Raw genomic sequence first — 280,709 nt, forward strand, 5'->3', positions numbered from 1 at the left:
AGTCTTAAAAACTTGACCAATTAACATAAGACTTCGTTTTTTTTTTTTCTTTTTTATTATTATTATTATTATTATTATTTGGATAGTTAGTAATTCGAATAGTAAATATGAAAATTTTTATGAAGTTTATCTGTTTTAGCAGGTGAGCGGTCTAAGATCTGTTTGGACATATAAGACTGGTAGATGCCTTCACATTTATTATCTAAATTATTAGCAATTTGAACAATAACAAAAATATTGAAAAATGAAAATCTAGTTTAGTCCAAATAATTGTGGCCCTAATTAAATTCAGAAAAATCCAAATAAGTTTTTGAAATTCGTAAGCATGCACAAAACTCAAATTATATCTCTGTTTACCAAGTCCAAATAATAAATATTATTTAAAATATATAATTAATTAAAGAATATATAATTTTATTTTAGCTACTTACTTTATCAAAGCACTTTATTTATTCAAATTCACTATTATATTTAAAATATTAATCTTTTGGCTATTTTAACTAATCCAATGCTATGTTAATTAGTAACGATTTTTAAAAATACTTAAAAAAAAAAAATCAAAACCAATTATTTTAAATATTAACAAACAATTTAATACACAAATTTTTTTTTTGAAATTACTCATTCAATGCAAGGCACAAAATATCTTTTAAAGGTTGACTAAAAAGACACTTTTCGAACAACCAAAATAAAATAATAAATAAACCCATGCACGATCGTCGAAAGAAACAAACAAAAATACAAAATTAAATTCAGGAAAGGGACAGACGCGTGGCAGAGACACGTGGTCCAGTGTTATAGGGTGACGTTAACGTATGGGCGGCACAACGGTCACCAAATGGGAACGTGTCTTGGGGCAACGGTAACTTCGGAGAGCCTGCGTTGTGAGTGCATTAATAGAGATTAGAGAGAGAGAGAGGGCCCACGTGGCAGCTTGCTAGCAACAACTTCGCAACGAAGATAGGGGGGACTACTGACTACTGAGGAGTCAAAACACTCTTCACACACCGTATTTAACGTGTTTGACCCAAATCGAACCCCCTTAATTTTGGTTTTTTCTTTGACAACAGTTGTCACCTCTTCACAATTGCCTCCCCTGAAATCCCCATTCTGCCCTTGCATAACAATATCACTTTTTTTGTCGACATAAAATAAAAAAAAGTATTAAATATAAAATTAAGATAAAGAATTTCTTTTAGACAAGTCTATTTTGAGATCTATAATTTTTTACACAACCCAATGAACCCGACATCAAGTTAGCATATTACAGTTGATGGATCGAACACGCTTAATTAAATATATCGTTTTATATTCATGTTTCGACATAACACGATCGAACCCAACACGTGAAATTTAGGGTTTGTAATTTTTTATATAACTCGCGAACTCAACACAAAATTGTTAAGTTTGCTAAAGTTGAAGAGTCTGATCCATTTAATCAAATAAATTGCGTTAATATTGACTTAATATAATTTTATACTCATGCATCGACATGAAAATACAAATTGCCACATTTAGTCTATTAAATAGACATTTATATACATTTTGAAAATGATAATCATATATTATGTTAATTTTATTAAAAATGGATGTGATAATTAAATACTCTAAATATACATGTCAGTTTAATATAATGTGTTAAAAGAATTACCCACAAGAAATGGAGAGGAGAAATACGTAGATATAGATTTGGATTTCTAGTAATTTTTTTGTCCGAATTATTAGAGAAAAATCAAATCTCGAATTGTCGCACATCTATTCGGATTTACAAATTTTCTAAAAACCTTCTCATATTTACAGCTTTAATTACTAGTAACCCAACAACAAATTACTGAGAAAAAACAGTCATGAAAAAGAAATTGTAGAAGCACATGGTTTGTTTTAGTAAAGCAAACCAAAGAAGGCCAGACCTAGTCGCATTGGGAAAAAAATATAAAGAAAAACCACTTAACAAAACCAGCGAATCCAGCGATGGAGGGCAGATATGACTTTCTGCATATTCTAGAACGAGTGCCCCCTAAAAAAAAAACACCTAGTCAAAAGACGTTAAAAATAAACCCTAAAAGGTGCGCTCTACAAACACGGAAGAACACGACCCCACTCTTGACTTTCTTCCAAAACCCTCCCCCTCCTTTAAATCCCCGACGAAACAAAAAATTCTGAAAGGATAGAAAACAGAATCAGAGAAAATATTTTGGAAGGAAGAAAACTGAAGAATCATATTAGAAAACAGAAACCCAAGTCGTGCAACGTTGTTGTGAAAGCGTGTTGGTTTTGGTTTTAGAGAAAAGGAAGGATAGGAAGGATGTCTTGCTCGGTTGCGGTTTCGAGCTCTCCAGTCTTCTCGCCCTCGTCGACGCTGTTCTACAACAAGGCCTCGATGATCTCACCCTCGCACGAAGCGCTAACGCTAACGCTAACCCACCTAAAGCCTCCACACTCGTCGTCTTCTTCTTCTTCGGCTGCTCTGTCTTCTCCTAAGTCGCCGTCCTCGCCTTTTAGGATTCGGCTTGCGAAGCCGCCAAGTGGGTTGTCTTCTCCTTCGATTTCGGCTTCTGGGTCGTCGACGACGTCGCCGAGTACGGTTCTGAAGAGGAAGAGGCCGGCAAGGCTTGCTATTCCGGTGGCAACTAGTTTTGTGGCTCCGGGGACGCCGTCAGTGGCGGCGAGGGAGGTTGTGGAGGAAGAGGGAGATGGGTATTCTGTGTACTGCAAGAGAGGGAGGAGAGAGGCTATGGAGGACCGTTACTCTGCTGTCCTTAACGTTCAGGGAGATTCCAAACAGGTAATTTTTTCAAAGTTACTTTTTTTTATTATTTATTTTTCTCTGCAATTTAAGATTTGCCTGTGAGATTAATTATTTGTGGTGGCTAAGTTCTTCTGAAGCGGATTTTTTTTTTTTTTTTTTAAAAAAAAAAAAAAAAACTTTACTGGATTTTTTTACGTTTTGATAATATCTAATAGATTTGCATAGTGAAATTAATTGATTAGTTTTGGTGCAAGTTGTCCCAGTAGCTAAATTTATGGTGAATTTAGAAGCCATTTAGGGAGTTCGCTTGTGAAATTGAAATTAATTGGTTTTGATGATCGGATTTTCATAAGGATGTTGAAAATATGGAGAAAAAACAAAATGAATGAATAAATAAAATCCCTTTTGGAGCATGTTCATGTATGAAATTTACTGTGGTTATGTCCTCCTAGAAGTGGGGGTATAATAATAAATTCTGATAATCAGGAAGAGGATAACTTACTGCTACGAATTCCAATAATAAGGAGTAAGATCTTCAAATTTTAATATTTAGGAACTATTTTCAGTTGAACAAAGCTTATGATAAGGAAAAAACATGAAAAAACCTCTGCCTTCACACATAGTTGTAGAGTTATTGTAATGGGATTTAAATCTAATATGTTGTTGCTTCATCTTTGCAGTCTTTATTTGGTGTATTTGATGGGCATGGAGGTGCAAAAGCTGCTGAGTTTGCGGCAGAAAACTTGGATAAGAACATAATAGACGAAGTGATGAGCAGGGGTGATGAGAAAATTGAGGAGGCCGTCAAGCAAGGTTACTTGAATACAGACTCCGATTTTTTGAAAGAAGATGTATGCAGTGGCTCTTGCTGTGTGACAGCGCTGATCAGGAAAGGGAACCTTGTTGTATCTAATGCTGGTGACTGTCGTGCTGTTATGAGCAGAGGTGGTGTTGCTGAGAGCCTGACCTCTGATCATCGACCTTCAAGGAAAGATGAAAAGGACAGAATTGAGGCCACGGTAAGTGTTTGTGAATCAAATTTTCAGTGCTTTCAATCTTGTGTTAATTGCATGTATCACTTTTAATTGCCTTCAGTCTGAATAACGGATTGTTTTGAATTTCATTTTGCAGGGTGGCTATGTTGATTTTTGCCATGGTGCTTGGAGAATTCAGGGATCTCTGGCTGTGTCTAGAGGGATTGGTGATCAGCACCTTAAACAATGGGTCATAGCAGAGCCGGATACAAAAGTCCTTAGAATCAAACCAGAATATGAGTTCTTAATCTTAGCATCGGATGGTTTATGGGATAAGGTACTGTTTCTTCTGCTTTCCCTTTTCCTTTTCCATTCCCTTTTCTTTTCTTCCTTTATTGCTTGAATCCTTTGAAAAATGTAAGTACCAAATTATTGATCAGATTCTTTCTTTTCTTGGTTTGCAGGTTAGTGATCAGGAAGCAGTAGATCTTGCTCGTCCTTGGTGCCTGGGCATTGATAAACCAGAACCATTGACTGCCTGTAAAAATCTTGCAGACCTTTCGGTTTCGCGAGGCTCTTGTGACGATATAAGCGTGATGCTAATCCAACTGCAGCGCTACATTTGATTTTCCTGTTACCTGCAGAGTAGGAAATCAAACTGACATATTGGTTGAGGAAATTTTCATTCTTTGTACGTCCAGTTCATAAGTGGTTTTGATCACAAATTTGATGGAGATATAGTGGTGGTGGTGGAAGGTGATTTTTTATTATTTAGAGTAGCCTGATTATTTGTTGTAGATATTTGACATAATTCTGGAGATTTTACAATCATAGCTAAAGAAAGGAGATTCAAAATAGTCAGATACTTGTAATATTCTTTATTTATTATACACATCTTCAAATAACCTTCATATATTTCAGTTTATTCTTTATTTGTACCTTTCTTCTTCCTTCTATTCTGCCTTACATCTGCACTAACTATCTACTGGTGCTGAGAATAGCCATGAGTCATTTTGTTGTTGACTACCAAGAATTTAACAAAGGGCCTGCTAATTGGTCCTCTCAAGAGGTAGTTCAGGCTTGAATCCTGCTAATTGAAAATTTTGGGCCCAATTTGGTCCAACTTCTGGAAAGTAATGCTCGCCTTAATAACAAGTTTTTTCGCCAGACGATCTCCAGCATCTTTTTTTACCCAAATTACTAACAATTTGCCCAACATATGTGTTTCAGTTAAAAGTGGTTGTTCTATCAATCCATTAAGATATATCACATCTTTTTCTGCAAATTTACCCACTTTTTTTTTTTCTAAGCAATTGAGATTGCACTAATAACAAACATTAAAGATAATAAAATAAGGAAGGGTGCGGCATTCCAATATAGACTCCATTACGAACATCACAGTGCAAGATAAAATCCAACAACATTTGAGAATTAGTCAAATAAATGGCTTGGTTGAATAGTTTCTTGGCTTATAATCCAAAAAAGAGGCTGATGATGAGGACAATTTTTGAGACGGTTTAATGAATGGGGTTGCTTGGAGAAACGATTACTACTATTACAAGATAACTTCTTACAGCTAGAGCAAGGAGGATAACCCTAATAATTGCTTCTAATTTACCTCATTTATAATCATTATTATAGAAGTGCCCAACTCATGCTTAGTTCTCTTTAAAAGGTTTTCTTCAATTCAGGACTTAACAAGAATTTTGGTCTAGAGTTGTTGAAGTATTCCTTAACTGGGTGTTGGTTCCATTAGACCAAGGATTAGAGCCTAGGACCAGTTCTATTGAATTACCCCTTCTCCTAATTTATTTTATCTTGATATTCATTCTACTTATTTATCGGAAATTTGTTTGGAGTACTACGACTTCTACAATAATCTATTTACAAACTTACATGGCAGTCCATATGAGTGTTGTTTGAAAATATATATTTTTTACGTTTTTAAATTACTGTTCTTTTTCAAAACGGACAATTTTCACAATTTTGTTTAAAAACACGTATTTGACCAGTTAAATCGCCTGGCGAAAAGAAATACAACTATTTGGAGACAACGAACATGTCTTTTATCAATCGAAAGAAACAAAAACAACTAACCATTGAAGACCAATTCTTTATCATGAAGAAGAATAACTTAATTACAAGAATACCTAGCTACCACATACCTGCCGACCACCGCCTGCACTTTATATTCATATACTTGGTACCAAGTGTAGGGTCGTATCTTCGACTCAATCATCTTCATGTCACAAAAATCAAAACCTTAAATTAAATAAAATAAAAATGACAGATAATATTCTGGAACAATTCAATCACATATTAAGAAGATGAGTGGTTCACAATTCACCTAAAGTAGAGTAGATATATATTATAAAAACATTCACGAGTATTAAGTTTCATATTAGTTCTTTATTAGATGAAATTGAACTTTATAAGTAATTATAGTGAAGTTTCAAATTGACTAAAGGTTCGTTTGGGTTTGCAAACGGAATTTTTAAAATCACAGTTAAATATTTGGTAAATCGCAGTTTAACATTTAAAATCTCATTTTTGCCTTTAAAAGTATGCTTATTCAAAAATGCCGATTTTTATATTTTTTTGTATTTTTTTCATATCACAATTTTTTATTTTAAAAAAAAAAAACGCAATCTTAAATAATTCATTTTCTGTACTTTTTTTTATCTACGAAATTGCTATGCCAAACGCTAGGGACGGAACTAGAAGCTTTTATAGGTAGGGCCCAAGGGTCAAAAAAATTTGTTGGTAGGAACTAGTAGGCTAATTCTTTTTTACCTAATTTTTTTTTTTCTTTTTTGGAATTGAAGAAGGACCATGGCTCCTACCATGGCTCTTTTTTTTCTTAGTTCCGTTCATGCCAAACGCACCCTAATTCTATTAGAGTGATAGCTCAATAATAACAAAAATATAACTAGGATTTTTTCTAAATGGTTACATAGTCACACAAGACAGACCAACATGGTAACATGTCATTGAAATTGACCCACAAGCAGCACATGAATAAACACCAAAGCATTCATGTCTGCCCACACCGCACGTTAGCAATTTGCAGCCTTTTTAACTCATCCTTGTCTCATTAATGTTCTACGCCATGTTATGTGTTTGGCTGACCAATTTTTCATTCAAATCTCATTTGATGAAATGATTTTTTGTTCGCAATGAGTGGAAGGGGACCATGCATTCCCACACGTACAAAAGTGTAAACAAAAAACCCTTTTATTCATATTTGAGTGGTCCTCACAAAAAGCGTAATGGAAAAACCATTTCATTTCGATGAAATTTGGATCAAAAAATTGTCCCTAACATTACTCATGATTGTCCCTAACATTACTCATGTTTGGCTATTACACGCTTTCTTGTTTATGTACCAAACGCGTTCAAACCTTCCTTAGAAAAGAAAAATGTCCAAACCTTAAATGTAAATGCAATTTATATGCATCAAGATCATCTCCAATTGAAAGTCAATTCTTGTGTATAAAAGACAGAATTATAATTTCACACCAGCTTCTCTCCATTTGAAAGCAACTGAAGAGGATCCTGGTCCAATTTGTATGGTCCAAGTGTATTTTGGCTTCTTGTTATTTAATAATAAAACATTTCTTTTCATTAAATATCAAGGGCCAAGATTAAAATTCAGTATAAACCCATTTAATGCCTGTAGATGGCCTAACCATTGATATTAAAAAACATGTGATGTCATGTTATTAAATAACAAGACGCAAGCTAAACTCTAAAACTTATTCTTATATCTTTCATTATGTATAAATTATAAAGTTTTTCTTTAAATTAAGTTGAATTATTTCTTGAAATTCAAAAATAATTTGAAACACGAGTAAAATGCATATGAGAATTTTCATATACTATTTTAACCATACTAAAAATATACTTAAAATTACCTTTAAAAATTAATAAACTGAATTGAATAAATTTATTTTAACCTTATTTAAAGAATAATTTTATAAAAAAGAGAGAATATAATAGCTAGAGTCTCTTCGCTTGCCTTTTAGGTGTGTTTGTTTTGAATATTATTCTGAATAATATTCTATTTTTTTTTAAAAAAAAATAAATTATATTTTATTTAATTTTTTTAAAATTTTTAAAATTTTATTTCATAAAATCAAACTCCGTAATTCCCATGCTAGATTCAAATAATATTTAAATACCCTAACGGACCTTAGCCATTCTCCAATTTCCAACGCAAAGCCGCAACTGCAAGAAGCTCTGATTCCCTAATTTCAACGAGAAAAAGAAAGTAAGGAACAAAGGTTGCTGTGAGGTTTGCATGTCAGCCGCAAAAGATGGAACGGGTTAGGTTCATGCATGTTGGACTGTCGGCCGTCGATATATGTTCGCTGTTTTGTCTCGGTATCCGACGACATACGTAGGCACCACCAGAACGGGGTGTCAGACTTTCCGTTTCTTTTAAAAAACTAAAAAAAATCCTCGTATTTGCGAAACCCACAAACGGAGGAAAAATATATGTTTTATGACAATCATACCCTTTTCCCCGCACCGAAGTTTCTCATTTTTAATTCTTCTCTCATCTTTTATTTTCTAGGTAATTAATCAAATGCATCGTAATTATATTATCCTTAATCATGGTATTATTTTCTAACGCCGAACTATCCAACTAAAAAGAGTCCCAAACATGAGATTGGAGTTCTATATTTTTAAACAAAAAAGATAGATGATAGTTTATATTTGCCTTAATTCTTCTTGAATTTATATTTTTCTTTTAATTGACTTAGTGTCGTTTTGATTTAATAGTTCCAAAACGTGCAATTTGAGAAAATAACAATTTTAAAACTCAATTAAAAAAAATATAACTTTTAAAAACATAATTAAGCATTTGATAATATCTGTAAAAAACGGTTATTTATGTATTTAAAATCGTTATTCGACCTCTAAAATTTGCGCAATAACATTTTTTTTTAATTTTTCAAACAAACTCTTAAACGAAACACTTTTCATGATTTTATTTAAAAACGTTCCACCACGTATATTTATCTAATTATAGCGAGTTTACTCTCATTTTCAAATTATTTTTAGGGAAAGAAAATAAGGAAAAGTACACCTTTTGAACCTTTTTTTCTTTTTTTAAGGTGTACGTATTTCTTCTTTTATAGTTTTTTTTTTTCCAATGAAGTTTACGTGGACAAACCCTTCTCTCTTTTCCCTTTCTTACGCCGCCGCGTAAGAAAATGTTCTAACTTATCCCTTAAGGCTTAAAGAAACCTTTACACCCCCACTTCCTTAAGTTGTGAATTGTAATTATCCGTCAGCGTCCACACGAAGACAAAAGTGCACATCCACAAAAATTAGAGACAGATGGGCCATGACAAGTCACACCAAAGAATCAAGAAACTTCCCCATCGGTGACCATCTTCATCTTATTTTCATGCAAATTCACAAGTACCACACAATCCTTTCCTTCTACTTTTATTTGTGTTCTAATCTCCAACATGCCACGAGTTCCTGCTGTCCCAAATTCTCCATATTCCAAATTCAATATGAAGTGTAACTCTAATAAGAATAGAGGAAAAGAGCTGTCATGACTAATTTAAAAATTGATAGCATATGATATACTAGATGCTAGATATCCACTTGGCCAATTTAGGTCGATAATGCAGGTTCGAGAGCTACAATTTGGGCCAAGCTGATCAATTCAAAATTAAAGGTCCCAATCGAACCACAAAGGTTAAAATGTCAGCGTAATAGTTATTTAAAAAATATTGGAAATGTGTCATATAGAATAACTACTTCCAGTTTTATCTTAATTGCAAGCGAATGTGAAATTCGACGCAAAATCAGATTATGGCCATAACTTGTTAGTAAGTCATAATTCGAAGCTATGATTGGACATGTTCATACCCTATTAGCGGATACCATTTAGTCAAGGCATTACTCGATCATTAATAGACGCCCACGTAAAGATAGGACATGCAATCATTTCAATAAGTGTTTGTTGGCTGATCCCGACGGGCAGTTAACTATATCATCACCATTAAACATGTGATTAAAAGAATTAAAAACTCAAGATATAAGTATATTTGACCCTAGTAATTGGACTGGGTTGGTGAGAAACTATCAAGTATCAAGTGTCCCAAGCCCATAATGGTAATTAAATTTAGGGACACCCTGACCTTTTTTTTTTGAAAGGACACCCTGACCTTTAAGAACAATGAGAAGAGATACGGATGGATACAGAGGGGATGTCAGCCGTCAGGCAAGCAATTTCCAAAACATACGGTAATTAATATTAAAATCAAATTAAACAACGAAAACATTAAAAATATGTAATGGAGGCTGGTCGTGCACGTCAACGCACTTCGACTACTCCCAATAAACTCTCACTGCAAACGCCACGGACAAGCATCGTGGGAATCCAGACATCTCGGCATCCATATCCAATTCCCTTACCAGAATCTCTAGTTTCTCTTTCCCGGCAGCGTGGACCTACAGTTTTCTGCCACGTCATCGACCCACCATTTAGTTCCAACGCCAGTCTCAACCAAACTCTGTCTGGCCCCCCCTGAACCCATGTGGCGCGCTCTTTTCGCTGCTCCTTCCCGCGCCCGATTTGGCACCTCTACATTTTTATTTATTTATTTATTATTTTCCCATGATCCATTGCCCCACGCCTCACTTCCAAAGAAGTACACCACATCATCACAGCCGTCCAACGCATACATATTTGAGATCGCAATCTTAAGAAACCAACATGTCAGGAGTACTTTCGTTGTCAGCCGTTCAAGGAACACCTGTCAAGTGATTATAATCTTCTTACAAATGATCACATTTTACAAATTAGCGTATGAAAAATTAGGAAAATCCTAATTCTTGATAAATACGATTCCGTACCTTGAACATAACCAAATAAAAAAGTAAGAAAGAGATCGAAAGAGATCTGAAGGACAGGATTCTTTGTATTTACTGCTACCAAGAATGCCTCCGCGATCTATAGAATAGCACTTTCCTAATTAAACCACACCTACACAACTCAACAAAATTGCTTTCTTCCACGAACCATCCACCTGATTCCTAATCCACAACTATTATTTGCACCACAACAACGTGTCAAAATTTCCGAACCATGACCCATGATTTCATCCAATCAACCGTCCAGATGAGCCCTTCATTATGATGGATAAGGATAAAACTCCAGTATCCCCCCACCCCCACCACTCTCTTTTACGTCAACCCTGACCAGTTCCAGCCCCAGAACCATCCATGACGTCACCAAACCGTTCTCCCAATTATCTACTTGTAAATTCCACGTCACACCCGAAAATATTTGTTTAATATTTTTGGTCTTTATTATGTGTGTATATATATATAGAGAGACGAGCTTGGAAAGACACGTAAACGAACAGTTTCTTTTTTTTTTTTTGCTCTAACGAACAGCTTCACTCAGACATGGTTTGCTGGGTTAGAGGGAAGTGCATAGGGAAGGGCTCGTTCGGTACCGTGACGCTCGGAGTGAACGTATCGGACGGTGCCGTTTTTGCTGTGAAGTCCGTTGATCGGAACTCGGGTCTGCCCGGTCACGTGGAGGCGCTGGAGAACGAGATTCGGATCCTCCGCTCGCTCTCCTCGCCTTACGTGGTGGGGTTCCTCGGCGAAGACGTGACTTACGAGCCCCCCACGACGTCGTTCCGGAACCTCCACTTGGAGTACTTGGCAGGTGGCACCGCGGCAAAACCGTGCGTCCCTGACGTGGACGAGAGGATTGTGCGGTCGTACACCTGGTGTGTCGTCTCGGCGTTGAAGTACGTACACTCCAGAGGCATTGTCCACTGCGACGTCAAGGGAAGGAACATTCTGGTGGGGCCGAGTTTAAACTCGGCCAAACTCGCCGATTTCGGGTCGGCGATTGAGAGCACTAGGGAAACGAGAAGGGCTCCGATTGTGCCACGCGGGAGTCCTTTGTGGATGGCACCGGAGGTAATTAGGCGGGAATCTCAGGGGCCAGAGTCCGACGTGTGGTCGTTAGGCTGCACGGTCATCGAGATGGTCACCGGAAAGCCGGCGTGGGAAGACCACGGAGCCGATACGCTGAGTCGAATCGGGTTCTCGGATGAGCTGCCCGTGTTTCCGGCCCGGTTGTCGGAACTCGGCCGAGATTTTCTCGAGAAGTGCCTCATGAGAGACCCGAAAAAGCGGTGGAGCTGCGATCAGCTGCTACAGCATCCATTTTTGTCGGCAGCGGGGTTTCCCAACTCGGTCGTCTACTCGTCGCCGCGCTGCGTGCTCGACTGGGCTAACTTGGAGTTTGAGGAATACGAGAGCGAAGAGAATGGGCCTGGGCCGAGCCCGAATTCTGATTCCAATTCTCAAAGTTACGAAACTTCGGCGAGGGACAGGATCGGTAAATTGGCGACAACGGCGGGGGAAAATTGGGAATCGGATGGTTGGGTGGCGGTGAGGGCCTTGGCATGTGACACGGTGGCAGTGGGTGGGAGGTATAGTGGGGACGAAGGGGAGGGGACAAGTCCGGAATATCCGAAGTTGACGAGGACAGAGGAGGAAACAACGGGGACAAGTGAGAGGACATGTTTGGAATATTCGAATTCTGGTGGCGGGCTTTTACTGGGTAGGCTGACCAATGACAGTAATAATAATCCCCAGTGCGACTTTGGGTTTGGGTGTGCTTGCAGAGCTGGCTCGCCTTGTCGGTGTGGGACGCAAAAGGCAGATTTTGCGGTGGGGAGTGTGTTATTCTCATTATTGTTGTTCGAAGCTTACTTGACAGAAATAGTCTTGAATAAATTATTATTCATATTCTTTCTCTTTTATTCTTGGCCTCATTTTTCTACGCATGTGAACAACTGGCGTCTGTACAGAGTGGTAGATGCTCATAAATATGGTGAGAACTGAGAAGAGAATCGCATCTAGTTATATATAATTATTGTAGAATGTTTGGATGATCAATTATTGCTCCCATCTGGTTTTAGTCACATCAATGTTCGGACCTCGTCTCCTGCCTTCCCCCTCTCGCCGGCGGGAAGCAAGGAAAATCATGGTTATGAACAGAGTGTTTTCCATGTGGCGAGTTTTGAGGGGTTCTTGCTCAATGCTTGCAATGGGTGGGGGAGATAGCCAATGAAGATTCCTTGAATCGAATGACAATAAATTATTAAATTTGATGGATGTCCGCTCAATCCGAAATTAATAATCATAAGATTTATCCACACAAGGAAGGGAGAATATATGAAAGTTTTGTAATTATTATAATGAAACCCTTCTTAATTACCACAACTTTCAAATAATATAGAGTAATTGGGCCTAAATCATGAGTCTCGATTGGGCTATGAAAGCTAATATTCCAATTACTTACATAACGACCGAGAATGCGGTGTGAAAGATAATTTTTCCACGATTCTATTCTTACAATTCCATTATTATTGGCGGGAAATCAAGCTATACTCCTAACCTTTTTATAAGCATGTTACATGCAATTCAACACAACGCTTAAAAACATTCGCAGCAGTTTAAAAATTCAGTGACACACTTTGCCTGAGTCATACCCCATCAACAAGTAATACCTAGCCAATGACGCACCTCATTAGAGAAAGCAAATTTGGTCTCGTGGCTGGCCAAGATCGTTCCATATCAAATAGCGATATCTACCATTAAAATTTCAGGTACATTCCCACTAATATTCGCATTACCAACTTTCTACCTCTCATTTTTCTCTTAACATTCTTCCAAAGTTATCGGTGCGATCAATTGCGTCATCAATGTTGCAAATAATGCCATTCCCAATTTATTGACCTGGAACATATCAAGAATGACAGTGGCACTTGAGCAACTCAAAATATTGACGGCACTAGCACGTAATGACCATAATAATGATATTCTTGAAAGGATAAAGATATAGGAATTAGTAGAAGATATAGTAGGCTGAGTATATATATAAACAAAGATTAATTTCTCCTCTTGTTTCTTTTTGACCACGAAGAATATATATATATATTCCACGTGAAACATAGGTTGGAAGGACAAACATAAAGTTTAATTAAATTCATCTAGGAAGTTTCGTAGGGTATTGGTTAACGACAATGGGATGATGATGATAGATGACAACTCTTTTAAGGTTCCATTTGGGGTTATGGAATATTTTCTTATTCTTTAAAACCATAATAAAAAGCAAAAACCAACTCAAACAAGACAACTTCTTTTTAAATGAGAAACTTCACTTAACCCTCTGTTACGATTTAATGAAAAATATTAACAAAATGTTGAAATTGAAAAAAAAATTAAAAAATATATGCACTAATTGAAAATTTTTTAAAATTTATAGGAATAACTGCTGATGTAAAGAAAATTTACGAGAGAATTGAGTGATATTTCTAATTTTTTAAAAATGTGAGATTGGCTTATAAAATCGTATGGCTAAACACACTCGATCTCCTATGTTGTTCCTCAGCCATGTCTTTGTTTATATGCCATTCTCCTCGTCACACACTAAAAAGTTCAAATTGTCGTCCATCCATTTTATCAATCATTGCTAAAACAGTTGAAACATAAGAAAATAAGGAGACCGAGGAACCACAATGCCGTTTTGTTGCAGAAACAGTGTTGGTTCCCAAAGAAAGACGCAGCTGATTCAGAGTCATCAACCACCATATATCGTTCATATATGCGCCTGCCTTTTCCACCACCGTTTTGCTTTGCGAAGAAACGACAAGGAAGGTCTTAAATAATAAATATTACTGCCAACGAAAATGCTGCTGGATATCGTGCAAATTTGGATTCTCTTCGGTGGGCCTTCTCGATGATAGTTTATCGAGGCGAGCCTGACACGTTGAAGCTTCCTGCGAGGATGATTTCTGCAAATTATCACGAGGAGGGTGTTTTTTTTAATGAGTCTTCTAATGGAACTCTCTGTCTTTAATAATGCCACGTTTCGATCGTGTGTTGGAAACAAAAGCAGACTGCAGCTTCCTGCCAAATCAATTCACTTTGCTGTCAATTTGAGAAAGCTTCGTCCCTGCCAATGACAAATGAGATCGAATATTAATGATTGTGGCGTTCGACCATATTTTGATTTTTTTTATTTTTTTTTGATTTTTTATTTTTAGACCCTTAAGAGTTTGCAACTAGAATCCTTGCAGCCAAAAATAAGTATTTGTAAAGGAGAGAATAACTTGGCAAAAGAAAAGAACTTGTTGGAATTGATCGACAGGAGACAATTTCGATACTTAAATCAATATAAATCAAAGGAAGTAATCTTAGGAAAAGTGAAAAATAGTATGTAAAGGAAGGAGATGAGAAATCATCTTTTTCCTTGATGATTGTTACCCTTTATAACAGATTTTGTCATAATTGTCCGTCACGTATTACGCCATTATAGAAGATTTCCTTGCTGTAAATATTTCCTACACTCCACGACCCCTATCTTGCGTATTGACCCATGCCAGGGATCATGGGAACGGTTACTGATGTGGCTTAGGACTTAGGAGGTGATTTAATGTGGAGTTGTACAATTCTTCTGTTGTTTGTTGGTTGATGAACCGAGTATCAGGTCCACAGGACTACAGGCCCAACAAACTTTATTAAGGAACTTGGGTGTATACTCTTCAAAATGTACAACTATTATATCAATATGACAATACCGAAAATGTATGTTCACACTGTATTGAGTTTATCCCATTAAGAGAACCCCGTTGTTTTCATACGGGTGGCTGTGCTACTATCGGGTAGCCACACGGCTACCCCTTTCGAAATGATGGGTTTCTCTCTTAATGGGGCAAACTCGATCCAGTGTAAACGTGCATTTATGATACTATGTTTCAAACTTATCTAACAACTCTCCATTAGAGGTTACAAAAGATTGGGTTTACCCTTTACACTATGTTTTTATTGAATTTAATTATTGTCTTGAAGTATTACCCATATATGATTTGGCAGGTCTACTAGGGGGATTGAGATCTCCAACACTTGTGAGAGAGTCCAATCAGTCTATATATGATTTATCCTTTCAAATAAATTTTGAGTTATTTAATCATTTACTCGAACAAGTAGATTTTATATGAAACTCATACAATTCTTAGGAGATTGTGTGGTAAGTCATCCTAAGACAAAGGCAAAAGCTCATGAGCTTCAAAATGATGCCCACTTCATAACTTTTTATTTTCAATGTGATTGGGCTATATTTATCCTAATTATCTGTCTCACACCCCCCAACCAACCGTAATCTCTAAAAGCTGCTAGGAACTTCGTCTCATATAATATAAACATTGAACAAGTGAGAGAAGTTCAATACTTGTCGTTCAGCGTCTGTAATTTATAGTTATACAATAATTTCTTGAGATGAAAGGATAAGAATCCAACGGTTTGTGACACTAAAAGAGAGAGAGAGAGAACAAGCCTGTGAGTCTGGTTTTCACCAGGAGGGGGTGGCCTTGCGCCTCCTTCCTCCCGGTGATGATTTTTACCTCTGGCTCCTCATGAGCCAAGGCGGTTTTTGTTACCCCCTGGTTGTTCCAGTGAGGATAGTTTTCTCCCAACCACTAGGGTTGTTGAGCTTTTGTTCCCCCCGGACAGTTCCGGTGGTGGCTGTGATTCTCCTAGCTTTAGAGCTATGGAGTTTGCTTTCTTGCTTTGTTTTCGTTTTTCTTCCTCTTTTTAGCAGATCGGAAGGCTGGAGCTGGTTTTGCATGTGTTTCCGGTTTCTGTCAAGCTAGATCTACAACGTTTCGCCGAAAACCTTGCGACACGACTTGCTCTGCTGTGTTCGCCGTCCGCTTATAAAGCCGCCTCCTCAACCACCGGCGGTGTTTGGGCCTCTACGCGCGGAGCGTGGTCCTCACGTGCCATGGGTGACCTGCGCGTGTGAGAGCCACACTCCTTTTTTCCGGCTAGGTTTTGGGGGGTTTCGTGTTGGTGGGGTGTCCGACAGCAGCAGGGGAGGTCTGGGGTGGCGCGTGTGCTACACGCGCCGGTGACCGGACGGTTTCTTCCTCCGACAGCTTCTGGGCTTCTGTGATCTGTGTTTTTTATCATTATGTATATTCTTGTCTATTCACAGTTTACCTTTGTAATGGGCTGTAAATTACTTGGGCATTTTAGGTGGCTTGTAAGCGACCAGACTCTCTCTTTTTAGTTGGTTTGTGCTTCAGTGTATAGAGAGGACCCTATTGTATGTTCTTGTAATTTTAGTTTGTTGCTTAAGTAGCTGTTTTAAGTTAGGATTTGTTCCTAGTTTAGTGGTTAGGTATTCTGTATCTCTATTCACTACCTCAGATCTCCGGGCGTGATTTGTAGCTTTTGGACTGGATGTTTGCCTTCGGGCTGTTGTATTTGCCTTCGGGCTTGGTTTTAAATTATTAATGAAAGTTCCAATTCTGTTCAAAAAAAGAAAAAAAAAAAGAAAAAAAAAGAATCCAAACGGTTTGGATATATATATATATATATATATATATATCTGAAGAGGAGATAACTTTTATTAGATGAGCTAAATGACAAGAGTTAAAGTTATCTGATAAACTAAGATATAAAAAATGAAATGGATGAAAAGGTAGAAGATGAGTTGGAAAATGAAGCTAAGAGATAAAGATGAAATTTTAAGAGTGTTTTTTTTTAATAGATAAGAGTGTGTTTTGCATTGCATTGAAAAAGTAAAAAACTTTGTGCTTTTAATTTTTAATTCAGGTAAAATGGTGGGTTTTTAAAAATAAATTATTTTAAAAATTAAATTGTGATTTTTTTAAAGTTTAACTGCGTTTTTAAAAATAATTATTTTTAAATCGCAATCGCAAACCCAAAGAGAAAGAAGCTAAGAGATAAAGATGAAATTTTAAGAGTATGTTTTGCATGAGTAATTCTTTATGTACATCAAGTGTCCATAAAAAAATGAGTGTGGCTTTTAAAATCACAAATTGATCGTGTGATTGATCAAACGATGATTTTGATCAAATAGTGATTTTAAAAACTATCTCATTTTTTTATGGACACTTGATGGATACTTAATGTACATGTAGAATTACTGGTTTTGAATTGCATTGAAAATGTAAAAAAAAAAAAAAAAAAGAATTTTTAAATCGCAGATAAAATGATACGTTTTTAAAAACTAAATTGCGATTTCACTAAAAGTTTAACGGTGTTTTTAAAAATAATTATTTTTAAATTGTAAACCCAAACAGATCCTATAGAAATTACAAGTTTCCTTTGTTTATTTTATAATTATTTTTAAGAATACTATAACTTTTATTATAAATTATTTATAAATTGACGGGACAATCCACGTGATACATATAATGTCCGAAATGTGGTAATCCACATAACACCAGAGGTTTCACTCTGCTACTTGCTCTGCACCAACGACGCCAACCACCTCCTCTATGCCTCCTCTGGTTGGGGCACCGGTTTGGACTTGGCCACGTGACTTGGCTGTGGGTTTTGGAGACGTGGCCATGGGGTTGAACTTGCGGCACAACCCAAATGAAAGAGCTGTTGGCCTTGGCCCAAAATAGCAGGTTGACGTGAGGTGGTTATCAAAAATGAGAATGGGCTTGCCAGTTGCCATGCTTGTGCTATGCAATAGGGCAAATAATAATTCTACCTCGAAGCTCAAATTGCTTGTAATTTTATACTGTACACTAGAACTACCACCGCTTTGACTAATCCTAGGGTTCAGGGCCTTTCAGAGCAACCACAATCATCATGCTGTTATGGCAATAAAGGTCGCCCTAACACGACCAGATTCCCTCAAATTTTTTAAACATTTAAGATTTACAATACTTTACATTTAACGGTTCACAATGTGCCAACTGTTCACATGAAATAAATGTTAAAGTATTTATTGATATTATTTGTTGTTGATAGCATTTATTTCATGTGGGTAGTTAGTACATTGTGAATCGTTAGATGTAAAGCATGTCTATCATAATCCTCCTAACAGTAGCCTTCGGTAAAGCCTATGTAAAATGCTTTTCAATCAAAGAGTGTCATATAACTAAATGGTGTAACAATAAAAATCAGCTATTAGATCAACACTTGTAACAAAAAGAAAAATTAAGTGTTGATATAAGACCTGATTTTTATTGCCACATCATCTACTTGTATAACAGTTATACATGAATCTACTAAATATAGTTTTTCTTAAAAAAGTAATGCTAAATACTACGAAATATGATATGCTTACAACTTCTATACAACTCTTGTACAACTTCAACAATTTTTTTTTTAAAATTAATCATTAGATATATAAGACCCAAATGTGAAAAAAAAACGAATCTAAATGTTAGTTTGCTTATCATATCTCAAATATTACCCCATCCCATCACCATTCCATTGAATTGAATCTAAATGGTAAATATTGTACCCTATCATCATTTTATTGGACTGATGTGGAAGTATCCATAAGCACTCGTTAAGGTCTGATGGATACTGCAACATCAACTTAGTAGGATAAGGTGGGATGTGAATACAATATTTATTATTATTGACAACTTAAGTGTGCAATTCCAAGTGTAGGTTGTCACGAAGTAGTAAATTATCGGGAGTCCGAGTGTCGAATCACAGGGATTTTGAGAACAAATAACACTAACAAAATAAGATAACCATATAGATAAAAGTAATAAGAGATAATAATATTGTTAAGATTTGTATTTGATTTTAACTTCTTCTTCGAATGATGACATACGTGTAGAGAAAAGTGATAAGAGATAACGTAAATACCTAAATATGGTATGATAGTCTACACAATGAGGACATATGTGTCACTAGAGCAAAGAGGCCTAGCCCAAATTGATGAGCTAGTGGCCCAAATCCATTGCCTCAACTTTGAAACATGGAAAATGGGCCATGCTACTTGCCATGCTCGTCTTAAATTTTGTTACAAATACTGCAACAAGCTAAATACTTGCAGTCCAAGTATTGTACACTTAGAACCAGCCATCGGCAATTCGGTATTGACCAGCTTCACTCTCAAGGTACAACCCCACACAGCACTAATTTCCCAAGGTTGCTTCAGATCACGCTCGATAGGCCTTCTGCTACACGGTCCTCATCTACTCTCAGATCTGCATCCTCTCTATCTCTCTCGCAGGGTTTGGACCGTCTGACCTCCTCCGCCATGTCTGGCTCCACGCCCTCCCAGACCGCGGCCAACGCCCCCATCACTGCGAGAGAAACCCTAACTGTAAATCCCTACGCTTCCATGTTTGTGTCTGTGCGCTTGCGTTTCAATTTTACGTCGTCGTTTTGGTTTGGTTCGGTTCGGTTATATCTGATTTTGCTTTTCCTTGTGGTGGTCGCAGCTACCGAGCCTGGGGATCAACCCGCAGTTCATCACGTTCACGCACGTGACGATGGAGTCGGACAAGTACATCTGCGTGAGAGAAACGTCGCCGCAGAACAGCGTGGTCATCGTCGACATGACCATGCCCAATCAGCCCCTCCGCCGGCCTATCACTGCCGACTCGGCCCTCATGAACCCCAATTCCAGAATCCTCGCTCTCAAGGGTGTGCATTTCGTTTTCCCATTCTGAATTCCAACTATCGGTTTCGAATTTCGCAGTTTCTCATCGTGTTTAGTCTACTGGTACTGCACATTATGTGCCCGTGCTAAAAATAGTAATGTTGAGATTTGCACAAATTATATCTTGTTAATTTTCGTTGTTTTATTGTTCAAATGTGCAACCGTACATTGTAATACTGTAGGGATGGTAAATGGCACTTAGCAAAACCTGAATTTAGAAATTTAAGAATTCCATGGTGGAGTGACCATGGGGAAATCTCGAGGATCATAATTCTTATACAACTCGAAATTGTGTCTGGTTAACATGTAATTCTACTGAGCTTTTTTAGACTATGTAGATGGTCGGAAATTCATCAAAATATAGTGATGAATATGGGAGTCTATATCAAATGTTTAAAATTCATTCCAATTAATGATTCAGATAAACAGCGCATATTCAATGAGACCCATGAGGTGTATTGATCTTAAATTTTATGTTTATCATTAATATAGTGGTTTTTTAAAAAGGAACTTAACCTGAGTTTTGTCATTGTGTGTATATCTCATATTTTGGGCATTTTGAAATAAGAATCATTTAACCAAACAGCTGTTAACCCATTGAAATTTTTTTTTTTTGCCAAGTGCCAACTAAAGATTGTGGTACATTGTTTCTGTGTTACCGATTGATGTTTGCGGGGTAGTGTTCTTTGTCTGGAAGGGGATTGGACATGGAATTGCAACAGTGTATATTCAGTATAGTTCCGTCTTTTTCTGTTTTACCACACAGTAGTACTGGATTCAGTATTATGAAATAGTGACAAATTCTATAGAAAAAATAAGAAATTTAACAGAAATGATTTTTCTCTGCACCTTGATTCAATACTAAGGTTACTATCGGGCTAATGAATGGTATTATTCGATGTAAAGCTCAAGTTGCGGGAACTACTCAGGATCACTTACAAATATTCAACATTGAACTAAAAGCAAAGGTCAAGTCGCATCAGATGCCAGAGCAGGTGATAAATTTGTCCCATTGAAGCATGTTCAAAGTGTGCGATGTCACTTTTGAACCTTTATTTTGTCAAGTTATGATTTTGACTGCACTAAACAGTGTTAACTCTTTGTACTCTCCTTTTTGGATAGGTCGTCTTTTGGAAATGGATCACCCCAAAGATGCTAGGTCTCGTCACACAGACCTCGGTATATCATTGGTCAATTGAAGGCAAGACATCTAACGTTTCCTGATTATTTGTATTCCTTTTTTTTGCTTTGTTTTAATGATTTGTCGTTTTGTTTTGGTCTCTCTCTCTCTGTGGTTATTGGTTCATGTAACATTCTTAATGCATCTCATATCTTAGGTGATTCTGAGCCTTTGAAGATGTTTGAGCGAGCAGCTAATTTGGCAAATAATCAAATAATCAACTATCGTTGTGATCCTACTGAAAAGTGGTTGGTCTTGGTTGGAATTGCTCCTGGTCCACCCGAGGTAAATGGTTCCATCCTTATCTGTAGTTTTTGGCCTCATGTTGGCAATGTTACTTGTGTTCTATGCTTTCTCTTACTTTTGTGTATCTTTCACCTATGGGTTTATTTAGATTAACATTCTTAGTGATTGGGTGTCTTTTAGGCATGTCATAACGCTGCAGTCATTTGATGAATTATGCCATTTACCTGTAAATACTAGACAGCTGTAATGTTGTGGTGGATGCACACATACGCTGTACTCATTTAAGTTACTGCTTAATTGCTTAAACATGGTCATACTACTGCAATTTTTCTCTTAGGATAGATAAAACATTCTATTTCCGATTATTGTGGCACAACCTTTGTCTGCAGGGCTTTTGAATCACTGAAATTGCCTCTGCCTATTATTTGAGCAGAAGATGTAAGAAACTTACCAGTTCAGGCAATATCTTCGACACTGATATATTTGTGTTTCCAAAATTTTTGTTAAAGAGGCCACAACTGGTCAAAGGAAATATGCAGCTTTTCTCTGTGGATCAGCAACGTAGTCAAGCGCTAGAAGCACATGCTGCGTCATTTGCCACATTTAAAGTATGACTCTCCTTCCAAGGTTGTTTTGTTTCAATATGGTTTATTATTAATACGCAGTTATATTGTAATGGTGCTGAATATTATTTTTCATGTTATATACAGGTTCCAGGGAATGAAAATCCTTCAATTCTAATTTGTTTTGCCTCAAAGACCTTGAATGCTGGACAAGTTGCATCGAAGATGCATGTTATTGAACTTGGTGCCCAGCCAGGTCTAATCTATTCTCCATTAACATCTGCCTTAAGATAAATGTGCATGCATGCCGATAGGTTTATTAGTACTACTACGGGCTCGTCATATGCATGCTTTTAATGCCATATGATACTATGAGCAATCAATTTTATTGCTGTTTTAAGTTAGATGCTACTGTTGCACTGTCTTCTGGTCTCTGTAATGTCTTCCTGTACTGATTATGGATTTTGTTGTCAGGCAAACCATCATTTTCCAAGAAACAGGCAGATCTATTCTTTCCCCCAGATTTTCCTGATGACTTTCCTGTTTCAATGCAGGTCAGAATATTCTCTTACTGATTTGCTTTGTTCCAGATAAATTCACTATAAATTAAGCTGCTATTCTTTTTGTGGCAGATATCGCAAAAATATGGTTTAATATATGTGATCACGAAGCTTGGACTTCTTTTTGTGTATGACCTAGAGACTGCTACTGCAGTATATAGAAATCGAATCAGTCCAGATCCTATATTTTTGACAGCAGAAGCTTCATCAGTTGGGGGCTTTTATGCCATCAATAGACGTGGACAGGTGTTACTTGCCACTGTAAATGAAGACACAATTGTAAAATTTGTTAGTGGATCGGTATGTTTATAAAGTTTTCCCTATTTTGGCTGTCAGAGCAAACAAATTATTGGTATAGTAAATTATTGTTAATGTGATTCTGCAGTTGAACAATTTGGAACTTGCTGTTAATCTCGCCAAAAGAGCAAACCTTCCTGGTGCAGATGAGCTGGTAACTTGACATTGATTTTGATATTATTTATCACAATTGTCTTGTTTTTGAGCTGTGATTGGTGAAATGTAGTGATCTCTGATGTATGCTTAATGCTTTAGCTGATTTCTGTTTTATTCATTATGATTAGGTTGTCCAGCGGTTTCAAGAGTTGTTTGCTCAGACTAAGTATAAGGAGGCTGCAGAGCTTGCTGCAGAATCTCCTCGGGGAATACTTCGTACCCCTGATACTGTTGCCAAATTTCAGGTATATATATAGATATATATCCCAGTTTGGCATTTTTTTGGTTAGTTTTTGCGTGCCTCACTCCTGATAAATTCTTCTGATTTCTATTTGGTTCTTTATGTGATCCTGAGAATGGGATGCATCATCTATAAGACATGCATGTGATCTTTGCGGTGAGATTCTAATATTATTGTGTTGTTCTTTTGTTGTAGAGTGTTCCTGTGCAAGCAGGGCAAACACCACCACTATTGCAGTACTTTGGAACACTGTTGACGAGAGGAAAACTCAATGGTTTTGAGTCTTTGGAATTATCACGCCTTGTTGTAAACCAGAACAAAAAGAATCTTTTGGAGAATTGGTTGGCAGAGGACAAGCTGGAATGTAGTGAGGAGCTTGGAGATCTTGTGAAGGTCTGTATGAAAGTTTTTTATTGAACTCTTTTCAGTAACACCTTGAAGTTTTTGAGGATTATTCGAGTGCAAAGCTTGAATGTTAGCTCATTGGGCTGGGTGAGCGAGGGTTATACTTTTTAGGGGAAAATACCAACTTTGTTAAAATCAAACTGCATTATCCTTTTGACTTGTAATTGACAATTGTCTCCTTCAATCGTTTTATGTTTGTCTTTTTATATAGTTGGGTGTTTATGGTGCTTTTGTTTTACTCACCTATTTTCTTTTTTTCCATCTTTCTAATATTTCGAAATGTTTTATTTTGCAGACAGTTGATGGTGACCTTGCGCTGAAAATATATATCAAAGCTAGGGCAACTCCAAAAGTTGTTGCAGCATTTGCTGAGAGGAGGGAGTTTGACAAGATTTTGATATACTCAAAGCAGGTTATTTAATAAGATTTTCTTACTAGTACCGGCATCTCTAAATATACGGAGTCAAGTTCAACCATTTCAACCAGTAGTCCTTAGTTGTGAATCACTACTAACATTTTATTTTTGATGAGTAAATCCCTACTCACATTATATGACCTTTGTCATGTCATTGCAATATAATATGTAATATGTACTTCTTGATGCTCACCATACAGATGATTTTCTTTACCAATGCAGGTTGGGTACACACCTGATTATTTGTTCCTTCTGCAAACGATTTTGCGGTCAGATCCCCAGGTGTGTGGATTGTTTTGTAATAGAGTTTTTGGGCATTTTTTTTTCCTTAGTAGGATATTATAACTAAGTTGGGTGCAACATTTTAAGGTTCATATATCAGATTCAATTATTAAATTGTATTCAGCAGTATCTTTTGCTTTGTCATGGGTTTCTTCTTTTCTAGCACATAGCAAGTCTCTTTTCAAATGTTGAACGTGTCATAGTGCCGTACCAGACTGAGTTGCGAAATATTAACTGCGTTTCTGATATAGGAATATTTTGTACTTTCTTGATTGCAGGGGGCTGTTAATTTTGCACTGATGATGTCTCAAATGGAGGGAGGCTGCCCAGTTGACTACAACACAATAACAGATCTGTTTCTTCAGGTTCAATTGGAATTTTCCTTATATATGGTTCAAATAGTTTCAGATTCAACATAGACTTCATTTTCTTCGTAAGCTAATAAAATGTATTTTGGATATGAAGTTAGAGTTAGAAACATATTTTCTCCTTTTCTTTTAATCTTAGTTTAGCATATTCAGATTTTCTGCCAGGAGAAAATTATTGTATTCTCATTATTGATTTAAGCTAAACACTTGCATACTTCAGACTTTGTTTTATTAAGAATTTTCTGTTGTCCAGAGGAACTTAATCCGTGAGGCAACAGCTTTTCTGCTGGATGTGCTGAAGCCGAATCTACCTGAGCATGGCTTCCTTCAAACAAAGGTCCAGTTTTTTTTTTTTTTTTTTTTTTTTTCTTGTAATTTGTTTTCTAATATTTTAATCTGATATTTTATAACTTTGTTTCCATGTTTTTACTTATATCCGTTTCATCTTTTATTTTGTTCAGGTTTTGGAAATTAACCTTGTGACATTTCCAAATGTTGCGGATGCTATATTAGCCAATGGTATGTTCAGCCATTACGACCGCCCACGTATTGCACAGCTTTGTGAAAAAGCTGGTTTATATTTGCGGGCCCTTCAGGTATGGTGGCCTCTTGAACTTTGATGGCAAAATTTTTTACAAGGATAATTAGTTTTCTCCTGATCTAAATTATCTTTTGATTCTGCAGCACTATACAGAGTTGCCTGATATTAAACGTGTCATTGTGAATACACATGCAATTGAACCACAGGTTTGGTACTCAAATTCTTATACAAAACTTGGCCAAATGTGAATCTGGTAAAATTTCTAATCATTTGGTGCTTTCCAGTCTCTTGTTGAGTTCTTTGGAACCCTTTCCAAAGAATGGGCTCTTGAGTGCATGAAAGATCTTCTAGTGGTCAATCTTAGAGGCAATCTTCAGCTAATTGTGCAGGTGAAGTAGTGATTCTTTAAGCTGGTGTTGCTATTACTGCTGTTTTTAAATGTGCGGCTTACTAGAATATTTTTTATGCAGGCTGCCAAAGAATACTCTGAGCATTTAGGTGTTGACGCCTGCATAAAACTATTTGAGCAGTTCAAGTCCTATGAAGGGTTATACTTTTTCTTAGGGTCATATTTGAGCTCCAGGTACCCTTCTCTTTATTGTGAAAGAAAAGGAAAAGCCAACATTAGTTGACTATATGCGTTTGGTGGGCAATTTATCATTACTTTCTATTTCTTTTTGTATAGTGAGGATCCTGATATCCACTTCAAGTACATTGAAGCTGCTGCTAAAACCGGCCAAATTAAGGAGGTAGAACGTGTGACGCGGGAATCTAACTTTTATGACCCTGAGAAGACAAAGAACTTTCTGATGGAAGCGAAGCTTCCAGATGCACGTCCTCTGATTAATGTCTGTGATCGTTTTGGTTTTGTTCCGGATCTCACCCATTACCTATACACTAGTAACATGCTTCGCTATATTGAAGGTTACGTTCAAAAGGTAAATATTTAACATGGATTTCTTTACTTGTATATTCCAAGTGATTTTATTTTGGGTTATTTCTTATGAAGCTGAGTAATATAAAATGGATATTAAGCATTATGATTCTTGGCTTGCTTAATAGGTCAATCCAGGAAATGCTCCTCTAGTTGTAGGGCAGCTGTTAGATGATGAGTGCCCCGAAGATTTCATCAAAGGTCTTATTCTTTCAGTTCGTTCTCTTCTTCCTGTTGAGCCCCTGGTGGAAGAATGTGAGAAAAGGTGTGTTGTTTTCTAACTATGCGCTGTTTTCATTATTATTTTGATTTTATTAATTGTTGCTTGTCTTTTTTGTCAGGAATCGTCTCCGCTTGTTAACTCAGTTCTTAGAGCATCTTGTGAGTGAGGGAAGCCAAGATGTACATGTTCACAATGCTCTGGGTAAAATCATCATAGACAGCAACAATAATCCTGAGCATTTTCTCACAACCAACCCATACTACGATTCTCGTGTCGTGGGAAAATATTGTGAGAAAAGAGATCCCACTCTTGCTGTTGTTGCTTACCGCAGAGGGCAATGCGATGATGAACTTATAAATGTCACAAATAAAAACTCCTTATTCAAACTGCAGGCTAGGTTTGTATGTTGTTGCTTACTTTAGATGTGAATCTATTTCCTAACTATTCTGTTTGGCAAACTGATTTTATTTATCTTTGTTTCTCTATTAGATATGTGGTTGAAAGGATGGACGGCGACCTCTGGGAGAACGTTCTTAATCCTGAAAATGAGTATAGAAGGCAGCTAATTGATCAAGTTGTGTCTACTGCTTTGCCTGAAAGCAAAAGTCCGGAGCAAGTGTCAGCAGCTGTTAAAGCTTTTATGACGGCGGATCTTCCACATGAACTAATTGAGCTTCTTGAGAAGATTGTGCTCCAAAATTCGGCATTTAGTGGCAACTTTAATCTGCAGAATCTGCTTATCCTTACTGCCATCAAGGCTGACCCGTCAAGAGTTATGGATTATATTAATAGGTTAGACAATTTTGATGGTCCTGCTGTCGGGGAGGTGGCCGTGGAAGCTCAATTATATGAAGAAGCATTTGCCATCTTTAAAAAGTTCAATTTGAATGTTCAGGCAGTGAATGTGCTGTTGGATAACATTCGTAGCATTGAACGAGCTGTGGAGTTTGCATTCCGGGTTGAAGAAGATGCTGTTTGGAGCCAAGTGGCCAAGGCTCAACTGCGAGAGGGGCTAGTGAGTGATGCTATTGAGTCATTTATCCGTGCAGATGATACCACCCAATTTTTAGATGTCATACGGGCTGCTGAGGATGCAAATGTGTACCATGACTTGGTGAAGTACCTTCTAATGGTTAGGCAGAAGACTAAAGAGCCCAAGGTGGACAGTGAACTTATTTATGCATATGCTAAGATTGATCGGCTCAGCGACATTGAAGAGTTCATTCTCATGCCAAATGTTGCTAATCTCCAAAATGTTGGAGATCGCTTATATGATGAAGCCCTATATGAGGCGGCAAAGATCATATATGCATTTATTTCTAACTGGGCTAAACTGGCAGTTACTCTGGTGAAGCTAAAACAGTTTCAAGGTGCTGTTGATGCAGCTCGGAAAGCCAACAGCTCGAAAACATGGAAGGAAGTCTGCTTTGCCTGTGTTGATGCTGAGGAATTCCGCTTGGCTCAGATATGTGGTCTAAACATCATCATACAGGTGCCTTTCATGTTTATAGTGCATTTAATTTTTATACCATCTCGCTTATGAAAGTTAATATTGTGGTTTCATATATGAGTATTTGACCATTATGGTGCCAATTTCTAAATTACTTAAGGTACTTACAAAATAGAGGGAAATCTGTAGTGAATTTCCATGTTCTATGTTTTCACATGTTGCAAGTTTCACAACTGTCCCTTCTCTTTTTTCCCTCTTGGTTTTATTTGCTTCACTGGGTTTGAAAATTGTTTACTTGCCACAACTGTGATTGAATACTGGTGCTTGGGTCCTTGTGGACCTAACTTTCCCGTCCCCCTGGGCTGGCAGCTATACTTTTGGTCATTTTTGTATAACATAATTAGTTGCTTGCTTATTTAGAACCCTATTGTTGTTTGACTACTCCTTAATTCTGTATGTTTCTTTATGAAGGTGGATGATTTGGAAGAGGTCAGTGAGTATTATCAGAACAGGGGATGCTTTAACGAGCTCATTTCTCTCATGGAGAGTGGACTGGGATTGGAACGTGCTCATATGGGCATCTTTACTGAGTTGGGAGTTCTATATGCAAGATATCGTCCTGAGAAGCTTATGGAGCACATTAAATTGTTCTCAACCCGTCTGAACATTCCAAAGCTCATACGAGCTTGTGATGAACAACAGCATTGGATGGAATTAACTTACTTATACATCCAATATGATGAGTTTGACAATGCTGCAACTACAATAATGAACCACTCCCCGGAAGCATGGGACCACATGCAATTCAAGGATGTGATAGTCAAAGTTGCAAGTGTTGAGCTCTACTATAGGGCTGTGCATTTCTACTTGCAGGAACATCCGGATCTTATCAATGATCTTCTTAATGTGCTTGCCCTTCGTGTAGACCATACCCGTGTGGTGGATATAATGCGAAAGGTATGAATGTTACTTATGATATTATCAGTATATGCTGTCTTGCTGCTGTTTTCCCCCCACTCCCTTAGTTGAGAAGAAGATGATTGAATTTGTTGGAAAAAGTTCCATCTGTAATATTTTTTTTTTTTTGTTTGCTATCTTTTGGGTGTCAGGCTGGTCACCTCCGTCTTGTGAAGCCATACATGGTTGCAGTTCAGAGCAACGATGTTTCTGCTGTAAACGAAGCTTTGAATGAGATTTACATAGAGGAGGAGGACTATGACAGACTTCGCGAATCAATTGATCTGCATGATAACTTTGATCACATAGGCCTTGCACAGAAGGTGAGGTTAAAATCTTTTTGTTATTTGGAAGTTTTTGATGGGACTCTACTAGAGTTGGCAATTCGGGTTCACGGGTCGGGTTCGGGTCAACCCGACTGGCCCGATTATATAAACGTGTCAACCCCGAACCCGACCCGATTATTAATCGGGTTGTGACACGTGACCCGAACACGACCCGACAAACCCGACTAAAAAATTGTGTCACCCGTTTACCCGACACGACCCGACCCGACACGGCATCAATTTCACTGTTTTCACATGTTTCAACCTTCAATTTTTTTTTTTTTTTTTTTTTTTTTTTTTTTTTTTTTTTTTTTTTTTTACCTTCAATTTTTTTTTTTTTAATCGGGTTATAATCGTGTTGGCGGGTCAACCCGGGTAATCGGGTTATAATCGTGTTGGCGGGTAATCGTGTTATCGGGTCAACCCGTACAATCGGGTCATAATCGGGTTGGCGCGGGTTGACCCGCCAAACACGATTATAATCGGGTCATAATCGGGTCAACCCGATTATGACCCGAACCCGATTATAACAAACCCAAACCCGGTTTTTTCGTGTCGTGTTCGTGTCGAGTTCGCGGGTCGTGTCAAAAATTGCCAACCCTAGACTCTACTTATCAAAAAAGAAGTTTTTGATGGGACTCATACTAACCTTGTCAACAATGCAAATCTTCAGATTGAGAAACATGAGCTTCTTGAGATGAGGCGTGTTGCTGCTTATATTTATAAGAAAGCAGGCAGATGGAAGCAGTCCATTGCATTGTCAAAGAAAGATAATCTTTACAAGGATGCCATGGAGACATGTTCACAGTCTGGCGACCGTGAACTTTCAGAGGAGTTGCTTGTCTACTTCATTGAGCAGGTTCGTGTTCTTCTTCTTCTTTATTATTATCGTTATTATTTTATTATAATTCATTGGTCTAGAATAAATCGAGTCAAGGACATATGTACATAATTATCTGAGTCATACATGTTCTTCCCTTCCTACACCTATCTTGTTTTTGATAAGTAAAAGAACTAAAATGAAATCATCATCACCCTTCCTACACCTATCTTCTTCTTCTTCTTCTATTTTTTATTTTTTTTATTTTGATATTTTTGGATTAAAGTTTCTCAATACTTTGATATTTTTAGATTTTGTGCTGGTGTAGTTATTTTTGTATAGCTCCTCATACTTCTTTGCTTTTGTTGTCATTTTGATTTTGTTTTGTTTTCTTTTTTGTTTAAATCATAACCTCAATTTCAGGTGGGGCTGGGAGCTCTTCTCCCATTTCCTTTCTGATATATTATCCTAAATGTGGTTACTTCAAGTTTGTTTCCCTGAAAATTGCTTCATGTTCTTGTCTAATTGTGCATGATGTGTATTCAGGGAAAGAAAGAGTGTTTTGCATCGTGCCTCTTTGTTTGTTATGACTTAATCCGGCCAGATGTTGTACTTGAGCTAGCATGGATGAACAATATCATTGATTTTGCCTTCCCGTACCTCTTACAGGTGACCTTTTTATTTCTGTCATTACTCTTCTTCCTCTAGTACTTGTCTTTAATACTTGTTTGCTTCTCTTTTTTTTTTAACATCTACCTTCTTTTTTTTTTAATGATTTTTTTTTAAGTTTTCGCGAGAGTACACAAGCAAGGTAGATGAACTTGTCAAGGACAAACTTGAGGCTCAAAAAGAGGTGAAAGCTAAAGCGAGGGAGGAGCAGGACGTGGTTGCTCAGCAGGTATAGCTATTCACCAACATTTATTTGTGTCATTAAGGAGGCCTTTTCTCCACATGGAAATTTGTGCTTCTGGGGGATATTTTGGTCCTGCAACCTCTTAGCCAAGAATTCATCCTGATCAGAAGTTCTTTATAGTTTTGGTCGCATTCTTGGATGCCCATTTATTGTACATAAAAAGCTGGTTTCTTTACCACTAAAGTAACAATAAAAGTAATAAAAAGATTCATTTTTTTTTTTTAATGTTTTCATTATCTGCAGAATATGTATGCCCAGTTGCTGCCTCTTGCTTTGCCTGCACCACCAATGCCAGGACCAAGTGGCGGTTTTGCTCCACCACCAATGGGCGGGATGGGGATGCCTCCGATGCCAGCTTTCGGCATGCCATCCATGGCTCCCTATTGATCTCTGGGTTGTTGAATATACATAGAGAACTTCTGTATGGTGTAGCTAGTCCGGCATTTCCTGTTTACTGTCTACAATTCTAATGATCAGTGGAAATTGAAGCGGCGGTGCCAAATATTTGTTGGATTGCATCACCAAGGCTTTATTTCCTTGGCAGTCGAGGCAGAGTTGGACTGAACTTCTGTTTAACGTGTATAGGTTTCTTTGTTTAGATCAATCACTAAAACGGTGACGTCTTAGTTTCAAGACACATATTGGTTTCCCGACGAGGGTCTAGGAAAATTTTGTACACACCATATTTCCTTGTATTTTACAGCTTTCATCGCTAAATTTTATGATTGATTCTCGCTCACGTTCTTTTGTTTTTTAAAGCTTTTTGTGAAGTCCATATCAAAAGATTATGGAACCTACATCCTGCCAAGGGTGAATAGGATCCTTGAAATGGCCGACTTATCTTGTGGTCCGGATCAAATTTCACAGTTTATATAGTTTATATTGCCTACATTGTCGTGCCGTTTACAATTTTTGAATGATCTGATACCATGTATACCATTATATATTGTAAAATTTAATTTGGACAATGAAATAGAGATGATCCTATTATCGTATATAGTGGGTTACTAGGGCGCTGTCACATTCGTTTGTAGAGGATTATAGTAAAAAATGTGGTACTTTAAAGAAATTAAAAAATTAAAAAAAAAATCACTTACTCTCTTAAATTACCTTGCGTTTTCAATTTTTCACTCAACTCTAAAACTTTGTGATATGAGATTCAAATCTTTTAGCCCACTTCTGTTCTCATCGGCATTGATTTAGCTTGTGTTGTACGAGTCTAGCACATGCCATACGTACCATGAGACTCGCCAATCAGTGTTCTTATGACATACAATTGACTTTGATGCTTAATTGGAAAAAAAGAAATTAAATGTTGTAAAGATAAAATGGGAATTTCATTGGATTATTGATGAAAAAACAAAAAGAAGATTAACAACTTTTAGAGGTTTTTAGGGTTCTTTAAATCTTAATCATCATTTGTAATTTAAATGCTTCAAGCTTTACGATCTCGAAAATTTATTATTTGAGAAAACTTTACTTATAACCTAATTTTTTCATCAATTTTGAAAAAAATGTACCCAAACTTTAAAAAGTGTTAATTTAGGGTATCTAACTTTCAATTTTTTTTTATTTTTTTTTTTAATTTCAACCCTCCGTTAGAATTTTTCATTAATTCTTGTCAAAATTTCCAAAATAATCCTCTTTATTTTTAGGAAAAAATTGTTAAGATTTAAATGTTGGTCAGAATTTAACGGAATTATTAAAATACTCATACCTGAATCTTTAAAAAATTTATAATTTTTTTTAAAAAAAATAAACACAATGATATTTTGATAATTTTGATAGGATTTAATAGAAAATTTGAATGGAGGGTTGAAATTGAAAAAAAAATTAATAGATGAATACTCTAAATTGACACTTTTTAAATTTAGACACATTTTTTCAAAAATAATAAAAAATCAGAGATTATAAGTAAATTTTATTATTATTATTTTTCTCAATATTTAAAGAATGTTGTTAAAAATATTTCAAATTTTAATTTTAATTTTTTTTACAAATTATTATTATAATTAACGCTGACAGGTCCACCCGATCAAATTTATAAATAAGTTAATAGCGACAAGCACAACCAGTATGTTGGACACACACGTGGGTGACGTGGGTCCACGGTCCAAGATCCTCCGTTATGCCACCACTATCCAACACCATTACACTTGGCACCCACACATCCGCCCTATCAGCTCCACCTTCATACTACTGATTTGCCAACAAAACCACAAGCCCTAATTGTACTCCACAGTCCAAACTCCAACACCACCTCTGTCTCACAAAATCCTTTAACATAATTAACCAAAAAAAAAAAAAAACAAACAAACAAAGCCCTAACATTTCCCAGCCCATTAAACCCAACCTCAAAACCCTAGCTTTAAATTCCGGTAATTTCAGTTACTGGCTTTGGATTTTCATTTTTTTTAATATTTTTCCTACACAATTCGTAGTCCTTGATTTTGTTTTTGCTTTTGTTGTTTTATTTTATTTTAGTAGTCATGTCGGACGAGGAGAGAGAAGAGAAAGAGTTGGATCTCACAACGCCTGAGGTTGTCACCAAGTACAAGAGTGTTGCCGAAATTGTCAACAGTGATTATCTTATCTCTCTATCTGTGTCTCTTTGCTTCTTCTTCTTTCTTTTTTTTTTTTTTTTTTTTTTTTTTTTTTGGGATAAATAAAGTGGGTTTTAATTGATTTTTGAAGAACGTGTTGTTTTCCAGGGGCTTTGCAGTTAGTGATATCGGAATGCAAACCCAAAGCGAAGATTGTGGATATATGCGAGAAAGGCGATGCCTTTATCAGAGAGTATGACAAAATTTATTTGTTTGTATTGCTAAAGGGATTGTTCGTTTGGATTATTTTGAGAATTCATGCCCCCAAATGTGAAAATGTGAAAATGAAAAATGTGTACTTTGTTTATGCTAATGATGACTGCGTTTAAGGTTTTAAGGCTTGATTGGATATGGTGTTTTTTTTTTTTTTTTTTTTTTTTATGTTGATTAGTGATGGGGTTGTGGGTATAGGCAAACTGGGAACATGTACAAGAATGTTAAGAGGAAAATTGAGAGGGGTGTTGCTTTTCCCACGTGTGTTTCTGTAAACAATACGGTTTGCCACTTCTCGCCGCTTGCAAGTGACGAGGCCGTGTTGGAAGAAGGTGATATGATAAAGATGTAAGTCCTGTTTTGGGTTATTTGTTGTCTGGTATTTATTCTCTTAGAGTATGTTGTAATTGGTTTGGTCTTTTGAGGATAGAGGTTATGTGAGTATTAAGATATGAAAGTGTTCGGTTTTTTGCAGTGATATGGGATGTCACATTGACGGTTTTATTGCTGTAGTCGCACATACTCATGTTCTTCAAGAGGGGCCGGTGACGGGTAGGGCAGCAGATGTTATTGCAGCAACCAATACAGCTGCTGAAGTTGCTTTGAGACTTGTAAGGCCTGGAAGAAAGGTAATTTACAATGCTCAATTTCTTTCTTCTCTCAGCTTAGTTGGCACTGAATAATATTCTTCCTTGGACGCCCAAGTTGTCTTAGGTGATCACTTTCTCCGCAACCACTTTCATGTATCTCTAAATATATATATATATTTTTTTGGATGAACTAAACATTTATAAACCAAACACTCCAAAAAAAAGTACACCAGAAAAATCTGGATGAAAAATATTTCGTGTATCTCTAAATATTTTATATACCATTGGCTGTGCTCTGGGTGCAATTTCATTTGTATGGCACTGGAACATAATCAATTGTTTCTGAGATTGCAAAATTTTTGGTTTGAATTGATACTTGAGCTTGTATTGGATGCCGGTGGGATGAAAAGAGACATGAATAGTGGGATGGGTTATAGTGAATTGCTATTTCTTTACAGTTTCTTTTCCCAAGTCCCTGTTAATGCATGAGACAACCTCAATCTGTGTTGGAAAACAAAAATCCAAGCTCATTAATTTAAGAAGCATCACTTATCAAAAAACTAATTTAAGAAGCATCAACATTATTGGTGGAAGATGTAAAAGACCTTTGACGCCATGATGAACGTGAAATACAGTGAATGAAGAATTCCTTAAGATGAATGATGGTGATGGCTTTTGACTAATAAATTCTTGAGGTCTTCACAAACTGTGTTGAGGATTGTTTAACTGCACAAGTTTGTGTAAATATATCCAAAAAAAAAATCCAGAAATTATTGTATTGCATGCAATTTGGTTTATAGTTTTTGTTATATCCTCTGCATCATAAGGATATGATGCTATCTTCATGTTCAAGTGGGGCTTTTTTTGTTATCTTAAATATAAGATAGGATAGATGTTAAAAATGATTGTTGCATTACTTGCATGCTCATCCCCACTCTTGACTGAAATATAGCTACTGCTCGGACAAGTTTTATTGTGCCCTTATACTTGGTGGAGTTGGCATTTTTTTTTTCGTTCATTGGATGAGTATTTTTATGTTATACTAATTTACTACATCCATCTTCTCTATATTTAATTATATATGTTCCTTCATTATGCTCTCAATTTTTTCTTTATGGTATGCCTCGATTTGTTCATTTGCTTGATGTGGCAGAACAAAGAAGTGACAGATGCTATTCAGAAAGTTGCTGCTGTCTATGATTGCAAGATTGTTGAAGGTGTTCTGAGTCACCAGCTGAAGCAGTTTGTGATTGATGGAAACAAGGTTGTACTGAGTGTGTCCAGTCCGGAAACAAGAGTTGATGATGCAGAATTTGAGGAAAATGAAGTCTATGCTGTTGATATAGTCACCAGCACAGGTGATGGCAAGGTAAGTGCAGGCTTTTAGTTGACCTAAACATAATATTGTAATATGTTTTATTCGTGGTTTATGGATATTGGATTGCAGCCTAAGCTGTTGGATGAGCGTCAAACAACTATATATAAGAGAGCTGTTGACAGAAATTATCACTTGAAGATGAAAGCATCGAGGTTCATCTTCAGTGAAATTAGTCAGAAATTTCCCATCATGCCATTTACGGCAAGGTTCACATGCTTTTCATCTTATATGCTGTTTCAAACTTGAAAAGCTTTTGCTGTTTAGCCTGTGTGATTTGTTATTAAAAATCCATTTGTGTGCCTTTATTTTAGGGCTTTGGAAGAGAAGAGAGCTCGACTAGGACTGGTGGAATGTGTGAACCATGATCTGTTGCAGCCATATCCTGTTCTCCATGAGAAACCAGGCAAGTCTCTTGATCAACTTTGTTTGCAAAATATTGAATCCACAAATAGTGAATTTGTGCTTTCATCATTGCTCTAATATTCTTTCTTACCAAATATGTTCAACAAATCATTTCAGAAACTCACATGTTTACTCTAGGTAGCACAAGTACTTTTTTTTTTTTTCTTTTTTTTTCTTTTTTTCTTTTATTATTGATACTCAACTATGTTATTCAAATTTGCACCAGGGACACGCATAAAAAGAGATTGGTGATACAAATTTTTCTGCTTTTTTTTTTTTTTCAAACACAAGTGGAGAGTAGTTAACATTGTGCGTTTGGTTTTAATTCTAATCATTGGAGTATCTTGTAACGTACTTGGTTGGTGGTTGTGCAGGTGATTTAGTTGCGCATATTAAATTCACAGTTCTACTAATGCCAAATGGGTCAGACAGGATCACTTCTCATCCTCTACAGGAGCTGCAGCCCACAAAGTCTATTGATAATGATCCTGAAATCAAGGCCTGGCTGGCTCTTGGCATTAAAACAAAGAAGAAAGGTGGTGGGAAGAAGAAGAAAGGTGGGTCAAAGAGAAACTTGGTTAAATATTCGGCTAGAACAAATTTATACTAGGTTGGCAGTAGATCAAACTCCATCGATCCTTTTATCAATCAATAATTCACAGTTTCAACTTATGTGTTTGCAGGCAAAAGAGGCGACAAAGTGGAGGATTCAGCAGAAGCTGAGGCAATGGATGCAGAGAATGGGGTTGCAACTCAAGAATAAGAGTTTTTAATCTTATTTACTTATCACTCCACTGTATTGGCTAATTGCAATTGGAGTTTCGTGGAGAAACCTGTAATATGGGGTCTGATTGGGGCTTCTGGTGTGTGAAGTGATTTGGCTTAATGCACACACAGATCATTTTGTTCATCGAGCACTTGGTCCCAATTCTTCACTTGTTCATACAATAAAAAGCAAATGGCTGCATAAAATATCCCCCGTGATTAAAGCTTAATAAACAGAATTGTGGTTACTTCTGTCTCGATTGTGTACTGGGGTACTTACATTCGCATGCTTTTGATACTCTCCCCTGCTTGTGATTGAAATGACTAATATCAATTCTGAATGCAGGCTTCTTGGTACATATAAGAATTATTTAGTTGGGTAGAGGGAGCAACATGAGGCCAATGATGGAGTCTTGACCTTTAGTTTTGTTCCACACAAGCCAATCTGCAAGGTCAAACTAGTGTCTGCCTTATGTGAGTGCATTCATACACAGAGGATGTATTTTGAGCACTATAACTTGAATAGGGTACATGAATGCACTCACTTATGATAGAAATTAGTTTGATCATGTAGATTTTGTAGTTTAATTATCTGAATCTTATCTCATTATTGGGGTTGTTGTTCATCTAAGCTTTGAGTGTTATTGAATTGTTTGTTTCAGCCATTTACAAAATTTGCATCAGGAAATTGAATCTGTCTGGCTCTGCAGCTGAGTGCCCTCATTTAAGTTGTTATGGTAAATCACCGTCTTGTTTATAACTGAGAAGCGGCTAAGTTCTACAAAATCATCTGTTCATTACATTTCTGGACAGAAGTGATGATTTCTTTTTTCCTTTTCTGGTTTGTTTTAGGTTAAATTCCAGAGTCCCACAAGGCTCCTCGGATTCTCTGTTTCTTAGAATCGAATGGGGCCTTCTGTGATGTTAATCATAGATCTTCATTAAGAGAGGTTACTATTCAATTCCCAGCATGGCATGCCATGTCTTCTAGGAATATTCCTTCGTGAAAAATATGAATGAAATACTGAGGTCCTATAAACATGCTAGTGGGGAAAACCCTGTTGCTTAATTCACTCTATGGCCTTTGATGGAGTGTTCGCTGGACAGGCATGTATGACATATCCTCCATGGCTCCATTCAAGAACTAAACTATATCTTGCTGAGAAATGCATATGCCACACTAATATTTTGTTATTATTTTACTATGATAACGTGACATTGTCGATTTACCACTATATATATATTAACTAGAGCTGCTTTAAGGGTGGATTAGCTATATCACATTACTTTACAAAAGAAATGCAAAAAACTATACCTTCACCCTACTAGGCTAATGTGGCAATGTCATCGGTCATTTTTTTTTTTAGTTTTAATGAAGGCTAATCAAAGGGCTAATGTGGTAGTACTAATCAACCTTTTAATATTTTTTCTTAACAATGACCGATTGACACTATCACTTTAGTATGGTGAGATTGTGATAAAAAAAAAAAAAAAGAAAAAAAAAAGAAAAAGAAAAAGAAAGAAGTATGGTTTATAACATTATTCTTTCAACATTAAAAGGTAATGCTAAGGAATGAGGAATAGCATCTAAACTACACTCGGGCAATCGGCTTAGGTGGTAAGCAACTTATTACTTTGCCTAACCCTAAATAAATCTCCCCTCAAAACTTTAAATTTTTATCTAGAAAAAAAATGTGCTAGTGGGCTTTAAGGTTTCATTTTTTTTTTTTTTTTTATCAAATCATTCTTTAAAGGTTTACCCTTTATGATAAATTTTTAACGGTGATAAATAACATGCTGCCATTAAAAAGTAGTACAGACTAACCATTCAGCTAGCAAAATGGCAAAAAAACAATTTGTTAACACTTTTTTGTTGTTGCAGCGAAAACCTAATTCAACGGAAAAGGTTTACCCACCCACATGACCATCTTTTTCAGATAGAAAGCCTCAACCATTTTGTTGTTTAGATTGTCAATAATTCGAGCAGTCAATATAAGAGTGTCTCTACAATATCTATTTGTCCATATAGATTTTGGACAATTTGTCCACCTACTATAAAAGGTGGACTCCATAAGGCTTTTCACATTGAATCATGATCTTTTATAATTATTTGCTGAGAAAATTCGAGCAGGTAATTGTGAGAGACTATTTATAGGATATACCTGACCGGATAAATGGTTAGACAACTCAATTTTTATTTCAGATAGGTCCTATAATAGTATTTTATAATCACTTGTCGAAATTTTTGTAAATTCGAATAAATAATCGTAGAGAATATTAATTCTTTAACATTTGTTATTCTTTACTAATAATTCAACATCAAATTGTTTGGAGATTTGAATCCCCTCTCCCCCACTCTCTTGGACTCCCTTATAAAAGGCGTGAGGTTCACGCTTTTTTCTCACGAAGCCCTGCCCTCTATTACACACACTCTCTCATTCCCACTATAAAAACCCTCTTTCTCTTCTCGGCAGCCGAATTCTCGATCTCTCTTTCTAGAAGAAAATGGCGAGCACCGAACCCGAGCACGAGCACAGAGAGGATGAGGAGGCTGCGGCCAACGAAGACGAGGACACTGGCGCTCAGGTCGCTCCGATCGTCAAGCTAGAGGAGGTCGCCGTCTCCACTGGCGAGGAGAACGAAGAAACCATTCTCGAGCTGTACGCTTGCTTTGTATATATATGTTGATTGTATTGCCCCTAGGGTTTGGTTTTTTCGCGGATCTTTTGAATCTAGGGTTTTTTTTTTAATTTGATTTGGATTTGTAGGAAAGCGAAGCTATACCGATTCGATAGAGATGGGAACCAGTGGAAGGAGAGAGGCGCCGGTACGGTGAAATTCCTCAAGCACAAGGACTCCAACAAGGTTCGCCTTGTTATGAGGCAGTCCAAGACCCTCAAGATCTGCGCCAACCATCTCGGTCCGTTGCTTTGTGTTTTGTTTATTTGATTTTTTGGGGTTGTGGTTGTGGTTAGGGTTAGGGTTAGGGTTAGGGCTAAGTTTTTCTTGAATCTGATGCAAAGGTCTTGTGTGTTTTTTGCAGTTATTGCGACGATGACGGTGCAGGAACACGCCGGGAACGAGAAGTCATGTGTGTGGCACGCGACCGATTTTGCCGATGGTGAATTGAAGAACGAGCTTTTCTGCATCAGATTTGCTTCCATTGAGAGTGAGTCTTGATTCCTCAATTGAATTACAGTATTTTTGAATTCGTGATTGGTAAATCTAGATTTTCTCTAGATGCTACCGAAGTATTATTTTTTTAAAACTGCTGGAAGATTCAAATTCTTGATGAATTGGATGCGATATATGCGGTTTATAATTCTCTTTCGTCTAGTTGGGAAACTATTTTGAGCATTATCTGAACTTGAAGTTGTGTTTGATCTGAATGTTGTGATTTTTTTTTTTGAAAATCAATATGAAGATAGAGATTTTGGCCTTTTGATATGCTGCTCAAAAGAAAAAATTGGAACTTTTAATATGATTTCAACTGTCAAGAGTTGTAACTTGTTGCTATCACAGTTGGTTTTGCTTTGATTTGCAAAAGATTCGTGGCCCAAAGTACTTTTTGTTTATAAGAGTAGTAAAATTACGTTGGTATTTTAAGATTACTTCAGGGTGTAAGTGAAAGAGAAACCTCAATCCTTGGATTATATTTGTGCCGAGTTTGAAATGTGGGATTGGTTTTTGTATTTTTGAAGTCTCCAATTGTCCTGTACCCATATAATTGGTGGATTTTGAGAGTTTTAGTCATTAATTAATGCTAGTGAAGTGGCAAAGAGAGTATTGTTCTCAATTTAATTACAAGACTAAGCAAGAACTACATGACGTAAAGTTATGGTAGTGGTGGTTGATTCTGGATCCAGATTGTAACACCTGAAAATCAATATGCTGTATTGGAGAACCCATTAAGCATGCAAATATGTGAAAGACTATGTAACAATGAAACCTATTGGAATGAACTCATTAGATTCACTTTATTGTGAAGCAAGTGTACAGGAATGAGTGTCATCTTGCCCTAGCCATTATACTTGAGGAAAATCAATTGGAAACTTGGGTTGAAGATTTAAATCCGAACTTGCTTTTTAAGTATTCGAAAAATTCTTTGTTCTATTATTATTTGTTGCGTAAAAATGTCATATTTTGGATGAAAGCACAAGGGGGAGCATAGTGAATTTTATTCTCTATTGACAAACACAGCAAATTTCTCTTTGGAGGTCAAGTGAGCTTCAATAAAGTGTTATTAAATATGTGTTGACAATCAATTCTGAAATATTGTGTATATTGCCTTTTCTTTAAATTCTCAGTAAAGTGTTGCATTGGTCAACTATTACATTCTGCAGTTCTCCATGTATTTTTTGATAATGTCCTGCAGCATTCTCATGTTCTATTTCCTGTTGGTTTAAAGAATTACTTTCTGATTGCTGTTGACCTTCGATTTTGTAGCAAAACTAGAGTATAATAAATGTCTTGCCTTTTCTTTTTTAATTTTCTTAATTCCAGCACTCTTTTTTGAAGAAATTGTTCTCTTATGTAGATTACTAATATTTGGTTTCTGTATCAGACTGCAAAACCTTCATGGAGAAGTTTCAAGAAGTTGCTGAATCCCAATCAACGAAAGAGGAAGACAAAGATACATCTGAAGCTGCTGGGCTTCTTGAGAACTTGAGTGTTGAAGAAAAGAAAACGGAGGCCAAATCTGGTGATGACACCCCTGTTGCATCCGAAAAGGAAATTAAGAGCGATGCAGAAAAAACGGAGAAGAAAGATGAGGAGCCTGCTTCCTCCTCTTAAAGATGATGTCTTTTGAATGCCATATAGACCTGGCCATATGATGAGGTTGTTTGGCTGACCTTTTCCCACCCGTCTTGGTATATTCGTGCAGCCGAAATTCATTGGGTGTGATATATTGGTTGGATGGTGGTGAGTTTACTGCGTCCTTCATTTGGGAGTCTTTTTAAATATTTGGTCGAACTTTGTTCTTGTTTGCGTATTTGAGGGTTGTTTTTTTTGCAGTTTGGGCATTGTGAAAGTTTGTCTTAGGGTTTTTTCAAATCAATTTAATTACTTGGTTTAAGCTGCGGGTCAATTAAGCTCTCAAGAGGTGCGCTGCTAGAAAGAGTATCATAAGAATAGAGTTTTTGTTGGGATATTATTTCTTGTTTTGTGCAGAGTCTGGAATTGTTTTCTATTCCATATAATGAACGAAAGGTTGTGTCTTACTGTCTTATTGCCAACCAATTTCCTGGAAATATATATCATCTGCTTGTGTCTCAAGCTACAATCCATTTTTTGCAGAGTTTAATTGATTGTGGAAAGCCGACTTTAATGGGCATTGGAAATAATGGTAAAATTTAGATGGATGTCCACAGAAGTTTAGATGGATTCATTAAAAAAAAAAAAAATTTAAAAAAGGGGTAAAATTTAGATGGATGTAAAAAAAGAAAGGGAAAATGCTAAATCAGTTTTTGTGGTTGGTTTTATTTATTTGCAATAAGTTCTTCGAGGTTTTTAAAATGTTTTGAGGGATTCCTGTAATGTGCATAAATAATAAGTTAGTCTTTATTATCAAATTTCGAATTCTGTTAAAAAAATTGAGAGTCAATTAGTTTGTCACGTTAGATCCAATGTTTTACCCATAATAAAAGGCATATTTAGTTAATATATATATTTTAATTTTGGGTGACATGTATTATAATTTTATTGTATCTAATGTGGCATACTAATGGAATCCCGATTCTAAAATCATTGTGAGTTTATTGCAAATTAATAAAATCACATGAACTGATTTTGTATTTTTAACAAAAAAAAAAAGTTTAGATGGTCGAGCACAAACCGCCATTGATTTGCCAAGGGTTTTATTTCTTTTATTTTTTTTAATTTTCTATTTGATAAGGGAAAAAAAAATTATAAAAAAGATGTAAGCGGCCACTTAATAAGAAATAAAATGGATGGACTTTCTAACTCTAGCCACTTAACTAAATCTTGTATTCTAAAATTTATACTAAAAGTAATTTTCAAAGCTTTCCAACTTCGAAAATAAAATAATTTGTAAGATGATATAAAAAATTATGCTAGCAAAGCTCCGATCAGCAAACAAATTAGGACCATTAATGCTATTATGCCATGGCTTATTATGATCTCCAACTTTTGTTTTCCAACCGTGGGTATGACATGGGAGTCACTTTCATAGTTTTTATTTATTTTTTGATGTGTTTATTTGATGCAGATGTTTTAATTGATAAACCAGTGGAGTGTAGTAAAAAGGCATTTCTCCATCTACCATGACAACAAAGTTGGCTGACTCATTAATTATGCCACATGTCATGCAAAAAAAAGTGCTGATGTGGACAGTTAACTTACAGCAAGGATTTGTAAAATAATTTTAATACTTGAAAATTTCTTTTTGGAACAAGTAGAAGCAAGATGGGTCAAATACAAGTGAAGGCTCCATCTTGAATTGCATTTGTCATGGTCAACATCGTATTGGGCTTTACATGGACCTCTCTAGTCTCTACCTACATTTGATCTGAGGACCCAAAAATGTACTAATGCCCTTCACTGCAAACCTCTATGTGGCTTTATATAATTATATGATAGGGTCTACTTGACACAAGTTTCATATAACCGGAATTAACTTGAAATAGAGGGATTTATTTTTAAAGTTTAAATTTTATTTTATTACATTTAATAAAGTATATAGTACATAACCTCATAATTTAAGAAAAGAGAAAAAAGAAACACATATAGATTAATTGATAATTTGATTTGAGTACAATGCTCTGTTTATAGAGTTTTACATAGATTTAAATAGGAAAAAATACAATTAGCCTCCTCAAAGTTTGACAACTTTTTTAATCTCGCCTCTAATCTCTAAAAATTTGCAATGTGCCCCAACAAAGTTTTCAAATTTTTCGTTGTGACAAATCCATTAGTAATTTCCGTCCGCTCTAATAGAAAGGGCCTCACGTGCTCCGCATGTGATTTTTTTTGTCACGAGTTTCTTTGTTTTACCCTCAGTTAGACACAGTCAATGGAGAAAACAATACACCACCGGAGAAATCAATATCCAAACTCCCGGTAAAGTCTGGTTGCTTCGAGATTCGTTTCACCCTGCGATATACCTCAGCGAATGGTGCAAATTTTTAAAGATTAGATGCAATATTGAAAAAGTGGTAAAACTTTGGGGGGAATTAATTGTATTTTCCCATTTAAATAATTTCAAATTCAAAACATTAATCACAAAAGCATTTTTATCCTTATCATATAGTTCCATGTCACACATTCATCATGTACCAATATATACAATGTTAAATCTATTATGAGTCTACGACCTCATGTAGTCCTCAACCTCAGCAATCATAGAAAGTAATGTCATCTTTTCACCAATGACATGCCATTTTGTTGTCATCCAATTGATAAGACAACTCATTTGGCAATAACTTTTTTTTGTTTGCCTTCAAAATCTTGCATTCTCCATTTAGGAAAAAATAAGTAATATCCCTCTTCTCCAATTAGTACTGCAATCTTATTTATTAAATAATATCTTTCCTTCTACACATGGAAAATCAGAGATATTTTTTGTAATTATCCATAGAGCTTGTAAGGGGTCTTCTATAAGAACCATAGAGTCATTAAATAAGAGCATGGTACAATTTCTTAGCTTATTTCATCTTGTATGAAATTTAGTTAGTCATGATTCTCTCGAAGCACCCATCAATTTCAATGTTATTTACCTTAACGCATCTTAAAAATAGGTCTTAAATCCTCTAAAATCACACATTAATCATATAACAACATATACACGGTTAAATTTATATGGGCAATCATAGAAAGGAATGTCATCTTCTCATCAATGGGCAATGGCATGACAGTTCAACAAATATGCACTCGTGCGTGGCAGCATCCAAGGTCAGAAACTGAATGATTGGCATGATGCCTAGGGACCATCGAGGAACCCCATTAGCACAGAGAGTTGGAGCAATTGCCTTATTTTTTTGTCCATGAAATGAAGGAGTAAAGTTCCCCACGAGGGTAAGGCTATGACCTTTCAAATGGGAGAGGGACACAGAAAAGTCCGAGCATTGAATCAAAATGGGGACACAGATAGAAGAGCGATAAATCTTTGACATAGAAAGGGCACCTAACTTTATATTAATACCCATCACCTTTCACTTACAAATAATAATAAAAAAAAAAAAAAAAAATTGCCCATCACTTTTCATTCTCACACTGTCTCATTCTTTCTTTTTCAAATTTTATTCACCTCCAGTTATAAGACATTGACAGTTGGACCCCAATAATAGGTTATAATACAATGTTTTCCTTGAAGTCGGCGGAGATTTTTTCAATTCGGTCTATTAAACTGATATATACTTTTAAAGCATATGAAAAATGTAGAGTATTCACAACCATAAAAACATTGAAACGTATAGTTAAACCCCAATAATAAGACAAAGAACGCGTTTGACATTGCTATTTAGCCGGTCAAAAGTGCGATTTTAAACAAAATTATTAAAAATATATTGTTTGGGAGTATATTTTAAAAAAAATTACAATTCAATAGAAAATTATGTGTTTTCAAATTGTAAGTAAATGGGTGCGTTTTAAAAAAAACCCACGATTTTAAAGGCAAAACGACAATTTTACCAAACGTTTACTTACGTTTCTAAAAATTATGTTTTTAAATTTTGAAATCGAAAACTCAAACAGACCTAAAGTTTTATTCCGATCATAAAATATTGACAGATGGACCTTCGAATTGAGTTAGAAGAAATCTATTAAACGGACATATGTTATCAAAACATGTGATTTTTAAAGAAGATATTTTTATGCTCTAAAGATATATATCAATTTAAATAAACTCGTCTAGAAAATTTTCTTTCAAAAAGATAATTTGAAGGAAAACTTATCAGAATAATATTGGGACCAGGGAGAAACAAACGACAAAGACCGACTTGGTTGTTAAGGTGGATACCTCGATCGTTGTTCTAATAATGTACCTCATTCTTCAAGCCCATAAACAATCAATTTGCCCATTATGAAATCCAATAATTGTATAAACTAGTACTTGTACGGCTCGAACCTAATGGTACTTAGAGGAACAACCAAAGTCAGATTTGGTTGTAAAGGAAGATATCTTAGTTCCTAATTATTCATCTCATAATCCAATTAAATTCAAAGACAATAATTTTGCCCATGATGTTTCATCCTGACCGGCTCGATATGTTAGTGTAAGTGAAAGTATATGAACTCGATACGAACATAAATCTCTTTTAAATTTGGTCGGAGGAATTTTTTTCAATCACATATAAAAGAAGGGAAAATATTGGGAGGGAGGGAGAGAGAGCGAGTAACTAGTCTCAAGTTAACGTCTTATCTTGGGATAAGTCTGTTAAATCACCACTTAACATATTCTAAAAGCTTAAGCTGATAGGAATAAGTAAATTTAATAATTTAATTAATACTTTAACATTATCTCTCACGTGTGAGCTCAAACTCCATTTAACAATGTTTGAACTTAAGACCTTTAGCTCTAGTACAATATTTAAATCATCACTCATTCTAAAAACTTAAACCGATAGAAATAAATAAATTTAATCATTTAATCTATACTTTAACAAAGTTCACATCATATCTTTTTCGTTACTACCTTTCTTTCTGATTCGGCGGGTGACATCAAATCAAATCTTTGCATCCTCCGTACTATTGGCAAATAATGCATATCAACCAAAAAAGTCGTATTATAATGTTGCTATCAAATTTTAACACGAGCGAGAAAGTCATCACCTAAGAAAATGTTTAGTACCGTCTCCATCATTATTTTAAAAGAATTAATCAAATTACAATTAAACTTTTTATATTTATTTATAAATTTCAATCTCGTTCCGACGTCTCGAATCAAATCAATGCGAAACTTAACACAAATACAAAGGATCTTATAAGCCATCGATTCCATCCACTTATTATAAGATTGACTTTCTCAAAACGTCACATCAACAGTCCCACCAGCATTTTCTTAGTCACCTTCAATGTCCCATATCGTACATTATGATCGGACTTGGTGCCTTGGAGCATGAAATGCATGTACATGATGTAATACACTGATTAGATTACATTATTAGTTAAAAATTTGAAAAATTCCCAACCTCATTTAATTCATCAAAAAATAAATACGATAAACACAAAATATTTAGCTCAAAATACATTATTCAAGAAAATTTAGAAATGGCCATGTCTTCATCGTCCTAAGGATTTAAAAAAAAAAAATACACATAATTATCTCAAACAACTATTTTATTATTAATATTCCTTTCAAATTACTAATTGTGTCAATTTCTTCCATTCTTAAATTATTAAATAATGTCAATGTACTCCATAATGACAAAAATACGCTTCATACAATTATTAAAGTTTTTTTTTAAAACAAAAAAATTATTAAAAAAAATCTAAAATAAGAAAAAAAGTTATACCAAAAAATAAACTAAAAACAAAAAATAAAATCGCTTTTTTTCCTTTGTTTTTAATTTCGTATTTTTATAATTTTCAGTTATTTTTTTCGTTTGTTTTTTTTTTATTCTTTTTCTTTTTTTAAATTTTAATTTTTTTCTTAGTTTTCTTTCTTTTATTGGGTATAAGATTCTCAACGATAAACACAATTTTCTTTCTAACTAAATTGAAATAAATTATTCTAATTCAGCCTATTAAACAAACGTCTATCATGCATATAATTTGCATTTTAATAGACTAAATTAGAATAAAACTTTCATCCTCAAGAATTGGGGACCAACTGCCCTACAGAGACAAGTACAGATTTTACTTGCACGCAACATTTACATGAGAAGCCAGTAGGTACAATTGAGGAGTAGATTAGGACGCCTAGTGCAGAAGAAATACAGCTTGGTCAGTCAAATTTAACTAGGCTTCCTAAACTCATGAATGGAACACAAAACTTGAACTAAAAATAATTCTGTCTCCATAATAATTAGATGAAAATCATGTAGAGATGCAGTGATCGCCCGGTCAGATTCAGTCAATACATGCATGCAAAAAGGGATATAAATTATCGGAGACTTGTCAAGGATTACCGGCGAAAAAAAATTATCTGATGCTTAAGTTAGTAAAGACAAAAGGTTGAATTGATGTGAGAATGAGAGGTATAGTGTTTACGAAAAGAAATGGTTATGCAATTATACCCGAAATGGTCGCATGTTCTCTCCTTATGGAGCGCGTCCACTAACGGGGTTTGAACTTCTCCAAGTGTTGCCGGATGGTGGGGTGGCGTAGTACTAAATTGCTAGCCTCGGCCAGGCATGGCACCACGTCTACTAACAGGTTATGGTCGTAATCTGATGTTGTGTTGGATTTTGTGCTTGCAGGTAGTTAGAACAAAATCGAATGATAGTTATTTTATGCGCCACACTCCCAATGTCCTCTAAGCAACCGTTGTGTTGGCACTGTTACTTTTGTGGGCCGGCCATGGCCCGTGGCTTGGACTTTATCATATCGGCCCCCAAATCCACATTCTCGACAAGAGCTACATTGTTCTATTATATAAATGAAGCAGGAAATTACCGATCTAGTTTTTTATTTATTAAATCACAAACTATTCCAAAAGTTTAAGCTGAAAAGAAATGGTGAATCATTCAATCCACACTTTAATACTCTCATTCACGTGTGGGTTCAAACCCTGTCAACAAATGAGGCTCAATATATTAAATATTTACCTAAAATAAAGGATACACCGTGGATTCAAAATTCAAATTTATAACCTCTATTATGATACACTAACTATTCAAAAAATATAAACTGATATAATCGTAAATTTTTAATTATTTTTTTAATTAATACTTTACTTTAACATTATTTGTCTACATTCAAGCTTTATATGCTTATAATTTATGATTTAGTAGTTCAGTACTATGAGATCACTGTTCTTACATTATTGTTTCTCACTCAGTGTGTTAAGAGAAAGTTGTAAGGGAAATTTTATCAAATAAATTGACAAATATGTTAAATGTAAGACTCAATACGTAAATTTATCACTTATCTCAAAAATTAAGTTTATATAAAATAATAAATTTAATTTTTAATTAATATTTTAACACTCTGTTTAATTAAAATATAGAATAAACTGTAGAGTTACAGTCTAAATTCGTGACCCCAACTCTCATATGATGCTAATTCATCATTATTCTAAAAAAAAAAAAAAACTAATAAAAAGTAATCTATTTAATTAATATTTTTATCTGATCACCAATTGAGAGGAAGCCAAATGTTAGCATGTGATTAAAGTTATGTTAGATATTAAAAAAGATTTAACACCCTCCAATCACATGTTGCCACATGTCAAAAATTGTAAAATAGCACAAAATCTAGCATTTTTATGTAATAATTTATCCAAGATTTTGGCCTAATAAATTAATAACTAATTTTCTGCTCAGGAAAAAGAAAAATGGAACTAATTTTCCATGGCTTTTGAATACGCAGTGCAATTTCCTAGAGAGGTGAAGAGCATTGAAAGCGTTTTGCAACTTCTTTGGACACACACCCCACTTGCTTCTTGACTACTTACTGCCGCTCACTTCCTACATTCTCTACTTCCCTCTCTCTCTCTCTCTCTCTTTATATTCTAATTCCCAGGCTGCTTGTTTCCCACTTCCCAGTCTCCTCTCTGTCTCCCTCTGTCTCAAAGCCATGAACCCCTCTGAAGAGTTTGTAGAACAGGGAATATCTCAAGAGGTATGCTTAGTTTCTTGCCCTCTGAATTAAGCATTTATGATATTTCCATGTTAGTGTCATTTTTTCTCTCGTCATTTTTCTCCTAACGAGTTTCTGGGTCTATTAGAATTAATGGGGTTCTGTAAAATGAAGTTTATAAATAATGTGCTTTTGAAAAGTAATGACATGGGTTACTGGGGATTATCATATTCAGATTGTTAATTGGGTTCCACATTAAATGGAGTTCTAACAAGAGATTAATTGGTGAGATATAGTATGAATGTATGATGAACCAGGCGGAAGAGTGTATGCTCCTTAACTAAACTTAGTTCAGGATTTTAGGATGTTGTTGGCTATTTCAGTTTAATTAGGACATAATTGTGTGTGTAAGTACATGGCTGTTTCATATATGCTTCATCCCGTGCCTCCCTGAAGGCATTTCAAGTTTCAATCTTAATGGAAAGGGATGAGTGTAATGGCTTTAGAGCCTTTACTGTCAGCTTGCTGCCTGAACCATGTCGAACCTCACTCAGAGAGTGCAACCATTAGAAAGAAATTGGACAAGAGAAAATAGGAAGAAAGAAAATGATATAATCTGAGTCAGGCTTGAATCCTGAGCCAAAGTGGGGTCGTGAATCTCTGACAATGGTGATCCACCATGAAATTTTTTGAAGCAACCACTAATGCCTGTTCCTTTTCTTTCTTCCAACTAAGCTCATCACATATATGTTAATAAATTTAGTGTCTTGAACCAGAACTTGAAAAGGGTGTCCTATACAACAGTGCTCACATTGGCTTATCAAAGTCTAGGAGTGGTATATGGCGACCTCAGTATCTCCCCTCTCTATGTTTACAAGACCACCTTCTCTGGGAAGTTGAGCCTCCATGAGAATGATGAAGAGATTTATGGGGTGCTTTCCTTTATCTTCTGGACAATTACTCTCATTGCTCTCCTTAAATACGTATTCATAGTGATGTTGGCTGATGACAATGGTGAAGGTATAACTTTGTCATTCCTTTCAATAACTAGTTACTTAGTTTCCAGCATGATTGAACTCATGACTCAAACGTACTCCTAGTCCCTCAACTTTCTCTCCCATACCCACTATAGTTGAGAAGGATATGAAAAATGTTATAACACCATTATGTAGGCAAGGGCCATTTCTGGCTCCAAATCTGGTGCATGGCTGATGTATGGAGAACACGCATGTTGCATTGCAAACTGAAAACAAGTGATTTACTAAAATCTTCTAGTTTTTCTTTCACTGTTTTCTCTTCTTACAAATTGGGGCATGGTCATACCATGCTGTTCAAATTGCATGCCAGTAGGCTAAGCACTCCTTACTATAAAATAGCCTTCTCATCACTGAATAGAAGCACTGTGTGCTGCTGATTTAAAAAACCGTGTGGCTGAGAATTTCCTTTTGTACGGTAGACGTAAACTTCAGAAAGAAAACCTCTAATCAGTTATGTGAGGTATTATTGTTTGAAACTTCATGACTGCAGATTTAGTCAAAAATGAAACTTTATCAATGCCAACTTTTCACGTATGATGCAGGTGGCACCTTTGCATTGTACTCCCTTCTCTGCCGCCATGCAGGGCTAAGCAGTCTGCCCAATCAACAAGATGCAGATGAGAAGTTGTCTGCGTATGTAAGAGAAGGATCTGCAGACACATGGCAGAGTTCTTCTCTGAAGTCATTCTTCAAGAAGCACCAAAGATTTCGCAAAGGGCTTTTGATTTTTGTACTGCTTGGAACCTGTATGGCTATTGCTGATGGGGTACTCACTCCTGCAATATCAGGTAGCTGGATTTCAGTGCTATAGTTCCTAGCATTTCATTTCACAAGTTTATTGTTGCTTTATATTTAAATTACATGATATCTTCATTGTGTATCAACATTGAAATTTATAGGAATGTGTTCTTTTGTTATAAATGCAAATATACATATATGTACGTGTATAATATTAATGAATCCAGCTCTTAACCACATACTTTTTACTAAAACATGTCATGTAGCTGTCGTAGAACTGAGCATTACGTTTGTGTGTGATATTTGTAGTTTCTGCACTTATTACAAGCAGAAAAACAGGGGCCAGTCATGAATGGTCTTATCTCACTGATTTTAAACTGCAAAGCATAAATTTTCAAAATGAATTTGGGAAAGCGAAGATTTGATCATTCATAAGCCTACTAAAAAGAATCTTGTTTGAAGATGACTCGGCAATGTAAAGGCAAAGTGGTGTAAAACATGAATGAATACCAAATGGGTAATATTCTTTTGGTTGAGGTAAAGGTGGGGAGGAAGGATCCTGCATTTTCCCTTTTGTCTGGATCCTACATGTTCAAAGTGCACATTTATATATTAGTATCTGCTGGACCTTGAATTTAATTTGTACTTTACCCTCCAAAAATGCTCTTACCGAGATTTGCATGTGTCCCCTTTCAGTTCTTTCAGCAGTTTCGGGCGTCAAATTGAAGATCACAGGACTCCATGAGAGTAAGTCCAACTTATTACGTTGCTATCTTCCTGTTCCCTCTAAAAAACCATACCATATATTAATTTTATTGGATTCGCTTTTCTTTCAGATTATGTTGTTATTATCTCATGTATCATTCTAGTGGGGCTCTTCTCCCTTCAGCACCATGGAACACACAGAGTTGCTTTCATGTTTGCTCCAATTGCCACGACATGGCTTCTGTGTCTTACTGGCATTGGAGCATACAACATATTTCGGTGGAATTCTCATATATATCGTGCACTTTCTCCGATTTATATGTTAAAGTTCATTAGAAGCGCGAGCGTCGAAGGATGGGTGTCATTAGGAGGAGTGGTTCTTTCAATCACAGGTAACTCTTCCACACTTCCAATATGGATATTTGTCATTTATTTGTTGCTAGAAAGAGCTACTGGAACTGGCTTTGCTCGGGAATTGTCTCAGGTGTGGAGGCGATGTTTGCTAATTTGGGCCATTTCTCTCCACTCTCAATTAAGGTAAATCCAAACTCTTGTGAATGCATGGGACATTAATACCTTTGCTAATTATCAAACTTATTGTCATAATACTTGGTCTTCAAATCCCAGATAGCCTTCACATTTCTGGTATATCCCTCTTTGCTTCTTACATATATGGGTGAGGCTGCATTCCTCTCTAAGCACCACGAAGATATTGAGAGAAGCTTCTACAAAGCCATACCAGGCAAGAACATATTAAAGTGCCAATTGGTATATATCATTCTTTCCCCATCTCTTGTGTTAATGCCATTATCTATTGTGCAGAAGCTGTATTTTGGCCAGTCTTCATAGTGGCCACTTTTGCAGCCGTGGTAGGAAGTCAGGCTGTAATATCAGCTACCTTCTCCATTATAAGCCAGTGCTGTGCATTGAATTGCTTTCCCCGTGTTAGAATCGTCCATACATCCAGTAAAATATGTGGGCAAATATACATTCCTGAGGTCAATTGGTTGTTAATGTGCCTTTCCTTAGCTGTGACAATCGGACTGAGGGACACAAACATGATGGGTCATGCATATGGTATCAACATAAACAATTGAGTAAATCTGCCAATTTCTAATGCATCTTTAGGCCTTTTGTGTCCATGACTGAACTCGGTTGTTTTGCTGAATATACAGGGCTAGCAGTCACCACTGTTATGTTTGTGACAACTTGCTTGATGGCACTGGTGATGATAATAGTATGGAAGCAGAAGATAATTAGTGCCCTTGCATTTCTTTTGTTGTTTGGCTCAATGGAACTGCTTTACATCTCTGCTTGCATTTTCAAGGTACCTGAGGGGGCATGGATTGCACTTGCAATGTCTTCTGTCTTTATGGCTGTAATGTATGTATGGAACTATGGAACAATGAAGAAACACCAGTTTGATGTGGAGAACAAGGTTTCAATGAATAGGATAGTTTCTTTAGGGCCAAGCCTAGGCATGGTCAGGGTCCCTGGAATTGGACTTGTATACACTAATCTGGTAACTGGGGTCCCAGCTGTTTTTGGACACTTTGTGACTAATTTACCTGCATTTCATCAGGTGCTTGTTTTCGTTTGCATAAAGTCTGTCCAAGTTCCCTATGTTTGTGAAAAGGAACGACTTCTCATTAGTAGAGTAGGCCCAACGGAGTGCAGAATGTTCAGGTGCATCTTGAGATATGGTTACAAGGATCTGCAACAAGAAAATTATAATTTAGAAAACAGACTGGTGTCTGGACTGGTACATTTTGTAGAAACTGAGGAAGAAAGTGCATCAAAAGCAACAGCTGATTTATGTGGGGAGTTTGGGAACTCGCATGTTGAAGTCTTTGATTCTCCGGCGCGTGCCATCACAAATCCAAATCATAAAGAGGACAGAGTGAGGCCTTCACGCGATATTCAAGTGACGAAATCTGGAATCGAGCATGTGGAAAGTTTTCTTCTTAAGGATGAGTCTCTGCAAATTCTAACAGCTAAAGAATCCGGTGTCACTTATGTCTTCGGGCATTCCTATGCAAAGGCAAAGAAGTCATCTTCCATTTTCAAGAAATTTGCTATTGATGTAGTATATGCTTTTCTGAGCAAGAACTGTAGAGATCCTAATACTCTTTTGAACGTGCCTCCTACATCTTCCCTGGAAGTTGGTATGATTTACAATGTCTAAAATCTAAGGGCTAAAGAAAGGGGTTCCCTGCTGGTCATCAGATCCTCCCCACAGGTGTTACTTCTCCCTTTCAGTTAGATTATTTGTCACTGATCTTTAGGTTATCTTTTTGACAAATGAACACTGTAGATCGAACTAGCAGCACTTCACTGAAATTTGTACATATACATTTTGTCTTGAATCCCTGATTCTTATAAGGCTGGAAACAGAAGTGAGGCAGTCCCATAATGATAGTTTTAAGTAATATATAATGCAACCGGGCTTCATGAGTTGTAACATGAGGATAAGGATTCCTCTTTTGTTGTATTATTGTTATAAAAGCTAATTATAGTAAGAATAGAAAATAAAATGCTCCTAAGGTGTGTTATTGAATTGCTTTTCTTAAGAAATTATTTGTCCCCATCAATTCTGACAAATTAGTATGCATTGGTTTACAAGCTCACAACAAATATTTATCCATGATACAATGGAGCCTAGAGCTCAGAAGTCCTCAATAGTTTGGTTGTGTTTTGCACAAAATGAATCGAAACCAAAACAGCCTCAGAGTTCTTATACGAGCAAGAGAGAGACAGAAGAAATAACTTTTTTGTATCTTAAATTGGTCTGCATTGGACTATTTATAGTGTCACATTAGCAGTTTTAATGTATGTTCACTAACATACATGTAATTTTGTAATTAATAGTAAATAACTACAAATTTAACAGTCATTAAAATTTGACCATCAGATATTAACACACTTAATCTTGACAGTTATATTAAAATTATTATTAATGGTTATTTGATTATTACCGTTAGATCGTAATTTTTAGTGACAACTATTTAATCCCAACCATTAGATCAAACTTAATTTAATCTTATAGTTGACTTTACTAATAGTCAAGTAAATTCAATCAAGTATCATATGATTTAGATCAATTCATCAGATCGTATGATCATAACCGTCCTAAAATTAATGGCCATGATCTGATCGCTTCGAGCTCTAAAGCTTTATGCCAAGTGCACCATCAAGGCGTCATTAGTGCCCTACAATCCATTGCCACGCACACGCACACGCACACGCACGTGTATCCAGTACTTTACACCGTTCTAAAACATACACACAAGTGTACACACTTTAGTATTACTTTAAAGCAAATGCTTAGTATGAATTGCATTTTATAAATACATACTTTAATTTCTCTTTTAGGCTTTTTAGAAACCTTCTATTTTAAACATTCACAAACCACGAATTTTATATATATATATATTAAATTTTAAAACTATTTTTTTAACAATTACTGAATTATATCTAGATGAGGATAGCTTTATTTGCACTCCATTTCCTCGCTTGGCTTTTGGTATGGAACTCAGACTCAGGAATGGTGCATCTTTATAGTGGGGCATGAAAAGTGTACTTGGTTTTACTTTTATTTTATTTTTTTATTTTTTTTTAAAAAAGGCTACTATATATTATTGTTGAGTCGAAAAGGCATAACTTAAGCTTTTTGAATTTATTTGATGTCAGATATTTTATATCATGCGTAACATTATATTTTCAACTATTTTATAATTTGTTGACACGTGTCAAAATAGGATTAAAGTCATTTGAATTTAGTTAATGTCAAATATTTTATATCATGAGTAACATTAAATCTTCAACTCTTTTATAATTTGTTGACATGTGTCAGAATATAATTAAAGTCATATTAATTATTAATTTTTTTTTAACATTTTTCAATCACGTACCGACACGTGTCAGCAAGTTATAAAAGAGTTGTATGTCTAACATATTTCTTATATCAAAGTTTAATTAGAAGACTCAAGTGTTTTGCTCTCCAAAAATTTATATCAATATTGATTGAACCCATGGGTCCAAAACACTAAATGGTCTCTAGTGAAAATGGTGGCTCCTGTTTGTTAATGTGTTTTGAGGTGTGGTTATAATTTTTTCTTGGAAAAAGTACATATATTTTCCTCGAATTACTATTCAATTGTCAATGTCGCCTATAAACTGCCATTTTTGTCAATGTCCACATTTAAAAAAAAAAAAAAAAAAAAAAAAAAAAAAAAAGAGACAAAAATGACCTTAATTTTTTTTCAATAAGACAAAAATGTCCTTATAAATAAAAAAAAAAAAAAAAAAAAAAAAAAAAAAAAAAAAAAAAAAAAAATAAAAAATAAATAAAAAAAAAAAAAAAAAAAAAAAATTTATATAAAAAAAAAAAAAAAAAGAACAAAAAAATAAAATAATATAAAACAAACGAAAAAATAACTGAAAATTATTATTATAAAAATAATAATAATAAAAACAGTTTTTTTTTTGGTATAATTTATTGTTATTTTATATTTTTTTAATAATTTTTTTTTTAAAAAAATTATGAATGATATTTTTGTCAATTAGGGGGGACATAACATTTGTGGGTAGTTTAGGGGGGGGACATTGACATAATTGGTAGTTTGACGAGGTTAATTATATGTATTTTTTTTCATTTTTTCTTTAAAAGAATGTTTTGATGGGACATAAGTGAAAACTGTTTTTTGTTTTAGCCTTTAGGAGTGTTTTGTATTTGGATTGTTTGTTAATATTTTTGTTTTGAGATGAGAAAACGAAAGACAAAAATGTTAACAATTGGAGCCCGTATTTTAACTCACTCAATGTTTTACATACAACTTGCAGTGTTAAACTTATGCAAAAAATGAAGAACAATTCTAGCTAGGTTAACAAAAATTTTTACACGACTCGCAAACCCGACATAAACCCAACACAAAATTAGAAAGTTAGGACTTAGGAGTCTAACCTATTTAAATAAATGGATTGAGTTAAGGTTTATCTATATAGCTAGTCTTATACACTGTATACATGTCTCGATACGATTCAAACCCGACACGAAATTAGTGAATTAGGTTTGAGGGGTGTCATCCATTTAATTAAATGAGTCCAGTTAGCCGATTAGGGTTGACCTATATAATCTTATACTCCAGTTTTAACACGAGCCAAACATGATACACCAACACAAGTTGCAAACCCCTAGTTCTAGCTATCACTCCTTTTTCTTTTTTCTTTCTTTCTTTTTTTTTTTTTTATGCGGAAACATAGTATATAATGCCCTAATCAATTTCCCATATGCTCTCCCTTCAATTACAAACTTTAAGCAAGTAGCTCCATTTATTAATACCATTAATTCCGATCCAAACAGCATGCAGCAAAAGTATCATTGCCATCAGTTATCACATGCAGGGAGGTCGGACTTCTTTGGTAGAACCCATGGGCCTCTTATAAGCGGCTCCAGGAATCCTTTGTAAAAACTAAGAAGTGCAAGAGCAGTAATGTAAATTACATCCTTTACATATATCTTTTCTTAAAATAATAGTTTAGAAGGGAAAGAAAAGGTTAATAAAAAATTCTACCGGGATTAGAAGAATAAAATGGAAAGATAATAAAAAAGCCAAATTAAAACATTTTTATACCATGCAAACAATATGGAGACACATTAAGGATTAAGATCTTTGCAATATCTAATCTGGGCGTTCATTTTAAATGAATAGTCCAAAACATGACAACATATAAAAGAGAGAAAATGAATGTCGTGCAAGCCATAATATGAGAGGCTATTAGAAGTGGCCGAATCATCCTCTTTAATCACTCTGAAAATGGCTATTAATTTGAGGTGGCCAAATCAACCTGATCCGTCGTGGCTTGCCCGTCACCATTTCTCTCTTTCTTATGTTTTGTCAAATTCTAGGGTTGAATCCCGTGCATGCATTCTGTATAAGGGTTGCCAGCAAATAGATATATATATATATATATATATATATATATATATATATATATATATATATATATATATATATATATATATATATATATATATATATATATATATATATGGAGAAAAGTAACTGAAATTAATCTCACGGGTTACTTGTGAATATGAGAAAAAAAAAAAAAAAAAAAAAAAAAAAAAAAGATATTAATGAACAGACAAGGGATACGAAACAATTGCAAACATCGATGTGGACGACACAGAAAAAAAATAAAATAAAAAAAAATCTAAGAGATTAAAGCAAGTATCATCAGTGCAACATATATAGAGCATGCACACAGAATCAAAATCGGCCTTGTAAATGCCTTGAACCCCACTTCAATACCATAATTGGCTTATGCGTCCTCCCCAAGAAACCCCCATAGAGATCGACTTGCCTGGTTTAACGCTTAACCACACGTATAAATATGGTCACTTCCTTCTCTACTTGGCATCAAAAATCCCATCTCTCTCCCTCTAAAACCTCTGCTCTAAACCTCTGTTTTTGCTTCTTGTGTTCTTGTTTCGCATATGGAAACCGCAATGGGAATGCTAGACTCATGCAAACCCTGCAACAGCGACGTGGGCAGCCCTCCCCAGAATGGCACAACCTCAATCCAAAGCTCTCACCCTACTCCTCCTGCCATTGCATCATCCCCCGACGCCACGCTCGGCCGCCACCTCGCCCACCGGCTTGTCCAGATCGGCGTCAGCGATGTGTTCTCCGTGCCGGGTGACTTCAACCTTACTCTTCTCGACCACCTCATTGCTGAGCCTGGTCTCAACAACATCGGGTGCTGCAATGAACTCAACGCTGGCTATGCTGCTGATGGCTACGCCAGGGCTCGTGGGGTTGGCGCATGCGTTGTCACCTTCACTGTGGGCGGCCTCAGCGTTCTCAACGCCATTGCTGGGGCTTACAGTGAGAACCTTCCCGTTATCTGTATTGTTGGAGGGCCAAATACGAACGATTTTGGCACAAACCGAATTCTTCACCATACCATTGGATTACCGGATTTCAGCCAAGAACTTCAATGCTTCAAGCCTGTTACTTGCTTTCAGGTGAGCAAGACTTACTTATCGACCTTCCTTGAATATTTGCAACATACTTTTGGATTAAAAGTATTGAACTGATGCAAAATAGTTTTGTTTTAGTACAATTTGAATGTCAAAGTTGAGATTTGTTGTTTCTGAATTCTTGATTGATAAAATTACCATGTTGTTTTGGCAATGTGGTGATTGTTATATTCTGTATTTTTAGGCTGTAGTGAATAACTTGGACGAGGCGCACGAACTGATTGATACAGCCATATCAACTGCTTTGAAAGAAAGCAAGCCTGTCTATATCAGTATCAGTTGCAATTTGCCTGCCATCCCTCATCCAACTTTCAGCAGGGAGCCCATTCCATTTTCTCTGACACCCAGGTCATTCCTTCTGCTATATTCCTCCCAAACTGTTTCTTGGTCTTGAGAATTAAATATAAAGTAATGCTATTTAGTAGGCTATTATTAACTGCAATATAACTATGATGATGTTGCAGTAAAAATTAGTATTTGAATCAAATGAATGAGAGTCGTATAACATTTTACTGAATAACATTTCTCTCGAATATATGGATAGAATTTTGATTTTGGGTTTTATTGGATTTCTTGATACAGATTGATGAGCAACAAGATGGGGCTAGAAGCCGCCGTAGAGGCAACAGCAGCCTTTTTGAACAAGGCGGTGAAGCCCGTGATGGTGGGCGGGCCAAAACTCCGAGTTGCAAAGGCTTGTGACGCCTTTGTTGAACTGGCTGATGCTTGTGGCTATGCCCTTTCTGTCATGCCATCAGCAAAAGGGTTGCTGCCGGAGAACCACCCCCACTTCATTGGGACATATTGGGGCGCAGTGAGCACTGGCTTCTGTGCTGAGATTGTTGAATCTGCTGACGCATACCTTTTTGCCGGGCCAATCTTTAACGACTACAGCTCTGTCGGCTACTCCCTCCTCCTCAAGAAGGAGAAGGCAATCATTGTACAGCCTGATCGCGTGATAGTCGCCAATGGCCCTGCTTTCGGGTGTATCCTAATGAAGGACTTCCTTCAGGCACTCGCGAAAAGGCTCAGCCGCAACACGACTGCTTATGAAAATTACCACCGCATCTACATCCCCGACGGGCTTCCTCTTAAATGTGAGCCTAACGAGCCATTGAGGGTCAATGTTCTCTTTAAGCATATACAGAACATGCTCTCAAGCGACACTGCCGTGATTGCTGAGACAGGAGATTCCTGGTTTAACTGCCAGAAACTGAAGTTGCCTCAAGGATGTGGGTAAGCAACAAAAACTCTAGCATTTTCAAAAAAAAAAAACCTTGTTTTTGTGTTTGTCAAAATTTAGGAACATGAAAAGTCAAAAGTTGGTGTTGCAGATATGAATTCCAGATGCAATATGGCTCGATCGGGTGGTCTGTTGGTGCAACCCTCGGCTATGCTCAGTCGGTACCAAATAAGCGTGTCATCGCTTGCATTGGTGATGGGAGCTTCCAGGTTAGCACAGTTTTGTATGGTTTGAGAGTTCGTTTTTAAAAGATTGCTTAGAAAAATCTGTGGTTTTATTTCACCATGGTGAGTTTTTTAAAACTTGCGATTTTAGGGTTCGTTTGAATTTGTAATTTTAAAAAATACGATTTAAAAATAGTAATTTTAAAGTGTGCAATTTGAAAAAATGATTTTTAAAAACCCAGTTAAACGTTTGGCAAAATCGCAGTTTGGTCTTTAAAATCACAGTTTAGCATTTTACAATTCTGCGTTCTAAAAAAAACACTATATTGCCTACGATTTGAAAAGATAAATTTTCTGTGTTTTCAAATCATAATTCCAAGTGATTCATTTTCTACGATTTGGTTTAAAATCGCACTTTTTGTCTACGAAATTACAATCTTGCGATTTTACCAAATGTTTAACTGCATTTTTAAAAATCGCGTTTCCAAACAGACACTTCATATGTAATCCTCAAGCAGATGTCTTGATCATCAGACTCTCAGCAGCTTAATTAATGATGATGTTGTTGATTGGTTCCAAATTAAACTGACGATGTTTTTGGGCTGGCAGATGACTGCACAAGATGTCTCAACGATGTTACGTTGTGGGCAAAAGAGCATCATCTTCCTCATAAACAATGGTGGATACACCATTGAAGTTGAGATCCATGATGGCCCGTACAACGTGATCAAGAACTGGAACTACACTGGGTTAGTGGATTCAATCCACAATGGGCAAGGAAAGTGCTGGACAACAAAGGTCAGTTATGTGTTTGCAATATTGCTTAAAAGTTTGGGCTAATTAGTAGCTTGATCTGACAATCTTTTACTCATGATCATCAGGTTCATTGCGAAGAGGAGCTAATTGAGGCAATTGAAACAGCTACAGGGGAGAAGAAAGACTGCTTCTGCTTCATAGAAGTGATTGTACACAAGGATGATACCAGCAAAGAGTTGCTTGAATGGGGGTCTAGGGTCTCTTCAGCCAATAGCCGCCCACCAAATCCTCAATGAGAGAGCTCTTCCAGCTTAATTGTCTTAAGTATGAACTTAGAATAAGAGCATGTCAGATATCTTAGCGTTTTGCCTTAAATGACTTTCTTAATATGAGTTGAGTTCTCATTTTATTGTTGGTTAAGGATTTTTTATGAAACATTCCAGCTGAATGCATGAGATACTTTGCTGTTCATTCTATACCCTTTTTTGAGCCGTTTCAATATTCTGTGTGGGAACAGTTTGCATGTGTTCTGTGTGAAACTGATCTCCATTCTTTTATTCAGTCTGTGTTGAGAATTTAACCACAAGATGTTGGAAAAAAAATAGCAGTTCTCGACTAGACAGAGTTACATTTGAGATTGTCATGAGACTCGAGTATGACAGACAATTTTTAACACGACTCGCGAATCTGATACAAACTTAACATGAAATTAGCGAGTTAGGATTGAGGATCTGACTTGTTTAATTAAATGGATCTTATTAAGATTGGCCTACATAATCTTATATACTCATACCTCGACACAACTCAAATCCAATAGGCAAACATGAATTGCCACTCCTAGAATAAGCAGGCTTACGAAGTTCAAACTATTTTATATATATCTGCAGGCTTTCCTGTAGTAATGGATCAATAACTCCAAGTTCTGTTATCCTGCGGGGCCAAGTTCTCATGGCCATATGGAGTCAAGTTTTTCACCAGGCCCTGCCAAAGATAGGTAAAAGAAAATGTCTCCAGTTACCCTAATAACAACAATGTGAATACCTTAATTTTTCTCTTCCTTGGATTCGAGAGAAAGATAGTGAGGTGAAAGTCTTTTCTTGACCTGCAGCTAGGGGTGATAGTTCGTGTTCGAGTGTCGGGTTCAGGTCGTATCGAATCACAAGTATAAGACTATCTAAGTTAACCCTAACCCGACTGATTTAATTAAACGGATCAGAATTTCCAACCTCAACCTTTTAATTTCATGTTGGATTTATGTTGAGTTCGTAAGTATTGTCAAAAATTGTCAATTCTACCTGCAGCCAACAAAAAGAGGCTTTAGCCTTCTGCATAGAGGTGCAGATAAGGGTGGTGGAATATTAGTCTGCTATGTTGGAGTCCAATGTAAGCACTTGAACTTCCTAGCACACAATTGGGCATCCAGAACCCATTAATTAGCCCCCTCTGGAACCCCCTTCCCTCTGCCCCTGTATATAGAAATAAATTCTCTCTGTTCTGCACAGACTACATGAAAATATACTTTATATTCAAGCTTTCATTTTCTTTGTACTTCTTTTGCTGCCATATTGGGCAGGAAACATGTGGGGAATGCCAAAATTTGCACTCTTATAATTAAGGACAGTTCGCTAAAGATCCTTGAAATTTAGACTGGTCAAAGAACTAGGCAAGGTTCTGCATGGACGGCAACAACCTCAATAAATATCACAGCCTTGCATTGTTGAAACTTCAAAAGGAAAACGACCCCCCAAGACTAGTATGATTATGATTATTCTTTGATTAAAGTGTGATAGACAATATTTCCCTTCATCTCGGGGCATAGATCTCAATCATATATGGAAAAGTAATACTACTCTTCATACCCATTTTACACCGGTTGATGTTGTGTACTTTAAGTGGCTTCTAACGTGAGCTATTTGAAACACAGCACGTCAATCGGTAATAAATAGGTGTAAAGAGTATTACTCTATATAGAAAACCTACCACAATTTTTTCTCATCACTCACTTTTTCTTTGTCTCGCTACGACAATGATGCATTTTTCTTTGATTAAAAATCCTAAAATTATTTGCTCTCAACATTAACTTGGCAGTCTACATGACACTTACCCTAAGCGTATAACTAAATTTTAGTGTGGCTGATGCGGCAGTACCACATGAAATACCAATTCAGTTTGTAGGTTCACGTGTCACTTACTACACCAATCACTAAACAATTAAATTTTGGGTGTGATTGATATAGCAATGCTACGTGAACTGTCACACCATTTTATAACGGGATTGTAGTGATTATAAGATTTTGAGCCGTCAGCAAGTTGTTAACCTATCACCCTACAACTCTACAAGGTTCCCTTGCCAATAGGGAAGTCATATTTAGGGCTAGAAAGATGGACATGACCAGGGGCCCCCAAGGAAAGTAAAGGCCAAATCCCAAACCTGTATCAGCCACTGCTGCATTTAAGGTACTCTTTTGCTTTTTGTCTTTGAGAATTGGTAAGAATATAATCCTGTCATCCTTCGAGGATGTAAAGATAGATCTAGCTAGTTCTCTCTAGACCCTATGGTTGAGGGTCATTGTGCAACCTCTCATTGTAATTGGTTTAATCTTCTTCATCACAATTATAGTGCTGCTGGAATATTATGTCTCAGATTCAACTACCACAGAAAGCAAAATTTCGCCATCAACTTATTTTCTCCTACCACACTCGCATAATTAGCCTCCTCAACATATTTTCTTAATGTAATCCCACCAATACCACCATTAAACTTGTCGTGTAAAAGGTAGCAGTAACGTCCATGCTTACTAGTTACTGCTTTGGTTTGTGTCCGTCCAGTTCAGTTCTTGTGCATACAAGACACAAGTCGGGAGTTTCACGCATCTTCAATTACTGATATAACAACACGTGCGCAGAGGACAGCTAATTTCGTGTTGAATTCTTATTGGTTTCGCTGGTCGTGTAAAAAATTGTCAGCTTTACACACAGTTATAAACTAATAATAATAAAAAAAAAAAAAAAAAAAGATCAAAAAAATAGCGAGTATATATCAGGAGGATCTCATTCTGGAATACGGTGGGCTGTAATGATCAATGCTTTTACTTTTTCTTTAACTTTTCACTGTCAGCATCCTTCAATATAACTCATTTCCCAGTCCCCTTTTCATTTTTTTTTTCTCCATTGCTTCACACGCAAAGAATAGATCGATTCCCATAGTAGGCCTACGATATTAGAAATATAAACTAGTTTGACCTAATGATTTTAACGTTCCAGTGTAGGATTGACACTTGGGCTACGAGGAATTGAGAGTTTCATACGAGGGAAGTTGGAAGATTGCAATCAGTAGTCATATTTCATTTGCCATTCGATCGGGCCATCTTTTCAAAGACTCGTGTAAAATATGAAGCAACTAGGCTTATGAGTTTGTACCAAGATTTCAATTGATAATAAAACACATTAAAAAGAAAAAGGAAGGACAAAGGAAAATTCTTGAGATATTATAGCTTCTACTATAATTTTCTTACAAACTTACTTGATAGTCCACGTGTATCATGTTATGTGTATGGGTGAAAAAATGAGTAATGATACGGACACTCAGATTCTACTCCCTGACGTAGCACACGCCAGACAAAAAAAAAATTGCCCTTCCCATCTCTTGGTTCTCGCCACCCCCGACCACACGGTCTGGTGGTCGGGGGTGGTCGCAACCACTCCCTATGACTCAGAGGGTAGTTGCACCACTCTCAAGAAATTCGGTTTTTTTTAGGGGGAGAACTGTCCATGGGAGAAGCTAGAGAAATTTTTTTTGGTTGATGTGGTAGTGCCATGTCGCATTGCCTCAACAATAAATTTTTTTGAGGGAGGTGTTAGAGTGTCACATTGCATTACCACGTTAGGGAGTATAATGGGGTCTTTAGCATTTAACAAAAAAAAAACCAAAAAAAAAAATGTGACTAGTAAATTTAATTATTTAGTGGATAACGTGATAAGTGTCGCGTGAACTATCACTTTAGTTTGTAAGATAATTGTAGTAAAAATTGCATTGCAATACCCTAATACCGCTCAAACAACAAAATAAGTTTTTCTTTTTATTTTTTATTTTATCAAGTACAACAAGAATTTAATGTTGTACCTAACTTGATTTCCTAAAGAAATTATCACATGCTAGCAAGCCAAAGTAATCTCTCACCTAAAACAATTCTCCATATTCAACGGACCAAAAATTCACAAATGTCGAAAGCATCCTTGCCTAGATTAGTGTACACTGTATGCCCCAAAGCGCCATTGCTAGACTATCCAAGGGCATTTTCTTGAACATCACTCCTGAGGCTTAGGTAAAATATGACAACCTTATTTCAAAAGCAAGATCATACATAAAAGGGAAAAGATCGATCGAACCTTTCGGTGCAACTGCTGTGCTTGTCGTTGTGTCATCCGATGAAAGCAGAGCACGAGAGAATGCCTGAAGAGGATGATGAACCAGAGATCAACCTGCTCAAGAAAGAACTTGGAGTCTCTCTGGCAAAAGTTGTTTCATTGGAGAAAGAAAACCAGGAGCTAAAGCAGGAAGTAAGCCGTCTAAAAGCGCAAATAAGCTCCCTCAGAGCACACAACAATGAGAGGAAGACGATGCTCTGGAAAAAGTTTCAGCTCTCCCTGGATAGCAACTATACAGATGCATCTCCAGGAGTAACCAGAACAGATTTCCCAGAATCAACCGTGGAAAAACCAATGAAGATACCGAACCCACCACCAAGGCCTAGTTCAGTCACTCCCTCTTTGCCCAAAGAAGTGAAAGTAAGTAAAGCTCCACCAGCACCGGCACGGGCACCGGCACCGCCGCCGCCGCCACCGCCACCACCATCAAAATCGCTAGTTGGGGCAAGAGCGGTGCGCCGGGTGCCGGAGGTGATGGAGTTGTACCGTTCGCTAACTAGGAGAGATGCCCACAAGGAGAACAGAAGCAATCCTGCAGGAACTCCAGTAGTTGCATTTACGAAGAACATGATTGGAGAAATTGAAAACCGGTCGGCATATCTTTCAGCTGTAAGTATGGTTACAGCCCACTCTTCACATTTAGTTATCAGAAAACAAAAACAAAAACCCTCTGCTGACACCATGTAAATTCATGGACAGATAAAATCAGACGTCGAAAGACGAGGAGAATTCATCAAGTTCTTGATCAAAGAGGTGGAGTCTGCCGCCTATAAAGATATTGCAGAAGTGGAGGCATTTGTGAAATGGCTAGACGGGGAATTATCTTCATTGGTAGATGAAAGAGCAGTACTGAAGCATTTCCCACAATGGCCAGAACGAAAAGCAGATGCACTGCGGGAAGCTGCTTTCACCTACCGAGATCTAAAGAGTCTTGAGTCTGAAGTTTCAAGTTTTGAGGACAACCCCAAAGAGCCTTTAACCCAGGCTCTAAGAAGAATTCAAGCATTGCAAGACAGGCGAGCATGTATAAACTAATATATAAGAACTCGATTCTTTCATTCTAGACTGTTAGATTAAATTACATGATCTCCCATATTCCAATTTACAGGTTGGAGCAGAGCATTGACAATATAGAGAGGATGAGGGAAAGCACAAGCAAGAGGTACAGAGATCTCCAGATCCCTTGCGAATGGATGCTGGACACAGGCCTAATTGGTAAGGTAGGAAGCACACAGCTGATCATCTTTACTCCAGAACTTAAGGTTCAAGATAAAACAACGGCTTACCAATAAAAAAAACTTTGACAAGCACCCCCAAATTGCAAATTAAAGCGGTATCTTTTTCAACACTTTGGTACAAACCTTAGATGGTCCATCCGCAAGATAAATAGGAAACCATAGTGGCCACTTGATAAACTTCTTTAAGTGATTACGTCAAAAGATGTTGAAACTACATAGCTTGATGATCAGGCTAGAAATATTTGGGTTCATCAAGCTAAAAATACTAGGAATTGCAATTCGCATTTGCGTATTAGGTTCAAATTGTGTCGAGACGTGTATACGACCATATAGATCAACTCTAACCCATCCCGTTTTATTAAACAGGTTAGACCTATTCAATCTTTAACTTTACTAATTTCCTATTAGGTTTGTGTTGTGTTTGCAGGTCATACAAAATTATCGGCCCTAAATATTGCGCGTCAGATTCTAGTATTGTTGAAACATAAGTATAAAACTAGGTCTACCATAATTCAACCCATTTAATTAAACGGGTCAAATTATTCAATCCTAACTCACAAATTTTGTATTAGATTTGCGAGATGCATCAAAATTGGTACAAGGCAGCCATGAAGAAACCTCTATCTTCATTCCAATAATCTACCTGAGTCCCAAATCAGCCCATAAGTTCCCCATATTCTAGGAAACAACTGCTCTCCATTTTCAATAACTGCAAATCCTAATTTTTCTATTGTTTAGCAGATGAAATTACGTTCCCTGAGGCTCGCAAAGGAACACATGAAAAGGATTACTAAAGAACTGCAGTCTGATGAATGCTCATGCGAAGAGAATCTTATGCTTCAGGGAGTTCGATATGCATATCGAGTACACCAGGTAAAATGAACACAAAACGATTAACACTACTTTCTAAAATCTGTCATACTAAACACCAAAACCTTCAGTTTGCAGGCGGCTTTGATGCAGATACCATACAAGCATTTGAAAAGCTAAAGAAAGTTGGCTTGGGTACTGACAATTGATTGTGTTGCCGCTGAAAACCTTGCACATGTTAGAATATGGACATTGACAAGTTGTGGTATCAGTGCACCAACATGTTAAGTGTCCTAAAAACTACATAAGTAGTTCATCGTTTGCATATTTTTGAATATATTTTTGACAAAGGTAAGTTTCATTGAATATGAAGCCAATACTTCCTAACTGTGTAGTGCATTTATTATACCTGCACAGCTATTACCATCCATATTAGATGGGATCTATTCACTAATGACCCAAACAAACAAGAGCCATTCCTTCTTTGGCTGCCAAGACCCAATTATAATAAACATGCAAGCCCAATGTGTCCAAGTGTCCTACATGGTTTGACAAGAACAAAGTTTTCCTCTAAACTGTAATCCCACATGTCAGTTCAAGGGTGCATGTGAGAATCACAAGCTAAATAGATTGGGGTGGAGAAAATTCCTCCAACCCAGTTTGGAGGAAAACGTTGTTCTTGGACAACCCATTATGCAAAGCTTAATACCCCATTTCACATTCTTATACACAGAATCACATTTTATTTAGATCCTAAGATAGACATCAGGAGTGTTTGAAGACTACCCATGAAAACCTATGCTAGCCCATTCAAGTTTACTTAGATCCTAACCTTAACATACAAAGTAGTACAGCCCAACACCAGTGCAATACGTGTTCTAGCAATTAGATATGCCAAAATTATAGCAGACAACATAATGAACACAATTCTAACCCAAATCACAAGCATAAAACTATAACAGCCTTGCGCAAACTGCACCACGAACATAGCAGACACGGGCTTTCTGTATTCTAATTCTTTTTCCAGTTCATGCCCATAATAGAAACACCCAGTTGCATCAATATAAGACAATCGCATTCAAACAATCAGATATTCAATCAATCGCATTCACAGAAACAATACCCATCAAACCCAAAGATGATAGATTAACTTGACCAATTCAGTAGATTCACATTATCCACATCTCATAAAACAAAATTAAACGCTCAAAACAGTGAAATAACTAAGCAAAACGCTACCAAATGTTTCAAAAGCGGACCTAAACGATCTAAGTAACAAAACATAGACGGCAGCCATAACCGAGTAAGACCCAGAGACGACGTCGTAAGAGCTCGATCGAGCCCACTGCTGCTCTGCTTCTACTTGGATCTCTGCCTCATCTTTCGGCGCTTCCTCTTCAGCCTCCTCATCCTCTTCTTCTTCCACTGCAAAAAAAATAGAATTCCCATTGTGATCAAGCGCTGTGAAAATCATTGTAACCAATAAAGAGACTCTAACTGTTGATTTTTTCTCTACCTTGGCTCGCATGGTGGTAAAGTGAGAGATAAACCCTAGCCTCCTTCGATCGGGTCGAAACTCTGCACAGGCGCGGAAAAACGAAGGTAGCTTTACACGAATGAATTGATGGTGGCTTTACGTTATTTATGTGCAAACCCTACGATTTAACTGGGCCGGGTACTGAAACGGAGCGCAATTGGAGGTGTGATCCACGTGAATCGGGCTTCAATGGATTTTAAACCAATGCCTGGCCACCATGGTTAACGAGCCCATAAGGATCTCCGCTTCTTCTTTTTTCATGTTTTTTTTTTTTTTTTCATTACAGTTTTAATTTATGCTATCTTTCTTTTGGCGCAAAATGTTTCGTGCAATTATTTTCGGCATTTTTGGGTGTTTGGTGGGGTCAAAAATTATGATCAACAGAAATCATTTTTAACTTGACCATAAAAACCTCTTTAATTTTTGAAAAACGATTTACAGTTTTAAGGATTTAAACTATTCATTTTTGCACACACGTTTATGATAATTCACTATCGCCAGACATTAAAATTTGTTGGTAACCCGACTCTTCTACCAATGATCCTCGAATTTTGGTATCCGATTGCCAGAATCTGGCGACACTAGCTGGATTCCGGAGATGATTGCCGAAATTCGACACCCGTGTCGGAATCTGGAGACGTCGTCGAATTCTAGTCGTATTGTCCGGATTCCGGTTGTATTGGTCATATTCTAGCCAATTTTGGCCGGAATTTGACAGCGGTTGTCGAATTCAGTTTTTACGCCATTTGTGATTTTTTCGTATAAGCTAAATGCTGAAAATTATTTTTAAGAAAATTATTTTTTCTGATAAATGATTTCGTTGCAAATATTTTACGATGGAAAACATTTTATGTCGAAACAAACTGAGCATTAAAGAAAATTATTGAATTAATATTTCGAGTTTTTTCGGATCAAACAACAATTCTATAGTCCATATTAAATTATGAGAAATACTATAAGGAGGGCCCATGTATTTTTTTTGTCCTCATAAAACTGATATGGCTTATAAAATCACCATCGAATTAAAATCTAATAGTGATTTATCACACATCTAATGGTAATTTTAAAAGCCACATCAATTTTAGAAGAATTCAAAGATAACATGAGTCCTCCTTATAGTATTACTCTTAAATTACATACATTTAATTATGTACATATTTTCAAATGATGAATATATTGTTATGTCATTTAAAATTTTATAATTACGTGGCATCGTGTACATCGTTAAATATAACAAAACAAAATTTAGACCGTAAATTAATTTATCTTCATCATGAAATTAAGTGGACCATATTCCAGTTTTCACCATATTTCAAATCAATTCTTACAATTTTAAATTGTTTCTATTAAAGACATGAGTTTTATTTAAAGTGTGTTTGGTATTGCGATTTCGTAAACAAAAAAGTATAATTTAAATCAAATTTCATAAAATGAATTGTTCGAAATTATGATTTGTAAACACATAAAATATGTTCTTTCAAATTGCAAACAATGTGCGAATGTTTGAAAACGTATAATTTTAAAAGCTAAATTACGATTTTAAAGGCCAAATTGTAATTTTGTCAAATGTTTAACTGCATTTTTAAAAATTAAGTTTTCAAATCGAAATTTTTTAAAAACGCACTGTTTAAAATCGCAAACTCAAATGGACTATTAGAGCATCTCCAACAATGTTATATAAAATACCAAATTAAAAAGTGTAATTTTACTTTAGCTACTACCTTTTCTATACACAATCAAGCAATTCTTTATTCTCTTATCTACTTTTTTTAAAAAAATATATATATTATTTTTAATTATTTATTTATTATATTCTTACCAATACTCATATTTTAAAACTTAATAAGAATTTTAGTCTTCCTTTTAACATTACTCATAAATTACACATATAGATACAACCTTAGAGTAACATCGCAGTTTGGGTTGCCCACCATAAGCAGCTGCATGTGCTACATTAGTAATCAATCATTGGATTTGGAGTTGGAGTTGTAATGTATCTCTTTCGCAAGAAAAAAAAAATGATTATAATAGTTTTAATAATATAAAAAATTAATTCAAGAAAAAACCAACCCACAATCACTTAAGACCCACAGCTACACACATTTGGATCCTATCCGGTTCAAATGAATTTAAAGGAATTCAGTTAGTATTATTTGAGAGGTAAAATTGTCTATAAAAATATGAAAATACAATTTTACCCCTAAAAAAAAACTAATTGAATCCCTCCGGTTCATTTGAATTGGAAAGGATTTTTGTCCCTGCTACACGGACAACAGGACAAGGATCCTCTCCAAGTAGCTCGGACAATGATCATTTCCAACTCAAATAAACTAGAGAGCATAGAGTTAGTTTTATTTTAAGGGTAAAGTTGTATTTTTCATATTTTTGTTGACAGCTATACCCTTCAAATAAAACTAACCGTATGCTCTTCGGTTCAAATGAACCGGAGAGGATCCGAGTAATTTTTTCTTACCTTTTTTTGGTTTTTTTTTATAAATGATATTTTTTGTTATTTTGAGGGCGGGAGGGAGAAGACTTCAACCAATAGTAGATGAGTAGGCTAGAATAATCAAATTAGAAAATTAGAAAACTTGGCGTGAATATAGTTTTACATGAATGTCACATTCAGAAGACGTGGCGGACAATGACAGGTAGGCATGGCATTTGGGAAAAAGTAGGTGATCCTATTCCTCATCACCAACCCTATCCCTAACGTAGTGGCGAAACAAACGGTCGAATGCGCAACACACAAGAGAATTCCACGTGTTCACTAGAAAAAGCTTATTCAGACTTATTTTTATTTTACACAGGCAAGCGAAAAGCCAAAGAGCCATTAACATCAACAGAGAATCCCAAATGTTTTTTTGGATATTGACGGCGATCTCAATTTAGTCCATAAATTTTATGCTATAATTTGAATATAAGATTCTCGATAAATCAATTATTTTGTTAAAATTTAATAGATTTAATTTCTTGTATGCATATGATTTATACTATATTATTTATCAATAATTGGTTTATAACAGTATTAACTTCCACTTATGGGATGCAATCTTGTGATTTTTGACTCAAATTTATTGAGAATTTTGATTTTGATGCTACCTTAAATTATTATTTATTTTATAAAATAATAAATTTAATTATTTAAACAATATTTTAATAAAAATGATGGGGGTATGAGTTAATAATAGGAAAAATTACATAATTAATCCCTATGGTTGGTCTAAATTACAAATCGTTTCCTCTTGTATTAAAATTAATTCAGGCATCTATGTGATTGGCTTAATTTACAAATCGCTTCTTAGAGTCAAATTTTGTTAAAAATTTTAATAAATTCTGTTAGGCGCCACATCAACGCGGCAACGCCAATAAGATGACGACACGTGTCAATCATAATAAAAAAAGGTAATTGTCTAATAAATCTCTGAATCAACGCTTGATTTGAAATCAGTCCCTCACTGTTTAAAAATTAATTTTTACTGCTTAAGTTTGTTGCGGATTTGACATTAGTAATTTCATGTGTTGACTTAAAAATTTATTAGACACTTACCCATAAATAAATATAATTCTATTAGAAATATGCCACCGTTAGAGGTGGTCGGGGTGGCCACGTCTCACCCTAGAGGTGGCCGGGGGTGGCGTGTGTTAATATATTTTTAAATTTGAAAACAAAAAATACTTGTCATCGTAATATCGGCCAATAAATAATATATAAATCTCCAAAATTTTATCATCGTTATTTTATCTGTTTTCATCTCCATCTCTCAATCTCTGTCTCTCTACCCCCTATCCAAATACCAAAAGAAACAAAAGAACTCAGAATACATATATCTTAGTCAGTCCCTTTGCTTTAAAGCATAGGGGAGAGCAATCGAAAACAAGAGCAATGGGGACGGGTGCGTCGAAGAGTACAGGGGACGGGTCGCATGGAGGCGAGGAGGAGCGAGAGGAGAGCCTGGACCAACCGGGCGGGCAGCTCTACCTGTCGCTGAAGATGGAGAACTACAAGCGCAAGGGCGACATCATTCCCCATGTCTACGGCTCCGTCCCTCTCGTCGGCTCTTGGGACTCCTCTAAAGCCGTAATCAATTTGCTCTCTATCTCTCTCTCTATAACACTCTTTCTCTTTGTGTTCACTCGGTTATGTTGTATTGGTTTTTTATGGTTTTTTTTTTTTGGGTTTTAATTGGGGCTTTGTTTTAGCTTTCGATGGAACGGGAATCGGCTTCAATGTGGGAATTGAGCTTTGTTGTTCCTCCTAATCACGGTAATTGTGTTGATTTTATCGCTTCAATTGCCCCAGCTGCTTAGAGCATTTTTTGAAAGTACTTTTACTGCTTTTGGAAAAGCATAGAAAGCATCAACGCATGCTCAGTAAACCAGTAAACACACGCTTATTAGTATGCTAATTGATGAGTTACATAATATATTTTTTGTTTAATTGTTGTTTTTGTTTAAAAAAAGAATTTTACTCAATCAAGAAGATTAGCGTGGTTTTCTATCTATTGAAAATAAGGTTTCAAACGGTGAAAAAAGAAAAAGGAATCTGGTCATTTCAATTTCCAGATATCACCGTGAACAATTAAGCAGTAATTTTTGAATGCACCAGCTGCTTAAAGCATTTTTTTTTTCAGTACTTTTATTGCTCTTGGAAGCATAGAATACTCAATAAACCAGTAAACAATCCTCATGCAATGGCTATTTGATTAGTTACATAATCTTATTGTTTTGATTGTTGTTTAAGTTTCATAGAACAGAAAGTTTTTTTTTAAAAGAAAGTCAATGTTAAGATTCCAAATATCAATTAAAAAAATTAAGTGATAAATTTTTTGGGTTTTTTTTTTTTTTTTCGTTGGGTGTAGAAACTTTGGACTTCAAGTTCCTTTTGAAGCCCAAGTACAATAACGCGCCTTGTATTGTTGAGGAGGGTCCCAATCGAATTCTCACTGGGGGAACCTTGCAAGGGGATGCAAGGCTGGCTCTATTCAGGCTTAATGCAGACGAGGTCCTTGAGTATCGGGTCTTCATTCACGCCGACAGGGTTTCACCGTTTGATCTTGCGGCTAGTTGGAGGGCTTATCAGGAGAACCTTCGGCCTTCAGCTGTTCGTGGTATTCCTGATATCAGTATTAATTCAGTGCCGGAGATGGATGCCGAGGTACATTTTAACTTACAATGCTTCTCCATTAATGCTTTGTTAATCTATTTTGTTGAAGAGGTATTCTGATGGAAAATAAATTTGAGACATGTTCTTATTCAATGAGCAACAAACTCAGTTGCACTACAATCAAAGAATTGAAATAAGATATTGTTCCTTTTCCAACATATTATCTTATATAGTATTGTTAAAATTTTAATTTTCTTCCCTAAGCCAAATTCAGAAGCTATCTATGTCTCTTAATTATATTCATGGAGTCTTAATGTTGAGGTTAAGCTGATTGGTTTTGAAGTTTAGTTGCTTCCAGTGGGTCCTTTCTTCCTGGAAACGTTAGCTTATGACATTTATTATGAAATGTCTTATATAGCCCAAGTAAAAAATTTATGTTGCATTTTCTGTGCAGAATGGCTCTTCTTTGGAGCTTGATCTTGAACATTATGTTGTTCCAGCTCCATTAACTTCTGCCAATTCAGGTTTGGCTTATGCAGCTAACAACACAGAGACCCCAAGGTCATTAGCTCATACTGGGGTTTTTGCCAACATGGATGGCCCAGGGAGTGTTTCATATTCCTTTAAGGATGGTGGTTTTTCTGTTGATCGACCTGCAACTATAAAGGTTTTTCTTGGTTTCCCATCTTGCAAATATGTAAATTGTACTTTACTATGGGCTTTGGAGTAATAGTAAAAGCTGTATCAGCATGAGGATATAACAATTGACATTCAGGTGTTCTTTGGTCCATTATGGAATGGAACTTACTGTATGCAACAGCTAGCATATATTTATTTTTGGCATGCTAGCTGATTCAGAGCAGTGTGATATTGTTGTTTAAGATGTTAGATAGGACACTGAAGTTTGATATGTCTGTGTGAATAGCACATGCCTCCAGAATTTATCTTGTTCTTCTGTAAAATGCTATATTATTCTGGATCTAATGTTTTATGTTAATTGTTTACATAGGAGATGGAGATAGTTGTCCCTGATTCATCCCGGGTGTATTCAGGTTCTGGAATAGTTGAATCAAAGTCAGTTGGGACATTTTCGCCTTTGCAAAAGCAAGATAGTCACAGAGGTCTTCTTGTGGATAGGGGTGTTGGATCTCCTAGGCTAGTTAAATCGGCTAGTGCAAGTACTTTCACTGTCGATCTCAAACTGGACACAGAAACAAAGGTTTGTAAAAAGTACATTTTTTCTAATCACTGAAGATTGTGCAAGTTAATTAATTTCTTCAGTGTTGTTACTTTATTAGATAATCATGTCTCCTTTTTAATCGTTAGAATTCAATGCCGGCGGCTGCTGGAGCTGTTGCAGCTGCAGCTGTAGCTGATCAGATGCTTGGACCAAAGGAGGATCGTCATTTGGCTATTGTCCTGGTATTTCCCTGCATGACTGTTTGTCAGAACGGCTAATAACTTTAATCACTGTTCTCCCAGGTGTAAACTTCATGAGAGTAGAATTGCTTGACCATTAATAGACTGGAAATTGGGTGTTGCCAATAATTACCAGCATCATCAGTTTCCCACCATTTGCTTCATAAAATTAATTCAGGACAAATGTTGAGAATGAATTATTCTAAGTATTTGCTTGTTCTTTAGGTTGGTTTGCCAGCTCGAGGCAAGACTTTCACTGCAGCTAAACTTACCAGATATCTTCGTTGGTTGGGTCATGAGACCAAGCATTTCAATGTTGGGAAGGTCATTTATTTTCTTAAATGAATACTCCTTACCTGTCAGACTTCTCTAGTTAATGGGGAAAAATATGAAGAAGAAGATTATTCTGATATAATTTTTTTTTTTTGCAACAGTATCGGCGGCTGAAGCATGGGGCAAATCAGGTATATCTCTTTCCTGTTTTCTGCTTAGATATCTCCCTCATTGACATAAGATTTCTCTTTCCATTCTTCTAATTTTTCTTAAGTTGGATATGATTAATTTCAGGCAAATTTTTGGCTGCAAAATTGATTATAATCTGTAGAGGTTTAATAGTTGTGTGAAAAACTCATTTGGATAGTTGATCTCATAGTGTTAATAAATGATAGCCAGTTTCCACATCTACCTGCCTTGCTATATTTCTAAATATGTGATCTTATAAAATAATAATAATAATAATAATAAAAGAATTTGCGATAATTTTGGTGGTATTTGTTTTGAAGTTAAGCATTTTCTGACGGAAAATGTTTTCGAATGTAAATACTTTCTGCGAGAACTACTAATTTTCTGGTGTGTGTTTGACACTTTGAAAGTGATCCCATAAACATTTTTGGTCTTTTGGTTCGTACTGAAAATCCTTAATATTTCTACGTAATCTCATATAATTTTAGTTTTTATTCACTATAAGATATAGGAGGCCAGAGAGGGCGTATTCTCTTTCCCGAAGGTCAGGACGGGCGAGGGTGGAGCCGTGTTTCTGGGGAGCTGAGCAAAATTTTGGATTTTCTGGGATCCACGGTTGGGTCTTCGTCTTCTGGCGGTCTGCCTCCCTCTGGTGGTTCTCCGTCGGGAGTTAAGCTGGGGAAAGGTACAGGACGTCCGTCGTTTTCCGTCGTTTGTGGAGGTGGTGAGTTCTTCAGCAACCATCTCTGCCTTGGGTTGTCGGATTCCGGCTCAGGACTCAGGAACTAGGGTTGCGGCAAAGATTGTCTTGGGATCTGATGAGAAAGGTTTTTTGGACTTCTTGGCTTGGATCGAGGATCAGCGCTATGACTTTGACTCCCCTCCTAAGAAGGAAAAGAAGATAAAAAGGAAAAAGGGGAAAAGAGAGGTCAAGAATTTAGAATGCTCGATTAATTTCGATGCTAGGGGTGTGGGTTCCAGTAGGGTTAGAGGCAAGAAGTTGGGGGTTTGATGTAACTTTTCTACTGTCTTTTGGGTTTTTCGGGTGTTCTTCTTCTTTTTTTGTTTTTCTTTTGTTTTGGTGTCCTTTTTGTATACTCCCTGTATGCTTAGGAGCGCCTTTTACGCTTTTTTAATGCAATTTGTTTACCTATAAAAAAAAAGATATATAACATAGAGAAACTAGAAGATCAATCTATTGACTGGATAGATTGATTTCTCATGAAGAAAATAATAAAAATTAAATTTTTTACCAAGTATAAATGCTTATGGACAAAGATTTGGTGTTTTGTTAATTTATAAATGTTTTTTTTTTCTTCGAAATAAGCGCTTAGAAAATTTTCATGAAAAAATACGTGCACTTTGGCCCTAAAATGAGCAGGCAGAAGATGGACTAAGCCATTTTTCACCCTAAACCACTTATTTTTTGTTGACTTTGTAAATAATTTCTGTTGAATATCTTCTTCCTCTTTTTCTTTTTTCTTTTTTTCTTTGCACCAAACATTGGGAAATGCGGAAAATATTTTCAGGAAAATCTTTGTGTCGCAACAAATGCATCCAGTTACACTTGTTTTGTGATACTATTTATGTGATTGTAGGCTCACAACCTTTTAATTTCACATTCTTGCCCAACTTTGTGGAGTTGATGTACAAGGCAATAGATATAGAGGAAACACTATTTTAAGAATTCTTTATTAAATAGCTATAGGTGTGTGCGGAAAGTTTCTACATAGTATTAATAGGATTTGATTGGGTTTCTGGTCCTCTTCGGCAAACTAATTTGCAATATTTGCTGAGGAATGAGGAGGGGAAAAGAGAACCGAGTTGTGGCTTGGGCCTAGGGATGCTATGACTCTGTTTTGATGTTAGGATATATTGATTTCTAACAAGGAGGAGTTGGGTTTAATAGTGGGATATAACTGTGGTGGCCGGCCAACAATTGTTGGGGCCTTTTTAATCAAAGTGGTATGACAGTTTTTGCAGGAGGAAGTCTTATGTCTCTGAAATGTCAGGGTTTTCGTAGTTTAGGAGAGAGGGAGCCCAAGTTTTTGCAGGAGAAAGTGTTGTGTTTAAAATATTGGGGTTTTCATAGTTTGTCATCAGGCCAAGGTTTCTTTTTTCAAACATTTTTTGAATCTGAAGAAGATTGCATTAGTTTTCTCAACTTTCTTCAATGATTCTTGATGGATGATAAATATCTTGTTGCAGTCTGCAGATTTTTTCCGAGCTGACAATCCCGAAGGCATGGAAGCACGTAATGAGGTGAATATCCTCCAGAATGATTTATTGCTTTGAGTAGATCGTGTGATTATCTATTTGTTTTCTATAGTGTACAAGTCAGGTTTTCTTTATTAGTACTTATCTGTCAAATCATTGAACGAATGATGTCATTTCTGTGAAGGACGGAGTTACTCTGTTGGACCAAATGATTTGTTTCTTAAAAGTTTCTCTGTGATTTGAGCATGCACTTTTCTATGAATTTAATGATTGGAAATCTGAAGGTCATAATTCACTTTTATATCTTCTTTTGCATAAGTTCTGATTACATGTTACTGTATTAGCATTTTTGGATTGTTTGTTTTTTATTTATTAAAAAACAAATGTATAAGTAATGATTACTATTTGAATGGATGATTCCAGCTGAATAAACATTAGCATTTGTTGCATTTGAGAATATCCTACAGTAGTCTATAGAGATATTTAGTAATTATTTGATACTTGAAATCTGAATTTCATAAATGGGATGGCATGATCCAGAGATAATTAAGTGGAGTAAGTATTCATTAATGAGAAGCAAACAGAGTGGCAACAAAATAAATCAAGGAAGGATGGAAAGGAGTAAACACACCATGAGACACAATGTTTAAATGATTCAGCAGTTCGGCTTATGTTGATGAGGTTATCTTTGGGTATGAATTCACCACATGAATATGGTGATGAGGGACAATAATTGGTTGTTTATGCTATTGTGAAGTGGGTGTATCATCCTACTAAGACCAATCTGTCATAAATATAAAATTACTAGCACTTTTGTTTTTGTTTTTTTTTTTTGATAATTGGTAATATTAACACCATATTAACCCTCTTCTTTGTAAAATAGTTTTAATATATCACATGCTACTAGGTAGCAGCCTTGGCTATGGAAGACATGATATCTTGGATGCAAGAAGGTGGCCAGGTAAGTTTTCTTATATTAGATTCTTTTGATATATCTGAGGTTTCTGTCTAATCCATTTTCTCATTAATCTTGATTTGGTTTTAGGTAGGGATATTTGATGCCACAAACAGTACCAGGAAACGAAGGAACATGCTTATGAAAATGGCTGAAGGAAAATGCAAGGTACCATGATGACAGCATTGGGTATAGTTAAGGAATCCCATGTATGAAAAGTAATATAAATAGTTTAGGCCATTGATACATTATTTTATTTTATTTTATTTTTAATGCAGATTATTTTTCTGGAGACAATCTGCAACGATGAACGCATTATTGAAAGAAATATACGTCTAAAAATTCAACAAAGTCCTGATTATGCAGAAGAGTATGATTGCTTTCTGAAACCAGTTGCTTCTTACCTTGATTCAAAGTTGTGTGCCTAATAATTTCTGTGCTCCTGCAGGCCAGATTTTGAGGCGGGATATCATGACTTCAAAACTCGATTAGACAATTATGAAAAAGTAATTCTCTCAAACTCACTTATATGATTTGCTCTTAGTGAGATTTGGTTACAGGAATGCTTATTAGCATGCTAAAATATACACGTCACTCCTCTTCCAAGGTTTATGAGCCAGTAGAAGAGGGATCTTACATTAAAATGATTGATATGGTCAGTGGACATGGTGGGCAAATACAAGTAAGTTCGCGAACTTTGTTAGTAAGAAGGATCTTACGTCAAAATGTTGTGAACCTATTGAATTTATGTTTTTCTTTTAATTGTGCACTATGTTTATCTGTTAAAAATTGCTTGATGATTATTGTCAAGATTTTGGATGTTGTATTAGTTATGGATTGTTTGCTTTAGCGCAGACGTATTTGATGAATTCACTACCTCATATTGTTGAAGATAGCAGTGCTTGATAACTTTCTGTTTTATTTAAACTTGAATTCAATTAAATAGTACTTTAGTTTATAGCACTGGCATTCCTGCCAGGTAAGGGGAGTGGCATGGGTCACTTCTTGTCCATTAACAATGTTTGTTGTTTCTTGTAAGTTGTCATTATTCTTTTTCCCCAAAAATCCTTGGTTATATGTTCCTTCATGTATTTAGTCTTCCTAATATTTTGGTCTACAGTAGTGTCCTATGATTTTCAATTTACTGAAGACCTTTTTTTTTATTATTATTATTTGTTCAGGTGAACAATATCAGTGGTTATCTTCCTGGGCGGATTGTGTTTTTCTTGGTATGTTGTCCTGTGAAAAATACGGTCCTAGCATATTTTTATGTCTTCCTGATTTTGTGAGGCTTTGTGATCTTTAGAATCTTTTCTTGTTTGGCTAATCTTAGCCAATATATATCGTGTAAAGTTGGATACACAAATAAATGCATATGAAAAATGATGTTAATGTTGCATGGATTAGCCTTGGTTACACAGAAGGAATCTTTAACATGGTGAAACGAGGATTTTGGTTCATAACCGTTGTGCAAAGAATTGTCATTTTTCAATTTCTTAATGAACATCTCTGTCCTAGTGGCTGTACTATGTAAACAGTTGGCATACGTATTTTGTCAAAGATAGCTTTAGGATGTATTGCACACTGCATCTCTATATGCTATATTCCATGTTTCATCTGCAATAGGGATCACCATTTGGCCTGAACAGGATAATTTTTCGGATAAGTAACCTGGCTTGAATAAGATCATATTATGAGAAAAAAATGTCCTAGCCACTCTCGTGAATGCAAACATATGGACATTGTATTAATAGTAGAAATAAAAGCTTCCCCATTTATATTTTCCAACAGATTTCTTCGGCTTAATTTGAGCTTGTAAATAAGGGGTTGACTTTTACATTGCTACACTAAGTTTTGATTGAGTAACAGCTAGGTTACTCTGAAGATGGTACATTTGGGTTCGTGGTATGGGTAGAGGAATGTGGTATGCTCTTGTGCCCGGCATGCAGTATGGTGGGGGTAGACTTAGTTGGTTTCTTACTTAATTTTAATGAAAAATTATAGTTTAGCTCCCTAAACTGCCAGCCATTTTGCAAGTAGCCCCCCCACGAACTACCAACGTTTGTACCTTGGCCCCCCAAACTACCAAAACGTTTTAAAAATGGTCCATTTTGTCAAAATATGCCTATAATAAATTAAAAATTAAAAAAAATAAATTATTTTCTATTTTTTTATTTTTTATTTTTAAAAAGAAAATGGGTTTTAAGGTATATTTCGACAAAATTGGCATTTTTTAAACTTTTTGATAGTTTGGGGGCCAGAGTCCAAGCATTGGTAGTTCGTGGGGCTACTTGCAAAATGACTGGTAGTTTGGGGTGCTAAATTGTAGTTTTCCCTAATTTTAAATATATGTAGCATATGTAAACACAGAAAATCAAAATATCACGAGACACAATCGTTTAAGGATAAAATAGTATAATTACCATTTGCATTAACATAACTTCAAAAGAAAATATTAAAAATTAGTGGGTTAATTACATTTTTCCCTATAAACTACCAGTCATTGTTAATATATCCCTATGAACTGACACTCTCACCATCCGACCGTATCAAACTATCATTTACTTACCAAAACCCCCCGCCGTTAAGGAATCTCGTTAAATCGAATGGAATATTCTCTTTTTAGACGTTAGGGGCTGGGGGGCTGCACAGCCACCTCATAGGTCGGGGGTGGCGCGCGAGCCATCGTCTTTTCTTTTTCTTTTTTTAATTTGTTTTATTTTAAGGGTATTATATGTAAATTTTGTTATAAAGTTAGGGTATTTGTATCATTTCAAGTTTTTTAACGAGATTGATTGGTGGAAGGGGGGTTTTGGTAAGTAAATGGTAGTTCAATGCAGTTGGGTGGTTAGAGTGTCAATTCATGGAGGTATATTGACAACGACTGGTAGTTTATGGGAGAAAAAGTTAATTAACCCAAAATTAGTTCACTTGTTTTTTTTTGTGCATGAGATCATATGAAAAGAAAAACAAATCCATTTCAGATTTTTAGTTTGAGTATGAGTCAAATCCAATATTGTATAGTTTTCAAAAGGAAAATATAACTATTAAAAATCATAAAAGATTTTTTTTTAATCAAATATTCTACTCTTTCAATAAGGAAAAAGTTTTTAAAGATTAGTTATGATTCTTATTTTATATGAGATAAAGTCAAATGTTCTATTTTTTTCAAAAAGGGAAAAACCATAGAAAATAGATAAAATATCCTTTTGTCCTTCATTAATCTAAGATGAAATCAATTGTTTACTCTTTGAAGTTGGGATTGCCAAATTTAGAGAACTAGAACAAGAATATACTGTAATTAGGGTTGTGCACACTGGAATGCGATTCCCGCAGGGTCCAGTGTAACGATCCAGAGAAAAGTGCTAGACACATTTGCACTATTACCCCAAAAGGATTAGTCAATTTGAAGCGTTCTTAGAATCTATTATAAAACCCAGTTTTACTTAGTAATTAGGCAATGTGGGACTTAGCTCTCATGACAATCTTTATAAATCACCCACTTTATGTGGGTTACTCCTCATCTTTCCAATGTGGGAGGGAGGTGTTACAAACTCCCCCCCTTAAACTCATGACATCCTCGTCAGGGACACGTTATATGGTGCTCTAGTACCACATGGTCTGACATTACTAGGTGGCTTTGATACCATTTGTAACAAAAAAAAAAAAATGTGCTAGTCACATCTGCGCTATCACCCCAAAGCCCAATTTCACCTAGTAACTAGGCAATGTGAGACTTAGTACTCATGATCATCTTTATAAATCACCTATTCTGTGTGGGTTACACCTCATCTTTCCAATGTAGGACCGGGGTGTTACATCCAGTAACTATAGTATAGAGTTATCTTTTGTAGAAATGAGATCTTTTTCTGCTGTTACTATCTTGATTTCATGTTCATATTCTTGGCATGTCTTTTCATTATATCTGTTGCAGGTAAACACACATCTCACACCTCGCCCAATTTTACTTACTCGACACGGGGAGAGTATGGATAATGTTAGAGGCAGGATTGGGGGTGACACTGAATTGAGGTATATCTTTCTAACAACAGTCAAGATAGTATTTTACTGTTGCTATTTCTAAGAAATTGGAAGTTCATGAGTGAATTTCCACACTTGTTGTAGAAATTAAACACTTGCTTTTATTATTTGTCTTCTATCTTGGATAACCTACATACTTTGATAGCATCGCTAATTTTCATCAGCTTATACTGATGATATTTTGTTAATAGCTGAATTTTCAAATTTTTTTAAAAATGTTTCTTCTAAAGTTTCTATGAATACTATAAATGCAGTTCAGAACCAAGTAAAACATGCAAGAAACAAAGGATTGATCATATTGCAGTAGTGTAGCTGGTGGGTTCTGAGGAAAGTTTCCTTTATGGGGAAAATGTTTACAAGGAATAAGTTTGATATTGACAATCTGACAGTAGAATTTGGAATCTCCCCTCCTTTTTCCTTTGATTGGAGGTACTGCTAGCTCTTCCACTAGGGACACACTGTAGACTTGGACACAGAAACCCATTTTGTTGCAGTCCTGTGACCCTACTTGAGTTTGTTTAAGATCTGTCTTCATAGACCGAAAAGCCATTTTTTCAAGCACAAATTCCAAAGGACTGAAATCTAGCCTTTTATCCTTGATCCTGAGAATTTCTTAAGAACATAAATTTCGTAAATAATGCAGGCATGGCAAAAAAATAGAGTGAAAATCATGAGTGCTAGTAATTGGTTGAGGCTGGGTGGTTTCCATGGTGTACAATAAATATATAAAATGTTGGTAATAATAATGGCTTCTAAGAAAAGCACACCAATCATTGATTTTCACAAAAATCAACGGGTTTACAAAAACTGTTAATTGCATAGACATTTAATTATCAAGACAATCAATGCAAATGCCAACTGTTACTCATAAATGCATCAAAAAATGAAGGTCATGTTCAGCTGCTGGTTGAGAACCTAGAAAGTCGTTGTATGTGCTTCTTGTTTGATGTTTAAAGTGAATACTAAGTATATAACCATAATAATGATGTACATGTGCCAATGGTAATTCCACTTGTTAAGTTTCATTAACTCTAAATTCTATTATAATAATCTGAACTTCTGTTTATCTGTATCAATCTTCTTCTGTCATCTGATTAGTTTTTGACTTTTGGCCCATCATAACTGTTAGCCCTGTCCATGTAAATGTACGTTTCATTTTCTTTGATGCTGGAGATGCATTTTGATCCACTCTGCTGTTGAAGTTACACATTGTTTCCTCAACAACAGAGTTTTATATTCTGAGTGTCACTTACCCATCTATACGGCAAATTGTTTGTACAGTGATCGTGGAGAAATTTATTCAAAAAAACTTGCAAACTTTGTCGAAAAGCGACTCAAATCAGAAAGGGCTGCTTCTGTAAGCTTCATCCATATGCATGATAGTTAATTTTTTTGGTATATTTTAGTATGAAGCAATGCTTGTAAGTTGATTCTTTTTTCTAGAACTGTAAAGGACCTCACCCCCTTTGCTCAGCAAACAAATTATCTACTTTTATGTCTCACTTCTAACAGCTGATTAAGTTGGGAATATGAATATCATTTAGTTAACGTTTAAAAATTATTTTTCTTGCTCAAGGAACAAATTGGTAATTGTTGTTTCTATTACATGCTCGATTTCTTGAGCGCATAACAAGATAGTTTAGGGTAGGTTCTTAGAGGGAATGTGGCCTCCTTCAAACGTGAGTTTGGAAAATAATTCTCTGGATGATTTTAGAAGTTTTCGTGGTGGCTATTTCGAAGGTGGTTCTCTTCCTCCTTAACAAGCCTCTTCAATTTCCGTTGTGATTGGATCTCCATTGGTGCCATTGCTCCTTCCACGCATGTCGTGAGCTGTTCCAGGGACCAATGCGAAACATACTACAGCTCGTGGGTTTCCTTTGAAACCCATTCTTGTCGTGCTCTGTTTTGAGCGTACGACCTGTGCAGTGCCAATCACATTGCATGGAGTCTTTGTAACGCCCAGTATACTATTACACCAAGCCCACTCATCTTCCCCTTGATTGGCAGTACAGGGCAACTAGACTTGTGTACATGTTGCAAGAGGTGCTCCAAGTTGCTTTCAGGTCGGCATGGCCCTATCATGATGGAGCTGCCCATTCTATGCAGAAATGGCCACACACGATGGTGCAGTCTGTTCTGTGGTGGTGGGGCTTCAACATCATGGTGGAGTGGGTCATGTGGTTTGCTGGAGTGGTGGCTATGGTCAGTGGGTGTTTTGGATTGCAAGGGGTACGGCGATAGATTCTGTGTATTTAGTGCCAAGCAAGGCAGTGATGTTCTTGGGCTGACCATGTTGTGGCTAGAATCAGTTGGTGTTTTTGGTTGTGAGGGCTGTGGGGGTGACACTGTTTATGGTTGCTGAGAACATTGGATTTCCTGGTTTTTTTCAACCCCTATGCTGTCAAGGTTGTCATTCGTTGTGTGGTTCCTCTCTTGTAATTCTTTAATCATTTGCTCCGTGGAAGCGCTGAAATACGATCCATTAGTGGCTTGATACATTCTAGACGTGAATTCTCCATAATCTGGGATGTGTGGGTTATGGGCAACTTGGCCCTTATACCAAATGTTACGTGCTCAATTTCTCTAGCGCGTAACAAGATAAATTTAGGGTAGGTTCCTTAGAGGTTTAGAGGGAACCTGGCCTCTTTCAAACGCAAGTTTGGAAGATAATTTCTTTGGATGCCTTTGTTAAAATTGAGCAATCTTTAAATTGACTTACAATAGGATAACATTCAAACTAATGAGAAGTCTCAATCCTAAAATAAATGATAAAAACTAATCATAAAATGATGAAAACTAATCTTAAAACAACTAGTAATCATTATTAAATAAACTACTACTTTAACACTACTTCTTAGCCTATCTTCTCATAATTTTGTCCTTAAGTTTTCAAATCATACTAGATTTGAGGTGAAAAATGGCTCCAAAGTTAGATTATGGCATGATCTGTGGTGTGGGGATATGGCCCTTAAAGAAGCCTTTTTCGGATTTATTTGGTATTACGTGCGCAAATTATGCTTTTGTTGCGGATCACATGGAATTCCCTGGAGGTTCCATTCAGTGGAACGTGAGCTTTACTAGAGTGGCTTATGATTGAGAGGTGGATGTCTTTACCTCGCTTTTTCGAGTGTTGTATTTAGGGAGAGTGAGACGGGAAGGTGGGGACAAGCTGTGATGGGTCCCTTCCAAAAGATGATTATTTGGTGTTAAATCCTTTTGCAGAGTCATGAGTTGTAATGATGGTTTTTGCTTTCCTTGGAAGAGTGTTTGGCAGACTAAGGCTTCATTGAGGGTGACCTTGTTTGCTTGGTTGACGGCCCTAGGAAAGGTACTTACCATGGACAATCTCCGAAAGCGGCGCGTCATTATGGTCAATAGGTGTTTGTATGTATAAAAGGAATGAAGAGTCCACGGATCATATTCTTTTTCATTTGCAAGGTTGCTTGGGCTATGTGGAATGTGTTCTTCAGTCGGTTGGGACTGTCTTGGGTTATGCTTAGACGAGTAGTCTTGTATGCTTGTTGGTAGACTGCTAGCAGCACTCAGAGTGCTGATGTGTGGAAGATGGTACAAGTGCCTTTTGTAGTCTCTTTAGAAGAAAATGAATGATAGAAGTTTTGATGACTGTGAGAGAACTTTAAAGGAGATTAATCTTTATTTTTCAATACCTACTTTTGTTTCGCCTTAGGTGATTAGTTATTATGATTTTCTTGTTCTTTTGCTCCTAGTAGTTAGGTGGTTTCTCTTGTATATTTCATGTGTACCTGAGGCTGGGGATGCCGTATACTTTTAATGATATCTTGATTACTAGTAAAAAAAAAAAAAATCCATTTTACATGGTTTCAGAAGCAAGAAGAGTACTTCTAAGACAATAACTAAGCAGTAATACAGCTGTTAGGTCTCAGGGTAGCTTTATTTGTATAGTTCCGGCTTCGTTTTAAATAGGTGACAACATTTGGACCATATGGTCTTGGGTTAAAAAAATAAGAAAAAGAAAAAAGAGAAGAATGTTTACACACGTAAAACTTTTCTAGACTAACCAACTTGAATATGTTCTTTGAGCTTTTTTTTTTTTTTTTTGGGGGGGGGGGGGGGAGGGGGGGTTGTAAAAGTGCCAACATTCCTGATATTACAAATAAGTACGTCTATTGACTTTCAACTATCAATTCTTGAACTTCTTGGATCTAATGGCTAATTTCGTTTGACTGTTGTGGTTTTAGATTTGGACAAGCACTCTGCAGCGAACAATTCTGACAGCAACTCCAATTGGTGGATTCCCTAAGGTTTGTTTTGATCCATTGGAATGTCATTGACTTATCACCATCTTAAGCCATATTCTTTAGGCTGATTTTGGTGTGCTAGATAGATCTAGGAATTATATCTACAATTACCTATTGGATATAATGTAATTTTTTACATATTGGTAGATACAATGGCGTGCACTCGATGAGATATATGCTGGAGTGTGTGATGGAATGTCATATGAAGAGATAAAGAAGAACATGCCTGAGGAGTACGAGTATGTTTTTTTCTTTTTCTTTTTTTGTCCTTTCTGTTCAAAAGGTAAAGATGAAGCACGCATATACTTTTCTAAATCTATCCAAATAACAGTTTGTTCAGTAAATTTTTGCTGGTATGAGTAAGTTGTATTTGCTGTGAGATGCATCCTTTATAATTATGTCTTTATAAAATAACAGGGCACGTAAGAAGGACAAGCTGAGGTATCGGTATCCTCGTGGGGAGTCTTATCTGGATGTTATTCAAAGGTATGTAATTTGTAATTTTGTAGTACTAATGATTCGTGAGTTTTCTCAAGTCTTTGAATACATAGTTTCCCGACCTGTTCAATAGTATTAAGTTATTAACATCTCTACTAATGCAGGCTAGAGCCTGTAATTATTGAGCTTGAACGACAACGGGCACCTGTTGTAGTGATATCTCACCAGGTTATATACTTCATATGGAACTTGTGCTTTTATGAAATTTTGATGTTGTGGTTAGGATCCTTTTAAGCTTCTTTATTTCTTTATTCTTGCAGGCAGTATTGAGAGCATTATATGCTTATTTTGCTGATAGGCCTCTGAAAGAAATTCCACACATTGAGGTAATATGGCCTGTATCATTTATTTTTATGGTTGACTATGTTTTACAGTTCTTGTTGCATGTTAAACTGGGGCAAGAGGGATATAAGGATCTTGCTCCTCTACTACGTTATAAGAATATCATCCTTACCCGGATTTTCATACAACGATTTGTTTTAGTTGGACTCAAATTCTCAACAATTTATTGCTTGAATTACTAGAAATTCGGACAGTAAATGCGAGAGTCTTTATAGAGCCCACCTGCTCGAGACCTATTCGGGCAAGTGAGCCCCATAAGGACAACATTTGTTGCCACTCGGACAAGTAGGTCCCAAAAGAATTCTTACATTTGCGGTCCGAATTGCAACAAAATTATTAGAGATCTCTATATGTTCTATTTGATGGGAAATCATGAGAACTATACTACTATAGACGTCAGTCAGAATTTGGATGTTCATGTGTTGAATGAGCAGTTTAGCGTATGTTCTGGAGTTTTATTTTGTCTTGTTTGCTTGGGTGTATTGGAACTACATCCTAATGGAATTAGTATACTAGTTTTTTTACATCCTAATATAATTGGGATACTGGTTTTCAGGTCCCGCTCCATACTATCATAGAGATTCAAATGGGAGTTACAGGGGTCCAAGAGAAAAGATACAAACTCATGGACTAAATAAGTTTACAAGAACTTTTAGTTTTTAAGTTTGTAACTCAAAACTGTTGAGGCAAATTTGCATTTGCATTCTTTTAATCATCATTCGTTAACAAGATGTAACATTAGCATAAAGAGACTTTGCATTATTATTTCAATAATCATTAATGGGAAATGACTTAATTTTTCATCTCTGCATGAAATAAGTAGGTTATGTTGGTTAATTTATTTTGAGATGGGTATTTTGTTTTTGGTTTGAAAAAGTGTTTTTTGATATGATATAAAGGTGAAATTGTTTTTGTATTTTGAGTTGTTTATTAACGTGTTTGTCTTTAGAACATAAAACAAAGAATAGCAGGACTGGGTCTAGCAATATTTGACACAACCCGCGAACCCTGGAACTTAACACGAAATTAGCAGATTAAGGTTGAGGAGATGACTTGTTTAATTAAATGGGTTGAGTTATGATTGAGCTATACTCTAATACTCATATCTTGACACAATCTTAATTCGACACACGACGAAACATAAGGATACAAATATAACATGAAATTAACGGGTTAGGATTGATGAATTGACCCGTTTAATTAACAAGATTGAATTAAGGTTGATTTAAGTAGTTTTATATTTATATTTTGACAGAATTTGAATGTTACAATTGTGACCCTTAAGCGGGGAGTTCATTATAAAGAGTGCCCTCTATTCATTCATTGTAGGCTTTTTTCTTTTTTTGGGGTGCGTAGGGTTCTCCACAACCAAGAAGTTTTTGGATTTTGGATATAGATTGTGTGCCTATGACTGAATCTAAGGTCTGTCATAAGTCTGGTACATTGATCATGAGATGGGTCGGAGGTCACGACTCACGAGCCTATAATGAAGGCTAGAGTTTGATAATTTGCCTAAAACTTGCAGCAAAAAGAGGTGGAAGCTAACTCTAGTAGCAGCAGATCACGGCTGTAGAGTCAAAAGAAGACCTTGTCTGGGTACTGGTTAGATTCACAAGGTACCCCTGATGATCCCTGATCCAATATAGACATATAACTCGAGTGGGTCCCCCGTCAACCCTGCAAGTCTACCACACAAGAAAATACCAAAAACTAGTCAAGGAAACATGGACCCGGAAAAGGTCTGAAAAAATGGGCCTAAGTGACGATACTCTGTAATTATCTGTTCTGACTGGTTAACAATCAGACAGAGAATCTCTTAATAAGGATCTACAATAATTATCTCTTCAAATTATTAGTTATTTAGATAAGTATTAAGTAATGGAAGATCTTATACGAGACCTACTGGTTTAAATAAATTTTGAATTGTTTGACCATCTATTCAAATTATTTGTTCGAATCCGGATCGTCTATAATTATTTGTTCGAATTGTAAATGAGTCGGATAAATAATTATAAAAAATCACTTGTAAAATTTCCCTAATCAAATAAAAATGAAATTAAATCTCATAAATGATTTCTAACAATTCCACCATTGAAAGTCAATTATTACTTTAATACTAATCCACCACCTTCTCTTTGGTCTTGTGAACCGTACCACCCCCACAGTAAACAAATATATATGAAACACAGCATGAATCAAATAACCCCCCACCCACCCTCTGCTGCCGTCGCCTTCACGAGTCGTCCATTTCTGCCCCTTTCTCTCCTCTCCCGTGCATATGAGTCTCATTATCTCCTTGAATAAAGGGATTCCTTTGACTTCAAAGTACCCCCCACACACACTCACATACATGAGAGAGAGAGAGAGAGGGGGAGAGAGAGAGAGAGAGAGAGAGAGAGAGAGAGAGAGGATGTTGCTAACAGTACACGCATATGTATAGTGGGATCCCAATTCCCCCATTGTTTAATCCTTAACAACGACTGTATTTTCACGTAAACGTTTTCTCTTACGCGCTACGCTATAGAAAAGGAAGAAGGAGATTCCATTGGTTGGACATCTTCTCACAATGAGCCACTTCGTCCAGACCATGTTCTCCCATGACGGCAACATCATGTTCGTCGCCGTAATATCTCTACTCGTCGTAATCCTCTTCGTCTTGCTTCTCCACATCTGCGCGAACTGGTTCTTGGCGCAAGCCCAGCAACGGAGGCGACGCTCCATTACCGTCTCGCACGTGCTCCGGCCCACTCGCTTCCGCCATTTCCATACATTCACCATCGACGACGCCTCTCTTTCCAACTCTCCCACGAAAGGCCTCGACCCGTCCGCCATCGCCACGATCCCTCTGTTCGTGTACAGCTCGGAGGAGCACAAGCATGGGCAGTCGGAGTGCGTCGTTTGCTTGAGCCCGTTCGAGGAAAACGAGATAGGGAGGGAGTTGCCCAAGTGCCGCCACGTGTTTCACGTGGAGTGCATCGACGTGTGGTTGAGTTTGCATTCCAACTGCCCCATTTGCAGAGCTCCGGCGGTGTCTGAGGCTAACGTTGACGGGACGACGACTTCTTCAACTGCGGATTCTTCCGAGTTGGGTTTGATCGGTGATGGGGATTCTGCATTGGAGGTTGTGATTGATATCCATGAGACTACTGATCATGATCAGAATGTAGTGGCCATGGCGGCAGCTGGCGATTCTGTATCGGTATCTTCGCCATCTTCGTCGCTGGGTTGTTCGTTGAAGAGGATGCTGAGCAGGAATAGATCAGAACGCAAGGTCTTCCCGTCGTCGAATGCGAATGAAGCGGATGCTCATGCTTGAGAGAGAGAGAGAGAGAGAGAGATCACTGTGAATGTCGATACCTAGCTCCTGTTGTTGTATAGCTTTCATGGCAAATTGTCATCTTTTTGTTAGAGTTTTGTGATTGGGCCTGTTGATACTACCTGCGTGGAACGTCGATCTATTTTGGTTGGTTCTAATAGTACTGAGATTGATCGTATGCTTGTGTTCCTGTTCCTAATCACTAGTTCTCATTTGTTTGACTGAATGATGTTGTTTCATGTTTGGGATTTAGTTTAGCCTTAGGTGTTGTAAACAAAAACATATGCAGTGTAGTTTTTTCTAACGTCCTAAATTCAATTTCAGCCCCTAACCCAAATCCATTGTTTAGGAGCTAATTTGGTATTTGCTGAGATTAATTAGATATTACTATTGGCTGTTCAAATTTCATGCAATTCAAGTAGCAAGAGGAGATTATAAGACTTACTCAGTTTCGGATAGGTGAGTTTCATATCTTAAGTTGTTCGGGATAAGTAAGCCTTATAGTACAACTCGAATGATAGGGATAACCTATAGTACAACTCGAATTGTATGCAATTCAATTGCAAGACTCTTGTATATACTTTCTTTTATCTGTATGTTTAACTTGTAATTTAAATTAATGGTACCAAAAAAAAAAAAAGGAGTGTGATATACACAAGAATTGTGTCAATAACATTCTTTATAAGTAGAATAATGTTAAAAATTATTGTTGAGACAGATTTCGATAAGTGACGTATCGATCAGTAATTCACCGACGTGCTCCTTCTTCTTAACTTGCAAACAAAGGCTGCGTCGGGGGGTGCCGACAATGCCGCTCCGATGTTTAAGTAAGCGTATTGTTTAGAAATAAATGCACAGAGTAATGTCAAGGAGATAATCAGTGTACCTTAATATTTGAGGGGACCTTGGTATTTATAGAGATTGAGGAGCAGTTGAGATTATTTCCTGCATACGCGGGAATTGATAGTTGAAGAAGACGTGGCTTCGGGCGCACAGATATTTCAGGTTCCACGACCGCTTATCTCGGGCGCACGATCTCATATGGGCAACATGTCATTGGTAAAGCTCCAGGCGTATAATCTTGTTTTGTATCGTGCGTCGTGTCCCTTAGATCCCGAATACTCTCGAAATATACGCGGACATAGGTGCCACTGGGTGCCCGGGTCGGGTAGTCGGGTCGATTGTACAGGTCGGACCCTAATGATCTTGACGAGCTCGAATAGATTAATTTCTCTTGAACCGTTTTGACCTGGTCATGTGGACAATAAATACAAGAGAGTTCACACGAAACTCATCTAATCGGAATTGGATTGAACTGTCCCACACCTATTCGAACAAAATAAGCCTAGTTAAAAGCCTGCTCATTTTTATCGTATAAGTATTTATCAATCAAAATTAGTAGCATGATTGTACCCATTCAGCGGGGTGGTATATATTGGATATACAGTGAAGATGATTTTGTAACACGAAAAGGTGGACCAAACTAGGTTGAGTGGGACAAGCGAAGTCGGGACAGTGGGGAGAGAAGGACAAAAGCAGCCTGTACAGCCTTCCATGTTTTGTGGTCACTGGTCAGAGTGTTTTATAATTAAGCCTTTGCATCAATCATGTGAAGGAGAATGGTCAAACTACTGCTGCAATCCTGGACTTTCCTCTTACATTTAATTAAGGGTCCTTGTCTGGATCTCCGGCCCTTTCTTCAATTTTTCAATAAAGATATAGAGAAATGGTCCCCATTAGTCATTTCTGTGGAAAACAGAGATTGGTATAATTAATTAAAATGAGTTCAAAATTATATATATATTGGAAAAGCATGAAAAAAAAGGGGTCTTCTGTTCAGAAATAAAATGTTTCAAATGTTTCTGAAAATTCTTTTTCTTATTGGATCATTTGTATCTATATGTATTAAGATCTTGATTCATAGATCTCTCGGTTCGAAAAATAAAAATACGAGGATGGAATCATTTCTTTGGCTCTTTTTCGATCAAAATATTTTATTCGTTTAAATGAAAAATATAATGAATCATGAAATTAAATATATGTAAAAATTAAATGGATTGTTACAAATGGATTAGGATTCTTTATAATTTTAAAGTAATTATAAATTTTCAAATTACGAAATTTAAACCGTCTGCAAGCATCGAAAGTATCACATATTAAAAATGTAGCATGTTATTGAAGCAGATAAAAAGAATTTTAAAAAAGACGTTTTTTATTTGAAAAATTAGAAGTCCTTTTTGCTCAAAGTTTTTTTTACAACATAAAGAGCAAGAATCTGATGAAATTAAAATATACTTAATTCTCAACTGTAATATACTACAATTTTAATAGGTGACGTTTGCTAGTCGTTTCGATGCCTTAAAATGCTTAAATTCTATAATTTGATAATCTACAATTTTTTTAAATTTTTTTTCAAATTAGGTTAGAGGACAATCCACTCTATTAGACTGATATTTATCTTGAAAAATATTATTTCAATGATATATAATTTAATTTAATAAACTGAATTTTTGGAAGAAAAACTTATTTCCTATATTATTAGTACGAGGGCTGATCGGTAGACGGTAGACATATGAGGTAAGATCCATCTGGTAAGTCTTATCACATGAATCCCATTTCATATGTATATAGACTTACACAATAATTATGCTAACAGTTGTACAGTAATCTTTCCTCTATTACTACTCCCATCCTAGCCGATGAAAAATGTCAGTATCGTGTTTGGATACGGCCTACGTACGGGCAAGTTAAGAAGCCTCCCAAATGCCAATCTTTATTTAATATTTAGCCATAGAGTGGGCCTTCAGCACGTGAATTGAAAGACAAGACTTGGGGATACAATCATACAAGGACAAATACACTACTATTATCCAACTCTTCATTTATTACCAAATTAATTCTGTTTAATTGGGCCATACCACACTTCACATGTGAGAATTGTGCTAAAAATGTTTGACATATTATAATTTATTTATTTTAATAAATTATCTTTTCGCATTTTTTTTAAACATTTTCCATAGGCTTGACAATTTTGACACGACCCACGAATCCGACACGAATATATAGGGTTTGGGTTTATGCTATAACCCGTTTATGACCCGTTAATGACACGTTTATGACCCACCAACCTGTTTATGACACGTTTATGACCTATCGATCCGTTTATAACACATTTATAATGCGATAATTACATATTTTTTATTAAATTAGCTAAATGGGTTGACACGACAACCCGAATTGCCAAGCTTAATTTTCGGAAGCCTTTTTTAAAAATAAAAATAAAAATTAATCATTAGATCTGTCCTGGTTATTATTTTTTTTAAAAAAAAATATATGTATATATAAATATGTAATAAGTCTCTAATTTTTATTGCAATTTCTTTCGTAAGGTACAATCAAATTTAATAATACCTCTAACATCACTCTTTGTTTAATTGTACAAACTTATCATACATGATTTTGGGATCACAATATGAAGCACAAGTAGCATTAAATATGCTACAAGCTGGAACATAAATTCATAACAGTTTGATTTTTCCTTTTCTTTCCTCACTCTTCTATTATGATGGCCATCAATGGAGCAGGGCTAAACTATTCTCCCAGACAACAAGACTTTTAGGTGCAGTGTGCAGAGGAGGCCCCATCTAGCCTATAGATATATATATATATAATCATAATAATGTTGGAAATTACCCTTTTATTCTATTATTATTTCAACATGCTGATGTTGGACCTTGTTAAAAATTAAAAAAATTAAAGGTTGGTTGGCACTGACATGTTAACGGTATAAGATAAAAATGTAATTTTTAGTATTATTCATAAAATTAAAGAGTAATACTATACACATTACGCCACACCTTTATTCTACTATTATTCCATTTACTATGCAATTGTGATACGGTTTAGTATCCATTTTATAATATATATATATATATATTTAGAGTAATGTTACATACATATATAATACACCTCCATCCTATTGTGCTAATGTGACCGCACCGATCAGCCCTTGGATAAGCCATTATTTCAAAAAAAAAAAAGAGGGTTCAAGAACTAATAGCCTAATGCAATAGCAATAATAGGATGAGAAAGTAGTATGTAACAATTTTTATTTTTTATTTTTTTATAAGAGCTATTACACTATGTCATGTCAGTTTAATGAAATAAAAGTAAAATAGGTATGGTATATAGTATTTCTCAAAAGAGTAACGCTATATGCTACACCAATATCTCATTGTTATCTTACTATACTAATGTAGCGGTGCCAATTTACCATTGGATCAACCCTGATTAGAAAAAAAAAAAAAAATATATATATATATATATATATATATATATATATATATATATATATATATATATATATATATATATATATATATATATATATATATCAAGGTTGAATTGACACTCAAAATCACACGCTCCTAATCCTAATAGGTTACAAACCCATATTTGATTAATGTAAGCCCAATTTTAAAAGAGAAATGTTAGAGCTCCTTCTAATGTTATTCTGGTATCCATTTGAAAGGACATAAGTGTAATAAAAAAAATTATAAAATTGCATCCGTATCATCCAGAAGGATATAGATATAATTTTTTATTACATTTATATCATTCAAGATGGACACCGAAATAACACTAGAATAAGCTCTAACATTTCTCGTTTTAAAAATAATAAAAAATAAAATAAAATTAAAAAATCATAGAGATGCTAGACGCCATCGTTTAGAAACCAGAAAGAAACCTTTCAATAAAAAGGAAAAGCATGAGCCAGGCAAGTACTAAAAGTGAGGAAGATAGATAGACCGACGGAACTATGCATCCAGGCCAAGCACGTGGCTATAAAGTTTCCGGAAGCAAAAGATGCCATATCATCAATGTCCCTACGGCTAGGATTTAGGGAAAAAAAAATCTCTCTTAATTTGCTGAAACAACACATTTGGGACTACAATTCAAAATACAGCCCTTTATAAGAAAATACACGAAAACAAAACTAATTACAGCACTAATTAAGGGAAGAAAATGGCCAAGTACGTATAATAAGATGATATATACGTGCCAGATTATATTCGATGCATCATTCTCTAAATTACAATAGATTTAAAGGATCAAAAGTTTTTACAATTTAGACAGCTTACGTAAAGAAGGTTGTAGGGCTCGTATGTTTCGAACGGTTTAAGTTGGGCTCAATTGTTTCGGGGTAAGTAGGCCCTACAAACCCAGATGCAATTCAAGCAACTCAAATTGTAAGGAATTTTAATTCGAGAAAATTATAGGGCTCGTATGTTTCGAACGGTTTAGGGTGGGCTCAATTGTTTGGGGGTAAGTAAGCGCTACAAATCCGGATGCAATTCAAACAACTCAAATTGTAAGGAATTTTGATCCGAGATTCAATTGATATAATAGAATTTATAGGATCTAATTAGGGTTGTAATGATCGTATCAACAAAATCACTATTTCAAAAATCTTACTGACGGAAAAGGCTTACAAAAGCTACAGAATGCAGAGTTATGGGCTTCCTTTCCTTCCTTTTTTGGATCTGATTTTATGGGCTGTCTTGAGGAAATCCATTAAGAGGCCTTTTATCTCTCCTATGGATTAAAAAACAAAAAGGAGAAAAGCCAGAGCATGGTCCCGGCGGGGCTCGAACCCGCGACCTTCGGCTCATAAGACCAACGCTCTAACCAACTGAGCTACGGGACCTTGTTGATGATTCTACGATGTTTTAAATAATCATACTTCTTTTCAAAACAAACCAATAGGCTGCTAATTAACAATAATCTTTCTAGAACGTATTATGAGCTGAATATTACCAACTTGATTGATCATGACCTACTTAATTGTTATGGGCCAATTGATAGTTTCTATAATCTTTTTTCTTTTTCTTTTTTGTTTTGAGTAAGCATTATCCTTCTTTCTTATGGCCAAACTACAACAGAATACATATATATAAGAAAAAAAAAAGATATGTATTTTGATATAATGGAGCACTGAATCAATCATAGGATTTCTAATCTGTGACAAGGAACTGAATGGGAGCATAAACAATATTTAGCTCATAAAGACACATAGCTTCCACCTCATTCTCCACTTTGCTTTAAGTTCTTTAACCCATCTTATCAAGGGGTCATGATCCTCTATAAAAATCTGCACTTCCGTTTAATGTGAGAGGTCGGAGTTGAAATATTAAAGAAAAAGAAGAAGAAGATATTGGAGATGAAAAAGGAGGCAGAAACGGGAGGATTAAGAGGTAAAAAGGCATCAATATATATTTATGTTAAGAGATATAAAGTGGGTTGCTTTCATGACCCATTCTTTCTTCTTTCTTTCTTTTTTTTTGGTCTATTCAATTCAGAAAAAAGGGAAAAGGGAAATCTTTCATGACATATTAATGGAGTCCATTTGGGATTCTCATATGAGACACTTTGTTAGGGGCCATCATCCTCTTCGTTTCAAGAAAAAGGATTTAATATTTGATAGTCTAAATTAAATTTTATAGAGCTAAGGATATATATATTAACATATGATGAATAGTTTACCATGTCGTTTAAAAGTTTTAAATGACGTGACACATGCCCACTATTAAATTATAACAAATTCAAATCTGAATCGTAAAATGGATCATCTTCATTTCACTTATTTTGTTTGAAAGCCCCTTGTTAACGAAAAGTGATGGCTTTAATTAGTTGAAAGGAAAATGCATGGAATACTACTCCTTGCAAACTTAATGCCGAATGTGTTAGTCCACATTTTTTTTAAAATGAACAATGTCGCACATCAACTGTCATGTGACAATCCACATCTTAATAGTTGACATGATAAGTGTTACGTCGATTGACACATCAGTTTATAAACGTGATAAATATCATGTGGACTGTCACGTACGTGATAGTCAACATTTTAGTGTTGATGTAGTAAGTATCACGCAGACTAACACATCAGTTTGTAAACATAATAAATATCATGTAATTTGACACGTAACAATTTACATTTTAGTATTTAACATGAGAATTGGAAAGAAGATGTTACAATTCTCTCTCTTTGTTTGGAATAAATCTCCACTTTTCGTATTAGTCTTTATTTTATTTCCAAGTAAGAGTCATGTTTCCATCAAGTTCTCAATTCATGTTTCCATCAAGTTTCTCATTGCATGTAGTAGTATTTTTCTTATATGAGTTGCCAGCAACATGTGGGAGAAGTTAACTCCTTATAGGAGTTCTTGTAGTGTTATTGTTCCCATATAGTCTTTGTATTTTCCATCCTCCTAGGCTAGTCAGGTTAGGGTTACAATTCCCAACCCTAAACCAAGTCGGTTGTAACCTTTATTTAAGCATAATTTTGCAATAAAGTTTAGAGAGAATTATTTAGTCAATCAACACTTATGTTGTAAGGTTTCAAGGTCCCTCTAAAGGCCTTTACGTTAACCATGCATAGAAGCACATAGGAAAAATCCTGCAAATTTTTCTATCCAAGGTCTAATTACGAGATCCTTCTCAAAGGCTTGTAACAGAAGATATGTTCAAATGCTTCGTATTCGACTATCTACTTTTAAGTATGTCTCCAAGATTCAAATGGAGAGAGAGAGGGGGGGGGCTAAGAATATGTTCATATCATTCACAAACAAAACGGAATTTCAAAGCTCAAGCCCAGAGGGCAAGAATAGACATTGCAGTAGAACCAAGTGTTAAGGCAATGAAAGAAGCCTTCTTCAACCATTGATTGGAGTTCATCATCTTGTTGTGGAAGAAATCAACGGCTATGAGATCCACCAGAGCCATGTATATGAGTATACCTGAAGAGAAGGACCCCAACAAGCCCTCCATGATCAAGGCATTAGGGTTGTTATCATCGTAGCCTGTCACTGAGAACAGTATCATTCCCATCACAATTCCCACTGGCGTTGTTACTGAGAACATAAAGCACATGTACGCCGTCGTTCCGAACCCAAATCCTGCCTGTAATTTTCACCCTTAGCACGTCATAAAATTGATAGATATAATGATGATCAACTCTCAATGAGAACACTATAAAATTACGATTTTCTAAAATATATAAGATCAACTCTCAAAAAAAAAAAAAAAAAAGAGTATTAGCTTGATTTGCATATTTCACCTATAAAGTCTCATTTGTAGTTTTGATACATGGAAATTTCTTGATAAAAAGTTCTTTTTAAGGAGTAAGAGTATTCACATCCAGCTCAACAAATTTTTTCTCAATGTTAATTAAAAAATCACATTTTTTCTATTTTATCTATCTATTTTTTCAAAGCACCTAGATAATTAACACTCTTTATTTTAACTATTCAATTTAAATACTTTTTTCTAGAATTTATTTATTCTTTCTTTATTGAAAGGAGAGAGAATTAATGATAGAATAGTATATATAATATTTGGTGGGCGCGGTGAGCACCGTAAGAATTCATTAGATTTTTTTGTTAGAATAGACATCCAAATGTGGGTGGTTTTTCACCTAAATTTGCATTCAGCTAGCTCAAATAACATTTGGTTAGCCGAATATGAACACTCTAAAAACACTAAAATAAATTTGGGAAAATAACTTGTCACTCGTTATAACCTATGATACTTTTCCACCACATCTCTTCCTAATAAGTTTGGCTATGGATAAATATAGAAGTCAATTCTTAAATCCGGACCAAATTTTTCTTCAAATTGGATTAGAGAAAATTCTTTTAATCTAATCTCTTAAACTGACATATATTCTTAAACTATATTATTCTTACATATATTTTTAATAAAATTAAAAACTCACATATATTTTAGAAGTATACATAAAAATTATGGTCTCTAATAACAAATGTTAATTTAATAGTCTAAAAGGCCATTTCTTAGACGAAACAATAAAAAGTATTATTTTCAAAAAAGTATTTGTCCTCTAACACAAAAGTCCCTACGCCTACTCTTAGGCCAGAGACCTTAATCAAACACGCGTTCACATTTGGCGTGTTCTGTCGATGTTCTAAGACACTTTAATGAAACACGTGTCCCCATTTGGCGTTTGCGTTTTGTTGTATTGACTGTCCGGGAAGTTCTAGCCGTTCGATAACTTGATATTTTGCTTCAAATAAAATGTATCCAATTTTCTTTTTAGAAGAAATCTCTCTGAGTGTAATTTTCCAAGAGTGAAAATACTCTTCTTCTTTTTTTTTTCATTTTACTCTATCATTCTTATATTTTTTTAAAAAAAATCAGTAAGATTTTTATTTTTGAAATGCACAACAATTCTAATTAACTACTTTAAAAAAAAAAAATAAGGATATTAATTTAAGAAAATTATTATTCTTTTTATCTAATCCAAACATATTATTATCCTTTTAAAGATATTCCAAAGTAACTATTTTTTTTTCTTCAAATAGGGTTGAAAGAAATTTCTTTAATTTAATTTATTAAACGGATATATGTCCAAAATAAACATGGTGATTTTCATAAGCATTTTTTCTAGGATTAAAAGAACATGTAATCGCATGCATTTTGGATGAATGTCAATGTAATAACCCTCCAACCCAACCCCCAATTAGGAAGAAAATTGTGTCCATATCCCTTGCAAAAAATCTTAAACCTACAACTGTTTCACAACTCATTGACATGACAATGCTACATAGCACTGCTACGTTAGCCTCTCAAAAAAATTACTAATGTTGACATGGCATTGTCACGTCAGTTCATAAAAAATTTATCTAGCCTCTTTATCCTGGTGGTCGACCGCTCCAACCAAACCTAAACTACCCATAACCAAAACTTATTGCAATTCAAGACCCCCATTGAGTTCAGCCACACAATCTAGAGTCACAAATGAATCACACCCATCAAGACTCCTCCTTTAGATGTACCATACCAATATCATAACATTATCACGTGACTAGTAATTAAGAATCACAACAGCTGTCTCTTTGACCTACCTTTCAACTACACGCTGTGATAAACTACCTGCATCGTAAAGGGTTCAAAAGAAAACTATATATTGATTAAGTCATTTAATATCAAACATCCTCTTTGGATTTTCTCCCAAACTCCACAACCCAGTTTGAATAAAGTTCTCGAGAGTTGGAAGAAATTCTTTCATCTCCCGTCTGTTAAACTGAATGAGATGCATTTTACACATATGTTAATTAAGAACAGAATAATGCCATATTTTATATTTATTTATTTTGACATTTATTTTATAACTATAATATAATAAAAAAATTACTTAAAACAAGTCACAGCCACGTCAAGTCATATGATAAATAGTGTAAAGAGGCAGGAAAATTCTTCGGAAGAAAATTGTCCCCACAATTTTGACAAAATTATAAATTATTGTTGATCGAAAAGTCTAATGGATAAAGTTACCTGAGCAATGCAGCCTCCGAGCCCCATGCCTTCAAAGATCTGGTGGAACGCCAGCGCAGCCACCAGCGGCCTAATGGTGCACTGGTTCTGAGACATCCCCATCGTCACTCCGATTATCACCGAGTGGAATATTATGCCTATCTCCAACACCTGCATGAAAAAAATTATAGACATATTATATTTTTTTTAATAGATTTCCTCAAGTTTATGAACAATTTATATGGTAAGTTTGTATAACAAAATTTCAAAAAATAAATTAAAATTCGTTTCTCAACAACCTGCGACACCAGCCTCTGCTTCAGTCTCACCAACTCGTCAACACGCTGGTCATGACTCGGTCCCAACTCGCCTGTTTCACATCTCGACTCGGCCGGTTTCTTGGTCTCCATCAGCTCCTCCTGCGTCAGCGCTGGCACGGGGGCGTAGTGATCGCGAGGGCCCTGGCTATGCTCCACGTGTGAGCTGGCGGTGATGTCCACGAGGAGAGCGAGAAGGGCACCCACCATGGTGACCAGGCCGGAGAAGGGGAAGTCCCTCCAGGGGTGGCTGGAGGCCACGCGGCAGTCGGAGAGGGCGTCGAAGGCGTCGGGGAGGACGTGGACCAATGAGGTGGACATGATGACTCCGGCCGCGAAGCACTTTATCACCAGCACCGCCTTGTCGTACAGAGGCTTGCCTTGGAAGTAGCGAGCCAGTAGTACCGGCGAAGATATGCCCACGACGCTGGTGAAGAAGATGACCCAGATGGATATGAGCTTCAGGTGCGTCGCGGCTTGGCCGTCCCGGCACGCCAGGGCTCGAGCCGTGTCGTCTACACACCGAGCCATGGCTTAGCCAATGCAACTCGCACGCAAACACAGCTAGAGAGAGAGAGAGAGAGAGAGAGAGACTGAGTGAGAGAGAGTCTTTGTGGACTTTAATGTTGGGAGAGAAGAGGAATTAAGAGCGATGGGATTGTGTGGTGTGGAGTCCACTATGGTCCTATGGAAACACGGTGTTAAATAGAGTGGGCCTTTCGATGGGGTCCGCTAATAAGTGGCGACAAAAGACACTAGTGTGATGCGTGTATTTTCCAATATTAATCTTTTTTTAGTATGGCAAAAGTAGGTTCATGTAACAAAAAAATTAGTAAATAATTTGGACGTTTGTTTTTCTTTTTCATAGGGACTCTTCACGTTGGATTCGGATAGAATAATTTGTTGTTTGGATGGATAGAAATCATATAGCGTTTATTTGCCCAAATAAGTGGGGGAGTTGCTCAAAATTTGTTCTGATATATGAGTTTTGTATAAAAATTTTCACATTTATTGTTTGAATTGTTAGAGATTTATATTCCTTCGCTTGCGGTAATCTAATAAAGCTTATACATATTTTGAATTGAGGAAATTTCTTCTAATTCGATCTATTAAAATGATGAGTGGTGTTAAAGATGCTTCAACTTTTACTACCAAATTATTTACAAACTATGAAGCAGTTCATAATTAATAAAATAATTAAGTAAAAAACATGGCTTGTCAATTTCTCTTAATTATTTTACAAATCATAGATTTCCTCATTAGTTTGTAAATGAATTTGTAGTAAAAGTTGTAGTAGCTCATGCATTTTCTTAAATTGATATTTGTCCTTAGAATATGCTATTTTCACTTGCATTTTAATAGATAATGACATACTCTAAGAACATGCGTTAATTTAATAGACTGAGAAAAAAAGAGAGAGAGCCCTTCAGTGAGATTTGTGTTTGCCGGAGGAGGGAGGCATCCCTCCCTCCTCCGGCTGTGTCTTTTGTCTTCTTCTCAGCCTTGTGAGCTGTAGAGTTTTTTTTTTCCCCAGTAGATCCGGTGGTGGCTGACCTTCCCCTACCTCTTTTGGGCTATGGTGGTTTGTGTTTTGTTTTGTTGTTTTTTTTTCTTTTGGTTTCTAGCAGGGAGATCCAACTCAAGAAGTCCAGTTTGGGGGGTGGATTTTAAGTGTGTCGTCGACAGTGTGCTTTGGCCGGATTTTAAGTGTTTTTTCCTCGGATTTTAAAGCCAGATCTATGCATATCCGTCGACTTCTGTTTGACACACGCCATCCAGTTGTGTTCCTCGTCGTTTTCCGTCCCTACTGCTGGAGGTATTGGTCGTGTGGATCGCCGAAGCTCGGCGCGTGGTCCTCACGCGCCAGGGATTTTTTGCTCTCTAACTGCGCGTGAAGGCCACACTCCGCTTTTTCAGGCCGTGATTGGCGGCATCTAGGGTCTACGACGTCGAATTTGCTGCTGGGTGCTTCCGGCATCGGCATGTGTAGAAGTTTGCCATTTTCTCCACTGCCGGCGACTTGTATTTGGGTTTTTTTTTTTTTTTTTTTTTTCTGCCTTTGTGTTTGTATATTCCTCTTGTTTCTCCAATATAGTCTGTCTTTGTATTGCTTAAATTTTACTGAAATTTTTGTTGGCTAAATGCTAGATTGGCCATCTTTTAGTTTGAGAGTGTGCGTTAATATAAAGAGAATCTCAAATGTAATTTCTGTAAAGTTTGTGTCTTTGCTTAAGCAGCTGTTTTTTAAGTCAGATCCTTCTGACTTAGAGTTGTAAGGGTCTTGTACCTCCTTCTTATGTAAGCCTTCGGGCCTTTTTAGCAATATATTTGGTAGAACATGCTACTTTGTTAAAAAAAGAAAAAAAAAAAAAAAAACAACTTTGTCCTTTCAATTTTTATATTTCCACACTTTTGTGTTATAATAATTGTTATGTAATGCCTCGGTAATGGAGTGAGATGAAATCAATTTGATGCCTTTCTTTAGTTTATTTAATTTGATATGGTTTTTGTTGTGGGTTATGAAAAAGAGTTGTCTTTTGACTCTTTTTCATGATGGCCAAGGGTCTAAGAGTGAAGTTAATTAATTAGTTAAGACTTAAGATGTCCACAGTGGAGAGATAGATTTTTAAGTTTAAATATTTCAATATAAAGAAAAATAAATAAATAACTCTTTGAAAGGTATCTAACAGTTTCTTAACCAAAATACTCTTCAAAAGATAATTTTTTTATTGGAAAAAATACAATTTAGCCCTCAAATTATCAAAAAAAATTTTATGGCCTCTCAAACTACCAAGATTTGCATTTTGACCTCCAAAACTACCAAAATCTTTGAAAAATGCCAATTTTGACGAAATATCCACATAATACTCCCGCCATGTATCATTTTTCAATTAAAAAAATTTCAAAAATTAAAATTCAAAAAATGACACATGGTAGGGATATTATGGAAATATTTCATCAAAATTGACATTTTTCAAAGGTTTTGGTAATTTGAAGAGCCATAGTGCAAGCTTTAGTAGTTTGTGTCACGCCCCCGTTTTGGGATAAGGGGATACGTGAACTTGAGCTTAGAAAAAGTAAAATCATCAACGAATTTATTTAAATAGGAAATAGACACAAGATATAGATTAATACTTATATTTTCATTTCATATATATATTAATAATATTTTCAGTTAGTACATAATAAGCCAGGGATCACTAAAGAACACTGTTCATATACAAAAAACTCAGTCCGGTCTATGTCCGATTGCTTAGAGGGGGGCTTCTACTATTCTCCAAAGTAATTCGGTCCTGCAATGTCATTAAACTTTGCATAAACAAAAAAAAGAAGATCCCTGACTAAACACTACGATCAATCAAAGCAAACATAGATCCATTGGTCTGCATCAATGGGCCAAAACTACAGGTCGTCATAGGTTGCGACCCCTATAGGTACACCCGTTGAGGACATTGATGTGGAGCGCCATCTGAAAAGAATTATAAGGGTAAGGAGTGGGTTCGACAACCCAATAAATAACACAACAAGGCATAAGATAGTAAAAAAAAATTAGAATTTGGTATTTTAGAATTTACAGTTACAAATTGAGATAATAGAACAAATATGAATTATGTACATGCATTCTTCATTCATAGTGTGTACGTTTTATCTACCACTAGTCCACTTCCGCATCTTTACCATGAGTGGTGCACGTTAGGCTCGTCCAAAAGACTGGTCCCGAAGGACCTATAGGTTCATCATGTCGTCACATCACAGGGGAGAGCTACCGGGTTAGGAAACTCCCTAGGTGAGGATCCCCCGGTCGATAGGCCCACACTTTTGGTGTGGTCGCCCCGCTACCCATCATCATCATAAGATCCAGATCACATCATTATGATGCCGTGGAATTAAACTTTGTGTGATGCACATATAACATATATTAATGTAAAAAGAATCATCATTCATTAATTCCATTCATGTATAACACAGGCATTCTTTGAGAGCTTTAAAGCTTCTCCATTATCACATAGATCCTCAATCATAATTTTGCCATAAGTGAATCATCATAAGTAAATAAAGAAAGGTAATATTAAGGTTTTGGAAAAATATCCTTGACCTTCTTTTTTTAAAAAAAGTTTTTAATAAAATAAGGTCAGGGTTTTTAAAGTTGTGTTCCCTTACCGGTCATTCGAGTTTGGTTTGCTATCTTCTACCTGTTGGGTTGAGATTTCAAAATCGAGCTGAGTATTTTCTGAGGATTGAATTTCTGCTGATGCCTTCAAGCATGGCGAGAAGGGTGTTTAAATAGGGGAAGAAGGGAGCTATCGTGGCTTAAAGGGTAATGCATGAGCTCAACATGTAATTGTTTGGACTAAAATGTGGCGAGAGGGGTCAGATGGTTTTTGCAAAGTATCAATGGTTTTCAGCCATTCTGCAATGCGTAAGCGAAAAGAAAATGCAGTCTATCACAGGGGTAGTGAAAGGTGGAAGGCATGCATGTGGTTAAAAAAAAAACTTCTTTAATAAATCGGCGCCGTCCAAGTGAGCTGTTTTTTTTTTTTTTTTTTAGAGAACCAGGTACAAGCCCCTTCTAGTTTCTTCTAACATTTTTTTTTAAAAAAAAAAAAAATCTATAAAATAAAATTCATACAAGAATTAAAAAAAAAATACCCAATATTAAAAAAAAAATATTAATGATGTTAAAAAAATTCTTTTTTTTTTTTTCTTTTTTTTTTTTTGTGGGATGTCACAGTTTGGAAAGGCTATTCGGAGAAAGGGTGATAGTTTGGAGACTAAATTATATTTTTTCCTTTTATATTTTATATTTTATTTTTTTATCTTAATCTCTTCGTATTTCAATTTATAAACTATATTTATTTGTACAAGTGAAAGTGAAACAATGAAATAAATTATGGTTATATCATATATGGTCAAAACAATTTAGCCTTACAAATTTGGGTAAAACCATGCAATTTACGTATATTCGAAATTAAAACATTTATTTTGTTATTATGTTAAATTATAATTATATACAACATTTAAATAAATAATAATAATAAGTTAAGTAATATTTTAACACCTATTACCATCGAATCAAGTTTGGGCAATTTAACCATATGTGACAGTATGGTATGATTTTGACAACAATGACTTTAAGAAATAGCGGCTTGACAAAATGGGCGTCTCTCGAGGTGGACTTAACTCATATTCATTTTTAAAAAAGCAACGGTAAATACTACGCTTTTATTTTATTGGATTAACGTGACAATGTTCATCGGATGGGAATGTAATATATAATATTATTCTTTTCAAAATTTAAAAAACCCATTTCTCATTTGGATTTCGTTTTCTGAATCTAACTCTTAGATTTTCATGAACTTTTCGAATGAATTCAATCAATAAGTCAAGTTCGGTTGGGTTTTGACCCTGATAAACATGCCCAGTCCAAACGATTTTTACCTACGTGCATTAATACCAATAAATAATTGATGCAAAAAATACCTAACTTGCTGGTTTTTATCCAACCAGCAGGACAATGATCATCTCAATTTCATTTGAATAAGGATTTAAAGTTAGTGTATTTAACGGTGTACATGATGCTATATTATTTAAATTTTTAAAAGATGTACCAACATTGATATCATGTACACCGTTAAATATATAAACTTTAAATTCTGATCATGAAATAGATACTATCAATTTAATTTTAAATAGAGAGGATCATATTCCCCCGCCCGCATGGTTTTTACCTACAAATAACAATAAATACCAAATCCTAGCTGTCATTAATTGAAAGGCCATAGAAATTTAGACCTAGTATGGATTAAGTAGGAAAAAAAAAAGAGTCAAATTCTAAGTTTTTTTTCAAGTAACCAAATTTCCACCTTGCATATTCATAATTTCATCCCTTGAAATATAGCTTGGGAAAGATGGAAACATTTAATTGTATGTATGGACCACATCCTTCGGCCCACATTTCTCGACCCAATTACAAATACAAAAGGGCTTTGATTGATTTGTTTGTACGGACTCATCTATATTCCAGAGACGGCGGCCTCCCTATTAATTGAGTCTATAAGGGCAATCTATGAGATGATAAAGAAAAAAGTTTTTTATTTTTAAATTGGATCAAATTTTTTTTTTCTAACCTAATTTGAAAATCTCTCCAATTTATGTGCTATTCAATTATTTTTTTTTTTAAATACAAAATTATTTTTCCCAGAACAATTTTTTTTTTGGGATAATTGCATCGTTAGACCCTGTGCTATGCCATAATTATTTTTCACTCCTTATGGTTTAAAAAGTTTATGAGAGGTCCTTGTAGTTAGTAATAATTACAAATCGATCCCTAGAGTCAAATTTTGTTAAAAATTTTAACAGATTTTGTCAAATGTCACGTCAGCACCACGTGTCGCTAATAAGATAGCGACACGTGTCAATCTTAATAAAAAATATAAATTTATTAATGAATAAATAAATATACTTATTTTTTTAAAAAAAAACAAAAAACAAAAAAGAAAAAAAAGAAAAAAGAAAAAAGGGAAGGCAAGGGGTGGCCCAGCCACCCCCAGCCAATGGGCGTGGCTGCTTGCTACCCCCAGTGGCCAACGGGGGTGGCCGCGGCCTCCCCAGTGGCTGGGGGTGGCTAGGCCACCCCTTGCGTTCTTTTTTCTTTTGTTTTTTTTTTTTTTTTTTTTTTTAAAAAATAAGTATATTTATTTATTTATTAATAAACTTATATTTTTTTATTAGTGGTGCTAACGTAGTATTTGACAAAATTTGTTAAAATTTTTAACAGAATTTGACTTTAGGGATCGATTTGTAATTATTACTAACTACAATGACTTTTCATGAATTTTTTAAACCATAGAGAGGAAAAAATAATTATGGCATACCACAAAGACCAATAGTGTAATTATCCATTTTTTTTTTCTAACCTAATTTGAAAATATCTCCAATTTATGTGCTATTCAATTATTTTTTTTTTCTATTAAATATAAATGTAATTATATCAAAATTATTTTTTCTAGGCCCCTCCCTCCCTCCCTCCCTTTTTTTTTTTTAAAAAAAAAAAATAATAAAATAAAATTTCCTATACGTTTGTCTATTGTACCAAAAAATAAAATAAAAATACTCTTCTTTCAAGAATTTAAGTGAAGAAATTTGAATATATATGATGCACCCATTAAAAAAAAGAAAGAAAGAATTTAATTGGTGAGAGATTATGTACATGAATCAAAGCTGGCAAAATATAATTAGTCTAACAAAAAAAAAAAAAAAAAAGATAAAAAAGGATCAAGCTTGATCAAAATTATAGTAGCATGGAGGGGAGACCAATAAAAAATAAATCAAATTTTTTAATATTATATTAATATATTGAACAAAATTTTAAATTATCTAATTGATAAACCTAAAAGTGGTGATGGGCCTTGACAGATATCCAGGCCCAGCTCCAGTACTAATTTGATCTCCTGCAGCGTTCTACATTGATGGGTCAGGCCCAGTACATTTCTCGAAACACAATCGAAGAAAAACTTTATTTTTTTGGATCATCCAACATTCCAACTGAATAGTCTGATAATTACGAGCAGTGCTCCGGAGAATCCGGAAATTTTGCTTCTCCATGGCATACTTGTAATTATTATAATTACAAGTATGCCATTGTAAAGGAAAATTTCCGGATGACCCATGCATTACCCGATAATTACGGGACTTTCCTTAAAAACGACCTCCTAGAGGGGGGACTCATGGAAAGTGGAAACCACGTTGTTGGTCAAGGAAAGATACATATGAAGCTGCAAAGCTACCCATTTCAGTTGACTTCTCTTCCTCTCGGATTCTCATTTCCATGGAGGGATTGAGAAGATTGGCAGCATGCATGCATTGGAAACTCGAACCTTGTACAAAGTCACAAGTGGTCCATTACCGGCCTTGTTACGCTCAAATGCCTCAATCGCGTGCAGAAAATTCAACCCTAGCTCGAACTTTTTGTAAAGTTTTTAGAACAATTAATAATTTAACATTGTATCAGGACATAGTTCGTGAGTTTGAATAATTGAGTTCTAGGGTTTGTCCCTACTTATTTTGAGGACTTTTTTAGAAATTTTATAATTTAACATTGTATCAGGACATAGCTCGTGAGTTTGAATAATTGAGTTCTAGGGTTTGTCCCTACTTATTTTGAGGACTTTTTTAGAAATTTTATTCTCGTTTGAAGGTTCAAGTTCACATTATGATTGAATATTTGAGCTCTAGAGTTTGTCCCTATATATTTTGATGACTTTTTTAGGTATTTTATTCTCGTTTGGAGGTTCAAGTTCATATGATGTTTTTTCATCTAGCTACTAATTTATTCGACACTATAATTTTGTCATGGGATACAAAATACAGCATTACAAATGCATCTTGTTCAGAATTTTGTGAGTATTGTCAAACTAGTTTTAGTTTTGTTTTGTTGGCCGATTCTTCTGCTGAGCAATTAATGAGTTAATTAGGTGATTGTCTAAGGCTAACAATAGAATAAGGCTTCCGAATAGTAGCAATTAATGTTGATAATTTTTTTTTTTTAAAAAAAAAAAAAATTTATGACCGAAATCTTTTTAAGGTAGGGCCACTTCCAAATAGTAGTAATGTTGATAATATTGTTAAAAAAAAATAACAAGTTTGTGGGAAAAGATTAAGGTACCTTCCACAACAAAAAAAAAAAAAAAAAGAAGAAGAAGAAGAAGAAGAAGAAAAAGAAGAAGATTTATGGGGAATACAACCATTTTGAAAAATAAAGTAAAATAAAGAAGCACACACAAAAACATAATTAGGGTGCATTATTTCTCTTGAAAACTAGTCAATGCCCAATAAGCCTCTCTTTTCTCTATGGAGATTTGATTCTTGCACTATACCATCACAACAACCTCTCACATGAGGGTAGGCGCCAGTGTGTGGGACTCACCATCATGTGAGGAGTTGTTGTGCAGTTGTTGTATTAGTGTTGTAAATCTAACATTTTCCTTCTCTATGTGATTGTTGGTTTTGTGTGTGTGTGTGTGAATTCTAGAATCTCCTACACACATATAAACACCAATTTAAAAATCAAAATCTAACAAACACTCCCCTCCACCCTCTATCTCTCTCTATAAAATTACCAAAGTACTCGGTTAAGAATTGAATATAAAGACTTAATTAATAATTTTACATTCCAAAAAATAAGAAAAATGATTTTCATATAAAACAATAAAATAAATGACACATCTGAATCCCACATATTTAATAATAATTTTATAAAAAATCGTAAAAAAAAATAAAAATAACTCCAAAAAACATTTATTTGATAATTAAATTGGTCATTCATTGAAAAGAACAATAATAGGAGGCAACAATTATTTGAGCCTCTCTTATTTGTTAATTGTGCATGCACAAGCCATAAGCAAACAAAGAATTTTACGGCACCAACCTCTTTGGTCGTCCTGTACTACGTTAGTGCCGTTTGTACATGTGCGATGTACTATAATAGTGTGGTCGCGATACCTGCCCTCTTCTCGACCATAAATTCAACAAACATACAATCTATCAAACAGTGCGCTACTTTGGCTCTGTTTGTTAATAATCTTTTTCTTTTTATTTTTATTTTTAAAATATATTCTGATCTTATATAAAAATGAAAGTAATTGTAATTATTTTAACTGTAAATATGTAAATATTTTAAATATAATATAGGATTAATAAATATATTTTGGCCTCTTCAATTAACTGCCATTTTTTATTTATTTTTATGAATGGACATGCGTGACACTTAAGTCCATCTAACTAAGTCCCTCCGTTGTTAGGTTTGACCGTTAGAATGAATGAAAAAACCATGTTTGACTAAATTTTTCTAAAACTATCATCGTTTTGACGCTTGATAAATCAAATTTATTCATTATATTTATTAATTAATAAAAAAGCCTTTTTTTTAGCTTTTTTCAAAAAAAAAAAAGAAATTGGGAAACGTGGGTTGCTCGCGAGCCTCCCCCACCTTGATTTTGGGTGGCCGAACATGGGGCGGTTCGGCCACCCAAAATCTCAAGATCCGTTGTTTTATTATTATTATTTTTTAAAATATTATTTTTGTTTTAATTTGTTTTTATTATCTTATTATTTTGGTTGTCAAGAAATGAATGGTACTATTGAAAGAATGAAAGAAAGGTAGTCACGTGGCACGTAACTACTTTTCCATTCAAACAAACAGCAACCTCAAATGAAGTGGCTTAAATGCAACAAATTAATAGTTATATACATTCAAAACCGAGGGAGGGGAAAGGCCGCCATGGCCCCTTAGTTCCGGCCATGCTTTGATTAGCCCTAAGGAAAGTGCTATATACTTATCAGGTCAGAGACAGCTACGTGCATATATATATATATATATACACACAAAGGAAGATGCAAAATTCGAATTAACTTAGTTTATGGCTATCTATTTCAATTGACTCTCGGATCCTCGATCATTTCCTCGGAGATATTAATTAAGATAGGTCGAATGCTGGAAACTATTGCATGTACGAAAGTAAATGGTCCACATGTTTATTTCACTCCACGCATCGACCATGGAAAATACATGCAGTGTTGGCTCAAACTTTCTTCAAAACAGTTTCAGGGTCCTTTATCATCAGAAAACGACTGCAGTCGTTTTGGCTGTGTCGTGTGTGTGTGGTCTCCACCTGTACGTACAACATTTATTCATTCTTGGGGGTTTCTGGAGCCTGCATTTTCTAAAGGGTCCGCCCAAGAACTTTGTGAAAAAATCAGTCGACATTCATCTGATTTTTATATTCTAGCTGCTGCAAACATCTTTCCTTTTTACTCGGTGTGAATCTGTATTAATAATATCTTTTCTCTTCCTCTTTCTGTATTTGGATGCAGAATTTTTTTTGTCAAAAAGGTGTCTGATAGTGGCCTAGCTCCTCCTCCATCTATATGCTTAATTATTATATAATACAGCAGCCTTGTTTCTGAGATCATGCTATTAAGGGTCTTTTCGGATTTAACGTGCAGCTTAAAAGATAGTGATTTGAAAGTGCGTTTTTTAAAAGTACAGTTAAGCGTTTGAGAGACAATTTGAACCAACAAAACAAATGCAAACACCACTTACTTGCTCATAATCCCCGCGTGTTCCACTCACTCCAAATTTTTTTTTTTTTTTTTCTGTAAAGGACAAAAGCCACTTTGAAGAACCAAATTAAAGTCCATTGCTACATGATGTTAGCTTTGTGATAAGCCCTTTTCCATTTTCCCATCTTTCATCCATCCATTCAATTAAACTTAGCACATATCACCATCAGCATGGCCACTGGCCACCATTATCCTAATTACCATCAATCCATCATGCTGCTAATTATCATCTTTACAAACCGGCACAAGGGTCTTTTCTTTTTTATTAAAATATTAATTAAATGATTAAATTCACAATTTCTTATTAACCTAAGCTTTTGGAATAAGCGATAATTTAACATGATATTTGAGCCGGAGGTCATGAGTTCGAACTTTAATTTTGACTCGACAGTTCGCCTCATTTTAATTAAATATTTAACATATATGTTGGGCCGTGTTCACTTTTGGAACAAATGATGATTTAACGCTTTGGGTTTGTTCATCATCTTTTTGTTTTTCACTATAAAGAGGCTTACTTCTTTGGCATGAGATTATGCCTGCGCACCTAACTGATGATGATGATGATGATGCAGCTTTATCTACTAGTGACATGAAACCCCAACCAACAATTTTTTCTCCACATGAACAAGCTGCTAGGGCTGTGGATGATATATATTGCAGATATACATCCAAATTAAAGTTTGAACCAACACATATCATGTTCTGTTTCATTTCAATGCAATTCTGAATTGTCAGTATGCTGTTGTGGCATGTTAGGAAGATCGTCCGATGGGACTGAACAGAGGAGGGGGGGAGGGACGTCGGGTCCAGCAAAAACTTTTATCTGAGAGGAAGGGACAAAAGCTGGACCGCTGGCCTTATTGATTAGTCTGAATCACGAAGCGAAAAATCTAGTTGGGAAGAGGGACAAAAAAGGTGCCACCTATTTAAGGAAATCTTTTGAGATTTTGTGTCACCGATGTGAAAGGAACAAGAGGAAAGCCCCCACCAGGAGAGATGGATGGACTTATCAAACAATACATGAGAGGGTGGGGTTTCTTTTGGTTTGATTTCATATGTATTTGTCATACCTCCCTGGGGTCTACAAAAAGAGCTCTTTCTGGTGGGGTTTTTGTCAATTCTTCATGGACTAGTTCGTTTTTCAAGGCCTTCATGCACCACAAATCTTCCAGGCATGAGAGCAGTTTCCAGTGCGGGATGTGATGTCTCACCGTGTCGTGACCTGCCACTTCTGTTACAATAACCTTACAGTCCTTGTTAGACTTTGCAGCCATGTTGTGCACAAATTGGCACAAGCTCCTCACCAGCTTTCCCGACAACGGTCCATCCTTGTGAACCCCGTACATGAAGTAGAATCCAAAAGGGTGGAAAAAATCTGGCAGCGAAGGAAGCTTAAAGCACGGGAAAAATTTGTCCATCAATCTTGAGCTTTTGGTGTATAGTAAGCATGATAATGGCGCTTTCCCAAGCCTTAGCTTGAACAGTTCGCCGCTGTTCCACACGCTAAGCATGGCCCAACTGCTCGGAACCTGCCCACCACGCCCGAAAGACTCGCCTCTAGGATAAGCAACCCACGTCCCCAAGCTCAGCTTGTTTCTCAGCACGTTGTGTATGTCATGCGGGAAGAACTCCATCGACGCCATGAATTTTCTGTACAGAAATTCGGCTTCTTCTATCCTGATCTTCTGTATCACGACGTTGGATGAAATATGAAGCGGGTGGCAGTTTACCGGGTTGACGAGCATAGCCGGTGTCCTGAACTTGATGTAGCCGAACTTGTCCACGAAGAGGTTGACCGAGGCGTCGTTGTCTTTCTCGGTGGCCATGTATGCAAGATCAACGTCGTTGGCAATGAACCACTCCTCCAGGCGTCGCACTAGGCTCGAGCCAATCCCTTTTCGTCGATGAAGTGGCGCAACCCTTAGGCCTAAGATGTAGCCCACCCTGGCAAGATCTCTAGGACGCCCATGAACGGTGACAACCTTTATAGAGCCTTGAATGACACCAATCAGTTCCCTGTCCAACTCCGCTACCTAACACATCACGAATATTTATATATATATATGTAACTTCTTTTCGATTAGACAATAATGGTGCGAAGAAATTAAAATCAAAGAAGAAATATTAGATGAAGGAAAAGTTTAGTGTACCAGCATCTTGTACATGGGACTGTTTCGAATTCTACAAATGGGGTCACCCATAGTGTCTGTGAAGAGATATACGCGTTCTGATGGCCCTACCTCGCATCTTCTTTCAAGATCTTCCACTCTAGCTCTATCGCCCTGCCCATCATAGCTTCGAATTATCGCCTCCTCCTCAAACCCCATTCAAATCCAATGCATAAACAAGCATGCAATAGAAATGAGAGCTCAGAGCTCTCTCTCTCACTCACTCTCTCTGTGTCTCTCTGTTTCTCTCTGTCTATTTATATGTATATATGTATATATATATATATGCTTTAGAAGAAGATAACTTTGCTTTTGAACTCTCATTATGATCATCATTTATATGGAGGGAATGGGGATGTTGTCTATCATCAACATCAACCTCGGCTTCGACAACAATATTAGACAAAAGGTGATTAATAACATACAGTATATGTATTTTGTCTCTAGCTTTTAGCAATTGTTAACCAATTACAATAAAAGTTTCGATATATCCACGTTAGGATAACCTCAGCCTCACGCACGCCTAAGACCAATAGACCATGTCTTGTTGGACCCTAAATCCGATGGTGTGAAATTTAATCCGGATCTTATTCGGCCGACCCGATTCGTTAGCCTATTAATTGACTAATTAATGAAAATTTAAACTTGTACCAATCTTATTTTGATCTATACATATCATAAATGTCTTAGAATCTAGCATATATGGATTAACTTTAACCTAATTGAAGAGTCGGAATTATGTCGGCGGGGCGACATGTTCATCGTATGGTCCAGCATAACAACATATGATTAATTATTGTGGGAGGGGGGGGATAATTAAATTAATGAGTTAAGGGGGTTTGTTAACTCGAGCTTTATGGGGTTAAGTCCCTTTAATTCTGTTCCCACCAATCTTTTTTATTAATTTGTTTCTTGTATGGTGTGCGGCTTTAGGTGGTCCATCACCCCTTTAGACACTTAGATTCGATAGTGAAAGTGAAAACCCCACTAAAGACTTGTCTCGCTTTTGCTAATTAAGTAAATTCTATAATTAAGGACAGAATTAGTCTAAACTTGCAATAAAAGCGGTGAAAAGAAGTTCATAATGCAATAATTGATGCAGCAATTAGGGTTCTAAAAAAAAACCACGAAAGCTATTGTTAGAGAAGTTTCCATTGAATTAATCCATTATTTTGTATATTATGTACTGCTCATAAACGGGCCACTTCAAAATTACTGTATGTTTTCACTTATTTAATTACTACAAGTAATTAATGTAAAACCTTTTGGAAAGAGTGATTTGATCACTGAAATGATTAGAATTTATTTCATTATGCCCATGAAGGGTTTATATATGTTGAACACAAGGAGATAATGATTCAAGTTATTTCATATTTCAACATAAAGTCAGAGATAATTATAGAGATAATCAACATCTTAGCACTATATAAACTTATTCAAATCCTAAAAATTCTATCTAAACAATAAATCTCTTCTAACCAAAGTCAAGACAAGATATATATTCCTAGTAGTACTGCTCTAAATTTTTAATTCACTAGCTGATTCATTTACTTTGATTAGATTAGATTAAATTACAAAAGGATCTTAATTACTTGGGTCGATCTACTCTAGCTAGTTGAATCGATCTAGATTCATTAGAATTGGAACACGCGTCCTATAACAAGACGACACAAGAAACACGTATCCTAATCCCAACGGAAACTAAACCCAATTAGCGGAATTCAATTACAAATAGCCTTGTGAATTCAAGAGCATGAGCCATTCATAAAGGTCTGCAGGAAGGAAAGGAAGAGATCGAATCTAGAAATACCCATGATCACATTCATTCATCCAAATGATGATCCTCTTAATTTTTAATTTTTTTTTTTAAATTATATATTTTTTTTTTGAAACTTCTCTTTCATGTATGGAAATGGGTGGTGGTTAATTTACATCATGTTCTTATAAAAAAAAAAAAAAAAAACAAGGCGCACTAAAAATACATCAAACAGAGATATCCAATATATAGCACACACACACCACAATAATCACTCTTCATCATCTCAAAAATACTCAAAAAATGGCTCACGAAACCCTAGCTGTCGCTATTATCCTTTTTGCTTTCTTGCTTTTCATATTATTATTATTATTATGGCCTTAGCTTTAACCTGCTTAGTTCCAACAACCTCACTTTCCCAATTAATCATTAGACCTCCCATTATTACTAGAAAAGACACCTACGCCCATTGATCATATTATGCTCCTTCACCCAATAGCAAAGTCTACACGTGGGATAAAAAGCTCTACTTAGCCCTAGCACCACCACCAAAGGATGTGATCCTTCACCATACTGTAGCCCTGTAGGTCCACTCACTCATTATTCAATCCTCCACGAAGTGTACAATCTGTCTCTTTGTGTTTTTCTTTGCATGCATTATGTTGTCCTCCTCTACATGCTTTCCATGGATGGATACTTTGGAGCTTATCACTTTCCATAGGGGTGTAGGCCCTTCCCAAAGCACTTCCCTTGGGGTAGTTTTGATTGTTTGGGGCTCTCTCATTGGGTGTGCCTCCTTCCAATTGGCTTCTTTCCCATCAAACTTATCCTCACCAAGTGCACATGTTAAAATATGGTCATCATCACACCCCCTTTGCTTGTGTTGTTGCTTCTTGGTATGTTCGAATGGAGTCCACTTAACTAGCTAGGATACAAACGTACACCAACAAGAAAAGCAAGACCAAAAGAAGACCAAAAAAAATAACCACAATAAGAAATTAAAGAAAGAAGAGTATCTCTACGTACGTACGTACTCCGACTCTCAAACTAACACTCAATTCGTATTCATTCCTCCGCATCAATGTCTACCCAAACGATCAAAAATTTGCATTGTACCACTTTTGTCCCGTAAAAAGATAACAATGCCCTTTAAAAAAATAATAATAATTTGTTTTTATTAAATTTTGATTAAGGGTATTTTTGTCATGTGTAGAACATTGCAAATTGAACGTTTATTTGGGAAGGGTATGTGCATTTTTTCCCTAAAAATAAATAGGAAACAGAGGGAGGAATGATTTTTACTGCCACATCATTTCAGTTGTATAACAATCTACTAAAATATATTATTACTTTATTTTTTATGTTAAGTTATTTTCCATCTTAAGCCTCGATTTAGTATCCTTGTAGGTATGTAGCCCTAAAGGCACTTCACAGTGATGAACGTAGGCCCTTAAGATTGAAGCTAGCACTCCAAAATTTCGTATCTTTATTTTTTTTTTTATCTTAATTTTGCTTCTTTTTTTTTTTTTTTGTTTTTTTATCTTTATTTTTTTTTTATCTTAATTTTTTAGGAGTATAAATTTTTGGGACATATAACTGGTAGTTTAATACAATATAAGAGCAGATGTCTTGAGTTTGAACCATAATTTCACATTTCACTCTTCATTTCAGTTAAAAATTAATATTCTTATACCTACCACTATTTTACAACTTGATAATACTTGTAAGCGGCCTTTTGTGCTCATAGTTGGTATAAGATAGTTCAAGAACATATTGCTGTATTTCCATCCAAAATTCCATGATTTGGGATGGAAAATTCAATCTATATGGGACTGACTAATGGAAGTGGAGATGAAAGGCATTAACTCATATTATGTAATCCCAATACACTAATTAGAAGTCAAGACCAGTACGCAACCTTGCCATTTGTGCACATATCAGGGGCATTCAGGAAAGGATTTCCTAGTCCAATTTACTAAACAACCCTTCTTGGGAGAAAAAAAAAAAAAAAGACTTCATTTATAACTTCTAAACGTTGACTCCTTTTGAAATAAGGTATTTAAACTTTAAAGCATATCAATCTAGGGTATTTATTTTTCAAAAATTTTTAATCTCAGTTATCCGTTAGAATTTTTCATTAAATTCTGTCTAAATTCCCAAAATACCCTTCATTTTTTTTAGGAAAAGGAAGGGAAAAAATTGTTAGGATTTAAGTGTTGGTTATTATAATTTAACGGAATTTGTCAAAAATACCGATGCCTGAATCTTTGAAAATTTTGAGAATTTTGATAAGATTTAACGAAAAAAATTTTAACAGAGTACTGAGATTGAAGCTTCCTTCAAAATGAATACCCTAAATTGAAACGTTTTAAAGTTTAGATATATTCTTTCAAATTAAAGAGGTGAAAATTAAGGCTTATAAATGAAGTTTTGTGTATTTTTTTTTTTTTTTTTTGTCCAATTTCCTTCCCAGACATTTTGGCCGGAAGGCAGGATGCACATATTTGATGATTATTAATTGATGCTGAAATCTGTCCGGCTAATGTTAGGGGGAAGAACTTCAAATTAATTATAGGAAAAAAATGGTTTAGAGGTCGGTTAGGACTTGCCGATGAGATATTTCCGATGTCTAAATCAGTTGAAAATTATAAGATATGGTATCAAATCACAATTAACGAATCAAAACTTTAATGCTACAAATGGGGGCAAAGACAAAGAGAAATAATAGATAGGATGTGATAACAATTAACAAATATAGATTCGTTATCCAGATAGGGTTGGCAAATCAAGCCTATATTTGAATGAGTTTGGCTCTTCTGCACCTGATTTTTGCAACAGAAGTTGCAATCTGATATTATTGATTGATTTTTAAGGGTGAGTTGACGTTCTATTTAAAGTTTGTATCAATTGATCTCAAAGCCAGCCACCATGTCGAATATGGGATTAAATGCACTTCTTTGAGTATGAGATTGAATAGGCCATTGCTTTGTTGTTGAATTATGGAGGCGGCGACTTATAAGTTGGATTAAAATGTATTGGTATTATGTATAGGGAAAATGTTAGATTTACAACACCAATACAACAACTGTACAACAATCCCTCACATGAGGGTGGGTCCCACATACTGGGGCCCACCCTCATGTAAGGGGTTGTTGTACAACTGTTGTATTGGTGTTGTACAAGAATCAAATCCCTTATGTATATGCATAATATTAAGTCATTGAATGCTGATAGATAAGTGAAGCCGCCAAAATAGAAAATGGCTACCATCGAGTCAATGTCGATAGAGTGGGTCGCCATGGACGTCAGTTGCAGTCATTGTGAAGCATGTGAGCTGGTTTTCAAGAGGTGAGTTATATCTAAAGTTTGTATCAGTATCAAAATTAGAGAAAAAATGTTTTCCTTCAAAATGAGTCGGAAAAAATTTCTCAAATTCAATCTACTAAATTAGCGTCTGTCCTTAAGCACGAGATTCTTGCATCCATTTTTATATTCAAAGGACATATGTCATGTCTTATGTTAATCATATAAAAAAAAAAAATGCATGTAAAAATCACATGCTTTAAAAACATATACTAATTTAATAAACTAAATTAGAAGAATTTTTTCTAACCCAATTTAAATGAGGGATAATTGCACCATTGGTCCATGTGGTATGCCATAATTACTTTTCACTCCCTATGATTTAAAAAGTTCATGGGAGATCCCTGTGCTATGCAATAATTACGTTTTACTCCCTAGGTCGATTTTCCGTCCACCATTTTGACGGAATCTGTTAGCTCTACACGTCAGCGCCACGTGTTATCAATAAGATGGCGACACGTGTCCATCTTAATAAAAAAAATAAAAATTTATTAAAAAATAAATAAAAATTCTTATTTTTTTAAAAACAAAAAACAAACAGAAAAAAGGAAAAGAAAAGAAAAAGGGGAAGCAAGGGGTGGCCTGGCCGCCCCCAGCCACCCCTTGCTGCTTTTTTTTTTTAAGTTTTTTTTTTTTTTTGAATTTGAATTTTTTTAAAAAAATTAAGTTTATTTATTTATTTTTTAATAAATTTATATTTTTTATTAAGATGGACACGTGTCGCCATTTTATTGGCGACACGTGGCATTTGACGGAATCTGTTAAAAAATATAACAGAATTTGACACTAGGGATCGATTTGTAATTATTGCATAGTACAAGGACTTCCCATAAACTTTTTAAACCATAGGGAGTGAAAAAGAATTATGACATATTACAAAGACCAACGGTGCAATTATCCCTTTAAATAAAAATTTTATTCAATTGGAGGGTCTGCAGTATACATTTTCTTCACTCCTGATTGAAACAGTTGGGCCTATGTACTCCTTGCTGAATTTATGTGTCAGGGTCTCACGGCTTGAATTTAGGCCTTGTCGACCATTTTAGCCCTAAGCTTGTTTAAGCGAGTCTTCTGCCAGCCCTTCAATACCAGGCTTTTCTGGTAATATGGCATAAGAGCTCTGTTTCGCAGTGGAGGATCGTTGCTGGGTTCAGATTGGTCTTTGGGTTGGGTAATGGCGGGTTTGGTTTGGGCAAGCAGATAGTATTCAACCCGGACTTGGAAAGGGATGAAAGCCTTTCTTTACACGGCTCCAGCCCATTTGATAATATCTCATAAACATTTTTTTTTGCCATCGTAGTTAGAGGTGAAAATATGGGCGGATAATAACTGTCCGCATATACTATTCGCACCTAAGCGCTATATGCATATGCGGATACGGATAGTGAGTTTAGGGTATGCGGATGCGGTTAAAAAATTGCATCCGCATCCTCTTTATATATAATATATATTTAAATAAATTCATTAAAACGACATTGTTTTGAATTTAGTAAGTTTATGACATTTAGGTTGTGTTATGTTTTTTTTCACTATCATCTCAAAGTTATACCTCATTACATTTACTCTTTTTTTTTTTTTGGATAATCCAAATCCCGATTACTCTACAAGACAATAACCCTCTATGGCTGATAATCGTGAATTGTGTAACAAGTAAAATCTTAAATTATTTAAGTTTGCATATAGTAATAACTGCATTACTTAATATTGCATATAGATTTAGATAATAATCCAAAACGCTCATTACCTCATATGCAGATAACGAATAATAACCACAACATCAACGTGAATTTAAATATTGCTAATAACGCATCCGCATTCTTTTATCCATAATCGTAATCCTTCTCTTCCTGATACCTTTAAAGTCAACTTTGATGTGGTTATAAAGTCATCTGTGTTGTTACTAGGCATATCTCCGCCATTGATGCTGCTAGTATGGCTCAAGTCGCTCTTTTAGCCACTCAATCAACCGCTTAATTTGAGGGTTTATTCACTCACTTTTGAAGGGGATGCTTTAAACATCATTCTTGCTATTCATAATCTCTTTTCAATGATTGAAATTTTGCTTCCATTATTTTGAATATCAACTTTAACTTGCTTGCTTTTCTTAGTTAGAAAGCTAGTGAAGTTTCAAGAAGTGCTAATTTCAGAGTATATTGTTTAGCTAGATGAGTAGCTACCAAACTCGTGTTTGGAAGCATTCTCAACCAATTTGGAATTGGATGTTTTCTTTGGAATCTTTTACTTTGTTGTGTTTTCTTACTTGGTTTCTGCATGTATCTTTTTGTCGATGTATTTCCCTTATTTCAAGATGTATATGCTTAAGAGTAATGCTACATATTATTTATTTATTTTCTTTTTATCCCATCAAATTTGATGTAACTTTTAAAATTATCATTAGATTTGTGATATATTACTTTTGAATTTTGATCAAATGATGATTTTAAAAGTTATATCAACTTTGAAAGAATAAAAAAAATAATATGTAGCATTACTGAATGTTTAAACATGTAAAAATGGCGTTTGTTGTTTAAATTATCTAAAATCCCTTGTCCTTTTACATGTTTATAATTCTTGAAACTGTTGTTATACTCTAATGGTTATACTTTGATATTTGAATTTAAGTTTTTACGAGACATAAGATATATATATTCCTTTAATAGATTATTCTCTTGACCAATGCTTATAAATTTTTACATGTTAGTTAGTAATAGTTAAATCACCATTTTTTCTAAAAATATAAGTGAATAAAAATGGATGAATTTAATTATTTAATTTATATTCTATCAGTAATTGATAAATTTTCTAAAATTTTAGGGAGACATAATTTCAATTGAGATTCCCATATGTAATCATATATCATATATATATATAAGCCGAGTTCTTCCACAGAATGACATAGAATGGTGACACATGACATGAACCCATATTTTTTAGTGACTAAGCCCGTCTTTTAAATACTGAACCGGTCTTTTAAATAAAATTGAACCGGTCTATTTAATATATATCTCTCTCTCTCTATTAATGATGCAATTAATCTCTCTATCAATTAATGATACAATTAAAGGTGTTTCTTTAGTATTTTATATTTTTGGTTGAAATCTAAATATGTTTCCATTTTGTTTGTGAAATTTTTGGTTGAGCAATTCTTCATTTGAATGTTAGGAGTTTTTTTTTTTTTTGTTCATTTGCTTTTTCGAATGATCAGAATTATATAGGATTGAAATATAATAAATATTACATCGACAATAAAAAAAATTCCTGCTAATTTTCTATTTTATGCTTTGATAATTAAAATCATGATTTTCTTCTTGCTATTTTTCTTCTTCATACTTATTTTCATTCTAAATTACACCTATTGGAACAAAGATTTTAATATGTTTTAATTTATATGAATTAAACTAAAAATAAGGGTCTTATGTTTTAATTCATTTGAATGTTTTATGAGATATTTGTTTTTTCTTTTATGTGATTTATTCGATTTTCACTTACTTTTTTGAAGTGTTATTCTGCTTTTGAAAGCCAAAAAAGGCAAAATTTTATTTGATTATTGTGCACAAAAAGAATAGAAATGCTTTTAAAACACTAAAGAGTTAATTAAACATTAAATTTGAAACGCTTTTTTTTTTTTTTTTTTTTTAATGTTAAAAATTATATGAATTTTATTTTTATTGAAACATAATAGGTATGTATCATACTAACAATATCATAGATTCCTACTATTAATACTGACACAAATTTATTAGATAGACGAAATGAAACTCGCCTTGTTGTATTCGGGCAGCTCAAACTCACCTGCTCCGACTGCACGACCACCTGTGCGAAATCATTGAAATTCCGTTGCAGTCTCTTTCCAATGGCTAAATACCAAAGAGGCAAAAAGCCTGCAATGGCTGTCCGTCAATCTGATCAGGTGCAACGTATGATCGATTACTTAGCAATATGTATATGGGTCCCCTAGTACTACATGTCTATTATTTTACTTATACACTAAGATATTAAAAAAAAAAAAAAAACAAAAAAAAAGGTGAAAAAAAAGAGAATAGGAGAGCTCCAAAATGTCAAAATCGTTATTTTATAAATGCGAGAAAGAAAAAAAATTAAAGGGTCCATTATTTTTTTTAACAAAATATTTTTATTATATATATATTAATTTTATTATCCATTTGCTAATTTTTCTTTCCTTCTCTCTTTATTTATTTTTTTAATTTAATTTATTTATTTTAAAAAAATTATTAAATTGATCATCGTGGTTTACAGAATATTGGGCAATGGGGTATTGACGTATTGTCTTGTATCAAGCTGGTTCTTTCTACCACTTTTCGGTTAGTTTTTGTTGACGGAGATTTTGACACGTCAGCATATGTCTATGTAAGTGCCAATATCATCTAGCCACATAGGTTAATTGCTTGTTCAATTTGACACGTGGCAAAAAAAATGAAAAGAAAAAGAAAAGACAAATATAACGGCTACTGGAGGTGGGGTTACTTGACGGCCCCAAATTTAACATTTGAGAGCTGAGCGACCAAATCACCCTCAGTCAGGTTGCTGCATCCCACTCCTCCTTTCTTTTTCTTTTTTTTTTTTTTAACAAATTAATTAATTTATTTTAGTATTTTCCTTTTTTAATTTTTAATTTTTTTGCTTTTTTTGTGACGGGTGATGTAGACATATGCGGATGTGTCACGGTCTTCGTCAACAAAACCTAAAAGAAGTTAAGACGGAGGTATTAGTTTGATGTGAGAAGACACCCACAGGTAAATCTCAAGAATCGTATTTATGCCTTCTATTTATTTTCTCTAAAACAACCTTTGGAGTAATGGTATTATTAATAATGTAAAATGATGCTTCTAAGAAATAAAAAGCCTTAAAAACAAAAAAAAGAAAAGAAAAGAAAAATGATGCTTTTAAGAAAGAAAAATACGTTGAAAAAATGAGTAGGTTATTCTTTACACCCACTCATCACACTTATTTTACATTGGTTTGTTTTTCAAGTAGTTGATATGAGAAATCATTTAAAACACTGTAAACACGTCACGTTAACCGGTGTCAAATGGGTGCGAAGATCGAGTAATATTATTCATTTATTACATTCATTTCACACTGGTTGAGGTAATGTATTTTAAGTGGCTGACTCGTGAAGATACTTAAAACATGCCATATTAACAATGTAAAATTAGTGTGATAAACGAGTGTGAAGAGTAGTATTGGCCACCCACTCTCATTTTTAATTTTTTAACAATCATAAAAATTTATTGATGTGATATAAAAATGATTTTTTTTTTTTTTTTTGACTTTTTTGTAAAAGAAAAGTGAAAAAAGTTGTTTGGCAATGTGAAGAAAAAAAATTGATTGATGTGATAAGAATTTTAAATAAAAATCTATTAATGTGATATAAAGGCAAAATAAATTTTAAATTTTTTTGTGAGAAAAAAGTTAAGAAAGTTATTTAGTAATGTAAAAATAAGTTTGACTTTTTTTTTTTCTTTTTTTTTTTTAAGCGAGAAAAATAAAATATGGAAAAAAGAGTGGGTTGCTTAAGCCTTTTGTTTTCTACCAAACAATATATATATATATATATATATATATATATATATATATATATATATATATATATATATATATATATATATATATAAAACATTCTCAAAATACTCAAAACTAATTTCACCTTAATATCAAATCAAAACATTTTTTTCAAATAAAAAAACAAAAAAATACTCTCTAAATTTTGTTGTCAAAAGAACTCGTTCCTTTATGATTTCATTAGGCCTTTTAATTACAAAAACTCCTTAGTGATTTCATACAATAGCTAAAGAAACGATGAACAACCGTATTCACCAATAAAATCTTTCACTATTACTTCTCTATCAATGATAGATAAACTCTGACCAATATTACGTTATTTTAATATAATTTCAAAATAGTGTAATTTTTCCCTCTCTCTCTCTCTCTCTCTCTCTCTCTCTCTTGCCAACTTCTATAAAGGCTTAACCGACCAACCGCTAGCTGTTAATTAGTCTGGGTTGGGAGTTACGTTCCTATCCTAAAGTCTCTTTAGTTTTTCTTACTCTACCCGCTTGCCAACACAGACCCTTCTCACCTCTCTCTACCAACTTCACCTTTTTCTTTTTTCTTTTTCTTTGAGTACTCCATGATTTAAATCTTGTTTGGTGACCATGAAAAGATCAACTTCAAAGGGTACTGTAATGAATAATGGGTTTAATAGGGAGATAGGTTGGGAGCTCAGGCCTGGTGGTATGCTTGTTCAAAAGAGAGACATTGGGGATGCATCTTCTGGGACTATGATCAAGATCAAGGTCTCCCATGGTTCTTATCACCATGATATCACTGTCCCTGCCCAATCCACTTTTGGTAATCTTCAGATTGTATTAGTTTCTGGGTTCCTGTTGTGTTGCTCTATTTGTTACAAATTTTGTGAGCATTTTTGCATTGCTTTGTTGGGTGAAATGGTTCATGTGCATTTCCTAGTTTGGTGTATCTCGTTTTCAGCTGTTGAGTCTTTGTTTGATGGAAAATTAGAGAAGTGGGTCATTGCCATAAAAGCTACTTTTGGTAATTTTGTCCTGCATTTTAGTAAATTCTTTGATAAAAGTCAAAGGGAAAGGAGTTATTTATAGCATTTACCCTTCTAATTCAAGGTAATTGACTCTTAAAGTTAGCCTTTTGAGATATAGTAATTATATGTTTGGTGTTTGCTTTATCTATTTTTCCATGTAGTTTTCCTTTCTCTATTAAACCCATTACTTGGTTTGTTGGATTTTGGCTGCAACAATTGTAATTACCCAGTTCTGAAATTGATGATCAAATGCTATTTCTGGTTAAATGAAAGGGGATTTGAAAAGGGTTCTTGCCCATGAGACTGGTCTGCAGCCTAAGGAGCAAAGGCTGTTGTTTAGAGGGAAAGAAAAGGAGGATGAGGAATGCCTGCACATGGCAGGTGTAAAAGATATGTCTAAAGTAATGCTGTTGGAGGACCCAGCTAGCAGAGAGAGGAAGCTTGAGGAGATGAGGAGAAATCAATGTGTGCTGAAGGCCTATGAGGCAGTCGCCAATGTGAAAGCAGAAGTTGACAAGCTCTCTGAGAAGGTTGTTGCTTTGGAGGCAGCTGTCAGAGGTGGCACCAAGGTCGAAGATAAGGAATTTGTGGTCTTGACAGAGTTGCTCATGATGCAGTTGCTTAAATTGGATTCAACTGAGGCTGATGGAGAGGCAAAAGTTCAGAGGCGGATTGAGGTATGTGATTATCGACAGTCATTGAAAATTGTGTTGTTTGGTTGGTTGCTGTGTCAGAATTTCAGAATTCAGGACAGGCTTTTAAGAGCTTAATGAACCAGTAAGAGAAATGAGATATTTTTCTACTTTTTGTTGATCAGCAGTGTCTAGGTGATTTAAAAACCCTTATCCATAAACATTGTTGCTTATAATACCTTAGTACTTCCTAGGGTGATTAGTAACTCTAACACTCCGGAAAGTTAGTCTTTAATTAAAAAATATGAATTACTCACATACATGGGTTGATTATAAAAAGAAACTCACGAGTAGGGTTTTTTATCAAGTAAAATTGTGTTTTATAAATGAATTTAAGAAATTAATTATAACTTGATTAGTCTTTCTAGAGTAAGAGCACATATGTGGCCAGCTCAGTAACAACCGCTTAAACTGAGATTCTTGCTGCAAATCATTTCTCAGAAAAAATGAAAACAGCAAATTAGATATAACGAACGAGACTTTTTAACTGTCATGTATATGCTAAATTGATGACAGCAACGTGAAACTGAAAATTTGTTGCACAGGTTCGTCGAGTCCAGAGCTTTGTAGACACACTTGACAGTCTAAAGGCAAGAAACTCTAATCCCTTCAGCAGCAGTAAGGATGCGGTGTCAGTCGCCACCAGATGGGAGACGTTTGAGTTGGGAGTGGGGAGCCTGTGCGCCCCAACACCACCGCAATCTTCTACCAAAATAACACAGGACTGGGAAGTGTTTGATTGACCAGAAAATTCCACCCCACTATTAAGGGTCTGTATAAATCTATAACCGCGCGCAGTTTGTATAATGTTATGGGATCGAGCCAGAACTGAAAACTCATTTAGCTTGTTCACTTTTTTTGATTGTTGAAAAGCTATTCTCCATAGAAATAGAGGCTGCAGAGGCTTATGCTTGAAGAACTTTACTAGCTGTGCATGTGGTTCGTATTGAATGGCTGAGATGCTTCTCCTTTCTTATCTGTTTGCCTTCTCTTTTGTAGGCCCACACTTAAACCACGTTAACTCCAACATGACTTGTCTTGAATAGACATGAATTGAAACATCATGACATTATGATGTTTGTCTCCGATCGAGGGAGCTAGAAAATCGGAATGGGAAATGACTGAGACTTTAATTTATGACTACAATAAGACTATAGTAACATCTATCCGTTGTGACTTTAACATGAGGGTTATAGCCTGATTCAATATCAGTAGAACGTAAACCATAATACTTCTCATTTTAAGAGTCGTACTTTAGGTCTTAGTGTCTACCAAATCGCACGGAGATAATTAAGCCTAAAGATCACTGAACCACAAGCGTTGGTGATATTTGGAGAAGGCTTAGGACACAATGCAATAGGATTTTGTAGCTGAAGTAATGATGAATATTTTTAGATTATGTGATACTTGGGTAAACTGGCTTTATTAATGGACTCTTACACTAGCCCACTCCATTATTTTCAATGGCAACCCATTTGGGTTCTTTAAGTCAGAAAGAGGCCGGCCTTTGACATGGGATCTATCTCTACCTTCGTTTTCAGCCAGGGTTCTGAAGTACTTTCTCGATTAATCATAAAAGAGGAACAAAAGGAAAATATTAGGGGCATCACAGTCAGCAATCTAAGGACGGGCCCTCAATTTGGCACCTACTTTTCGTTGATGTTCTTATGATTTTTAATAGAGCAAATCACAGAGATGCGAATGCCACCCAGGAAGCATTGAACATCTATGAGAATTGGTCGGGCCAGAGGATAAATAGAAATAAGTTGAGTGTCTTTTTCAGTAAAAATTTCAGATGACTGGGGGCGCTTAGTATTGTCTGGTGGCGGGGCGGAGCTGAGCTGAGAAGGTGTGTGACCAATTTATAGATTTAAATATCATTTGGTACGCGTAAAATGCAAATCCGTTGTAGTCTAGTTGGTCAGGATATTCGGCTCTCACCCGAAAGACCCGGGTTCAAGTCCCGGCAACGGAATTTCATTCTTTTTCTTAATACTTTTGCATGTCTTAATCAAGCCCATTAAAGGTTGGGTCAGAGGGTCCAAACGTCCTTTGGGTCCTGCCTATGACGTAAGTGTTCAAGACGCTCCTCCACTGTTCAGTTCGTGATTCCGTGAATCTCATAAATTCTACTGATCCTGGAACGTTGTGATTGCCTTTACATGACGTTAGGAGTAATTGGAACTACAATTTTATTTTTTATTTTTTATTTTTCACTATTATTTTATTATTTTAAAATGTTGACTTATCAGTCTCGACTAATATTTGGATCAATTCTTGTTGAAAAAAATTTAAGGGTTAGGTAGGACAACCACATCAGTATTGTAGGATAAAAATGTGGTATATATTATACGGACAAAAATTAGCAACAAACCAATCTAATAAAGTGACATGTATTCTGAAAATATGTGAGAATAATATGTTATTAAAAAAATATGTGTTTCTTACATGATAATAGATATGTGTCACTTTATTAGACTTGTTTATAGCTAATTAATTTATGTCTATACTATATAGAATACCCTTTTTTAACGTGACTAAAACTTGAGAGTAATTTCTTTTTGGTTATGGTTTGTATCATGTGTTTTTGCGCAGATAATACAAGGTGGAAATACTATCCCCAATTACTGATGTGACACCTTCAACTTGCGCCATGTGCTTGTATGCACATGATTCAAGCTAGGGTACTATCCCCTATTACCAATGTGGCACCTTCAAGCAATTTTTGAACATATTAAAATTGATGGAAGAATTTTTTATTTTCTCTACATTTTACGACTTAAGAGTACTAAGAAGTAAGCAAAGCACCTAGAGATAATGGGGCAAATGATTGAGCCGGCTTTAATAATTGGTAACAGCAGTACAACATGAGATACCATATGTTTTTTTTTTTTAATTAGCATACGAAAAGCATAAGATTTTTTAATAGAACTATTAAAAAAAGTAAATGTTCAAAGAACATAGACGGTTTTATAGGTTAGTTGAAAGAAATTTTTCTAATCAGTTTGAAAGAAATTTATGTCGAGACGGGATATGCACTCGGTTTACCAAGACCACACCATTAAAGACATTGAACTATTGTGGTTTAGATTCTCAACTCTATGCTAGAGCTTTCTTCCCCAAGCTATAGCCGCCACCAGGTATACGAGGGATTCAGGATGTTCATATCAGGCAATACCTTATAAAGGGATTCCCTTCAGTTCTGAATTTCCTTTGTGCTTGGGTTGATAGGCAATAAGACAGGGAATGGAAAGAAAAGAAGTACAGAAATTCATTAATCGCCAATATTAAGAATTTCGATTTGCCTTTCTTCCTCTTCCTGGAGTTGGAACCATATTGGTACACAAGCTGACAAGCTATTCACAGTTGTTGAGTCCAAACATCTAAGGAACTATGAATCATTATACTTCCATAAGATATGCTTCTATGGCACACCAAACTGAGAGAATCATGTTGAATATTCAGCCATAAATTCCCACAAAATGGAAACTAAAACATTTCCTCAGCCGGGTATCTGGTATTGGTCATTGTCCTGTATCCTGAAGTTGGCCGGACAAGCTCATCAGTTTCATGGCTCTGGACATGTGCCATTTGAGTACTCCTCGCCTGCAGCACCGGATGTTCCGTTTGATAGCCGGTTTGTGCTGGTGGAATTTGAGTAGGGAGAATATGTGGGAACAGGGCTGCCTCTCAAATACCGGTTCTGTGCAGCCGTGCTACTTCTTGTTGCCTTTGGTCGAGCCTTTCTACCCTGTAGTCGATTACAGAAGGAAAAACAAGAGCTAATGAAGAATGCCTTGTGTAAAGAAATGTATTTTCACAAAAATCTAATATTTCAACAATCAGTTGAAACCAAATTGTTTATGGATGTCCATGATATTCTATGAAATGGACTACCAACTATCAAATCAAGGGAACAAAGGATCACCTTTCCCATGCACTTCTCCAAATGAGGGGCAAATCTCCCAGCCATGATAGATCGACCACAATTCATGCACTCAAATACTTCATTGGCTACAGGAGGATGTGTTTGTCCAAATATGTCAACCACATATTTGCTATTAGCTTCACCACTATTACTAGGATCAGCTACCCTTACCCGGGCTTGTGCTGACAGCCTCAATTCTTCCTCCTCTTCTTCCAAATTACGATCAAGGCCCAATTTTGCTACTCGATGACACTCAGATGCCACATCAACAATTATGGAATCAAGGAGATCCCCCAAAAAATGAGATGAAAGCTGCAAGCAAAAACCAACAAAAAGCAAGAAAATAAGACAATATCATATGGAAAAATTTCAACACATGAACAAGTTTCTAAATTTTATCATAATAAGGAACCAAACAAGAGTCTGGACCATCTTTACTTTCGGTCATTGTATGAAACCACTCTGCAATATTTAGGGTCATGTATTACATTGTGCAGTCAAACCAACAAAACAACAACGTGAGTTGATACAAAGACTCATGGATGATATATCTCATTCTTCTGAGAAAAACCAAAAGGCCACAGCAAAAGAATGGAAAATTAAAAAAGTGAAATGACTCAAAACAATAAAAATCTTATTATCTTCATGACTGAAAAAGAAAATTTTATTTCTTTATAGGTTTCCACCCCCATCCCACAAAAAACCCTTTCTTAACATACAAGGGTACAACAACTTCTTCACCATCGTCAAGCTATGATTTTAGTCTACGACAGTTCTTAAATCAGGAAATTTGAGGCCTTCTATCTCTTTGTGTGCAAGAAGAATCAGTCAGATCTGAAACTAAAATTCTGGAGATTGTCATCTCATCTCCCTTTGTTCAACAGCTAAGCCACAAAAATAAAATAAAATGTGTTTCTATGAATGAAAGGGATACCTGAGCATGAGATGTCATATTATCCTCGTTAGGCACTGACATGAGTCTTCAGAGCAGAGCTGCTAGGTCTGATGTGATGCCTGCTAACCAAAAACTTCAGTTAAAGCCAGAAACCCCCATTTGTTTTGGGTAACAAAGCCAGGAACACTTTATTATGTAGCAAAAAAGCAGAAAATAATGATAAAACCAATTATCTTGATTATTGTGATAAAAAGACTCCAGGTAAAAAGAAAAATACCAATCTTTTTTTATAAGATTCTATTTGAAAACAGAAGGGCATAGCTGTAATAAGCGCATAGTATACAAGGTATACAAAGAAAGAAAGAGGTAAACAGCTAATATCAAAATTAAATTCTGCCTGGTAAGCTGTCATAAAAAAATGCTAGTTAAACTAAAGATTTTCATCAAATCTTATTAGAGGAGGCAAAGCATCTTAACCCAGACACCGAAAATGACAAGTGTGTGGGTGTGTGCTACTTACTGCCTTCAAATGGAGTGACATTGTTCTCAAGTAACAATTTAAAATTCACCAAGCAATTTTCAAGTAGAGATGCTAGTGTATTAGAAGGGAATGATGAATCATTTGAGCAATCCAGAATCTCATGAGAAGGAATAGTTATTATTAAGTAGTACTAGATATACTTTGATAGTTTTTCATGATCCATATTGCTCTTTCTATCGAGTTTCCCCTCCCTCTTTTCTTCCAACTAAGTAAAAGCACCACTTATTTTTGGGTTGTCCAGCCCCATCATACATAAGATTTGTATTAGATCACATTATTTTGTAATCTAACCCAGAAGTTGCACATTGTATGCAAAGTTTTTCTATTTCAATAACTATACGAGTACAGGCATATCTGGGTTCACTGGGAACTACACTCGGCTAGTTTTCTATTAGACTGCAACAGATACATGAGCGATCTAATGCTCTAACTTATACAAGGGACATACGTCCTATTTGCTTCCAAATTTCCAATGGGAAAAAAAAAGAAAGAAACCCATTTGATTATTGAAGAAATAGCTGGTTATGAGCAAAAATCAAAGATCCTTTGGTCCTAAAACGCACAGAATTTTTGAAGGAGATGAAAATCTATGAACTTTCAATAAGAAAGAAAGGAAAATTCTGAAATTTAACTGGAATGGAAAGAAACAGAAATAAAGGTAGATGATGATCAGCTTACAAAAGGAAAATCGATGACATCCTAATAGTCTTAATGAACCCAACAACGATTGTACGAGCAGATTGTGTAACATTGATACCAGCGAAATCAATACAGTATGAATTTGCAGATCCAGAAAAGTACGCGCTTTTGTGTCTTCTGAGAGAGAAAGCTCACCAGGAAATTATTGAAGGGCGGGGAGAGAAAGTGCCTCCAATCTGAATAACAAACACAGAGAGAGAGAGAGAGAGAGAGAGAGTACTGTGCCTCGCCGTCGCTGCTTTGGGAAGGGGAATTTGGATGGAATTCGTGGTGACAAGGCCTAAAAGCAGCAATTTTTCAAAAAAGAGTTGTAGTTGTAGCGGCGACCTAAATTTTGTTAAGGCGACGGATATTGGCCTAACAAAGAAAGTCTGGGCAAGGATGGTTACAAGACGACGTGTTACGTTGTTAAGGCGAAAAGGACTACTTGAATATGCTTTCCGTAACGAAATATATGCTTCTCGTGACCCTATAGTTCACTTTTGTTACCACATTTATTTGTAAAGGCGATAAAAAAAAATATCGTCAAAAAGTTGTAAAACGAAGTAGTTCCGTTGCCGGGAATCGAACCCGGGTCTCCTGGGTGAAAGCCAGATATCCTAACCGCTGGACGACAACGGAAACTTGTTGAACCAATGCATTTATTTTATTAATTTAAATAATTCAGTTCCAGGGAAAAAAAGAAAAGAAAAGAAAAAGAAAATGAAAAAGAAGTTAAAGAAGTTTAACAAGTATAGTAACCATGGTTGCTACTGAACACACTGAGCAAAGAGAAATACCAGCCAGATTCTTCTTCTCCTTTCATTCCATCAGCCAAAGGCCTCTCTGCCCCAGTCTACGTAATAATTATATAATGCATACAACGGGACCTCATTATCTGTGGTACCGCCAAAAAAAGAAGAGGGAGGGAGGGAGGTTAAAAGATTTTTGGTTAATTTGTTGTGAGTTCTTTCCAGTTGATCCTTGGCTCTCGCTCGGAATGCAGAGGCTCTTTAGGGTTGGCCAGCTCTTCTCCACCACCGTCCTTCTTCACGGGTACGTCGTCGTTTTATTAGTTTTTTCTCCGCTTAAGAACTCAAGAATTTGGTTCCTACAGTCTACCATTTGAATTTCTTGACTGTGAATGAACCCTTTTTTATATGTTTCTGATAGACCCTTTAATCGTAATTTTCAGCTCTGTGGGTTTTCCATTTTGTTTCTTCGAATTCTGTTTCTTTTTAGTTTTGCCAGCTTTACGGGGTTGAAGTGAAGGAAGAAGGAAGTTGAGAGTTTTTTTTTTTAAAAAAAATGTTCTACAAACAGTTCTCTTACTTTTATAGCGTTGCTTTCAACATATGAGTTATAAAGATTTTGTTTGATTGGTTGCAGAGTAGCATGATATGTGCAGTTTTGTTTTCATATTCGGTTTCAATCATCCAACACTTGTGCTTGATTGAGTTCTTGCCTTTTTTCAGTGAATGTATGTTTAAATTCTCTCCTCTTTATCAGCGGTGCATTATCTTCAAACGTGGGCAATGGGTTTTATAGCCCACTGGACTCTACGGACAGTCAGTGGCTAGTTTGCAATTGTTGTATAGAATGTAGTTGGAAGTGTGTTCAGTAATTGAAACGAAAGAGAGAATGACAAGTTGGGCGCACAAGAAAGGTAGGAGAGCCCCAATGTCTCGCTTAGGAAGATATTCCCATGTCTTTAATCTTTTGAAGGCTCCATAAGCATAAGAATAAATAATATTAGGATCTACGTTAAGTGAAAAGCATTCTAGCTTTCCTCAATCAATAAACAGAGCATCATTCTTTCTTTCTCTCTCCCGTCTGCAAATAGTAGGATAAATATATAGATCACATATTGAGAAAGAATTGACGCGGTAGCTTGAAACCATAACCTTCTTTCTCTTTTTGTATCTCTGTTTGTTTGCGAGGATCTATCCGTGAAGCCAAAAGTGAATAAATCGCCATGGATGAAGAGTATGATGTGATAGTGTTGGGTACGGGTCTCAAGGAATGCATCCTCAGCGGTCTTCTCTCCATTAATGGCCTCAAGGTAAGGCTTCTTCAAAATTGTTCATTTTACACTGCCAATCTCCAATTTATTACTCGGTACTGGGTCTTCGATCAAGATCAAAATGGGTAACTCAGATTTGAATTTGTCATGCTGGATCTACTTTCTTAAATCTCTACTTCTGCCTCTCATGTCATTGCTTATCTCTTTGTTTGCAATCATATAGATTGATTTCGTTTAGCATACAGTTCTGTATGTAGCTTTGAAAATCATAAGGAACGATTTCATTTAGCCAAGTGTTCTATATGTAGCTTTGGAAAATTCTCAAGTGTTTTTTTTTTTTTTTTTTTTTTTTTTTTTTTTTACATATATTTTTGTTTTTGAGATCTGGCCTGTGATTGTCATTGATAACCTTACCAAAAAATTGTTCACGTACATAGCATGTCGGCTGGACGGCAATAGTGCCATTGTCAACTTAATAACTTGCATTGAAGTGGGCTATCCATGATTTTACATGCTGAAAAAGGAAAAAATGGTGGACTAATCAGGAAGTTTAGAGGTTGTCTCTTATATGAGTTTTGTCAGTTCCTTTTCACCTTAGATGAGTATAGTAAAATGGTGGCAATATTCAAGCTGAATATTGCTTATTGCTTTTTCGTGGCTTCAATTTCATTGGACTACCTTGTATTTATGTACTTATAGAGTTGTATATGGTTTTAACTTTTCCCAAGAGTACAAATTTTCCAGGTTTTTCTTTTTTAAAAAAATTTGGCATGCAAAAGATGGTCATGCAATGCACAGATTGATTCAGTAGTGTATGGACATTGAGAAGGAGTTAACCTTCTTGACATAGCCCTTCCAAGAACACCCATGTCAATAGGCCTGTCATGAGTAGCAACACTAAGCGACCTTTGGATTTGGTTGTGCAAAAGATATTTTAACTTTTTTATTTATTTTTATTTTTATAAGTAATCAAGATATCATTAAAAGTGTAAGGCGCCTCCACGTACACAAAAAGTATACAAGTATCATTACGATTGGTTTAAAGCAATGGACAAATACCATTCTGTCGATTGCACTGCAATAATTGATGTATGTATCTTGTGAATCAGGTCCTGCACATGGATAGGAATAACTATTATGGAGGCGAATCAACATCGCTTAATCTTGTTCAGGTCCTATTTCTGCTGTGTTATTTGAGATTTGTTCAAGTCTGAAACTTTATATAGCTCTTTTAACTTTTATTTGTTAAAATTCAACTATTTATTTACTGCGATAGTTTTCTTTATTTACAGCTCTGGAAGAGGTTCAGGGGAAATGATAAGCCTCCAGCACATTTGGGCTCTAGTAGGGATTATAGTGTGGACATGATCCCTAAGGTGTGTGTTTACTTTCTTTTGTCTTCTTTCTCTCCTCATTGCTGTTTAGTTCTCCACCTATGGCTATAATTCTCGTTTGGCTAGTTTATGATGGCAAATGGCACTCTTGTTCGTGTCCTCATCCGTACAGATGTCAGTAAGTATTTGTACTTCAAAGCCGTTGATGGCAGCTATGTCTACAATAAAGGAAAGGTATAATTCTTTTCTTATGATATTGGAATTTGCTTGTTATTAGTTTTTGTATATATTTGATCTTAACTTGGTTTGCTGGTGAGTAAACCCATGATTATAGATTCACAAGGTTCCAGCAACGGACATGGAGGCACGCAAATCTCCATTGATGGGCATATTTCAAAAGCTCCGTGCTCTCAAGTTTTTCAATTATGTTCAAAATTATAATGCAAATGATCCCAAAACACATGAGGGGATGGACTTGACTAGATTGACAACTAGAAAACTAATTGCGTAAGCTCTTGCTCGTTGCTTTTTGTACCACTGAAATTGTACAGTTAAATATATGTTTTCATAGACATCAAGTCATTGGTGTTAGGGAATGTTGTTGGAGCTTCAGTTTTTAGGGGCACAGTATTTCATAGTTGTTGTAAATTGTAAATGTTATGCAAAAAGTGCTTTGGAGCATAACCACATATGATATGGGAGCTAAAAAATATAATGTGGGGGTTCAAATCTTATAGAACTCTTTAATTTGATAAAAAAAATTTGAATGTGTTCTTCAGTGGAAATAATAATTTTTTTTTTACTTACTATTCATCTCTTCAAAGAAAGAAAAGTTGATCTCAACTGATGGCCTTGTTGATAGTACATATGTACTAAACATAGTGAGCACCATAGCCCATTTGCTTATCATACTTTTGACATATTGACAGAAAATATGGTCTGGATGACAACACTGTGGAATTTATCGGTCATGCATTGGCACTTCATAGTGATGATCTCTACCTCAATGAACCTGCACTAGATACCGTGAAGAGAATGAGGGTGAAAATTGCCTCGAGTTTATATTTATCTCCTTTTTGTTGATTCTGATTCTTGCACATTGAAAGTTTCAGCAGCTTTTTATTGCACTTATTTTTCTCGTTCCTCTACTATGTCATAGCTTTATGCGGAGTCTTTTGCACGTTTTCAAGGCGGATCCCCATACATATATCCTTTGTATGGATTGCGAGAGCTCCCTGAGGTGTCTCTCTTGCGCTTCCCCCCCCCCCCCCCCCAAAAAAAAAAAAAAAAAAAAACCAATCTCTCTCTTGTACTTTTAACTCATTTTATAAATTTTGGGTTCTAGTCAAGGTTAAAAGAAATGATCTCTACACTCATTTCTCACAATAGTCTCACAACAAGCTGACGTAGCTGGTAATATTTTAATATTTTTTTTGTTTTCTTTTTGTAAAAAAATAATAAAATATTACCAGCCACGTCAGCTTGTTGTGGGGCTGTTGTGAGAAATGAGTGTAGGGATCATTTCTCCAAGGTTAATCATTTGACATCAATTATTTCTTTCTCAGGCATTTGCACGGCTTAGTGCCGTCTATGGTGGGACATATATGTTGAACAAACCTGAGTGCAAGGTACTCTGTCTATTAGGTTTCTCAGATAAACACTATCTTTGAAGTTGCACTTATCGTTTTTCTGGTTTATTTGTTGTTGCACTTACCATTTTCTGGTTTATAAAAGAAAAAATCTTTGTGTATGGATGATAATGGACTAGACACTGAGTTTGATTTGATCTAAATGCCAGGTGAAGTTCAATGAGGAAGGCAGAGTTGTTGGTGTCACATCAGAAGGGGAAACTGCTAGGTGCAAAAAAGTTGTCTGTGATCCTTCATACTTGCCCAACAAGGTAATAACTATAATACCCTTTTGCGACTCCACCCCCACGTCTCCCTCTCTTACTTTGTCTTTGTTTCGTTCTACCATATGCAATGCAACTTCTTTGACAAAGTAAATGGGGAATTCTCTCTCTCTTCTTCATCTTCTTTCTTTTCTTTTTATTTATTTATTTATTTTTAATGGAACTTAAAGGTTTCCTTTTATTTTTAATACAGAATACATTGAATTTTGCATGCCTTACAGAAAGGTGGCTGCATTTTTAACAGGTTAGGAAGGTTGGTAGGGTTGCAAGGGCAATTGTCATAATGAGCCACCCAATCCCAAACACCAATGATTCTCATTCAGTGCAGGTTATCCTGCCACAGAAGCAGTTGGGACGCAAATCAGACATGTGAGTTCTCATACAATGTTTCTAAGAAAATTAATTATTATCTGTTGGGTTAGTTTCCTAGACCGTTATAGTCGGTCAGTTGAGTGTCTTTGACAGGGTTTGTATAATTTGCCTGTAAGTTTTGGATTAATTGGGCATTTTGATATCGAATGGAAATTGCTACTGTCTTTTGAGACTAACATGGTGTTTGAAATAAGTCCATTGATTCTTTTTACAAGTAATAAGATTCTATTCAAGAAAGAGAAGAATAATATCCTAATTTTTCTAAATTGTAGATGTGGGAGAAAATCCAAGGAGAAAATTCTACATTAAATTCTTCCAAGGACACTCATCCAATCATATAAAGATCTTAGGAATAAGGACCTAAGTGGAGTTCTGATTCAGCTCAACACCATTAGAAGTTTGATTTTTACGCTCTTGCCACAAAATCCACATGACACAAAGTGAAATTGCACATGGAATCTTTAAGCTATTGTTCCACCTAAACCTGAGAAAAAGCTAGTGACAATAAAGCCCTTGCCATGTACGGTGGGTGAAGTAAGATATGATTTGCTGCCTTACTATTACACTTGCACATACAACACCACATTAATTAAATATGAACTCTCTGAATATAATGAAGCATATCTATATTGACCAATTAAGTCTTAATTAACTTATTTGGACTAGGATTCTTAATTTGACTAGTAAACTCAATTAAAGACTCTTGATCCTATTAGAAATTCTTAGTATCAGTTTTTGTAGGTTGTGAGTGGAGTTCACAAGATTATTGCTAAAGTCCTAGCCAACAGGTTGAGAAGGGTTGTGAGAAGATTATCTCGAAGCCTTAGAACGCTTTTGTCAGAGGTAGACAAATCCTTGATTCTGTGCTCATTGCTAATGAATGTCTTGATACTAGTATCAGATCTAGTGAGCCAGGGTGCTTCTCAAGCTGCTTATTGAGAAGGCCTACGATTATGTTGATTGGAATTTCTTCTTCTTCATTGTGATGTGGCTTATGCCATTTGGATTGCCTTTTTCAGTCGTTTTGGTTTGTCTTGGATTATGCCTAGACGTGTAGTCAATTTGTTTGCTTGTTGGTGGACCTCTAGTTGTCCCGGGAGTGCTGCTGTGTTGCCTGTGTAGAAGATGGTGTTTGCATGCCTTTTATGTTGTTTATGGAGAGAAAGAAATGACAGATGTTTTGAGAACCGGGAGAGGACTTTGGAGGAGATTAAAGCCTTATTCTTGAAAATTTTATATCTGTAGACAGCTTCTTATGTGTCTCCTTTGACGATTAGTTATAGTAATTTTCTTGTTCTATTTGATACTTCTAGTTAGGTGTTTTCTTTTGTGTACTTCATGTGTACTTATGGGCGCCTTACGCTTTCAATGATATTTGTCGATTACTTACAAAAAAAATTCTTAGTTGTTGAGGAGGTGTGGTTTTGGGGAGAAATAACGCTCTTGGATAGTACATTGTATTCCTTTGGTGTGCTTTTCCGTTTTGGTGAATAGCAATCAGTGTGTTTTCTTCAATAGCTCCCATTGTCTGAGATAGAAAGATCCTTTGTCGCCTTTACGCTTTATCATTGTTATGGAGGCCTTAAGTAGAATGCTTTCTACAACTGTTGATGTGGGTTTTCTCTTTGGCTTTTCTGTGGGGTCTAGGCACTCTAGTGTGGTCAACATTTCACACCCAGTGTTTGCGGATGACACTTTGGTTTGTTGTGGGTCCAAGCTTGACCGCTTTCGCTATTTGCGTGCTTCACTTTTATGCTTCAACGTTGTCTCCAGTTTGAAGATTAATTTGGCTAAGTCGGAATTGGTTCTTGTGGGTATTGTTAGGACGGTGTTATTGGAAAGATAAGAGCGTTAGTTGGCTAGTTAGAAAAATGATGTGCTTTTCTAAGGGTGGTAGGGTTACAATTTGCCCATGTATTTCATGCCCCTCTCCCTCTCCCTGCAAGTGCTGCAAACTGCATAAAGAAGCTTTGACGATATTTCTTATGGGGTGGGCTAGGCGAAGAGTCAAATTTCACCTGGTAAGCTGGTCCAAGGTTTGTTCTCCGATCTTTGAGTGATGGTTGGGGTTCGGAACTTGCTGATGTTTAATCGTGCTTTCTTAGGCAAAAGGCTTTAGCGTTATGTGCATGAGAGAGAGGCTCAGTGGAGAATTGTGGTGGACTCTAAATTTGACAGTACGTGGGGTGGGTGGAGTTCAAATGAACCTCTTGGGTTGTATGGGGTGGGGTTATAGAAGAATATTATGAGGGTTTGGGGTAAGTTTCAATCCATACCAGATTTGAGGTTAGAGATGGCTCCAAGGTTAGCTTCTGGCATGATTTATGATGTGGGGACAAGGCTCTAAATAAAGTCTTTCCAGATTTATATTGTATTGCTTGTGCGAAGGTGAAGACAAGCTTTGGTAAGCCCCCACTAAAAGCGGGTCATTCGATGTTAGATCTTTTTATAGTGTTCTTGTTTGTAACGATTTATTCTTTTTCTCTAGAAGAGTATTTGGTGGACAAAGGTTCCTTTGAGTACGACTTTTTTTGCTTGGTCAGTAGCTCTAAGAAAGATCCTTACCATGGATAATCTTAGGGAGGGGCATGTTATTGTGGTCGATAGGTGTTGTATGTGTAAAAGGAATGGGGAGTCTGTGGAACATCTTCTTCTCTATTGTGAGGTTGCGTGTACCCTATGGAATTTTTTTTATTTTTTTTATTTTATTTTTTCTGGCCCTTTGGGCTGTCTTGGGTTATGCCTAGATAAGTCGTTGACTTGTTTGCTTGTTGGTGGTTTGCTGGTAGCACTCGGAGTATTGTTGTGTAGAAGAAGATGCTTTCTTGTCTTTTGTTGTGTCTTTGTAAGGAAAGAAATAATAGAAGTTTTGAGGACCGCAAGAAAACGTTGGAGGAGCTTAAGTCTGTTTTCTCCAATACTCTTTATCTTTGGACAAATGCAATTGTATCTCCTTTTGTACTTGGTTTTCATGATTTTCTTGCTCTTTTTTCTTCTTTTAGTTAGATGTTTCTCTTGTATACTTCCTATGTATCTGGAGATGCTTTACACTTTTAATAATATCTTGATTACTTAAAAAAAAAAAAAAAAAATCTAGACCAAAGGTAATTAAGAAAATACCCTTAAATATAAAATTAGGGGTAAGAATTTTATGAAATTTCAGATCTTTCCCTGCACGTAAAAGTACCCACAACCCATAAATTAATGACTGAATTTAAAAACTATATTAAAGCCCTAATATAAGCTTTTTAAGCAGAATAGATCTTGGTTCAATCTGACATCGCATCCACCCATGAAAAGCTCTCAAGCTACCAAAACTGAAAAATCACTCTAAAAACAGCAAACTTGAGTCCTATGCCATTGCTGCATCTAGTTATCTTACGAAGATCCAACCTTCCATTTTGAATGGGGGAACTTACCACATCCCAATCAACAAGATGGTATTAGATTCATTACCAGTGCCTCCCCAAGAAAATCCTTCTGCATCTGTTCCATTTTAATTGCCACCTAAACAGGAATAGCGAACGAGGACAGGAAGTATGTTTAATGATGTTTCCAATATATTACTCCATTGATCTTTCTGCAGTATTATCATTTTCAATAGTTGTGGTGAAAACTTGTACTCTCTTTGCCAATCTGCTCTCTTTGTTAGAGCGCAGTTGGTTTTATTCCCTGAGCGGATGGTTGAATCCCGGATGGCACCTCACTTAGTCTATCCAAGGATGTTCTAACCACTGTAACTTCAGTTGGAAAAATTTAGACCACTTGTTTGTTTAGATGCTATGTTAAATAATATAATATAACTTCATTTCAATTAAACATCAAAGTCCTTGTTGTTATGGTTTTGTTCTGTGACTAGATATGCGAAGAGGCTTTTTTTTCCCCCAAGGCTTTCATGCATGTTATTTTTTCTCTCTATATTGTTTGTTAGGAGTGCTTGTAGGAACTTTTTAACTCTCCACACTGGATCCTAGTACTAGCACCATCACCACTCCCCCTAGCCCCCAAACTGCCTCAGCAGAAAATAAGAAAGGCGTTCACACAGTGCACGTTGTAAATCCCCACATGCTGTTAGAGCAATAACTTCTTGTTAGATATTTATTCCAGTGCTCCTTTTCTTCTGTTATGTTTCTTGCTCGCCCGGTTTTGTGATCCTTCTATGGTTGAGCAGGTACCTTTTCTGTTGCTCCTATGCTCACAACGTTGCTCCAAAGGGAAAATTTATTGCATTTGTATTATCTGAGGCGGAGACTGACCATCCACAGACCGAACTTAAGCCAGGAATCAACCTTCTAGGGCCTGTTGATGAGATATTCTTTGATATCTATGACAGATATGAACCATTCAATGAACCATCCTTGGACAATTGCTTCATATCAAGAGTAAGTGATCTAGGATTGTTTTCTTAATTCTTGCCTTGATTCCACTGCTACCGCGTTGCTTTCACTGACTGATGCATGCTAAGCAAGTTCATCTCTCATGTTTAACAGAGTTATGATGCAACAACACACTTTGAGTCAACTATCATGGATGTACTCAACATGTATACCATGATAACTGGAAAGGTTGTGATTTTTTCTCTTGCTAAATCAATTTGCTTCTCTCCCTGTTTAAATCCCTTGAGGTCCAAAACCATGTCATGGACATGCTTATAGGAACTTTTTTTTTTTTTATTATTTTGATCATTCATGAAGCTTTTATCACGTATGTCGACTATGAACAGAGCATTTTAGTGGCCATTAGAAGTGCTTTACACAAAAACAGTACTCGCTTCTCATAAGGTTTCAAGTAAAAATTATTTTCTGTTTTTGAGCAGGTTCTTGACCTCAGTGTGGATTTAACTGCTGTCAGTGCTGCATAAGAATGAGGATTGAGGAAAACCACTTTTGGTGATTGAGCTGGTAATTCTGCTTTATTGCAAATTCCAAGAGTGGCAGTGGACTATTTATTGTTGTCTATTTCTGTCATAGACTTATATCATATGTGATAAAATGTTGTTTCCCAAAGAATCTCTGGGGAATTAGTAAATAAAGAATTATATCAAATGGTAATAAAATGTACAATTACATTTATAATGAACAAGAGTGGTATTTCTAAGAAATCAAATAAATTATAGGGACAATTACTTAGTCTATGGGGTTTACAGTTGTATCAAACTAACTGATTCTTAGGGTATAAGAAGTACAAAAGTATTTGTCCAAAATGGTTATTGTCATCAATTGTTGGATAGAAACCGTTTGATGTACATATGGATATGCATCACAATCAATTTTTGATTGACATATGGCATGGTTGATGATTCAATTTATTGTAAAATTGTAATTTTACCTTTTAAAAAAATAAAATTAGAATTAAAATAAAATAGAAAAAGTGGCCGTTCCTCACTAGCTGCATTTTTAAGAATATATATCTTTAAAACCTAAAACAAAAAATTATGATATTCTCTAAAGTCAAAATGAAAGCAGTGTAATCAGGACTTTGGTCTTATTTAGTACCATGTATTATATCAAAACGTCAAAGATGGTTGTGGTGAATAAACTAATTTGTTTCATGTGATACCATGCACCTGGATGGCTGGATTCACATTTTTTTCAATATATATATTTGCAATCAATTTGGATCCTACAAAACAAAAATGGATCTCTTATTTTCTTTATAAGATTTTGCTTTTGGCTCCAAATATTTGTTTAAGGAAAACAAGCCAAGTGTAAACTCTCAAGTGGTTGTACATCACTAGAGATCGGTGGATCCAACATCAATCTTTCAATCAAACCGACTCGATTGAACGCAAGACCATGTTCGTGTTAGTCTTTATTTTTTTAATTTTTTTTTAATTTTTTAATTTTTTATTTGTTTAGGGCCAATAAACTAGCATCAAGATCCTTTATAATTATTTATCAGAATTTGATAAAATTCGTGCAAATAATTGTGAGATATCATTAATAGAATCCACCTGATCAAATAAAGTCGTTTGACAGCTTAATTTTTATTTAGTTGGGTAGGTTCCATAAGTGGTCTCATCACCTGTTCGAATTTGAAAGAATTCGGACAAATATTTGTCGAGGATCTTAATCCCAATAGATTATAGGTATTTGATTGCATCCTCTACAATCTCCAGATTGGATTAAAAAAAAACAGGGTTAAATACTCCAGAGGTACCTGAGTTTTACGTGTTTTTAAATTTAGTACCTCAGTTTCATTTCGTATCACAGGTAGTACATGAATTTGGAAGAAAAAAGCTCTAGGTAGTACCTGTCAGATTTTTCGTCCAAATTTCAACTTCTCGCCACGTGTCAACCGCTGAAGTTGACACGTGGCACAAAAAAAAAAAATTAAAAATTAAAAATTAAAAATTAAAAAAATGATTAAAATTAAAAAAATTAACCCTTGGCCGGTTTGGGGTGGCCGAACCACCCCATAGGGGTGGTTCGGCCACCCCACAGTTGAAAAAAAAAAAAAAAATTGAAGGGTTTTGGCCCTAGGGGGTGGCCGAACCACCCCCTAGGGCCATGGGGGTGGTTCGGCCACCCCACAGTTTTTTTTTAAAAAAAATAAAAAAAAATAAAAAAAAATTTGAAGGGTTTTGGCCCTAGGGGGTGGCCGAACCACCCCCTAGGGCCACGGGGGTGGTTCGGCCACCCCAGACCGGCCAAGGGGGTGGCTCAGCCACCCCTCTTTTTTTTTCTTTTTTCTTTTTCTTTTTTTTTCATTTTTTTTATTTTAAACATTTTTTTAATTTTTTTTATGTGGTGCCACGTGTCAACTTCAGCGGTTGACACGTGGCGAGAAGTTGAAATTCCCACGAGAAATCTGACAGGTACTACCTAGGGTTTTTTTTTTTTTCCAAATTCAGGTACTACCTGTGATACGAAATGAAACTGAGGTACTAAATTTAAAAACACGTAAAACTTAGGTACCTCTGGGGTATTTAACCCAAAAAAATAATAATAGGAGGATTGCGGGGCATGTGAGAGGGGCTGTCTGAACAGTACTTCTTAATTATAAAGGATCTCAATCTTTAACTAAATGCATCATCACTACCATCCATTGGACCGAGTTATAGCGGGATCAAGATCCTTTACAATTATTTATATGAATTTGAGAGAATTTGGACATGTGATAGTAAAAGACTACTTATATATGGAACCTATCTGATCGGATAAGTTGTTGGATAGCCCAATATTTATTTGGTCAGGTGGGTTCCATAAGTAGTCTCTCATAATCGTTACCTAAATTTGAAAAAATTCAGACGGATAATTATAAAGGATCCTCATCTGTTATAACGAACATGCACCTTAAAATAATATCGATATAGTGAGTCAGGAACCAAACACCACTCCCAATCGAGATGTTGCCAACCATTGGATGACACCTGACAAGACCCATGCGAGAGAATAGAAACTCACGAAGATAAGTGTACGAATAGTAAAAGCAAGCGACCCAAATTATCCAAACAGAATAGGACCTACTCAAGTGCCCTTTAAAATTAGTCTCGAGTCATCCCTATCGTCCATCACATAATTTAGGCATGGTAAAAAGAGAAATGATATTTACACAATACATTTTACATAATAATTATATAACACACTCACATGGGGTGGGACCCATGTGAGTGAGATCTACCATATAGGTCTTATCTCATGTGAAAGTGCTGTGTAATTATTGTGTAAAATGTATTAATGCAAAGATCACTTCCTCAGTAGAAATATGAGAACTATAAATATCAAAAAAATGCTAAAAATACTACTAATGCATAACAAATGTACTGCCTCAAGACACATTGGGGATGGAAATATGGCTCCGTTTGAAAATCACTTTCTCCTTTCCTCCCTTTCCCTTTCCCTTTACTTCTCTCAAAAAAACATCAACTTCAAAACATTCTTAATTTTTTTCATTTTTTATATTACATCAACATTTTTTTATTACTTTTTAAATAAAAAACTCACTACAATACCATTTTTTTTTCACTCTTTCATATAAATTATTTCAATTTTATATTATATCAATTTTATTTTTCAATCATTCTCAAAAAAAAAAAAAAAAAAAAAAAAAAAAAAAAAAAAAAAACCGAAGGGGAGGGGAGGGTAGGGGGTTCCTATAAGCATGTCTTGACTCTTGAGGCAGTGAGGAGTAGGGCTGGCAAAACGGGTACCCGACACGACCCGTTAAGACCCGCGACCCGTTTAAGCTAGACCCAGACACGACCCGTTTATGTTAACGGGTCGGGGCTCCAGACACGACACGACACGGCTATTTCACGGGTCACCCGACACGACCCGTGAAACCCGTTTAGCATACCGGGTCATAACGGGTCGACACGACCCGACACGACATGTTTAGCATACCGGGTCGACACGACCCGTTTAACCCGTTTAGCTCATCCTAACTCTAAAAAGACTAAAATTGTCTAAATTGTCTAATGCATTAAACATGTCCAAAAAAATGAGGCTTCAAAGCTTGCTATCCCATTGAAGTGAAAATTATTGAGATTTTCCTGGCTAGAACAAACTATATGCATGAATCAGTCTAAAGACCTCAAATTCCAAATTTCCAACACAAGTATCATTCAATCATTGTATCAAGAAGGGCAAAAGAGCAATTTAAGTTTAACTGTGATATATGAAGCAACTACTAGATATGCCAACACCAAGCATTCAGGTCAAATTTTTAGCTCCAGCATTTTAAAGAAAACATGCATGAGAGTGTTGGGCACCAACTCTAGCAGCAGCACCATTAGGCCCTCTAAAAACTATAGGCACAGATATCTGGCCAGCAGACATATAGTTTGATTTTGCAGCAGAATTAATGATGACGGTCAATTGCCTGCAGCGATAGGTAGAATGAGATTCTAAGAGGAAATGAAAGATTTGAAATAAATTAGCAAGGCCAACCAAAACAACATACAAGTATTACAAAGAAAATTAGAAACTGAACATCATCAAGATAGCTATAAACTGAAAAATGCACTATAAATAAATGAACCAAAAGTCGTGTTCAAAATTATTAGCATATCAAATTATCCCAGGAGGAAACACCCATTATCCTTCAGTGCAAGACTTCTATGTATGTGTGTGTTAGTTTGAGAGAGAGAGTACAGAAAGTAGAAACCACATTATCTTGATATCATCTTCTTGGAAAAACAAGAGGTTAATTTTAATATGTTGAACTCTACTAGATGTTTCAATTATGCCCTTTTAGGGTTTTAGAGGGTAGTAGCGTGCTTGAGTCAACACCATAAAACTTTTTTTTTTTATTATATATATATATATATATATATGGTGTTGCAGGATCATCACTAATCTACTTGACCAAATATAGAAGCAACCAATGAACCAACAAATAGAGGGCAAGTCAAACAGAAATAACCTCCGTAATTGGTGTATCAAGAACCCTCTCAGGACCATACTTGCCCAAAAGCCTTTGGATATCTATACAAAATTGAAGATAAAGAGCTGATTGTTAGACAAATGTATAAAGTCGACATCTGGTCTTCACAGGAATACAAATCTACGAATTCATCTCTTCAAATATTGAAGTCTAACCTTGTATGCACCTTGAATCCTTGATATTCCCCAATCTGCGCTCAGAAGATAAAACAGGAACATAAGAAGAAAGAGCGAACATCAAATCCAGGAAATACTAGTTTCTTTCCAACTGTCCTCACCTCTTCACCCATCAAAAATACTTTAGGATCAGCAGACATTTCCTCATCGAGTGCAGAGTTTAGAGCGTCTCTAACAGTCATCTGTCCATAATTATAATTTCAATAGAAAAATTCAGCGTTTTGTAAAGAAGAACCGTCATGAAGGAGAAAATACAACTTCTCATATTATAACATCCAAAAGAAAAAGACTAACCCTTTCAATTAGATCTCTACAATTAAATGTATTGAAAATTGAAATTTCTTCACAAAAAATTTCCATTTGTTCACAAAAAAATTTATGGACAGATTTTGAACAAGCAGGCAAGCATCACAAATTATCGGATGATTCGAATTATGATTTTATAATTTATACCCACAAATCCACAATAATGAGGCTATAAAAAATTAGAAATAGAAATCAACTAACATACCGACCTGGCGGTACCGGACGCGACATCGGCTGGAGAGAGAGCGGCACGCTGGCAGAGAGACGGGGAGAGCAGAGACTTCAGAGAGAGAGCGTCGACGCCGTCGAGTGCGGCGACTCGGCGAGGCTGAAGGAGAAGAGAAGGGCGATGACTGAAGGAAAAATCCAAAAAGAAAAAGCTAGGGTTTTCTTTTCTTTCGAGTTTCGAGTTTCTCTTTTCTCAGTTTTCTGATTCTTCTCACTTTTCTGGTTTTGACGTTTTGCTTGTTTTTTCACATTTTTTGAACTTTGATTCTTTTGACTGAATAATGATAATGAATTATTATTATTTGAAAAGTTCAGAAAAGTGAAAAAAAACACAAACAAAACGTCAGATTACTTTTCCGGTTTTCCCCATTTCCTTTCCCGGTTACTTTTCCCCCCAATTTCATTTCCCATTTGGTTCGGCCATTCCGGATTTCCGCCATTCTCCATTTCTCCATTTTTTTTTTAATTTATATATATATATATATATATAATTTTTTTTTTTTTTTTTTTTTTTAAAAAAAAAACTAATCGTGTCTGGCGGGTCACCCGCGGGTGACCCGCGACCCGACCCGCCAGACCAAGATAAACGGGTCATAAACGGGTCGACCCGTTTACGACCCAAACCCGTTTAAAGTAGATTCAAACCCGTTAATTTCGTGTCGTGTTCGTGTCGGATTATCGGGTCGTGTCAAAATTGCCAGCCCTAGTGAGGAGTGCATAAATCATTCCTCGTAGATATCAGCTGGAGTGCGTCATGCTTGAAGGTGAGGACACACAATCACGTCATTTCTCTGCCGCCCATTTCATATATGTGGTGTGCTTGTCAGGCTCACATCGCATCCTGCTATCCCGGACGATAAGACACCACTCTCCAACGACTTGCTGGCTACTTCGCCATTGCTGGAAAAACGTGCCTGCTCGATGAATTGGAACTCTTTTCAAGGTTTTGAGTATCAAAAGTAAAGTTAATCTCCAAGAAGAACCCTTAACTTTAAACAGGAAAGTAAAGAGGTAAGTTTTTCTGGCACACTCATAACATATTAGTGATACCAATGTTCACAGTCGTGTGAACATTGGTTGAATAACTAAGTAAACCTCTCACGGCCTAGTTTTCCTTGATTTGGGTTTTGTTCATATTATTCTCAGACATAACCCTCTCTTGTTTTGAATTCTTTTCTCATTTGCTTTTGGGAATTCATGTACTATATGTAAGTGTAGGTGTAGGTGGATCATCTTATCAAAAGCTATAGCCCAAGGAGTGTTCCCCAGTTCCGTCAGCTATTCATGGTGTGATTTGTCGCGTGTGTGATAATTCGTGTTCACGTATAAAGACATACGTAGAACCGTATAAAATGATATAAGTCAATCATAATTCAATCAATTTAATTAAACAGGTCAGATCTATCAACCTTAATTCATTAATTTCGTATTAAATTCGTGACAAGTTTGTTGGTCGTGTAAAAAATTACCGATCTTAAATATTCGTGTGTTGAGTTTAAATTATATATGTATTTTAATTTAGCCATCTTGACGTGGTCAATCAATTCTTGAGGTAATTTTTAACAACTGACACCCAATAATTCAATTCAATAGGGTTATAAACTACCAAAAATTAACAAAGAGAATCGATTTTTCCCCTATTTGTACGACAAAAGTACACTGCACATTAATGAAAATGTTGCACAACGAGTCACCGACTGTTTTTCTGTTTGTATACCATTACATTTGTTTGTTTGTTATCTTACAAAGGAGAAATGGACATGATTCTAGCTTTGAGATCCACCGGACCACGTCCTTTATATTTACGCGTTAGACCCCACGCGGAAACTATGCCAGCCACCCCTCAATTCTTAGGATTAGGATCTACAGTTAAGACTTTAAAAATGTTGGAGAAGTTTTATGGGTTCATTTGTTGGAATAGGTAGACCGATTGCCGAGATCTGTTTGGATAAATAGGCCTCGTAGTCGTAGAGCCTCTTTCATATTTCTTGTCCGAACGTGAGAGAGTTGGACCCCGTAGAGGCTTCGAGCAGGTAGACGGGTTGCTAAGATATGTTCGGATAAGTAGGCCTCGTAGAGGCTTTGTCACATTTACTTACGGGTTTACTTGTTCGAGCAGGCAGACAGGTTGTAAAAATTTGTTTGGATAAGTAGACATTGTAAAGGCTCTTTCACATTTCTGAGATCTCGATCTATCCCAATTCTTAAGCGCTAAGGTTCCTTAACTTGCTATAATTAAGGTTGGATTAGGACCCTGCAAGTCTTCTTTTTGGGTAAGTAGGACCCTTCAAGGCTTCAACCCATCACCACAGCTAGAAGGAATCGCTTTCGACAACACGAGTTGAGGACAATGTGGGGGTGGGGGGGCGAGGGAAACAACAAAAGAAGGTTGGGCCACAAGGCCAACAGTGGGGACAGAATGACTTGGTGAATGTGGTGGGATAAATAAAACAGAAGAGTTTTGGAGCTTTTGCACTTGTCAAACTTTTCACGTTCCTTAAAGCGCACAGATATGAAGCAAGCAGGCATGCACCCACCAAAAAGAATGTGAAAAAGGTTAAGATATGACACGAAAATGGGTAGAGTATTACAACCTCTCATCAGTCTCCCCTGCCATGGCTCCTCCTCCTGGATATCCAAACGAGCTTCTCTTCTCGCGTGATAGGCACTTCGAGTTACATGGCGAGATCATGATGTTTGTTCTGGTCGCTATCTTCTCTCTTTTCATCTTGTTCCTTGTCATTCTGCCTTGCCTCAAGCGCGCTAGCCATCAGGAAACAGAGTATGCAGGCTCTGTGACCCGGCTGAAGTGTCCCTTGCCGTGGCTGAGGAATCGGAGGAGGATGGATGATGTTACGCCACAAGGGTCTGTGCAGGGGGAGAGTGAAGTTAGCAGAAAATTCCCCCAGTTAACTACTTCGGATTGAAAGAGATATTGCTATATTCATGTTATTGAGCAGGTATTATGAACATGCTTGAGCGTTAAATATTTCAAAATTAATGATTATTTTAGTACTCAATATTCTCAAGTTTAAGTTTGAGGGATGGTATTAATTAATCTCCAACCTGTGGCTGTGAGTCTCCTATGATCTGTATAATCATCTTGTGTCTCAATCTTGAAGGTCTGGATATTATCTCCCCAACACAAGCTCCTAAATTCTAGGAGTCTTTGGTAAATATGCTTGTTCCAAGAAGTCGCTCTCTACTTTTTGTTATTTGTTTAGGATATTCATTCGGAAAACTAGAGAGTTGTCTCTCTCCCATGACTATTCCAAAACCAAAAGGGATAAAAGATAATTATTTAACCATTCAATTAATATTATAATATTTCTTCAAATTTTTTTTTTTTTTTTTTTAATATTATAATATTCTTTCGCTTAAAAGTGCTGAACTTGCTTCTACAATTTTACTTGTTAAAACAGGCTTACAATAAAATAAGCTCTAAGAACACTGATTTTAGAGGTCTGCTCAATGTATATTACAAATTCTATGGTAAAAAAAGAAACATTACACAAGTTGCAATACTGCATAGGATTCCAAATTGCAAGAAATAAAAAAAAAATTGAATTGAATATTTATTGAAAAGAACGAAGAAGAGAACCAATGGCACGCAGGCAAACCCTTGGGAGTAGGATCCTCCCTATTTCATCTCAATCCATTTTATAATCAAAATTTAAATTTAGTGCATCTAACGATGAACATTATGTCAATGTTGACACATCTTTCAAAAAATTTAAATAATATAATATCATGTATAGAAAATGATTTTCGTACATCACATTACCCTACATCAATCCTACATTAAGACATATAGGGTGTGAGACCCATGCATGTGGGTCCCATATATAAGGGTCCTATATACATGAGTTCCACATCCAATGTGTCTTAGTGTAGGATTGATGTAGGGTAATATGATGTTGGAATAACACATCTCTATCATGTATATTATTAGATTTACTAACTTTGAAATATAACCATGAAATTGATACTATTTATTTTATTTGAAATAAAAAGGATTCTTGCCCAAACCCCAGACAACCGGCTGCTCCTGAGAAGGCGCCCGATAAACTTACAGGTACAATTAATCTTTACAAGACTAATAAGAGTTGGCTCTCTTGTCCTCAAATTGTCCAAAATTTTAGTATACAACAAATACATTATCCACACCAACATCAGGTCAGTCCCAACACTCCCCTCTGTTAATCAAGTTTTTGCTTTCCTTAACTCCTGAATCAGAAAACAAGAGTGCCCACCAATATGGAAGTCAAGGGAACTGTCAGGTTGTCATCAAGCTCAGTGCTTATAGGGAGAGATTCCATCAGTGCCGAGGCAAGAGAGACAACCAAAAAACCCAAAACCATTTCCCAACTTCCCCGAACAAATCCGAATAAGGAGAAATAGTACATATACCTGTCAAAGTATCATTTATCACAAGCAAAAACAATAGATTATGCAGAGGTCAAAGAGTAATAGAGGTGGGGGGGAATTTACCCTACAGATGCCAAAAACCCAGCAGAAACCATTGCTACACTACCAGCTAAAGACTTGTTTCGGTTGTAGGGAATTTTATTACTACCAAACCGCCTTCCAATTATGTCAGCTAAACCTGAAACAGGGTAAGTAAAAGCCCATTATTTCCTGAACAAAATGAGAAAAAGTAAAAAGAGAAGATCTAAGCAGGTATGCTGTTTCTTGTAATTGTGTAAGAGCTGAAGTTAACTACTACAACCGCTAAAGTCTACCCAAACCAAGCCAACAGAACAGATAAAGTAAATTGACTCGATAGGAATTACCATCCCCAGCACAGAGGTTACAAATTGCTGCAATTGAAATGGGGGAAGTTCTCCAATAAATTACACAAGCCAAAGTGATTGTTGTAGCATAGTAGAGAGGTCCCTTAAGAAGTTCCCTGATGCATGAAGTAAGCTAAGGACAATCAATCAATCGATCAAAAATATGAATAACCATTCAATCAAAAATGTGTGTATATATATCCTTAAAAAGAAAAATGTTTTTGCTTTGAATCTCTACTCAGACGTGGCTCAATTTTAGAAAAAATGATTCCCACCCAGGAGATATCAGAAATTGTATGGCAACCCAGCAGGTAGAACCATAATATCAAAAGTCCAGAGAAATTAACCTCATTTCTGATATGGATCAACCACCTGAGTCATTTCATAGCAAAAGAGAATCTCTCTAGGTGGGATCAAATCCAGGGAAGAGAAGCAGGTATATACGACTCATTTTTCAGAGAAGCATTCCCAACCAATAATTCTCTCAGAATTGTAACCTATAGTCTCCGTGTCTGGTCATTGACTTCACTATAGCCTCATCTTTCATTATTCCAAGTCCCAAGACAAGCATTCGTATGATATTGATGCCCGGAACAAGAGCTGCTAAAATGGCCCCCCGATGCCCAGAACTGTAATAATTGGTAATAGCTATTCAGAAGGCAGATATGTAGTAAAATTATGAAAAACTTCATTGATAATAATAAGATTACCTGAACAGTGGCCAGCAAAGCATGAAAACCAGCCCGATGCTTACATGCACAAACTTCCGATTCAACTTCTAAACATGGCAAAAATAAATAAAGGAAAAAAAAAAAAAATTAACAATATGGTAAAAACCTTAGATGCACAGGCTTTGGGACAGCATGTTATGCCTGGTTGTCCCATTTTAATCGACTGCATTGAATTATGAAGAGAATTATTCCTTTAATTTTGCAAACAAAACAAAAATGACATTTTGGCCACCAAAAGGGCCAAACTAAAGGAGAAAGGAAGCTATTCAAAATCCATCTCATATAAAATCTGAAGGCTAAGTTTGCATGCAAAATTTTTGAAGACAACTACATGCGAATTTTGGTATATACATGTATGATGTATCGGCAAGTCAGATTCCAAGCATTACTTGAAAAACAAGTGCGCTTTCTTGTGAATTAGAGAAACAAGAATCAGCCACTCTGAACCTATTCTGTTTTACCACCATATCCTTAACTTCCATCAATGTAAACCAATTCTACCTATCTTTCTGCAATTGTAAACCAATTCTACCTATATTTCTGCAATTCACCCAAGCAACCAAGATTCACTAACCAAACCCAGGAAGCGTTTTTCTCCGCAAATCAAGCTCCAATAAAAAAAAAAAACCCAACTTTTACACAAAAAGGTTTAAAAGAAGAAAAAAAACCTACAAGAATCAAATACCCAAAAACGTTTAGCGACTTACTGATACAACATACACTAGAACAAAATGGGGGTTTTGATTTGGACCTGGTCGAAGAGCCCTCGTTTGGCGGTCTCTCCCCAGAACCGAAGTATCGATAGCGCAATGCAACCGCTCAAGCCGGTGGCGCAGATATCGGAGACGACCGGGTTCTCAAGCACCATAGTGGCAGCCGGTGGCTTGGCGTCCCGGCTCAGTACTCCGGTCTTTCTGGGTCTCGAACCAAAGCTAATAGTGGTAGCATTAAAAGCTGAGAGCGAAGAGAAGGGAGTGTTGGAAATTGGTCCGACGTGAGATCTGGGGAGCAATATGTCGAACCGCCGCGACCACGAGAGAGCCAGGGAGCAGCTATTCACGTTTGTAGTTGAGGCAGCCATTTCGTTTTATAACACTGCTAGCGTAACTTTTGACTTTTTGTTTTGGTTTTTGGTACTTGGGTTTTTCTATCAACTTATTACCTTTTTATTTATTTATTTTGAAAGCTCACATCGGCATTCAAGTTTGCATCTTGATGTTGACCCCTTTGCCAGTTTTCAAGGGTGGGGCTGTTCACCCATTAAAGCAACATATGTGTTTGGGTTCAAGATCTCCCAATGAAGTTTGGTTCATTGGTTGTTACAGTTTTCAATACGGTGATGATAATAAGTTTTGGTAAAAAAATTTATCAACTACTGCAAAATAATAAATATCAACAATAGAGTTTGTTGGGGAAGGTAGTCGGAGCCCACTCCAATACTTATGCCAGTATTTTAAGAAAAAAAATTATATCGTGTAAATTGTCAAAAATTCATCCATCTCATATATAATTAGTTTTCACCTATTTGTAGATGGGACTTCAACTATTGTTTCGGATTGAATGGGAGCTGATTCCGGATTTCAAGATTTTTCTCTTAACATACCCGGGATTCGCCTCTTCAATGCTTATTTATATCGTGTAAATTGTCAAAAATTCATCCATCTCGTAAATAGTAATTTTCACTTATTTATAGACGATGCTTCAACTGTTGTTCCGGATTAAATGGGAGCTAATTCCTTGATTTCAACATTTTTCTCTCAGCATAACTGGGATCCACATCTTCAATGCATGGCTTAAGGTATCTTTAGATTTGATGCTTCCGAGGTATTTTTGGCGTCTATTGAGATTGCATCTTAATAGGCTTTGGGCTTAGTTGGTCTTTTATGGGTTTGTGTCTTGATGGGCTTACATGGATTCGATAAGCCCATTCATTAACTGTTGGGAATATTTCCCAACAAGTTTGATTCATATTCAGTGCAGCATTAGAACATTAAGAGGACATATTTCTAGTACGGAATAAATGGAAAGAACGCACCTCTAGTATATTAATTATCATGCCCACGATAAATGTTGGGTAGCCAAGTGTAGTGCGGAAAAATGCTTAAAGCATCTAACTTAATAGTGAGTTTAATTAGGAGTGGTCGAAACACCCCCATTGCTAAAAGAGGGGGTTTTGACTATTCCAAAGTCAATTTGATGGAGCCCATATTATTCATTGAGATCAAAAGAGTGGTTCAGTCACCCAAATAGCCACTCCAGTACCTTGGGGGGGCCTGACCCCCCCAAAGCCCAAGGTAGGCCCCAAAAAAAAAAATCTAAAAAAAAAAAAATTTAAATTTTATCCCTAATTTTTTTTTATTTTTTAGTCTTGGCCCCTTCCAATTTTTTTTTTTTCTTCAATTTAGCCCCCCAAATTTCAAATCCTAGTTCCGCCCCTAACTCGAGCAACTTGTATGTCATTCTCGTATTTTTTAGATAAACGAATTCCCAACTTGCCTATGAATTTGTTCGGATGATAAAAAAAATAAGAACAATCCATTAGAGTTTTGTTTCAAACAAAGGCTTAAGTAGCTCGAGAAGCATCTCAAGAATGTCCCTTCAACTACCAAACCCTTCAAGAATTTGTCCAGGTAATAAATATAAACATCTTTCATTTGTTGATGTCGTAAATTAAAGGTTTTTTCCCCAAGAAACAATGTAAAGAAAGTTGAGTTTCCAAATGAGGTCTTGATCGATATATATATATATATATATATATATATATATATATATATATATATATATATAGCTTTTAATGTTAAGATATTATTTAATCTAAAATCTATAAATTTGCACCTAGGTAAATTAGGTTATATCAAACATCTACTCTTATGACCCTTGTCAATATGCATGAACATTGTAACACCTAGAGAATTTCAAAAGAATCGTGTCAGAATGAGATCAATGGAGAGTAACTCATAAGCTAGCTAATGAAGCGTTTTTTCTTATGGCCGGGCAAACAAGTTCATGTGAAAACAAACCTATCATTGTATTCTTGACATTGTAGCTGCTGAACACAGTATTCAAGTTCTTTCTCATTAATTAATGAAAAGATTGCTAGATTGAATTCAAAAATAAAATAAAATCATGAACTTAAAAAACAAATCATTTTTGTGACTATTATATGATATGAGATCTAACCACTTGACACTAGTATATTCCAATGCACAACAAACACTCTATTGGCAGAAGTATTAATATATAGGAATATTGGTAAGAGGAAAATTCTACAGCGTAATTTGTAAGAAATTTATGTACAGTTGATTTTAACTCTAATTATGCCAAAAAACAAATAAAAACAAACCTACCAAAATTATAAGCCCATTACGATCTCTAATTTCAACCATAAGTGTGATCGATGCGGCTGACAACTCATTAACAAAGTATGTGTTTTATTAAAAACGACATAAAAGAATCAAAAGATTAAACATGATGGCAATAATTAATCAAACTAATTAAAAAGTTTAGTCTATAAAAGTGTGGCCCTCCCAAGCATATGGATCTGAGAATGACAATCCCCTTTGGGATATATATGTACTTGAATTTTGTAACGCCCTAGTTCTCACTCAATAGTAGACCAATTAATTTTCGAGAAATGTGGATTGGATACCATCAGGCTGCGAACGCAAGAGACAGATTGATGACAGGCTACACGTGAGACAGAAAGAGAAAAAGATCGGATTAGGGTTAGGGAGAAAGACCGCATACTTTCTGGCGAAGAAAGAATCCGGTGGGCAAAGCCGATTAATAGTGATTAGTGTACCTATGTTATACTCTACATGGCTTAATTTCACTTCCACATTGGCTATTAGACTGTTACCTGTACCCCCATATAGAAAGTAATTCATAGTTTTTCCTTTCATTATTGCTAATGACACTGGCATGGACACCGGATTTAATAGGGTTTCATGCATGTTTATGAGAATGACATTATGTTAATTTCTTGGGGGGAAGCGTATATACTGGCATATTAATTAATTATTCTCAGCCTAAATGACAAGTACGTACTGCTGGTTTCCTTCTCTTGTTGGCTCTTAATTAATCACTTGCAAGATAAATACAGGCCGGATAATCATAAACCCTAATTATGGCAGAATGGATACTCAAAGTGAAGATATATTCAAATGAAAAAGTCTCGTGAACCAAATCTTCTCCATTAATTTGTTGTTTTATGGGAGTGAGTCCATGCCATCTATGCATGCATGGTACTGCCAACAGTACAGTATATAATTGCCATGTGCCGCAACTTCATAGTAGTTATATATAGCAAGTAATTTGCAGGGGTTTCCCTCTTATCCTGGCATTTATAAATTAGGGCTAGCAGTGGCAGAATATATTTCTTCCATTTCTAAGAATATATTGCAAGTGAAAATGGAAGGCCCAAGTAGGAATTCATTCCAACCAGCTGCCCATGGGAAATATTTCTACACCAATGGAAGTCATGATCATAGATCAGTCGAAGGAGGAGTTGAAGCTGCTGAAACTGAGACCCAGCTGCCCCCTCGAGGTCATGGTAACAGAGACGTCTCTAACATTGACCCCAAGAGGCTCAGAAGGTTTTTATTAAATTAATTTACTCACTTCTCTGTATATAATTAATCCTTTTCAAGATCCTTCCTGTTTCACCCAACATGCCATTCTTCACTTCGACCCTAATTTATTGATTTTTTTTTAAAAATTCACTTACTATCTTTAATCTTTTAATTACTTTTACAATCATACTTTTAAACTTTAAAAAATTGTCAGTTTAGTGTATTCATCTTTCAATTTTTTTTCAATTTCACATATCCATTAGGATTTTAGTTAAATCCTATCAAAATACACATCTTTATATATATATAATTTTAAGATTTTTACAAATTCCATTAAATTTTCACCATCACTTAAATCCTTGAAATTTTTTTTTTTCTGAAAAAAAAAAAGGGAAAAATTTGAACGGATGTGTGAAATTGAAAAAAATATTGAAAGATAGATATACTAAATTAATGCTTTTTTAAGTTTATGGGTATGATTGCAAAAATAATAAAAAATGAGAGAGGAAAAGTAAAGTTTTCTCTTTAATTATTCTTTTTTTTAAAAAAGAAAAAGAAAAAGAAAATTAATTTACTTAATTTTATATGTGTCTTTTTCTATCTTTGGCTTGTAGAATTATGGCAAGCAGACAGTACTCACAAAAATATCGGCTCAAACAGATGCAATATATTTCGGATCTAGAAACAGAAGTGAAAGCTTTGCAGGTAATTTGCATCTCTCTGCATCATGATCATATTCATACATGTGTTTATCTGCATTTTTGTATGATCATTAATTGTTAATTACATCCACTAATTAATCAAAACTTTGTAACAATGAGTTTTTATTACTTTGGTATATATATATATATTGTACGACATACATGCAGGCCAAAGTAGCGATCCACTCTCCTAGGATAAAATATAGTCATCGTCAAAATCTGCTTCTGAAAGCAGAAAACAATTCAATTAAGCAAAAACTTTCTGCCTTTTCTGGTGAACTTATGTTCAAAGAAGGTACTCTCTCTCTCTCTCTCTCTCTCTCTCAAGTCTCACACAAGATCGAAGAAAGATGCGTAAATGACATCCTTGGAGAAATATATAATTAATGCAGCTGAATATGAGGAGCTGAAGAAAGAAAGAGACATTCTCAAGCAGTTAATGTTTGAGGTTTATCATCAACAACAACAACAACAGCAGCAACTGCCAGAGATGCTCCAAGGCGCACACCCTGGCCGGAATCATCAGTTAGAGTATCATATGGCCGGCTTAAACCAACCTGAGAGCTGTGTGGTAGCACCTGGGTTTCCACAGATGGTGAACCAGAACTTTCTTCAATTTGGGGGTGGAGAATCTGTGGACTACTTTAACTCTCTAAACCCGAACCCCTCCTAAAACTTTGCGACAACTTAACATTCTAGTATTGGCTTGTCCCAGCCGGCCGGGTTGATATTTCAAGAACAAATTGAAGTTTTTCTTCGAATTGCATAAGAGAAATTGATTTTCTCTTACTCAATGTATCAAACTCATAATTCTCACATGCATTGAAGAAAATTAAACTTTGTTGGTTTTTTAATTATTATTGTGCTTTTTTTTGTTAGATTTTTTTTTTCAGGTTTTATTTATCTTGATGTCTTTTCTTCCCCCTAAGAGTCTCATTAGAAGTAATATAAGAGAGCAAGATGACAGAGAGTGAACTTTTCTTGCAGTATAAGCTAATTACTTGAATGGTACGTAGCATTAATGGTTTCCATTAATTAGTAGATGAATATAAAACAAGTCAACCTTAACTAAGCAATCTAGAGCCACTAAATATTTGTGCTTTTATAAGTTTATTACGAAATTCAAGAGTCACCCTACCTTTCTATTTACTCCCATGTTTTCATATGTATCTGTCTCTAATTTAAGGCTCTCCAAATTAACAATCAAAAGTATATATATCCTTTTAAATTTTGATATATCGATGCTGCCGTCGAAGTAGATCTTTGAATTTTGAAGAAGGATAAAGTCGTTTTCCTTTAACTCAGTCTATTAAATTGACATATGTTTTTAGAATATATATATAGATGATCTTCTCACTTGCATTTTACATGTGGTTAATTTTATTAAAAATACGTGTGAGAATTATATACTCTAAAAGTAAATATCAGTTCAATACTCTAAATTGGAGGAATTTCTACTAGTCCAAATTGGGGGAAAACTTTTATCCTATTAAGAATACGAGGAAAGATAAATATAAAAAGGAAGTTTGTAGAATAACTTGGGCATGTTCTAGCTTTCTTAAACATTTTTATTATTATTCTTTCTTAATTTATTCAACACTTAATCTCTTATTGGGATAATTATAGAATAAAAATGTTGTATATATATAACATTACTCAATCTTCCTAAAAACCTAGATGTCCGAATATATATTATTAGATTCTCCAAACAAAAGTACCCCACCTCAAGGGGTTATTGTTGAAGCAGATTACAAAACCAGATCATAAATTACGTACTGCTTGTCTGCTTCCTTATCTTCTTAGGCATTTTTTGTGTGTTTCAGTTCACTTTCCATTTGGGACAACGTCATTTTTTTTTTTTTTTTTTTTTTTTTTTTTTTTTTTATGAATAAGAATAAACTAAGTGAAAGAACACACACACACAAAAAAAAAAAAAAAAAAAACAAAAAAAAAAAAAACAAAACAAACAAAACAAAACAAATTATAGGGCAAGATCGAGGATGAACAAAGCATGAAGTAATTAAGGAAGTACCTATTAATTAATTACCAAAATGTAAACCAGCTCACGATAAGAGTCCAATTTGAAAGAAATATTGTTTGGTTCCCTTTTCAAAAAAATATATATATATATATGAAAAGAATAAAAAGAAATATCTAGCTCTTTGCTTTTTTTTTTTCTCAAACCGATCTTTCTTTGCAAAAATAAAAAAATAGAAATAATAAAAAAAAAAAAAAGTATAGCTTTCTTATCTGTATTTTACTTTCTTAATTTCTTTCGAAAAGAGCAAAATTATATATATACAAGAAAATTTCCATATTATATTGATCGCCCTAGTCAAATACTAGAGGAGCTAGCATATATATATATATATATATATATATATATATATATATATATATAGCGAATCTACAGTAGATTCGCTATCTTTAATGAAATATATAGTTTCGATTTGATTAAATGTTTATTTATTTAGTTAGTTATATTCATTAATTATTTCTTTTTTCAATTCTATACCTTTTTTTATTTTTTTTATCAGGGTATCCCACAGCCCTTTTTAGTTTTGATGTACTTTGTTCATTGAACAACTGCCTCACCCAAATGTGGTAGTCGAACCTTCCGAGCTTAGAGACTGACTGCCGGCCAGGATCAAGGACTAATCCCTATGCCCCATGAGAATTGCCTATCCGCATGGAGCGCTTGAATCGCTGGCTATGCCCGAGTAACTGGTCCCAAGAGAAAGCTATGTAGCACCCAACAAGTCTCGAACTCGTGACCTCATAGGTCTCACACCCTAGAAGTCCCAACCTTAACCACTATATAGGCCAACCCCTTGGGGTTATACCTTTTAATTTTTCCCTGAACTAAACTCCTGACTTTGCTACTGTGTGTAATCGTAAGTACATTTTTTTGTTTTTTCTATTCAAATAAGAAAAAGGTTATCAGGGATAATCGAACATACATTTGAATTTTGTAGCATGAATTATTCGTGAGGGAACAAGGATATATATATATATAGATTATAAAACGCAGAATATATGCTTATATAAATAGTGTTCGAAATAATTAATTAATTAACTACTGATAATCGAACGTAGTACTCGTTGTCATGTCAAAGACTCAAAAACAAAGTGACTTTTTTTAAGTCATCTGAAACAAATTTGGAAAAAAAATATTAATTTGGGGCGACTCAACGCTGAATTTCGTATTAAAATATTGAAAATATCTGCTTCTAGCTAGATTTTTATTTTGTTTTATTTTTATTATTTATTTTATTTTTTGGGTTATCTCCTTCACGATTAAACCCTAGTAGCTTAAAATGTATGAATTAACTTCATTATTGTGCAAGCTTTTTGTAGAAAAAAAAAAAAAAAAAATCGAATTGCATGCATGTCCGGCCACATGGCACAATTTGGTGACATGTTTGCTGTACTATAATTATTAGGTTCCATACTTAGCCTGAATTCAGTTTCAAAAACTCCTGGTAGCTTTCTCATGCATGCATGCATTCAAACCAGCATAAGCGACAGCTATCATATTCTAACATATGGCGGTGGGTCTTAATTACCATTGGAGATCGAGGCCCTTAATAGAGATAATTAAGCATGAATATTGGAAAGGAATACCTAGCTAGCTCAATCATAATCAATATCTTATGAGGCCATGTAAATCAACCAAATTATCTATTATCTAATGCATGCGACGAATAGTATCTATCATTAACGGAATCGGGATTTTTCATTGAGAGGTCATAATATGAATGAAAGGCCGAGTCTAATTTCATTTTATATGGTTAAACCTATATATATATATATAACAATGATTGATCTAATGGTTGGGTGTGACTATCACGTCATCGATCGTTGTGGGATAAAATATGGTTTCTAAAATTAATTTTTTAACAATGTGGGGCTAAATTTGTATTTTATGGTATGAGTAAATAGTAATGCCATACATGCACCACATGCACCTTTATCCCACTATATATGTTGACGTGGCAGGATCTAGAAGTTATTGAATTTTTTTTTTAACAAGGGCGGATCCAACGACTATTATACGTACCGTGTCACGTCAATATAATGGCATAAAAATAGGGTGTATAATATTTCCCTTTAGGGTATTGGACGTGTTTCAAATTTACCAAATGACCCGCTATGGGGATTAAGGAGTGGTGCAATAATGTGACATGGAAATATTTGGTAATTTTGCTGTATTTTCTCTTTATAAAGTTAGGGCCAGGCAATGCTCTTAATCCCACAGGCCATTTACTCATCCATCTTGCTAGCTAGCTAGCTAGGGTGAGTATGATTAGAAAGTTTATTTCCTTCATTAAGTTTCATTTCCTTACTCCTAATGCTAATTACCTGTATGATCTGTAATTTGCAGGAACAAAGCATTGAGATATGGAGGGCACGAACAAAAAGAGTACTGGCGTTGCCCTGGAAGTGACACCATGGCCTAAAAGTTCAACTGAAGCGATGCAGCCCTTCCCTATCATGGCGCCATCGAATCTTCCTTTAGGCACTAGTTCATTTCATGTGTGGAAAAGACCCTTTCTCATGAACGTCCATGGTGACAAGGGTTTCGGTAATATTAGAATATAAATTAAATAATTAAATTTATTTTTTTTATCACCTTATCATCTCTTTAACAGGTAAGGACGGGACAACCGAGATTTATTTCCGGCCACCTGAAGCCATCTCGCCTCGTGCATCGACAGGAGACGGTAGTAACAAAAAGACCAAAAACCCGTCTCCTTCATCCGACGGTGGTGTAACTTCCGGCGCCGGTGAAAGTAACTCCATCAAAGCTGATCAGACAACGACAGTGAATGACGTCCGGTACTACAGATGGGGTCGAAACCTAGATCCAAACATGGACCCCAAAAAGCTCAGCCGGTGATCCATATTCTCCCTATCTGTTTATGTTTTTATCATAAACATTCAAGGATTTGCATACTTTAATTTAATTTTTGATTTGTAGGATTATGTCAAACCGACTTTCTGCACAGAAATCTAGAATGAAGAAGCTTCACTACGTCACTGAGATGGAAAGGAAGGTGAAAGCTTTAGAGGTAATTATCTTCAATATTTTGACAAAATTCAACTTACTACCCATGATTTTTAATTTTTTTTCAATTTCACTAATCCGTTATGATTTTTCGTTAAATCCTGTTAAAATTCTTAAAATATATATATATTTCAAAAAGATTCAGATTTTTACAAATTCCTTTAAATCTTAACCGATGTCTAAATTCTTGTAATTTTTTTCTTTTTGTTTTTTCCCCAAAAAATGAGTATTTTATAAATTTTGACACCCCACTATTAGGGTTTAACAGAAAATTCTAATAGATGGCTGAAATTAAAAACAATTGAAATATAAATATATTAAATTGACACTTTTTAAAGCTTAAAGATATAATTGCAAAAGTGATTAAAAAACAGGAGTAGTAAGTAAAGTTTTTTCCAATATTTTCTTTATACGCCAAGATATATAATATGGCGTCAATCTACGGATCTTCTATCTTTGGTATATATACTTTGTATATACATGCAGGCTCAAATAGCAGTACTATCTCCTCAAGTTATGCTTTATAAAAACCAGCAACGTTTGTTACATCTGGAGCAACAGAGTTTGAACCAGCAGATGTCGGCTTACACCAACAACAAAATTCTGAGAGACGGTGACTAGCTACGACACCGACGTCCTCTGCGTGTGTGTGTGTTTGTGTCTGTGTCGTCTTCTCGTACTACCTGTTTCTTTAACGAAAAACTTTCTCTTTTGGTAGCCGAAATTGAAGAGAACAAAGCAGAGGTGAGCAGGCTTAGGCGACTGCATCTGAACCAGCAACAGCACGCGCAGACAGCAAGGATGATTAATTGGGAAACTGGGATGGAGCAGATGGCGAATCCAAACATAAATCAGTCTAGGATGCAAGGTAAAATCAGCTCAAATAATTAACATAGATTAATACAGCTAATATTCCTTAACGTGAACATCTGACAGTAATAGCTAGGTCCCCTTATTCATGTTAATTTCTTAGTTTATGGTTTCTATATGGTTATAGAGGAAGTGTGCTTTCTTTCCATTCTTGCATATCAAAATCAAGGAATTAAGACATATCTGCAAAGTGATCCTATTCGTATATATTTCTCTTTTCAACAAAGTGAAATCTATCATATTAATTAATATATGCTCCTACAAGTATTCGGGTAGCTCAAGACTCGCCTATTCGGATTGTTTGAGCAAATCGAGCTTAAAAATGCCTTAACATGGACGGTTCTGTAATAAGATAATTTTATTGTACAGGATTTTATTCTTATTTTGAAACAAAATGAGTGATATATATATATGTGTGTACGTAGGAGCAGTTAATTGTCGAGTTGCCTTTGTCTTCTTTATGTATAACCTCGAACAGAAATTAATGACTATAAGCGCAAGGGTATAGTTATATCCTAGAAGCTTTGCTCAAGAGATATTGATCACAAATTCACAATCGTACGTTGCAATTGATCATACAATTTCATTTTCTTACCTATTTTTAGCCCAAACATTTCTCTTTTGTGTTTTTTGAAATTTCCAATCGTTGCTTCGTACGTGTCAACTATATATATTTGTTAAAGTACTAATTGAATTATTAAATTTAATATTTTTTATCGGCTTAAATTTATCATTTAACATGGTATTAGAACAGAGTTCTTGAGTTCAAATACTATATTAGTATCAGCTTAAATATTAATTAAATTTATTATTTTTTATCAACTCAAACTTTTTGGATAATTGATGTTTCAACAACCGGCCTCTTTCGCACTAGCGTTAGTCATTTGGCTTCTTTTTCTTTTTTTTTTTTTAATTTCTTTTTTACAGAAAATTTAATTTTAGTTTGCAATCATCTTCTCGCTGGCCATTTGGTACCTACTCATCCTATTTTCAATTGTTGTAACCTTAATCACTTTTGCCTTTAGCGCAGTGTTATTTTTTCTTCTATGGTCAAATCCTAAAATTTTATCGTTTTCAAGCTCTGTGTGTGGGGGTTCAAATCCCTAGCATTTAATTGCTGCCTGGATTCGAATAATAAATGTAAGAAAACTCTCATGAAATCCACATGCTCGAGTAGGTTTTAGGTGATTCGGGCAACAAATGTGAAAGATCGAGCTCTCATGGAACCCACCTGCTCGAGCAGGTCTCGAACTTGAGAGTTCTTTCACATTTGATATTGTTAGAATTGCTAGCAAAATTGATGGGAATCTCTATCTGTGTGCGGAGGCTTGCGTGTGTGAATAAACGAAAATGCTACGTTTTTTGCAGCCCTGATTAGTACCGGAGATAACACAGCACAAGTGCATAGGCTGAACCAACTACATCTGAGAAAACAACAAGCACAACAAAAGCAAGGACAGGCCTGGATGCCAAGTTGGCCGGGAACTTGCACTGGGGCAGATGGTGAACCCAAGCTTAAACCAATCTGGGACGCAGCAGAAAGTGAACAACATTAACTCAAACCTGGGCGGGATAGACAAGATGCTGAACTACAACTCCGATCCTCGAACCCAGATACAGCTCCCAATTGCTTCGTTTGAACCTTTAAAAATACATATATAGTCTTCTTGTCTGCTCTTGATCAATATTGGATGTCCTCCTTCTCTTTTTGTTTGTCAAGATTGCATGTTGTGCTATGATTTTTTTACGTCGTCGATCAAGTTGACTATATGTGTTTATGTATAAGATTTATGGAAAACCGCAGTATTAAATTCTTTAAGGATGGTGATTAAGGGTACTAATTAAATTGTTAAATTATCACTTATTTCCAAACAGAACAGGCTCATTGTCTAGAAAAATTAGGTGGTCGGTTAAGATATATATATATATATCCCCAATAGCAACAGTATCATTAAGTTACATTTTATATTAAAAAAAGAAAAGAGAAAAAAAAAAAAAAAATCCTTTTAAGGCTCCAATTATGATAAAGAGGTTAGTCAAGGCCCTACTTATGGTAAAAAAATAATTATAATGAATTGAATAGTAAGATATTGAGACTTTAGAGAGAAAGAAAGAGAAAAATGTAAAGTCACATTAATGGCACCCTTAAGGCAGTAATTAATTAAACTCATAATTTCATCAAAACTTAAAATAATGTTAAAAATAATGTTCCTTCATTAAAATAATGTTAAAAATAAAGTAAATTTCTTTACGCAAATTAAATTCTATATAAATAGAATTATATATAGCTCAACACAATATACGCCATACGTTGAAACTAAATGTCTCGTAGCAAAGATGAATTCTACATGTCATTTGGAAAAAAATTATGAGCAAAAGAGCAATAAGAACGATTTTTTTAAAAAAAAAAATTAAATATATATATATATATATATATATAAACTAAAAAAATTTAAATTTAAACATAAAAATGGCTCCACTTAAATTTGTCGCCTTAAACCTCAAAATCTATTGACTCAACCCTAATCTCAAAATATTATGTTGATAGAAAATGGTCAAGTTTAATCATTTAATTAATATTCTAACACTTCCCTTCACATGTAAGATCAAACTCTCTTTTAAGACCGAAACTATAATCTTGGGGGAGGGGGAGGGGGGTAAAACTTAAAAATAAAAAAGGGCCAGGGTAAAATTTTAATTTTCAAACGATTGTAAAAGTATTTTTTTTTTTTTTTTTTTTTAAAAAAAAAAATGGAGAAAACAGGGTGGCTTGGAAGCCTCCCCCTCCCCCCAAGCCGCCATACAGTTCCACCCCTGTTCTCCTAAATATTTAATTTAAGTAGGAGGTGAATGACAAAGACTATATAAATAAGATCTTTGCTTTGATACTATGTTAAATTCTCACTTTTTGCAAAAGATAAGGGGAAACTTTACTTACCCGCCCTTTCGAACTATCGCGGGTTTGGCAATGTCGCTCTCAAATTATTAAAAGTAACGATGTGGGTGTTTGATGTTTCAACCCCTTTCATTCTCTCCTACCATTACGGTTTTTTCGTATATAATTAGGGAGAATAACTTCACTTATAACTCATAATCTTTCATCACTTTTGAAAAAGATACCTAAACTTTAAAAAGTGTTAATTTAGGGTATCCATCTTTCAATTTTTATTTTTTTTTTTTATTTTTTTTTTTCTATCTCAAACTTTCATTATAATTTTTCGTTAAATTCTGTCAAAATTTTAAAAATACCTATTTTTTGGAAAAAAAAAAAGAAAAAAATTCCTATGATTTAGGTGTTGGTCAAAATTTAACGGAATTTGCAAAAATACCCATGCCTGAATCTTTGAATTTTTCTTTTTAAAAAAAAAAAATAAATGCAGATATATTTTGAGAATTTTGATAGGATTTAATGGAAAATTCTAACTATGCCTATATAATTATTACGTATATCTTACAAATGGATATATATATATATATATATATATATATATATATATATATATATATATATATATATATATATATATATATATATATATATATATATATATATATATATATATATATATATATAATCTGTTAATTTTATTAAAATACATGTAAAAATTGTTTATTTTAAAAATAAATATCTGTTTAATAGATTAAATGAGAGCAATTTTTTTTTTTCATAGTTAAAAGTCCATATTTAACAGACATGTTTTTTTTTCTATAGTTTCATGTTGGTAACTCGTGTAGGAGCAAATAAAAAGCAAGTATGAGTCAGCTTTGTTCGAGCCATTATCGACGTGTGGCGGCGGGTCCCTGCCCTGCTCGGTACAGTTGACAGAGTCAGGGTTTGAGAAATGATTGTTGTACAATTTTCGTATAACTTTTACAACTCTAACAACTTTTTTTTAAAGATCAATCATTGGATCTGTTTTTCTACATATGTGTTATAAATATCCAATTGTTGATCTTAAAAAATGTTGTTAGAGTTTGTTAGTACATTTTTCGATATGGTGACGTGTCAACTCCTAATTGGTCTTCTGGGGACTAATGTAGGGTTCCACTCCTCCAATATTGATCAACCAAGCAAGGACCTACAAAACAGCAAAGGTGCGTCAAGGGTTGGCCGGCGGAGCCTCCTCCGACAGTTAAATCAGTGAGAGTTCTTATCAAGATGAATAAGAATGCAATCAACCCCCTTTTACCCGCTCTTTTTTTATCTATTTATACTTTCCTTTGAATTAGCTGACATATGAAGGATCCCTCATTTCCCGGAATTGCTGACCACCTCGATATGAGATGCATAGTGGTTCGGCGTAGTGCGAACAATGACTAGGCTTGGCACCAAGACTGCCCTTTGGCCAGATCTAACCCTATTGAGTACTTGGGTTACTAAATGCGGGAGATTCTAATAAATGCTAGAGATTCTATACATAAAATCTCCACATCTGCCGGGGCAGACGATACTCCTGGTCCGACCGCCAGTCTTCGACTATCGAGAATGCGTGCCCAGTAAGATGATTGATAAACCTTCTCATATATAGAGTCCTGTGTCCAGATTATTATCCATCCGACCATTCCGCTATAACCAACGTGGATCTACTCGGGTTCAACACAGTCGTAGCCCATTTGTGCTTGGAGAATGATAATTCGATCCCCAACAAATTTGTACAAAAGTTGTAATTATAAACGTATCATATTTCCCAGGATTTAGGGTACCTCTCATACGGTTTAGCTTTCACTGCTCTTCGATTGGCTTTAGTATCGAAATAGAGCCTGGCCTAGACACCCATTGGCCATTTTAGGCTTTCAGCTATGTTCAAGCTTAGAGTTTGCTCATTTTTCTAGGCTCCTTGTTTCTCCTTTTAAAGGTTTTCTCTTGAAATGAGAGCTGTGTTGGACTTTAATTTTGCATGTTTATGAATATATAGATGGCCGAGGTTCCCACTCTCAACACACATAAGTTAAATTGTAGCTACATGCATGAATGTAGTAATGAAGTCTCGTGGAGAGAGTAGATCTAAGACCATAGTCTCATTACTCATGGCTTAAGGAATTTATACAATTTTGTTTGCATTTTCTATGGCTTAACCTCTTACTAAACTAATAGCCCTCCCGCTCCCCCCCCCCCCCCCCCTCCCAAAAAAAAAAAAGGATAATTGTACCGTTGGTCCATGTGGTATGCCATAATTATTTTTCACTCCCTATGGTTTAAAAAGTGCATGAGAGGTCCTTGTGGTTTGCAATAATTACAAATCGATCTCTGACGTCAAATTCTGTTAAAATTTTTAACAGATTCCGTCAAATACCACGTCACCGCCACGTGTCGCCATCTTATTGGCGACACATGACGCTGACATGCACATCTTAATAAAATAATACAAATTTATTAAAAAATAAATAAATAAACTTATTTTTTTAAAAAAAAAAAAAAAAAAAAATGGGGCAAGGGGGTGGCAGCCACCCCCAACCAATGGGAGTGGCCGAGGCCACTGGGGGTGGCGTGCGGCCACCCCCTTGCCCCATTTTTTTTTTTTTTTTTTTTTTTTTTGTTTTTTTTTTTAAAAATAAGTTTATTTATTTATTTTTTAATAAATTTATATTATTTTATTAAGATGTGCATGTCAGCGCCACGTGTCGCCAATAAGATGGCGACACGTAGCGCTGACGTGGTATTTGACGGAATCTGTTAAAAATTTTAACAGAATTTGACGTCAGGGATCGATTTGTAATTATTGCATACCACAAGGACCTCCCATGCACTTTTTAAACCATAGGGAGTGAAAATAATTATGGCATACCACATGGATCAACGGTGCAATTATCCAAAAAAAAAAAAAAAAAAACTCTCAGAGTAAATTGTTGACTGCAAAAGCGTGCTTCTAAGGAATTTGGATCCCTTATAATTGACTGTTTTCGCATTGCACGCAATTCCAATAACTATTGCATATAAGGTAGGTGTGGAGCCCATCTATTTTAGATAGCTCGGTGTTTAGAGTTGATAAGGATAGAAAATCCTTTGTGATAAATGGCTTAATTTGTTTTTCTTAAATTAAGGAATTTATTTATCCTAATTTAAGATATTTGGTTACATTTGAAATTCTTCGCAATGTGAAGTTTTCTAAATAGTCTTACACAATCAAATAAATTATTATAATATATAGCCTTTGAGGCTTTAACATGTGGATGTAAGAGTTTATGGTCAAAACATGTAATTTTTGTCTCTCTTTTTCTACTTTCATCTCTTTACTTTGTTATGAAATCTCATACATGTAAGTAACATCGATCGAGTGCCTGATCTTCCTCATCTCCGACAACTAAAATCAAAAGTCTCATAGATTCGTTCCCATATTTCATTAAAAAAAAAAATCCAAATCTTTTTATCCTGACCCCAATTTTCCTTTTTTTCAATTACTCTTCCATGAAGAGTGATTGAGAGTCGGAGTGTAACACCTAGGTCCTGTATTGGGAAAAGATAAATAGCTTACATAAAGTGAGTGGTTTATAAGAGATAATCATGAGCGCTAAGTCCCACATTTCAGGAAAAGCTTCAAATTGACTAGTCTTTTTGGGGTGATAGCTCAGATGTGGCTAGCGTTTTTCCTTAGGTCATGTGCTACTGGAGTACCGCATGACGTGGCCCTAACGAAAACGCCAGGGGTTTAAGGGGGAGAGTTTGTAACACTCTAATCTCATATTGGGAAGAGATGAATAGCTCACATAGAGTAAGTAATTTATAAAGATATGCATGGGGGCTAAGTCTCACATTACCTAGTTACTAGGTGAAACTGAAATTTATAAGGGATTCTATGAAATCTGAAATTGACTAGTCCTTTTGGGATAATGGCGCATATGTGGCTAACGATTTTTCCTGAGTCTTTACAAATGGTATCAAAGCCACTTAGTAACGCCAGGTCATGTGGTACTGAAGCACCACATGACGTGGTCCTGACGAGGACATCAGGGGTTTAAAAGGGAAGTTTGTAACACCCAGGTCCTATATTGGAAAGAGATAAATAACTCACATAGAGTAAGTGGTTTATAAGAGATAATCATGAGTATTAAGTCCTATATTGTCTAGTTACTATGTGAGACTGGGTTTTACAAGAGATTCTTAGAAAAACTTCAAATTAACTAATCATTTTGAGGTGATAGCATAGATGTGGTTATCGTTTTTTCTTAGGTCATTACACGGAATCATTGTCGGATCGAACACACAATTTACAGCCAGAGCATCATTAATTTTCATCAAGTTCTAGCCATAGTAGCCAATACTGGTTAGAGTTGTCGATGTCCAAGTTCCGGCCATAGCAGTCAATTTTTCAATTCATGCCATCGTAGCCATTTTTCAGTCATTCAATTGATGTTCAAGATCAACGCTAGCTAACGAATTGCTCATCTTGAGGGGGTCATGATAATGATAGAAATCCTTTGTGATAAATGGCTTAATTTGCTTACTATAAATTAAAGGATTATTTTATCCCAATTTAAGCGATTTGTTTACATTTGAAATTATTAACAATCAAATAAATCAAGAAAATATTTAGCATATAAGGCTTTCAATTGTGGATATAAGTTTATTGTCGAATCACGTAGTTTTCATGTCTCTCACACTATACTTTCATTTTTTTTTTTTCACTTTGTTATGAAATTTATTTCTAGAAGGGCCGAATTGCCCAAGATAGGTGGGTCTCACATCCTCTCTTTATGGGATTGCCCAAATTTACATGCAATTCAAACAATTAATTGCAGAGAATCCCAATCCGCTTTTAACACCGAATAACATCATGGGCTCTCTTCATGTATAACAATCTATTACTTACCAAGGCCAGGCTAGGTAGTTACTGATCGATCAGCACATTACTTCAGGCCCAAACCTTGCCATAACACCACCTTGATGATACACTTTATTCCGACCTAAAAAGAAGTGGAAAATAACAAAAAAAAAAATTAAAAATTAAAACCTTTGTTTGACCCTGGCTGGAAGTTCATATGAAATCCAGAAGAGGTAAGCCCAACCCAACATGCTTTTTATTAATTCATACAGAGACACCGTTTTGTCATTTGTTTATACGCTAATGTTGCTATAATCTCGATCTGTAAATGTTTTGACAGGAGGTACTATCAGGTGTGGATCACACCTGGAGTTCAAAGGAAAGCATTTGAAACAGGTTTGTGAGGAACACAACAAAGGCATATACTTGGTAAGAATGGGACCGGAGAATGTGATGAAGAGATGAAAAAGGGTGAAATGAGAGTAGTAATGGTCAAAGAAAGTTTTTAAAGTAGTGTTAAATCACCACTTATTTCAAAAAAAAAAAAAAAATTAAAATAAAGAGTAAACTATAAAGTGAAATAAAGAGTAAACTATGGAGTTAAAGTTCAAATTCATGACATCTAATGATATCAGGAATATGCTTAGGGCCCGAAGCCTTGGGCCCATTTAATAAAAGGGCCACCCCACAAAAAGGCGATCTACTCTATAAAGAGGCTCATAAGTCATAATGTCTAAGAGTGCACTGTGTGACTAACAATCTGTCAATTTCTACTAAAGATCACATCAAAATGTGTCTGACATAAGGAAGATTGAATTAAGTCACAAAAAGAGGTATGGCCTTTACCACGTACCTAGCTAACACTCCCTTTATTCAACCATAAAAGGGTCCCCTGTCAGCTGCAGACCGGCACCATTCCGATGGTTTTCTTTTTGTCTTGTAGACACGTTTGTTTGATCCAATTGTCAAAAAATATGCCTTTGCAACCTCTACCCCGATTCTATGTTAAATCATTTTATCTCAAAAGCTTAATAATTTAAATTAATTATATTTTAACAACCATTAATCGTAATGAGGGGGGGGGGGGACTTTACATTCATAAGCAACATAGAAAGAACTGAAATGTTGAGCTGAAATTGATAGCTAACATGTTGCATTTGAAAAATGAAATGGATAACATATATGATAAGAAACATTCAACGATACCTGATCATATTTCAGCTGTAACAATAACAATCTACGTATCCTCTTGTACAAGTACCAACAGGATCTCACTAGAATTCTCTAATTCATAGAGTCAGATCAAGGGTACTCGCCAATTTCGGATTTTTTTCCATTATTATCATCTGTCAACCTGCTAAGCTTTGATGGCATGTTGAGATCTATAGAATAGTTTCCCTTCTTTGAAGAAGAAGAACAAGAAAGCGATAAAGTACTGCTATCCACTTCTCCCTCAATCCATGATATTCTCTTATCTTCCTCTTGTCTTGATCTTATGCTCAATGACAGACTCAAATCAATTTCATCGTGCAAAACTTTCCTTTTCCCCACGTTTTGCTCTTCTCCACCGGTTCTCTCCCTTCCTCTTCCATGCAATAATTCAGTATTGAAAGAGGGTTCTATAGGCCTGGACTTTGTCTGGGTTTTGATAGAATTGTGATTGAACAACCATTGAAATTCTTCCTGGAACTCTTTTAGTTTTCTCTTGCTACTACTTTGTTTAGAGAAGGCAATGTTAATGTTATTCATGTTGAAAGCCCCAATATTCCTTTTGTTCAAATCGATACCTTCAGAAACCCTTTGATCAGCTACTGACCCATAAAGGGTATCTCCTGTTCTAATATTGGTGTTATGATCAGTCACATAAGGCTTGCAGGATATCCAGCTCCCTTGACCATTCCAAGAAAAGTCGCCATATCTTGAGAGAGAAAGAGAGAAACTCATATAGAAAATTGGTAAATGCACTTAAGCAAGTAATTAAAGATGGTACAAGAAATTTGATCATTGGCGATCAAACTTTTACAAAGACCCAAAAGTCGTTGCTAATAATTAAGTGCTTATAAGCGACGACTGTTGCTAGCTAATCGTCACTAATTTTAGAAAAGATTTCATATCAATGACGACAAAAAGTCGTCACTAAAAAGATCAAAATTCTTGTAGTGAGGTAAAATCGTAGGTATTAATTAACACTACTTACCTGAATTTGGGGCTAACCCTTGGATCAATACTTTGAAGCATGGAGTACCGTTTCCAAAGGTTTTGGCAATGGTGATCTGTACTTCCCATAAGATCTCCTCTACTGGTTATAACTGTCAATTCATGAAAGATAACAGCTGAGTTTCAAATAATAAAAGCATGAGTGAGCAGGAAATAAACCCTAATTTGTAAATTCTAGCTACTTGGTGTATATATATATATATATATATATATATATTTATATATATACGGTATACCTCGACCCTGATCATCAATCTTCTTGGTTCGATACATCTGCTTGAAACAAAAATGAGACTCCCAATGAATAAAGTGAATCTCAAACACTGCACATATATACCCAATTTTCTTTTTTCTTTTTTAGAAAATATATGAATTAATACTCATACCCATTAACTGTTTTACCTGTAAATGGCTTTTGACATGAGCAATGCTAAGGCCCTTGATGTTCATTAGTTGCAAAACCAATTTAGGAGTTGCTCCTACACCAGAAGAAAACAACATAAAAACCATATATACTTGAAGATCTTACATGTATGAGGTACTGCAAGTAATAATATCTTTATGTGTAGAAATTCCCAAAAGCTGAAATGAATTTGCAACAGTACTGTTATCTGGAAAAAAAAAAAAAAGTGAAAAAAATTGAAGATCTTACTCTCTTGACCCCCTAGTCTCTCTACCGCCTGTACAAAACAAAGATGAAGATCAGGAGTCCATCTTAGTCTGGGCACCTTGGATCGTACATATGGCCGCACCCCAGTACTAGAGCTGGCCTTCTTCTCACTCTCCTCAACTATGCTGTTGCTCGAGCTTGCACTGTTTTTGCTCTTATAACTTTCATCATCTCCTTCCTCGTCTGAAGATTTCATCTTCAAGCCATCGTTTTCCCCACTTTCCATCATGGTTAATTAATTCTTTCTATATATGGAAAATCCTTTAAGTTGGAAAGTGAGTGATCAGTACTTCAATTCGAAGTGATTGCCTCTCATAAAGAAAGTGTCTATCAACATGGTTCCTCCGCTGCTGATCTTGATCTTCCTTTTTTCAGAGCAAATTTTCTTCACCCGGCAAGTAATTCCATAAAAAAGAATATGAAAGAAAAAAAAAATGTACAGATAGTTTTCTGCACAAAGACTTTAGATCTTCGACCTATTCATGATTCATGTAGGATAAATGTCATGTCATGTATAAATGATGTGGCAAAACATGTAAAGTAAGAATTTGGACCAGTTGTTATCTGGGGTAAGTGAAAGATTGGATAAAAGATATTCGAGAAGTGGAAATTAACATGCATGGAATTATAAACCCTAGAGGAGCAGGACCCACACCCTAGCAGGCGCGTAGGTATCACATTCCTTCCATTAAAATTTGAACTAATCTATATCTAGACACACATTATTAAACTTGAGATTTACCTACCTTGACTATCTCTAGCTTGAATCAACTCTTGAATCTAGCACGCCAAACATGTAATTAGTAATTAAACTCTTAAAAGAGAAATGTTAAATACTACATTTTTATCTTAAAATGTTAATGTTGCAGTTTCACCCAACCCTATTTTTTTTATTTTTTTTTTCATTTTAACATTGATTGATGTAATGGTTGACTTGGATTGTCAATATTGTAGAATAATTGTATTGTGAGATAAAAATGTGATATATAACCTTACTCAATTCTTAAATTTTAGGTTATCACTAGATATTGTTCATGCTAGGAAACGAAACAGAAAAAATAAACACATTGAAATATCAGCTTTACGTAGGGTTACGTCCGTAGAGTTGTTGCAATTTTTCATTACGATAAAAATGATAACACATAAGGGGTTACAACATAAAGAATATCTATGTCGCCCTAGCCTCTTGTTGATCACTTAAAGGTCAAATATCGAAACTACCTTTTTCAATAAAATTTGGTTGGTGGAACTCTGAGCAGGCTTCGCCGGTAGACCTCTCGCAGGTTTCACATAGGGATTAGGCTATGCAAAACCCTCAAGTATGAATGAATTCATATAAAGTATGGTAAGTCATTCTTCTCATTTCTCATAAAATAACTGCATAAAATTAGTAAGATGAGAATATACAAGTTTATAACTGGTGACATCATTTACTAGAGTCCCCCTCGGGCCTTACAAGACCACCATGCACTTATGTCACTACGATGAGCAGTTCATACTGGGGATGTCAACCATTTATGTGGCGTAGTCCATACCGCCAATATATTCACCAACCAGATGGTGCCGCGTGCCCCAGGTCACTACCCCAATCTAAAGGCACCACGTGGGGTGTGCTAAATCTCTTTCCTTACAAATAAGAGTCTAATGTATCATATAAATAATATAAACATTTAGAATCTCTACATATATCCAGCTCTCTATTTTTCTTATAATTCTTCATTGACTTAAGCATCGAAGTGTCTTCCACTAGCTTAGCAGGTCTCCTTGGATGACCGGCGTGCGGTCAATTGTACGAACAAGAACAATTTTCAGAAAAATAGTTATTACCACTAAAGCATGGAGTAGCTGTATATATATAATAGGCCACGCATTATGAAGGCGAGTGGAAGAAACCTTCACGTGTGAATTATACAAATGTAAATGGAAAGAGGCAGGGCATTGTTGAGAGAACTGTGCTGAGATGATTCCTGTTGTCGGTGATCGATCACGGATTTGTCTTTGCTTGTTACCATGCATGACCGCACCTGATAACAACAAAACTGGTTTTTTCACTTCTCGAAGATTCCCTAATCCCTTGTGAAGTTTTTATATGCTGCTTTCTGACATATTTTGGATTCAGTGCCTGTTTTCTAATCTAACGGCCATCACTACCACGATATCGTAGCTAGACTGAGGATGATGATTCTGAGATTGGAGGTTAGCTAGTCGATCTGCTATAGAAGATAACAAGCTTTGACTTGATTCTTCTTATAAAGCCTTTATGTGGCCTCAAGTCCCCTTCTTTTACTTTATTGTTCTATTTTCTTTGGTAGAAATAATAGATCGAGCTACAGTCCAACTGGGAGTAGATCAAGAAAAACAGAAGCTTTTTTCTTTTTCAATTAATTAAAGAAGAAGCACCATTCAATTGTAATAAGCATTTTGAATAGAACCAAAATGGATCAATTCAAAATTCATGCAATAAATATTCTTGTGCTAAAATATTGATTAAAATTATTAAATTAATTATTTTTTCCTATGAGTTTAAACTCCTAGCTAACATATATAACTAATGATTTAATGTGATATTAAAATTCACTTCTCAATTTTTTTCCTGTCAACTTAAATTTTTGGAACAACTGGCGATTTGACACTGTGATTATCACGGAGAAGGATTCCATAAAGGAAGGATCCTTTTTAGTTGCTAATCACAATTTACATGAAGCTATATATCACCTCTCCTAGCCTTATGCTGTAATTTAGTGCAAAAGAGCCAGTTAGGAGATCTAGTAATGGTTTTTGGGTATTTGGTGACCTTGCTCCACCTCAGACTCACGCTTCTCTGAAGCACCTGCTAACACATGCATGAGAAAATATTTTGTATTATTGTTTTTGGAATAAAGTTTTCCTTTATTAAACTAAGTTAGAGAAAATTTCTTTGATCCAGTCTATTAAACTGACAAGCCGGTATCCAAAATACATGTAATTTTCACGTGCATTTTTACTTCTTTTTTTTAGTTTAGCACGCAGACTTGACTTCATGATAAAAACCCCCGTACTGAAGATTAACCCTTGTAATTATATGGAACTAGCTTAATTATGAGCGAATTATGGCTGGATCTTTGTTTTGATTACTTTATATTATTAAAAATTTTAATGTGATAATTAATGTTTAACCGGCCTTAGCAAATTGTCTTGATCTGATAATGAAATTTTAGTAAAATGTTTAACTGTCTTAATCTGTTTTTAACACTTTAATATTTAACAAGTTTATTAGTGACACACTTAATTAATTAAGACCGAAATCCTAGCTACCACTCTTAAGTCTTGGATCCGGCTACTATGCGGTACTAAAAAGTACCGCATATTTGCGGTAGTAGTCGGAACGGCTAGGATTCATAGCCAACATGTTTTTAGTTTTTTTTCGTATTTGACTTTTTTTTTTTTTCTTTTAACTCCGTGACCTCCATTAAAGTCAAACAGAAACCTTTTGCCCCCACTTAGCCAACGTCCACAACTGGCACTGGTCCAAGACAGACTACATCGAGTTGTCCAGAAATCTTCTGTCCAAGCTCCTCTCGGATCTCACCGTCCTTGACGGCGAGGGGAACCTCTACATCAAGACCAAGAATGTAGACAAGGTCGAGGGCGAGGCCTATGTCAACGTGCGCAAGGGGAAGATCATCCCCCGCTACTACCGCAGATATTTGGTACTTTTTAGTACCGCATAGTAGCCGGACTCTTAAGTCTTAACCCTTGTACTAAATATGCTTCAATAAGTTATATATTACCAACTACAAGGAAAACTCTTAATTAATTAACTGTCACTAATAAACTTGTTCAACTATATTTTTGGACCGCTAAACCGGCGATGAGTCATATGTAAAACAAGAAAAATGATCATCTGAAAACATCGATCTATCCTAAAAGACTGAAGAACCAGTGTCCCCTTCTAAAGTGATGAGGAGCTCCTTAGAAATGGTCCTTATATATATGATGAGTTTTTGATGATCGTCACGTGGCAGGCTACAACTGTCCAATATTTTTCGATCATATATGCAATGGGGTTATTGGGTGGGCCTTAAACAAATTTATTGAATATTTAGAAAGACATTTTATTCCAAATCAATTTTGATGTTTTCCATATGTTTCAATTCAAACGTCAACTTCTTTTCTTTTTCTTTTTTAATATAAATTTCATTATCTCCTCCAAATTAGCAAACAATGGTAAGAGAACAATGCATGATGAACTACTTAAATGACCCATGACAAGAACAAGAGACGGAATCAAGGGGACCGGGGACCAACCCCGTCTCTCTTTCCGTTCTAAAATTTATGCATAATTTGAGACGAAATTAGAGTCTCTTACGACATGGACTGAGAGTCCTCTTGATTTCGTCTACGACAAGAACTAAAACAACGTGAAAATAATCCTTCTCTCGGCAAAAGATTCCTTATTAAAAATTAGGCATCCTTTAGCAAAAGATTACATTGTCCTTATTAGTGGGTAATGTAGATTTACAAATTTTTAAACTGCTCATTCATCATACCATCATGTTCATTAGAGAACAATTATATATGCTAGAGTAGTAACAATATTAATAACAATGATATAATTAATGATAAGAAATGAAACTAATGTCTTATTATATGACCTTCATTTTGGCAAGGATTTGAGATAATTAGGCCTTCATAGCTATCAAAAGTTGTCTAGTGCTGCATGTGGGGAATATTTAAACCAAAACTTGTTTGTTTTCTATGCTCATTGAGACTCGAAAAGCTTAGACCATTGCCAATTTGCCAGTGAAAGGTCAACTGCTCAAAACCCCTACCATTAATTTATCCCGCTCCAGTCCACTGGAAAATAGTTATTTTATTGCCCATGGGAATACTAGCCCTATTAATGCGGATCCAACAATAATTTGAGAATGAGTATGTTTGTCCTTTTTCCCAACCCTCACCACCGCCACCACTATCAGCTAGTTCCTCTATCCCTGTGCTCATCGTGGTTTGTGTTACATCAAACCCGATACATATGCATGTCATGGATGGGTCAGACCATATAGCATGATACCTATCTTAGCAATTTTGTTGTTGAAATTGCGAGCAATTGGAACAGTAAATATAATAATGTTTTATGTAGGAATGAAAATATGAATGTAAATGCGATTATTAGCAATATCTATATCCGCATAATGTGCTTATTACTTTTAAGTATCCGCATCATGCGATTACTCTATGTATCTATGCTGTTATTGTAGTTATTAAATGAGGTTATTATCAGCTATCTGCATACGATGTAATTGACGTTTTAGATTACTATCTAAATCTATATAGAAGATTAAATAATGTAGTTATTACTAACAATAGAGGATCATTATCTTATAGAGTAATCGGAATTTAGATTACCCAAAGAAAAGAAAAAACATAAATGTAGTAAAGTATGACTTTGAGATGATAGTGAAAAAAAATAAAAATGTGAACACATAATCTAAAGGTCCTAAACTTACTAAATTCAAAACGACCTCATTTTAGTTAATTTAATTAAATATTTAATATATATTATATATAAAGGGAATGCGGATGCGGTTATTAACTGCATCTGCAAAACCTAATTCGCTATCCGCAAATATGAACAATGGGTTTTGATAACTGAATTCGCATGTGTGAATAGCGATTAGGTGCGAATATCAGCCGATATGAGTGGTTATTATCCGCCTGCATTTTCACCCCTAGTTTTGTGAAGCCTATTTGTCTCAAAAAGTCTAGCTCGAGCAACCACCTGCCTACCTTTTGGGACGTATAAGTCCCATAGGAATTCTCTCACATTTTTTACTCGAATTTCTAAATTGCTAGAGATCTGGATCATCATAGCATACTACACTCGATATTTATTTGTATAATGTATATTCTTTAAGGAAAAACTTCATTGACCACCCCATAAACTTTAAAAAGTGTCGATTTAGTGTATCAGTATTTCAATTTTCTTTAATTTCACCTTTCTGATAGGATTTTCTGTTACATCTTGTTAAAAATCCCCCAAAATACCCTATATATATATATAATTTCAAAGATTTTAAGTATGGGTATTTTTGCAAATTTCGTTAAATCCTGACCAATGCCCAAATCCTTGCAATTTTTTTTCTTTTTTTTTTTTCCTGAAAAAAATGAGGGGTATTTTAAGAATTTTGGCACCCCTCCATTAGGATTTAACGAAAAATTCTAACAAAAATGTGAAATAAAAAAAAAATATAAAAAAAATAAAAAAAAGACTGATGGCATGTTTGGGTGAGAGAGATTTTTAAAATATCAAATTTTACTCATATTTTATTCAACTTTTTTCTAATTTTGTCTCGGGCTTCCTAAACCATCCAAACATAATTTCAAAAACAAATTTTTTCGATATTCACAATTTTTCAAAAAATCACACATCCAAACGAGCCATGGAAGATTGATATACTAAGTTGACACTTTTTAAAATTTATTAATGTGATTAAAAAAGTAATGAAAAATTAAGAGTAGTAAGTAAAATTCTTTCTTTTTTTTTCATTACAGTCAAATCAGAGAGCTAATGAGAGAGAACTTCTATGGAATTTACGCGTCTTTGGACAAGTGAGCTTCACATCTCAAGCTCTTTAAACACCTGCTTTAACATGTAAATCCCATTAGGACCATCTCTCGTTAGCTAGCCAAATTGACTGTAATTTTGTAAACCAAATTCCTCCCCATCCCCATCCTCTGTTGGGCTTGGCCTAAAAGTTTGATCCAATTAGGAAGAGCCTAAGGTTAAAATGCTGGTAGTGACTGTGAGTCATTATGCATTCATCAAAGGCTGAGACTTGTTTTGGACTGGACCATTGGGAACATATGTTCTATTGAAGAATCAGCCACACGAAGAAAGCTGTACAAGGCAATGCAGGACTCTAGGATGATCCTTTTCTTTTCCTCTCTTTGCTACGATAGAGGACCAATCTATAAGTAACCACTAGAAATCCGAATTTTTAGCAATAGTTGATAGGTTTGCTAATTGTGAGAGAATTTTTTCATAGGATTCGCATGGTCGAACATGTTTCAGGCTGGCCAAACACCTACCCGAATAATTATGTCGCATAAAAGTCGTCTTACATTTACAAATAAGTGCACATTTCTACATAACAACATGGGTACAACTATAGTGGGATGAGATTTATGATTTAGTCTCTAATGTATGACTCTCTCTGAGTCTCTTTCAAGTTTTGCAAGGTTCAATTTTCATCTCTTTTTGGGTTAATTACTTTGAACTCGCAAAAATATGTTATTTCCCTAAAAAATAAAAACCAATAATATTTAATTAGGGCAAACATTATTTTTATTTTTTTTATAAGCATAAAGGTAGATATATAAGATTTTTAGTTGTGGGTTGTAGATTTTTACTTTGGTATTTCCAAATAATTTTCTCTCTAAAAGGATAAATGACACATACCTCTCAATTTGACACTGTATTTGTAATCACCCCACCAAACTTTAAAAAGTAACAATAAACTCCCACAAATTATTAGACGCTCTCAATTTACCCCATTCATCAACATTTTGTTTAAGTTGGACGAAAAATGCATCACTTAACCCACTTGTGACTCAAAATGTCTATTATAATTAATATTTAGGGCTGCCAATTTTTTTTCATGACTTTCAAAGACGATACGAATTGAATCCAAACGAGTCTGATTTGTTTAATTAAATGGGTCAAGTTATGATTAACCTATATAGTGTTATGTCTATGCTTCGACACGATCCTAATTCGAAAAGCGTCATAATGACAGATAATTTTTAAATGACCAGTGAACTCAACACGAACCCAATACAAAATTATAAGGTTATGGTCGAAGAGTTTGACTCGTTTAGTTAAATGGGTCGGGTTATGGTTGATCTATATAGTCTTATACACATGTCTCGATACGATTCGAACCCGACATGCAAACACGAACTACCACTCCTTATTATACATTTATACCCCTAAGTCAAATGAAAAATTTTAGGAAAAAAAGAATGTGGAAGGAGACCCTAACCATGGGCCTATGTGAATGGAGACCCACGACGGCCGAGGCCCAAGATCTGACCATGGGTTTGGCTAGGGAGACTCTTCTCTAAATTTTATTAGGGATAATTGCATTGTTAGTCTCTGGAGTTGGCCATAATTATTTTTCATTTCTTATGGTTCAAAAAGTTCAAGGGAGGTTCTCATGGTAAACAATAATTACAAATCACTCATTGGACCAATTTTTCATCCACTAGGTTAACATATTTTGTTAGTCAGCTACGCCATACTCAATAGGAAGTTGACACGTGTCCAATACAATAAAAAAAATCAAATAAAAATATAAATAAATAAAAAATAAATATTTGTTTAAAAAAATAAAAATAAAAATACAAAGGGGTGTCCAAGCCACCCTCGGCCAATAGGGGTGGCGCGCGGCCACCCCTAAAATCATTTGGGGATGGCCTGACAACCACTCCTTTGTATTTTTTTTTATTTTTTTTTTTTTATTGTGATGGACACGTGTCGGCTTTCTATTGGGTGTGACATGACTGACTAATGGAATCTGTTAACTTTTGGATGGAAAATGTGTTTAGGAACTGATTTGTAATTAGTGTTTACCATGAGGACTTCTCATGAACTTTTTAAATCACAGGGAGTGAAAAATAATTATGGTCAACTCCAGGAACCAACGGTGCAATTATTTCATTTTATTAATCTAAAGACAATTATATTTTCACACCTCTAATAGGGGTATAATAGTCAATTTCAATCATGCGTTGAATTAACAGAAAATGTTAATGGGGAGGGGACAAACTGAAAGTACCCCCTAGTTTGAGAAGGTTCTATTATTTATGTTTAAAGCATGATAAACGATTGCAAATCAAGTATAATTTCGAGGGCCAAGAGTAGTTATCAAAAAATTAAGAAAGAAAGAAACGTAAAGGACGAAAAGACTCTTTTGCCCTTGACCAATTTAGGAGCAAAAGGAAGAAACACGTCCAAATTCCACCTGTCCGAAGAAACACTTGAGTAAATTCACGTCCCCGTTAGGTTCTTGACTCACCGTGAAGTCCCCTAGCGACCACGTCTACGAACGGTTCTCTCTCACGAAGGCGACTTTGTCTTGCAGCTAGCGGTGGCAATTCCAAGCCAATGCTATCATCGCCGTCTATGAGCGCCACAACTATTACCCGATCCCAAAACCCCTTCAATTTTGTCCTCCACCACACTTGCAATTTACACTCTCTCTCTCTCTCTCTCTCTCTCTCTCGCTTCCCTAAATAATGTATCCTTTCTTCTACTTCATTTTCTCTGCAAATTTACCAAAAAACCGCAACCTAACTGCTCTGTTTGACTGCCGAGAAACTTAGAGAAAGAGAGACGAAAGTGAAAGAATTTCGCGTCTTCTTTATAGTCATTAGTCATTTAACTATCGGGAAAGCCCCACTCGAAATTATAGCGAACAAAGCCACTGTTTTGATTTTGATGGACGGGAGCTTTACTATTACTATTTTACTTTCTTCTCTTTTTCCCTAACTTTCTCGGCAGCCAAACAGGCGGAAACCGCTTTGTTCTGAAGAAATGGCCTCCGCGTACTCATTTGCTCCGTCGACCGAGCTAAATTTTCCGTTTTCTTCGTCGTTTTCGCTTCGACGGTACCGATTTTTAGATTCTCGGGTCTATCAGAGTTCAAGAATTTCCACCAGAATCGGCTGTTATTACCGAAACCCTAGCTTCGTGGTCGCCGCGAGACCGAGCAGAGTCCGAGAAATCGGGCCCTTCAAGTCGGTGGAGCTGGACCGGTTCGTGACGAGCGACGACGAGGACGAGATGAGCGAGGGGTTCTTCGAGGCGATCGAGGAGCTGGAGAGGATGGTTAGAGAGCCGTCGGATGTGCTGGGGGAGATGAACGAGCGGCTCTCGGCGAGGGAGCTCCAGTTGGTGCTCGTCTACTTCGCTCAGGAGGGGAGGTAGATAAACACCGATTATCTCGAAAGCTAAAAAGTTTTTAATTGTTTAATTAATATTCTACGAATTCAATTAGTCAATCAGTCTTTCGAACTCGAATTGCTTGCTCTGATATTCGTGCCAAAACTTAGCTATTTGATTAATATTCTGACAGGGATTCGTGGTGCGCGCTCGAGGTGTTTGAGTGGCTGAAGAAGGAGAATCGTGTGGACGAGGAGACAATGGAGCTCATGGTAGCGATAATGTGCGGGTGGGTGAGGAAGTTGATTGAGGAGGGGCGTGAGGTTGGTGACGTGGTGGATTTGCTGGTGGACATGGAGTGTGTGGGGTTGAAGCCCGGGTTTAGTATGGCGGAGAAGGTGATATCTTTGTATTGGGAGATGGGTGAGAAGGAGAGGGAGAGAGTGGTTTTGTTTGTGGAGGAGCTGTTGAGGCGTGGGATTGGTGTTGGTGTTGAGGATAGTAATGGAGAGGAGGGGCACAAGGGTGGCCCAACAGGGTATCTTGCTTGGAAGATGATGGTGAGTGTCGAGGAATTTAGTTGAATTCCTTTTTCATGGATGAATTTTGATGAGTTTTGTATTGGTGTTTTGGAAATCATTTTTGATTTGAGTTCTATTCACTTTAAGTTTTTTGGGTAGTTTGATTTTCTATTCTTCCTGTGGTTATTTTGTATAATAGCTTACTGTTTTGTTTCATGTTGCCTGGGATGGCTTTAGTTGTTGAAGCTGAATCGTCTCTTACTGTTTGTTGCTTGTTTTCAGTTGGGTCTGAGAAAAGGGACTGAGTCAAATTTCCTATTCTGATGCTAAAGTGTGTTCAAATTGCTACTCTTCCATATATAGTACTAAGTACTAATTTTATGATATTTAAGTTTATAATGTGGAGGATGTCAACCAATTTCTGCAAATTGATCAAACCCAAGTATCAACCTATGTTTCTTAGGCTGATTGTCAAATATATTTCGGCTGTCAAAAAATATTGTCCAACTAAGTTTGTGAAATTGGTTTGTTTCTTGGCCATCGATACACATCCAGAATGAATATAATTGCTAATTTTGTAACCTGTTGTTTCCATGGTATTTATGTTCTAAATTTTAGATTGATTTTGAATTTTATGTGGATGACAATATAAGTTGTATTCTATCAGGTTGAGGGTAACTATAGGGATGCGGTCAAGTTGGTGATTCGTCTTAGAGAATCTGGGTTGAAGCCAGAGGTCTACAGCTACCTCGTTGCTATGACAGCTGTGGTTAAAGAGCTGAATGAATTTGCCAAAACTTTACGTAAGTTGAAAGGTTTTGCGAGGAGTGGGTTTATAGCTGAGCTTGATGTAGAAAATGTTGAGCTTATTGAAAAGTATCAGTCAGATCTTTTAGCCGATGGAGTACACCTGTCTAATTGGGTGATTCAAGAGGGAAGCTCTTCACTTTCTGGGGTAGTTCACGAGAGGCTCCTTGCAATGTATATTTGTGCTGGTCGGGGACTGGAGGCTGAAAGGCAGTTGTGGGAAATGAAGCTTGTGGGCAAAGAGGCTGACGGAGACCTTTATGACATTGTTCTAGCAATCTGTGCTTCCCAGAAAGAGGCCAGTGCCATTGCACGGTTGCTTACTAGAATTGAGGTTACAAGCTCTTTGCGCAAGAAGAAAAGCCTATCATGGTTGTTGAGAGGTTACGTTAAAGGAGGACATTTCGATGATGCTGCAGAAACACTAATTAAAATGCTTGATCTAGGCTTTAATCCGGAGTATTTGGACAGGGCAGCTGTGTTGCAGGGACTAAGAAAACGGATCCACCGATCTGGAAATATAGAAACTTACCTTAAGCTTTGCAAGCGCCTTTCTGATGCGAGTTTGATTGGACCTTCTCTTGTTTATCTCTATATGAAGAAATATAAGCTGTGGGTCATGAAAATGCTTTGAGATTTCTATTCCAACGTATTTGAGATTGTTGATTCCGACCTTTCCCTAAAGTTACTTTGGCGGTCAAGATTTTATAGCACAAGCACTTTTTCGCTGGGTGTTTGCATGATAATACGAGCACCAATTTATGGGTGCTTTTTACATGCTCATTCTGTATAGGTTGGATTGCTTTGAGCTGCACAAAAGCCTTGGATGGACCAGTTCCGAGAGGCGATTGATAGTGAAAATTAGGAATAAAGTTATGTCCGTCTTGTTCTTGGGAACAAACGCTGTATATATGGTGGCAGTTGTAAGCATGACAATAAGGCTTCAGCACAATGTAATTAATTCAACTGCATATAATTACTACAGGTACTTTATTATTGCATTCTTGTTCCTTCTTTGACTGGTGGATTTCCATATTTTTTGAAGGGCCTTGGGACCTGGTGTATATTTTGGACCTGTCATGTATATGGTGTTCGTTCAATACGATGAACTCAAAAGATTTCTGATTGCACATATATCACACATGCTTTTTCCACTTGTACAAAAAATCAGTTCGGGCCTGCTTTAGGGTTTATGGCAACCTTGATAGAGGAAGAATACGAAGTTTACATTGGACATGTTTTCTTTTCCTTGCATATATATATAGGATGATTATTGTAGAGAAACATTATCTTACTTGTCAAGTCTAATCTTCATGTTTCTACTTATCCTTGAAGAGTGATACAATGAATTTCTAACTCTATGATATTGCTGTGTTCAAGTCAGGATGAGACCATGAAAACATGAAAGAAGATTGATTTACTTACCCAGAAGAAAGAAAGATTAATTTGACCAAAAAAAAAAAACTTATCGAAGAGATTACGAGCGAAGAATTGTTAGTTGGATTTTTTATTTGGGCCTTGGGCATGAATTTGAGTTTTTAATGTAATTATTGTAATATATCTATTCTACGTACCATCTGGTATTCATTATTGGATAAACTTTGGACCCTAACAATTTAGTTGTCCAGATTGTTAAAAGTTAAAACTTCGAGCATCAAATCTTAACTTATATAAGATAACATTCTCCTATGAGACCATTTGTCTGCAGAGGTATTGGGCAACCCGTCCTCTTGTTAGGACTGGTGAGTCCTATAATATGGATCCATGCATTACTGGAGTGGGTGCTTTCACTAGTGGTTTGCTATGAAAGCATTCACAGCAACTTTCCTATAAGAGTTTTGTTTTCTATATTTTAGGAAAAATTTTAAAAAAAGTCACAAAAAACCACTCACAACAGCTTCTTTAAAATTTTCTGTTCCTTGGGAATGCTACAGTGCTTCCCAACTGTAGCATTCCTGATCAATATTATAATCATAAAAAAATATAATCTCTCTCCTCTCACATCTTTTGAGGCAGCCCCATCTCCTTTCTAGTCTTCTTCTTCAGCCGGCCATTCTCTTTAGCAAACCTAAAACCTATGTTTGCCACAACAGTCATTGTCACGTTCTCGATCACAAACCCAACAGAATTCACAAACTCAACTCTCGCAACTTCCATAGGCACCGAAACTAGAAATCACAAACTCAATGAAGTAGCCCATGACTTCCCTCCCTTCTTCCGTGTCTATAAAGACGGTAGAGTCAAGAGGGCTCCTTAGCACCGAAACTATACCGCCCACCACCAATCCTCTCACCGGAGTCCAGTCCAAAGACATCACAATCTCACCCAGAGCTGCCTTGTCTGCTCGCCTCTTCCTCCCCAACATCACCGGCCATCTCTGCCGCCGCCCACAAGCTTCCCCTCATTTACATCCACAACGACACCTTTTGCGTCGAATCTCCCTTCTTCCCTCTTTATCACAACTACGTTAACTCTGTAGCCGCTGAAGTAAACGTCGTGGCAGTGTCGATCCACTACAAAAGAGCTACGAAGCACCCTCTTCCTATTGTGTACGAGGACACGTGAGCGGCGTTGCAATGGGCTGCTGCACACCGCAAGGGCGACGGGCATGAGGCTTGGTGATTACTAATGAGGGAGAGAGAGAATTGATAAAATAATAAAAAAATACAAAAGTATAAAGAAAAAGTAAATAAATAATATTTAATTAATATAGGGAAAGGTAAATGAAATCTATTGTAGAGTATTTTTTTGATAGAAAAGTAAAACGTAGTTTTATTCCTTATATTTAAAAAAAATGGTTGGAAAAAGTACAAAGGGAATGCTCTACACGCGCGACGGCTAACAAGTAACAGCAGAGCTAGATGGCTGGACATCTAGTTTATTATTGTTGTTGTATCTGGCTTTTTGATTTGTGGTTCTGGGGTCATCAAATCTTGTCCATTTCTGGACGTCACATCACCACATCAAACTCATTCGGTCCCAAAGGCAAACTCAAATCGTGTTTTGGTTTCGCTAGGTGACAATTGTGTGATTATGCATTCAAGCCATTGGCCATAAAATTTAACAACGCAAATTAGTGTCGGCTAAAAAATAAAAAAGGGGGGCAATCATATGGATAGGGATTACTCCTTGCAATTGCCTATTCAGAGGTAGGCAACTGTGAGAGGTCTTGTCGAGGCCCACTAATATATTTCAAGCATATGTTCGTACAGGTAAATACCACTGAGAGCTTTTTATAATTATAAGAAACTCTTGAAATTCCGGTATAAAAATTGTAGGGGATACCCAAAATTCGGGGAGAAAAGATTTGTGGCAAATTTTTATCCAATCGATATTGGTATGTTCAATCATATATGCATATATGCTTGAACAGCCGTCATATGCTTGAACAGTACACCCATCACATGTTCAATCATATGAATATGCTTAGAAAAAATAAAAAATAAATAAAATTGCTTGAACACCCATCACAGCCGTATGTTGACAAGCACCCCTATCTTCCAAAGATTCGCAAAATTTAATACAAACAGTGCAGCAGCCCATTGGCACAAGTTGTGTTGACTCTCTATCAACATGCTCGCCTGATAATAACTGATAAAAATGAAAAACAGACTGCTGCAGAATTCTCACATTGGATTCTCGCACTATATTATTTGTCTTGTCTCTTTGCTGCTTCCCATTCCTGGTTCCTTCTGTTTGGTCATTGTTTTTTAAATCCGTTTGCAAGCTGCAAGTGTCTAAACGGGATAGAACCGACAGTAATTATGAGAGAACACTCGTAAGATTTATTGATCTGAATAGGTCTCGACTCTCGAATGGCCCGTTCACCTATTTGGACATGTGAACATTGCAGAGATGTTCACCTAATTATGAGTAGATCAGTAGTTCAATCAAAGGAAAAAGCCCTTTGCGGAAGAAAAGACTTAACTAAAATTTAAAGAAAAATAATGCACTTAGATCTGATGTTTTTCTTGCCCATCAATTATTTGGTCGCTCTGTCCCTCTTCTCCATTTGTTTACACAATAATGATTAGTCCTTTAATGGATATTCGTGCAGACCCACGTGTTAAGTAGCTGTCCCATATATTAAGTAATCTTGTGGTCGTTATTTATATGACTAATTTCATTAAATTTAGGATTTAGAATAAGGTGGTTCCCCATCCTCTGTATGTACCCAGTTAGTTGGATGATCATTTAGGATTAAAAATATTTGAAGTATTACGGTTTTTATTACAGCTTTCATACAAATTGTATCAGTTCATATGATATTTACCACATCAGCTACAATAAAATGTAATTATATAGTAATTGACGTGATAAATGTCAGGTGAGCTTACAAATTAATGTGGCAGTTCATATGGTACTTACCACGTCAGATGTAATGAAATTTAATTGTTGAAAAATGATTTGGGTAATATATCTTTTACTAAAATTTCGTTACAAACTGACAAGTCAAATTTTTTTGCTTAATCATTTCACTACTTATAAAGTGTCATGTCAATTTAGAAGGCAACTTGTAGTAAAAGTTGCGGTATTTCTAAAAGCACTCTTAATTATTTAATAGTTGACATAATTATAAATGTCGCATAGACTATCACATATCCGGCACTCAAGCGGCATGCATGATACAACATGATGACTAGTGACTTGGATATAAATGGATGCTTATTGCTTTAATTTGTTTATAATAGCAAAAGTTCAAGCTTAATTATGGTGGGGGGAATCATGGATTTCAGTCTTTTTGTGTATTACCATTTATATAAAAATATGCTTAAAACCTTGAAAAGATGTAGAAGAGCACATGGGTTCTTCCATTTTGGTTGTTAAAAGTATAAAATTTGTTATTAAAGTAATTAATTAATTAATTAATTTATTTAAGTAGCTGTCTTTTTAGAAGGGAAGAAAAGCCTCTCCTAAAATTAAATCTAAATAAAAAAAAAGAAGGATCTATTTGGATTTGGTGTTGATGAGACCCATGAACCTATTCCATTAGATAGATAATTAGAAAAAAGAAGCCCACCCACTCAATGATCTACCTTTGCTTAACATGCAATTCCACCATAAACTCGCTTTCTGCTGTTAATTAATCAGCAGTTAAACCAGAAATGATAGCTTAATCAGCAGTTAAACCAGAAATGATAGCTTAATCAGCAGTTAAACCAGAGAAAATAGCTTAATCAGCAGTTGGGCAACTCTCTTACGTGGGTCCTATGCTTCTTTCTTGATGGGGGCGTGGCAAAAATGGAGTGGTTAGTCTGCCCCTGAACTCCATCTTCCTCGTTGCTTTTGGAGTGAGCCACCTAAACCAATAGCTCCTGCGGTTAGAAAAGGCAAACCCGTCCTCCGACTCCTCTCTATCTCTATCCAACACACAACACGAGAGACACAGAGAGAGAGAGAGAGAGAGAGAGGGAGAGGGAGTTAGCTTAAGAATCTATTGCATGAAAGAAAGAAATACTTTTTTTTATTATTATTATTTTCTCGAGAAACCAACACTAGTTTAGGCCTAAATACGATTGCGTGCATCCCCACTTGCTCTCTTGCTTAAGAATCCATTCCATGAAGGAGAGAGTAAAAAAAAGCGAACTAGCGAACTCAAGTTTCATTCTTTTTTCTCAGGAAGCTAACACCATTTTAGGCTCATAGCCTGCATCACCATTTTAGGCCAAAGGTAAACAAAATTTTCATTCACAGCTTCACTTTTCTTGTATTCTTATTTTACTTTGAGCATTTAGAGTTAACAGTTCGTATGAAAGCTACTTGAATCTTAATTGCTCAGTTATAGCCTACATCGTAGTCTGTATATATATTCAATTAGAAAAATGCTTGGTGTTAAGCTCATAGAGCGATTCAAGAGCATCCAAGTTCATGCTCTTATTCCCTCAGACACCGGAAAAACCCCCACTGCGGCTACCAGAGGTAAGCTTATCAACCATAAAATCAAACCCTTTTCGAAGTCGGTCTCAGTAGCTGAGGGTCTTCTTCCTTATGGACTTCCTACAACTGACTTCCTTGAGCCCTCCATAGACCCCCACCTCAAACCAATTTACTTGGTAGAAGCTTTAGCTGACCTTTATGGCCGTCTTGAAAGTTCCTCTGAATCCAATAAGTCGTTGCTGTTCATGGAGCAGTACTCTCTCTTGCGCAGCCTTGGCGATCCCAAGCCCCTACGCCGGTGCCTCTGTGCCGCTCGTCAAAACGCTGGAGATGTGCACTCGAAGATTGTGCTTTCAGCTTGGTTGAGGTTTGAGAGAAGGGAGGATGAGCTTGTGGGTCTGTCAGCTATGGATTGTGGCGGTCACATTCTTGAGTGTCCTAAGGCTGCTTTAGTATCTGGATATTGCTTAAATTCAATTCATGATCGTTGCCAATGTCTTGAGGACCACTCCAAGGTGTTTGATAAACCAATCTTGAAAGGGAATGAGGATAGTGATGTTTCATTTTGTATTGGTAATGAGAAAATTCAATGCGTTCGATATAGAATTGCAGCGCTGTCGAGAGCATTTAATGTCATGCTATTTGGCAGGTTCTTGGAGTCAAAAATGGATAAAATTGATTTTTCACGAGATGGGATATCTGTGAAGGGAATGAGAGCTGTGGAAGTGTATAGTAGAACTAGAAGGTTGGACTTGTTCAGTCCTGAGGTTGTTTTGGAGTTACTTTCTTTCGCAAATAGGTTCTGTTGTGAGGAGATGAAGTCTGACTGTGATGCTCATTTAGCTTCACTGGTTGGTAATATTGAGGACGCATTGATTCTCATTGAATATGGTTTGGAGGAGACAGCAAATCTCGTTGTAGCAAGTTGCTTGCAGGTTATGCTAAGAGAGCTCCCAAGTTCTCTGCATAATTGGAAGGTGATGAAATTTTTTTGTAGCTCCGAGGCTATGGAGAGATTGGCCAGGGTGGGGCATGCTTCTTTCTTGCTGTATTATTTCCTAAGCCAGATTGCTATGGAGGAAAGCATGGTATCTAACATGACAGTGATGTTATTGGAGAGATTGGAAGAGTGTGCCAAAGAGAGGTGGCAGAAGGCGCTTGCATTGCATCAATTGGGGGTCGTGTTGCTTGAGAGAAAAGAGTATAAGGATGCTCAGGGCTTTTTTGCGGCTGCAGCTGCGGCAGGTAATGCTTATTCAATGGCTGGTGTAGCAAGAGCTAAACACAAGCAAGGGCAACAGTATTCGGCGTATAAGTTGATGAGCTCTCTGATCTCTGAGTGTAAACCAGTTGGGTGGATGTACCAAGAGCGGTCTCTTTATAATATTGGAAAGGAAAAGATTTTGGATTTGGAAACTGCAACTGAATTGGATCCTACTCTTTCATTTCCATATAAATACAGAGCTGTTGCAAAGGTGGAGGAGAAGCAGATTAGTGCAGCCATTGTGGAGATTGACAAAATTATTGGGTTTAAGCTCTCACCCGACTGCCTTGAATTGCGAGCTTGGTTCTTCATTGCACTTGCGGATTATGAAAGTGCTCTTAGAGACATTCGAGTAGTTTTAACTTTAGAACCCAATTACATGATGTTTCATGGGAAGGTTACTGGGAATTACTTGATTAAGTTGCTCAGCCATTGGGCTCAGAAATGGAGTCTGGCTGATTGCTGGATGCAGCTCTATCAGCGATGGTCTGGTATCGATGATATAGGCTCTCTGGCCATCATACATCAGATGCTGGTAAATGACCCTGGAAAGAGTCTCCTCCTGTTTCGGCAATCTCTACTTCTTTTGCGGTAAGTTTGTGTAATTTAATTTAGACTTGTCTATCTTATTCATCTTCAATTTTTATGTTGTAAATCACCATGAAGTCAAGCCACTAACAAGCTCATCTTTCTAAGATTTTTCTTTTCAAATCTTCAATTTTGATGCCTGGAGTTATTCGTAACACATCCTAGTTTAAATTATGGGTAGAAAGCCCTTTTTCCCCCTTCAGATAATGAACTCATCTGTCAGCCCAACTTGGAATCATAAACTCATACACATTCACTAATGAAAGTCTATAGATTGTTGCATGGTGTATTTTCATTTTTCAATGATTAAGAGTTTCAAATCAGCAACTCATTTTAATATCTAGGACAATAGAGGAATATGTCGTCTGTGTAACACAATAAATGCTTGCATATGACTCTGATCGACTCTAAACCTACTGCATTGATTTCCATGAATAATTTCTAATATCCATTAATCTAATAGGCTAAATTGTCAAAAGGCTGCAATGCGCTGTTTGCGATCGGCTAGAAATCATTCTAGTTCTGAGCATGAAAGGCTAGTTTATGAAGGATGGATTTTATATGACACTGGTCATCGTGAAGAAGCTCTCTCTAGGGCAGATAAGTCCATTTTACTTCAGAGGTCATTTGAAGCTCTTTTCCTTAAGGCGTACGTATTGGCAGATACAAGTCTGGATCCTGAATCTTCATCTTATGTCATCCAAATTTTGGAGGAGGCTCTTAAATGTCCTTCAGATGGTCTTCGGAAAGGACAAGTGAGTATTATCTGTACTGAGATCCTTATCACCTTCTGGGCCTTGATGTACTTGTTTAATTGTGTGTTGGGATATTCGCAGGCATTAAATAATTTAGGGAGTATTTATGTGGATAGTGGTAAGCTGGATCTGGCTGCAGATTGCTACATGAACGCCCTTGAAATCAAGCACACAAGAGCTCACCAAGGTCTGGCACGTGTTTATCATCAACGAAATAAACGGCAAGCTGCATATGATGAGATGACCAAGCTAATAGAGAAGGCACAAAATAATGCATCAGCATATGAGAAACGGTCAGAATATTGTGGCCGTGAAATGGCAAAAAGTGATCTTGATATAGCAACACAATTGGATCCACTGAGGACATATCCATACAGATACAGGGCAGCAGGTAATATTTATAACCCTTCACCCCTTCAGTACTGCTGCATTCTCTGCAATTTAATTTTGATCAGAAGTCAGTGCCGATGATAAACGTGATAATTGTTCCACGCATTACACACTTTGTGCATAAAACTATCAAATGATAGGTATGAAATTTAATTTCTTAGGTATTTCAGATTGCTTCCCGCATATTAATCTCAATATCATTACATATGAGAAAGGGATCATCAAACGCAAAATTGATTTTTTGCTCAATCTTTAGGCATTCAGTTATCTCCAGTATATAATCCATTTAGTCTGTAGATAGCAGCTCAGTTATCTCCATAATATAATCCATTTAGTCTGTAGATGGCAGCAATGAGTATGGCTTTGATAGTCCATCTTTTAGCAGTAAAAAATCTTCAGGCTTGTGATCATATCACACTGTCAGTGCCTTGGTTATTTGACAGAACATTGAACATACTAGAGCTTATTCATAAAAAGGTTTTTTTTTCTTTTTTGAAAAAAAAAAAAATGACCTAGAGCCAAGTACTGCCAAAGTTTCTTGGGTTTCTGGCATCAGTTTCTTGCTATCTTCTTTGCTTAGGTAACTGAAGGTGCCAAGTTACTAGACTCACTAAACTTGATTTTCGCCATGGATATGAGGGGAATAGCTTCTCTTTTTCTTCTCTTTCATCGAGTGTGTGCAGCTATTCGCAACAAAAGACTAGTTGTAAATCTAAATGTACTTTTTGAAATGCTTAAATGATCATAGGTTGACTGGCTTGAGGTCTTTTGGCTTCTACTATACTGGCATAATCAGACTCTATATTTTACTAGGAGCGTGTCTCACCATATACTTCCATAGTTAAAGTTTTAAAATAACTTGGTCCAACAGAAGATGTGGAAATCTTTTAATTTCTGAATATCTTGAGTGCTGGTGAGGCACTATATCATGGATCTACTCAGTAGCACAGCTGCCTTGTTCAAGAATAGTATCACATCTCTTTCTATTTAATTTCAGGTTAGACTCTGAACTGCAGTCATGTTTACATAACTTGGAATCTGATAGGAAGATAACAAATAAAAAGTTGCTGAAAATGAAAGGAGAGTATAAAGAGACCTTTAGTAAATGTAGTGGCAAGACTTCTTTTCTGCGAAGTGCATTCTGGTAAAGCAAGCTTTTGAGGACGAGTCTCACATTTATCATTTATCTACTTTCATTGCTTTCACATCAGAAATTTCTCGTTTTTTTGTCAATGTGACTGGGCGAGTAAACATACTCATTAGCTGGAAATCAAAACTTATGTACTAACATACAAAATGGCATATCACCAGTTCTGATGGATGACCAAAAAGACACTGAAGCCGTAGAAGAGGTTACCAAGGCCATAGCTTTCAAGCTTGACTTACAAATGCTTCATCTTCGAGCAGCATTTTACGAGTCAATGGGGAACGTCACCTCTGCTCTCCAAGATTGTCAGGCAGCTCTCTGTTTTGACCCTGACCATAAGGAAACACTTGATTTGTATTATCGAGCACGAGACTTGGCTGTTAATCGGCAACTTATGTGAGGCACCTTATATGTGTTCCTAATGAGATCAGTATGTGCTGACTTTGTCAGCTAAGGGGTAGAAATCATGGGGAGTTTCCTTATGGTCTAATGTTTCCCCAGAAATCATGCTCTTGATGAGCATCCATCTGCAAACTGGCCATTGCAATGATAAGGATTCTTCATGAGGAAAAACAGGTAAGGGAGTGCTATGTAGATAGAGCTTTGTGGAATTGATGATGAGGAAAAGACAAGAAAGGAAATTGCCACAAGGGATTATGCAAGGGCCACCTAGAGCACTCTGATGAATCAGGATTATGTAAAAAATGAACCAAAAAGAAATGTCCATATAATCAAATAGGGCATGGAATGAGGATCAGATGTTTTTATGGTGTTGGAGGCTTTTACAATTCTTGGACAACGGTATATGCGTCCCAAATTGTCTCTTGATAGAAACAGGAATTTTGTTTTACAGTTCTTGTACATAAACAAGCTTATAGAAACATCTATATGTGTCTCAATTTTTCTCATTATTTCTGCTTTTCCTTTTACCACTTTCAGACGTCTTTATCTGCAGGGATGAATGTACCTTCATCCAGAAACCAAAGAAATGATTTCTCGAGTCTGAAGTTGGTGAACATAGTAATTCTGGTTCTACCTAAACGAGAACATATTTTCCTGCCTATCCTTTGTGAAGAGATGCAAAATTCTGTGGATACATATGTCCTTGAGTTTTTTCCTACACAACATCCCCATTGGGATGAATTCTCCCTGATTTGATTTCAGGACAATTTTGGAACTGCCAAGCGTCTAGGCTTTTGGAAATGGTGGAGAAGTGTGGAAGAATGGTGGGGTGGTTGCAGGATTGAAGATTAAAAAAAATTAGTCATTAACTTGAGTGAGATGACCAACCACAAACAACTGGCCAATGCGGGAAACACTCAACATTTATTGATATTAAAGTTGATAATATACTTTCTGACAGTGAAATTTTACAACCTGAGCACAACCAATAAAAAAATGAAACATAAAAATCAAATCAAATCAAAAAACAAGTGAGCAAGCAGGAGCGGAAGCATCTTTCTTTCTCGATTATGTACAAAAATATCTTCCTCTGCCTTACATTAGACACCAACAGTATCTACCTTGAAATCCACTGCAACTAAAACCAACAGAATCAGGAAAGAAGAGCAGACAAAAACTTCCAGATTTAGACTCAAGTCTCAACTTCAACTCTTAACTTGAATCTGTAGACATTATTTCTAGCTCTGCCCACCAAAGAGGAGATAATTTTGGTGTTGCTCCATCAGGCCCCATTTCTGTGATCTCTCTCAACTTAGCGGTAATCTCTCTCATTGTTGGTCTTTGCTTTGGATCAGGTTTGACACAATCTTTTATCACTTCAAACAATTTCTCAAGCTCATCCACTTGGAAAGATTTTAGAGTTGGATCCACCATTTCTCTTAAGGGTTTCTCTCCTTTTAGATAGTCTGATGCCCAGTCTGCAAGAGAGTCATTGTCAGAGTATGGAATCCTCCCTGTCATCATTTCAAACAAGATTACCCCGAAGCTGTAAACATTGCTTTCTGGTTCCACTGATGGGATTTCCAAAAGCTCCATAATGGATGATTCCTTCTTGCTTGCAAATATATCATTCCAAAAACTGAAATCTGATATTTTGGCTGCATAGTCTTCAGTCAGGTATATAGAGAAGGATTGCAGGTTTTTGTGGGTTATAGGTGGGCTCAACTGGTGCATATACTCCAGACAGTATGCCATGCCCATAGCTATTCGGAGTCTCATTCCCCAGTCCAAGTGCTCTGCTTCTTTAACTGCAAGACATCCAAAATTAACATTTCCAAAACCATAAAACGGTTCATTCAACTTCAATTACCCAACCTTGTCCCATTTATCATAACAAAAAATAAATTTTTTGATCAATGCATTTGCCTCAAGGCCATGAAAAGTACATGGTGTCTTAAGCCATTTCCGTAACATGCAGGCATAATATTATGCTAATAAGTTTTAACTATTGCAACAGAGATACATTATGGTGTGACTTGGTGTCAGAACTTATAGTTTATTTGGAAATCCGATAATGCAGCTTGCATGTCAGGAAGCTCATAAGTTGGTTTTAGCAGTCAATCAATTATGAAAATGCTAATTGAATTACAAATTAATCTCTTCATCGATTTGCTTTTTTTCTTAAACATGGAGGGAAGAAGAGTTAAAAGTACTCACTGTGTAAATGCTCAAATAGTGTACCATTTGGAGCATACTCAAAAACCAGAATTCTTGTGAACGGCTTCGCTTCTTCACAATACCCAATGAGGTTCACGAAGTTCTTATGGTTCACCTTTGACAATGTTTCTATCTGAAGAAGTAAATAGAAGCAACCTTTAGAAACTATCAGAATGAATGCCTAAAGCTTGGTAGATTTGTTTCTTCTGTACCTTCTTTCTGAACTGGGCTTCCAATTTTTTTGACCAGTCTTCAGCAGATGTAACTGCACTAGATGTTACAGCTATTTCCACCCCACTTGAAAGAGTCCCCTTATACACAGTCCCATTTGAGAAAGAACCAATTATATTACTGAAATCTTCACAAGCTGCTTCAAGTTCTGATCGGTTGAGCTTTGGTACACCTGAATCCAAACTGTCAAAATCAGTATCCAAATCTGTAGGTTGGAAATAAAGCAAAATTCATCATTGCGCCTGATTGGAAGGATTAAAAGATGAATTTAGTACATCTGCTAAGAATGCAAGGATGTTTGAAACTTCTTTCGTGATTCTTATCAAGGTGTTAATTAAAAAGTGTTGAGGTTCAGAGGGTCATCATAACCTTTGAGCTAACAGTTAGATATATGAAACTAGTAAAGGATGTTTCCTTAGACTGTTGTTCCAATGTTATCATCAATTAACTGAGTCAATTTATGGCCCAGAACACTCCCAACCGTAAATTAGCAGACAGTGTGTGTTTGCTATCAATTCAGTCATCTGTTGTATAATAGTCCTACTGCCTGAAGGATCCTAAGATCAGATTGTAATCACATAGAATTAAGTTCTCATGAAAAAGAAGAACAACCTGATACAAATGCTTTCTGCAGCTGCCCACTTAGCCCAGTTGCCCAGGGTTTCACTGCAACAACCTTGCTGGTTCTGGAGAAAACAATGCCAATGACTGAAGCCAAAATGAATAAGCAACCCCCGCTAATCCCAACCCAAACTATAGCATTATGCTTTGTCTTAGAGTTACTTTTAACTACTTCGCTTGGAGTTGAAGCAGGGGAAGGATGGGGATCCCAGCGGGATTCTGTTGGTGCAGATAATATTATTGGTGGATTAGCTGGAACTGTTGAAGCAGGAGTTGGTGCTAAAATAGGTGAGGTTGAAGGAGTCAGAAAGATAATGGAGGGAGATTGTGATGGGGAAGATACTGGAGACTCTAATGATGGGGAAATTGATGATGGTGATGGTGACAACGGTGAATTGGATGGCACCAATAAAGGTGAAAATGGAGATTCTGATGGTGATGGAGGCAAAGAATGATGTGGTGAGGAGGAGGGAGAAGGTGATGGCGATGGCGATGGCGATGGCGATGGCGATGGTGAAACCTTGTTGTCTTCATTGACTCTGGATGGATTTGAGACACCAACTGCCTGCTGCAGCTTCCTTCGGTAAGCTTCGTCTCCAAATTTGGCAGTGTTCCTAACATAGCAAAATATGTCAGCAAGGAGAATACACTGGCCATAATATGCTAGGTTATTTGATGAAAATTACTGTAATAAATAACTTTTAAGTATAAATTTTGTCAATGACAGAGCTTAAATATAGATGTCAGCAAGGAGAATAAACTTGCTTTGAACTTCTGATTAGAACAGAACCATGGCAACAATGAAAGCATGATGATCCACCAGAGCTTAAATAAAGAAAACTGCAGATCCGGTCAAAACAGTGTGGCTAAAGCTTTCTATGATAATCTGAATTCCCAGACCCATAACAATTTTTCGTGCAGGTTATATTGTTGAATCAAATCATGTACAAGTACAATCAACATTCTCCGTTCCATAATGTGTTTGGTCATGATTTTAACAATATATTTCAGTATTTAAAAATTTAAAAAAAAAAAAAAAAAAAAATGCTGGACCTTCTCAGTGTAACCAAGTTTTATTATGTATAAATGGCTTCTCCAACCACTCTCCCTGAATACCCAAAAGGTGTCTGTTTCTATCCAAAAATTTGGATTATATCTACCCCATTTAAAGATGACTCAAGTATGGCTAAGATAGCGATAATGAATATAATTTCTTTCCCCACAGGCAATAACGAGTTAAAACTTCTATCCCACAGGCTAATCTACTAAGACCAGTTTTACTAAAATTAACTCCTTAACCATTATTTTCTAATAGATTCTCAAGATTGTTTTTCAAGCTTATATCCACTTTCCATAGAGATTGTTAGTATTGGTTGCATGAAAGAACATCACTCCCTCTTCCCTATCCCTATTCTTCCAAAATCACAGATCTAAACTCTCAGTGTTGCAGATTAAGTAACTAGGATTACATCAATTAAACTTGCTTACCAAGTGAAAGATCTGCTGTTACAAGATGATCTCAAAGGAGTACCAGTTAGCTGGTTATCATCTACCTGAGACTCAGAAACCGTCTTAAGTTCATAGAGTTCAGGAGACATGGTACCAAGGAACTTGTTGTTGTCAAGTAAACTGCAGTAAGAATCACAAGATGGACTTAGTGGAAGCTCATATAAATAGGACTAGTGAAAACAATAATGTGAAAAGATCATATTACAGGGTAGTCAGGGAAAGATTATTGCCAAAATCAGATGGAAATGGTCCACTAAAGTTATTGTATCCCAAGTCCAAAACCTCCAGTTCCTTCAATTCCCCAATCTCTTTTGGGATATTCCCAGAAAAAGAATTGTTGCGTAAAATACTGCAGAAAGCAAACACAAGTAATCAGATCATGAAAAAGAGAAATATAGTTAAATGAAGAAATTGTGAGTTTTTTTGGCTAAAATATATGCTTACATAGATTTTATGTAAGCCAGCTTCCTGAGTTCAGGTGCCAATGTTCCTTCAAGACAAAGATCCTGCAAGGTTCTGCAAGTAGACAATTCTGACTTCAGGGTTACAAATTAAAGCACATCGAACTTTTGAAACCACAAGTTACACGATGGAAGAATCACTTCATCACTAGGATCAACAGCATAGCACGACAACAGGAAAATAAGGACAACACCATTGATATGATATTCAGAAAACTATGAATAGAAATGCAGCACAATAAGTATTCCATCAAGACCAGCATTACTTTCAATTATATATGATAAGAGCATTATATGCGGGCTTTAAGAACTTCCGGCTCCTGTCACATCGAAATTCAATTTTTTATAATACTTGGGAGTATCCAGGAATAATGTCTGTCTCTCTTGAGAAAGTTTGTGTTCTTGCAGATCAAACTATGGAATTGATTGAAATCCTATATTGACATGATTTATTGCTGACAAATTCCCTCAGATACGTATTCTTCTATAAGCCAAAGAAGTCAGCATAAGTATATATTGATCAGATGCAGAGCATCTGTATATAAACATTCTACCCACAAACAAATTCCAAACTCGTAGCTGAAAGAAATAAGAATGCATTTGTGTCTTCAAAATCACATTTCGAGTTAACCGTGCCCAGATAATCCCATATGATATTCGTACACAAAACCGCACTTTGGATCAATGTTAAATTAAGAGTGCTTCGAAACGATTAAGAATGGAAAAATATATACAGCCAATAGTGCCATTGCATACACATCTCTAGCCCCAGGAACCCAATTCTAAGGTGCCTTAACAAAAAAAAATACATTTTTGCATAGACCCAAGTACTTGTAATCATCTATCTAAACAGGAATGCAGTTAAAATTAAAAATTAAAAAAAAATAATAATCCCTCCAAGTTAATCTAATGAGGTCACAAATTCGAAGCCAAACATTAAGATATAGTCAAATTTGGATCAAAAGCACTTTTCTTGCTTTCTGAGAGCAAAAATGAAAACCCAAAAGCAAAAACACGTATGTAAGAACGGCAAAGACACTCACAAGATCACCACTTTTCCATCCGAGCACTCAACTCCGAACCAAGAACACGGATCAACCACTCCGTCATAATCCTTCCAATCCGACAAAGCCCCCAACGGGTCTCTCACCACTCTATCCCGGAACCTTAACAACGCCAAACCTGCGCCCAACCAAACTCTGTTTGTCATAAAGCCAACCCATCAGCTCAAGAGCTGTACGGACATGCAGAACTTAATTATATATACACATACCTTCGTCGTTCAGAGATGAACATGGACTCAGATTCCTGATAAACAGTGATAGCACCACCATGAACACCGCCATGCGGAGCTTCAGCCGGTTCATTCTCCACCGTCCGTCCATCCCAAAAAAACTCAAAACCTTTGGAAAATGAAAGACCATTCTTCTCTTTGTTCTAGTCAAAGCCAATTTAGTACATAAAGAAAACATATATATACATTTATATATATATATATATATGGAGAGAGAGAGTGAGTCTCTGCAAACTAAGTGAAGAAAGCGCGTATTGTTTCCTTTTCTGGTATATGCGTTAAATGACCGAAAACTTACCGATACAGCAACCGAAATATCGGAGACTCGGTGAGAAGGGGAAGGGACACGGAACCCGGTGTTTCGGGGAGCGAGACAGATTCCAATATATCGGCCTTTCAAGTCAGGCCGTCCCAAGTCGTTTCGGCTTTTCACAGCGATTCAATCCGTCGGGTTTGCTTTGTCTTGTAGCCTGCAGGCTGTTGCGACTCTTCTCCACATATTATATTTATAGCGCCGTCCTGTCTACTGCACATGGTACTCACGTGCTTTTTACTTTTCTTCTTCTATTTTTCTTCACCAATTCATTTTCCATTATCTATTTTCCTTGTATTTTCGAACGTCAATTCTAGTTTTCTACTGAGGGATTTTTAAAAAGTGAAATCATGTATATATATTATATATATACACACACATTTACTGTATAATTTTTTGTACAATTTTAATAATTTTTTTTAAAAAAAAATTAATCATTAAATATGTAGAAAAACAAATTTAATAATTAGTTTAAAAAAAAATTTAGAGTTATACAAATACAAAAGTTAGAAACGTATCATATCTTATATATCTATACATATAAATTCAATCATAATCACGGATGTATGCTATAGTTGATATTAGTAATAAAAAAAAATAGGACAAAGCTTTTCTCTAAAATAATTAAGTTGGAATAATCTTCATAACAGTACGTGACTCTCATTTGTATTTTTTATTTAAAAATGCATCTAAGAATCATGTGTTCTATGACATATGTCAATTTAATAAACTGGGTTTAAAAAAAAAAAAAAAAAACCTGATGTTGAAGTGAAACTTAATTTCTAAATTTAGTGCTTGATAATCAAAGATTAGTGCAACTGTGCTTGCATAGACGTGTGACTTTTTTTTTTCCTGATAATTGGTTGATTAGATCGCTGAGAATCGTTTGCTGCATATGAATTATGAGATTTACTGTAGAAAAACGTGCACCGACAATTAATGATTAATTGGGTCAGCTTGATATGTGGTTTATTCTGGCATGCTGCAGGCTCCATGCATGAAATTTCTCGTCACTTTTCTTGACTACGTACGTATATAAATACAGTAGTAGTCATACATGGGCCAATTCCTGTTAAAGCAGCAAGTACCTTGTAGATCACGCAAACGGCAAAATTCAATTCTAATTCCATATATATATGTTGGGTGCATGCATAGAAACAGGTCCACATGCTAATCCCAAACCCTAGAGTTTGTTGAAATATTCCGGCCTGCACAAGATAACCCCAGTCCCCATTATATAACAAATAGTGTTTTTATGTACTTTACAATAAATTATGGTTCGTATATATATATCCATTTGTCTAGTCTGAGAAGATGGGTCCTAGCTCCTTAATCATAAATAATACTCAAGACAATAATATCTTACAACCGACTTGGATGTGTGCCGTGTGGACCAAAAGTAAACTTGTTTGATATGCCCTCAAGTGTATAGAACAATTTTTTCTCTTTAATCCAGTCTATACGTACGTGTATCCAAAACACATCTAATTCTGATTGGAGAAAAACTTTGTCGAGGCGTATATATAATGATAGCTCAGGATAAATTAGATAATGCATGAGATTGTCAGATGAGGGAAAATCGTGGCGTGCAAGAGAAGTACTGAGGTTGGACATGGGTATAATGCTCTAATCAAAAGTAGAGAAGATGGGGATATGACTAGGGCTAGGTAGGGTAATGCACTAATGCATGTATGGTATCTTTTCATGTTTTAGCTTTTTCTTTGGAAAGAAACGTGGCAACTTCGTCATAACAAAAAAAGAAGAAAGAAATTGTTAGTTGTTCTTTCCCTAATGATTAGGACATAGAATACAAGCATATTTTGCAAGTAACAATGACTCTAATTGTGAATAAAATAATTAAAAGTCTATTTGGGATTGTGTTAAGGAACTTAATTAAAATATTTTTAGTACTTAAAAAGCTCTTTCAGGCAAGAATGAGTCCCTTTAGTAAAAAACTTAAAAATCACTTTTTTGTTATATATAAAAAAGCTCAAAACTGCATTAATTTTGGAGAAAACTTGAAAATGAGGTTTTTTTCGAAAAGCTATTTCGGACTTTTTTTATAGACAAGTGCTATTTCCTAACGCAATTTCAAACAAGCTCAATCTAGGCTTATGACTTGTGTCTTATGCACATAAAACACAAGATGAAACTGTCACAACAGTAATTGAGAATGCGTGACAGTTTCACCTTGTGTTCTATGTGCATGGGAATAAGACAAACAAAGTTAATGCTTTTAAGGTGGTGCTAGCTTTACAAGTTGATAGTGAAAAATGCAAAGTAATTTTCTTTGAGGTATAATTTCGTTTTTAAGGGCATATATGTAACCATACAGAGGGAAAAAAAAAATGTATTTTAAGTGCTAGTTCCAATGTAAGAAAGAAGCTCCTTTGGATATATGATCATAGAAAGCCATTTGGAACTGGTATGAGTACGACAGTAGAAATGCCAAGAAATCGACAGTCCACCCTACACAGAATAGATCCAACACTTTGTTTAGAATGTTTGGATGGTAATAGCTAGCAATTATGAAACCTTGTGTCATGTGGTTTTTGTATTCTAACATGTATCCGCATGTGAGCCTTAATTAGCGCTCAGATCAACCTATGGCCGGACCAGCACCATCTGTCATAAAGGCTAAAGCTTGAGGTTGGTCTACTCTGGACCACAGTTGATCACTTGCTGCTGAATTTTCCTAGGTGGTGTTTCTATAGTGGAATCGGACTCAAGACCTGAAGTGGGGCTCGTTTGGTCTGCTTGAGAAAAGACTCGGCAACCTCCCCAATTCCATAGAAAATGCCGTACGACCTATTCTTCCAGTGACATTCAATGATGCCCACCCCACTGGCTTCTTTGGAAAAAGTTTCTAGATCGCATCAGTTTAATAGATTCGATCTCGAATAAAATTCTTCCGGCCACTCAATTTGAATCTCTTCTGAGAACCTGCAGATGGACATTATATATATATAGACTTCTATGGAAAATGAAGAGGTAAATTTACGTTCTTGTACACAAAAGCCAGACTTCATTCAAACTATAAATATGGAGTAGGAAGGGAGACAATAAATTCATTAGAAATTTCGGTTTCAATGATAATGTAGAGCTGGTCATTGGTCAAGTCCAATCATTAAACACAGGGATGGAGATTTGCCCTGCAATAAAGCAGCTTTATGTGAGAGTCTGTTCGGATCCTATCCGTTTGAACAAGTGTTTGAACTGTCCGAACAGTTAGCACTCAGACAAGCTCTTATATGGGTTGCTCTATTCTAGTATCTGAATACATGGTACTCTCAAGCTATCATGTTTTTCCTAAAAAAAATTAAAATTTAAAATTTTACCTTAAAATTTTTTAAGTTTTTAATTTTACAGGCCAATTTTTTTTTTTTCAATTTGTCCCTTCAAATTCCAAATGTTAACGTCGCCCCTATCCATGTTAGAGTCTATCTAGATCCTACCTAGTCAAGCATGTGTTCAAACAACTCGAACAGTATAGCCCATTGTACAACGTACCCTTGGAATAAAATTGGGATACGAAAACAGAATACCAAACCTGCGTACTCACCAACCTGACGGCTTCAATGGGACAAAACCAAACCTCCAAAGACGACTCCTGTCGCATTTCCTCATAATTTTCTTTTTCCAGATGGCTGAACTTTAAGATTTCAATAATAATCTATGTGTTTTCTGGCTATGTCAATCCTATATCTGGTTTTGACATGGCTTCTGCAACTGTGCATCGATATGCAAAGCCTAGTCAATGTACAGCGCCCATAATTGATTGTACCACTCCATTTTATTGGAGTTTTATATGTAAAGAAATCTCAGTAAAGTAATATAATGTTCGAAAGTGTTACGGATGGTTATCCGTATTCGTTTGTCAGATTCGGATTATATCGAAATATTTGTATAATATTATATAGGTTAATTATCGTTTCATTTAATTAAACGGATTGGACTTTTCAACCTTAAATAATTAATTTTGTGTTGTCGAGTTCTCAGATCGTATAAAAAATTGTCAGTTATAAATGTCGTGTGTTAGATTTGAGTCGTGTCTAGACATGAGTATAAGACTATATAAGGTAACTCTAACCCAGCTCGTTTAATTAAACGGGTCAGACTTCATAACCTTAACTCGTTAATTTCATATTTAGTTCATGTCGAATTTACCTGATCTTGTAAAGAATTATCAATAATTTCTTAATTATTTATTAGAATACAGTTTATATCTGGGCATGGTATTATTGATACCACGTGAAGAAAGAACGAGTTCAAGTATGGTGTTCCAGACTTCCAGTAAAAGTCATAACATCTGTCACGTGCTTGAACCCTACTCTTTATACACATGACAGTCCCTGTCGGAAAATCCAGCCTACAGATTCGGGTTAATTATGGTTCATCTATCCGAGTGTCGGCCCAAACACGTGTCGGGTCCAAAAACACAAAGGCCCATCCGTTCTGTCGTATAAAGGACTGAAGCTTATGCGAGATGACATAATTGAATGAGAATTTCAATTATTTTTAAACTAGAGGCCATCTCCATCGTTAATTTTTTCACATGAGGATGGAGGCAAGCGAAACTCAATTCATATAAGGTCTTTCTACTATTTTGGGCTGGGAGGAACTTTCCATCCGAATGAAGGGAGAAAATCCCTGGCCCAATCCAATTCTCAAGCCTACCTCTCGCGGCTGCACTAAACGAAAGAGAGCCCACGCAATACCATATCAACACCCCAAGCCAATTGAAAGGCATGTCAGCATCACAGGATCCAATTAATTTTATTTCAGAAGTAAAATTATCTTTTTATATTTTTATAGACAATTATACCCTTATCCCTCCAATTTATTTGAACCGGAGAGGATCTAAATGCGCATTTAATGTCATCCTCGTCATCCCTTCCCAAATAGAGGGCCGTTTTTGGTAAATTTTTGAGTTGCAATTTTTCTTTTAAATAGTAATAAAAAATAATTGATATAATATAAAATAAGAGAATTTTTTTAATTTTTTGTATGAAAAAGTGGAAAAGGTTATTAAAAAGTAATTAATGTGATATAAAAATGAATAAAGTTGTTAAAAAGTGATTGATATGATATAAAAAATAAAATATTGTAAATGCACATGTAAGTGTCGAGTCCCACATTGAGGAAAAATAAATAAAAAGTGAATAGTTAATATACACAAGCTGACTCAAACCCATTAGCTTAAGTTTTTAGATTGGAATAATGTTCAAACACATAAAAGAAAATTGAGGATAAAAACTTGTAAAAACTCCATAAAGATTTTCATGTTCGTGTGGTTTAACGGTTTTAAAACGTACAGTATAAAAAATAACAATTTCAAAACGCGGTTAATGAAAAAGCTATTTTTAAAAAACGCAATCAAGACTAGAGTTTGGTAAAATTATGGTTAGGCCTTTTAAAATCATGTGTTTCTATACATGCACCTCTTGCACGTTCACGTTTTCAAATTGCGATTCTTTTAGAAACGGACTTCCAAACATAACGTTTTTCACAATTTTGTTTAAAAATGTAGGTTTTGGCAGTCAAATCATGAGGCAAAATGCACCATAAGTGAAAGGAACAATACAAAAACAAGATTAAAATTTTGTGATTCCATTTTGTCTTCTAAGTGTCTCACCATTTCAAGACGATAAGCTAAACTATATCTCTCACAAAAATGTTTCTGGTAACAAAGAATGTTATCAAAGATTTGCTGCTACTGATTGCTTGTTGTCTTCTTTTACATAACTACAATAACCCCAAATAGGATTTGTTTGACGTGTGGCTAAACGTTAAGGTAGCAGCTGAATAAATAGACGTATGAACAACCTCCTCAATCAAAACTCTTTGGGTTCCAGTTATTGTCCTTAATGTTACAGTGTGCCAAATGATGAATGGGGAGAGAATTGAGGTTCATAATGGATGGCAATGAACTTACTTTTGTGGTTGTTAGCTCTGTATAGCCACCAGAATCTCAAAAATAATGAATATCTATACATTTAGTCAAGAGGAGGAAAATCCCGAGTCCGACCCTTAGGATTATAACATTTTATTACGCGTTTAGATTTAACGTTCACGGTCGGGAAAACCAGGAATTTTTGCATGGGATACGAACTTATATAAATAAATAAATACATAGATACATATAGTTCTTTTATGTGTGCGTGCGCGTGTTTGTGTAAAATAAAAGTAGACTGGTCTTAAAATTAATTTCATACTAAGTAATGAATCATATCTGTATACAAAAAATACATATTTATAAAATTATCTTTAAAAAGGACTTTTATTTCGAATACTAAAATTTTCTATAGTAGAAAGCTATATTATCTATCCATTTAGGGAGGAAAAAGTCATCATTGATGGGGAAAAAAAATTAGGGTTGCCAAGGACCCCCCAACTACTAAGATAGGTTCGCCCCAATCCACGATGGCTCACTCTATCGACATTGATCCGCTGGTAGCCCTTATGCTCATACTTAATAATAAGACATTTTAATATAGGATATAGGTCGCTCCCTTTGTGACGTAGTGTTTGCTCTGATACCAAACGTAACAAACTTTAGATAGAACTCACAATTGAAAATCCGCTTCCAATGAGAATGTATCCAAAAGCTTATATGCATTTGATTATGATTACACTTGAGCCTTATAAAACACTTAGAATCCTAACATCGTGTGAACAAGAAAAATATGTACTCATTACATACATTTAAATTACTAAATTTTCAGGTATCTTTTTTTAGCTTCTTTCTAAGATATAAATTAGAAAACTATATTGGCAAGTGAAAAATATGTAGCCAAATGTAGACAGACAATTTGTTATACAACTTGCAAACTCGAGACAAATTCAATATAAATTTAGAAATTAACTGGTTAAGGTTGAATAGTTTAATTAAATGGGTCGGGTTATAATTGACTATACCCAATGCATCGATAAGACCTGAACCCGATAAGCGATATGACCGCCAACAATTTTGTACGACACGTGAATCCAAGACAAACTCAAAACAAAATTAAGATCAGATTAAGATTGATTTATATAATCTTATATTTATGATTCAACACGAGAAACCCGACCTCTACACTAATTGCCAATTTGCCACCTATACAGTCCAAATGGAAAAACTCTTTATTTAGATATGAAACCCGAGCGAAACTACCTGGAGATCTCCACGAAACTCATGGATCAAGTCGGAATAGTCGGATCCCAATCCACAACTCCACCTTCACGTTGACCGTAGTCAGCATATATGGTCGTATTCAAAGCCCCCCTTATGTAGTTATATTCCGTAGGCTGCGCTGGAATTATATACAATTCTCTGATGAAATTGACGGTGACACCCGAAAGCGACCAAAGATATCTCAAACATCACCGCACACCGTTCACGTCACTACTTTAACTTTTTTCTGCATATTAATTATCTCAACATTCATTTTCTTTTTAAATTCTTATAATTAAATAAAATAAAAAATAAACGTAAATACAATAATTAATCAAGTTTAATACAAATCATCAATTGTCTCAAAAATTTAGATTAATAATAAATAATAAATTTAATTAATATTTTAACATTTTTCTCCCGTCGTCACATAAGGGTATAAATCGATTAGCGGCAAACCAAACAACTGGTTTAGTATCTAGTTGAAAATAATTGATAATTGGCTCGATCGGAGCGGTTACCAATTTTAACAATTATATATTCTTAATTATAACCGGTAACTAGATATATATTAAAAATTACTAAATTAGCCTTAAGTTTTACTTTTTTTTACACATCTGATTCTCTTTCTTTTCCTTTCTGCCTCACTCACTGCACTCTACATTTGTGAGGTGGTTATCGGCCAAATAGAGTCACTGTTCCATTCGGCTGGGAAGATCCAGAAGTGCCTTCTTTTATGTCACGGCCTTCGGTACCTACTTCTGCTGAGGTATTGCTTGCTTCCATATTCACCCATGTTGTGTTATTGCTTCCTTCAGGGTGAACATTGGATTAGGTTGTCAATGTTGAATTTGTAACCGAGCTACCCATGGCCATGGAGTAGGTAGAACTATCATTATCCTTTTGTTCAACATAAATTACAATTAAAGAAATGTTATCCTTAGCCATTTCACCTTCACAAAGGTTATTGGCCAAAACCACTCAATGCATTCTCTTTCTTTTCCTTTCATTTTTGTACTCGGTTCGGATAATTGGGAACTAACCAGTAACTGCTGGTTATTACAAACTCGATTAACCGACTGCCCCGGTTACGATTACCAATTTTAGTCAATAATCAATAACTGTAACCCAATTTTCACCTCTATCGTCACATATGAGCTTTTACAATAAACACCCTCTCACACAAGTGGTATATTAAATTGAAATTGAAAGTCAAATGCGGAAATAAAATTTAACTTCAAACTTTTACTTTAATACTATGTTAAATCATCGATCATATCAAAGAATAAACTTAATCATTGAGAATTGCTATATGTCACACATTTATCTAGGATTGACAATTTTTAACACGATATACAAATTCGACACGAATTCAATACAAAATTAGTGAGTTAGGATTGAGAAATCAATATAATCTTATACCCATGTATTGACACAATCCAAAACCGACATACGAACACGAATTGTCATCCTTACCTTTCTTTTACTTTTATCTAACAATGTTGATGTGACAAATTTTAGTAGCTTTTGGATGACCATTATTCTTAATAATTTAATTAGTATTTTAATTAATAATAATAAGAATAATAATAATAATAATAATAAACAATAATAGTAAAAGTAAATAAGTTAGCTCATATATTATCTTTTAAGCAACGGTGCTTGTGTGGCACATTCTATATCCATATCCCACACAAGCTTAAACTTTAACAAAATAAAACTACAAAACTGAATTATCCAAAGTAATTAAAAAAAAAAAAAAGGAACTCGACAGGGCTTTTTTTTTTTTTTTTGGCCTTTTGGTTAATTTTTCTTTGTCTAATCAGAGGGATCAGAGAGGCGCAGAAGACAGGAAGGGCACCTGATCAGACCGTTCTCATTGCACGCCGTGCAGCTCTTGAACCCGCTCTTCTCCACGAACAACTTGTGACTACCGTGGCACTCGTCGCAGAGGACAAACCTATACCCGCCGCACGCGTCACACACGCCGGGTTCCGCTGGGGGCAGCCCTTCGACGAGCTTCTTGAGCTCGCCGATCTCGTGGAGCTGTTTGATCTCCTCCGCCCCACCCACGTACCTCCCGCCAATGAAGACCCTCGGCAAGGTCACCTTGCCCTGGCTTTGACCCAGGATCTGCTGCAGCTCGGTTAGAAACCCCGAGTCCATCGAAAGATCTCGCTCGTCGATCGAGACGCGAAACCCGCGCAGAATAGATCGGACGGCCTTGCAGTCCTCGAACGTCGGCCTCACCACGCGCAAGCTCGTGAAGTACACCACCACGCGCTTCTCGGCTCCCGGGAGTGGAATCGACGGCTCAGATTGCGTGTCCGGTTGGTCCGAGATTGATACATTGGGACTGGGCTCGGGTTCGGGTTCGAGAGGTTCGGTAGGGCGAGTTGACCAGGCGCGGATGAGCGAGCTGGCGAGCCGGACTCGGTGGAAAACTGATGGTTTCTTGGTGGTTGGGACGGTGGGTTGAGCCGGCTCGTCCTCGTCGGTACAAAGCTCTGGGACGTCCTTGAAAGAAGAGCAATGGAAGAGCGAGGTCGGAGATGAAGACGTATCGTGAATCCGGACCGCTGATTTGGTGCGCCGCGGCCGCCACATTTGAGGGTAGAGATCAGAATTCGGGACTCCCAAGACCGAAACAAAGAAAGAAACAGATACCACCAAACGAAACAAAATTGAGAGAAAGAAATGAGTTTGGATTTTTCTTTTCTTTTTCCCTTTTTTTTTTTTTTTTTTTTTTTTTTTCCAATTTTGATTGCTTAAAGCGAAGGCTTGAGAAGCTCTCAGCCTTTCTGTTTTTTGTTTATATTTTCTGTTTGGACTCTGGGATTGTGGGAAAAAAAAAAGGGCATGGGGCAATGGAGGCTAAGGCGGTTGGTTAAGGTAGTTGAGGTTTGGGATGGGTTGGGTTTAAGAGAGATAAAGGCGATGGGAGGCTGTGATTAGGAGATGGGATTATTTGGCCTAATTATAGAGAGAGGTCCTGATTAGTGGATGGGATGATTTACCCTGAATTTTGTTGGGTTGCCTTTTTGGGTTGGGTATGGACCTGGTCAAGGCAGAGTCTCTTCTCTCTTGTGTGTTGGTATATATTCTTGTGTGTCCTGCTAGGGGGCTCAATGTATATCATTCTTCGGATCAAGATCACTTATAATTTGCTCGGGATAGTAATTTGGACAATAAATATATATATATAAAAAAAAAAATTATAAAATTTATCTATTTAAAAATTGTTTGCCTTATATGAACTTTTTCTATATTCGAACATTTGCAGAAGATAAACTGCTCGAAACTTATTCGGATAAATGGGTCTACCTAAACTTTCACTTTTCTATCCTGTCATGATGTGCCTTTGGGTGGCCTTCAATGGGGGTACCATTTCTGCAAGGGCTTTCTGTTAGGAAAGTGTAGTTAATTACTTAATTAGGCAAGTGCTTGTGTATTTTAAATCTCTCTTGAAAATAATAATAATAATAATTAAAAAAAAAATCTCTTTTGAACTGATTTGTTTCCATTTTGGGGCAAACTTGAATGGTAATTCTGCATTTTACTTCAATCGTAATTCATCGCAGGCTCTCTATCCTGTCTGTGGCATATATTATATTCGTGCCGGTCCTTGACACAGCAGTCTTCCAGTCGTTCGTTGCTAGAAGATAGGATCGTGATGGTTCCTAATCACTCCCATTTATGGCACATTGGATGCTGCATCTAACCACTTTCACCTGCTGACACTAAAACATTTTTTTATTTGAGAAAGATGAATTATTTACATTTATTGGGTGGATTATAAAGATATTTATGAATGTTAAGTTTTAGTAAGATTAGACTTTGTCAATGATTTTAAGAGTTTTAGTTAAAACTTAATTAGTTTTTTTAGAGTGATAATGCAGGTACAACTAATACTTTTCTTCTTTATTTCTTTTTTTTTTTTTTTTTTTAAAAAAAAAATCGTCTTGAACTTTCATATATCGTTAAAAGAAGATTCTAGGCCTTTACAAATAGTAGCCGAGATTGAACCTGAAAAAGACTCAACCCATACTCGATAAAGATTCAGTTTTACAGTCATGCGCGCCAGTTGATGGGCGACAACATTTCCTTCTCTCCGGACAAAATCCACCTGCCAAAACTTGATAGAATTTAGCAAGATACGGGTATTGGCAATGATGTTGTCATAACTTCTCGGGCAGTCCTCGTCAGCCCTAATTGCATTCACGATCGCCTATGCATCGCCTTCTAAAACTATGTAGCATTGAAGCACTACATGATATGAGTGAGAGACTGAGCTTTGTAAGCAATTTTTAAAAAGAAAACTTCAATTGTAATTTGACTGATCATTTTTAAAATACTAGTACAAATGTGGTGCTTTATTTGGTCGTTACAATTATTACCATTTAGATTATTCACATTCAACTCACAAATTTACTCTCTATTTTTTAAAAATTAAAAAAAAAAAAAAAAAAAAAAAAAAAAAAAAAAAATCTATTTAATTTCAGTTTACTTTTTTAAAATACTTACTTTTAACTTTCTATATTCCATTCAAACAGTGCTCACCAAATGTGGATTATTTAGAATGATCTTAGCCCAGCCAGGAGGATTGAAGTAAAAAAGAATAATAAAAGTGAGAGAGGGAGCTGCAGCATGTGTTTGGGACCATGTATAATTACTGTAGGGGAGACAAGGCGTGTTTGGTAGTTCTGAATCGGTTGTTTACAAAAGCAAAAGGTTAAAAGCTAAAACGCACCAGCGAGTGGGTGGAGTCTGAAAAGCTTTCACATGGAGGCAGTAGGCACTGGTCTGGCAGAGTTAAAGAAAGTGGAGGGTGGTAAACGTACATGCTGGTTTTTCTTGGTAAGCGTACGATTACATGCTTATTGATTGAACGAATAGAGAAGAGAGAAGAAGAGCCTAGCTAGACAGATGGATGATCCTCTTCATGGATTGAGATCTCCTTGCAGTTGCAGGGATGTCTATTTATTGTAAATGAATGCCCGAATAGTGACAATAGAGTAGAGTCAAAACTTAAAAAAGTGGATCTGGGAATATTTTTTATTTTTTCATGTTTAATAGCCGAATCATTTACTTGTTAATTCCTAAATCAAATCCGGTAGGACGGTCAAACCACCCCCAAAGTAAAGGGAGCGATTCAACCATTCTTAAGCCGGCCCTTTTGTGTGACTAAAACATCTAAGTAAGTGGTTCGACTGCTTAATAATCATCCAAAAATTATTATTATTATTAATTTTTTCTTTTTTGATGTTATTGTTACCATATAGGCCATTCATTAAAAATAATCGACCCAAATATATATATGTATATGTTACATCGGATGCAATGCCCAAATATTGGGATCTCAATCCCTTCTTCATTCATGTGAACCAAAAATGTTGATTCCTTGGTTTGGGGTAGGTGGTAGGAAACTTCATAATGGTGTGCCATCTATCTCTGCCCATCCTTGTTCACACTCAACAGTCTCGCTCCAAAGCTGTCAAAATCCGTTTCTCAAAAGTCCAACATACATGCTGGCTCCGGATCCTAGTTGTCCTGTATCTGGCATCCGGATGGACCTGAAATACTACCCTTTTATATATATATATAATTGGTATAGTTTTTGGTATAGCGTTAGCTAGCACGATTTATGATATTCTTCACATCTTACGTTTGCTACAAAACAAACAATGTCAAGAGAACACGCCGAGGTGACCGACGGATCTCACTCTAATGCCTAAATCAGTATATGAGAAAAAAGTATATTAAAACTCAATAATTCCGTCTTAAGTTTATAACTAGTATAAGAGCCTATTTATAGGCTGGGAGGTGGAAGCAAACTTGCAATAGGGTTCTATATCCTACTTGACAGCTTAACCTAATATTTAATTAAGATTCCACCTATGAGCTGATATTGACTTGGAGACCCGTAACTTTTTTGAATGGGTCGGTTTGAGTTGGATTATTCCCACCATATATATAAAAGGGTAGTCATCAATTGTGTTGCTGCCAATGGTTCTGGAAGTAAATGGCATGATGATCGTTACTTAAGTATCTTACATCATGTAAATCAGATTTGAAATCCCACTCTTAGAACAAACCTTTTATGAAATCATAATAATAAGTAGGCTCAAAGACCCATGGTTTTGGAAGGCACATGAGTTCGAACACTATGTTGGATGTGCGACTGACACCACACTACATAGTTTAGGTACTTCTGCAGGTTAGGTGTCGGTCTATCCTAGAAACGGCAGCCGCCACAACACTTGTGGCTCTAACTAGTTGTCCTTATTTGTTACATAAAAATGCCACATTTGAGTTACAAAAATTTATCTGTCACGAGGTCAAACCATAATAACCAATTTAGTAATTTTCCCAAATTTAGAACCTGAAAATTTTCTTAGGTATTGGTATGTATTGATAAATGTTAGAGGTATCAAATTTTTTTGGCATTCGTAGAATTTTTTTTTATTAATTATTTTGATCATCTTTATAAAAAGTTTGGTACCCCTAACATTTTTCGTAGGTATTTGGCAAACGTTTAATTTGCTTAAAATGATAACATAACTTTGATGTATCATTTTTAGGTCATGATATAAACAAGTGGACTGCACTTATGTTGAAGCTTTTCTTTTTCTTTTTTTCATTTTCTTTTTTTGTGAATTCAAAATATAATGTAACTTCTTGAAATTTATTTATTTATGCTCTGATTTATTCATTTTCTTGGGACACAAGTTACACATAATTTACTAATACTATTGCATTATTAATTACAAAACATAATGCAATATTACACCAACTCGACACATCCCTATGCTATGAGCTACTTCACATAACATAATGCATATCTCTTTAATGTTAGTAATTCGGATATCCATCAATTTGTTGTTGAAATTATTAGTAATTTGAACATCAAATGTGAAAACTGTATATGAGAATTTCATCTCATACGGCTCAAACAAAAACAACAAAATACTGACTATAAATTATTTGTATAATAAAAGTGTGAAACTTCTCTAATTTTGTGATTCAATCTTTCTAAGAAGTTACCAAGAAATTAAAATCTAAAGGATCTTCTTTGTAGGGAAATAACAATTAGGCAAAGTGAATAAAACGAGAATTTCACGATCTCTTCTCATGTATATATAATTCACATATAGAAAATTTAAAAGTATAGAAAGATGCAAGATTCTATATATATATATTGAGAATTTTCAATTTTATCACCCCTATAGAATCCACCTCCCCAAAAAGGTGGGTGGGCTACCCGAGACCTACTCGAACAGGTAGGCTTCAAGAGAGCTCTTTCACATTTATTGTTTGAATTTATAACAATTCGAATAGCAAAATTATTGAAAATTTCTATCCCAATTACTATGACTATATTGAACATTACAAAGCAAGCTATCCTACCCCTAACATCTTAATGTATTTTATTGAATCACCATTCATTTTAAAAGTTTAAGTTAATAGGAAATAACGAATTTAATTAATTATTTAATACTTCCCTCGCATGTCATTCAACAAGTGAAGTCAAAGACGTATAATATTTAAAAAATAAAGATATATTGTGAAGTCAGTGTTTGAAATCAATATCTTTGTTCTAATACCATATTAAAATTACTAATTATCTGAAAAACAAATTTTTAAATAAGTGATTATTTAACATATTACTTTACAAAGAGTCAATCTGTGCTTCCAAACTTGGTCCCTCTCAACTCATCATGGAATTGTAAAATAGCATTTCAACTCATCACCATTTGGGTATGCTTGTAAACGTATTTAGGGAGTTTTTTATTTATTTATTTTTTAGTTTGAAAAAATATTTTGATATGACATAAATATAAAAATTATTTTTGTGTTTTGTATTTTTTATTGTTTATTAATATTTTTGTTTTAATAACATAAAATAAAAACTTTAACAAATAACGTTTATAAAAAAGTAAAACTTCCTTAGCTTAGCCTAATCTTTCAAATAACAAAAGGTGGCAAACATAAAAAAAAAAAAAAAAAAAAAAAAAAAAAAAAAAAAAAAAAAAAAAAAAAAAAAAAAACACTCAGTGAAGTGAAACTTATTCAATTTTTTTTCTTATCAACCAACCAATCAGTATTTTATAAAATAAAAATAACGAATGCAGTTCTTAAGATTGTAATGATTATTTTTTTAATTGAAATTCATCAGAATTTCAAAAATTATTATCGAATATGTGGGGTTCATATAAACTTTTCCTATAGATTCCACCATGATTTTTCAAAGGTGAAAGAAAGAGGATGTATAACATCTCAAGCATAATTTACATATAAATTATAATTTAGATAAAATAAAATATAAATTATTAATTTGAGAATAATTGTTAATCTCTTTAAAAACGAGAAAAACCAGTCTTGTACGGGCCAAAGAGACCCACAGAGCATAGTCGTGACAGAAGAAAAATGGAGGAGGCCGGTGTTACCACTGGTGAGGCTAACGATCCCCAATCGAAGGCCACCGGAATCACCATCACTGTCAAATTCAGCGGGAGGTCAATACCGGTCACTCTCTCGCCGGACGCGACGATCGGCGACCTCAAGTCCATCCTCCAACCCCTCACCAACGTCCTGCCACGTGGCCAGAAGCTCATCTTCAAGGGGAAGCTTTTGGTCGATACGACAACGTTGAGGGCGTCGGAGGTGACCGGCGGGGCCAAGGTCATGCTAATGGCCTCCCAGGGGTTGCACCAAGGGGTAAACTCAAATTCGCAAACTTTTTTGCTTTATTTTCTGTTTGGTTCTCGAGAAAAGAATGAGGGAAAAGAAAATGATTGCAGTATAAAGGTAGAATTTTTGCATGATAGATTTTCATCAAGCTTTAAAGTAATGTGTTTATGGAGATTAAACTGAGTCTTGAAGCTGGAAATGTTTTGTGTCAAGCAATTGGGGATTAGAAGAGTTCAAAATATTCAATTACACAAGTTACACATAATTTACTAATAGGATCGTTGGAATAGAGAGCAGTGAGCACCATCACAGTTTGAGGCTCCTGGCTCAATATGCTAATCTTGGCTGTAAACCAAGAAAGTCCTAAAACGTGTTTTATTTAAATTCTAAAAAGAATTAATAAATAGCTAGTATAGGGATATGTCTAGTTGGTGTAACATTATTGCATTATTAATTACAAAACATAATGCAATATTACACCAACTAGACACATCCGTATACTATGAGCTACTTTTTTTTTTTTTTTGGGTAGGTAAGAGATCAATTTTATAGAAAAAGCGTAAGGCGCCCCTTAGTACACTGGCAGTATACAGGGAAAACAACTATCTAGAACTAGAAAAGCGAGTGAGAAAGTCAGAAAAAGAAATATACAAAGGATGGACATAAGCCAAAGTCCAACAATACAAAGAGTGATAGAGCAAAGAGAGGATCTCATCCGAGGATCTTTCCGAGTCTTCAAAACTCCTATTGTTTCTTTCCCACCATAAGCACCAAAAGATACAAATATGCGCCATTTTCCAAACAGCAATACTCCTTGATCTACCAGATGACCACCAACATGCAAGCAAGTCAATAACCCGTCTAGGCATAACCCAAGACATCCCGAAACGGCTAAAGAGAGAATTCCACAAGACAGAAGCCACGTCGCAGTAGAGAAGAAGATGATCCACAGTTTGGAAATCTCTTTAATATTAGTAATTTGGATATCCATCAATTTGTTGTTGAAATTGATAGTAATTTGAGCATCAAATGTGAAAACTGTATATGAGAATTTCATCTCATACGGCTCAAACAAAAACAACAAAATACTGACTATAAAGGATATGTGTAATAAAAGTTAGAAACTTCTCTAATCTTGTGATTCAATCTTTCTATGAGGTTACCAAAAATTTATAATCTAAAGCCTCTTCCTTGTGGGGAAATAAAAATTAGGTAAGGCGAATAAAACGAGAATTTCACGGTCTCTTCTCATGTGTATATAATTCATACATAGAAAATTTAAAAGTATAGAAAGATGCAAGATTCTATATATATATATATATATATATATATATATTGAAAATTCCCAATTTTATCACCCCTATAGGATCCACCTCCCCAAAAAGGTGGGTGGGCTACCCGAGACCTACTCAGACAGGTAGGTTTCAAGAGAGCTCTCTCACATTTACTGTTTGAATTTATAACAATTCGAGTAGCAAAATTGTTGAAAATCTCTATCCCAATTACTATGACTCTATTGAACATTAGTCACATTATAAAGCAAGCTATCCTACCTCTAACATCCTAATGTATTTTATTGATTCACAATCCATTTTAAAAGTTCAAGTTAATAAGAAATAATGAATTTAATAATTTAATTAATTATTTAATACTTCCCTCGCATGTCATTCAACAAGTGAAGTCGAAGACGTATAATATTTAAAAAATAGGGATACATTGCGGAGTCAGTGTTTGAAATCAATACATTTGTTTTGATACCATATTAAAATCACTACTTATCTAAAAAACAGATTTTTAAATAAGTAATGATACAACATATTACTTTACAAAGATTCTATATGTGCCTCCAAACTTGGTCCCTCTCAACTGATCATGGAATTGTAAAATAGCATTTCAACTCATCACCATTTGGGTATGTTTGTTAATGTATTTAGGGAGTTTTTTTTTTTGAGTTTGAAAAAATATTTTGATTTGACATAAATATAAAAATTTATTTTTGTGTTTTGTATTTTTTATTGTTTATTAATATTTTTGTTTTTATAACATAAAATAAAAGCATAAAATAAATTTTTTTGCAGATAATGTTTGTAAAACTTCCATAGCTTAGCCTAATCTTTCAAATAACAAAAGGTGGCATACATAAAAAAATAAAACACTCAGTGAAGTGAAACTTACTCAATTTTTTCTTATCAACCAACCAATCAGTATTTTATATAAAAAAAAAAAATACTGATGCAGTTCTTAAGGTTGTAATGATTTTTTTTTTTAAATGAAATTCATCAGATTTTACCATCTGAATGTATAATGAGAAATATTAATTTCTTGCCTCTTCTCTCATATTTTCACTTTCAAAAATTATTAAATATATGAGGTTCATATGTATCTTTCATATAGACCCACGGATCCACAGAGCTGATGATAATTTTTCAAAAGACAAAGAAAGAGAATGTATAGCATCTCAAGTATAATTTGTGTATAAATTATACTTTAGATCATCCTTAACAAGCTAGCTATTACAAACTTTTTTCTAAAACTTGGAGAATATCTTCAAAAAGTATGGTTAAACAAACTCTCTATTATATCTCTAATTTATTTCTTGTCAGAGTCCCACTACAAATGGACAAGGATCCTCTGCTGTTCAAGTGAACTGGAGAGGAGCCGGTTAGTAGAAACAAAAAGGAAGGTAAAATTGTCATTATATATATATATATATATATATATTTTACAATTTTATCCTCCCATTTAGCCTAACTGGCTCCTCTCCAGTTCACTTGAACTGGAGAGGATCCAAATGCACTACAAATTTAGATCACAAACTGAATTCGCTAGAGTTTTTTAACATTTGTACTTTCTGTTTGCGCCTTCCCCTTCAATTCCTATTTCCGCAACTGGGTTTGGTGGATCATTTCACCAGATAAACGCTGCTTTCGTGGTGGTGTTGTAGCCATGGCTGCACCTGGGTCAGTCCAGAAATTGGAGGAGTAGCAGGTTATTCTCTCTCCCGGGCAGTTTCGGGTGTTGGGTATGTGACGATTTTGAGTTTTACAGGTGTTGGGTAATATTGTTTTGATGTAAGTTATTAGATTGGACAATTTTTTTCTAATTGTCTAAGAAATTGGGAGATTTAGAAGTAAAACCCGAAACCCATTTTCTGCATATTTGAATGTTGTTTCATTTTTTGGGGTTCTTCCGATGTGTGTGTAGTGGTTTATGGTAGAATTTTGCTTGTTTTCGGTAAAGTTGCTGCGTTTTCTGTAAAGTTGTTTTTGTAGCTTGTTCCTCTTCATACTGTTGCCTCCTCTTAATTACAGTTGAAATTAACTAAATAAAATCAATAAAGAATTATATTTTTTTGAAAAATTTAATGAGTTGAATGTTTGTTGTGTTTAGAAAGTGGTTAGTCAAAATAAAGAAAGTGAATTTTTTGAGCTAAAATTTAGCTAAAAGTCTGGAGAATAATTGTTAATCTCTTTAAAAAGGAGGAAAACCAGTGTTGTACGTGCCAAAGAGACCCACAAAGGCCAGAGCAAAGTCGTGACAGAAGAACAATGGAGGAGGCTGGTGCTACCACTGGTGAGGCTAACGATCTCCAATCGAAGACCACCGGAATCACCATCACTATCAAATTCAGCGGGAGGTCAATCCCGGTCACTCTCTCGCTGGACGCGACGATCGGCGACCTCAAGTCCCTCCTCCAACCCCTCACCAACGTCCTACCACGTGGCCAGAAGCTCATCTTCAAGGGGAAGCTTTTGGTCGATACGACGACGTTGAGGGCGTCGGAGGTGACCGGCGGGGCCAAGGTCATGCTAATGGCCTCCCAGGGGTTGCACCAAGGGGTAAACTCAAATTCGCCAACTTTTTTGCTTTATTTTTTTTTTGGTTATCGAGAAAAGAATGAGGGAAAAGAAAATGATTGCAGTATAAATGTAGAATTTTTTTGCATGATAGATTTTCATCAAGCTTTAAAGTAATGTGTTTATGGAGATTAAACTGAGTCTTGAAGCTGGAAATGTTGTGTGTCAAGCAATTGGGGATTAGAAGAGTTAAAAATATTCAATTACTTGATTAATGTTAGGGTTTGTTTGAACTAGGATGGTCCAATTCTAAAAGAGGCTCGGAGTGTACCGAGGCGAGTTGACAATGCTAATAGAATGGTGAACGAGAAGACGCAAGTTCGCATTGATAAGAATAGGTTGGAACGGTGGAAGGTGACCAGAGTTGTGGCATTGTCCGAATGTAACTTGAAGGTACAAGAAGCCTCATATTTGTTACGTTGACATGTTGTGATATCTTGGTTGGCTCTTATTGAGTAATGTTAGACGCAAGAATCTTATCCCTTCAAATGTAACTTTAAAAATGAAAAATGCTACCTTGTATTTTCTTATCTTCTTCTATCATTCTCTGCTAATATGATATTGTCAATTTACTATTGGATTTTTTATTTTTTATTTTTTTAAATTAAGATTGATGTAAAGGTGGATTGACAATGTCATGTCAGCAAAGAAGGATAGGAGAATGACCATAAAATAATGTATGCACATCTCTTTAAAATTACTATTAGATTTAGGATTGATCAAATAGAAATTTTAAAAGTCACATCACATTTGAAGATATGAGTCTTGCACGTAGCATTATTCGGCTCTTATTTTCCTTGTTTCATGTTGCTGAATATCCTTTGAATCAATCAGTATATATAAATGTGTTAGGTTTTTTTTTTTTTTTTTTTTTTTAAAAAAAAAAAGAAAAGAAAGGGAAATTCCATCATAATTCACAGGGTTTTCGCGTGATTTCAATTTACTCCTTGGGTTTTTAAAATCACATTTTAACCCTTTGGTTTTTCACTTCATTTCTTCCATCTAAAACTGCTTACGTGGCATTAAACCCATGTTAAAAAATTAATTTTGGTATATTAAAAAAAAAAAAAAGGTGGACCCCTCCATCCTGTAAGGGGGGGGGGGGGGGGACCCCAAACTAAAGGGATGGTTCACGCTGCCAATCCTAATAACAGGGTGGCCGCCTCTTTGCGGAGGTGGATGGGTGGCTCCCCATTTGTTCCCACCCTTACTGAGGTGGCGAATAAGAGTTGGCCGCTCGAGCCACCCCACCGTGGGGGTGGCAGCCCCTTTGGGGGATGGAGGGGTGGCTCCCCATCTGTTTTTTTTTTTTTTTTTTTTTTTTCCTGTTTTCTTTTAAAAAAAATATGTGACGTGGTACGGCAAAACTGCTTACGTGGAATTAATGCCACGTGAGTTGTTTTGAGCCTTTTTGAACTACTGAAGTAAAACATGGAAAAACCTAAGGAAATAAAATATGATTTAAAGAACTCAAGGAATAAATTGAAATTGCGTGAAAACTGCTATGGTGAAATTTCCCAAAAAAAAATAGGTGGGTATATGTGTTGTTGGACATGGTCGGTAATTGAATATGCGCTTTGAGACTGATTTGCAAGAGTTTGAGTGGCATATGTGGTGTTATCCCTTGCGGGTTGTTTTTGGGTGTATCTTTTGGGTTCTAGGGTTTAGGTTTTGTTGGGTTGTTGTGACTCTTGTGGGTTAGCTGTGTTTGCTCCTATGTATACTTCCTGTGTACTTAGAGGTGCCTTTCGCCTTTTTCTTTAATAAAATTTTTGCTTACTTATCAAAAAAAATATATATGTGGTGTTATCCCTAACATGTGTCCTAAGCCTTGTTTAATAGTATTGAGATCCTTTTTTATGCTAATAGAAGTAATGTCTTGTGGAGTAGTTATTAAGCATAGAGATCAGGAGATTTTGCTCTGGTAGGGAACATAATATTGCTGTAGATCATGTTTCATTTTCAGTCTAGGGTTTTCTGCTATCAAATTATTATTCGTAAAAATGAAAATCCTTCCTTTTATTAAATCCCTCAAACTTATTAAATTCAAAAAAACAAAATCCATCAAACTTATTGTAAATTCTTGTGTGTGTAACTTTTACTCGTTCTATTCTTGTATTTTAAATTTGAAAGGCCATACCTGATGAAGTGTGGTCTTGTGGACCTTCTGCAAGAGTCCTTGATTTGAGCAACAACTCTGTTCGAGATGTTCCTGCCCACGTTGGCCGTTTGAGTTCCATTCAGGTAAAAAAAAAAAACTCCTTTTTTCTTTTTAACAATTTAATGTATCTGCTTTGAATATTATAACTTCTCTCCTTTATTCTCAAAATTTTGTAGAAATTGTTGCTGAATGCAAATGCTATAATGGATGAATCGATTAATTGGGAAGCACTAACATCTCTTAAGTATCTAACGGTTCTCTCTGTGAACCAAAACCAGTGAGTAATTTCTGTACTCTATGACATCTTATTCATTTTAAAGTATAAACTACAAATGTCTTGTGTGTTTTTACTTTACATACCTAGGTAATGCCAAGATATGACTATATATGAATAGAATTGTAAGTATGTCGTTATATTGCTTGACGCATGTCTGGAAAGTAGGAAAAGTGTCCCGTCCCACGTCTTGCACTATTATGTGTCACTTGTTGAGAGAGTTGAAAAGAAGAAGTAGAAGAGGCATGCATATTTGCTTTTTTTTTTTACATTGTAAAATCATATACATGTCCTAGATAGGTTCTCTTTATCATATTTCTTGAAGTTCATGTTTGTCAAGCCTGACTAGGGCCAGGCAAAGTGCCTTGCCCAATCGGTGTTTGATCTCTGTAAAAGTAGTTGTTTTGGTTATGCGATACTGCTTGTAATCATCAGGGTCTATTCCTAGAAAGTTACACGAGTGGGTTATACCCTATTACCCGGTTTAGTTTGTAATACCTGTGTAGCCGATCCCAATTAGTGTTGGATTTAAGGGTTTTGAGTTGACAGTGAGATTTGTAATATCTATGTCAGCAATCCCAATGCTGCGTTTTTAATTATCATTAATTGTATTATTAATGCAGTTTAACGACTTTACCTTCTGCACTGGGTGCTCTGACTTCACTGAAGCAACTTCATGTCGCAAACAACAAGTTGACTGGCCTCCCAACTGAAATAGGTCTATTGACACAGCTTGAGGTCATGAAAATCAATAACAACAGGTAATGTGTAGAAAACACGTAACCAATTGTTTTAGGTCAAGGACATGTTTTTTCTAATGAGCATTAGAGGATGACAGAACTGGTTCATTGCCCTATTCCTATTTCTGCTCTCTTTTTTATTCCCTGCATAATTTAACCATTATCTGGTATTGGTAATTTTAAGAGATCCCTATTTGCATTTTGGAGTAGAAGGACCAAATAGTTCAAATCCATGTTTTGTCCTAAGCGCACAAACTTATGAATCCTATCAAGATGCTGCAAACAATTAAATAATATGACCTTCTGGGAAACATAAATATCCTTGTTTCTAACACAAGGATGATGTCTTGAGGAAATAAGTTTCGAAAGAGTATTTACATGCTTGATGGCCAATGATTTCTGTTTGATTGTTGTTGTGTTTCTCTCTGGATCAGGATAAGCACCATCCCGGCATGTATCGGGGACTGTAATTCTCTTATTGAGGTATGACTCCGGCATCTGTCTTTATCTCCCCTCCCCCGACCGTCCTTGTCCCTGGGGTTTAAATTCCTCTGAAGTGTCGACAAGATGATCCAACCATTGCAAGCCAGACTGCCAGACTAAAGAATGAGTTTTTTTTTTTTCAAGATATATATATACTATACATCTTTTTTTAATGTAGTTTTCTTGGTTTTTCATGGTAAAGGTTGATCTTTCATCAAATCTTCTGTCAGAGTTGCCAGAGACTTTTGGTCATTTGCATGATTTGAAGGTCTGTACTTAGTGTTATTCTGATTCTCGTTATTCTCCCTTTATTCTGTTCTATTCTAGCACTTTTCTTTCCGGTATGAGAGCTGGTTTTATATGTAAAAGAGAAATGCTATGTATTACCCTCCCATCTTATTGCACTGATGTGCAGTGCCCCATCTGCCCTTGATTTCTTTATTTTTTTAATTAGCTAATGGGCACTGTCATATCAGCCAAGTGGGATGAAGGTATAGTGTATAGCATTACTCTATGTAAAAGGTAGCTCATCATCGTTAATTATACATGCGATAAATAGGAAAATACAGTTTTCGGAGGCTTGTATGACAACCTTTGGACTTAAGAAGACGTGAGTCCTCTGAAATTTAGAAACAAAATATATCAGCAATAAAGCAACGGGTAGTTTGGGAGGGATTGTCATCTTCACAATTGTCTTTTTATAAGACAAAGGGATCTGCTTATTTATATGCTCAAGAGTTTTCTCACTTTATCAAAATCCCATATATCCCTATCCTAATGCTAATAGGTACCGTAGCACCTTTACAACAAAACTTTTCACTCCTATTTAGTAAAATTGTCACTCAGAGTGATGGAATTCAAAACATATACACATGAGGGTAGTCCAGATGCCCTCTGGGGAGGATTGTTGGGCAACTTCTTGAGCACCACCTTCAGAAAAAGTGTGCATTACCCACTGATCCTGAATTTATGCCAATGTGCCAATTCCTGTGCAGGCTTTGTATGTCAGTAACAACGGACTAAAATCACTTCCATCTACCCTATTCAAGATGTGCCTTCAGCTCTCAACACTGGATCTCCACAACACACAAATAACAATGGATCTCCTTCGTCAGGTGCATATGCTTGACCCATTTGCGAAGTAGTCCAATTTATGACACTTTCATTGGAATGCTTAATAACAACATTCTTCTGACAGTTTGAAGGATGGGAAAGTTTCGATCAACGCCGCCTCTTAAAGCATCAGAAGCAGCTTGATTTCCGAGTTGTGGGCTCTGCTGAGTTCGATGAAGGTGCCGATAAAAACTGACGGTCCATTTTAGAATAAAATATTGTCATTTGATTTTAGTTTATTAAGTATTGAGGTAGTTGACTGTAGATTTGTTATAGGATAATCTTAGCATCCACTGGAAGATTCCAGTGAAGGCAAAAGTGATTCGATGCAATACGCAGCTCCATTTCTAGGTATAGCAACCCTGTAATGGAGGTGAAAGTTCTCAATGGAAGTTCATAGTTCTCCAAATAAGTTGAGGTATCTATAATTAGAAATGAGTGGTAGATTTTATTTTCAGTCGTGCAGGGACTTATTTTCTAGCCCAACCGTTCTAACATCTTGAAGATTATGTCAAATTCATAGTAGTAGGAAAGGAAAGAGTGGAGACAGAGAAGGTATAGAAGGTAAACGTGACTTTTGTTAGAATTGTGGTGACTGCAATTTAGTGAAGAGCAAAGAGAAAAAAGGGGGAGAACAAAACACACAAGTTTTGTGATTCAGCAGTGTGACTACATTCACATGAGCGAGCTGTTCATTTCACTATATCGAATGTTGTGTCTCCAGTTAAGGTTTTAGCCTGGTACATTAAAATTTCTAATATTATCCTATCGTACCATTTGGGGGGGATTAAAATAAAGCCACAAATGGGCCACATTAGCTCCGCTCTGTTCTTTCTATGTAGCATTTATGCTAGAAGCCAATTTTACGTCCACATGCAGAATATGAGCCACCATCTCTAACAATATTCCACAAACTCCAGGGAAAATGGGGTCCGATGAAAAACAACGAGTACGTTGAGATTTGAGATGACATCAATAAGCTTCAAACTACATGATCAGGACTTTCCTGAAAAGCACATAATTATCGGTAGAGATAGTGAAAGCGTTCAAAAGTGGAAGGGTTGTGTTGAATGTGTCGATAGTTTTTCTTGGGACAAATATGCTGTAAAGGCAAACATCTACTACCCGGATGGCTCAGCCCTAACCAGATTGGAAATGAACTTCAATACAAATTTTAATTTTTATTAGCTACATTTTGAAATCTCTATTTTTTATTTTCCAAAGCGATACACATTAAAATTGCCTAAGGAAATAGGCACTTGGCGTTTTTAGCGGGGTAAAAACCAAAGAAAAAGATGAGTTCAATTAAACAGACAGTAATACTCGGAGTCGTTGGTCCCACCATGTGAGATGGGACAATGTGTGTAAAGTAAAGGTGAATTGGGTAAGAAAATGAAGCAGAGAGCAAGAGGAATTTACTCTTTGCTAAACACAAATCATGAAGTCGATATGGGAGTGGGAGCAAATAATGACACTGATAATTAATGTCTAACGATAATAATAATAAAAAAAAAAATAAGCTACTTGGTGAAACAAACGCAAGATTAAACATACTAAAACACAACAGAGAAGCATCACTAGAATAATGCAAAGCAGATGGGAGGAGAATTATTTGATACACGTATCGAAGTTACTACCAAATTTATATATGAAACGTAAACTGCTGTGAAATTGAAATGTATCATCCATTTGGCGTACTCATTGTCGAATGAACAGTAAAGGGTCATGGAGAGCTGTAAAAATAAAAGAGAGTTTTCATGGAGAACTCGAAAAACTACATGGAGTTCTCATCCTAAAATCACAATCCAATATGCTGCGCTGATTGGAGAGAACAACCTAACGGTAGTAAATGGATATTTGAGGGATGTCAATGTCATTGTCCTCCTCATCTTCACATGCCACGACGACATCCAAGTGGCGACGGTATGCCGGCAGTTCCACTTTGGCCACTTCCCTGGCCAGATCCACCATTTTCTTATCCATTCGGTCTTTGTGCCGAGGGAACATGCTATTGTAGAGCAGGCAACTTCCGCATGAAATGCTGTAGGCGAATAGCCCTTTCTCCTTGAGCCACTGGATAAGTTCCCTCAGAGTAGGATTGCCTTTCAGGATCCACCTGTCCCAAACAGTCCAACTCGTGTTCTGGTGCTTGATGACCTTGGGCGGAACTGGCTCAGCCATGGAGAACAAAGGCAGCGCAAGGTTGGCAAATGTGTTACGATAGGCTTCCACTTTGTGCCCTCCATCCAAAACCTTGTATAGCTCCAGGCACACGAGACCCGTGGCCATTGCGGTGGATGTTGCAATTGCAGGAATGATCCTTCCAGCAATAAACTTGGCTTTCAGCTTGTCGACTTCAGGAATGCTGTAATTTCGTGCCCTCATGTTGGCAAGGCCAGCTATCATGTCCATATGGAAGTTTGTATCATCATCCTGCACATTCATGGGATGAAGTTTATCAAAATCAGAAATTTGATTCACAACTTATTTGGAAGAAATATTTTAAATTTGATTCAGCTGTACCTTCTCAAACTGAATTGGTTTCATCCGGAACCCGGGTGGCAGGTTCTTCTGGCACTGCTCTAACTTCTTGATTAGTTCAGCAATGACATCTGAATCATCTATAGAACTGGTAGAGATACTGGTAGCCTTCTCATCTGTTACAATTTTCGCATCTTTCCTGGGCTCAAATTCTGGGACCATCACCCTATCAATTGCTTCAGCCGACTTCTTAGTGTTCTTGACCCAATCAGGAATTGGGATACCAAATGTCTCTGCGCGTAGGATGGAAGCTGCCATAACAAAATGGAGGTGACTTGGATCAGCAGTTGACAACTGCAGTGGACGAGGGAATCGCTTAGGGGCTGACCAGAATGGAGCCCCAGTACTGGTTGCAGCATCCTCAGGGAAAGTATAAATCAACTGCTTCACACGGTTAGCAAAATAATCTTCAAACCTGAGTAAATTAAACATGGTATCAGCAAATGAACAAAAAAAAAAAAAAAAGCACTTATATCATAATTGTCACAGGATAAAAAGGAAAGCAACTGAAAGAATTATCTTCAAGGAAAGTACTTTAAACGAGCCCAGGTAATGCAGTCTTGGAATGTCTCGCATCGTTCTTTGTCAAGGCACTCCAGTACACGCTCCAAGTTATCCCTGGACTGAGCATCACCAGCATTTATCATTGCAGTACTATATTCACTTGGGTTGGACAAGTATGCATTCACTTCTGCTGGTGTTTTCTCAAGCAAACCCTCAAACTCAGATCGAGCCCATGTCAAGCAGTGGTCAATGTTGTGAGGAAATGAGTGTACGGTGCACATAGGCGCTTGTTTCTCAGGTGGGTCTCTCGAGGCACCATAGTTTTCTGTGAGGTGAGGAATGACCATCTGAGTGTTGCATTTGGCACCGAGAGTTCCTGACTCAAGAAGCGGCTTCTGGAAGTATAAGCATCGCTGGTCAACGTACAACCGGGCATTCACATTGTCTAGAGCATTAATAACAACACTCAAATTCTCCCAGAAGGTATCATCAAATACATTCTCAGTTTCGGTGCCAACTCGATTCTGCAAAGCCTCAATGTTCAGACGAGGGTTTATTGATGAAGCAGCAGAAGCAGCAACAGTGGATTTGGCCTGACCAATGTTCCAATCACGGAAGAGGAACTGCCTACTGAGGTTACTCTTCTCAATTACATCATCGTCAGTAATTGTTAGCTTCCCCTGATCACCACATGAAACTCCCATCAAGGCCACATTCTTTAAGAACTCACACCCTAGAGCACCAGATCCAACAATAAACACTATAGCGTCCTCCAGTTTCTTCTGAAGCTTAGACCCAAAGACAGAAATCTGTGCATCATAACGACTATTTAAGGGTCTTAAATCACTGGAATCCAGTGGCTCTGTAGGCAGTGACTCCACCGAGTCAAAGTAGAAGAACTGTAGAAACATGTAAAATAACATTAGGTTATGTGAGAACCAGCAATCAGGATAAGATGTCAACTACCTCTCACCTCTCAAAAAAAAAGTAGCCAAGATCTTATTGCAACTAAAAATAAACAAGTATACAACATCAGGAGCCTAGGTCAGAGGCCTTATAGAAAGGTCCCTTCAGGCATTAGGTAATGTAGAAAGCATAACCATTAGAAAGTCAAAAGCAGTGAATATTCCAACTCTCCACAACATGATAAAAGAGAAGACCATGCACTAACCTGAAAAAGTGGATGGAACTTCCCAGAACATGCTTTCACAACCTCTTGTCCCACAATACCACCAAACATTGCAGCCATTGGATTCAGTACTGCCTTTGCACCAGAAGCAAAGTGCCTCAGAAGTTTTGGATTAATATCTTCCAGTCTCCCATCTCCCAAGCTCTCATTAATGTTACCGGCAACAGCTATAAGCTTCTGAGCATCCTCCTCTGAACCAGCAACAGGAAAACGTCCCAAGTCAGAGACAAACTTATCCAGCGCTTGGAATGCGAGGTGCAGGAGAGGAGGGCGATCAAACTTGGAGAAATCACTAAGAAGAAAATCACCAGGATCGGCCAACGCTTCCCTCAATGGCTTAAAGTTCAATACCTTGGGCTGTTTCACCTGTGTGACAATACCACCCTTCACATAGGCTCCATAATTTGTGGTATCCTCCTCAAGAGTGAATGAGTAAGCCCTTGAATTTTTAATCTTCCTTGGTTTCCCATCATTCAATTCTGTCATTCCGTGAACTTCAGAGAACACAACAAGATCCCCATCTTGAAACTCAAGCCTTTCATCATCAACACATGATACTAGGGCAGCATTGTCATTGCTGATTGATGCAATAATACCCGAGTGGGGTTCCTCTCCATCAACATCAACAACAGTGAACTCAGGTCCAAAGTCACAAAACACAGAACCAAAAAGGCCTCTGACTTCGGTTTTGATGAATGCAATAGCAGGCTGATGATTATGGCAGTAATCGTTGAACTCAATGGCTTTCTCAAAACCAATATCAGTAAAGACAACAGCCTGCACCATCAGAGAATTAAAACGTGCATGTACAGTCCAATAAGCAAGATACGAACACACACCATGATGATGCGAGAGAGAGCGAGAGCAAACAAAACATTGCATATAATACATGATTAGCTTATGGGCAATTTTAGATCAAGAACAAACAAAGCAAGATTTGAATTGCGCTGAGTGAATTGCCACAACCCTAAACTATCACTTGCCAAATTTTACTGCAAATACAACCAAGCGCTTCCTATGCTCTTCTGTTATCATTTCATACATTGCTTCATAATGCTTAACAAACAATTTCCCATTCTTCATTTCTTTTTTAGGGGGATTGTTGGGTGTTGGAATCAAATTGGGCATAGTAGAAGGAAAATAAAACCATATTCCGGCAGTCTGCCAATTCTGATGAAACAAGAGTCTCTAGTTGCAACATTAAGGGTGTCGCTATGGTGTGTTTGGATGTTGAATTTTTGAAATCAGAATTGAATTTTTATTCTGTTTGCGAATTTTGAAGTTTGACTTTTTAGAAAAAAAAATTGAATAAAATATGATTTGTTTTTGAAAAAGTTGAATAAAATATGACTTATTTTGGAAAAAAGTAGAATCAAAATCATATTTTGTTTCCAAAATTCATTTGCCAAACACACCGTAACTCTACATGAGCTGTTAGATCTCTATAAATTTGTGAAGCAATCAAGCCTAATGGGAATAGGCTACACTGTCATTATATTGAATGATGAGATGAAATAAGGCCACTATGACACTAGACCAAACATTTACTGCACACTTGACAAGTTTTTCAATGGAAGTTCATCAGATCGACAATCATATTTTTGGCATTTACACTAATCAGAGTGTCAGCTAAATTATTGTATTAGAAACTGTAACTTCTATAGTATGCATATATTCAGTGAGTTACTTAGTTGCTAGTTTATATATGCAATAAAAGAAAATCAAAGTAGAACTTATAATAGAACGACTATATAAAGATTAGGAAATTTTGTCCACGTTATTATTCAAGTTCCTTATTTAAACAACTTATGATATGTGATGAACCAAGAATTACAACCATAACAACTACTGAAAAAAATGGAGTAGGAAATTAAAAAATCGAATCAAGCAACATCACAAATTTAACCAACAAGATACCAAAAGAGTCTACAAAATAACTTTTGAAGATGGAGAAAGAAAGAGAATAACGTCAAATGAAACTTAACTGCTTTCAATCATTTGTATCCAAAGTCCCATCCCTCCCATTTATTACGTTAATCCAATGTCGTTTATTATTAACCCAAAACTCATTTTTTTGGTATATTTTTAAAATATATTAAAAAAACCAAGATTTTGAACATTTATAAGATGAGATATTTTGTCTCCAATTATCTTGATACTTGGCAAGTATGATGGTCATACAGAGGTCATATAATACAACAGTAGTTTTTGCAAAGTATTGATCCTATGAGAAGACCTACACGAAGTGTACCTCAAAAGTAACCCATATAACATAAAAAGTTAAAACAAATGTATGTTAAATCAATTCCATAGAAAGCAAATACGATAACCAAACATTTGGATTACTGGTCACCATAATTAATGTTTAAACCCTAGTCTTGAACAGAACAAGACTTAGGAGGTTCAGCAATCCAAACAGTTTCAGAAAAAAGAACGCAGAAACGCAGGAACCTTCAATCAAACTGAAATATATGATTAAATCTAGCCTCCTCTACCATCAAGATGATATCTAATAAGGTTAGTAGATTTAAAGAAGTCACCGTGCATTGAGTAATAGTAAGGACATATATTTTCTTCCCAACTATACCTTCAGAAGGGCCAGATTCCAAACACCCCCCCGCAGCGGGCACGGGCACCAAGAAAGCCCTCTGGTTCTAAGGTAAGGCATTTCTGCTCTAAGTGTGAATATTGAATTACATCCAAAATGAAAGATTTGAAACGTAAGTTCAATTTTAGATGGACATCTAAACATGCCCTCAAGAATACCAAATTGACAACTTCCATAAATCAGATAAACAAACAGTTTATAGATCAACAAAAAATTCAAAGAAATGAAAGTACCTGGAAATCAGAAAGCTGTTCATTTGTCAATTTTGTTGTTAAGGTACGAACAACCACAGCATTGTTGAGGTCTTGCAACTTCTGGACGGCAGCAAGTGCTCTGTTCTTGCCAACATCATTCTCAGAGAAAATGAAATTACTGGATAAATCCCACAACTCCACAGTTCCTTCATCATGCAAGGTCACAGACTTGACACCAGCAAGAATGAGGTTCTTCGCTGCAGCAAGCAAAAATAACATTGAAAACACCAGCAAGGTTAAGGATTATAGAATGAACTTGGAATTACAACACCAGCAAGAATGAAAATCAAGTCACATTTATATGGAAATGGGAAGGATGAGAGGTAAAATTATTTATGAACTTCTTAATAACAAAATTAGAGACCAAAATATAGAAGATTGAGACAGAGTCACTAGACTTTCCCAACTTAAAAATCATAGATCCAGAGCGTTCAGATCACCAACAGGGTCTCTCTTGTATCATTTTAATTCATTTGGTTCTCTCAGTGAATGAAAATGAACAGGAAAAACAAGGCCTACCAAGCACCAAAGTATTTTTGCAAATAGTAATTTTTTAAAAAAATAAATAAATAAAAAGAAAGAGCAAAGCAACAATTCAAGAACAAAGAAGCAAGAGCACGAAAGAATCACCAAATGATAACATAACCGATACATAAATGTGTATGAAAATCTCTAAAGTAAATACCCTAATCTATATTATAACCAAATGATTTCATGATAAAGACTAACCAACATCTATCAGACATGAAAACCAAATCATCGTATTAAAAATTCTAATAAATGTGGATTAAAAAAAATTGTAAAAGTAAACATCATAATCTATCACCATACAATGATATCACAACCAATATCTACCACAGCAGAAGATCATAAATACTAATCTTTATCTAATAGAAACAGAACTGTTAAAGCAAAGCAAATCATCATACAATAAGATCAATATCAACCAGAGCTTATTAAAGAAAACGTAATCAATATATAATTAACAGAAGCTTAAAAACATTGACAAATATACCAATCTCAGCGCCAAGACCCTGCATCCCGGAGACGAGGACGTTCGATGCAAAAAGCCGCCGCATCGTCTCACGGCCGTACACCGCGAGCTGCCGGCTATGGAGATCTTCATCGATGTCTGTCGGATTCGCGTCACCCAAAGCCATGATCGGATCCTCTTGCTTTTCTGCTTCTCTAGCTACGCTACCGCTACTGTAGTTGTTGTTGTTGTTGCTGCTATTGTTCTCACCACAAACGACGTCGCTGCTGATCTTCACCGTCGAATCGGCGGCTTCGGCGGTCCGAATCTTCTTCAAAGCCGATGAACTCTCGCTCTTCCTGTTGGTGTTGGTGTTGATGTTTTCAGTTTCTTCTTCTACAACCAGAACTCCTTCGCTAGCTCGCTTTCTTGGAAGCATATAGTGCAGTAAGCTGCTGAACACGCGATAAAACGCCATTACCGAGATAATCAAAACCAGAAAAGCAATCAAGAACCGGAAATAACCATTACAATAGTTTCCAAGCACAAATCCAACAACGATCGGAGCCAGAAACGAAGCTATAAACCCTAATAACCCTAATCTCAACATGATTCCAAAGGTTATCACACGAAGCAAACGAGATTAAGACTTAAATGAGCACAAAAAACGTACCGATTACAACTGCGATGTAGAGAAGAATGGAATCTAAGAGCGAAAAAAGTGTGAGAGAGAAATGACTCTGTGGGTTTTCTGGAGTTTTTTTAGTTATTGTTTTGTTTGATGGGTTGGGTTTATGCTTATTGGAGAGGGATTTTGTGTGATCTGTGGGGTGGTGGTTCATAATTCATATAGAGGGGCTGAGGGGTATTTATGGATTTCCATTGATTTGGGAAGGGGTTTCTAGGGTTTTGGGGGTCTGTGACTGTGAGGACAGGTGCTGTTTCTTGAGGAAGGTACCATTTCTCTCTTCTGCCTAAACAAAAGGGAGAGAGCGAGGGAGCGCGTGGAGAGGATAAGTCAGGTGAACGTCTGAAACGCCGTCGTTTTGTCGAGGTCCCGCCTGACGAGAGAGATTCTTTAATCTGCCTTGGGTCTCACGGAAGTAACTTTGATCGGCCAAACGTTTTGCTTTGGATTGAGATATTCTGTTGATAGGGTTTATTTCACTTATATCTGATTGTTTGGAGGTAAAATGTTTTTTGTTGAATTTTTTTTTTTTTTTGAAAATATTTTTTGGTGTTTAGCTCGTACAAAAAAATTACCGACGATGAAAAATGATCGACAATGATGGTCGGAATCCAGAGGCAGTGGCTAGTTTCGCCGGATTCTAACGACAATTATCGAAATTTGACACAATGGCCGGATTTTGACAAGACATTGGCTAGATTCTGGCACGATTGGCCAGATTTTGGCAACACTGCCTGAATTCTAGTGACAGTTGCCAAAATCTGGCTAGTGCTGCTAGATTCCAATTAGTGTTGCTGAAATTTGGCACAGTACCTGAATTCCAGCAACACTAGTCGAAATCTGGCCAATGTCATTGAATTCCGATTAATATCGCAAGAATCTGGCATAATGGACAGAATCCAGGAACCTTCGGCGACAAATTCAGCCTACCAACAAACTCCAATAGCCGGTGATGGCAGATTTCTACAAACGTGTGCGCAAAAATGAGAGGTTTAAATTCATAAAATGATTTACATTTTTAAAAACCGTCAATCATTTTTCAAAAATTAAAAGGAATTTTTTGATCAAATTGAAAATTATTTTCGTTGACCATTATTTTCGATTACACCAAACAAAAAAAAAAACAAAAAAAAAAACAAAAACAAAAAAAAAAAAAAAAAAAAATTACAAACAAACAAACATAGCCTTACTTATCTGGATTTTGCATCATGGGTGCTCAAGTAAATTTTAGGTTGTTTTGACCATATATTCGGATACTTGGATTCCACGTGAACTCTTCCAAATATACTGTACAAATTGGTAGAAATTCCCCCACTCAAAATAGAAACCTTTGGCTTAAACGGTTCAATTTTAATATTATTCCAACAACTTAATAACAAAACGAATCTTGATCCGTTGCTTTGCCCATTCACCTATCATGGCCCTAACAAATCTTGAAAAAATAGAGTGTACGTCACCGGCCTCCCAAATTAAATTTGTGTTGTTCTCGTTTATTTTTAATAAAGTGATGTGATAATTGTATTGTCTTCATTTATTTATTTCAACAAATGGAACATAGTTAATCTCTTTAGTCTTATGGTATATGAAGAAAACCCTCCTTAGTTTTTAAGAATAATAATTCAAGAAAAAAGATTGACTATGATTTGAAAATAATTTTTGTTTGAAAAATATTTGTATGCATGTATGTGAATGTTTAGGAATATTTATGTTGTAAATAGAAATATTTTTTGTTTGAAATAATAATTAATTTACTAATTTATTTCTAATAATTTACTTTATTAGAAATATCTCTAATTTATTTATTTAGAAATATATATTTATATATATATATAGCTCTAATGAAGAATAATTCAAATTTTATATGTGAAAACATGTAGAGATGACATTATTATGCTGGTTATCATCATCATCATCATCGACTTGAAGAATTTGGCTTCCACACCATGGGCTACAATTGGAACAGAGGATTTTTATTTTTATTATTATTTTTTGAATATTGGGTGGTCAAAGCTCTCAATTATTGTTGATAGGATCGCACTTTATCGATTAAAAACATGAAGCAGCCTGAGAATAAGCGTGTGAACCACTTCTTGGTGTCTCCGATAAACTGTAGGCTCGGACCTTGTGCTTAGATTTTTTCTGAACAAAACTACATTTATATATCCCTTATGTCTCCCTTTTGCATAAAAATTAACAAAGTATCCCTAATAAAAGTAAAAAAAATATGTAATTTTTGTCCTTTTTTTCTAAATTTTTTATCGGAAATGTTTTTTTTTTTTTTTTTTTAACAAAAAGGATAGGATATATTCTAACCCCAATAATAATTTTTTCTAAATAAAATAAGAAAAGAGGTTACAAGAGAGGTCCTTACCACTCTGGATCTAAATGGAAGAGAGAATAGGGGAATCCTTGGGAATGCTACCAACAACATGATTGGTAGCGGCCCACTTACCTAAAGCATGTGTCCTAAAGTTGGCACTACGTGACACCTTCAAAGCCTTCCAACTTTGAAAGGAAGAAAAAAAAAACACTAATGTCTGAAACAATATTACAAAAATACCAAGAAGAAAAAGTAGAAGGACTATTAATAGCTAAGGTCACCAACAAAGAGTCTCCCTCTAAAGTAAAATCAACATGTCCCAAGATAGCAGTTAACCGGATAGCAAGTAACATTACAAATTGCTTACGGTTAGAAGGGGTAAATGTATTTTTTCCCATTTTTATTTTTTTTTTTTAATTTCTTTCTTAAGAGTTTCTAAGACGTGTTCATTAAGAGGCAGAAAAGAATCCTTTTACCGAACTTTCTTTTTGTTAAAATTTTCCTTATTTTCTCTTTACAATAGTGGTGTAGGGCCAGAATAAAGTCAACAAAAATTAATTGAAAAACAAGAACATACCAAGGCAATGATAGCGGTCCACTTGTTACGTTCCCAAGGAACATTGCACCATAGCAATTGGGGTTCTTTTTCTTTCGGTTATTTTTAGACGTGGGTTTTATAGGATGGGAATTGGTTTTAAAATCGTGTATTTTTTTTAAAAGTATTTCTTTTTTTAAAGGCATTTTCAAACAAAAGACTTTTTTTTTTTTTGTTTAAAAATGTGCATTTAACTTGCAAAATTCTTTTAGTAGCAAGAGCATTAAGTGACTATATCAAAAGAGGAAGTAATTCTAATAATACATTAAGTGTGCATCAAGAGGCAAATAACATAAATTATAGGATTAAAAAAAATAAAAATGGATTACCTCTTTCTTATAATAAATTTTCTCTGTACCTAAGCCAAAGTCTCATTCGTATGGTCACACAAAAAGAAGGCAAGGAATCTATGAGAGTGGACTCAAAAAAGATAAAAGAGGGATGCCCAATGGGCTAAACAGTAAGCCTACACAATCACACTCCCAGCTGCTTTCTTAACTGTCTAGTGGGCCGCACGGAGCGTAGGGCCCTGATTGACCAGCGATACTGGCATACTGCTATTGCTTTCCAAATTCCAACCAGTATAGCTCGCCGGTTCAAGAGGGAGGCCCTTAAAAGTGTTTATTTAGTAGAGTGATTTCAAAATGTATTATTTCAAAAAATAGTTAGGGTAAATGTTTGATAAATTCTCGAGTAGAAGTATCATTTGAATTCCATTCTTCACTTTTTGAAAGTCAGTTTTTGGAGTTTTAATTTTTTCACAAATTTAAAATAGGTCATTCCGTAATATTTCCGTCCATTTTTACAACCATCGTTAGTGCCACATTAGCATTTTCGCCATATCATTTTAAAATATTATTATTTTATTTAATTATTAATTTAAAACTTTAAAAAAAAAAAAAAAAAAAAAAAGAAAAGAAAAGAAAAGAAAGAGTAAGGAATTTGGGGGTGGCTTCCGATCTAGGGGACCGGCCACCTCTAGGGTGGCCGCGCGACTCCCCCGGTCCCTTAGGATGGCTCGATGGCCACCCCAGGCCCTAGGGGCAGCCGCGCAGCCACCCTAGAGGTGGCACCAACCACCTTTGGGGGTGACTAATTAAATAAAATAATAATATTTTAAGATGATAGTTGCGAAAATGCTGACGTGGTACTGACGATGGTTGCAAAAATGAACGAAAAAAATCACGGAATGACCTATTTCAAATTCACGAAAAAGTTAAACACCGAATACTGATTTTCAAAAAGCGAGAAATCGAATTCAAATGGCGCTCCGACTCAGGGATTTATTAGACATTTATCCAAATAGTTATTTCAAAGCTTAATTAATAAAATTTAAGTTTTAAAAACATAGTTAAAACAATTTTGATAAAATTACAGTTCGGCCTTTAAAATTATATATTTCTTTTATAAATAATTTGGCTTGAAACTTGAAAGGAAAGGAAAAGGGAAAATTCGTAATTAGCTTGACTACAGTTTGAAAAAAATTAATATATATATATAAAAAAAAAATCACGTGTTTTTTTTAAACACACACACACACAAAAATCACTTTTATTTCCAACATAATACCTTTTTAAATCAAAAACAAAAAATACCCCAAAACAAATTAACAAACAGAGCGGTATGCACACCTAAAAACACGCACGCATAGAGAGAAAGAGAGATTGGGTGGTAATTAATTTCTTAGATGCAAAAGGCTCTACTATTTTCGTAGCTTATGGTATATATATACAGAACCATAGGAATATAAACCTTTACAATGAACTTAATTATTACTTTAATAGAGTTGTTACTTTGGTAAATGCAGGCCTTTCGGTGTTTTTCCTTGACTTGGAGTTGAATAGTCACATGCACATGTCACGCATGTGGAGCTCTGTTTTCTTTACTTCTTTTTTTTTTTTCTTTTTTTTTTTTTTTTTCTCTTAGTCATGCATGTGCAGCCTTCATGCTTTACCAGATATAACCTGCTCATGTGAATCCTTTCTTCTGGCCAAAAAAAAGATCATGTGAACGACCCACACCTAAATTCAATCCTAGGTATATCTAATCATTACACAAATCACAAGGAATGAACAAATTAGACATTTCAGACCAAAAAATAGATAGATAAACAATCATTCCTTCATTTAATATATAGTCATCCATATTTCCATAATATATAATCATTACATAACTATTTTCATTTTTGAGATTGACAAAATTTTCTTTCAAACTGGGTTGGAAGAAATTAAACAAATATATGTCGTTAGAAAATTAAACTAAGAGACCACCTCGACCAGGTCTTGAATCAATGAATCTGTAATTGATGCACCACTAACCTTAGTAGTTAAGTGGCATCTCTTCCCCTCTAAATGAGATATCTTTGATTTAGCAATGGAAGAAATTCGGAAAGGGGACGGTTACTGCTTATTATGTACCCCACTATTTATCTGATTGAAGAAAAGGGAAGAAAAACTGAAGCTATTGTTTTATTTGGATTGTGAAATAGGCTCAAATAGCTGAAAATGATTGGAAACCTAATTTCCTTTTTTATTTTCCTCTAGTTGATAGAAGAACTTTTTTTTTTTTTTTTTTTTTTTTTTTATAAGTAAATCAATCTCAATAGAAAGTTTAGAGTGGGGCAACCTAAGCATACAGAAAACATATAAAACCAATCATGACAATCACCCCTACTAATGTTATTAATGCCTCAAACGAGTTCTAAAGTTCAAACTTCTCCAGAAACCCAAGTCATTGACACACTGTGATGTGTCTTGAATTCAATCTGTGGAATTGGTTGCTATATTCTTTGTTGTACACCTAACAACAGGGATATATTTTTATAATTTCACATTTTTATCTATATTTGAATTGTAAACTTGATTCAGGGTTTCAATTAGGGTGTAATTCACTTCAGGAGCTGCCATTCGGCTAAGAAAGGAGAGTGAGAGCTTGTAATGCTTATTTTTCACAAGCAAGTAAAGCAACTCTCATCACCTGTGGCTGTGGAGGTAAGCATCATTCAAACTATGTAAATCCTATATTCTTGTGTTATTTTTCTTAATTTGCTTATGTCAATTTTGTTTATTTTACACAACAATTAGTAATTCTTCAGGAACTGGTCCGTAGAAGTTGAACCTCATAAAGTGAATGGAGGGAGGGGGTTTTTGATAATTTTTTGCCACCTATGATTCATGAGACACAAAAACAAGGGGGACTCCTATTGGGGCCCTTAGATAGCCACTACACGAACAAAAAGATAACTTTGTATACGAAGTGCCTTGTAATAATCAAAACCTGTAGGCCCGTAAGGACACACAACTGACACTTCAGATCAAATGATCCTACTCTTTTTTACAAGAAAACGGAGAATGCCAAGTCAATCATAAGAACACGAACGGAAAACATGTTTTAATGTTCCCACCACCACTCATCACCATCATGAATTATGTGATGGCAAAAACATTTTAAAGAAAACAATATTGACACCAGTTTTTTTAAAAGAAAAAGAATAGGATAAAGATATATATTTGCAATGGCAAAAGAAAGGACAATTATATCTTCATTTCTGCTATATAAGCTTCATGGATTTATACTAATGCATGGCAACTCCTAACGAGGGCCTGTTTTACATAAATTAGTATCGACAGATCAAGTCCCACAGAAACTTAAAAAGGGTGTTTACCTGTTATTGTTGCTGTTGTTTGGCCGCAGCAATATCGATATAATATCAGAGAATTGAGGGCGCTTTGAAGGGATATTGTTCCAGCACTTTGTCATCAAAGCTTTTAGAATTTGTGGGCAGTCCTTGGGGATCTCTGGTCTAAGGCCACAAGCAGCAATCCCAACCGCTGCTTGCACAGGTGAAAATGCAGCATAAGCTGCCTCACCAGTCACCATCTCCCAAATCACCATCCCAAAACTGTATGCATTACTCATCCATGACTCAGAAACACTCTCTGGGTCACCAGCTATTATCTGTTCTCAACCCAGGAAAAAAAAAAAAAAGGTACCATTTTCAGCTTTGCAATACTCAATGAATTGGGATATGCTAAAGGAAAAGAAGAGGCAAACTTTCATATACAATCAAATATAGGTGAGTTGAAATTAACCTCAGAGAACTTACAATTTAAATTTTATTTTTTTTATGTGTTTCATGACTCTTAAAAATGCTTTACTTTGAAAAAATAGGAAGTGTCTAAAGATGTTAAGGCAGGTACCTAAAGAAAGGGATAATTTAAGTTAAAGTTCTAATCTACACCTGTACCTTCTTTTTCTTTCAAAATAAAGGACTAAGCCAGCTGTATATATTTGGCACTTATCAGAAGTTATCAGTCCTTAAATTGCTTCCAAAGACATCAACAACACAAATATTATGTAGCTAACCAAGTTAGGAAAAGGTGGTGTCTACACAGTGGCTTACAAATTGTAATCTATTATTATTCTTTTTTGGCTTTTGTTTTTTTGTTGCTTTTTTTTTTTTTTTTTTTTTTTTTTTTTTTGTGGGGAGGGGGTGGGAGGTGGCTTCACAAAATAGGTAAGAAAACGACTACTAACATTCAGACTAAAATCATGCCAGAACCTAAAAAGCTCCATTATGTGGGCTCCACTAGTGGAAACAAATTTCATGAAAGTGGCACTTTGGGATCAAGCTAATTTGTTTAGGGAATATACAGGAGTGCTTAGATAAAGGTAAACACAATATTGAAGTATAAAGCAAATACAATTATGAAGACATGTTAAGCATGCGTCAACTATGATGTTGAGATAAGTGACATAAAGTCTCTTTTAATAAAGTGTAGGGTGGTCCTGAGAATCCAAGTCACATACAATGAATCTGAGTAATGTTTTTGTGCACAGTAAAAATTAAATTCTTTCATTAAAGAAAAAACATTTTTTTACAAAATTCCCAAAAGGTTTATTAAGGTAAAGTCGCGTTACTTTTTTAAGTTGGGAACCAAGATAAGATAGCAGAAATACTTTACTGTAATGTTAATATATAGTTTAATTCAAATCCAGTGTAAAAGTTATATACCACAAATCCATCGCCAACTTGCAAACCACACTACCTTGAAAAAAAAAAAAAAAACACTTGCAAACCACACTGTCAAATCACAGGAAAACAATCAATGTGTGATCATGGTTTCCTAACATGCATTTGGACTATTGGATGCGACATGGAGGATTTAAAATAATTCCATCATAGCAAATTATAATAATTTTTTATAAGTAAATAATAAAAATTCAGACAATTAAGTTTCTTAAAATCCTAAGGAGTATGGTGAAACATGGTTTCAAATGCATCTAATGGCTTCAACATGGAAATGATGCAACATGGTCTCAAAGTTAGGAAAGCGATGATGGCATTTTGTTTCCACAGCATTCAGCATTTGGAAACACAAACACCATCCATGCATCTAATGGCTCAGTTGAGTTCTAGACTAACTTATTGTAAATGCTTAGTGATACAGAGTGGAATAATATCATTACAGGTCACCTGAAATGCTCCAACTAGTTAGGTTATTGCTTTGAAAAAGAAAATGTACCAATTCTATATTCACATTTGTATTGCTATGAATGATTTTGGTAAATTGACGCCAAGGTCATAGGGAACAAACCTCTGGGGCTAGCCACCGATAACCATCAGTTTCATACTCCATGGCCTCACCGACACTATTGCAAGCAGCAACTATACCCATGTCCCCCAAGCAAGCATTTCCATGCCGATCCAATAAAATCCTCTGCGTGTTGAGATCTCTGTACGCAACACCATGATCATTCATGAACTTAATCCCCTCCGCGATATCAACAGAAATTCTTATAATTTCCTTACTCTGAAGCTTCTTGCTCTTTAGCAATAAGTCATGAACTGATCCACCTTCCATCAACTTTGTCACCACACACAACCCATGACTTTCATCGACACAAACACCATAGAATTGCAGAATGTTTCTATGCCCACAAGTCATGAGCTCCAACAGATCCTTTCGGAGCTCAAACTCATAAGAATTCCCCTTGTCACAGCCCTTAAGTTTCTCAATTCCAACCCTTTTGCCCTTGTAAACTCCCTTAAATGAATTGGGTCCAATTTGATCAATAAACTCAAGATTGTCCGAGCTCAACAGCCATTTCCCAATCTCATCCCCGCCTGACTGAACTGTCTGCCATTCATCAACCGATACTACAAAAGACGATGTGGGTAATGGCATCTGAAGCTGAATCTTAGTGCTCAAATTCTCAACTCCATTTCTATAACTTTGGTCACCCGGTTCTTCTTCAATCTCTCCGAAGTCTATCCCTTTGGTGCTCTCTTCCTGACACCCACATAGCCCAAAAGGGAGCTTCACTGCACTGGTTTTCGGCTTCTTTATAGCCGACTTAAGAGCATTTTCAATCCGGGTTTTGACCGATTTCTCTTGCCCAGCTTGAACCAGAAGAAGAACAACCCCAAGAGTGAACCCCTTCTTCTCAAAGATCTGAATCTTCTTGCAGCAAATGGAGGCGCTATCCAGTGCCCCCGACATTGCCGGCCACGAAATCGAAGAGTTACATGCAAATGTGAGCTTGAATACAGACCCTTGAACTTCATCATCTGATACTTCTTGAATCAACATCGCAGGGTGGTCATCCCCTGATGCCTCCTCTATCAACTTGATATGAAGGAACACTTCTTTCATATCAAATCCCGCTTGAGCATAACTGAAAAGAGTCAGTTTAACCAAAAACGTACTTAATAAATAAATAAGAAAATGTGAGAAAATTAATAGAATCAATTCTCTGTAACCTAAATGCTCTGTTTGGCTCCTGAGAGTTTCGATTTCAATAACACGAAAAGAAACAAAACCCATTTCTCCACTGAACTTAACAAGATTATATATTTCGTTTAAGTTCAGGACAGTTTTTCATTCTTTGTTTGTCTTTCATTTTCCTACTTTCTCACCAACCAAACAGAGTTCAAGCTTCAGCAACTACTCCAAACCTGAGCGGCAACGAATCGTAATGCCTGCGAATGTTGGAGACGAGCTTCTCCGGGAGTTGGCTACCGGGGTAGAGCTGCGTGAGGTTTCTTACGACGCTGCCCCACACAACCTTTCTAGTGGATTCGATCTTTAGCGACGACGACGACGAGGGAGGTGGGGGGTCACGTGCCGAGTCGAGATTCAGCGAGTTCTTCAGCGATGCGAGCGCCTCCGACACGTTCCGGCTCAGCCTCTGGAGCCGCTTCTGCATCGACGAAGACTCCTTTGCTCCGATTCCGGCTGCTGCGGCTCCGGCGGAGCCCCCCGGAGGCGACCCTTCCGATCTGTCCTGCGTCCTCATCAGCACCTGCTCCACCATATCCTCGTCCGTACTAGCTCGGCTCGACCAGCACTCCAGAGCCGCAGCCATTGCTCGCTTCCTCAAGCGCAAACCAAATGTGGGTTCACACGGCTGAAGAGCTTAGCTCAAACGTCACTCAGATTTCTTAGTCTTTATCATAATCTTCTTTTCTGTCAGGAAAATGTGAAAGACCGAGTGAGAAGGATGGTGGTAGTTTCAAGTTTGTTTGTTTAGGAAGGTGAGCCAGCGAGATGGTAGCATGTAAATACTAAATTACCACCAATAATGGGGTCCACTGGCCCGGGTCAGACCACTTTTTATAATTATTGATATATATAGTTCACCCTGTGGATTCTCTATTAATTCCAGAAAGTTTAACGGGTGGTAAAACCTAGAATTTACTCATGTGAATGATATTGACTCGATTATTGTTAGTCACCGTTTGAATTCTTCGTTATTTATCATTAAAAATCAAAATTCTTTATAATTAAGGATTTGGATAATTTCTTTTGCCTCTGCCTATAACATAGGGCCATAGGCTTTCACAATCCCCTACAATTTCATGTAATTCATGCAAAGGATTAAAAAAGGAATTAAATTTAGCCATTAAAATATAGAATACACATGGTAATTTATATGACGTTTATTATGTTTATAAATTGATATGATAGTTCATATAATATTTATTAGGTCAACTATTAAAATATAAATTATTACGTGACACTTATTTTTTTAAAAGTAATGTTTGTACCGCAACAAATATACACATTTTGTATAACAAAGCATACGTGAAAATTTTATTTTATTTTTTTAAAAAAAAAAATCTGGACAAATTAGATGAGGAGGGGAAATTATATTTTTAAAAAAAAAAAAAATTAAAAAAAAATCTACGTCAACTTTGTTGTACAAAGTGTGTACATTTATTGTACAACAAATATTACTCTTTCATAAAATGTAAACCCTCATATAAATTTGTAAATGAAATATAATAAAAGTAATAATATTTCAAAAAAAATCCGTCTTTTGTTATTAGGAGAAACATTTTAGTGTTTATTTATTACTCCGCTACCACCTTTTGAAATAATATATCTTATTTCATTCATAAACCAATTAGAGCAAACACGCTCTACATAAAATAGAGTCCTAGACTACGAAGATACAATTTCTCGGAAACACGCCGGGAAACAAATTAGCCATACACCTACAAATTCTCCATAACATTCTCTATGTTGGAAATTTACAATAACCATTTTTTCCCAAGTTTTTGGGAAAAAACTACTCATGTATGACCACTTCTTCTGTAATTACGCTCGATTTTTTCAAGTAAGTTAGAGCAGTTTCCTTTGCCATCTAACTGCTACTACCTTCTATGCATACCGTTACAGGCTTGACCAGCCGACCGTCATTGCTCCATGATGCCATAGTAGGAATACCCTTTAGACAAACTTTAGGATTACACCATAATGGAACAAAACCAATTTCACCCAGGACCGTAAAAGCATTCATCCCATATTGATTTCTGTTACTGGATCAGGCTAGGCTTTATAGCAATCCTACCCACAATATGAACTGAAAACATAAAATCTAGAATCTCATGCTATGCTAGTAAAAATTAGAAACTCATGCTAGTTTAAAAAAAAAATAAATAAATAAAATAGGGTTCAGGGACATCGTCTAAATGCTTTATCACTAACAACATTATATTGACTATTATTGTCATTATTTGAATTTAATCTCTTAAATTATTCATTAATCACTATGGAGTAATCTTATATATTATATAAATATCTCAATTTTTTTCTTATTATATTGACGTGACATAGTCCAATAGTCATTGAATATTTATTTTTAACAAAAAATTAATCCAGTTAACCTTCCAGCTCTTGTCTTCCGGGGGTTTTCTGTTTGCCTTTGTTTGTAAATTATTGCTCTTATTCACAGTCTACCGCAATGGTAGCTGCTTCAAGCTAGTTTTCTAGCTTTGTGGGTAGAGAATCTTTTTCTCTACCCACTCCGACAGCCTTCGGGCGTTAGCATGGTTGTATTTGGGTGCCTGTATTTGGTTCTCTGTGTAATGTTCGTCCTGATTGTACTCCTTTTAGGGCGATTTCTTGTAATGAAGATGATACTGTGCTTGTTAAAAAAAAAAAAAAAATCTACTTTCAAGGTGACGACGAAGTAGAAAATGCTCACATACGAAGAGGCCCACGAGTGTGAATATGGGCCCCGGTGCATGGACGTGGGTCCAGATGTTAGTTACCGGTCTGCCATGTGACTCCAATTTGGAAAAAACAATGGTCTTGACGGGGGATATCAGGGCCGTTGATTGGGGAAAGGATATATTTGGGACTTATATGCTGTTGGTTTCATATGAGTGGGTCCGCTGATTGAAAATCTCGTTCTCATCGGAACTTCATCTCATCAACCTTAATGGATTGTCGTCATTCGATTACAAAAGCGGGCCCGATTGACCCGACTCAAAATTATGACTTCTCTTCATTCCACCTAAAATAGTAAAAGAAAAAATTGCACCGTTGGTCCCTGTGGTATTTTATAATTATCTTTTACTCCCTGTGGTTTAAAAAATTACTGGGAGATCCTTGTGGTATGCAATAATTACAAATCGATCCCTGGCGTCAAATTCTGTTAAATTTTTTAACAGATTCCGTCAAATGCCACGTCAGCGACACGTGTCACCATCTTATGGCGACACGTGTCCATCTAAAAAAAAAGTATTTTTACTTATTTTTTAATAAATTTATATTTTTTTATTAAGATGGACACGTGTCGTCATAAGATGGTGACACGTGTCGCTGACGTGGCATTTGACGGAATCTGTTAAAAAATTTAACAGAATTTGACGCCAGGGATCGATTTGTAATTATTGCATACCACAAGAATCTCCCAGTAATTTTTTAAACCACAGGGAGTAAAAGATAATTATAAAATACCACAGGGACCAACGGTGCAATTTTCCCATAGTAAAATTGCGAAAATTCTTATCCCCTTGACTCGACCATGAGACATATTATAAATGATAAAATCAAATTAAATATTTAAATTTTTATGCTATTCAATTTAATTTTAGATTTTTAATTTTGATTATTAAATCCTTAATTCAATTATGTTGAATCCAAAATTCAATAAAGATCAATCCAAAATATAATAGTGATTTTTAGTGTCGTATCAAAGAGTGTCCACTTAAAAGTGTGAGAGGTTCCAGCCAAAAAAAATAAAAAATGTTTGAGAGGTATATATAGGTCTCATTTGGTTCGCGGAACAGACCCTTATAATAGAATGACTATTCCTATAGAATAGTTATTATTTTGTTTGGTAAGGGTTTATTCTCTTACGAAGAGGAATACCGATTCCTCTAAAAAATAAAATGAATAACTATTCCATTGAGAATGGACTACAGTTTACAGAAAAATAAAAAATAAAAATAAAAAACCTAAACCCCTACACAATGGCTAGCTGACCATCCATTAGGGTGGTCGGCCAGCCACATGGGGTGTCGGGGGTGGTCGCACCACCCCCGGAACGCCTCGTGGTGGACACCCGAGGCATTCCAGGGGTGGCTCATCAAGGATAGTTGTGGCCACCTACCATTTTTCATTTTTTTTTTATAATTTATTTATTTATATATATATATATATATATATATATATATATATATATAATGTGAGGTTTTTTTTAATAATTTTGATTGGATTCCAATTAAAGTGTATGTGTTGTTACCAAACTAATAGTGCGTAGCATTTCTCATTTTATTTTTCTTCTATTTATCATCTGCCACATTATTATTTTTTCCCAATTTTTTTTTCAAATTTTTATTATTTTTTAAAATATATTTAATTTAATTCATCTTCACAAACATATAATTTCTACACTTTTTTATCTTAGTATTCATAATTTTGAATAAAGTTAACAAAATTACAAACCCAAACGAATCTTTAAGGTCGGAGTAGTTCTTTGAGTTGATCCAAACTCTGGTCCTGCCTCAACCCCACTTTTCTCCCCCAAAGGGCAAAACGATGAAATGGATTCCTCCATAAAGCACAGTAAGAGCAAGCCTTTGGAATTGGCGTCCATGTCTCATATGTGTGTCCCTACTAAGCTTTTAACCATCAACAACATCCCAGGTTACCTCCAAAGTTGCATAATGCATCACCCACCGGCCCAATCCAGTGTTGCAACTTTCATAGATGGTCCAATAACCCATACGCATGTTACTTTTGATCACATAATTTGTGTATTTTTCAAATCTTTTACATCAATTTGGATTTATTGAAAAAAAGAAAGGAAGAAAGCTACTCCATGAAATGTATTGAAAATACAAAATCAAGCACAATTATAAGTTATAATCTATTAAAAATGAGTTTATGCCTCATTTAGATGAATGATTTTTGCAATTAAAGATAAATTATTAATGCTCAATGAATCCTTTAACCTAGTTGTAATCATTTTTCTTTTCTTTTTTTTAAAGAAAAAAAACACTATAGATATGTATATAAATTGACGAATACCACATCACTATCTCACAATACGGACATGCCATTGTCAATACAACTTTAAATCATCAATTGTTCACAAAAAAAAAAAAAAAGAAATTTAATAGACAATAATGAATTAACAGTGTTACATCAACATAGTAAAATAGTGGTAGAATAATAATGTGGTATATAATATTACTCTTACTTTCATTTAAAATAACTAAGATTGAGTTGTGTCATATTAACACGACAATAACAATCATTTTTTTTGAACTATTTAGATGATTAAACAAAAATAATGATGCTACTATGCATTAGAAATGAGATCCATTGTTCTATTTGAATTTATGTAAGAGTGCATGTAGGGCCGTAAATGAATAGAGTCACTTGCGAACAGGCTTGGACTTAGCTTGAAATTGGTTCATTTATTAAATAAATAGAAACTAAACAAAAATTTAGGCTCATTTATCAAGCAAGCTGAATTTATATAAATTCGGCTTGATTCGTATAAGCTTGTAACTTAATTTTTATTATTTTCATAATATATATATATATATATATATATATATATATTTTAACTTTGTAATGAGAATATATTAAGTATTTAAAAATATAAAAATGAATTCCCTTCATGATGTAATAGACATTAAAAAAATTATTGTGATTGTGAGTCTTAGTATAGATATATGTGTACTTGTATGTCTATGAGTGGTTTACATGTATGTATATATATGTGTGTAATATATATTACAACATTAGGAGCAGGGCCTAGGTGCTCGAAATAGGCCCCCAAACCGCTGAGTTGTAGGGCCCACCTTCCTAGGGCACTCGAGCCCCATCACACTCTCTCTCATTCGCAATTTCATAAAATCATATAGAAATCTTGAGGGAATCATTATCATGTGCATGGGCGGCAAGATGTGAACATTTGGAAAGAGTAATTACGCATACTTCTTGAACATCCCATAAAAGCTAGCGTGACATATCTAGTAGCCCTATGATTAGCTATTGTTAAAAAAAAAATATATAATAACTATTAAATATTGTTACATCAATTATACGAGATGTTTGTGAAGAGTTAGTAATTTTTGACATGATTTTCGAATCTGACACAAAATTATAGGATCATAATTTAAGTTAAATGAGTTGGCGGGTTGGCGGGTTGACCCATTTATCGACACGATTATAAACGGATTGGCGGGTTCACCCACCAATCTGTTTACTTATTAAAAAAACTAAAAGTTATTGGACTTAGTATTTTTTTTTAAAAAAAATGATTTTTAAAAAAGTAAATATCTTAAAACAAAAGCCATGATACCCCGGCAACGAAAAGAAAGAAGGAAAAAATATTTGAAAACAAAATATTCTCTTTTCTTCTTCTTCTTCTTCTTCTTATTTTGTTTTATTTTAAAAAAAAACTTAAAAAAAGCCAGGTTGTGTTGGGTTGATATGACCCGTTAACTTAATCGTGTCGTATCGTGTCATGTTTGGGTTGTAAGTTTCAACCCGATTAATAATCGTGTCGGGTTCGGGTTGGTGGGTCAAGCAGGTTGACCCGACCACCGTACGACAATCCGAATTACATTTTTGTGAGATGTTTGTTTAGAGTGCGTTTGGAATTGTAATTTCGTAGATAATAAGTACGATTTTAAACCAAATCGCAGAATATAAATCGTTTGAGAACTACGTTTTTAAAAATTGCGATTTGAAAAGGCAAAAAATCTGCCTTTTCAAATTGCAAATAAAATTGTGATTTTTTGAAAACGTATAATTTTAAAGGCTAATTTGCGATTTTTAAGGCTAAACTGTGATTTTGTCAAACGCTTAACTGCATTTTTAAAAATTGCTTTTTTCAAATCGCATATTTTAAAACCGTTATTTTAAATCGTACTTTTTTAAATTACAAACGTAACAGACCTTCATATATAATATTCCTTTTTCAAAAAACCTCTGATACGTTTTTCCAATTTATAAGAACATCGGGAAGAACTTGCAATTTGCACGTTACTTATCATATTGTTTTTTATTTTTAAAATAAAAAATATTTAACAAACAATTTAAAACACTTACAGTATAATTAAAACTACTCTCGCCTTTATAGCACTAAAAAAAAAAAAGAAAAGAAAAGAAAAGAAAAAGTCTCTTGCATTGCCAGCACTGTAAAGACGAAACGCAAAACCGGCGTAGTCTTCTTTCCTCCCCTTTTTCCTCGTTAGACAGATCTCAGTCTTCTCTCTCTGTATTTTCAGCTACTTTTGGACTCTCTGAGATCTTTGATTTCATGGCGTCCTCCAGCAAAATAGTATCCGATGCAGAAGATGAAGCTCAAGAAGAGGAGGCATGTCCTTCATATTTCCTCCATTTTATGATTACAATTATTATTTTTATAATTCTTTTAGTTTAAAACTTTCTTACCATTCTCAAATTTGAATTCTGGTTATTTTGTTATTTGATAAGTAAAAATCATAGTTATTCTGATAATTCTCTGCATTTGCTTTATCCGATTGAGCTGAATTTCGGAGTTATTATGATATTATGAAATTGAGTTCCGGCATTTCTTGTTCGCTAGCCTTTTGATTCGTTTTTCAATTTCATGTTGGTGCAGGTTGAGCATTTTGATGATTTCACGCTCGCCTCTTCATGGGAAAGGTAAATTATATCAGCTATTCGGATTCGGGATTAGGATCTCCTAAGTGACTTCGCAGCGTTCTTAAAATATTAAATGGTTCAGATTTTGCTATCTCTAACATAGCGAGACAATGGGTTGAGAACATTAATAAATTGAGGATCCTCTCTAGGTGATAACTGATAAGTGCCGAGACGACAAAATATGAACCACCTCAACTTGCAGATGCTCCTTTGTTTAATCCTTGTAAAAATCAACTTATACTTAATTGAGGGGTGGAACAAATCTGAAGTTACTGGTTTCTTCTTTTCTAGGTTCATTTCTGAAATAGAGGCGGTTTGCCGGCAATGGATGGCTAATGGTCCAAGAAATTTGTTGGTACGCTTTCTTAGATTTGGAAAATTTAATATATCCATTGTAGTGAACACAGAAACGAATGCATTTTGATTTTGGGTGATATAGATGTTAGTTGAAGTCACGAAGTCTTCGTGATAATGTTGGTTGGCATTTATAGTTAGTCCAAGTCTTCAGGGTTCAAGTAATTAGCATACTGAGCATATTTTCATTATACTTTTTATATTTATACCCTCTTTTTTTTTTCCTGTTCTGATAGAAATAACATAAAAAAGTGTTTGATGTTCGACCGGTTGATTTTTAGTTTATTCTGTTACATGTGCAAAAACTTGCTGCTGTGCCTGTTGATGCGATTGTTTTCTTGTTCTATCCTCATTGGCAAACCATCTGAGGTTCTTGCTCTAGTATTTTTCTGAGTTAGGTTGTCTATGTAACCTTAAACCAGTAGCAAAGTGGAAATCAGTTCTCTTACTTTTTGAAACTATGGATGTGGATATTTGTTGCTGGATTGTTTGAAGAATAGGTATTTGCTTTCATGGAATTCAATTACTTGATCAAGTTGGTTACTTTGGAGAGAAGTTCTGAGAGTTTTCTTTGAGGACAATTGCAGTTTCTAGTAGTTATTACTTTACCCAAAATGTGGGTCAAAAATCGTAGGTTCTCCAGTAATGCCTCTTTAACATACCATTGATTTTTCCCCTCCTACAGTCCTACTTAACTGTTATAATTGATTACTTGAAAGGAATTGTTATGCTTCAGTTGTCTTTGACATTTTGTTATTGAGGTGATAAAAAATTGGCTTTATTGTTGGGGATCATGAGCTAATCAAAGTATGCGCAGCGGAATACCGATCCCAGAAATTTTTTTTTCAAGATAAACAAGATTAGATTAATTAAACTAACATGTTCAGGGTACATACAATTGAAATCGGTCTCTCATAGGCTACTAGGGCTAGTTGATTTTGGTTGATTTGCTCCTTACATGTTGAATGGTGAAGAATGTGTTCTTTGTGTTATTGACTCAACTTCCACATCTTTTCTTTGATGACTGAATATGACAGTTAATGTGGACTTACAACTTGAAGTAGTAAATTAGTTAAATAATACTCCACTATAGCCCTCTATTTATAGACTTAGATTTACACTCATGATAGGGTTAGAAGATAAGATAGAGCTGTAGTATAGATAAGATTGAAGTCATAGATTAACTTTTTTTGATAAGTAATAAATTGGTCTTATTAAAAGCGTAAGACGCCCAAAAGTACACTGGAAGTATACAAGAGAAAGTACCTAACTAGAAAGGAAAAAACGAAACAGCCCACAAAAAGAAAGAAACCCTAAAAATCAAAAGCCCTCAAACTCGAACCCTCAATAAACATACCCGTCTACAACACATGAGCCCCGTAGATTAACTTAAATTACAATCCCTACTATATAGGGTGCAAGGCCAAGGGGAGTGAAACACTCCCATTGGCCATGCACCACACGACCATGGGGTAAAACTCTAGCCTATTGCTACCAATTTTTCAGCATGAGCTTGGGTTTTATCCCTTAGGCTCATTTATCTGTACTGAAGCCTTTTGAAATTAATTCTAAGAGCCCATAACTCTTTAATTGCTTAAGCCTATAAGAAATTAATTCCTAAGGTCAATCATTTCTAAGTAATGAGCTACTTAGGAATAATATTCTTTTTACCCATGTTTTATTAAATAAAACAATCTAAATAAATAAATACATAACCGAGACACATAGCTTATGGTCAATTTACATTAGCTCAAAGAGGGACCTAAAAGGAAAAATAGAATTAGCTTTAAATAGGTCTGTGACAATATCACATGACTCTATTTAGTCATAATTGATTCTACTAAACAAATGTGACTACATTCTAATATGTATTTTCAATTAATGAATCATTCCCCACGACGTACTTATTTATTACATATTACCCCTCCATAGAACCATTACGTCGTCAAACCGAAGTCAATACACCGTTATTTAGTTCACTACCTCTTTTCCTTGATACTCCTGATTTAATTACATGATATGTCATTTTTGTACATTGTAAGATTTTCATCTTACCTTACACAAAATAAAGTTTTAGTAAATACCACCAAAACACTTAGGTCTGGGCTTTAGGATAATCATTCACATTAAATCTACATCAAGAGAAATATTCCTTATCGCTTTGTTTCATGACAAAGGATTCGGATTCGGATTCCTTCTTGAAGAAGGTGTTCCTACAATGCTACATGCAATCACCCAACACATAGAAATGTTGACTAACGATTTGATCTCATTTCCGTACTTCAAAGTGACCTACACTTTACATTTGAGTTCACGATTTTTTCAGGATTTAGAGTAACTGTTATAAGTCGTCGTGCACGTACATTATTCTTAATCACAGTGTTGAAAGAATGATGACTCACGTAGTCCGTTTGGTGCATGACACTACCTTGCACTTACATCAACATATCAACGTGAAACCCTTCTTGCTTCTCCTAATCAAGATAGATCGTTAAGGTTGATATGTTATAGTCTAGATGGATTTTTTAGTTTCATTATGACTACGAACAATCTTTTATAATTTTTTTTTTTGATAAGTAAATTTAGTTTTATTGAAAGCGTAAGGCGTCCCTACGTACACTGGAAGTATACAACAGGAAACACCTAACTAGAAAAAGAAACAAGAAAATCAGAAAAGTTGATGGATAAAGGGTACAAAAAAGCCAGACCAGAGATACAGCGTATGGAGAAACAACTCTAACACCTCCTTTAGGGAGCTCTCTAGGTTCTCAAAACACTTAAGGTTTCTTTCTCTCCAAATACAATTGTCTATTACTATGATTTTCTATGTGATAATCTCATTACTCACACCTTAGTCAAATACAATGTAATTTAGGGACCTTACATGTATATCATATGAAAATATTCAAACATATATGTACATGTAAAGTAATAATATATATATGTCCAATGTTCAATATTATACAATTATAGAAAAGTAACATTAATGCAATTGGAATTTTGGACACTAGTCCCAACATTTATTACTGATAGCTGTGTGGTAGTTTGTCCTTTTAAGTGAAGCAGGTTTCAATCTTCTCGTCTCTCCAATATGGATTTTCTTATTATTTGGTTGTAGGAAAAGGGTGCTGTTCACTTGGAATTTTCAAAGAACTTATATAAAGTCAAATCTGACTTGAAGTATGCCTCAAAAAGTTATTGCATGGAGTACTACTTTGAGAAAACCGACAATGATAGTATGTGGAGATTTTTTATTTGGTAATTTATTTTTATCATCCACATATTGGGGATACTATTAAACTTTCATTTATTTGAATTCTGGTTGACACAGGTAAAATTTCAGACTGGAACTTCACTTTGCATGAGTTGCAGTTATGTTTTGGGGTCAAGGAGTTTTTGGTATGTTTTGACTTGGTAACTTGCTCTTTGTATGATACTGGATTTTTTTAAGTGAGCCAGGAGATAAACACAAGCATACACTCACGAGGGTTAGATAAGCTCACCACCCAAATGGAGAACACCAATGGGATATATAAAATCACCACCTGAAGAGTCCAACGAGGGATACAAGGCTTAGAATGCTCACCACTCTAAGGAACCCCACCAAAGAGATACAGAGCAAAAAACTCATCACCTCCCGGAATCCACCAAAGGATAAAAGTTAACAAGGACTATTTCTTCTCAAAAGCCAAAGGCTGATTCTAATTCAAAATCATGCTCTCTATATATTCCATTCATGCTGTGGGGTTTAAATAGCTAACTTGGCCTCCAAGGATAGGTAATTAAAACTTACACTTTCCAAGACAAAACATTTAATCAAAATCAATGAGTCTTGACTAGATACAACTATCAATACTAAGAAACTAGAAAAGTCACTTAGAAAAATGAAAAGATGCATCAGAGAAACCAAAAGGCATAATTAGAAACAAAAGAACTTAAAAATTCGTTTTATTTTGGCAGCCCCGACTGATTTGGATTCACAACAATTTGTTGCCCAGTTTGATAGCAGGCCTCGGGTAGCCCGCCCTTTTGTTTGGGTAGGTGGGCCCTATAGGGGCAGTGAAATTGCTAGAGATTTCTATCCAGCCCAGACACCCAGTTGTAAAATTGCTACAACTTATTCTCTCCAAATTGCACACCGTTTGATGCATTGGAAACTAGAGACATAGAGCTTTCCAATAGTATATGGCTTGCTGATTAATTATTCCGAAATCATCCCAGACTTGATTTTGAAAATACCTCAATAATTCCTATGAACTTGAGTAGTGTGGTTGAATTATCAAGTACCAATGTGATTGTTCCTCCTACTAGGCTTCCAAGGAGAGAACTTTTGATGAATTGTATACTTCTTCTAGAAGCTCCGGTGTCATTGTATGTCAAATTTTAATGTTTTTCTTATCTTCACACCTTGTGCTTGAATCACCAGGTGATTGCTCCTCAAAGCGCTAGTGGTGTAGTTCTTGATGCGCCGGAGGCTAGCAAGCTTTTAAGTGCAGTTGCAATTGCCATGTCAAATTGTTCAAGGTAGGGTTCTCAGCTGAAAATTCTACCATGTAACTATTGGTGAAGTATGACTCTCTTATGTTCTGCATCATGGCTGGGTGAGTTGGCCCATTGCGAATTAACCTCAGTGCTTAATCTGGTCATGTACTTTTTTTAAGATGTGAAGAATATATGCCTCTGTGTAAAATCTCATCTGGTGTCTTGTATTTAAAGCATACCGGCATATTGTTTCTCTACTTGCTTGCACTATCGTGGGACCTCCAGGGAAGTCCCTTTTTTTCGTGTTGCACCTCCTCTTCTCCAATAATTCAAACAGAGTTTCTTGTAGCGTCATTGATGAACGGTTTACTGTACTATTATATACTATAAAATTATATTTGTATTTGTAATTTATCTGAGGGTAACTTAAACTGAATTGTAATCTCCTGCCCACTTGGGATTTGCAGTTTGTTGCCAGCATTTGTTCCAGTGCATGATCCTTCTAGGAAAGCGTACATTGGTATCCAAAATATGGGAACTGTTTTTACCAGAAGATTTGAAGCAGATCATATGGGTTCCCAGGTTCCAGTGAAACTTATGCATTTGGAAGGTTTATACGAGCTGTTTCTTTCAAAGTTTGTAAGTGTTTACCATACTCTACATTTTGAAAATATTTCTTTATGATATACTTCTAGCTTCAGTATTATTGAGATTGCAAATTAAGGATTCTATTGCAAGCTTCTTATGCTTTGAAACCAATCAGATATGCTATAACATTTCTTCTTGGTCTTCCCTGGCTTGTATTATTCTCTTAATAGCTCTCTTCTTTTGATTAATAAAGCATCCATCAACTCAGCACCTAGGTTGAAAGTACACATTGATAAATGTTATCAATCTGATAATGGTGGACTTTACCATGCCTTGCGGGGCACAACCCTTATTCTTTGTAAACCATGGAGTTTATAAGATATTTTCTAATTATATAAGAAATGCTAATATTCTCCACTGTATTGTATGGGCATCTTTTAGTGCGCTCTGTGGTTGCATCATGTTTTCATGCCAAATTTTGTGCGAACAGTATGTGTATAAGAATTGAAGGGCTTTGCACTTACATGACTTTCAGATTGCATCAGTTTAAGTAATTGGGGTTGAAGAACTTAAAACTGATATAAGATTCTGTTTAAGTTAAATTACCCTCAGATGCATCAGATTTCATGATATCTCGATTACTTATATATAAAAAAAATATTGCATCATAGTTTTCGGTTTTCCCCAATTATAATAATATTTCATCTGATGTTGAAGGCCTACTCCACATTGGACCTTTCAATGCATCTTTTCAAAGTCAATTTTACGATGAAGCTTACCTACAGAACCATTCCCTATGACGATGACAATGATATCCAAGGAATTGATACTGAAATTACAGAATCTGGAGGAAACCCTGGTAGTGACACCCAGAACAGAGCACAATGGGATGATAATTGTCCTTGGAATGAGTGGTATTCTGCAGAAGACCCAGTTAAAGGTACGTTATGCCCAGGATTTTTCATCATACACCTGTTTTCTGTTTGATGCTGTTGTGTTAACTTCAGTTTTAAAATGATTTCTGGGATGATATTTAAGGTTAGTCCAAAGTGTGTAACAGTCTGCATGCTAAAATGATGCAACGTGAACTTAATATACTTTCTTTATTTTCTAATTTACCTGTTCTCTTTATCTTGTTATTTGGGGTTGAAGAACTTAAAACTGATATATGATTCTGTCTTGATGAAATATTCGAAAGATTCACAATTGCTTTAAGCCTGCCCTACCTGGAGGATAATTTGTTCCTGTTGTTTGATGGATTCACTGCTTACAGGATTTGAATTGATTGCCATATGGTCAGAGAAGATGGTTGACAGCTCTCTCCAAATGGCTGAATTGGAAAATGATTCACCTCACGAAGCTGAGAAGTGGATATTATTTCCAATTTTTTCTCAAAATTTGTAAGAAATACCTTTTGTTAGGTGGAATATATTAATGCGTTGATAAGAGTAATATGTGTAAATTCAAGTATTTTTGTCGTGGTGGTTGGGCATGTGATATTGTAAACGCTTATTACTGTTGGTACTTACTATTCACCATATACTAAAACTTTGATTAAGCTAAAAACAGAGCTGCTTATAACTTCTAAGATTGTATATACTTTACATAAACTATCGCTAAAGTAGTTATTGTATTAAGTCACTATTCAACAAACTTTTATGCATGAACTAAAATTTGTTACTTGGTATTAAATGTTGTTAGACATGAGTAACTGTTGATAAAGTGAGTTTATGTACCTTATCTGTGGGTACATGTATAAATATTTTCCCATTGGTAATAAGATTTTATCCACTGTATACTAAGGTATGTATTAGTTTATTTTGGTAAAAAAGTGATTTTGTCTTGCAAAAGACTTCTCCTTGCATACACGATATACTTAATCAAGGAGTTTGATTTGGATGTCAGATTGAATATACGAGAATAAGAATGTACTGTTCTCCCCCCCAACCCCCTTTCTCTTTTCATATGCTGAGACACCCATACTATATCTCACATACTTGTTATGTATTTATTTTTAATTTTATTTTTACTCTGTATTAAGCTCGTCATTGCTCTTTCAGAATTTAAAGTTCCCTTGCATATTTAAATGATTTACTGAGAGCTTCAATAATTAATTTTATAGCATATGTTTGGTACTTTTGGTTGGTGGTGTTGCAAGAAAAATCTAATTTTGATTACTTTCTCCTGATAGTATGTCTTTTTCTTTTGAAATGTGCAATATCTTTAAAGAAGGTTAATTTTTTGTCAGAGGTGGCGATTCCAAAGGAAACCAAATTGGATTTGCCTCCCAATTGCATCTTTTGGTTGACACATTAGATATGTCATTTGAAGCTCAATTTATGGAAGATTTTGTTTCAGGTTGGAATCCTTTTTTTTTTTTCCTGGTTGTATCACAATCATTATCTAACTATATTGGACAATTTGTAGGTTCTGGTCATTTTTGTTTCTCGATGTTGTTTCAGATTGCTTCAAAGTTCAACTTATATTCTCATCTTTCTGGTTTGTAACAGTTGAAAACCCAGGTCCTGATAATTTGAAGACCTCAATGGTTATACCTCCACCTACGGTCATTGATCGTATACTTAAAGAACTTTTTCATGAGGGTACATTCTACAATTTTCAGCTTCTGTTGATGTGATTGATAAATTTTCTCCTAACTGTAGCATGTCTCCGGCCTACTATGATAAACATAAACTTTATTGCATTTTTCTCGACTTCGCATTGACATCTGACATTTAAGGAGGAGAGCATTCATCATAAGTTGACTTACATGAAAGACCCACAAACCTGGATTTGTTATTGGGCCATAAGTTTCCTATTCCTGTTGCCCTGTTCTGTATCACTAAATAATTAATCTTTGTTTGTTATTGTCTGAGGTTCTTTTCGCTTTTGTGCTAAGGTGATTTGGAAGGTTTCTTCTGCTTAGCCATGTTGGATCAAAAGAGTATCCATTAGCTTTGTTTTTGGTGTTCAGGTTTTTATTGGTATACTTTAGACGTGTGTGTGCAGTATACGTGTTTATAACTTAAGTAGGTGTATTTTAGGACTCACGGTCAGTTTCCACTGAGTATAGAATATGAGAAATTGATTCTTTTTTCCTTTCTGCTCAGGGTGCATTAACTTTTGACATATATGCTGATCAATTAGTAATCTTGCAGATTGTTTATATACTAGTATAATCAACAATGAAAGATAGCATACCGAATAGAGCTGAGATTAAGACTGCTTTAAAGAAGCCGTTCTGAAATATACTTTTAGTTGATTGCTGGAACTGCTTAGCATTTGATGGATAATGTGATTATTGATATCTTTTTACAATTCAATAACCATTTCTATGCGAGCTGTTTATTTGATTTTTTTAATAATTATCTTAGAATTAAGATGTTGCCATTTATAATTGGAAGAAATATTATCCTTTTAGGAAGAAAACTTTTTTCATTATGTATACAAACTGAGGCAATAGCTTTAACTCAAATGAAACTTCCTCCCCCCATTAAAGTCGTGGGTTCAAGACCCATTTGATATGTGTAACTTACCAATTAAGAAAACTACATGCTACAGAATGAAATGGAGAAAGGAACCACCCTGCTTCCAATTTGTTTGGTCCTGTAAATATGAGTGCAAAATGTTTCACATATGATCTCAAATGGAGACTTTGAAATGCCATGCTATTATTACTAATGGTCCTTTTATGACCAGGAGTGGGAGACCCAGATTTTGTCAAGAGCGAGCATAAGTCTTCTCAAGCTATTAAAGGAGCACCTCTTGGATCTCTTTTTGTGCAGTTTTGTTTACACACTCTTTGGTTTGGCAACTGCAACATACGTGGTATGTATAGTTGGATGAATAAGCATCATAATGAATAAGCATCTTAAAGAAAGTTAAATTATTCTCTGTTATGGGGAAGCTACTGAGAATGTTTTCTGTTATTATAGTGTTATTTTCATTTTTATGACTTGATCTGAACTTTCTTTACATGTTATCAGCTATTGCGATGCTCTGGATAGAGTTTGTTCGAGAAGTACGGTGGTGTTGGGAAGAGTCACAACCATTGCCCAAAATGCCGGCTAATGGTTTGATTGACTTATCCAATTGTTTGATAAACCAGAAACTACAATTGGTAATAAGATGCATATTTGTTCTGATGAACGTTTGTGGAAACCATTCCTTTTAATGAGAATTAGGTTTCCGAAGAATACATCTTTTAATGAGAATTAGGCTTCTTTTTGTAGCATATATAATGGCAGGGGCAAAATTGTTTTACCTCTCTGATTTCTTGTTCAGCTTGCAATATGCATTGAAAGGAAGCGTGAACTGAATGAAGACTATCAAGATTGTGTCGAAAGCATGGATAATTCTTCTCCTCGTATTAAGGTCACAATGGTATCCTTGTTTACAATGTTGTTCAAGTGCTTATATTGTCTACTCTGTTTTCATTCTTGTATTTGGCATGACGTGCTTGTTTGACTCTATGCAGGAAGATGATCCACTTGAGGAGGACTCAGACTCGTCCATTATGCAAACTCCTGGTGAAGATTTTGATGGGAAACGTGACAGGTGAACTAAAGCAAGTGAGAACTCCTTTGTTTTCTTCATTAACAACTAGCTGACCTTAGATGGGGTTATTGCGTTTTTTTGGTTGTTTTCTTTTTTTCTTTTACCCCCCTTTTCTTCTTATGTCTTAGATTATATTCATTACAATTCTTAATTTTGGTTCCCTGAGTTTTTCCTTTAAAGTGCACTGAGGCTGCATCTATCCTCTTCCTTAGTTTTGGAGCATGAGGTGGGTCATTATTGTTGACTATTAAGCACAAACATTACGTTATGGCTAAAATAAAGTTATGCACTTCCTTGCTTCTCCTTTCCTCTTCTCCTTCTTCTTCTTCTTAGCAAATTTTAGTCATACGAGAATAAAATAAAATAAAGATATGCACTGAGGCTGCATCTATCCTCTTCCTTAGTTTTTGGAGCATGAGGTGAGTCATTATTGTTGACTATTAAGCACAAACCTTACCTTATGGCTAAAATAAAGATATGCACTTCCTTGCCTCTCCTTTCTTCTTCTCCTCCTCCTTCTTAGCAAATTTTAGTCATACGAGAATTTTATTTAACAAGTTTTTTAACCTTTAACATGATTCAAATATGCTTAAAAATGTTGAGGGTGATAAAACAGTTAAAACCCTAGAGTTTAAAAGTCAATCGATGGAAATTTGGATTTTTGTTTGGCAGTTGTAGGCTTAAGGAAAGTGTCCACTAATGCGGGCCATGCTAATTGTAACTGTTAGAATTATAGGAGTTTCTAGAACTTGTAGGTGAGGCACCGGCTGTCCCTGCTGAGGTGTCCCCACTAGCTATCAATTCATGACCTATACTGTGTAACCACATTTCCTATATATTTGGAAGAATGGATGAATATTGAAGAAGATTCACCACCATTTCTCTTACATTTACATATTCTCATCATAGTAAACATAGTATCAAAACAAGGTTTGAGAATTCTTGTTTACTTTCCTTTGTTTATAGTCTTTGTTTTTCTTCCCTTATTTGGTTGAACTCTCAGATCTTGGCGTTGGTCAGTATCCCCCTTGTGGTAGCACCACCCGTGTTGGCTAAGCCCACACGGGCAGTGCCTTGATGAAGCTCTATATGTTTGTGACTGGAAAAAGTCTTCTGCATGAAGAAAAAAAATCTCGTTTGTCTTGTTGTCAGTGGTGGTTCTGGTGGTTTTTTTGTGGCTGTCGTCTCAGCATTTTCTGTGTTGTATTGATAGGAGTTTCTAGAACTTATAGGTTAGGTACTAGCTGTCCCGGGTGAGGTGTCCCCACTAGTTGTCAATTCATGAGTTATATCATGTAATCAACTTTCCTATATATTTGGAAGAATGAAATAAATGCTGTAGAAGATTCATGCCCATTTCTCGTACATATGCATATTCTAATCCTAGTTAACAATAACGATTCCTAGGGTTGCCTGACTTGCGGCTTTGTAAGTAGGGATGAGCAAATATGAAACGACCAGCCCAATCCTGAAGGCTCTAGTCGACAACAGTTAGTTATCTACCAGTGGCGGGTTGGCTACTAAAGGTAAATTTGCCTACTGATAGGGTCGGTTTTAGGGGTTGGTAAACTAGTCCATCTCTCCCTCCCTCCCTCCTCCCTTCACTTTTTAAAAGATACGGCTTTTGGACAGTTGCCACCTTGAATGGTCCTAACCCACCTTTATCTGATCGTCGTCCTAATCCTAATGGCCTTCATCCAGACCATCCTCCTTTCTATGACAAGCATAACCCCTAACTGTAACCACCCTAAGACATACCACTGTTTGACAACCCTAGCCATCTGAGCATCCCTCCCACCATGCCTGATCGTTACCGTATCCTCAAAATCCTTTAAATCCTTTTGCATGTCCTTTAAACAATGTAGCCACACATTCTCGTTTAAGCTCTCTCTGGCTCTTTCATTTACCCACCCTTTGGTTTGTGAAATTTGTGCCTTTTGCTTCCTTTGGAGAAACTGAGACCCAAAGGAGGTTCAACAACCTCAGCAAGTCGAGTTATTAGGCCATCTTTTATTTTTGTTTTGAAAGAATTTGATAGGTATGTGTTTGTGGCTCCATTTTGTTGCTACAACCGACTCCTGTCGAGTCAGCTCGATTTTGGTTCATAGAATGGTTAGTTCAGGATTGGTGGCGGGTTTTTGTTACCAACCTCAATGGTTCGCCATCAAAATCCAGCCAACGGTTCAGGATGGGGTTGGTGCTCACCCCTACTTGTGAGTCATCGTGTGTAAGTTGAATAAAGGCTAACCTCAATGGTATATCATTTTTCTTCCGCTGGGTTTTGCCTTAAACGAAGCTCCCTTTGGAAGACCGAGATAATATAAAGGTAGAGAAGAGACAAAAGGGAGAAAAAAATAGATCAAGTCAAGTTATTAGACTATCTTTTATTTTTGTCTTGAAAGAATTTGATAGGTATGTGTTTGTGGCTCCATTTTGTTGTTGCGAAAATGTTGAAAAGTTTAAAATGAAAAAAGAAAGTAACTTAAACAACTGACTCCTGTCGGGTTAGCTTGATATGGGTTCATATAATGGTTGGTTCAGGATTGGTGGCGGGATTTTGTTACCAACCTCAATGGTTCGCCATCAAAATCCAGCCAACAGTTCAGGATGGGTTGGTGCTCACCCTTACTTGTGAGTCATCGTGTGTAAGTTGAATAAAGGCTAAGCTCAATGGTATATCATTTTTCTTTAGAGTTTGATCTATTTTTTTTTTCTCCCTTTTGTCTCTTCTCTACCTTTATATTATCTAGGTCTTCTGCTGGGAGCTTCGTTTAAGGCAAAATCTATTTGGGATAACGTTATTGAGAAGGTATAGCGTTGTTTGGCAAGATGGAAGAAGATGTATTTGTCAAAGGGCGGGAGAGTGACCTTGATACGAAGTACTTTATTTTATCTGCCTACTTACTTCATGTCTCTTTTTCCCCTCCCGGCTAGTGTTGCCAGCTGTACAAAGAAGTTGTAGTGAGACTTTTTGTTGGGTGGTATTTGTGATGAGTTCAAATTTCATTTGGTTAGTTGGCCTAAGGTGTGTTCTCCAATCTCTTAAGGAGGGTTGGGGCCCTTGGGGGTCCGTAATTTACTTTTGTTCAACCGAGCGCGGTTCGAAAAGTGGCTGTGGTGTTTTGTTCATTCGAGAAAGGCCTTATGAAAGGTTGTTGTGGATTCTAAATATGGCAACGCGTAGGGTGGGTGGTGCTCTAATGAGGTTCATGGGGCGGAGCTTTGGAAAAATATCATGAGGGGTTGGAGGGAGTTTTCTAGTCACTATATTTGAGGTTGGTGATGGCTCAAAGATTAGATTCTAGTATGACGTGTGGTGTAGGGATCATGCCCTCAAGGAAGCTTTTTCGGACTTGTTTAGTTTGGCCCATTGTAAGGATGCTTAAGTGGCAGATATTTTGGAGTTTTCTAGTGACTCTCTTTAGTGGAATGTTAGCTTTCTCGGAGTGGCTCAAAACTAGGAGGTGGATCTCTTTACCTCGTTCTTCAATTTGTTATATTCCCTCATATTGAGATGAGGTGGCGAAGACAAGCTTTGTTGGGTTCATTCCAAGAGAGGCTTATTTGATGTTAAATCATACTACAATGTTCTTGTTCCTCAGGATAGCACTCATTTCCCTTGGAAGAGAGTATTTGGCAAAATAAGGTTCCCCAAAGAGTGCTTTTCTTTTTTGTTTTTTTCGGCTGCCTTAGGGAAGATTTAACCATGGATGATCTTAGAAAGCGGCATGTCATCGTGGTTGATTGGTGTTGTTTGATTAAGAAGAGTAGGGAGTTAGTGGATCACCTTTTACTACATTGTGAGATGGCTAATGCCCTTTGGAATACCATCTTTAGCCTTGTAGGGTTGTCATGGGTTATGCCTCGTCGAGTGGTAGATCTTTTTGATTGCTGAAATGGGTTTTTTGGTAGAAGTTGGAATAGTATTATATGGAAGATGGTTCCATCTTGCCTTATGTGGTGTAATTGGAGGGAGAGAAATGATCGGAGCTTTGAAAACTGTGAATAGATGGTACAGGAATTTATGGATTTTTTTCTTTAAGACTATCAATGGACAGCTGCCGTGGACTTAAACATTTCTAGCTTTCATGTTTTTCTTGATCTTTTTTCTTTTACTAGCTAAAGTTTCTCTTGTATATTTTGTGTATACTTGGATTACGCCTTTTGTGTTTTTTAATGAATTGCGTTAACATATCAAAAAAATATTTAGTTACACGACTTCCTGTGATATAAGTTACCATACATTTGTTTTATATGAATTTTTATAATTATATTACTTTGCTAGGTTTGCTTATTACCTTGAGAATGATAAATTTTATCGTAGGCACATAAATTTGTGGATAACCTTATTCTTCATATGGCAGCCCCTTGACACCAGAGGATTTACGCAGTTCTGGAACTACTGTATCAAGATTTACTAGTAAGCCTGAAGATGTGGTGTTGGCTGATGTAAAACCTTCAGACTATATCAAAAGGGGTTCAGCTGGTGTGGTGGGGTCTATGATGCTTCTTAAGTCGAATCAAAGAATGCATGCCCCATTCACTCAGGTTTCTCTAAAAAAATTTGGACTACTTGACAATCTTATTACTTTTTTTTTGGTTGTACTTACTATTTTCTCCAAAAATTTCAAGAATATGACAGTTCATCCTTTTCTGGTAATCATTGTAGGATGCACCACTCATGACAGAAGACATGCATGAAGAACGGCTCCGGGCTGTTGAAGCCTTTGGCAATTCATTTGTAAGCTTATATTCTTTATGTCCAATATATCAATTTCCAATTTCACAGGATTGAATGAGGAAGCGTTGTCTGTCATTCTATTGCAGAACTTTTCTGCTCAGTTGGAGAGAGAGATCTTATCTTCAGGTAATAGGCTTCAAGTCCTATTCTTTTATTAGGGGCTAGACTTGTACATTTAATGTATTAACCACCTTTTTGGAGATCATCCTGAGTCATATACTGATAATTTGTAGTCATGTTTGTACCTTTACATAATTTGCATCTTAAGCTCTATCATTGGAATGATCAATCTCTGGCATGTGGAGCTGAATTAAATAAAAAGACTAGGGGCATTACTAGAACGGATTAGGATGCTCTATATCATGGGATGGCAGAAATGAGGAGTTGAAAACTTGCTGCCATCCAAATGAATTTAGATACATATAAGCTTCAGAATTCTCATGATGGCATCCAAATATATCTATCGATTGTAGATATTAATAACATCCTTAATCTTAAGACAAAATTATGTATCCGTTGAATCCAATTGCATACCTTTTTAGCACTCTTACTTTGTGAACCAACCAAGCCTGGCTTTCTATAGCAGCTAGCTGTTCTAGAAGTATTAATATGTGAACTTATATCAAAGTCATCATTTTTTTTTTCAAGTTCTTTTTCGTGCTGTTTAGGTAATATCTATGATGTAAAAAAGAAGTGATATGCCCATTTAATCCAGTTTCTGTCATTGTCTCATGACTACAGATTTTATGTTTCTCCTTTATAAGGATCTGCTAATACTTTTTAAAAGATGTTCAGCTTCTTTTTATAATTGCCACAATATACTTGTCATTGACAAGCTTTGGTATTTTAATTAGACATGTCAGCATTTAAAGCAGCAAACCCAGATGCCGTTTTTGAAGATTTTATTCGGTGGCATTCACCTGGAGATTGGCAGAATGATGACGGTCAAGAAAATGGACCAATTAAAAATCTTGCATTGGAGGATTCAAAGAATGGTTGGCCTCCACGAGGACGGCTTTCTCGAAGAATGTCTGAGCATGGAAATTTATGGCGAAATATTTGGAATGATGCACCTGCTTTGCCTGCTTCTGAGCAGAAGCCACTCCTGGACCCCAATAGAGAAGGAGAAAAGGTAGGTTTCTTTTGAGAAATCTATGTTTTGCTTGTTATCCTATCTTTAAATTGTTCATTGCCGTGTTACTTTTGGAGGAACAGCAGTTATACTGTTAAACTTCTTACTTGAAGCTTTTCATATTGCAATCATGTTGTTGGACTAGAGTCCATGAGAACGAGATGATTAAGAGACTGCCTGGCTGGGCATTTCTTAGTAATGACATGTATAAAACTCCTTTCTCAAGGGAGTGGTTCCCTAAAATTTTAGATTGTTGGGATGATGGTTAAATACATGTATATCATCTATCTTGGACTAGAAAAGAAAGTTTTATGATGTGGCTTCACCATTGTTATTATAATGAGAGTAGATGCAAAAACAGACATGTTTGTGAGTCTGTGACATATGTTCTAACTTTTGCCTAGGCGTTGTTGACTTTGTACTTCAATAAATGGTTGTAAACTATAATCGCATATTAGCTGTGTTTCTGCGTGTAAAGAGAACCAAAAACAGTATGCTATGTAATACTATTTTTTCTGGTGTTTTCACAGTTCTTCCTGTATTTTCCCCATGCTTTTTGTATTTTAACTGTTAATGGCACCTTTTTAATTCCATAGGTCCTTCATTACCTGGAAACATTACAGCCGCATCAGTTGCTTGAGCAAATGGTTTGCACTGCCTTCAGAGCTTCGGCAGACACTTTAAACCAGACTAGTTATGGAGACTTGAAGCAGATGGCAATTAAAGTGGAGCAACTTTACCGTACTATGGCATCTGTGTTGAAACCTTTGCAAGGTATAACTTATCTTTTCTCTTCCATCCTGCTTCCAGTTCACACTTCTTGGAGAGTGAATGGGGTGAGAGAGACTTGGTTCTGGGATCTACATTGACTGTTTTAATGTGCCTTGCAGCAAATCGTTTGTCTGCCGGCAGTGAGATTATTGGAGACTTAAAACGGCTTTGTGGTATTCTTGAACATGTTGAGAAGTTACTAACTGTTGCAGCTTCTCTTCATAGCAAGTTCTTGCAAGCACCACGCCTATCTGAAGCAATATTCAGTGACTATTACAACTTTTATCTTCCCAGAATGGGAACAGGCTCAGTAGGGGACAATGTTCAAAAGGTAAAATGCCTTGAAGCCATATCAATTCCTAGTGTAGCAATCTAGCAGATAAATCTTTTGGTCCATCGTGTCTCCTGGGTATTAATAAAGCATCATTAATTTGACTATATGAGATAGGTAGCCTCTAGCTGGACCGATTCTTAGATCGTAAGGACTATTTACACCTTATAGGCAGAAATTAGAAATTTACTTCAGACCGTCCCTTCAGCAAGAACAACCTAACTTGGACTGATTTATTTTGCTATCTAATATCTCAGGAGTTTGACAAGAAGCAACAAGTAAGGAACCATGAGAGGCCAGTTGTGTCAAATATGTTTACACTTCCCACTGCAAACCAGTCATGGAGAAAAGTTTTGAGCATGGGTAATCTTCTCAATGGCCATGAACCAATCCTCAGGGAGATCATATTTTCCCTGCGCGATAGACTGAGTGGCAATCACTACGCAGCCCCTACTCCTAGGGTTTATCAACAAGAAATCGAAACATACCGTATGTATATATGTGGAACCTCAAATGATCTCCGGGTAGCCCTTTCTGTTGTCTCGTGTGATTAATCTTCTCAAAGACAATGTATAGTAATATTTATGTTCACTGGAAATTTATTTCAGCCATTTCTTCATCCTGCCCCTTTTATAAGACTGCATATAGAAATCCCATTGAAATGAATTTGGTTCATTCTGCTTTACATGCTTTTGGAATGCGTCTACTATTTATACAATTTGGTCTCTGTTTGTCATCTGTGGGGGATAAGTGCCTGGAGTTTTTGTGTTTTAACGGCAGGCGGCATCTGCCGTGATAGACCTGGATCATGACCTCTATCGGTCACTAGATACCGCTGGTCGAGACCTCGGTGAAATTTCTCTCAACTGGATGACTTTAGTATTCATTGATTGGTTGTAGTTGAGGTCAAGGAGTGGATGGCTGTCGATTTTATTTTGCAGACATCCTTCTTGGACGCACTATGGATGACAATCGAAAGCTTATGGACTTGGGTCAATTAGCTTTCGAGTTTGTTGTCCCACTCCCATAAGATCCAAATTGTATATTTTTTTAATTTCTTTCATCATTAGTACATATTTACAGCACAATATGACGAATTAGTCATTTATAGGCTTGTAGGAAACTAAAAAGTTGACCTATGTGAGAAACAACTCCATTTTCTTCTACTCAATTTGCCTTGGCCTAATTTTGTGTCCCCCATCAGTTCCGGAGGTTTTGATTTGAAATTGATACTATTTATTTCATGCTCAAGATTTAAAGTTAATACATTTAACAGTGTACATGATTTTACATTATTTAAAATTTTAAAATATGTGTCAACATTGACTTTATATACATCGTTAGATGCACTAACTTTAAATCCTGACCTTTAATTTAAAATGGATAGGATCAATTTCATTTAAGATCTATGGAAAGGGCTACTTGGTACTTGAGTGACGCTGCTATAAAAGTGGAAAGGGTTATCAGATCTATAGTGAAAGAAGCCACTATAGAGTGGGTTGCTGTACACGTTAGTATGAAAGTGTGGTAGATTGTTATGATTCTTGATAGGCCTAATTCAGTGGAGCCCTGATACACAGGGGACGGTTTTTCTTCCCTCACAAATCATTTCCCAATTCAGTGATGCTATTCAAATTTTGATCCAACTTGAGACGAATAATGTTAATTTAGAATGAATAATTTGAATGAAAGATTACCGAATTATGGAACAAAATCACATGGTCCTGATCATTCTTGTTTCACATGGGAGGATTGGGATGATCAACTTTCAAATAGATAGTTCATAGTTGCTTACTTTAAACCCCATAAACACGTTGTTGCAGAATATTGTGAATGATCATTTGGTGGAAAATTGTTGGTTCTTTTATGCTTTTTTTTTCCTTTTCAGCGACGAACTCGGAGAACTTGTTCTTCTGATCACTTGGCCGGTGCTCGACAAGTCGATATGTGGGTCTAAAAATCCACCTTCTAGGGCCCTAAACTTTCGACAATAAACATGTGTGGAGCCCAATATCTTTTATTAGTATTTGTTGGTATGAAATTCAATATATACATTATTAGTTCATTTCCCAGCAAATTAAATTTCTGGGACGAATGGTTCACTTATTAGAACCGGATTCAGATCCTCAGCAAATTTTTCATTGCCCGAGCAAGGGAGTGGGTTGCTTGAAACATGTTCAGACAAAATAGGCTTAGTAAGAACTCTATTTATATTTACTACCCGAATTTTTATAAATCCGAACAGTCAAATTGCTGAGAATCTCTATTCATTAGAGCCTTTTTTTCTAAATGAAAAAGACCACTTTATCGAGACTGGTTTATGTAGCCAAGTAGAAAAAATGAGGCCCCTTGCATACAAGAGAGTTCATACCCTACTCGTGTAAGTTTTGATTCCCACAATTCCATCTAAGCACTCAAATATAAACTAATATGGATAATGTTTAGAGTATTACAACTTTTACTAAAATTTTCTTAAAACTTTACGTGATAGTCCACAACTTATGAAAATGAATGTCGTGTGGACAGTTCAGATTTTAGTAGATAGCATGATGAGTGTCACATGAACTTCTATGTCAATTTGTCAAATATGATAAGTGTTTTGTGAAAATTGCCACATGGTAATCTATATTTTAATGATTGATGTGATAAGTTCTACACAAATTGTCTGTCACGTTAGTTTGTAAATGATTTGAAATACCTCTAATAGCACTCAACTAATTTGAAATAAGAAATGGCAAAACAAGAAGAGAGAGATCCATCACTTTCCTAATCAGTCCTTTGTTATATAAAGACAACACGAAATGAAAGATCTTTCATAAAAGGAGGAGGTTAATGCCTAGTGGTACAACTCATTGGGTGAAAGATTTGAATTATGGATATTTCACCATTTGGCTTACAAAATAATATAAAATAAATGGTTTCGCCATAATTGTGCTTTCATAGTTTCATATGTGAACATGAAGATGATTAGTTGATAAAAAATTTGAGCATGTTGCTTTGAGAAAATACAATTATAAATGAGTAAAGCTATAAACTTCATTTTTATTCAATAATTATCATATAATGCTGATATGACAGTCCCAACTAACCATTTGATCAATCATTATTTAAAATAAAAATTTTAAAAACTGATTGAGACCGTCGCATTAACATCATAAAATCGTCACGTCAATTGATGACTAAAGAATCGTGTGATTGATAATAAAAAAGGGGTAGAGGTATGAATTTTAATTTATAAATCACACGATTCTTTAGTCATGGGTCGAATGATTTTTAATTGAAAATGTAGCTTTGTCCTAGAGATAATATTTTAAATAACATATGCTTGTATTTTTCAATGTCCTCATAAAAAAAAGTTTCAAATTTTCTTGTGGGGGCCAATCTGATTAGTCATATTAATAAAATATTTTATTTGTATTATTTAGTGTGGTTATATCCAATTAGTCATGCCAAGCTTTTATGGATTTTGGGTCAGCGTCACAAGGATATTGACCCTACATCAGTCTGGAAACAAAGAATATGAAAGGTGGGTGGGGGGTGGGGGGTAATAAATATAACAAGGACACGTGTACTACATCTAAGATACCCCCATTCAAACATCGATGCTTTGAACAATGATCATTTAACCACCAACACTACCTCTATACTTCTAAGTATTAAATTCAAATTTTCCTTTTTTTTTTTTTTTTTTTTTGAAAGAATTCAAATTTTGTCTTGGATAGAAAGGATACTTCTAAGATAATAAATGTCGTACATTAGATATGAGAAAACAAAAAGAGTTAAAGTTATTATTTCATTTAATTAATATTTTAACATTTATTATTTTATTTTAATTTTATTCAAAAAAATGTATACCCATATCCAACTCCATCAGGACATTAGTAGGACGCAAGACGGCTAATACTAATAAAATTGATGATTCTCATTTTAGAAGTCGAACTCTCACCCTAATATATATTCAACCACTTTAAGAATTTTTTTGGGGTTACTAAACCACCACCTCTTATGTGTTTTAACTCTCTCACTTTCACGTGTGGTTCAACCTCCTCTTTATAAGTGAGACTAAATGCACACAATATTTAATTGAAAATGATGGGTGAATTTCGAAGACATGGCTTGAACTCAACTTATTCTAAAATCTTAAGCTTTCATCATTAACAAATAAGACTCTTAATTGAAATAAATAGTAAATACAGATTCATGATTTGTACTCAGAACATCTCTCTAATACCATGTTGAATCATCATTTATTTATATATATATATATATGACAGTTTAATTCTCTTAAAATCATTTTAATTAGTAATAATCAAGGATTAAAAAAATCTATTGATTTTAACAAATCATAAATTTTCTTCCTAATATATATAGGCAGTACTCGTGGTCAACAAGTCTTGGCCTTTTAGATCAATGGTGCCTTGTAAAGCAATTTAAAAGCTCTAGTGACAAGGTGTCAGAAACTCATGCATGTCCAAATATTTAAGCTTACACTGGTCACTAGAGTTTTTTTAGCCTTAGCCTATAGGCTTTCACAAATTTAACACATAGGATACTAAAAATATTTCTTTTAGTATTCAAAATAAAAATATTTCTTTTAGTTATTATATTGACCACGAGAAAAATAAGACCTAATTATCATGCCTGTGGATTAGCATTATCAAATTGTTGCAAGTGTGGACAATTTTATTTTTTATTTTTTATTTTTTTGTGTGTGTGGATTATTACCATAAGTTTAAAAATAATTTATTAGGGCTTTGTTTATAAACCATTTTCAAATTCTCTCTTTTATTTTTTGTATTCAAAATAAAAACATTAACGTACAATCTTATAATACAAATTACAAAACATTCAAAACTACTTTTGCATTTCAGAACATTTTTTTCAAATAAAAAATAAAAAGCACCATCTTAATTAAAGCATTAACAATTAGAACCCTAGCAAGATTTTTGAGAGTTGGTGGACAACTAAATAAAGTTTGTGCCTGAACCAAATCCTCAAGGGGTGCAGGATTCCTCCAGCTCCTTGAATAAGCTGCAAGGAATAACACCAAACAGAAAACAGTTCTGGTTAATTATTAAGAAATTCCAGCATTAATTAGCACTAACAAGCTATAGTAGACATTAATTGTTCTTTAGTTATAAAAAAATAAAAAAATAAAATGCATGTATTTCTCTTTCTCTTTTCATAAATTATGACAAAAAAAAAAAAAAAGAGACTATTCCCATGGGATAATTCAGGCATATATATGTACATGCTTTAAATAACAATAATAACAACAACAATGATAATAATAATAATAATAATAATAATAATAATAATAATAATAATAATAAAGAATTAAGCGTAAAGAATTAAAACATTAATCACAATGACAGTATGTTATTTATCTCGAGTAGAATTTGGCTTGCATCAAGTTATATATTTAGTGATCATACGACATGCATCTCTTGTTATTGAATATTGATAATCAAGGTCAAAACTCGCTCCAATCCTTTTTGTTTAAAAAACACTAATTAATCTCACTTAATGTTTGGAGAATGTCCTGGTCCTTTATATATATATATATATATATATATATATATATATATTCAATAACAGAAACCAAAATCATCTCGAGCCACAGGCTCTATCCAATCTATTGGCCGGGTGCATGTCTCACTTTCTTAGCATAGCTTTGATTGCTTGAGGTGATGAATGATTAAAAGGAATCGTTGGTGGTGGGGGCATGGCTACCTATGAAAAATATGCACTTACAAGTTAGTATAAAATATTGCTTTAGAAAATTAAAAAAGAAAAAGAAAAGGAGTTTGTATAAAATATTATAAAAATAATAAAAAAAAATGTGGGGTTTAGATATTGACATCTTTTGTCTTGAATTTGTTGTCTAAGAAAGAATTTGTGAGGGAAGGCATTGGATGCCCTTTAATTCTTTTACATGACAAAATTGATTTTTTTTTTTTTTTTTAAAAGGCAAAGATTGCATAGGCCGTACGATGTAACCACCATATATCTTCTTCCCTTACTAGCCTTTGGAAGATCATCGTCCTGGCCTCTTTTCTTTTTTTCAATTTATTTTATTTTAATTGAAAGATAAAGAAGTTTATGTCCTATTATATATATTGATGACAATGACTACAATGGTGTCCTCCTAGGTTGTATTTTCATCTTCCTATGATGATCGATCAGTAGCTTTCATTGGGGAGCGGCGGCTAAGCTGATTGTCTTGATAACCCATCAATCAAAACGATCGAGCATGCCTTTGTGTCAACAATAATTCATCTGATAAAGTTTTTCTTTACATTGTGTCGGAGAAAATATATTAAATTGATATTTATTTTTAAAGTACGTGATTCTCACATGTATTTTACACTATTAATTTTATGAAAAATACATGTGAAAAATACGTGTTCTAAGAATATATGTCAATTTAATAGACTAAATTCAAATAATTTGTTCCAATCCAAAAATACTTTTGAACAGTTTTATTCTTCCTCTATTTCTTTTCATTTCTTTCAAAAATATCAAATAAAAAACATTCTAACTTTTTTACATTTTTTATATCACATCAATTATATTTTATTATTATTCAATTAAAAAAACTCACTACAAAACAAAACTTTTTCACTTTTCTATAAAACATTCTCAAATTTTATATCACATCAATCACTTTTTACTATACAACACACAAATATTTCACAACACAATTACTTACCAAACAAGCCCTAAAAAGTTCACTCAAGCATAAAACAAGTCCAGCCGGCACAACCTTTGTCTGTACAAACACAACCTAATCCAAAAAAAAAATATAGATGATATGAAAAAGAAAAGAAAAATTACAAGGAAATCTTTCCCATGCACTATCAAGATGAATATTCAGCAAAAGAAAAATAAGATGAAAATGCTACCCGAAAACCATGATAAAGCATTCTATTTTGTTAATTAAGTTGTGAGCGCTAAAATTTACGCTTCTATTGATCTTGAGACTGGCCATTTGATGAGAGAGGCAAGCTAGCATACCAAGAATGTCTAAAAATAGTGTAGGACACTATAATTTCAGGCGGTTCACAAACTTGAAATACTTTATTCAGTAACGGACTTTGTTTGTTAATGATTTTTTTTTTTTTTTAAAGAAGGTTTTATGATGTGACATAGATGTGACAATAATTTTAAGTATTTTTATGTTTTTATTTATTTATTAAACACATAAAAGGAATTGCCTTTTTTTTAAAAAAATTATTTTAGCTAGCCTTATAGTAAAAATATTCAA

At 35.6% G+C, this 280,709-nt stretch overlaps 28 protein-coding genes, 1 long non-coding RNA gene and 3 other non-coding genes across 51 annotated transcripts; 18 read left to right on the plus strand and 14 right to left on the minus strand.

Moving 5' to 3' along the window:
• The first annotated feature begins 2,153 nt into the window (after positions 1–2,153).
• LOC133877551 (probable protein phosphatase 2C 25) lies at positions 2,154–4,661 on the plus strand. Its single transcript, XM_062315896.1, has 4 exons — positions 2,154–2,785; positions 3,430–3,768; positions 3,881–4,060; positions 4,188–4,661. The coding sequence occupies exons 1-4, from the start codon at positions 2,306–2,308 to the stop codon at positions 4,347–4,349; spliced, it is 1,161 nt and encodes a 386-aa protein (XP_062171880.1). The 5' UTR covers positions 2,154–2,305; the 3' UTR covers positions 4,350–4,661.
• Positions 4,662–11,066: 6,405 nt separating this feature from the next.
• On the plus strand, positions 11,067–12,698 carry LOC133876680 (mitogen-activated protein kinase kinase kinase 17-like). Its single transcript, XM_062314938.1, has one exon. The coding sequence runs from the start codon at positions 11,158–11,160 to the stop codon at positions 12,616–12,618; it is 1,461 nt and encodes a 486-aa protein (XP_062170922.1). The 5' UTR covers positions 11,067–11,157; the 3' UTR covers positions 12,619–12,698.
• A 6,915-nt stretch (positions 12,699–19,613) lies between these two features.
• Positions 19,614–31,843, plus strand: LOC133878063 (clathrin heavy chain 2-like). The gene is made up of 30 exons (XM_062316551.1): positions 19,614–19,888; positions 20,007–20,211; positions 21,134–21,222; positions 21,350–21,428; positions 21,565–21,692; positions 22,163–22,261; positions 22,364–22,472; positions 22,691–22,770; positions 22,849–23,076; positions 23,162–23,227; positions 23,358–23,474; positions 23,666–23,863; positions 24,171–24,287; positions 24,513–24,572; positions 24,851–24,937; positions 25,194–25,277; positions 25,402–25,536; positions 25,625–25,687; positions 25,766–25,870; positions 25,952–26,064; positions 26,167–26,419; positions 26,544–26,680; positions 26,757–27,035; positions 27,128–28,130; positions 28,560–29,045; positions 29,198–29,368; positions 30,045–30,230; positions 30,738–30,860; positions 30,979–31,089; positions 31,348–31,843. Exons 1-30 carry the CDS (start codon positions 19,823–19,825, stop codon positions 31,489–31,491), a joined length of 5,121 nt encoding a protein of 1,706 aa, XP_062172535.1. The 5' UTR covers positions 19,614–19,822; the 3' UTR covers positions 31,492–31,843.
• A 1,365-nt stretch (positions 31,844–33,208) lies between these two features.
• Positions 33,209–37,312, plus strand: LOC133878571 (ERBB-3 BINDING PROTEIN 1). 2 transcript variants are annotated; one of them, XM_062317133.1, is made up of 10 exons: positions 33,209–33,482; positions 33,589–33,684; positions 33,816–33,900; positions 34,119–34,268; positions 34,396–34,549; positions 35,664–35,879; positions 35,958–36,094; positions 36,200–36,291; positions 36,665–36,847; positions 36,974–37,312. In XM_062317133.1, exons 2-10 carry the CDS (start codon positions 33,594–33,596, stop codon positions 37,051–37,053), a joined length of 1,188 nt encoding a protein of 395 aa, XP_062173117.1. In that variant the 5' UTR covers positions 33,209–33,482; positions 33,589–33,593; the 3' UTR covers positions 37,054–37,312. The 2 variants fall into 2 exon arrangements, with proteins under 2 accessions (XP_062173117.1, XP_062173118.1); XM_062317134.1 differs by having other exon boundaries at positions 33,592–33,684.
• A 2,142-nt stretch (positions 37,313–39,454) lies between these two features.
• Positions 39,455–42,277, plus strand: LOC133878156 (ran-binding protein 1 homolog a-like). The gene is made up of 4 exons (XM_062316663.1): positions 39,455–39,715; positions 39,824–39,975; positions 40,099–40,224; positions 41,620–42,277. The coding sequence occupies exons 1-4, from the start codon at positions 39,561–39,563 to the stop codon at positions 41,847–41,849; spliced, it is 663 nt and encodes a 220-aa protein (XP_062172647.1). The 5' UTR covers positions 39,455–39,560; the 3' UTR covers positions 41,850–42,277.
• A 7,474-nt stretch (positions 42,278–49,751) lies between these two features.
• Positions 49,752–54,600, plus strand: LOC133876943 (potassium transporter 1). Its single transcript, XM_062315164.1, has 9 exons — positions 49,752–49,796; positions 50,531–50,774; positions 51,334–51,579; positions 52,226–52,276; positions 52,366–52,626; positions 52,719–52,771; positions 52,862–52,976; positions 53,057–53,311; positions 53,410–54,600. The coding sequence occupies exons 1-9, from the start codon at positions 49,752–49,754 to the stop codon at positions 54,417–54,419; spliced, it is 2,280 nt and encodes a 759-aa protein (XP_062171148.1). The 3' UTR covers positions 54,420–54,600.
• Positions 54,601–58,630: 4,030 nt separating this feature from the next.
• Positions 58,631–61,918, plus strand: LOC133878397 (pyruvate decarboxylase 2-like). The gene is made up of 6 exons (XM_062316947.1): positions 58,631–59,264; positions 59,464–59,627; positions 59,862–60,515; positions 60,614–60,731; positions 61,296–61,484; positions 61,568–61,918. Exons 1-6 carry the CDS (start codon positions 58,734–58,736, stop codon positions 61,736–61,738), a joined length of 1,827 nt encoding a protein of 608 aa, XP_062172931.1. The 5' UTR covers positions 58,631–58,733; the 3' UTR covers positions 61,739–61,918.
• Positions 61,919–65,786: 3,868 nt separating this feature from the next.
• LOC133876673 (INCREASED PETAL GROWTH ANISOTROPY 1-like protein 1) lies at positions 65,787–68,313 on the plus strand. Its single transcript, XM_062314929.1, has 5 exons — positions 65,787–66,479; positions 66,570–66,886; positions 66,979–67,090; positions 67,850–67,981; positions 68,050–68,313. The coding sequence occupies exons 1-5, from the start codon at positions 65,871–65,873 to the stop codon at positions 68,125–68,127; spliced, it is 1,248 nt and encodes a 415-aa protein (XP_062170913.1). The 5' UTR covers positions 65,787–65,870; the 3' UTR covers positions 68,128–68,313.
• A 733-nt stretch (positions 68,314–69,046) lies between these two features.
• On the minus strand, positions 69,047–69,674 carry LOC133876944 (uncharacterized). The gene is made up of 3 exons (XM_062315166.1): positions 69,669–69,674; positions 69,435–69,573; positions 69,047–69,343 (listed from the first exon to the last, which is right to left on the minus strand). Exons 1-3 carry the CDS (start codon positions 69,672–69,674, stop codon positions 69,117–69,119), a joined length of 372 nt encoding a protein of 123 aa, XP_062171150.1. The 3' UTR covers positions 69,047–69,116.
• Positions 69,675–73,203: 3,529 nt separating this feature from the next.
• On the plus strand, positions 73,204–89,579 carry LOC133877209 (6-phosphofructo-2-kinase/fructose-2,6-bisphosphatase). Of its 2 annotated transcripts, XM_062315461.1 has the most exons (23): positions 73,206–73,536; positions 73,659–73,722; positions 74,318–74,613; positions 75,017–75,229; positions 75,572–75,781; positions 75,889–75,984; positions 76,207–76,305; positions 76,416–76,445; positions 78,652–78,705; positions 79,568–79,621; positions 79,706–79,783; positions 79,894–79,985; positions 80,064–80,121; positions 80,223–80,297; positions 80,797–80,844; positions 83,550–83,647; positions 84,938–85,013; positions 87,877–87,939; positions 88,084–88,175; positions 88,354–88,422; positions 88,539–88,602; positions 88,695–88,760; positions 89,333–89,579. In XM_062315461.1, the coding sequence occupies exons 1-23, from the start codon at positions 73,342–73,344 to the stop codon at positions 89,408–89,410; spliced, it is 2,268 nt and encodes a 755-aa protein (XP_062171445.1). In that variant the 5' UTR covers positions 73,206–73,341; the 3' UTR covers positions 89,411–89,579. The 2 variants fall into 2 exon arrangements, with proteins under 2 accessions (XP_062171446.1, XP_062171445.1); XM_062315462.1 differs by lacking the exon at positions 80,797–80,844 and having other exon boundaries at positions 73,204–73,536.
• Positions 89,580–91,020: 1,441 nt separating this feature from the next.
• LOC133877210 (RING-H2 finger protein ATL63) lies at positions 91,021–92,270 on the plus strand. Its single transcript, XM_062315463.1, has one exon. The coding sequence runs from the start codon at positions 91,343–91,345 to the stop codon at positions 92,090–92,092; it is 750 nt and encodes a 249-aa protein (XP_062171447.1). The 5' UTR covers positions 91,021–91,342; the 3' UTR covers positions 92,093–92,270.
• A 5,455-nt stretch (positions 92,271–97,725) lies between these two features.
• TRNAI-UAU (transfer RNA isoleucine (anticodon UAU)) lies at positions 97,726–97,799 on the minus strand. Its single transcript has one exon. It is a non-coding gene; the product is annotated as a tRNA-Ile (tRNA).
• Positions 97,800–99,612: 1,813 nt separating this feature from the next.
• Positions 99,613–103,405, minus strand: LOC133878086 (zinc transporter 6, chloroplastic). Its single transcript, XM_062316579.1, has 3 exons — positions 102,721–103,405; positions 102,443–102,592; positions 99,613–100,051 (listed from the first exon to the last, which is right to left on the minus strand). Exons 1-3 carry the CDS (start codon positions 103,267–103,269, stop codon positions 99,737–99,739), a joined length of 1,014 nt encoding a protein of 337 aa, XP_062172563.1. The 5' UTR covers positions 103,270–103,405; the 3' UTR covers positions 99,613–99,736.
• A 2,457-nt stretch (positions 103,406–105,862) lies between these two features.
• Positions 105,863–107,081, minus strand: LOC133877163 (uncharacterized). Its single transcript, XR_009901670.1, has 2 exons — positions 106,900–107,081; positions 105,863–106,207 (listed from the first exon to the last, which is right to left on the minus strand). It is a non-coding gene; the product is annotated as an uncharacterized LOC133877163 (long non-coding RNA).
• Positions 107,082–114,538: 7,457 nt separating this feature from the next.
• LOC133877070 (probable N-acetyltransferase HLS1) lies at positions 114,539–116,320 on the minus strand. Its single transcript, XM_062315306.1, has 2 exons — positions 116,010–116,320; positions 114,539–115,892 (listed from the first exon to the last, which is right to left on the minus strand). Exons 1-2 carry the CDS (start codon positions 116,184–116,186, stop codon positions 114,924–114,926), a joined length of 1,146 nt encoding a protein of 381 aa, XP_062171290.1. The 5' UTR covers positions 116,187–116,320; the 3' UTR covers positions 114,539–114,923.
• A 10,833-nt stretch (positions 116,321–127,153) lies between these two features.
• Positions 127,154–129,339, plus strand: LOC133878060 (BAG family molecular chaperone regulator 4-like). The gene is made up of 3 exons (XM_062316549.1): positions 127,154–127,518; positions 127,997–128,400; positions 128,961–129,339. The coding sequence occupies exons 1-3, from the start codon at positions 127,323–127,325 to the stop codon at positions 129,156–129,158; spliced, it is 798 nt and encodes a 265-aa protein (XP_062172533.1). The 5' UTR covers positions 127,154–127,322; the 3' UTR covers positions 129,159–129,339.
• Positions 129,340–130,317: 978 nt separating this feature from the next.
• TRNAE-CUC (transfer RNA glutamic acid (anticodon CUC)) lies at positions 130,318–130,390 on the plus strand. Its single transcript has one exon. It is a non-coding gene; the product is annotated as a tRNA-Glu (tRNA).
• Positions 130,391–131,702: 1,312 nt separating this feature from the next.
• Positions 131,703–134,755, minus strand: LOC133877955 (SAGA-associated factor 11). 2 transcript variants are annotated; one of them, XM_062316419.1, is made up of 4 exons: positions 134,614–134,755; positions 133,278–133,357; positions 132,344–132,655; positions 131,703–132,166 (listed from the first exon to the last, which is right to left on the minus strand). In XM_062316419.1, the coding sequence occupies exons 2-4, from the start codon at positions 133,317–133,319 to the stop codon at positions 131,984–131,986; spliced, it is 537 nt and encodes a 178-aa protein (XP_062172403.1). In that variant the 5' UTR covers positions 133,320–133,357; positions 134,614–134,755; the 3' UTR covers positions 131,703–131,983. The 2 variants fall into 2 exon arrangements, with proteins under 2 accessions (XP_062172403.1, XP_062172404.1); XM_062316420.1 differs by lacking the exon at positions 134,614–134,755 and adding an exon at positions 134,458–134,594.
• Positions 134,756–135,027: 272 nt separating this feature from the next.
• On the minus strand, positions 135,028–135,099 carry TRNAE-UUC (transfer RNA glutamic acid (anticodon UUC)). Its single transcript has one exon. It is a non-coding gene; the product is annotated as a tRNA-Glu (tRNA).
• Positions 135,100–135,228: 129 nt separating this feature from the next.
• Positions 135,229–145,203, plus strand: LOC133877755 (guanosine nucleotide diphosphate dissociation inhibitor 2-like). 4 transcript variants are annotated; one of them, XM_062316156.1, is made up of 15 exons: positions 135,229–135,513; positions 135,967–136,123; positions 136,398–136,519; positions 137,590–137,652; positions 137,773–137,856; positions 137,941–138,048; positions 138,149–138,321; positions 138,744–138,855; positions 138,974–139,054; positions 139,380–139,442; positions 139,613–139,714; positions 139,971–140,095; positions 144,270–144,480; positions 144,589–144,663; positions 144,915–145,203. In XM_062316156.1, the coding sequence occupies exons 3-15, from the start codon at positions 136,433–136,435 to the stop codon at positions 144,957–144,959; spliced, it is 1,329 nt and encodes a 442-aa protein (XP_062172140.1). In that variant the 5' UTR covers positions 135,229–135,513; positions 135,967–136,123; positions 136,398–136,432; the 3' UTR covers positions 144,960–145,203. The 4 variants fall into 4 exon arrangements, with proteins under 4 accessions (XP_062172140.1, XP_062172138.1, XP_062172137.1 ...); XM_062316154.1 differs by having other exon boundaries at positions 135,933–136,519; XM_062316153.1 differs by having other exon boundaries at positions 135,967–136,519.
• Positions 145,204–148,638: 3,435 nt separating this feature from the next.
• LOC133878211 (pyruvate dehydrogenase E1 component subunit beta-1, mitochondrial-like) lies at positions 148,639–150,613 on the minus strand. 4 transcript variants are annotated; one of them, XR_009901850.1, is made up of 5 exons: positions 150,173–150,612; positions 149,763–149,843; positions 149,641–149,675; positions 149,465–149,526; positions 148,639–148,921 (listed from the first exon to the last, which is right to left on the minus strand). XR_009901850.1 is itself a non-coding variant. In XM_062316741.1 (4 exons), the coding sequence occupies exons 2-4, from the start codon at positions 149,841–149,843 to the stop codon at positions 148,780–148,782; spliced, it is 285 nt and encodes a 94-aa protein (XP_062172725.1). In that variant the 5' UTR covers positions 150,173–150,613; the 3' UTR covers positions 148,639–148,779. The 4 variants fall into 4 exon arrangements, 2 of the variants coding, with proteins under 2 accessions (XP_062172725.1, XP_062172724.1); XR_009901849.1 differs by having other exon boundaries at positions 148,689–148,921; positions 150,177–150,469; XM_062316741.1 differs by lacking the exon at positions 149,641–149,675 and having other exon boundaries at positions 150,173–150,613.
• A 3,553-nt stretch (positions 150,614–154,166) lies between these two features.
• On the minus strand, positions 154,167–156,849 carry LOC133876971 (probable phytol kinase 3, chloroplastic). The gene is made up of 6 exons (XM_062315193.1): positions 156,471–156,849; positions 155,699–155,766; positions 155,486–155,617; positions 154,989–155,104; positions 154,687–154,801; positions 154,167–154,605 (listed from the first exon to the last, which is right to left on the minus strand). The coding sequence occupies exons 1-6, from the start codon at positions 156,798–156,800 to the stop codon at positions 154,428–154,430; spliced, it is 939 nt and encodes a 312-aa protein (XP_062171177.1). The 5' UTR covers positions 156,801–156,849; the 3' UTR covers positions 154,167–154,427.
• An 8,543-nt stretch (positions 156,850–165,392) lies between these two features.
• Positions 165,393–168,485, plus strand: LOC133876945 (probable transcription factor PosF21). The gene is made up of 6 exons (XM_062315167.1): positions 165,393–165,576; positions 165,644–165,887; positions 165,973–166,063; positions 166,546–166,672; positions 166,778–166,927; positions 168,298–168,485. The coding sequence occupies exons 1-6, from the start codon at positions 165,393–165,395 to the stop codon at positions 168,483–168,485; spliced, it is 984 nt and encodes a 327-aa protein (XP_062171151.1).
• A 6,110-nt stretch (positions 168,486–174,595) lies between these two features.
• On the minus strand, positions 174,596–178,132 carry LOC133878034 (uncharacterized). 2 transcript variants are annotated; one of them, XR_009901834.1, is made up of 6 exons: positions 177,559–178,132; positions 177,309–177,385; positions 177,143–177,179; positions 176,887–176,998; positions 175,896–176,607; positions 174,596–174,831 (listed from the first exon to the last, which is right to left on the minus strand). XR_009901834.1 is itself a non-coding variant. In XM_062316516.1 (5 exons), the coding sequence occupies exons 1-5, from the start codon at positions 177,803–177,805 to the stop codon at positions 175,992–175,994; spliced, it is 1,089 nt and encodes a 362-aa protein (XP_062172500.1). In that variant the 5' UTR covers positions 177,806–178,132; the 3' UTR covers positions 175,873–175,991. The 2 variants fall into 2 exon arrangements, 1 of the variants encoding a protein (XP_062172500.1); XM_062316516.1 differs by lacking the exon at positions 174,596–174,831 and having other exon boundaries at positions 175,873–176,607.
• An 8,512-nt stretch (positions 178,133–186,644) lies between these two features.
• Positions 186,645–189,830, plus strand: LOC133878481 (pentatricopeptide repeat-containing protein At2g30100, chloroplastic). The gene is made up of 3 exons (XM_062317037.1): positions 186,645–187,542; positions 187,695–188,061; positions 188,690–189,830. The coding sequence occupies exons 1-3, from the start codon at positions 187,154–187,156 to the stop codon at positions 189,461–189,463; spliced, it is 1,530 nt and encodes a 509-aa protein (XP_062173021.1). The 5' UTR covers positions 186,645–187,153; the 3' UTR covers positions 189,464–189,830.
• Positions 189,831–193,984: 4,154 nt separating this feature from the next.
• LOC133878478 (ethylene-overproduction protein 1) lies at positions 193,985–199,761 on the plus strand. 2 transcript variants are annotated; one of them, XM_062317034.1, is made up of 4 exons: positions 193,985–196,561; positions 197,022–197,313; positions 197,395–197,704; positions 198,701–198,980. In XM_062317034.1, exons 1-4 carry the CDS (start codon positions 194,652–194,654, stop codon positions 198,703–198,705), a joined length of 2,517 nt encoding a protein of 838 aa, XP_062173018.1. In that variant the 5' UTR covers positions 193,985–194,651; the 3' UTR covers positions 198,706–198,980. The 2 variants fall into 2 exon arrangements, with proteins under 2 accessions (XP_062173018.1, XP_062173017.1); XM_062317033.1 differs by lacking the exon at positions 198,701–198,980 and adding an exon at positions 199,015–199,761 and having other exon boundaries at positions 193,996–196,561.
• Positions 199,762–200,157: 396 nt separating this feature from the next.
• On the minus strand, positions 200,158–206,056 carry LOC133878480 (inactive receptor-like serine/threonine-protein kinase At2g40270). Of its 2 annotated transcripts, none has more exons than XM_062317036.1 (10): positions 205,884–206,056; positions 205,565–205,694; positions 205,335–205,473; positions 204,275–204,346; positions 204,036–204,179; positions 203,810–203,950; positions 202,313–202,935; positions 201,682–201,872; positions 201,470–201,602; positions 200,158–201,060 (listed from the first exon to the last, which is right to left on the minus strand). In XM_062317036.1, exons 2-10 carry the CDS (start codon positions 205,674–205,676, stop codon positions 200,465–200,467), a joined length of 2,151 nt encoding a protein of 716 aa, XP_062173020.1. In that variant the 5' UTR covers positions 205,677–205,694; positions 205,884–206,056; the 3' UTR covers positions 200,158–200,464. The 2 variants fall into 2 exon arrangements, with proteins under 2 accessions (XP_062173020.1, XP_062173019.1); XM_062317035.1 differs by having other exon boundaries at positions 205,565–205,728.
• An 8,616-nt stretch (positions 206,057–214,672) lies between these two features.
• LOC133877847 (uncharacterized protein At5g39865) lies at positions 214,673–216,091 on the minus strand. The gene has a single exon (XM_062316278.1). It carries the CDS (start codon positions 215,659–215,661, stop codon positions 214,873–214,875), a length of 789 nt encoding a protein of 262 aa, XP_062172262.1. The 5' UTR covers positions 215,662–216,091; the 3' UTR covers positions 214,673–214,872.
• A 5,326-nt stretch (positions 216,092–221,417) lies between these two features.
• LOC133878482 (LRR repeats and ubiquitin-like domain-containing protein At2g30105) lies at positions 221,418–230,785 on the plus strand. 4 transcript variants are annotated; one of them, XM_062317039.1, is made up of 10 exons: positions 221,419–221,772; positions 225,225–225,584; positions 225,840–225,995; positions 227,736–227,846; positions 227,940–228,040; positions 228,661–228,798; positions 229,212–229,260; positions 229,463–229,528; positions 230,256–230,375; positions 230,459–230,785. In XM_062317039.1, exons 1-10 carry the CDS (start codon positions 221,482–221,484, stop codon positions 230,567–230,569), a joined length of 1,503 nt encoding a protein of 500 aa, XP_062173023.1. In that variant the 5' UTR covers positions 221,419–221,481; the 3' UTR covers positions 230,570–230,785. The 4 variants fall into 4 exon arrangements, with proteins under 4 accessions (XP_062173024.1, XP_062173023.1, XP_062173025.1 ...); XM_062317041.1 differs by lacking the exon at positions 221,419–221,772 and adding an exon at positions 224,512–224,767; XM_062317042.1 differs by lacking the exon at positions 221,419–221,772 and adding an exon at positions 224,512–224,733.
• A 1,210-nt stretch (positions 230,786–231,995) lies between these two features.
• LOC133877935 (ubiquitin-activating enzyme E1 1) lies at positions 231,996–239,435 on the minus strand. 3 transcript variants are annotated; one of them, XM_062316389.1, is made up of 7 exons: positions 239,116–239,435; positions 238,485–238,894; positions 237,449–237,666; positions 234,590–235,384; positions 233,449–234,317; positions 232,897–233,329; positions 231,996–232,806 (listed from the first exon to the last, which is right to left on the minus strand). In XM_062316389.1, exons 2-7 carry the CDS (start codon positions 238,879–238,881, stop codon positions 232,210–232,212), a joined length of 3,309 nt encoding a protein of 1,102 aa, XP_062172373.1. In that variant the 5' UTR covers positions 238,882–238,894; positions 239,116–239,435; the 3' UTR covers positions 231,996–232,209. The 3 variants fall into 3 exon arrangements, with proteins under 3 accessions (XP_062172373.1, XP_062172374.1, XP_062172372.1); XM_062316390.1 differs by having other exon boundaries at positions 238,485–238,897; XM_062316388.1 differs by lacking the exon at positions 239,116–239,435 and having other exon boundaries at positions 238,485–239,067.
• Positions 239,436–243,693: 4,258 nt separating this feature from the next.
• Positions 243,694–249,566, minus strand: LOC133878286 (uncharacterized). Of its 2 annotated transcripts, none has more exons than XM_062316820.1 (4): positions 249,004–249,566; positions 247,643–248,723; positions 245,710–246,002; positions 243,694–244,028 (listed from the first exon to the last, which is right to left on the minus strand). In XM_062316820.1, the coding sequence occupies exons 1-4, from the start codon at positions 249,411–249,413 to the stop codon at positions 243,989–243,991; spliced, it is 1,824 nt and encodes a 607-aa protein (XP_062172804.1). In that variant the 5' UTR covers positions 249,414–249,566; the 3' UTR covers positions 243,694–243,988. The 2 variants fall into 2 exon arrangements, with proteins under 2 accessions (XP_062172804.1, XP_062172803.1); XM_062316819.1 differs by having other exon boundaries at positions 243,694–244,031.
• Positions 249,567–255,975: 6,409 nt separating this feature from the next.
• On the plus strand, positions 255,976–274,127 carry LOC133877859 (uncharacterized). 2 transcript variants are annotated; one of them, XM_062316298.1, is made up of 22 exons: positions 255,976–256,175; positions 256,443–256,486; positions 256,778–256,841; positions 259,959–260,076; positions 260,172–260,239; positions 261,267–261,364; positions 261,790–261,961; positions 262,628–262,850; positions 263,184–263,310; positions 264,159–264,268; positions 264,421–264,513; positions 265,610–265,738; positions 265,897–266,030; positions 266,195–266,293; positions 266,388–266,467; positions 270,832–271,015; positions 271,137–271,208; positions 271,295–271,334; positions 272,063–272,340; positions 272,937–273,114; positions 273,231–273,442; positions 273,700–274,127. In XM_062316298.1, the coding sequence occupies exons 1-22, from the start codon at positions 256,119–256,121 to the stop codon at positions 273,994–273,996; spliced, it is 2,877 nt and encodes a 958-aa protein (XP_062172282.1). In that variant the 5' UTR covers positions 255,976–256,118; the 3' UTR covers positions 273,997–274,127. The 2 variants fall into 2 exon arrangements, with proteins under 2 accessions (XP_062172282.1, XP_062172283.1); XM_062316299.1 differs by having other exon boundaries at positions 266,195–266,284.
• Positions 274,128–280,709: the final 6,582 nt, after the last annotated feature.

This window comes from Alnus glutinosa, chromosome 9 (genome assembly GCF_958979055.1).
Source record: "Alnus glutinosa chromosome 9, dhAlnGlut1.1, whole genome shotgun sequence".
In the NCBI taxonomy this organism is placed as follows: domain Eukaryota; kingdom Viridiplantae; phylum Streptophyta; class Magnoliopsida; order Fagales; family Betulaceae; genus Alnus; species Alnus glutinosa.

What these genes read in the sequence shown, in the direction of transcription:
- LOC133876944 (XM_062315166.1), bottom strand. An exon ending in TTACCACCATGCGAGCCAAG is followed by an intron (nt 69,344 to 69,434) that starts GTAGAGAAAAAA and finishes TTTTTTTTGCAG; the next exon opens with TGGAAGAAGAAGAGGATGAG.
- LOC133876673 (XM_062314929.1), top strand. Translation starts at nt 65,871, where the DNA reads ATGAAAGCAGAGCACGAGAGAATGCCTGAAGAGGATGATGAACCAGAG. An exon ending in ATTCAAGCATTGCAAGACAG is followed by an intron (nt 66,887 to 66,978) that starts GCGAGCATGTAT and finishes TCCAATTTACAG; the next exon opens with GTTGGAGCAGAGCATTGACA. An exon ending in ACACAGGCCTAATTGGTAAG is followed by an intron (nt 67,091 to 67,849) that starts GTAGGAAGCACA and finishes ATTGTTTAGCAG; the next exon opens with ATGAAATTACGTTCCCTGAG.
- LOC133878211 (XM_062316741.1), bottom strand. Translation starts at nt 149,843, where the DNA reads ATGACTGTTAGAGACGCTCTAAACTCTGCACTCGATGAGGAAATGTCT. An exon ending in TATTTTTGATGGGTGAAGAG is followed by an intron (nt 149,527 to 149,762) that starts GTGAGGACAGTT and finishes AATTTTGTATAG; the next exon opens with ATATCCAAAGGCTTTTGGGC. An exon ending in TTGATACACCAATTACGGAG is followed by an intron (nt 148,922 to 149,464) that starts GTTATTTCTGTT and finishes CTATCGCTGCAG; the next exon opens with GCAATTGACCGTCATCATTA.
- LOC133877955 (XM_062316419.1), bottom strand. Translation starts at nt 133,319, where the DNA reads ATGTCAGTGCCTAACGAGGATAATATGACATCTCATGCTCAG. An exon ending in ATATGACATCTCATGCTCAG is followed by an intron (nt 132,656 to 133,277) that starts GTATCCCTTTCA and finishes TTTTGCTTGCAG; the next exon opens with CTTTCATCTCATTTTTTGGG. An exon ending in TGGAGAAGTGCATGGGAAAG is followed by an intron (nt 132,167 to 132,343) that starts GTGATCCTTTGT and finishes AATCGACTACAG; the next exon opens with GGTAGAAAGGCTCGACCAAA.
- LOC133876945 (XM_062315167.1), top strand. Translation starts at nt 165,393, where the DNA reads ATGGAGGGCACGAACAAAAAGAGTACTGGCGTTGCCCTGGAAGTGACA. An exon ending in GGAAGGTGAAAGCTTTAGAG is followed by an intron (nt 166,064 to 166,545) that starts GTAATTATCTTC and finishes ATATACATGCAG; the next exon opens with GCTCAAATAGCAGTACTATC. An exon ending in AAATCAGTCTAGGATGCAAG is followed by an intron (nt 166,928 to 168,297) that starts GTAAAATCAGCT and finishes CGTTTTTTGCAG; the next exon opens with CCCTGATTAGTACCGGAGAT.
- LOC133877755 (XM_062316154.1), top strand. Translation starts at nt 136,433, where the DNA reads ATGGATGAAGAGTATGATGTGATAGTGTTGGGTACGGGTCTCAAGGAA. An exon ending in TCTCCATTAATGGCCTCAAG is followed by an intron (nt 136,520 to 137,589) that starts GTAAGGCTTCTT and finishes CTTGTGAATCAG; the next exon opens with GTCCTGCACATGGATAGGAA. An exon ending in ACAACTAGAAAACTAATTGC is followed by an intron (nt 138,322 to 138,743) that starts GTAAGCTCTTGC and finishes ACATATTGACAG; the next exon opens with AAAATATGGTCTGGATGACA.
- LOC133877551 (XM_062315896.1), top strand. Translation starts at nt 2,306, where the DNA reads ATGTCTTGCTCGGTTGCGGTTTCGAGCTCTCCAGTCTTCTCGCCCTCG. An exon ending in TTCAGGGAGATTCCAAACAG is followed by an intron (nt 2,786 to 3,429) that starts GTAATTTTTTCA and finishes TCATCTTTGCAG; the next exon opens with TCTTTATTTGGTGTATTTGA. An exon ending in AGGACAGAATTGAGGCCACG is followed by an intron (nt 3,769 to 3,880) that starts GTAAGTGTTTGT and finishes TTCATTTTGCAG; the next exon opens with GGTGGCTATGTTGATTTTTG.
- LOC133878156 (XM_062316663.1), top strand. Translation starts at nt 39,561, where the DNA reads ATGGCGAGCACCGAACCCGAGCACGAGCACAGAGAGGATGAGGAGGCT. An exon ending in GAAGAAACCATTCTCGAGCT is followed by an intron (nt 39,716 to 39,823) that starts GTACGCTTGCTT and finishes TTGGATTTGTAG; the next exon opens with GAAAGCGAAGCTATACCGAT. An exon ending in GATCTGCGCCAACCATCTCG is followed by an intron (nt 39,976 to 40,098) that starts GTCCGTTGCTTT and finishes TGTTTTTTGCAG; the next exon opens with TTATTGCGACGATGACGGTG.
- LOC133877859 (XM_062316298.1), top strand. Translation starts at nt 256,119, where the DNA reads ATGGCGTCCTCCAGCAAAATAGTATCCGATGCAGAAGATGAAGCTCAA. An exon ending in TAAACCAGAAACTACAATTG is followed by an intron (nt 266,031 to 266,194) that starts GTAATAAGATGC and finishes TTTCTTGTTCAG; the next exon opens with CTTGCAATATGCATTGAAAG. An exon ending in TGTGTTGAAACCTTTGCAAG is followed by an intron (nt 273,115 to 273,230) that starts GTATAACTTATC and finishes TGTGCCTTGCAG; the next exon opens with CAAATCGTTTGTCTGCCGGC.
- LOC133878086 (XM_062316579.1), bottom strand. Translation starts at nt 103,269, where the DNA reads ATGGCTCGGTGTGTAGACGACACGGCTCGAGCCCTGGCGTGCCGGGAC. An exon ending in AGCAGAGGCTGGTGTCGCAG is followed by an intron (nt 102,593 to 102,720) that starts GTTGTTGAGAAA and finishes TTTTTCATGCAG; the next exon opens with GTGTTGGAGATAGGCATAAT. An exon ending in TCGGAGGCTGCATTGCTCAG is followed by an intron (nt 100,052 to 102,442) that starts GTAACTTTATCC and finishes TGAAAATTACAG; the next exon opens with GCAGGATTTGGGTTCGGAAC.
- LOC133878478 (XM_062317033.1), top strand. Translation starts at nt 194,652, where the DNA reads ATGCTTGGTGTTAAGCTCATAGAGCGATTCAAGAGCATCCAAGTTCAT. An exon ending in ATGGTCTTCGGAAAGGACAA is followed by an intron (nt 197,314 to 197,394) that starts GTGAGTATTATC and finishes GGATATTCGCAG; the next exon opens with GCATTAAATAATTTAGGGAG. An exon ending in ATACAGATACAGGGCAGCAG is followed by an intron (nt 197,705 to 199,014) that starts GTAATATTTATA and finishes GCATATCACCAG; the next exon opens with TTCTGATGGATGACCAAAAA.
- LOC133878480 (XM_062317035.1), bottom strand. Translation starts at nt 205,715, where the DNA reads ATGGTCTTTCATTTTCCAAAGGTTTTGAGTTTTTTTGGGATGGACGGA. An exon ending in AATCTTTCCCTGACTACCCT is followed by an intron (nt 203,951 to 204,035) that starts GTAATATGATCT and finishes TTCTTACTGCAG; the next exon opens with TTTACTTGACAACAACAAGT. An exon ending in AACAGCAGATCTTTCACTTG is followed by an intron (nt 202,936 to 203,809) that starts GTAAGCAAGTTT and finishes TTGCTATGTTAG; the next exon opens with GAACACTGCCAAATTTGGAG.
- LOC133877209 (XM_062315461.1), top strand. Translation starts at nt 73,342, where the DNA reads ATGGGGACGGGTGCGTCGAAGAGTACAGGGGACGGGTCGCATGGAGGC. An exon ending in GATTAGACAATTATGAAAAA is followed by an intron (nt 80,122 to 80,222) that starts GTAATTCTCTCA and finishes TCCTCTTCCAAG; the next exon opens with GTTTATGAGCCAGTAGAAGA. An exon ending in AATCAGAAAGGGCTGCTTCT is followed by an intron (nt 85,014 to 87,876) that starts GTAAGCTTCATC and finishes TTGTGGTTTTAG; the next exon opens with ATTTGGACAAGCACTCTGCA.
- LOC133876971 (XM_062315193.1), bottom strand. Translation starts at nt 156,800, where the DNA reads ATGGCTGCCTCAACTACAAACGTGAATAGCTGCTCCCTGGCTCTCTCG. An exon ending in CTTTGCTGGCCACTGTTCAG is followed by an intron (nt 155,618 to 155,698) that starts GTAATCTTATTA and finishes CAATTATTACAG; the next exon opens with TTCTGGGCATCGGGGGGCCA. An exon ending in GGGTTTTTGGCATCTGTAGG is followed by an intron (nt 154,606 to 154,686) that starts GTAAATTCCCCC and finishes ATACTTTGACAG; the next exon opens with GTATATGTACTATTTCTCCT.
- LOC133878034 (XM_062316516.1), bottom strand. Translation starts at nt 177,805, where the DNA reads ATGATGGAAAGTGGGGAAAACGATGGCTTGAAGATGAAATCTTCAGAC. An exon ending in GATTGATGATCAGGGTCGAG is followed by an intron (nt 176,999 to 177,142) that starts GTATACCGTATA and finishes ATGAATTGACAG; the next exon opens with TTATAACCAGTAGAGGAGAT. An exon ending in AGGGTTAGCCCCAAATTCAG is followed by an intron (nt 176,608 to 176,886) that starts GTAAGTAGTGTT and finishes TTCTCTCTCAAG; the next exon opens with ATATGGCGACTTTTCTTGGA.
- LOC133877070 (XM_062315306.1), bottom strand. Translation starts at nt 116,186, where the DNA reads ATGGGGTTTGAGGAGGAGGCGATAATTCGAAGCTATGATGGGCAGGGC. An exon ending in GTCCCATGTACAAGATGCTG is followed by an intron (nt 115,893 to 116,009) that starts GTACACTAAACT and finishes GTGATGTGTTAG; the next exon opens with GTAGCGGAGTTGGACAGGGA.
- LOC133878286 (XM_062316819.1), bottom strand. Translation starts at nt 249,413, where the DNA reads ATGGCTGCGGCTCTGGAGTGCTGGTCGAGCCGAGCTAGTACGGACGAG. An exon ending in TACGATTCGTTGCCGCTCAG is followed by an intron (nt 248,724 to 249,003) that starts GTTTGGAGTAGT and finishes GACTCTTTTCAG; the next exon opens with TTATGCTCAAGCGGGATTTG. An exon ending in AACAACAGCAACAATAACAG is followed by an intron (nt 244,032 to 245,709) that starts GTAAACACCCTT and finishes TTTTTTGGCCAG; the next exon opens with AAGAAAGGATTCACATGAGC.
- LOC133878397 (XM_062316947.1), top strand. Translation starts at nt 58,734, where the DNA reads ATGGAAACCGCAATGGGAATGCTAGACTCATGCAAACCCTGCAACAGC. An exon ending in AAGTTGCCTCAAGGATGTGG is followed by an intron (nt 60,516 to 60,613) that starts GTAAGCAACAAA and finishes TTGGTGTTGCAG; the next exon opens with ATATGAATTCCAGATGCAAT. An exon ending in GAAAGTGCTGGACAACAAAG is followed by an intron (nt 61,485 to 61,567) that starts GTCAGTTATGTG and finishes CATGATCATCAG; the next exon opens with GTTCATTGCGAAGAGGAGCT.
- LOC133878481 (XM_062317037.1), top strand. Translation starts at nt 187,154, where the DNA reads ATGGCCTCCGCGTACTCATTTGCTCCGTCGACCGAGCTAAATTTTCCG. An exon ending in TACTTCGCTCAGGAGGGGAG is followed by an intron (nt 187,543 to 187,694) that starts GTAGATAAACAC and finishes ATATTCTGACAG; the next exon opens with GGATTCGTGGTGCGCGCTCG. An exon ending in ATCTTGCTTGGAAGATGATG is followed by an intron (nt 188,062 to 188,689) that starts GTGAGTGTCGAG and finishes GTATTCTATCAG; the next exon opens with GTTGAGGGTAACTATAGGGA.
- LOC133878571 (XM_062317133.1), top strand. Translation starts at nt 33,594, where the DNA reads ATGTCGGACGAGGAGAGAGAAGAGAAAGAGTTGGATCTCACAACGCCT. An exon ending in TGTTGCCGAAATTGTCAACA is followed by an intron (nt 33,685 to 33,815) that starts GTGATTATCTTA and finishes GTTGTTTTCCAG; the next exon opens with GGGCTTTGCAGTTAGTGATA. An exon ending in TGTTCTCCATGAGAAACCAG is followed by an intron (nt 36,292 to 36,664) that starts GCAAGTCTCTTG and finishes GTGGTTGTGCAG; the next exon opens with GTGATTTAGTTGCGCATATT.
- LOC133878060 (XM_062316549.1), top strand. Translation starts at nt 127,323, where the DNA reads ATGAAAAGATCAACTTCAAAGGGTACTGTAATGAATAATGGGTTTAAT. An exon ending in CCCTGCCCAATCCACTTTTG is followed by an intron (nt 127,519 to 127,996) that starts GTAATCTTCAGA and finishes GTTAAATGAAAG; the next exon opens with GGGATTTGAAAAGGGTTCTT. An exon ending in AAGTTCAGAGGCGGATTGAG is followed by an intron (nt 128,401 to 128,960) that starts GTATGTGATTAT and finishes TTTGTTGCACAG; the next exon opens with GTTCGTCGAGTCCAGAGCTT.
- LOC133877935 (XM_062316388.1), bottom strand. Translation starts at nt 239,052, where the DNA reads ATGTTGAGATTAGGGTTATTAGGGTTTATAGCTTCGTTTCTGGCTCCG. An exon ending in ATTACCTGGGCTCGTTTAAA is followed by an intron (nt 233,330 to 233,448) that starts GTACTTTCCTTG and finishes TAATTTACTCAG; the next exon opens with GTTTGAAGATTATTTTGCTA. An exon ending in AACCAATTCAGTTTGAGAAG is followed by an intron (nt 232,807 to 232,896) that starts GTACAGCTGAAT and finishes ATGAATGTGCAG; the next exon opens with GATGATGATACAAACTTCCA.
- LOC133877210 (XM_062315463.1), top strand. Translation starts at nt 91,343, where the DNA reads ATGAGCCACTTCGTCCAGACCATGTTCTCCCATGACGGCAACATCATG.
- LOC133876943 (XM_062315164.1), top strand. Translation starts at nt 49,752, where the DNA reads ATGAACCCCTCTGAAGAGTTTGTAGAACAGGGAATATCTCAAGAG. An exon ending in ACTCACTCCTGCAATATCAG is followed by an intron (nt 51,580 to 52,225) that starts GTAGCTGGATTT and finishes GTCCCCTTTCAG; the next exon opens with TTCTTTCAGCAGTTTCGGGC. An exon ending in AGTGGTTCTTTCAATCACAG is followed by an intron (nt 52,627 to 52,718) that starts GTAACTCTTCCA and finishes GAATTGTCTCAG; the next exon opens with GTGTGGAGGCGATGTTTGCT.
- LOC133878063 (XM_062316551.1), top strand. Translation starts at nt 19,823, where the DNA reads ATGTCTGGCTCCACGCCCTCCCAGACCGCGGCCAACGCCCCCATCACT. An exon ending in TAAAATTTGTTAGTGGATCG is followed by an intron (nt 23,077 to 23,161) that starts GTATGTTTATAA and finishes GTGATTCTGCAG; the next exon opens with TTGAACAATTTGGAACTTGC. An exon ending in TTATTCAAACTGCAGGCTAG is followed by an intron (nt 27,036 to 27,127) that starts GTTTGTATGTTG and finishes TTTCTCTATTAG; the next exon opens with ATATGTGGTTGAAAGGATGG.
- LOC133876680 (XM_062314938.1), top strand. Translation starts at nt 11,158, where the DNA reads ATGGTTTGCTGGGTTAGAGGGAAGTGCATAGGGAAGGGCTCGTTCGGT.
- LOC133878482 (XM_062317039.1), top strand. Translation starts at nt 221,482, where the DNA reads ATGGAGGAGGCCGGTGTTACCACTGGTGAGGCTAACGATCCCCAATCG. An exon ending in CCCAGGGGTTGCACCAAGGG is followed by an intron (nt 221,773 to 225,224) that starts GTAAACTCAAAT and finishes CTCTTTAAAAAG; the next exon opens with GAGGAAAACCAGTGTTGTAC. An exon ending in GTCATTTGCATGATTTGAAG is followed by an intron (nt 229,529 to 230,255) that starts GTCTGTACTTAG and finishes ATTCCTGTGCAG; the next exon opens with GCTTTGTATGTCAGTAACAA.
- LOC133877847 (XM_062316278.1), bottom strand. Translation starts at nt 215,661, where the DNA reads ATGTGGCGGCCGCGGCGCACCAAATCAGCGGTCCGGATTCACGATACG.